We start from the raw sequence: 288,358 nt of genomic DNA on the forward strand, positions 1-288,358 counted from the left end.
TTACTATGTATTTACCCACTTAGATGCTGTAGCAAAGCTCAATCTGCAATGTTGTTACTGTCAGGCTCCTTGTGAACCTGATGATCTCTGAACCTGAGCCCTTCAGTTTTAGTTTGAAGATACAATAGATTTTTCAGACCTGCAGATTAATGGTTCAGACGAAGGTAGATTTTTTCTGGCCCTGTTTGAGTCAACTCACTACAAACCTTTGTAACATTTTGAGTAAACACTCCCTTTTTGTTCAGGGAATTTCACCCTCTTTGTCTCCATTGGCTGGTGGTGACCTGTGACCCCTCACCTCCAGCTCAACCCACTTCTTTTGACCCTAAAGTTCACTGGTCTAGACGACCTCCTTCCCTCTGACCTTGGCTTTTACAACATGTTGTTCTTTGACAGTTACATGAATCAAATTAAAATGCATGTCAACATAGAATGTTAAGACACTGACTTCAGCCTTCACACCACGTAAATCACAGGTGTCAAACTCCGGTCCTTGAGGGCCGGTATCCTGCATGTTTTAGATATTTCCCTCTTCCTTCCACACCTGGTTCAATTAATGATCAGCTCATCATCATGCTCTGCAGAAGCCTGATAACGATGTAATGGCTTCCAGGTGTGATGGAAGAGGGAAACATCTAAAACATGCAGGATACCGGCCCTCGAGGATCTGAGTTTGACACCCCTGATGTAAATGCTGGTGTCTTTTACGTGTTAAAGTACATTGATTTTTGTCACTGCTTCACAAAACAAAAAACTATTGAATGTTTTTCTCTAAGAATCCAACATGTTTAATATGTAACAGTTTTAGTTTTATATTATGGATAACATAGACATAATGTAACATCTCTTTTTGGACAATATTTACCTGTCCCCTAAGGGGAGACAAGGGTTTTTGGTTCGGTTTGTTTGTTTCTTTGTTTGTTAACACTCTTGCAGCAAATGTATTGGTTGAATTCATACCAAATTGGTTTATAGATTGCCAGTGACCCAGAATAGAAGTCATTACATTTTGGGAAAAATAGGTCAAAGTTCAAATTTTTTAAGAATTTTCAATGTATTTATTTTTTCCCCATTTATGTCACGGTCTGCTCCGGTGTGGCCACTGGCTCCTTCCTTTCCATTCGTCCCATCCAATCAGATTTCTTCACTCACCTGATGTGCGCTGTCCGGTTGCAGTGCATCACCATCAGAGCTGTATTTAAGGCTACAAACTTTCATCCCTCATCACCTTCCATCAACAGACTCTGACTGACTCTCCCAGGTTTTTGCTGTGTGGTTTTATGCTCTGTTAATAAATCTGTTTCTCACTTCAGCACTGTGTCCATGAGTCCTATCATTCATACCTCTCATGAGAATTTACTTATAATGGGCAAAATTTCAAATGTCTGTGTTAGCAAAACTATTGGTTGAATTCATACCAAACTGAGTTTATAAATTACCAGTGACCCAGAATAGATGTTATTACATTTTGAGAAAAGTAGGTCAAAATTCTGATTTTTTAAATGAGTTTTTAAAATCTTTTTTTTTTTCATTTACCTATAATGGGGGAAATTTGCAATGTCTATAAAAACATCAATTTTATTTCAATTTACTTCAAACTTGGCACATATATAGAGGCAATTGATATGCTGACATAGGCACACGCATAGACATGATGACGTCAGCTGGATCACTGCCAAAATAAGCTACAATATGTGTGAGGGGCGGGGTTTGTTGTGCCTGACACCACTTGTTGATTCTTGATTTGCTTATTGGGGCACAAACTGTGGATTTTATATTTTTAATCATCAGCTACATATACAGGGTTATTCAAAAATACTGAACTGATTTCATTATGCAATATTTTAAGAAGGAAAAGCAATAGAAAACTCCAGCCAAGTCACAAGTATTCTACTCACAATCAACTTCTATTTCCTATCTTACAAGTGTTCAATGTGGCCACCACCAGCAGCACGGACGACATCCCAGACGTGTATCAGCATATCACGATCCACTGAGTTGATCGCTGTTGTTATTGGTTTAAGGTTAGTGGGAAGCGGTTGAACATAAACTTAGAAAACTCCTCTTTCAAATGGTCACTGACTCATTCCATGACAATGCTTGAGAAGTTCATTCTTTTTGAATAACCCTGTATTGTACAAGTGAGAAATGTGTTAAAATACCAATACAAGTGGGAAACGTGCAGTAACTGATGTCAACCCATTGTGCAACTGAAAGAAAAAAAACGTAAAATGAGACGTTCAGAGTATAGCTGAAGACTCAGATTAGCTTTGTAACTTCATAAACTTGATGACTTTCACAACATTGAAAACAATATAATGATATCCAGTGTTTAAGTTGGACTACAAGGAGTTTTTTACTTGATTCCAGAGACACATACTTTCTTTTTGAGAATATACTGCGGCCTTTCATAGCCTGGAGCACCATAGAAGGTGTGGCCACAGAAACCTAGTGGTGCTGTAACTTTGCTTTTGCTTTAATGGTTCAAAAAGTACATTTCTGTTGGCTGTGATGCTTGCAGCTCGGGTGGAATTTTCCAGCCCATCATGAGAATATGGATTCTCAGATATATATTAACCACCGCACTACAATATCTTTGTCCAGAGGCCTAAATGATCCTGGTGAAATCCAATTTAAGCCTCAGCTAATATGAGAATCAGACACATCTGTCTTTGCATCTCAGCCCAAACATTTATCTCATCTTGTCACACCAGACTCAACATGTCTTGCATCCCCGTTCTCAATCCTTCGCTCAGCTGCCTTCACTGCTCTTCATTTTCAAGCATGTAACAACTTTGTAATCTTCTGCAAAGAAACGTTCAGTTATATATAGGGTGACCATATTTTGATTTCTGTAAAAAGAGGACACTCAGCTCTGCCTCAAGATACTTAATCACAAGTAGGTATAGAAGTGTCATAAAAGCTGCTGTGTGTATGTGCCTGTGTCCTTTTTTTCAGGACTACATCTACTTTCAAGATCTGGCAAGACCAGGTTTTACTCATTTTATGTGGCATAATAGGGTGGAATTAGACAAAAACAAAAAAAAGTAACTTTTCTTAGGTTTTTACTGAATAAGGCCAAGTATAATTTACACACACATGCGCACACACATGCACGCACACACACACACACACACACACACACACACACACACACACACACACACACACACACACACACACACACACATATATATATATATATATATATATATATATATATATATATATATATATGTATAATTTTTTTCTCACCCACCTGGGCTCTTTTGGACAGAGATCTCTGATGTTGTTCCTGGTATCTGCTGGAGCCATCCTCTCACTGGGGGTCACTGAACCTAGTGCCCCCGTCACTACTGGTACCACTGTTGCCTTCACACCCCACATTTCCTCAATCTCCTCTTTCAGCCCTTGGTATTTCTTGAGCTTCTTGTTTTCTCTCTTTCTGATGTTGCTGTCACTTGGGATTGCTACATCTATCACTACCACTGTCTTCCGATGTTTATCCACCACCACTATGTCAGGCTGGTTGGCCATCACCATATTGTCAGTCTGGATCTGGAAGTCCCACAGGATCTTGGCCTGTTTGTTCTCTGTTACCTTTGGGGGTGTCTCCCATCTTGACCCTGGGACCTCCAGTCCATACTCAGTACAGATGTTCTTGCACACTATGCCCGCTGTTATGCCGTTCAGCGTAACAATGATGAAGAGAAGACTATTCAGTGAGGATACATTCATTCTGTTGCACTCATCAATGAGGATGTGATTCATGGCACTAGATCCACATTTGCACTCTGCTGTTAACACAGGGAGCGTGGAGACGGTAGAAAAACACTTTGCAGAGATTGTCTCCTTGGACTCTTTGACATTTATACTCTCAAAACTCTTTCAGAAGCAAAGGGATGTCTGAGACCTCAGCAGCAAGAGTTTTCTGAACTAGTGAGTGACATCTGAGAGACAGACACACAGAGAGAGATACAGATATATACAGAGAGAGACAGGTAAGGGATACAATGTATTTATATGCATGGGGACGCAGTTCAGTTCAGGTGAAAGTTAGTGCCAGCAATGTAGGCTATATGTGTAAGAAAACTCAGTCACAACCTGTCTGTCATTTCAATTAGTTTTTAATCATTGACAGGGTTGCCCCCCCCCCCAAGGATGAAATTAATTCGGCAGAAGTATGTACGTATGCTCAGAATGAGGGACGCACTAACATTTTTTGTCTGGACATGGGTCAAATATTGGCCAATACTGCCATCCCTATATTGTCTTCTCAACAATGGTTATGGGACATATTTATCTGTCCTGTTATATTTTAGTTAATTAACAACTGTGAAAAATAGAGAATAAATAACAGATGCAACAAAACAACAAATACTTTAAAGCTGCAACATGAAGCACGATGAAGAAGATGATGAAACAGACTAGTTGTAATATTGTCTACAATAATCATCTATGACTTTTTCACTCAGTCATGCAGTCCTATATGGTGCTTCAAGAGTATTTGGCCATTTCCTCATGCTGTTGTTACCTCTGCCAGGGGGTATTGTGATCACATCGCTTTATGTGTTTGTTTGTTAGCAAGATAACTCAAAAGTTATTGACTGATTTGGATGAAAATTTCAGGAAATGTTGATACTGGCACAAAGAAGAAATGATTAAATTTTGGTGGTGATCGGGGGGGGGGGACTGATCTGCCTTGGTGGAGGTCTGCGCTCTTTGAGTGCTTTTCTTGTTTAGGTAGTAGGATGTGTTGTAATGACAGATTTTTATGGTGCAAAACAATTTTGTTTAGCATGTGGAGCTGGAGCTGGTTTATCACAAGTCAACCAGACTTATGAAAACATGTTTTTGGGCCTTCATTACAGCGCCACCATGTGAGTAGTTGGGCTAATGTTTCTTGGGAACCATTTCCATATAATTTCTAGTTATTGTGCCAAATTTAATGTTTCTATCTCATTCCAGGAAACTAATCTCACATACAAAAGTCTAGAGGGGTTTTCTGCTTTGTGTTTACACCCTCATTACATGATCCTTGGTAAACTGTGCCTCTCCTCTTTGTGTTAATCTCCTCAAATGTCAGCACTGCCAGACTTTCCCCCTCATATGTCTTGTGTTTCTGTTTGTGTATCTGTGATTGTTCCCTGTGTGTTTGAGTGAAAAACACGACCACACACATGTTCAAAGAGTCAACAGGTGCTGATAATATCACAATGGGTTGAGGGGTTTCCTGCAGGGGTCATTGGGTGAGTCAGCAGTGGTTTTATGTAGAAGTATGAAGAGGTTGACTGATCCCACACACACACACACACACACACACACACACACACACACACACACACACACACACACACACACACACACACACACAGACGTACTGTAACATGCATGTAGAATCACATACACATGGTGTGCATTATCAGATGGAACTTTGACGTGCTGAGGGCTTTTAGCTTACTGGCCGACAGGCTGTAAGCTATTGTCATCATGCGGCGTCCGTCGTCGTCGTCTGTCGTCCGTTACAAAAATTTCAATCGTCTTCTTCTCTGAAACTACAATTCTGTTTGACTTCAAACTTGGTATACAGCTTCTTTATGATGATGTCAACAAAAGTTAGTGAAATTATTTGGATCTGGATCTGATTCTGGGTTTGGTGTGACTTTGAAAAATTTCCCCATTATAAGAGATAGGAAGTGGATCGATGCAATAACTCAGTAAATAGAAATGATATTGAGTTGAAATTTCTACAGTACAGCCCTGATGGGGAGATGACCAAAACATAAAGGCCACATGCTGATCAGGATCTTCTTCTGGATCTGGGAACTTATGGAAAATTTAACATGGGCTATTATGAGGAAAACATTTCAGTCGTCTTTTTCTCCCAAACTACAATTCTGATTGACTTCAAACTTGGTCTACAGCTTCTGTATGATGATGTCAGCACAAGGTATTGCAATTATTTCAATCCAGATCTGATTCTGGATTTGGTGTGACTTTGAGAAATTTTCCCATTATAACAGATAGGAAGTGGATTGATACAATAAATCACTAAGTATCAATGATACCAAGTTGGAATTTGGATTTTTTACAGATCTGATTGGAATATGACCAAAACATGGACTATTTCTGTAATATAATAAATACACATAACTGGGTGATAATAAATGGCATCTGGATACATTTCCCAAAGCTTTTAATTTGGCCGGTAAGCTACAGGGCCATTGGTCCTATTTTTAAGTTATTTATCATTTAAACATTTAGGAGGTTAAGGATGGAAAAAATAAATCAATCAAATCAATCAATTTTACACTGACCAAAAATATAAACGCAGCACTTTTGTTTTTGCTCTCATTTTTCATAAGCTGATCTCAAAGATCTAAGACTTTTTCTATGTACAAATAAGGCCTGTTTCTCTCAAATATTGTTCACAGAATTGTCTAAATCTGTGTTAGTGAGCACTTCTCCTTTGCTGAGATAATCCATCCACCTCACTGGTGCGGCATATCAAGATGCTGATTAGACAGCATGATTATTGCACAGGTGTGCCTTAGGCTGATCACAATAACAGGACACTCTAAACCAATGCTGTTTCTGTGCTATTATGTTCCGTAAACCTTACCGGAAATCCTCAAATATACTGTTAGCTTGAAGGAAGTCACATTACTGATGGGCAACTATTTTCTCCAGAGTCCTACGCCATGTTTCCACTATGTGTAACTGGCTCGACTCAACTCAGGTACCAGTATTATACTACTCAGAGAGTTGCTGATTAACTCGGTCATTGCATGTTGCCCTTTCAAGCTCATGCTGAATTTTTTCATTGGCTACCAAGGACAGAACTGTCTGATCCTCCTTGACCTACCCTGGTGAAGTTTTGCGGGCTGCCATCATGTGGATTAACCTACTGGTATATTTACTGCAAACTTCCAAATCTGTTTTTTTAAAATGGCGGGTTGCACATTGATGACTGCAATGATGCAGAAACAACTCTCTGACCAATCAGTGGTCTGCAGTGTTTACACGTCACGTTTTAGTATCTCTTCCCCCATTTTGGAACCTCGGCAGAGCAGATACCAAAAAACTAGTACCAGGTACCAGATTCCAGGTTCTTTTACATAATGGAAACACAAAAAGGATGAGTCGTGTTGAGTTGAGCTGGTACCATATGCTGGAAACGCAGCATTATATATGAATGGAAGATTTGATATGGGTCTATAGTTAGCTAAAACTGCAGGGTCAAGGCAGGGATTTTTAAGAAGAGGTTTGATTACAGCTACTTTAAAGGACCGTTGCACATTGCCTGTTGATAATGACAGGTTAATCATTTCGATGAGGTGGCTGCTATGCAAAGGTAAAGCATCTTTAATTAGCCTTGTTGGAAGTGGGTCTAAGAGACAAGTAGATGGTTTGCATGAAGAGACTATTGAAATTAGCTGATTGACACTATAGGAGAAAAGCAATCCATATAACCAATGTGTCATGTAAAGTGTCATGAGAAAACTTTTGTTATGATTTGGCGCTATACAAATAAAATTTGATGATTGATTGATGGTTCAATAGTCAACTCTGTGGTTTCTGGTTCTGAGGGATTTAAAGATGGACAAGAATTTGTGGAGTTTGTGGAGGACAGGAGGCCATTAATTTTTATCTCTGATGAGCAAAGTCTTATTATTGAAGATATTCATAAAATTGTTGTTATGGAGGGTTGCAGGAATACTGCGCTCATATGCACTGTGGTTCTTTGTCAGTCGCTATTGAAAAGAAACCTGTGATTGTCCTTATTTTCCTCTGTTAGTGAATAATCAACTGCTCTAGCAGAACAAAGTGTCCTCCTGTATTTATTTAGACAATCCTGCCAGGCTGAATGGTGTTCCTCCAGTTTAGTAGAATACCACTTTCTCTCAAATTTTTGGGTTTGTTGCTTTAATTGGCGAGTTTGAGAATTTAGTTTGTTAGCATAGCCACTTTTTCCAAACCAGGTGCTCCAAGTGCACCTTTGTTTTAAAAGTTAAACCTTTTAAATATTTTTTATTTTAACACTATTGTTACCTGCGCACTTGTTTTTAGAGCTAAGACTCAAAACTAATCCCTAGGTAAGCAGGTATCTGTGAGCAGGAAGGGCAAAGTGTTGTGTGACCTGGTGAGGGTATTAGTAAGCTCTGCCTACTTTGTCACTTGTTTATATCACATATACTTTTTGCAATAATTTTTTGTGCTTATTTATCACTGTTCAGCATTGTGACTGATACTTTTTATGAATTAAAAAAATATATACTTATGTTCCTATTTTAATCCTTATAACACTGTCCTTATGCTACTTTAACGCTGCAAATTTCACCGTTGTGTGACTTATCTTAAATAAAAACAACAAAACAAAAATGTTTCTTAAAAAATAACTTTGCATCTTAAATAACATCAAATTCTCAAAATAATGAAATCACAGCATTTATTCTACAAGGGTGAGCTTGATTCAGAGACTTATGAAGGAATACACTGATTGTGTTATTAGCTTTGTAAAGTTGGCTGTTTTCCACAGTTCAGACTAAACTGTGACAATTCTGACCTTGTTTAGATGATTTCAAACATATCTTTACTGCAGCTACTGATAACATAAACTTTACAGAAAACAGAGGTGATTTGTGGTTTGTGGCTGTTTTCTGTCTAAAAAACAGAGATAAGTTTACAGAGCTACAATGTAAACTATCAGCTGATGCAGCACATATAGACTATAGGACACAATGTTATTTTGACCAACTGTCAAAAAAGGCAGCTACGAGTTTTAGTTTGAAGAAGAAATCTTTGTTGATTCCATAATACAGATATGTGGAAACAATGAGCTTTATACTTTGAGTTTGGAGTATTATATATCGTATACATAGAACTGATTTAATACAGGAAATCAAATGTTTGATGCTCAAACCAACATTCATGTTTAAGAATATTATCTTTTTGCTGTATCTCTTATTTTTTCAGGTCAGGCCAGCTGCACATCGGTTACACAACACCTACTGTATGGAAAGCATGATGCAGTAATAAACTATGAACGCAGGTAGTAATTTCAACAATGGGTACATGTAATTACAGTCACACACAATCCTGCTTTACATTCGCCCTGAGGGGCTTTAAACACAATAAAGTGAATGATTGTGTTGTAAAACAAAGGATGTGTAAAAACAGTACTTAACTCTGGTAGTATAGCTTTATTACACTGACAAAGTTTATTTGACATTACAGATGAACAGGTACCTTCAGGATCTACTTTAATCAACAACAAAATCATATGTACATACAGAGAACAGCACAAGTAAAGAACAGCACAAGTAAAGAGGTGGATAGTCACATGATCAAAGTAGTCACAAGCTTTGTGTAGCTTCGTCCGTTTTGTGGTGGATTCAGCTGCAGTTTGTTCAACTCTTTTCATAACAACTGAGCAGTGATGAAGCAGAATGACAGTCCATCCGAGGTGAAGTTCATTACCCTTACTTATAAAATGGCAGTGGCTTGTGTGTCCAAAACAGATTCCATCATTGTTGGATTTGCTCATTGTATTCGTCTCTAGCTCCTCATCTCCAGCCTTCCCAGTGGACCAGACTTTAAGAAGAGGCTCATGATCTATACAAAACTATAGTACAGCAATTTTCTTGTCATAGCAAACATTCACCTGTCGTCATTAGCCTGGTCACATCAGTGGCCACTCAGATTAAAAGAAAATACTCCAAAAATTCAGGGAAAAGATTCAACAGGGGCTTCAAGGACCATACCAGAGGGTTTATACTTGTTAAATCTATAGCTGATGTTTTTTTGTTTTTTTGGCTCATCATCCTCATTTTCTCTTATGTTTCCTTTTAATCTTCAGTTAAGGGAAAAAATAAAAGAGGCAAAAAGTGGCTTGACAAAAAAAGACAACTCAACATGCAATATGCAAAGGTTTTTATAATCTTAACTCAGATTGATGTGTTTCTTTAGTTCCAGTCAATGGAATTACTCTACATTTTGTTCTATGTTCCTCACTTGTGTATCTGTTTATGGACGGTGAAGTGCATGACATGCTTAAGAAAATGTGCGAATAAAATAAAAAACTTCACTGGAAACAAACTGGTATGGTCCTTTACAAATACAAATATTTCTTCATAGTGACAAAAAAACAATCATCATCCAGTTGCAATAAACCTAACAAAACAAAACATTTTGACACTTCATTAAAGGGGCAATTTTTAATTTTTTTTTTTTTCTGATATCCAAAAATTAAGTGAAATTATCAACAGGTCACCATCAATCTATTGTGTTGGAGAGGCTTTAATTGAAATTGACTTCACCAGCTACCCTGGACCTGGCATTACTTTAACTTCTAACCCCTTTTCATTGTCTGAGACAAACAGTAAATGGTAAAAACAATGACAATGAAGCTCTTGTCATGTGACCATCATGACCACCAGCGACTTCTGCAAAGAACCACATTCAGCAGCAAAGAAAAGATGTGACAGAAATCAAACAAAGCAGGAGTTCATATAGTAATACATTTTTTTAAAAACTTGGGGCATCTGTTAATGTTTAGCTGCATCAGCACTTTTGCCTCAATGACAGCAAAGCAATACCAGTAAAGTTTGTCCATTTATTGTGTCTTCTACATTGCTAGGTTGGTAGATAACAAATATCTAACAATTTGAGGCAATTTTATATAACAAACAAACCTGATGTTCTGACCTTGGTTGGATTATTTAAAACAGATCATTAGTGTAGCTGATGTCAAAACAAATCATTCCATATGCCACCAATATATGACTTTGCTGCACTTATATTTTTTCTAAAACAGTGGTGTTACAGACTTCTTTTGAATGTTTTGACTAAAAATATGTTGGTTTGAAATCTGAACCATTGTTTTCCAGCAGAAACTAAAAAAATAGGTTTTTATCTAGACCTGACATGTGAAGCAATGAGGTCATGACATATTCTACAAGTTGGAAAAAAATGATGGAGATGAAAATGGCAGTGTAGAAGTCTGATAAACTGGTGGAGCAAAAAATAATTGCAATATCTGCTGATTAAACCCAGTGTTTGGTGATTTTTCAGTATCTACTGAGTAGGGCTGGGTGATATAGCCTAAAGATCATATGAGAATCTTTTGAGGTAAAATGATGATCCACATTCTGAATGAAACTTTTCTTGTTTCTTCTAAGATATAGGCAAGTTTCAACCAAAGTAGGTTTTCCTCTGGTTTCTGGAGGTTTAAAAACATTTAACATTTAAAATAAATGTTAGCTAAGTAGCAAAGTTTAGTCAGCAGTTATTTATTTATTTGTTGATGACATGATCTGTATGATTCCTCTGAAAAGTAGATCTTATGATGAATCAATCACAAGCTAAGATCATTAGATCACCCAGCCCTACCATAGAGTTTAACGCTAAGCTAAAAAGTAGCACAAACTGATTTCACCTGAAGAACAAATAATGAACTAAAAACAGGCTATGGCTGATTATTTCCAATCAAATACAGTGGAAATGTGGGCTGGTTAAGTAGATGGAACCAAGAATTTTACAAAAATTCCTGTTAAAGAACCAAAACTAATTAAGCAGAACTTTTTGCTGGAACGTTGCTCCCTCTGTTGAAACCTGGAGTCAGTTTACGAAACATAATTTCACAAATTGCCCCTTTAAACAAAACTAAACCTGGGTTTAAAATCTTCTGGCTTCAAGCTCTTAAGTCTCCTACTAAGGTGTATCTTACATTTCTGTCAATACAATGCAAGTTAAGCAAAACAGAAAATAGATCTGACAAACAGTAAGTAAATTTGATAGTTAATCCTCTCAAAAAAAACAAAGCCACGGACATGGCTCTCATTTGTTCTATTCCTTCTCTCAAAGCTTTCAAGTGTGTACATGTTGTCAGATTTGCACTGTTTTGACATGACAGGACGTTTCAAATACAGAAACACAAAAAGTGCTTCCAACTCTTTTCCCTCTCTGAAACATCTGGGGATTCCACACAGGTGAGTCATGGCAAGGCAGCAAGATGATTTTTTTTTTCCCGAGCACATCAGAGGTTAATGTTTCAAAGATAATTACACAAATAAAGCATCCAGTGAACTGCACACAGGCAGCAGGGGCTTTTTTTTTCTTTTCTCAACTCCCACACAGCTTTCCCCTTTTACCTGGCATCAGTGACCTTGATTTTATCCACCCAAGGCGTTGAATCAATCATTGCAGGGCTCATTCTGTTGGTCTGAGTGCAGGCGCAGGGTGGTGTATAGTCTTCTTTTGGTTTGTGGAGGTGTATCTGACACAATGCATGGCCATTTGTCGAACATTCACATTACAGACAGCAAAATGGTCCGAGCCACATCCGTGTATTAAAGAACATGCCACCCAGAGGACAGCGGAAACACAAATCTCCCGTCCGCCAGCAGGCATCGAGATTTTGGAGCTTGACGAACGGCCTTGTGCTTTTGTGACAGTGGATTTGTCTGATATTTGAGGAAGGGCTCCTGTTCTGTGTAACTGATGCATGAAGGCCAACCTCATGCTCCCCCGGGGTCGATGAAAAGTCAGAAAGGCGGGTGGAAGGAAGTTGACGATGCTCGAGAACATGGAAGTCAATCTATGTACATTGAGTGAACAGTCAAAGCTCCACCAGCTGTTTTTCCTCAGCATACAGTGTCCAGTGTTTACATACAGTAGTTCTTCATCACCTTACTACTTTCTTGAATCTTTTCACCTTTTTCGGTTTGTTCTCCTCAGGTGCAGCAGTCTCGCTCTACATGGCAGAAGAAGGAGGACTGGGTGGGCAGGGAGGTGGAGGTGGAGGTGTCAGACGATGAGGACAAGGCCGTGATGGGGTTGGTGGAGGAGGAAGAGGATGAAGAGGAGGCAAGAAGGGAGGGGTAGGGGCTCATCTTGTCAATGTTGACATAGGTGGTGTTGAGCAGGACGTAGTGCTCGCCGCTGAAGCTCGAGAAGATGGAGGAGATGCGGGACACCAGCTCTGAGAAGGAGGGCCGGCGCTCAGGCTTCGGGTGCCAACACTCAATCATCACCGTGTAGCTGGAGAGAAGAAGAGGTGATGGAGGACAGAAGAGCAGGAATAGACAAGGGAGAGGAGAGGAAATGAGGAGGTAAGAGGAGAAAAGGTGAGGAGACAAGGTAATAGGAGAGAAGAGGAGTAAGGATTAGACAAAAGGAAAGAGTTCTCACCATCATTTGCCAGTTTGACAAGGATTTATATTAAAGGGGGAAAAAAATTAAGTCATATTTCAATACAGGCTCTTGTACTTATTTGTAATTTACAATCACATGCATCTAACTTTTGTTGTTGATTTTTTTTCCTTGAATCAATGTCTTGTGTTGTTGGCTTAAACATGGCCAAAGTGTGATTTTTAAAATAAATTCTAATCGATCAATAATGTATCCTAAGCAATTTACCCTAAAGTTGCTCATATTTTCTAATCAGCCCTTATGTTAACACAAAAAAATCTGGAGCTGATGGGACTTGTATTAGATTTGTCTACATCATAGAAATAAAGGTTTGTAACAATGATAGAGCTATGTTAAAGTTCAGAGGGACACTCAGTAAATTCTTACTGTTTTCTGTACGACCTGGGTTTACGTATGTTTAGTTTTCCTTCATCCTGTTCAGCTGTCAGATTTGTTTTTTCTGTTTTCAGTCTGCCATGACCTTTTTTCATTTCTTTTTTTTTTAGCCTTCCATCCAGTATTCAATCATCTGTTACCCTCCTTTTGAACTCCAGGGGAATTTATCTACTTTGCCAATGCAAAAGCAGAGTTTAATAATTTATTCAGTTGTTTGTTAGTCCGAAAGCCTATGTTGCAGCTGATTCCTCTCTCACAGGCCACATAAAAGTTTTAACAAATGAAAACATCTTACAACTGCTGTTATTTTACATTTATCTCCTAGATAAGTTGGAAATTTTACACCAGCCATTTTTATCATCCTGCAGAAGAGCTCAACGCCGTTGCTATGGCCATTGTTCTGTTTTTATTTCCATTTCTGGGCACTGAATCATTGTTAAAAATGAAGAAAAATGGCTCCATTACAACACGTTAGAGATATCTGCCAGCGTCTGCTATCACCACAATGCCCTGTGAACAATCATGAGTGAAGAATTATGAGAATGTTGGCAGACGTGCATCAGAAGCCAATGACTCTGTTTAATTTACAGCCTGGGAACTTTTGGACCTCGGCCTCCCTCACCTGAACGATCCACTTCCATGGCCCCCTCATTTCCACAGACTTTATAGTTTAACAGTGACTGAACAGGATGAGATCACACTTGGCATTGATTTTAAAAGATGGTGTTAAATAAACTAATGTAAAGTGTCACTAAAGTAGATGTCCTGTCACCTTTTATGGGAAAATCAGAAAGAGTTGATACATAACAACAGAAAGGTGCTTTGATCTAATTTTATTGTCTGGTCCTTTCTTTTATAAATGCATCTGACTTCTTGCCAAACAGGACAGATGGGGCAGTTAAGGATGAGTAATGAGGTAAAAACTTTGAGTAATGTGATGTGAAACAGCTGGAAAGACAAGCTTTGGATCGAAGTCAGGAGAATATGACAGTAATAGTCACTTTTCACATCAGGTTTTTTTTTTTTTTTTTTTTTGCAAAGATTGAATTGTCATTTATGGATGTAATTCTAAATTGTGGGTTTTGCACAGTAACCCTGAGCCCATATGGTTCTGTCACTCATTATGTGAATTTCCAGCCATTTTTAGGCACATTTTTAATATGCAGAGTACAAATGACACAAATTTGACTAAATTTCAAAATGTTGCAAAAGCGCTTGTGAGATTGTGTCTCTGTGTGGAGCGATAGGGAGAATGTAAGGTTCAATGAATAAATAAGACATGCTAGATGGACACAGCAACAAAACTCCACCATGTGCAAAGAGCTGCAGAAAGAAATAGTTCTTACTTCATCTATATGATACTACCAGAACAGCAGTGAATGGAAATGTGCATGATGTAGGTTGGTGCTGACTTTCTGAAAATTCTGTAAAAAATGTATGTACATTTTGGATGCAAAACTGCTTACTGAGTTACAATATTCAATGCAGTGGCATCATGGGTATTCTGTTTAGGTCATCAAGACTCTGCAAGCTCAGTCCCACCCACTGAACCATTTGACTGGTTGGATGTTACAATTAACAGTTTATCAACATGTACTTATGAATCACAAACCACAATTAACAGCCAATAAAAATTGGAAAATCATTACAATCACTTTAAACAGCACTTGTGTTACAGCAATATTTCACCTTTATTCCGGAATGATGACTGTGTAACCAAAATGGTGGGATCATTTAGTCCCTCCTTTATCGTGGCTTTGTAATGCCTCTGGAGGTAGTAACAGAACCGTGAAAAAGGTGGAATCATGATTCTGGAAAGCTATGTCAAAGGAACACCTCTTGTTCTGCAACCAAGGTGTCATTTTGATGATGTATTATGTGTGCAACCCCTGCGCCGGGGAGATTTAAAAATGCGACGTGACCAGAAAGATGTTGAACTGGGGAGACGCCGAGATCTGCTGTCACTTTGGACGAAGGACTCTATCCATGCTAACATTTGTGGAATGGTGAGAGGCAGGGTGACTCTGGAGAGGTTAGCAACACTGCTATGCTCGGGGTATTTCAGAGATGCAAGTTATACATCACACTATACGCTGTGCTACGTCACTGCCTCTTTGACTCTGAAACACAGGTCCGCTGTGTAAAAGTCCAGCCTGTCTCACCTCTGTTACTCCTTTGACTTGGCTGTGGAAATCGGTCAGTGGTGGAAAAAAGGTGGGATCACCATCTCACCTTTTTTCCGAGATCTCTGTGTGAAAGTGAATAATGTCTGTGTTGTGGTTAATTCAAAAGTTGACTCAGCATTGAATTTTTACAGCAAATGTATATCTATTCCAAAAATGGGTCAAATCTGACTATTATAGAGCTGAATTCCTGTCTCTTCTATGTATAAAATTTTATTTCATCACAATTTTAACTTTATTTTAACTATATTTTTTTTACCCTGCTGAGTTTTATTGAAGTTGCTAAGCAGCATTTAATTGTTTTTAGACTTGCTTTTTAACAATGACAATAAATCTGACGCTGAAAATTGATTTAGATTTTTTATTGCATTAATATTACTATATTAAAAGCAAAGATGCAAAACAGCAACAGGAAAAAACTGATATGTGTTTTAGCCAGAGGTTTCATTGGCTGTTGAGAGCAAATTTTTGTGTGTTACAAAATACTGCACAAAAGTTGGCTTTGTGTTGAGGATTTAGATCAACATGTACAGAAATTTGTCCGGTCTCCTTGAATCTTTTCATTCTGCTCTGCACCATAGAGGCTAAAATATCAAAATCCCTTCTCCTGTTTCTTCTTAAAAATGTAATTTATTTTCTTAAAGCCCAGCTTTTGAACCACAATATGTTTAAAGTAACCTGTTTAAGATGATCATTCAAGTTTTCACCAGACTGCTTGTCCTAAATTGCTCTAGTCTCAGCTTCTTTTGGAATGTTTCAGGCCTGAATGTCGAAACAACTGACCAGACAAAACATTAAACATCTCATCTTGACACTGTCTGCAGCAAAAGACAAGACAAAATACATTTTGAAATCACTGCTTTCTATTTTTTGTGCATTATCCAAATTGACCCATCTGTAACTTGCTCATTGATCACAGCGTCTTATCCACAGGAATGCTTTTCTTTCTCGTTTCCACTAATGTTAAGCTTTGAAAACAATCAGTCAATACAGTCTATCTGTAAGTTTGTCCAAAGCAATCCAACAAATACAAGTCATAGCTATCAATTTTCACTACAGCATATCAGAAAAGTTTGACTTCTAATGTGAGTACATCCAAAGAAAACTGAAGAAACTCCAGCCCGGTTGACAGAAAATGGAAGAATAAATGGTCATCTGAGGGCTGCCAGCTCTGCTTTGATTGATGGTTGAACTTTAGGAGCAGCAGCACTTAAACACCACACTGTGTGCTTAGCTACAAATAGAGACAACTACAAAAAATAGCACCCAGGTGCTGAAGTTTCACTTGTGTTTTGTGGTAAAGCTAGAATGGCGACTTGTATTTGACCTGCGTCCTTGGTGAGATGTAACGCTCGGCTGAGGAGCTGTGAATGTGCTGCTGACTTTCGCCGAGGACGATGATGGATGGCCTAAAGTTGAGTGGTTTTGATTTACAACATCCATGCTTGCACAGATATTTTACCTTTTTTTCCCCCACTGCTGCTCTCTTCTGATTTCACTCTCTGCCTGTCTTTAAGATGCGTTCAAGTGCAGCATTTTGAGTTTTCACTCACATTATCTGAGGTGTGGAGTGTTTTAAAGGGTGAGTGTGGGTTTTGTTAAAGTGTTGTATGAGGTATTGATCCGTAACCAGTGGACTCCTAGAGTAGATGGAGAAGATGACAAAAATGCTGACAATGAACTGCTGTAGAAACAGGCAGCAGTGAAAAGTATTTTATTACCTCCGCCAAGGAGGTTATGTTTTTGCCAGGGTTTGTTTGTTTGTTTGTCTGTCTGTTTGTCTGTCTGTCCGTTAGTGTGCAACATAACTCAAAAAGTTATGGATAGATTTTGATGAAATTTTCTGGGTTTGTTGGAAATGGGATAAGGAAGAAATGATTAAATTTTGGTGGTGATCGGGGGTGGGGGGGCCCACGGGGGTGGGGGTGGGTGCAGACCACAAAATTTCATCAAAATCTGTCCATAACTTTTTGAGTTATATTGCACACTAACGGACAGACAAACAGACAGACAGACAGACAAACAAACAAACAAACCCTGGCAAAAACATAACCTCCTTGGCGTGGGGGGCCACTGATCAGCATGATTGGCGGAGGTCTGCGCTCTCTGAGTGCTTCTAGTAGACACTGTTTTAGAAACCCAATTTCACTTTTCAGTGCTTTATCTTCCATCAGACAGGCTGTCCTGCTTTGATGAGTTCATTTGTTTGCTAGTTTACATCCAAAGTAACATTTTAAAACACTGAAGTCACACACATAGATGGATGTAGGAGTAGACCAGCTACTCCCATGTTTAGTGAGGTAAAAAGGCTGATTTGTCAAAGAATTACGGCCTAATGAAGAGAAGAATGTAAGTTCAAGATTCCTTTTATTATTTAGTAAAACCGACACTGACTTTTGTAGTTGTCTGTGTATCCCACTGCTCATGTTCTGTGTAAGTATTTCAATCAGCTTCTCCAAACTGACCTTCACGTGCTGCAGTATGGGTAAGAATCTCAAATTCAAAATATCCAAACTAACCCTTCAAAGTCTGCTATTGAGTTTGTGTGTTATTTGTTGATGTCAACTGACTTTATTATCCCTTCAGTCTCTGCATTTTACCCATAATAATACATACACAATACCTAAAATTAACATTACCAATCAGCACTTTGTTAGTGTTTGTACTCACAGTGCATCGGGGCAGAACTCGGGCTGTAGCAGCCTCCTCCCCTGGAGCAGGAACACAGTGATGTCGAAGGAGTTCACATCAGAGTAAGGCGGGGCTCCACGAGTCATCAATTCCCACAGCAACACACCAAACGACCACTGGGAAAACAATGTACACAAACATAAGGTACCCACTCCCTCACTTGTGTTTTAACGTTCAGAAATGACATGAAGGTATCACTCCTCACCACGTCAGATTTGGTTGTGAACTTGTGGGTCTGTAGACTTTCCAGAGCCATCCATTTGACTGGCAGCTTCACTCCACTCTTATTGTGGACGCTGTAATATTCTTTATCATAAACATCTCTGGCCAATCCAAAGTCTGCCACCTTCACCGTGTAGCTCTCATCCAGCCTGTCAGGACAAAGATAATTCACTTCAATTCTATCCACGTAAATTCTCATTTGCTCAGGGCATTGTTCATCTTTTTTAGTTTTTCGAAGTTCAACTGGAGTGGTTTTGTTTTTAAAAACACTACTGGTTCTATTTGCTGGTGGGGGAAAGTGGATTTATAAACCTGTAAGTGGTGGTCTGAGACACTACTTGTCAAAAACGTACAGCACAATTTTAAACAGCCTCTCCAAACAGTTCTCAACAAACAACGTTACACGCTCAGCAATCAAGCCCCCCCCCCCCCGAAGGACTTGGACAACAACCCCCCCTTTTCAATGACCCTAAAACTCAGACAAAAGACCCGCTGTTGAGCCTTAAACTCAGGATCTACAGCCCTGACACTTGAAGCAGCGTATGACTTTCATCACAATTTTTTTTTCCAAATTTGTAAATCCCGAGTCATAGCCTAATTATCACTAATCCATTAGTCTTTCTGTGCATGAGTGTTTCAGCCATTGAAGATGACTCCATCATAAACACAGTTGTTTACATAACAAATCGAAACGTCACTTGGGCCTTTTCGGAAATTTTGTTGCGAAGTGGATTGTGGTAATGGGAATTCCACACATCAGCAATTTTGCTATCTCTTCATGAGTGCTGAACCTAAATGTCACCTATACCTCCATCCACCGACTAGACTCATTCATTAAAACAACCCTGGTTGACTGTATAATTTTACATTGTAGCGAGCTGACTTGTTTTCTTGCCGAATTTTTGAGAAACTGCTTTCACTTGGTCACCATCTTTGTGGCTGCTGTGGCTGCGTGGAATTCCCATTCCCACAATGCACTTTGTGACAAAATTTCTGAAAAGGCCAGAGTGATGCTTTGGTTTGTTATCTCAACAAGCCAACTGTGTTTATAATTCATGAGTCATCTTCGAAGTTGTTTGCTGTGAGGGAGGTGATTCAGGTATGTAAGCATGAAAAAACTAATGGATTAGTGATAATTAGGCCATCACTCGTATTTTGCAAATTTGAAAAAAAAATTTGTGATGAAAATCATATGCTACTTTAAGGTCATTAACATTTGTGGAAAAGTAACCTCCATAGACCACTCCTCCTACACGTTTATAAGTCTGCTTTCCGCTAGCTGCAAATAAAACTGATGAAGTCTCAGTGATGAGAGATGAAACATTTTCAAGACAAAACCAGTCCAGTTAAAAATATTGAGGATTCACTTCCTATATTTATTTGAGTCTCAGTGTTCTTATGTCTTATGTAGATTGTGGTTTTCAAAAGCTTCAGAAGATTCAGTTCACACTTTTAAAGCTCTGTCTGTTTTTGCCCATTCCTTCCCCTTATGATAATACTACAATCTATAGAGCAGTGCAATATTGTCCAAACAATCCTCCGGAGTTAGTATTAATAGTCTATTCTAACTCTACACATTTCACAGAGATAAGGTGATAAAATGACATGGATGACATCATGGAAGATTTGTCCAACATTTACTTAAGTCTGTGGCTTTAACTCTTTCCAGTGAGTGTTTTATTGTGTATATTATAACTAAGCCTAATGACTCAACTCACATGCAGTTCCTAGCAGCGAGGTCCCTGTGGACAAACTTTTTGCTGGCCAAATACTCCATCCCTCTGGCCACCTGCAGCCCGAAGCCCATCAGGTCTTTAACGGTTGGGTTCTGGAGGGCAAAGAACTGTTAGAGGACTGCCAGAAAACATTATGGAGAGGATGTATGTCTAAGAAATGTAGGCATTTTGTTCTGATGAAGCCTTACATGTCCCTCGTCGCGTATAAAGTTCCGCAGGTCTCCATGTTTCATGTAGGGCAGAACAACAAGTGGGGAACCCTCTGGAGGCAGACAGATCCCCAGCAGAGAGAGGACGTTGGGGTGGCTGAAGTCCTTCATGATGATGCCCTCCTTCAGGAACTGGGACACCTCCTCCAAGTCTGTGATTCCTGGGCATGGACAATCACAACAGGTTTAAGAAACTACTCCGACCTCTTTACTTTATAAAACCGAAGCTTCTACTTATGGCCGGTGGATCTATACAAAAGATCATATGGAGATCTGTTGAGGTAAGTAACTGCTAAATCCAGGAAGTGTCAATGTAAGGGATAACATCAAGAGCCAATCAGAGTGCAGCTTTGCGCAAAGTTCATCCAACTGTATTTGAGTTGAGATGATGCTATAGATTAGTGAAATCCTCTGTGTCTAAATGGACTCAACAGACTTTTTTTTGTGTTTAAAACACAGAGAAAGTCATTCATTCTATTTCTATATTTTATGCAGTTTAAGATATTAATAATGACATAATTATTAAATAAATCAAAATAAATGACATCCTTTTGCTTGTAAATGTGAAAAACACATTTTCATTGTGACTTTATGTGCTCCTCTGGAAAAGTTAAGCATGAAGCCAATTAAACAGACAGGGAGAATCACCCCTTACGGAATATTTTTGGGAGGATTTGAGTATGTATTGCCTGGATCTTCAGGCACTGTCTGTGTCCTCACTGAAGCATTAAGGTCAGTCCCCATAAACCTTTGGGGAGTACGGATGACGATGGAAATCGAGTCAAAATAAAAACCCTCAGAGAAAACCCTTGATCAGACCTGACCCGGACCAAATCCCCATTTGCCAATTGCCTCCCTGCCTCTGGTGTCCTGCCCTCTGCTGGATCTGCTGTAATCTGGTTAGACCCATAGGCTGAAGAAAACGGGTCTTTATGGCTCAGCCTTTAGTGGCAGTCTGAACCAAGTTTATAATAGTTTTGGATTTTTAATTATAGTTAAGTTTTACTTAGTATTTGAGTATTTTTTTCTCTAATTCAGTTAGTTTTAAGAGCAGGTTTGTTAGTTTTATTAGTTGTCATTTTTTTTCCTGAATGCTTTGTTTTAGTTTAGTTTAGTTTAGTTTTAGTATTAGTTTTCAAGAAATTCAAAGAAAGAATCATATTCAAAGAAATTAGTTAGGGGCAGATCAGCGGGTTACCCTGGACACTTTATTTGGGGGTCGGGTTAGAGTGGCTCATTGACTGAGCAGAGAAACAAACTTATGTACAGTACGATGTATAAATTCCCTATAGCAGGTTGGGGGGGGGGGGGGGGGGGTAATGTAGGTGGGGGTGAGATCCATACACAACGTCACTTACATGAAAATGAAACTGAAACTTTACGTACTTTCACCATTTGCCTCCAGACTTCTGTACCTCTCTTATACCGCTGATCTTACAAATACTGGGCCCCATGAATTTGTCATGTTCAACCTCCTTTTCAGCACCCCAGCAGACTCCCATCCAGGGCTGATTCTAGCCATTTTGGCGCCCAAGGCAAGATATGAATTTGGCGCCGTGCTCCAGAAACTTAACTATCTCACTAACAATTTCCTCAATCAGAAAGCTCTTTCAATAAAACAGTGTTTCTTCGAGCAGCTGGAGAAACTATTTTGAACATAAACTGGTGAGAATTATTACATCTTTACTTCATCTAGGTCAAGTCAATCCCTGTGGCTTATGATTCTTTGGCTTATGATTCTTGTATTTTTGTATAAATACAAGTTGAAATTTAAGGTTAACCTGAAAATGACATGACTTGATGTGAAAAGCTTCAACTTGAGGTCCAAGTAAAACAAAAGGAAACCTAAGACAACAGGGTGCCTTTGGAAATCACTAAACCTAACAAGTGGTGCCAGGCACAACAAACCCCACCCCTCACACATATTGTAGCTTATTTTAGTATTGATCCAGCTGATGTCATCATGTCAGCACAGACATAGACAGCATAGACAAATTCTGGCCATGATAAGTAAATGGGAAAAAATAGATTTTAAAAATTCACAAAAAATGTGAACTTTGACCTACTTTTCCCAAAATGTAATGAGATCCATTCTGGGTCACTGGTAATCTAGAAACCCAATTTGGTATGAATTCAACCAAGTTTTGCTACTAAAGTGTTAACAAACAAACAAACAAAGACACAAACCGAACCAAAAACAATACCCCTTGCCTCCCCTTCTGGGGGTGGGGTAATAAAGGGCTGAGGTCTCTAGGGGCTAACTCTAAGCATGTTGAGCTCCGGCCATTGCTCTGTGGTACAGGGCTCTGGAGGCTGCGTCAAATCTTTACTCCATATATTTCTAGCATCAATCTCTCACTGCGTGTGACAGTTTATACGATTAAAGGGACCCTGATGCCGACCTCGCCATTGGATGCTCATTTATCACCATTGTCTGCAGCTAGAAAGGGTTCGAGGCTCTAATAGGATGAGATCTTACTGCTACTGTGATATCATACAATGAGAATGGAATATACTCAGATGGAAATGTGGACATAAGTATATTTGAACAAGAATCTGCTCCTTGGATTTAATCACTCCAAGTTGGATTCTTGCTTTATTTTACAATTAGACAAAAGAACTCAAGTTGACTTCCTACATGCTCAAAATTGCACATATATCTTTGAGTCTGTGTTTGGGTTCATCCCTCCATTTGTCAGCTTTCTAAAAGGTGTGGTTGTTCTCGCTAAATGACATTATCATACTCACGGTTCAGAGATTTGACGGCACAGTGCTGCTTCTGACCGTCTGGCTCCAGAAGTGTTCCATGGAAAACACATCCAAAGTGACCTGCAGGAACCAGCATGAGGATGTTAGTCAGAATTAATTCATGACCAAACCTGCACAAGCATCCTGAGCTACTTTACTTCATCTAATATAAAAGAAGCACTGTGTCTGAAAGCACAGTGATATATGAGATGAACACGTTAAAGACCAGATGAGTCCTGGTTGGATTCAGGTGAAGGGGTGAAGGACATGTCACCTAAACCCTCCCAATCGCTGAACACAGACAAGTATTTCAGTGATAATTAAATTTAACAGGTTAATGGATGGTTTCTGTAAGAAACCAGTTTTCTGAGGTTTTAAATAATTAGACAGACATAAAACATGAAATCAGAGTAAAAGAAGCAACAAAACAAATTAAAGCAAAAACATGTAATGTAGTGCTCATTACCTTCATCTTTATATCAAAGAAAATTAGCACAAACTAACCTTTTATTCAACAATTTAATCAATATAAAAGATTATTTGACGTTTTAAGTCTTATTGATCAGAACATGATTAAACAGTTGAATATCTTAAAAACCTATAAGTGGATCATTAAAAATCCTGCAGTGAGAGATTAATAGATGCCAATTAATTTTTTTTATAGATAATTGGTTTAAAAATGGATGACTTTCACTGTCACCAGTCACAAGTGTTTGCTCCCGGAGGATTCTGTTGGGTTTCTGTAAATTGGCTTAGAGTCTGGTTTCGACCAACTCTATATGTAAAGTGTCATGAGATAACTTTTGTTATGATTTGGCGCTATATAAATAAAATTTGATTTGATGACTCAAAAGATGAAAGTTGCTTGCATCTTCATTTTTTAGAATTACTATATTTATTTATTAGTCACTTGGAGTTTGACGTCCAGTGATCTATTTATTTATATATACTGGAATTCAGTATTTTATCTTAGACATTCAGTTCATTAGTTTTCCAGTTTCTATTAAAATGAATTAATTTCAGACTTGTATAATGTGTTTTCAGACTTAAAAATGGCATTGAATGGATGTTATCTAATTTTAAGATGATGAAAATAAATTATTTATCCAACTGTGCTTTCACTGCTTATAAAAGCACAACTTACTTAAATTTCAGCATTTTATTTAGCTCTTTATTTTAAAAATCTAGCCAAGAAAAATGTACTTTGGATATTTAACACAAAACAAATTGGTTATTTGTGAATATATTTGCATTTTTTCTAGTATGACTGTCTTTGTAGTGCTGAAACCATTATTTATTAAAAGCCCAATATTGTGCAAAAGCATTTATTTTATTCTTATTACCATGAACCATTAACAGTGAAGGAAAACAAAAAGATTTTAACTGTAGTATCATTGGTCAGTGTAGTTTTTATTTACTGTTTATTATAAATACTACATGTTTTCATTAAAGGGGTCATATTTCTCTAAACCCCCTTTTATTAGTCTTTGGTACATTTATGTGTATATTTGGACCTTAATAGTTCATAAAGTTTGAATTTGAACCCTCCAGGTGCTGCAAAGCTATCTTTATATTCATTTTGGCAAAAATCAAGTGGATTTCTACAACCCGTTTTAATTCCTGCTTAATTTGTTACGTATATACAGTAACTAGTTGCGTCACGACATTTGCACATTTAAGGTCGAGACTTCTGATGAGTACGCCATAATTGTTTGTCAGCAGCAGCAGTTGTACTGAAAATATGTCCAAACTCGAGCCAGTTACCTAAAATGTTCAGTTGCTGGTTGCATTAATGAACACAAGTGGCTGAACGGGACAGAAAGCCCGGTCAACAACCTGGAGGGGGTGGGGCGTGAAGTGGCTCATACATTTAAAGGGCCAGTGCTCAAAACCACCTTTCTGGTGTAATTACTCAGAAATAGGGTTGAAGATGGGCCTGTAGAGTTTAATTTATAGAGAATTCAGACCAAAGCATAGCATTTACAGTTTAAGTAGACCACAGGGAAATGTTTTTAAATGCATAATTCCATCTAAAAAAGCAAAATACCACTCCTTTAAGCTTTTGTCATTCTGGTAATACAGAGAGGAGTAAAAGCATTCTTAATTCATATTTTGCATAAGTTTTTTTATTCTTGTTTTAAACTTGTAAAAAAATGTGCTTTTGTTCCTTAACACTCAATAATTTGATGATATTTCAGTATACTCAAGTTCTTTCTGGTAGGACTGTATATACACTTCTCAAAACCACTGTTTAAACATTAATTATTGAAAACATGACACTTTAAAACTGAAGGAAAGCAAAGAGATTTTAACTGTACATTCACTGTTCACTGTAGTTTTACATCCTGTTGTTTTTCATAAAGTACAGATGTTATCATGAAGCATCAGCAGCTTTTTGTTCAGCGATTTGGATACAACAAGTGCAGGCTTATTTTCTCAGGTTTAACAGTAATTCTGATTTTCTTAAGTTACCATCACCCCCTCCCTGACCCGCCCCTCGGTAACCCAGTATGAGGGTTTATTTATTGACACCTCCACCGGCTAATAGCCGATGCCAAAGCCCTTGAGTTATTGTGCATATTATTGAATTATGTCTTTTTTTAAGATGTGAGGAAGGAGGGTTGGCTTGGCCCTAACCAGAGGGGTGAGGGGATAAAATAAGCGCAGCGTTCTCCTATCACGTCCTCGCAGATGGCTGTGGGTGTTGAATTACGTCTCTCAACAATGGAGCCTGGGACACTGAACAAATCATCCTACGCCACTTGAAAAATCCAGCCTTAAAGTCCAGCTCCTTTTCTTCTGGGGTTGACGGTGCTGTGGGGGCAGAGGCCTGGTTCTGTCACACTGAGGGGTCTGGGAAGGTCTTTTTCTGTTCCACACTGAATTTGATCTGTGGGTTGACTTTAACTGCATAATATGAGGTGTTGTGTGTCTGGGTGTATCGGTTGTGAGTTAAGCAGCTTTCAGAAGGATTTGTGCACCTGGATGATGAGATCTGTACACATTAATACATGCAATAATGATTTTACTTTTACAGCACTTTAAGAAACAATAGTTTACAAAGTAGTTTAAATGGGCTATATGTAGAATTCTACTTTCAAATATTAAGTCAGCCTTGTTTCGATGATTCCAAACTGTACAGAAAATAGAGGTGATTCGCAGTTTTACTGTTTTCTTTCTAAAAACAGAGCTAAGCTAACAGAGCTATAATGTAAACTATCAGCTGATGCAGCACATGAAGATTACTAGATACTGTTATTGTGGTGACTGTCAAAATAAGCACCAATGAGTTTTAGTTTGAATAAGAAAACTTGATGATACCATAATACGCATAACACAGACGTGTGTAAACAATGAGCTTTATACTTTGTTCAGTGAGTGATACAGTCTGTGGATACATGATGTTGATTTGTTGGTGGTTTTGGTCCTAAGGGTTCTGGCGTCAGACTACAAAAAGCTGAGAAGGAATTATGTAGTTTTTGTGCAGTGATGTTAAAAAACTAGGAAGCACTGCAACTTATAAAGTTGAAGTTTAGGAGGATTTAAAATTGTGTTATTGTAGAATTGGAATTGGAAATCAGTACATGAAACTGATTGTGGTCTAGTGATATTTTAGATTCAGTGACTTTGAGCAGAGGCATTGTGTGAAAAATGTTAAATGCTTTTGTATTTTTATACTATTTTAGTTTGTATTTGAGCTGAAAAATACAAAATCAAATTGTGCCATCTGCATTCCTTGTTAAGTGAAGAAGTCAACTTGCAAAGTCCACAATAATCACAATATGACTTCTTTTGCCAAATCTTGCAGCTATACATTAAAACATGGTTAAAAAATGAGATACGAAAAAGCAACATGGTTAATGCTAAAATGATTAAATGAATAAAAATGAGAAGAAATTTAAAAAAAAATTAGAGACAAGGGTGTCCATTTAGAGCGATCGAGAAGAGGAAGACAAAAAAGAATGAAAACAAGCAGCAATTGCACAACATAGATAAAAGCAGTGAAAGACAACTCTGACCGAAATATTAATATAACAGCAAAAGAACAGAAAAAGTAAATAAACACAAATGCTTTATTTTTTCTAAGATTTAAGATGCAAATTTATGAGGAAAGAAAGACACAATACCAGGGGTAAAGCAGTAAAAAGACATGTGAGTGTAAATGTTTGTTTAATAAACATGTATTGTACATTTAACATGTTGAAACTACTATCTGCAAAATTATTTGGATTACAGAAAATCCAAGTCAGACCTAAACACTGATGTGAGCAGGCATTGTTTTTTTTCAGAGGCTCTAAACATCTTGAATAAAGCTGTGATGTTTTGATTAAATTAAAGTTTAAACGTTGAACATAAGCTGTAATAAAATTAAAAACACAAGTGAACAATGTGAATGAAGTGTTGAAAGTGTCCAGTTGACTTTTCTGTTTTCTTTTACTGTGATGTTCATATGCACTAAAGGTTCATTAAAGCTGATTCTAATGAATTATTCACTTATTGAGGATTAAACTGATTGAATTCTTTGTATTTTTATGGCTCCATCTTGTATGCATTTGCTTTTATTCTCTTTAAATCAAAACATTCCAATCTGATTTTACAGGAATAATAAAATTAGGGACTTTACATTGATGGTTTTCATAAAATGTGTGTTTTTTGTGTTAGACGTAAAGCTACTAGGCAGCTACCATAAAAGATGCACTGCTTGTTGGACAAATTTGATGCCCAAAGCTTATCCTGTTCTATTCTATTCTATTCTATTCTATTCTATTCTATTCTATTCTATTCTATTCTATTCTATTCTATTCTATTCTAGTCTAGTCTAGTCTAGTCTAGTCTAGTCTCCCATTTTTAGTCCTAAATTTCTCATATTACAGCATTTTCTTGATATGTTGCATCTGAGTATGAGGAATGGATAGAGATTTCTGTTATAACTGTGAACTGAATATGAAAAGAACGTAAGATCCACAGATCAGTGTAGTATTATGTCTTGTTCATATTTTTGCATCATGAGTTTGTGGGACTGACCTCGTCCGATGACCTGGTTGAGGTGAAGCAGCAGCTGTTCCCTGGCGATCACCACGTGCTGCACCTCGGTCAGCAGGTCTGGGTGGAGGCAGGATGGGTCGATGTGGACCGGTGCCATAAGCAGCGGGGACACCAGCTCCCCCTCCATTCCCAGCCCCATCCTGCCTCCCAGCGCCCCCAGCCTTGGGGACAGCAGTTCACTGTTCCCCCCGTAGATGTGAGGAGTGGCTCGGCACGTCTCGGGCCGATCGACGCCCTGATCTGGACGAGCAGAGGGAGACAGACAGGGTTAAAGGTCAGCGACTGCTCCGGGGGTTGAGGTGTGTTACATGATCAGAGAAATGGACCTTGAAAGGCAGAGAGGAACCTGACACCAGTCTGGAAAAACAGCTTCCAGTTCCTACTTTGAAGATGTTTGGGGAAGGAAAGAGGATGTATATAAAGAAACAAACATGCAAGTGAAGGTTTTTCTCAAACAAACAGAAATCTACAACATGTATTCATAAAAAGTATCAGCAGGTAGTTGTCACATACTATAGATTCTACTGGAAAAGGATTATTTATTATGTTTATTTTTTTATCAAGTAGAATAAACCCTGAAATCCTCTAAATACAGACTGATTTGCATCTTACTTTTGTCCTCTTCATCCTGTGTGATATTAGTTTGGAGAGAAATGTGTATCCTTTCCCAAAAGATCTAATTTTATGGGATGATGGCTGACTTTTCCTTGAATAATCAAATGTAGAATTATGAGATTATTACCTCCGCCAAGGAACGGCGGAGGTTATGCTTTTATTGGGGTTTGTTTGTCTGTCTGTTAGCAAGATAATGCAAAAAGTTATGGATGGATTTGGATGAAATTTTCAGGAAATGTTGATACTGGCACAAGGAACAAATGATTAAATTTAGTTGGTGATTGAGAGAGAGGGGCAGATTTTGATAAAATTTTCAGGAAATGTTGATACTGGGACACGGGACAAAGAATTAAATTTTGGGGGTGATCTGGGGGGGGTGATCTGCCTTAGCGGGGGTCTGAGCTCTTCCAGTACTTTTTTAGCTATGCATAAAACCTCCTAATCATCAGAACACATATCGATCATCCTCACATGACCTTGAATCTATTGAAAAAAAACAGAAGTTATTTTTTCATAAAAACTGGAATACAGAATAGTAGAAACTTTCTTCTTTCTAGGGTAAAGACACCATTTCCCCAATAGATTTCATGTTATATGACTAAATCTGCTGAATGGTGTTTTTTCCCATGTAATTTTTTTCTAATTAAATTATTTATTCCCAACATTGCAATTATTTCTCAGAAATGTGTTTTCTCAGAATTATATCTAGTAATTCCGGAAAAAATTCCATAATTATGATAATAGCTAAGCTTAATTAGTTAGATCATAGTTACTTTTCAATGAATATATATTTAAAAAATTGCAGATTTTTGTATAAAAATACAAACCAAAACAAAACAAAAAAAATAATAACATGCCTGCACTTGATACCCACGACCTTCAGTCCACACCAAAATTTTTGCACATACGGATGGACAAACGGACGGATGATAAACTCATGTCAATACCCTGGGTCGAGGGTAAAAAAAGCACTTAAATCCAATTAGATATCTAGGTCTCTGTTGATTGGAGGTCAGTGTTTCTTCTAGTGTATATTAATATTTTTAGGCAAATGTTTGCATTTTCTCAGCTGCTACCATGTCCTGTGACACATCCATAAATAAAACACACCTCTTTTTTTTTTTTATCTTTGTTTTAATACAATTTTAGTTCTTCTATTGAATCTATTTTATGGATAAATTACTAGACTCCATCATTTGTCTTTCAGTCTTTTCCTCTAATCCCCAGATCCTGAGCTTGTAATTACAAGATCAAGTGTCATAATTACAACATATTTTTCTCATAATTACAACTTAACATCGACAGCTTTATTTCTTTTCTGAATGCAGCATGCTTAAATAAAAATCAGATCACAGGGGTCTGGAACAGCTAAAATGTGGAGTTAAGGCTTCTGTCCATCATACTTAGGTTTATAATACAGAGAGCCCCTGTCATTCCCTCAGGATCTGCAATTACAACCTAAACCACATGTGACTGTAAAGATTTTAGCAAAGATTTGGGAGATTGCCATCCTGTGTCTCAGATTTTCTAGTAGCTATATAATCATGTTGGATCAAAGTTCACTGAATTATAACAATAACCATAGTGAAAAACATTATTTTTCCTTGATTCTTAGGGAAACAAAGCCACTGAGCAAGACAATTTAGTGATGCAGCAGCAATGTTCTTAATAACGTTAAAGAGTTGTAATTAATTTCCTCTGACTGATTGCAAAATTCATCCTGAAACTGAAAAAAGGCTGTGCGTGATCAAATATAGAAGGCAACAGGTCTTAAAAAAGATTTTGAATTTTTTTCAAAACACAATTCTCTGAGAAATCCACCAAAAAAGTATAAAGTGTAAGAGGCTCTAATTTGAGGGGAAAACTGAATCTATCAGTTTCAGTCCTGGCTGATAGTGTAGTCAGTGATAGAGGAAAAACTGGTCCTTTACTAGAACTATTAGTAGTACTAATACACACTGTGAAAGTACTTCACTGCAAATGCAGTGTTATTAGCAATATGTAGTCAATGTGTGAAGTGTCAGCGTTTTCACACTGTAGAATTTTGGTATTATAATTTTACTATTTTACTTTTATATCTGATGTTTTTGATTCATGTTCCTCCTGTGCATTTAAGGTCAAGCACTTGACCGGTTTTATAAACCAATGGTATTTTAAACCACAGAAAAACCTCATATAAGATCATAATCTTGCCTGTAAGAACCATGTATTTCTGAAACGTCAACTTTTCACTAGGTCTCTGCTCTCTGTGATGTCTGACTCGCCTGTGCCAGTCATTTACTATGTGGGCATGTATAAAATGTTTCAGTGAGTAAATAGAAAAGTTATTATATCATAAAGAAGTTCCTTTTTCAGAAAAAATATTGTGTATTGAACAAGATAAGTAAACGCACACAGTGCAACAAAGACTGAATACTGTCTTCATAAATGTTCACTATGGAGAGTCCAAATGAGACTAAGAACCTAAGACACTCTGCTTTACCTGTCTTTTCAAAGCAAATGGAGTGGATTAGCAGCTCAAAACAATAGATATTTTTAGCTGCGGACAGTAAGGTTAGTCTTTGAGGGTTAATGAGTTTATTTTACTTAAGATGGATGAGAATATGAGTGACACGGTGGTGCAGTGGTTAGCACTCATGCCTCACAGAAAGAAGGTCCTGGGTTTGATTCCAACACCAGTCGATGCACGTTCTCCCTGTGTTTGTGTGGTTTCTTTCTGGGTACTCTGGCTTCCTCCCACCATCCAAAGACATGCACTGATAGGTTAATTGGTTAATTTAAATTGCCCATAAGTGTGAATGTGAGAGTGATTGTTTGCCTCTATATGTCAGCCCTGTGATGAACTGGCGACTCATACAGGGTGTACTCCACCTTCGCCCATAAGTAACTGGGATAGGCTCCTGTGACCCTAGTGAAGATAAAGCGGGTTCAGAAAATGAACGAAGGAATGGATGAGAATATGAAACTCAACCCATAAAAGAAACTTCCTACATTTCATCAAATATTTTCAACCTCAGCACATTTAGAGGTATGTGGTTTTCACTGAACAGTAAGAAGATGAAAAAATAAATGGAACTAAAGCTGTCAGACAGTTGGAGTTGAGGTAAGAGTACAATATGCCTGTGAGATGTAGTGGAGTAGAAGTGTAAAGCTGCAGAAAGTACTTGAGTAAAAGTACTTTCCACAACTGAGTTCAGCTGATCCAGAAACATCTCCCGAAGGCCCTTGTGTTAGTTTACATCATGTCTGCATGCACTGCTCACACAGCATTCAGCCCCACTATGAGGGAAGCAGGTAGATGGAGGGAGGGGGGAAGAAGGAAAGTGGCGGGGCTCAACTGTTTGACGTACCCTCCAGAAGGGTTGTTCTATAGTCCACAGACTCGTGGGAGACCATTTCGTTAGTGGGACTGACGCTCCTCGCATTAGCCAGCCTGTCCAGATGTTGGATGTGACCCCGGCCATCATACCACACCTCAGACAGATCTAGAGACAGAGATGGAGGCAAAGTGGGGGGAGACCGGGATAGAGGGGGAGGGTCAAGGGGTAAAATATGGAAACAGAAATAGGATAGAGGTGATAGAAAGAGGGAGGGACATGGCAGAGGATAGAAAATGATTGAATGAGGGGGAGAGAGGAGAGAATTACTCAGAAAGGCCAAGCGTTTCACCACGGCACCCCAGACTTGCTTACCGTGAACCAACCTGACCCAGCGGACACACATGCAAATGGATGATGAAGCACCATGTGAACTTCATTAGCAAGTATGTAGACATGTAAACACACATCATTTCAATATGTAACAGTTTCAGTATGTAAGATTTAACTGAGATGTCTCAGTTACATCCATGATAACAGCCTGTACTTTGTCCTAATCCTAATGCTTGTTCCTACGTTTTTCAGTGCCTGTGTTCTAGTCCTTTACACAGTGGTAACACTGTAGACACTAGATACTGCTAATTTAAAAATGGAGTTAGCTAGGGATCAATGCCAACTTTATATAAGCCCACAAATACATGTGAATCACACATATTGAACTTTTAATTCAGAATTTGTGGCAGTCTTAGGCTGGTTTGTGAATTACAAATTACCATATATAATTTAGCTATAACATAATAACACATGTCACTTCACATCATGTTTTCTCCTCTATTTGTTACAAAAGTAAATAATCTTTAACACTGTTGTTCCTCAATTAGTCCCTCAGTCTTTCAGCTGCAGAAGGTAGCAGGTCTTTATTGCAAGCAGAATAATTTCTAATTCTCTTTTGCACCTCATACCACTTGAATCTCAATCTTGCAGCAAGTCCTTATTCTAAAATGATAGAAAGTATGCAGAAAAATTTATCACACTACCACGAGAAGAGATCCAAAATCCCATGATATGTGCTCACATACAATATCGGTGCTAGCGTTCAAATTTAAATGCACATAATGGTAAAGCCTCAGTCACAAAGCTTCTTATGAACGATGGGTTCGTATGAATCTCCTGGTTCATATGAGATCTAGAGTTCTTAGACATTCATGGAGGGAGCAGTAGTTTCTTATGGCCTTCTTATGAAGCCAGTAAGGCTGCCGTTCAAAACACAAGAGCAAGTTGAGGCATCTGTGAGAAAATGATGTGATTTTGTGTCGTACAAAGACCGTACAGTTGTCACGGTTTTGTCGTAAGGTGGCCGTACAGCACCCCTATGTGCAACTCATGGCACTCCCAAGTCAATGGCAGGAAGATTTTATGCTTTTTCAGAATATTTAGATTGGTATAAAACAGTGGCCGTGTACTAAAAGTCCTGTGTCATTAAAATCATATTCAAGATGGCAATAATGCCCACAAGACTGAAACTTGTACAGCTGCAACATGAAGAATAGGAAGATCAAGCAGTTGTGGCCGCTGTTTCTGTCCGGCAGCAGCAGAAGAAGAAGGACATTCTAAAATGCTGAATGTAAAAAAGCTTAATGTTTAGTTTAATGCCCCAGAACAGTGATAAATCATCACCAAAGTTCGTGTGGACATCTCTATTCAGTCCAATCCAATCCAATCCAATTTTATTTGTAGAGCCCAATATCACAACAAGTTTGCCTCATAGGGCTTTACAGAAATTGCTGAATAAGAAAATAAACAACAGTAAGAAAAACAGTCATGTCCACTTTCACCTCTGCAAAAATCAAAACAAAAACCTCAGAATTATGGATACTGTCCACGTTAAGCCTTTTCCTCTCCATAGGCACAAAAAAATGTAACAGAATTTAATCTTAGATGATTGTTTTATCAATCATTCATTCATTCATTTTCTGAACCTCTTCAACCTCGAGATGGTTGTGGGGCTGCTGGAGCCTATCCCAGCATTACAGATGTCCACATATAATTTGGTGATGATTGATGCTCTTTTCAGACATTAAGCTGCATTAAGCTTTTTTACATTAAGCGTTTTAGAATGTGAATGTACATTTTATGTGTTTGGGATTGTGCGCTGTCCCTGGTGCTGAATCACAATACTGCGGGAAAATTGACCTGCACTGTTAGAAATTAGGAGTCATAATAAGACATCATACACAAGAATAATAGAGGAAACTGAACATTAAAACACTAACTGTCTGTCGCCGAGTGTCTAACCCTAACTGCACATCCATCACCCTGATCCTTGTCACCCTGTGGACTGTGCATTATCTCCCTCCAGGTTTTGTGTTGTTTCTTCATGTTTATTTCATTAATTTATTACTTTCCCTTCAGTACTGTGCGTTTGAGTCCAGTCATTCACTCCGTCTTGAAAATTTGGATACGACCCCCTCTAAGAACACCACAAATGCTGCATTAATGATGCAGTACTGCCTATAGGAACACCTTACGTCCACCGTAAGAAAGCTGTGCGAATTGCTGTCTGTACATCCATTCCTGTGAACGCCGTAAGGGCCCCCTAATAACAACATAATGTGTTCTTGTGATCTACTTGCAGCCAGCACAGGTACATGGGGTTCTGGAAAGGCATCCTGATCCACAAACTTTGTGCGTTGTTCTAGGTTGTTCCTCAGGCATTCGTTAGGAACACGCCATTCTTATAAGTCCGCCTTGAGAAGGTCAAACAAAATGCTCCATATATCGTTTACACAATGTTCATAGCCGTTTGTAATGACATTTGTGACTGAGGCATAAGCAGCCGATCTCACCTCTACCTGCATCTTTATTATACCGACGAATTGTGCCAATATGTGTCTGTTGGTGCTACAACTGCCTTGCATTATCAGATATTAATTCTGGATACAGTTATAGTTACCTGGAAATAGTATGCATTTCACATACATTCGGGTTCATACCAAGCATAAAAAAACTCACCTACTGTGTTAGCCTACTAATTACTTTATTAGCATGAAATTTCAGACATCACCAGAATATGAAGATTAAATGGTAAGCCTTACAAAAACATTACAAACAGGACATGAACGCTGGTCTTTAGACTTCTAATTTTTATATCTGCAAGGGTTTTTATTTTGTAGTTTCTATTTCACAAATATATTAGACCAGCCTTGCTCAGTATTGTCACTTTTCTTACAGCATTTTTCACACAACCACAGGCTGAATCAGGCTGACTATGTAAGTACTGCTTGTTTTAACTCCCTTAAGTAAATGACCAGAATTGGTTTTCTAGTGAGACTGACTGAACCCTTTTATTTGAGGAAATACAGTAGACTTCAAAATTCAGATTCAGCTGTAGACCAATTTAGATCATCCTTCAGTACACAAATCTTTTCCTGTTCATGTATGAGGACTCTTAAATGTTTACCAGCCGACCCCCACCCAGGGCTAAAGCTAAACTTCAGGCTGTCGGGGCCCTCTGAGCAGTGACCTACGACCCCCTCCAGACCCAGTGTGCACTTACCGTCAATGTGTTTATTCCTCCTCCACATGAGCAGTGTTGCCAGCAGCAACAGCAGCAGACTGACGCACACGCAGCCCACAATCAGGCCTGTATAGTCCTGTTCCTGAGCCAGGGTCACCTTCCCCAGGTGTCTGATGGAGTCCGCCTGACGCCACTGAGATACCAGGAGAACATTGAGGCAAATGTTAAGGGAGCTTGTCATCTGCAGGGTAAAAGGTCGAGTACAGCAATAACACTGGAAACCTTTGTGTAAGATGTACAAATCAAAGAACCTGACATGAGATAATATACAGGATAAAACACTCATTATTCACATCATGGACTGAGTTTTGTTATTACTACTTTATTTAGCAGAACCTGCTTTAAACTTTATAGAAACTGTCAGCACCTTCAGGTCCAGGACTGATTACTTTATAAAATGATGTTAGTTTAATCTACAGCAATACACTACAAAAAGAGGCTTGCTTTCAGCTCTGCGGATTCTCATGTGTTTTATTTATGTTTCTTTTGGGATTTTGGTGTAATTAAAGTTTCAATTTTACAACTTTGCTTTGTCTGAGAACTTAATCACATTACCACATTTTTCCCTACAACATTACATCAATTTAAAAAAACATCTGAAAAGTGTCTCCTACATTTTTCTTTGATTGTACCTCAACTTTAAAGTATAACATATGTTCTATTGATAATTGCATGTAGCTTTTATGATTGAGGTATTGGAAAAACCATTTCTGTCTTCTAACCCTATCAGCCTCATCCAAACTTATCATCTTACTGTACTAAACTAACCTAAATTAAACTAAACTAAACTAAACTAAACTAAACTAAAGTAAACTAAACTAAAGTAAACTAAAACACTAGTACAATTTTTTTTTTTATTGTAAATTCGGTCAGAATCTCAGAGAATGTTGAAATCCACATTCTTTTTTTGTATACAACGTTTATGCTACTCAGGAAATGTGTTACTTAACATAAAAAAAACTGTTTAAATAAAACACAATTCAAGTGACATCTTTTTTTTTATAACAAATAGCTGGATCTTGTCTAGAAAATTTAGTTTAGTTGGAAATTATTTACATTCAAGCCTTATTTCTCAGAAACAGATTTGTACGATATGAAGCTTTCTCTAATTTATACAATATTTTGGGTTTATTTAAATTTCACCTGTCTAAGATTGGCATCCTTAACCCATCCACACAATGTATGACTTTTCAACTGATGCCAGACAAATTTTCACGATTTGAATAACATCATTAAAGTTTTGATGGGGTTGAGGCTCTGTGGTCTGGATCATTTGGTTTGAGGTGATTCATAAAAGTAAGTCTGAGTTGGTCTTAATAAAATGAAGACTTTTGTCTTTTTTGAGTTTTTCAGAATGTGATGTGTTGTTTTAGCCTATATAATAAATGTGTGACTGTATCCGATGGAATGAAGTATTTGTACTGTACATACAGACTTAATAAATGTCGTGCATGGCACATTCCGTGAACACAAAAGGATCTGAATGGAATGAAACTGGCCTTTAGACACAGGGGTATGCGATAACAGACACATGGTGGGTTGCCCCTGTCTGGGGACAGATTACATCAGTGATATTGCCTCTGCCATTATTAGGTTTGGTGGAAATGAGATTTCTCCTGATGCAGATGAGATGGAGGTTGTTCATGTGTGCATCTGTTTGTGGAGCTCAGAGATATGGACTGACCCTCCCCAGAGATATGAGCTTTTTCTCTGAAGGCCACTTCACAAGATGACAGTGATGAGGCTGATAGTCTGAGAGCAACCGCTGGGTTTTATCTTTAGGGAGGACATTAGATGTCTGAAGCTCAGCACCCAATATTAGCTTATATCGCCAAGGTTTATCAGGCCCCTTATGAACTCTGATGATTGGACAGCTGCTTGTTGAACACAAAATGTGAGCTACATTATCATTAAAAAGCAGAATCATGCTATCTCCCATTCTTTACAAAAGTCTTCTACAAACTTTTCTAATAAGCATTTGTAACTGCAGTTGTAGTTACTTGAGCATGGTGGAATGGTGGAATTTTTTTTTAAATCATAACTATACTATACTATACTATACTATACTATACTATACTATACTATACGTATGGTAACTACATTGCTATCTTTAACCATTTCCATGTTATAAGCCATCAAAATATGAATCATTATATGTAAAGGCAAATGTTTAACACTTCAAAATACAAAGTTCCTTCACAACAGCTCATGGCCGGCAAAATAAAAACAAGCGTGTCCATTCACTGTTATTTATCAAACTCCTTGGGTTTTACTGGTGAATCAATATTGTAGAAGATGACAGTGTTTCCACGTTCACGACAGAACCTCTGGACATCCAAATGGGTTGCATCTGATGACCATGACAAGCTGAGAGACTGCATTTTACCAGAATTATTAATATGTATTGATAGGATTAGTGGTTCAACAGTTATTAAAGTAGTGTATGACTTTCATCACAAATGTTATCTCAAATTTGTAAAACCAGAGTGATAGCCTAATTATCACTAATCCATATTAGTCTTACGCACATGAATCACTTCCTTCACAGTGTACAACTTTGAAGATGACTCCATCATAAACACAGTCCTCTTGTTCACATAACAAACCAAAATGTCACTTGGGCCTTTTCAGAAGTTTTGTTGCAAAGTGCATTGTGGGCATAAATTCAACCAATAGTTTGGCTGTTAAAGTGCCAGCCAGCCAGCCAGCCAACCAACCAACCAACCAAACCAAAAACAACACCCCTTGCCTCCCCTTCGGGGGGCAGGGTAATAAAGGAGGTTATGCTGGTACCTTCAAACAGATCACAGGAGTGAATCTAGGCCTGTTTGTTTCTGTTTAAACTGTTTTATCATTGTGTGATTATGTTTCCTTTAATGCTTTACATTCACCAATATATGCTGTATTTAAGTGACATGACAGCTGGACGCCAAGCCTTTTCATTCAACACACGGTGCAATAAATGCTGCTTCGGGATGGTTTTTATAAGGGCCTACATTAAACCTAGAGAGGTACTGAAGTTTCCTGTAAGTGATCTGGAACGCTGGAGGAATGTGGTGTTTTCCATGAACTTCCCAGACTGCAGAATAAAGAGGACTTATAAGTGTTCATACAGTGAGGGGTCTGGTTTTACTTTGTATTCCATCACTTATCATTTGTCATTATTATTATTATTATGTAAAAATAAAATAAATGGAAAGTTGTTAAATAAACTGAGTAAAATATGAGAAAGTAAGATGTAATTAATGTATGATTAATTAGCATTCATTGAGCATATTAAAAGCATATTAAGTGTCTTTATCAGCCTCTGCTGTATTTGTATATGCCCGTTTCAGAGCTAAAGGGGTAGAGTTTTTTCCTGTTGAAACTATTCTGATTTGTTGTTAAAACTCGCTCTGCTCCACTGGTTTTGCTGCATTGGTTGAAGTGCCAGTTGCACAAGCAGTTCTGGAAGTTTGCTGGGTGCTGTAGACCTGCACAATGCCTTAAAATAGTGAATTCATTGTTTATTAGAGCAAACAAACACTCAGTACACTGCATGAACATGAACACGTTTTCTCAGCACATACATCTCTTTCTCTCTGAAGATAATCTAGGAACAAAAATTAGACATAATATTACAAATACCATGCATGGAAATTATATCACTATGATAATTCTTTTTTTGTGTGAAATGGGGTTAAGGAAAATGTAAATAAGAACTGTTAATAATATAATTTCTTAACTTGGGCTTCCAACATGCAAATAAAATGAAAATACACATTACACACTCTGAAATGATATAAAAAACACTTCACACTGTCACAGGGTCTGAAACCAGAACAACACGTCTATTGAATGAAGATGTATGTACATATAGAGGGTGTGGATTGCACACAAATGAGTGTCTTCATAAACAAACAAGATCTTAATACAATTTAGTCTTTGTGGACCAGCTGCTGCACACAGACAGGTTTGTGTTTGTGTCTTTGAGGTCATGAAACTCAAACTAAAGTTGATTTTAAACTTGACTTGAGAAATCATCACACATTTCCAGCTTGAGTTGGATTTTGCAATGAATTATTAAGTAAGAAACTAAGCAATAACTCACTTTCACTGGCATCCTTCTGAGTTCACTTCATTTTTGACTTGATGAGACTTTTCCCCATACCAAACAATAAAAAAATACTACATTTTGTTTTTCTTCTAGTGCAACAGCTCTTAAGGTATGCCATGGTCAATGATAAATATGCAAAATGAAGATCAAAGATGAGGAAATAACTCCCAACTATGTTCAAAATTTGAGGCTGAGAGTAAACTGTGGTGTTACTTGTTCTGCTATTGCTTAAACAATTAGTTAACATTAACACTACAACTATGAAACTAGTCACTGTATTTCTTTTGGTGTTTGCAGTACTTTTTTACTATTTCGATGTTAGAGTTATTTTGTCAAAGCACTATTAATACACAACAAGTTACACTTGGTCAGTTTGGTTCAAAAGGTTTTCTGAAAAAGGTTTGAAAAAAACAAAAAAAAAACAACAAAAAAACAAAACAAAAATGAAAAAAAAAGCACATTAATATTTAACCTCAACCTCTTTCCCCCACAATTCTGTATATTTACTGTCTTGAAAAGTGAAGTCCATGTGTTAAAACTATACAATCATCGAGTTTCCTAATTTTCTGTTTAGTTAAATACTGAAATTGCGAAGTTTTGAAAAAGTTTGTTTGCAAACTAAATTTCTACATACAAGTTTATAATTTTCTTTTTTTAAATTAACAATTTTACCTGCACTTATCAGTAGAATATGACACTATACCAGAGGTTACAGCTGCTCAGTTTGGTTTGAGATGTTGGCTGAAATAGCTGATATTTATACATATTTAACTAGATTTACATACAAGTATCAATCATTTGATGATACTGATTTTCATGTTTTCTGCCTATTTTGTTTTACCTTTACATATAGGATGGGACTAAAGTGCACCATGACTTGTTAGGGACTTGGACTTGACTGCACAGCACAGACTTGATGATCAGCACTGACTTTGTCTCACCTGTGATTTACCTGTGCATGAATCTGCCTACACTGTGTCTATATGTGGAAATATGTAATTACATGTGTGTCTGCATCTGGATCTACAGGGGCTGGACAAAATAATGGAAACACCTAACATTGTGGCATCATAGAAGGTGTTTCCATTATTTTGTCCAACCCCTGTATATTTATGTGAGTCAAAACAATGAGGACTGATTAGTTTTTGTCCCAACGTGAATATAACTGTGCAAATGTGTGTCTTTTTGTGTTGTGGGTTGTGGGTTGTGCATCTCACCTCCACCTGCAGCTCCTTGGCGGTGGTGGTCTGCAACTCGGTGGGAACAGTGCACTCCAAAGTGTTTCCAATCAGGATCAGACTTTCACAGCTGTGGTTGGACACAGTGAGAACCTGGCACTTCATCGCCTCCCTGTCCATTCGGTCACCCTGAGATAAAGGAGGACGGACGGAATCAGAAGAAGAAGAAAGCAGAACCGTAGAGAGTATGAAGTGATGAATTAGGGGTGGATAGAGGGCAAAGAACTTATTTTACTTCATCAACTGCAAATTCTGCATCACAATAAAAAAAGACTAAGCAAGTTCCAGAGTGACTGGCACATAACCCTCATGCCTAGTACAAGTCTGTGGGGGCAGTGTTATGATCTGGGGTTTGAGTAGGCTGGGTCTCGGTTATGTTATGTGACATGGAAATAAATGATGTGACATTGCATAAGCTAACTGAAACAATTCCATGGGGAATGCTAGTCAAAGTCAAAGGCTAAACGAGGCCAATTCTGGGACTTCTTTTTTGGGCCAAGCTATGCATAGCAGATTAAAAAAAAAACAAAAAAACATGTGGTGACGGACAGTCAATAATCCACAATGAGGATCATGAACTCATGACGTATAGGTCTGAGTGTACAGAATACTGCAGCATAAAACTTTCCAAACTGATGAAATGTAAAGTTGCTTAATGCAGTGTTGATGCACTATGTTTTGACAAAGCCGAATCCAGCTATGTGTCAGTAGTTTGGACATACTTCCTCATCATATCTAGCATAAATAGTGGAAACCATAGACCTCCAGGCAGATTTAGTATTTTAATCATAACAACAAACATGTTAAAGACACAGGAAAACACAGTTGTTCTGTAAATTTCAGATTTCAGAATTTGGGGATGTGACTTCATAACAATAAAACAGAGGAATAACTGGATGAAAACATGTCTGAGAAGATGGAATCGCTGAGTTGGAAATAATGTTTTCTTGTTCATGCTACTGCTATGAATGATTGCTCTCACCGGCTGTTACAGGTTTATGCTTGACAGTAAAACTGAGATCAAATCTGCATTGCAGAAATTGGCAAATTTCATGTTTTGACATTTTGAGCTGCACTGTTGGTAGTAGTAGAGAGTTAAAGAGCTGTCACACAGACTGAGCCTCCAGAGAAAATCAGAGGAAAACTTGTTATAGGTTGATTGTAATCCAACTATATTTTATGAGGTGAGAAAACACTGATTCTGAGATTTTGACCATATCTACTCATACAACAGGATTATTTGGGCACATAATTGGTTCAAACCACACTTAAATCAGGAATCAGATCCTAAATCTTCTTCAAGTGGAGCAACTTTAGATTAAGCTGGTTTCCATTTTCAGTTTGTCGACAGAAGTGAACATTGACTCAACCAGTTGCAGTTGATATAAGTAAGACACATCCACTTCTCAACGGGATGAAAACAAACATCTCATTTGACTGGAAACTGAGTTAGCAAGTGTGAGAAGCAACAACACAACCTGATGTGCTTGGCTGTCTTTGCATTTGTTTCCACTTCAGACTCATTTTGTTTCTTTGTTATCTTCCTCTTCATCTTTCGCTGCTCTGGTTCAGTCTCCTATTCTCACACAAATGCACACACGACCCACAAACACACACTTGTCTTGAGTGCAGCAGAAAGCAATAAAGAGAATGATCACATTCCTTGCGTGACAGCTTGGGATTTTCCAATTTGACACAGAGAGGAGGCTGCACCTGTTGCTGCACTGACACACAGCCTACAAACACACCAACCCAAACCACTGATTCACTCATGTGTTCGCACTTAAATTATGAACAAAATATTTCATTTTATTTCTCCTCAGGAGTGACAAAAGTACGCATATGCCCAATATTCAAGTAGAAATACAGTTCTGAGTCAACTACTATACTCATAAAAATGCAACAGCATAAAAGTGCTGACTGCTAACTGTTGGAGAACGCTGGAGAAGCAGGTTGTGCCTGAAGAGTTGCAGGTTCACTTCCCTGAACAGGCAGAAAAACTGTGTTCCTGCACGAGCAGCTAGTGATAAGTCAAATGGAGAGGGTTAATTTCAGAGTGTGTTGCATGTCCACATGTATAAAATACTGACAAATAAAGATCCTTCTTAGCTTATATCTGCATTTATAAAATATTTTTTACAAACTGCCAGTAGCTTGGCTGATGTTCGTATTAAACCATTACTTTTTCGTGTTTGTGTAAACCTGGTGAACAAACAAACACCTGTTAGCTAGTTAGCTTGACCAAACCAAGCAATGGCTTGGTTTTCATGCTTTTCCTTCACCTACTTAGTCATTGAGAGGGTCATGGGGTTGCCAGAGCCCCATGTTTATATGAGACTTAATACTGGAAGGATTGTTTATATATCTATCAGTTCAGAAATATTTAGAAACAAAGAGAAATGAATTTGCATGAAGTTGACAGTAATGTGTTTTTTGGTTTAAACTTGATTCACATCTTGAGCTTTCTTCTCCCTTCTCCTTTTTGTTCGTGGAATATGCAAAAAGAGTTGCGCTGATATTTTTCAAAGAAAAAAAGCAAAAGTACTGTATGTCCTCAAGGGCTGGGGTTAATTTCAAGCTGTGTCAATAATAATAGCCAATACAGAGGTTGACACAAACAAATAAAAACTGGTTTTCAAGATTTGGATGCAGCAGCCAAGATTGCCTTTCTGCTTTCAGTGCATCATATTCGACATCTCAATCACACTGGAAAACAAGGAACATTATAAAACATCATGGATAATATGAGTGTGGTGACATTTTTATATGTTTCTCTTGAGTTCCTCATTCTAACTCAACACTGGCTGATTTCCACATGTTGCTTGAATATAGATGTTGAAGAAGAGAGCTATGTTTCCATTGTCACTGCTATTCAGAACTGTAGCAGATAACCTATGAGTTATTTGGTAGGATAATTCTAGATGATGAGAGCTGATGAGTAAAGCCAGATGTTAGTGGGTCTTCCTACCAGTGTGAAAGGAGAATAACTAACTTTTATTCAAAGCAAGTTACTTAAACTTTTATTTGAACGGACCTTTACTCAAGTAATTTCCTATCAAGTACAATTTATCTACAGTAATAACACTTTTACTTGAGTAAATGACTGTCAGCCTGACTGTACAAAGCTGTCACAGTAAAAACAGTCACTGTTGTGATGATAATTGGATGTGAGATGCTTCTCAGTCTCCCATGAAGTGATCGGCAGTGATAAGAGCTGAACCACAGGCCAAAGCAAACAATCTGATTCATTTATGTGCTGTGTAACTGTCAAATGCAGCGAACTAACCCTTTATTTGTGTGTTACTTTCAGCCATTTTGAAGTTAGAGTTATCAGATGGCGCTAAATGAGCCCAGCATTTGCCCTTTAGTGGAGGCCACTGCAGGGCTGGGTTATCAGATGGCACTGAATATGGCCTGTTTCGCTGCAATGCCTGGTCCCACCCCACCCCCTGGGTGAAAAGTGAGGGTTTGAATGAGCGGGGTGGATAAAGGGGGGATAGAGGTTGGGTTGGTGGTGGATTTAACATCAGGGCCAAGGTCATGTCTGGGAAAAGACTGAAAAAAGAAAAAATAAGAAAGGCCAGAATCCCCTGTGAGTGGCCGAGCACAGCTGCCACCATCCATCGAGCAGCAGTTAATAAAAAAACGAAAGAAAAAAACAGAAGAAATATGTATTTCATTGTGTTCCTAAAACAGGCTCTAGGGACCACAGTGGCCCTTTTGAAAAGCAGCATTAATATGTCAAGAGCTTTGACCTAGCAGCCAGAACAATACAAGTCAACACAGAGAGAATACATCCAGAGGTGAGGCACCACAAGGAGGGGTTGAGGAAACAATGGGAAACAGACTGCACTTCCTGTTTTTCTTCCAGTATTGTTTCCTTCCCGACTTGACCACGGATGCCCACATGTATGAATGTGTGACCAGCACAATATTATTCAGTAATTTCAATCACACCTACAACGAACGTGCATGAATGAGCTGAAACACAAAGTGCAGATATACAGCAGCATTATATGTTTGCAAGGTCGTTGATGAAATGTGTGCTCTTCTTCTGCATTCACAGGTGTGTTTCTATGTGTCTTTGTCTTCTTGCATTAAAAAACAAAAAAACAAAAAAACTTTTAAAACCACAAATATCCATCTGACTTGTTCAACTCAGAACCAATCATCATCTTTTATTGTGGAAAGTATCAGTACTGACTGACACAAACATGTTTAGAACAACTTATTTGATCATACTCCTCAGCTGAAAAAGTCATCTTCATAAATACCCATCAGCAACATTACAAAATCAAAAGATACATGTCTATAATTCATAACTGTTACTGGGATCAGCTAATCTGTAGTACAGTACATCCAACAAAACTTCATCAAAGGCTTCCTTTGTGCAGCTTCACATTTAAGTGAATAAAACCCAAACCCTCAAATTATTCTCTCATTTTAATGGAGCTACCAGTACAAAAGGTTGAGACGTTTTCTTACCTTCAACTCCACGATGCTCTTGTTGTCTTTGGAGGTGAGTTTGGGGTCCTGGAACAGGGGGTCCTCTACATAGATCAGGTCCCACTGATCCGTGGAATAACCATCCAGGACGAACGCCACCTTGGTGACCACCGGAGGCTGGAGTGCCAGTTTGGCCAGAGATGGTGTGGTGCACTGGATGGATGTGCGGTTCTCACCATAAACACAGCTCTGGACCGAAGCAAAGACATGAAAACAAATATGTGAGGAAAAATAATAAGTACTTGTAAAATGTGCATCCACACTCCTTGTTTTGTGTTTGTAGTCTGTTTGGAACACTTTCATTATGAAGGCAGGTGTTTACAGCCCTCATAAGGAAATGATGTTGGCACATATTTCAATGTGCAGGGAATGTATGCGGAACCACGGCTATTAAAGCACAACTGAAGGAAGCACAATCAGTCATACAACCTGCAAAGTCATAAAACTGGATGAAAATAACATTATTTAATTCTGCTACGCGCATCAATGAAGCATTGTGTTTGCTGCCCTCTGACTAACAATGCCTGTCTTCAACAATATCGTGTCATATAGAGGGATGAGAATCGAGGACCAGTTCCAGTTGAGAACTGGTTCCAAATTGTCCTGTTCCATCTGAATCTTATGTCTCAGAGCTGATCAGTTCCTTTTATGGATGTCTGCATGTTTTTTTGCTAAAACAATGACGCCAAACTCATGCCTGCATGCTGCTGGAGGCTGTCAGCAACTATTAGGCAGGATGAAGAAGAGGAAATGGTTCAAAGAAGTGGCTTCATTTAATGAAGAAAGATGACAACAATTATCTTTTCTAGTAATGCCTACCATACAGGAGAAGACCAGAGTCAGACCTCCACTCATGTACAGACAATGGGGCTCATGCAAGAACATTGGTATATTCGCATTTGAACTTTTTCTTGGGTTTTTGTGACTGTTGCAGACTTGGCAAATGTTTGGAACTAGGAAAATGCATAAATGATGAATTAACCAGTGTCAAACCGAATGTCAACAAGGTCTTTAGTGTAGAGAGCTGCTTAACATCATGAAAATCACTTGCATTTTAGAACGCATTTGTTTGCATTGACCCAACTATGCTGTAAGTAAGAGTATTCAGATTGTGCAGGGTCACCATTTGCTACAACTACATCCCTTCTGCATTTTTTATTTTTATTTTGAGCAGTTTGGTTTTTGTTTTCATATAACAGTAAGAACCAGGACAGATCACCGCATTTGGGGATTTAGTTAAGGGATGTACAGTAATTTGAGGTCAGAGTCTGGTCAAAGAAAAGTAAAATAGAACACAGAACTTATTAATACGCCTGCCCAGTTGCACAGCACTTTGTCCCTCCTGCTCACTGATACCCTGCATACCCAGGGATTCCTTTTGAATGTTAACTTTCAATCTTTTCAAAAACTGTTTGAACATTTGTAAAAAAAAAAAAAAAAATTGAGGGAAAGGCACATGTAAAGAACATGTGTGACAAATTTGAATAAGTGGAATGAGTAATTGGTTACAGCTCATTTGCATCTCAATTAATAGACACTGAAACAGGGCTGAAAACCAAGCCTAAACAGACACTTGCGCGTTGACCTGTGGGGGTCCACAGGCTCTAGATTTGGTAGTTTCTATGCTCTTGTGTATTTGTGCATGCTGTACTGCTTTTGTCCAGCAGTCACTGCCAAAGCGCTCTGGCCATAGCAGCGTGATTGTAAGGCTATTGTATTCCAAAATTACTAATATCTCCCAAAATATTGGTCCTATCAACTTGCCCTTTTTGCTAGTCTCTTCCTCGACCAAAAATACATAAGTATGCCAAACTGCAGCAGTCAGATCTGTACGGATTTTGTGTGAATCCCCGGACACGTATGCATTCATGCACGCACGCACACACACAGAGGCCACTTGGCTTTTATAATATAGATGGTATAGTGCATGATGAGTTCACTAACTAAACTAAAAAAAATTCAAGTTTAAGGCTGTCATTATCTGATGGCAGACAGTTTCTATAGCCTTACAGTTTTTGTTGAACCTAAGCCTTTGTGGGCTTAACGTTCCAGTTGGAAAATTGATCCATCAATGTACTCAATAAAGAATTCGACCAATTCCCATGTCTCCCTGTTTCAGTACTGACTAGTTGTCACACCATGACGAAAACAATCCCAGATCACATTTATTTAGTTTCAGCGAGATATGACTTTATTAATTTTCCTATTTGCATCTAATTTGGCTTTCCAGCTTCATATCAGGGCAATTAATTCAACATTTAATTTATAGACAAATAAACTGAGGTAGAGGCTTATTTACAATACTGCCGAACAATTTATACAAACAATGACAAGGTGACATAAATAACAGAATAAAACCAAGAAGCTCCACCATAAACAGCTGAGTGAAATAAGACCTTATAACCTTTACTGCTTCATTCATTCAAGATATCAACCCTCATCCTGTCCTGAAGCTACTTTCAAAGTCTTTTGCCTAAGACAGCCAATTAAAGATTGAGGATGTGAATAGAAAATTGTTCCTAATCTTCTGCTGCTTTGTTCCATCAGGTATAGCTGAACGCACATGAAGACAGGACATATCATCACTTCAGATTCTCCAAAACGCAGACAACTCCCTCCAGCTCCAGCTCAGTCTTATAAAACGTACGTCAACAATGCAGTAATCCTCCGTTTGGCAGCTCCTTTTAGAAACGTTGCGTTATACGAGATGCCACCCTTTTTGCAGCCGCCACTGTGTGTTCAGGTGCAGCCCAAGGGCATGACAGTTTTATCCCATGTTGGATTCAGCCTCCAAACATGAAGTCAGAGACAAAGCTTGGAAAACAGAAACACCGTAAGACCTTTAAGTGGAGGTGTGGCATGTTTTCAGAGCAGGGTTATTAAAGTTAAGAAAAACTACAACTGGAAAAGTAATGGTGGAAAAGTAAAAAATAAAATAAAAATGATGCTCTGCACAACCTGATATGCCAAATGATACACGCTCTGGCATGTATTTTCTAAACTGAATGTAGAAAAATGTGTTTTTAATCTACTATCACATCAGAAGTAAACAAATTGGATGGTATATTGACTGAAAGAACAGCTGTACATAAAGCCTTCTTCTATAAGAAAAATGTATTTGCTATTCTTTTGTCAAGTTAGCTTTTAGTATTTCATTTTCATTTTGTTATTCTGATTAGTTGTGGGTTTATCTAACTTGCCCCTGTACCTGTTGATAACACCTCAAAAATGAACTAACTGGTTTCAGACTAATTCTCAGTGGGGATTTAGTCTGGGAAACACCAGATTATGTCCAGATGTGCAGCAACAATCAAATCAAAAGCCCACCATGGAGAATTTCTTTAATAAAACTTCTAAAAACAGGCATAATTTGACATTTTCTTGACGGATGACTGGCAAATTTATTATTACATCAAATGTTTCTTTGGTCATCTGTCACTGGTGGTATGTCCTCACTCATTTTACTTGTCTTACTTTTTTACTTTATGCAAAATGCAAATAGCAACATGTTAACATACGTTGCTACACATGATATGAATAAAGTGGAAAATAGTTCAATCATGGTGTAAATGTTTAAGGCTTGTGAAAGACAATACCAGGTAATAATACCAGAATGTGTGACAACTGAAATCGACTCCTTATATTCTGAATGAGAGACATCAAGTGGCATAAAATTCATATCATGTTTAGGTTGTTGTGCTCAATTTATTTCTGTTTCAAACTTTATTCTAACTCATTTCTAACTTTATTTCTGCTCATTACAAGAAGATAAATCTGTTTCTATTTCTTTACAAAACAAGGACAATAGGCAAGGATTGACACAAATAAATATTCAGCATGTCCCCCTGATGAAAGCTCAGGGTTCAACTTAAGCACAGCATTCTAAATCTTGCACTCCTACATAACATTGTAAAAAATTTAAACTCACAAGTCATGCACAGTTTTACAGCAAGAGGGAGAACATTGGAGAGGGAGACATCATGCAAATGGGAGAGGGCGACTAGAAATCAATATCAATTGACACCGAGAAAGAGGATGTGGAAAATAAAGGCGGCATTAATCTGAAAGCAGCTATAGATACGCCTTAACATGAATCATAAGCATTTAGTGCAAAGAAAATAATCCATGAGCTCCGTTTCAGCCTGTCTGAGTTATGACTTGGATCATATTCAGTTGAGATGAGTCTGTATTTGTGTGGTTAAACTGGGTGGGGATGAGAGGACAGACTGTTTTTTTTAATTAGGCAATGTAAATATCCATTGTTTAAATCATTAAAACATCATATTCCTCTTCACAGGTGTGCTGGGCAACAAACCTGACTAGTTTGGCAGCAAGGTGAGAGATCAATGTTGATATATGTGCTGTGCCAGTGATGGTGAGTGTTTATCTTTTGGGATACAAAGGTAAGTCTGTCCTTGAGACAATGAGGACAGGAAGCTGAAATAAAAAAAAGGTGTGTGGATCAATGTTCTCCCAATAACCTTTGAACACCACAAACAGCACCTTCACACTGTTGTTCAGTGACTGGGTGATGAGCTGAGTCATTAAACAGCCTTTTTTTTTTTATCAAAGAATGGATCAGATCCTCCTGCTCTAGTGGATCTAAAAAGATACTGGAGCATGCAATGTTTGATGATGGATAGCCCTGGAGCTTTACAATACAAATATACAAACTACCAAAGCTACAGAAAAACAGCCAATGTACACCACAGATTGATTGATTGATTGATTGACTGATTGATGTATTTATTTCAAACATGAATGTCAAACAGAAGAAAATAAATAAACAAAACATAAGACATATAATATATATATTCGAAAAGGAGTGAGAAGTACAACTTATAAACTCCCACTCTAATCTCTAAACTCTAATCATATCAATACACTATGCCATAATATGACTGATACTTACTAGTAAATAATTAGGGTTCTGGCTTTATATTATTGTGAACAAATAGATATAGACAGATAGACAGAACAGACAGATTGTTTTATTAGCTGGTTTGTACAGCATTGCATGCACACATTTTTTTTTTTTAATTACAAGAAGCAGATCATTATCCAAGAATGAAACCAAAAAGACGCAAATTTTTCTCTATCATGTTATTAATTTCATAATTCAGAGCTGAAATTCTCAAAATTACTTGCTCCATTAATTCAATTCCTCATTTTTAAAACACATCTAAGCATATTAAAAGCATGAAATATTGACATGGATGTTTTACATCCAAACCCCTAGGTGTTTGGAGGTAAAGGTCATGGTTTGGTTTAAATATTAATAAATTCATCCAGTCATTGCTATATCACATATTTGGAGACTTCTTCCTGTGTATTAAACCAAGCCCTTTTGCCTATACCTAGCCATAAACAATTCAATATTGTTGTCACTAAATGAAGTTGTGTTATTAACAGTCTATTCACGTTCACAACAGCTGATGTCAACAATATTGGCTGAACTGTGCAAGAGTGTGCAACAACTCATGTTTACGAACTTTTGAGTCATTTGGCAACTTCATCACACGAACCAGCGCAAAAAGAAAGAAAAAGGTCTGTGAACACCTTTAGGAGGACGGGGATAGATACAGGAGGATTTAAGGACACCTATGTTCAACTCTTTTTTTTTTTTTTTTAAAAGCCTTAGTTTAGCCTGTTCCCTTGTTCTTTTCCTAACTCTCCCAGTGGTGTTCCCTGAACTTGACTGCAGCTATCACGACTGTCAGAGAACTTTTGTAAAATTTTAGCTCCATCCTGATCCCTTTTTGTAACCCTAACCAAGTTATGTTTCAGACCTTAGCCATGGCACTAACACTGTAGTATTTTACATCTGGAAATTTTGTGCATTTTCTCAGTGTAAATCACCCTCTTCCCTGTTGTTTTTAATGAGCCTGGGGCTGCAATTGATGATATTTTTGTTATGTTAGCTGATTATCATGATTAAATGTGTTCCTAATTATTTATTACATAGTGAATAGTGACAAAAAAGCAAAAAAAAAAAAAAAAGTCATACCTAAAGCCCAAGATGACATCCTAAAATGTCTTGTTTCGGTCACAACCTAAAGATATTCTAAGATATTATAACTATGAGTAATAATTAAAACTTAAGTCTCTACATTTGTGGTCAAATGCTTTAGAGTCAAACAAAAACAGTTGCTGATTAATTTAATAATCAACTTTTTTAAATGAATTAAAAAAAAAGAAATGTTTGGGTAGGAGTTGCTCCTGGACAAAAAAGTTATTCTGAGATGCTCCTAGGGTGGGATACATACAGATAGGAAAAGTCCAATCAAACTCCAACACAATCTCTTTTTCAAACAGATAAAACATCATTATTATCATGACATGACTGTTCGGTTTAACTCAGACATATCTTAGCATCAAGCCTTCATAAAGGAGTGGAACAGATCTCCTGAACATGGCTTTCCTAGAGTTTTACTTATCCATTTCTGACTCCCTGTAGTGATCCTTTTATTGCAGTAGCTTCGACTCCCTATGGAGCTGCAATAGTCACACATAGTTCCATAGTCTGAACGCTCAAACACAAATTTCAATACATGTTCATGAATACAGAACAGAAGGGAACTGATTAACGTTCATACTCTGTTCACTGTATGAACTGACTCCAATGGGAACGAAGGTTATATACCCCCAACCCCCACCCACCTCCTCCAGCTGCTCCCTCAGGGGTCCAGCACAAGAAAAAAATATCCTGTGAATTAGTGGAAACCTCAGTCGGTTTCATTGTTCGGCTGATGTCTCCTTTTATTTAGGGCAGAGGAGGTGAAGGGCTGGAGTCTGCGAGCAGCTGTAAATACAATTGCTGAGCGAGGCGGGCAGCAAGCGGACCCAGAGCTGCACTGAGGGTGATGAGAGAACGGGCGATCACCAAACCTCAGCCGTCCCTCAACGATCATTAGTGTAACAGCCTGCGAAAAAGCCAAGTCATAACGGAGCTCCCACGTACAAGTGCTTGTCAAATCTATAGTGATTTATACCAGTGGAGAAAGTCTGCAGTTTCCTATCACGCTGCGTTGTTTTGGGCTATTTTTGACTCTGGGGTTAAGATGTCCAGTTGAGCTTGGCTTTGAGTCTAATGTTTTGGGTCTAAATGTCATTCTTTACTCTTTGATGATGGCAGAGATTCTAATACATGCATCATATACTGTATGTGCATTCTCTGTTCTACCAGCCTTCCTACAAGGTTTCTTAAACAACTATAGAATTATATTTCATCTTTTTGGAGTTTTATAAGCATTATCTCATGAATTAATACAGATTGTGTGACCACTGCAGTCCACATTTAACAAAAGTTCATGACACAATAAACTTTGAACTGTGCTAAGCTTGCTCTTCCTCCTCTTATCACAGGATGTTTTGGCTGCAGGATTACACATCAGCTTGAAGGACTGATTCCAGGCATTAGATTTTTTCCCCCCTATTTTGTCAGTATTCAGTTTTGATAAACCGCAAAAGAGATGTTTTATCTAAACATAATTTTTCAGGTCATCTCAATCCACAAAAGATGATGCTTCAGATGAAATGCCTTCTTCAATGGTAGCTGCATGTTTAGCAGTACTTTTAGTATGTTTTGTGCGGCACTAATATGTAAAACATGTAACATGGCTACACAGTAAAGGGTAACAATATTGTGCAGACCGACTGAGGCGGCAGAGTGGGCCTATGTAGATCTGATCCATAATGCACATGCACAGGCATAATATTGTCAAAACTGCATGTAAGTTTCTTTAAAAAAATAAGATTTTTCAGGTTATTCACATCTTTTATGTTTGGATAGTTTGTAAATGTAAATATTTTTGATAATTTAATGTTATTTTTGTGCACTAAAACAAAGAGAAACATTTTTAGTTGTAATTATTTATATGCTATAAAGTTATTATTTTACTGATCTAGCCCACTTGAGATCATATTGGGCTGAATGTGGCCCTTGAACTATAATTAGTCCAACAACCCTGGTTTACAGCAAAAGCAAAAGGAGAGAGACAAACAACAAAAAGTGGATCAATGATTGGTCTTTCAGTTCTTCCAGTCATAGCTCGTTCCCAAGTCTGTCTGACAGCTGATTGGTTGACTACATGTACTGCTGTATGCATATTTTTTAAATGGGTATTTGGCATTGGCACAAGTTTTCTTTTGGAAACTATGTTGCTTCATTTGATTCTTCATTAAAGAAAGATGAAAAGCATTTTGTGAGTTTTATGTCATGTCGGCTTCTGGACTTTGTCTGTCTTTTCTGTTTTGTTTGTCATTTCCTGTTTTATTTTGTTAAGTTTCCCTCATGTGTCTTGTCTGTTGTCTTTACTTCCTTTTGTGTTCACCTTTCACCTGATTACCTTGCTCCTCCCTGATTATCTCCACCTGTGTCTCATTGTCTTCCCGCCCTCTTGTGTATTTAAACCCTGTGTCTTCCCCTGTTCCTTTGCCAGTTTGTGCTCTGCAACTCGTTGTATTCACTTACCAGCGTTTCTTGGATCCTGTTTGTTCGTCTGCCGTGTTTGACCTGTTTTCGTCCCTCGACCTTCGATTCAGCCTGACCTCTTCCTGCCTGCCTGTTCCCGACCTGGTTCGTACCCGACTTCGTCTCTGCCTGCTCCCTTTATTACCTCAGCCTCCAACGTTAACCTGTGCTTCGACCTCCGCCTGGATTACTACCGTGAGTTTGCTCGTCCCCTATGTACCGTTGCTCGATTGATTGTTTTCCCGTGTATGACCTGGCTTGTCTATTGACCACCCTCTGTCTGTCCCTAGTGGGGATTCCGTGGGGGTTTTCCCGACTCGGCCGAGTCGGCCGTCTGTCTATCCCACCCGCAGCCCAGACGTTTACCCCCGGAACCGGAGGCCTCTCAGAAGACAAATATTCTCTGTGTAGAGTTTTTTTCTTCTGTAAAAGTGTTTAATAAAAACACTAAATCTTATTCGGTATTTGTGGTCTTGCTTTTGGGTTCTGCCTCTGTACTCAGTCTATTACATTTTAAAGACTTTTGCTGACAAATGAATCACATTTAAGCAGATAATTAATTTGTGTCACTGCAAAGCTTTTGGCCACGACTTTTCATATCCTATAGATCTTCCATGGTTGTCTCAGACAGACTTATACGGGTGCGTGTGTATTACACAAAACAACAACACATATGTGTGAATTGACACATGATACTATTGTTCTCTATTCTCTTCATTTTTGACATGGACACACATAAACCTCCATTTTTAAAAATGTCAGTGACATAAAATGCTATTTACATATGGACGAAATGCTGGAACATAGAGATGAAATGCACAGTTTACAAAACATCCATACTAGTGTGGACAGGGCAGAAGAAACTCTCTTTAAGGGAGTTGAAAATTATGGGAAAACTCCAGCCAGTTCTTGATAAGTGCTTGCCTTTGTTTCTTAAATCCAGTTTTATTTATTTTATTTAACCTTTATTTAACCAGGAAGAAAATCCCATTGAGATTAAGAACCTCTTTTCCAAGGGAATCCTGGCCAAGAGGCAGCACAACACATAGTTACAACATACAGTAATTTACAGGACCAGTCAACCTATGTAAAGCATGTGCAAGTCATTGAGATATTCTCTAACACTCTGAGTTTGGATTTAAAAGCATTCAGAGAGATCAGTTCAGTCAGTGATCCAGTGATCACTGATGAGGAACATTATCTGGAATAAGCTGCTAGTCAGTGTAAACTGTTAATCACTGGATCTAACAAAGACCACACTGGCTGAGTTATAAGCGAAAAGACTGGAGGACATAATATTAATGACTCATTAGGTAATAATTAGTCTATAAATCTCTAACGCATTCAGTGAGCTGCTGGTGGCTGCAGACTTCCAAATATATAGATACTTCACTAAAACAATGAAAAATACAACAGTATAAATCTTTTATGATTTTATCAGAGGTCCTAAATATTCTTGGCTCATAAAACTGTGGAGGGAAAGACTATGATAGTGGCTGTGATTTCAGGTATTGTTGGTGTAACTGTTTCTTCTGCTATTGTCCATATACTGTGATAATATTGGTCCTGAATGATACAAAATGCTCAGGTTTTGTCAAATGACAACTTCACAGTTGATGAAAACCTCCAGAAACCTCTGGAGAAAAGGGAAAGGTTGCTATAGCTTGGTTGCAATTATCTCAAAAGATCAACCATCATATGAAATTCTGTCCAGACCTGTGTATTGTCCTCAGTTTAGACCTCAACAGGAACTTCTTATTCACAAATAATGCACTCATTTACTCCCACTCAGTGTTGTTTAACCTACTGTAAAAGTAAAATCTTCATTCCACAGCTTGGAAAGTGGAAAATGTGTAGGTTTTAGAGTAACTACATGACACAAACTGAAAGTTTGAAAAATGACAAAAAGAAGCCGTTTTCATTGTTCAGTGAGAAATTGCAGCTTTTAAACACCTTGTCGGCTGACGGAGGGGAAAACATAACTCATTCACGTTCACTCACTTCCCTAGGTACTCAGCAGCTGTGGGGGGCTTAGGAAGGGAAAGGAAAGGAAAGGAAAGGAAAGGTGCCAGCTGCAGGGATTTACCGTCAGGGATCAGATAGGAAGAGGACTCTGACACTGAACGAGAATTTATGAATTAGGCAACAGGTGTATGGCTATGGTGAAACAATTTGTGATCATGACACATGACAGCATCCATAGGCTACAGTGTGTTTTAGATGCAATAACATGAAAATGCACAGATCCTGTTATTTTTGTCCTTGATGGTTTTGAGACTGTGCCAGCTTTTCATGACAGATTGTAAAGAAAAATCCCTTTCATGTTTGTGGGAACGCTCAGATTGGATGAGATGGGGCTTTACAGGAGATCTGAGAAGTTGATATCAATTAGACACTGGCTGAGTTTTCTCCCCCCAGATCTAGCTGAGACCCCTAAACCTCTTTTGGTTTTTCGTCAGTGGTGGTTTCTCCTTTCTGCAACCTGCTTCTGTGTGACAACTTCAGTCCCGAAAACAAAGACTAAAACCAACAAATGAAAACGCAAACAAAAGATTTACTTAGACTGACTTAAAGCTGTTCCAGACTAAGCATGGAGTTTTGTGTCCAAAAATGCAGAAAATTAAGGTGAGGAAAAAATATTTGTCTGGACCTTGATTTCTAAGCTCTTCAACCTATTATCATGAGGAAAAGGCTATAGTTATTGCACACACCTTTGGCCCAGTGGAAAGCACCTCAAAGGTATAACATTACAAAGACAACAATATCATCATGGTTAATTTTGACAGCCCTCAAACAGCTCCACAGTGATCTGAAAATACTGCCTGAAGCCACTGTGATATAGCAGATACAACCTTTCTTCTAGTTGTTGCTGCTACGGCTTTACTTTACAAGAGAAAACTTGTCAAAATAAGTCATCAAGTCAAGAAAATAGAAAACTTGAATCTTTAATACTGTGCATATATAGTGTGCATAGTTGAAAGGCAGAAGAATTTATATGTGTATTTTCAGTTTGCCAAAACTGTAATTTTACATTGCAGTTTCTCACTGTGCTCATATGTTCAGTTCGAGAGTAAAACTGTTTCTTATGAAGTCAAAGACACCATTTTCTTTTCAGGAAGGCAAGCAATAGCAAGATGTTGGCAGATTAATCAGCTATTGTCTTTCTTCACCAAAATTACTAAATTTGCCTTTAAAAATTGACAGTAAATGAAAATAAAAACTATACTGAACAATGCAACACAAAATAAAACATGATGCACTTTCACCCTTTACATGAAGTGTGGGCTACAAGTATTTTGTACATATTTTGTAAATCATATTTAATTCATTCTTTCATCCGACTTCAGAAAATCAACAGTTTCAGCAAAAAAACCTCGAAAAGTAAACCTTAGCTTACATTTAACTAAACTATTCCATTACGTATCTATATAAAAATAAAAAAAAAAATTGCTCTAACAGTATAAACAAATGATAATCTCAATGTTAAATTGCTGTAGGGTATAACATATAAAAGACATTTGGTTAAGGTTAGAAAAAAAATACAGTTCATTGCTCAGTTGTTTTTTATCACATCTATGCAAGGTTTGAGTATTTACAATTAGATTAGATTGAATTCATTTCTGAGGAAAAACACATACGGTATATAATGCTTAACAGATCTGTCAAACAAAGCAAATATGCAGGAAGAGCCAAAAAACCCATGAGTCTTGTCAAGTTGCTCCAAATGAGAGACACTCAACTTAATGAGAAAACAAATCATAGAAAGAAATGTTTTACACAGCTAAAGCCAAAGCAATTTATCTTTAGGTGTCTAATATAGTGTAAAAGTATGAATCATAAAAACAATGAAAGTGAACAAGTGTTGTATTACTTAACTTGCCTAAGAAAACAATGTATAGTTTGTTTCTTGGATGAGTTTAAGCTGTTGCTGTTTCTAATAAATGTCTTGGTAAAATGTTCCAATAAAGAGTCTTTAAAGTCTAATGGAAAAAAAGAAAAGAGTTGTTCAAACATCAGCAACTAAAGTTAACCCCTAGAAGATACAACAGTCATCATTTTACGTGACCGAACTAAAATTAAAGTGAAGTGATGAACACCTCCAAACTGGACCATCTCTGGAGCACATTTCAACAGCTATTGAACACAAGTCCACCTATCCAACTAAACTGATAGCAATGGTCGTCATTAAGGTTCATAAACGCAGCTCTGGAGGCCTGACATACTGGCTCACATTACTGCCTGTGAAACCTCTGGGACATCACTTTATGACAGATCCCTGCCTCTATTTTGAGGAGCTAAGACAATAAGACACTTATACGGTCGCTTCCCAGGCTGAGCCTTAACTCATCCCGTTTACTGGAAGGAATGTAACACGCGACAGCTGGGGCCCTGCGGAGCATGATCCCTTCCTAAATCATTAGTAATGATAGCCTTATTTTATACAGACCTCCACTTTTCAGCCTCTCTCTGGAAAGCTCTGAATTTGTTGCTTTTCATTCCTCTCTGCTCTGTGATTCCAGTGCAAAATGAGCCATAAACATCCATCGGGAAAACACTCAGCATGTGTTATTGAGAGTAAACTAAATAAACATTTACTTCACTTACTCCCACTTTGATATGCTTTTCAGCAACAGCACAGGTAATGGTGGAATAAAAAAAAGAAAACTCACAACAAATTGAGTGGATTCAGAGGGTTTTTAAAGACTCTAAGGAAGAGGAAAAAAGTCAACCAATAAAGGAAATGCCTCATCCTTTTAAAAAAAAGTGATTTGAAAATGAATAAGAATAAAAAAGTACCTCTGACATTGAGTGCAGTCAGAGGATAAAGCTGCACAAAATGGAAATACTCAAGTAATGTACAGTACAGCAGTAACAGTACTTAGTCACACTCCATGACTGTGAGGGCAGAAGATGATCCTAATAAAGTCAAACCATACCACAAAAAAGAAAGGAAAGCAGTTGTTCCAGTGTCTTGGAGACATCACATTAACCCCAGTTCCAGTTTGTTTATCCTGTTTTATATCTGAGCGAACAAAGCGTATCAAAGTGCATGTCACCACAGTAACAGTGTTTCTGCAGTTCTCTGAGCTACTGATTACTTGACCTCGACTACAAACACTAAACACTTTCGAACAAAGTATCTCTTTCTTGCTAATTTTCAGAGCCCATGATACAATCATATTGCTCCTCTGAGAACCTTGACATGAACATTTGCACAGCTCTGCCTCTTTGACCTTTCAACTGTTGGTTTATTTATCCTACATCGAAGTTACCGCTACATTGCACAGATGCACACATTCACACCTGAAAGCCTTCAGGTGCAACAGCATTTGCTGATGTAGACAACGTGCATGGATTTCTGCAATGTTAAAACACAACATTAGAAAAAAGACTGCACTATGGTTTTTTTTGTTTTTCAAATCATTATTTTGGTATTTAAATATCATGTAATGATCTAGTGCTACTGATTTGGGACAAAGTATTTTGTTCAATTAGACTGGTCTAGAAGTAAAATGCCTCCAGAATAAAAGTAGTGAAACTTTACCAACCTTCAGTCCAGTTATAAACAAAAAGGAAGTCAAAATGCAGTTTGGCTGTAACTTCCAAGATACAGTATTGGATGAAAATGTGAAAATTAATGAAAAACTGGGGTTTTGATGTTTGTGTCAGAGCTACCAAATCTACTTCAAAACTGTCTGCACATTACAATACATTCACTTTCCAGGTTCTTTCTATTTATAAATGTAGTGTATAAATCTACATAAACCGATGTCTATGTGTAATTGCACTTAATCATATTAATTGAAAACATCAGCTAACCAGCACTTTTATCATTTGTTGATTTAGCGCAATTAATCTCTCAGGCAGATAATAAAAAAATAAAATAAAATATTGATATAGATTTATTAAAAATTATCAGATTGCCTAATAAGAAATTGAAGTTGAAAAGCCTACTGACAAAAATATCTACAACTCTATTAGAAAGTATTTCAGTTTTTGCAGGATTGTAACTGGCAGATGTATTAAGGGTTTTCACTTGGTTTGTGGAGGGATTAAGGGGCTCTGATGGCTTTTTCTGTTGTTATTTGACTAAAAACTCAGCATTTTGGCATACTGTTGGACTGTTATCACATTTTTAGAAAGAAAGATGCCCAGCACACAATTCCACTTTTGCAAATAACAGACAACTCCCACTTTTATAAAACAGCTTTTCACCAGAAAAAATACCATCTCTTCAGGCTCATCTGGCGTCTTTTCTCTCAGGACTTCTAAAGAATAATCTATTGAATCATTCTGGTTGTTGCACTGAAGTCTTACAATGACAGAGAAAATCCTGTTTCTGAATACATGAATGAAATACAAAAGGAAATACACATACTCAGAATTAAAACTGAGAAAAAATGGAGGCGCATGCACAGTAAACACAAGTGGTAAATAAAAAACCAACACTGACCAAATAACTATGTCTTGTCTCTCGAAAAACAACTACTCATATCCTTATGTTAAAACCTAACTAACAGGACATGTTCGCACACACACGTGCACAGACCTAGGTAACTAATACTAATAATAAGTATTTCTCGGATAGTAGTTTTTCCCAGTGGATTTCAGAAGTTGGAACCGAAAAGGGGCGGAGCTAAAACAATTTATCTGAAACATTATTGGTCGTCCTTTGCTACATCATAAGATAAAATATTTCCAATGAGCTTATTTTTGTTGGGAGACCGTGTTCTTAATTTCACAGCTTTAATCTTCCACCAGAATTTATACAGTATAAACCTCAAACACTATAACAATGGTTATTGAATATTCTATTAATTTTGTGCATTTGAAGAGACTCTGTTTGGTTCATTGGGACCTGGTCTCATTGCCTATCAGCATTTAGAAAAACAATAAAGATGTATTTTCATGATAAAAATTCTATCTGGGTTCAATCCTTAAACACAGTACATCTAAAAGCAGTTTTTATTTAACTTTTTCTTATTATACTGACCGCAGAATCTTTGGAAAACAAAATAAACATTGGAAAGTCAGGAACCTCCAAATATTCTTCAAACTCTTTATGTTGAAGTTTGGATTACATGAAATAATTTTCTTTTGTATTGTAAATGCATTTTGGTTCCAAATGTGGATTATCAGTGTTCTTGAGCAAACTCTGCATAATCTGATCCTTAGTTTAAAGCAAAAAAGGAGATTTGTATAAACTGCAACTAATGAAACTAGAGATGAAAAGTTGATGAGAATTTTTTCATATTGTATGAGGTTTCAGTTGGAAATAGAAAAACACAAAGAAAATAGCAAAATTATGCTACTCATGGTCTGTACTGCACATACATTGGGAAGTTGTTTATTCTCTAAAAGATTTGCTTGCATGAACATCAATGACATATAAAATTTTTTGTGATTCCTGATAAATTGCATCTCATTATTTGTTGCAAATAGTATCTTAAGTGTGTACATTAGTGTCTAAGTTTACGCAACATGTTCCTAAGTGATTCATAACAAACAGGTCTGTACGAATGGTGGCAGTGAGCTGTTCTGTGTGATGTTTGACTAAGGGAGGTGGTGCGGGGACAAGCAGAGCTTTGTAATGATGTTATCTGTCATCCCGAGGCACACGCCGCTGCACGTCCAGCCAGGAGATAATAATACGCTCTGTAAATAGACACACACTGCACGTACACTCATGGAATAAGGCAACTATCTTAAATCTTATACCTAGAATGTCCCTTTGGTATCTCTGATCTGTCTGTCAACTTGTGCCGGTCTCGCTGTGCGTTACACCAACCCTCCCTCTCTCTGCACAGTCTCATCTTTCAGTTTCCCTCTGTGGTCATTGACCTGTGTTCAGGTCAGTGGTGATGGGCCTCAGGGGAGATTGGGCTTTTTACAAACAACCAGTGTGAACAGACGTAACCAGAGCTCTGAAATCAGGGTTTGGACGAAAACATTGCACATTCAGGATCTTATTTATTTGTGTTTGTTCACAGAAGACCCACAGTTCTCAGAAAACCAATGTTCTCAAAAGTTTTTGCCAAAGAACTCTTCAGTTAGTCTCACCTAGGATATGCATGTATTGGACTGGATGGCAATGCAGATTTTGGTGCTGATGAAATGGGACATGCAATAAACGTTTCAGACCAGCTGTGTATAAAGAGGGGGAAGCATCCAGCAATGCATCTGCTACTTTTAGTTATTCTTGATTTACTGATAGTGATTTGCATTAATATATAGTTATACAGTATATTAAGGCATAAAGACCAAAATCATCTACGGATATGAAATGATATATAATGATACTGATATAAAATGTTTAATTGCTGATCCACTAATTCAATCAATCCATGTAAATAATTGGTGCAAAATGCAGTTTTACATCTTTTCATTATCATCAGATATGAGCCATTTGGACGTTCAGGGGCTCTGTAGTGAACGTGGAAACACTGTCATCTTCTACAACATTGATTCATCAGTAAAACCCATGGAGTTGGATCAATGACAGTGGATGGAGACAGTTGTTCTATGTTTAGGTAATGATATATTTGCTGAAAAAAATCAATTTTTCTTCAGTTTTCTCAATTTCTGATATAACCCTCAACATCTACATGATCAGCAAATCAAATATAGGAAAATATATGATTTTCACTGAAAAGATGCTAAATACAGAAGATAATATTACAATAAATAATGACAAATCACTTAAAAAAGGTGAAATCTAGAGAGAAATTTATTTAGAAACTACCACAAAAGTAGCACAGGGTCTTTATGGGTTAAGACATTGTCTGAATTTAACACCTGCTAAAAGCCACATTGTCAGGGGTTAATATGGTTAGATTTCCTTTTGGAGTCTATTTGCCACACTGGATGATAAATGTTTGTGTTGACATAGTCATGGAGTGTAAATCTGCTGAGAGTATCTACTTCTTGCTTCTGTCTGGGTTAAAGCCTGACACATAAATCCAGGACAACAGGGACTTCATGGTGCATTTAGGTGCATCTCAAACTCTGAAATCTATACTCTGATGGCCACTGAAATTAAACATGTTTGAGTTTCAAAACCTGGTGGATTTCTTTTACATTTTAGTTTGCCACACGCTAATTAGGAGCATTTTAAGATTACAAAAGAAAAGTGTAAAAATGTCAGATTGTACAGTATAGCTTTAAAAACAGCACATAAAACTATTAGTGAGCTATTCAACCAATGTACATAATCAAAACAAACCATGTACAATAGCCAAACTGTTAATTAAAATGTAAATTGGGCAGATAAATAAGAAATAAAGTATTCAAAGACCAGCAGTGAAATATGGCTTCTATTAAACAATGGAAAACAATAACAACAACAACAACAATAATAATAATAATAATAATAATAATAATAATAATAATAATAATAATAATAATAATAATAATGATAATAATAATAATAATCCTACTATAATGCATGTTCTGTGTCCAGCGTCCGGCGTCTGATTGATGTTGCAGCACGGGAGGGCGTTTGCACACAATGCCGCTGTTGCACCACAGGAGGGCATTTTAGCCACGGGTACAATGCTGCTAATAATAATAATAATAATAATAATAATAATATATGATGATGACAACAACATGATGTACATTAATGAGCCTCAAACACTTTGATGAAATAGTAAGCTGTTTAAATTTATTTACTATGTACAATATCACATCTGTAGTACTATGGTTGACTATGTCAATGTTCAGTTCAGGCAGAATGCATTGATTTGTGAGCTATAAAGTCCAGAAAGACACAGTTAGTATGTGTTCGCAGAAAATCATTGAAATCTAGACACTGGTGACCTTGAGTTTGACCCTTAAAGGTCACTCAAGGTCAGATGTCATGGTACCAAATGAAAGTATATATATGACTTCCTATCAGTACTCAATAGTTACTATATTGAGATCTGTAACCATTTCCATGTTATGAACAACTACAATATAGCCCTTTATAAGTAAAGGTAATTTTTTATATTTAAAAAATTTGTCAAAATAAAAAAAAATCTAAAATTATCTAAACTGTGAACAAACTTTGTAAATATTTTCCCAAGGGAGGTACATCAAAAATTTTAAATGAATCCGATGAGTAATTTCATCTGAGATGTTTGAAGAAATTGTTAATGAAGATGAGAACAACAAAGACAACTACTAAGATGACCATGACAAAGACAACATACAGCCCACACCTTTTCAAAGCTCCTGTAATTGAGGCGCATCCATTTGTGATAGTTTAAGTGGCTGTGGAGAGGGTGGTAAAAGTCTGACGAGTGTCTGGGTCAGATCATTTGTAGCACCTCCCTACATCAGCCAGTCTGAAGCAGCAGCCTCATCCATCAGACGCACATGCACAGGTATCATTTTCCTGCAATAAGTAGAATAAAGGCTGACGGAGGCGGGGAGAGCCAGAGCGTCCTTCTGATCTACATGGTCTTGCTCTGCTACTGTGCATGAGTCAGAGATGACAGCTGGATCCTACACATCTGACTGTGGACTTTCCATTTCCTGTCTTCTCATGTTTGTCTGACACTTTAGCTCTTTTCCATTGTTGGGCATGGGTTTTGCAGGCGTCAAATGTATAATGACAACACCATGCCTGTGACGCTGAAATTTTAAAGCTGTTCATGAAATAGGTTCAGCTCCAGGATATAAAACGCCTCAGGGAGTGTCCATATTATGACTGTCAGACCTAAGGAAGACAGATCTCCTGATTTTTCTGGTGCAGCTTAAGGTATGCGATCAGATAAAATATTCAGGCCAAGATTTAAGCAGTGATATTTCAGATTTAGGCAGGATTGCAAATTCTTGTTTAGGGCAGTAGCTGAAGAAAACTTTGTGTACTCTCTACATTCTATACATCTGTGGTGCTGGTACAGAAACAGCACAGTGACAATATGAGGCTGGTGAAAGCCCAGAGACACTGCAGCTTCCAGATGTTTAACGTCAGCACCTGCTCTGCTCTTACACTAAATTTTATTTATAGATTTGTGTAGCATATGTGAATCTGCAAACAGCATTACTTTAGCTCGATTTCGTCCTGGACTGAAGTCAGGTTTAAGTCTAGAATGTGGAGTCACTGATGTTCTTGCTTGTAGGGAAATGTCTGATTTGTTTTTATTAGTGATGAAAAAAACTTTGTAGTGGGTGACTCACTTGATCAAAAACAAGAAGATATCACTTGATCAAAAACAAGAAGAAATCAGGTGTTCATAAAAGATAGGAGTGGAATGCATTGAAAACAAAAGTCTTATTTTTTTCAAAGAATAAAGATCATGTTGTCAGGTATATTTCTTACTGAAAAACTCTAGTAATCCATCTAATATTTAAAATAATAGCTTTCATGATTGTGGAACATGACCCCCCCCCCATTTTAGTGAGATCTCTTTCACAATTTCTCATCTAAAAACTGTGGCATTTCTTTCTACTTCTAAGGCCTATGGTTGATGCTAGTTTTAAGAAATCTAGCTAAACATGCAAAATGTGTTTATTGCCTTAAGAAGAAGTAATTTAAGAATAGCTGGCTTCTTCTAAGTATGGCTCAAATATTAAATATTACAAACTGTTTTGCATAGGGTGTTTGCTTGCAGTCTGGGTGTTTTCAACAAAAAAAAAAAAAAGAAAAAAGACTGCTCTGGAGATCACAAACAGACAAACACCACCTCCTCCATCAGATCTTGGTGCAATTCCCAAAGGAATCACTTCACAAGATGGAAAATGCACCACGGTTGGATTCAAACAAACTAAAGGCTACACGTAGAGGAGCATCCTAGCCTACGTACAACACAGGTCTGCAGAGTTCACCCTGATGACCACAAAAACTATTACCTTATGAGGTGGGACAAAGGTCCTTACAGGTTCAATGTGGAAGCTTTAGTGAAATCTAGTGGTAAAATTGCTGAACCCCCCTGGACTCAGCCTCCCCTATGGTGACTATTAACAACTCCAAACAACAACCTTGTTCATAACTGTGGTCCACACTCAAATGATGAAGAAGAAAGACAACCAAGAAGTCCACACATAGCTACTGTGTAAACATGGTAGATGCTGTGGAAGGCAGCCTGCTTCCTTTGCAGATATAAACAGCCCATTCTAAGGCAATAAAAACATCATTCTTGTTTTGCAGTGATCAAAAAACAATAATGAAAATCACCTTTTGCTTCTTCAATTATATGGCTCAGTATTTTGAGTACTGAAGAGTACTGAAAAATGAGCAAATCACTGCTCTACTGCGTCGAGAAAACCTTTTATGGTTAAACAAGAATCAAACTTGTTCCTCATTTGGACTAAAAAGGCAGTGTTAGTGACTTCACAGAGCTTGGTTTTCCTTCCAAAAACATTTCAACATCTCTTTCACATTTAGAAGCTGTAGCAAACAGAGGAGCAAAGATACAACCTTTTGTCAATTATACTTGTTGCTGCTAAATGTAAAACACGTCTATAAAGTGCTTGTTGCAAAAGCATTCTCTTCTCCTGTGGTTTTGTTCACAGCATCATTAGTGATAATTCAGTTTTGACCGAACTATCATTACTTAACAGGTGACTTTGAAAACTCCCTAATAAAATGTCTGGTTGGACTCACCACATGGAAGACCTGAGCATCCTGACTGGTGGTGAGGACCATCTGGGGCTGGAGGCCGGACTGGAGGAAGAAGCCGTGAGCTGACACTGTGCAGCCACCACTACAGAGAGGGAGAGAGGGAGATGAGAATGGATGTCAGCATCAGCATCACATGGAGATACAGTAGATCCCCACCGGGAAGGTGCTGCTGTTAGTGTTCGAAGTTTAGCCACTCACCACCTCCTACTCATTTCCTCTTGCTGTAAAACTGAAGCATTAATCTGTCTCTGCCTGTCCACCAACAGTCGCCTCCTGTAATATTTACTTTAAAGCGGACTGCAACACACAGGAGCTAACCTGAAGGAAATGACTTAAGCCGACACTGACACTGATATCCAACCCATACGTGAAATACATATGAACATGAGGAGTTCAGTGCAGGTCACTACACAGATGTGGAGCATAAGGACTTTGAGCTGAAAATTTAGACCAGGGTTATTACAATTAACAAAAGAAGACCAAAACTGGTGGAGAAAAATATGTTTAACTAATGAAAAAACAGACAAAACAACTTAAATGCTAAATGAACGACAAATAAAATAGAACTGCACATGAAAAAAGCTTCATTTTTCATTTAACATTAAAAACCAAACCAAAACTAGTCAGTTCCTCAAAATAAAACTAAATCTGGAAACCAAACTGATTCAATAAAAGCTAACAATAATGATAATAATGATTCTAAGGTGGTCTAAAAATAAATTTTGAATTAGTCCGCGCCTCACCTGACAAATGAGCGTGATGGCTGGATGCTGTTGATGATTGGATCCTGGTTGTAGGTGAATTGAAACGGTGCATGGCGCTCCACCGAATCGATACTGAGCTTCACTGGTTGCTTGGAGGGAACGGCATGAGGAGGCGTCTTACAGGTCAGCATGCTGAACGACAAGCTGATGGCAGAGGGTAGGGAAGGGGCAAAGGTGTGAGGATGTACTATTTTGTCATTTTCTTCTTCCCTACATTGAACTAGTCCTACTGAAAAGTATTAACCATTCCGGTTTAAGTGTGAAAAGACAAAAAAATTAAAGCCCTAAACCTAACCAGCAGAAAATAGAATTGAAAATGCCATAAAATGTGAACTGACCTCTGGATCTTACAAGCTGCTTTACCCACAGTCACCTCTCTCTTGTTTCCGGTGTCCAGGAAGGCTCCTCTGATGGTCAACATTGTGTTTCCAGACTTTGGCCCGAATGTTGGGAAGATTTCATGGATCACCGGGTCCTGCATGCAAACATGAGACATCCACCAAATCTGACTAATGTGTCTTTCAGTCTCATCTAAATTGATGAGACTGAAAGACCAAATAAACATGTATTTAGCCATGAGATGACACAGATATGTTTGTTCATCATGTGCACCGAGACAAGAGATGGGAAATACATTGTTATATGATGTAACCACAGTGATGCCTTCTTACCGGGGACTAGTCTGTAGGATGTAAAGATGAAAAAGAATGTTATTATTGAATGTAAGTGTTTAAATGAAAGTGTAAGCTAATCAGTTTATTGAAATAGTAGCAAGTGATATGACATATGCTTACGTGGGAATTTGGTGAATATTAACATCTGTATTTAATATCAGCAGAGTCTATTGCTGAGGATGTACTTTATCGCCTGTGCATATTGTTGGAACATCGGTATAAGGTAATATTGGAGTTGCTGATTGCAATTGGCTATCAGCAAATAAGAACATGTCACTGATGGAAAGAAAGATCATGAAGATAAAAGAGACCCACAGAAAAAAAGACACTTGTGTTAACTGTGAGCCAAAATGTTATTTTAAACACTGGCCCAGAAGTTCACAATTGGTGTATCTGTAGGGTTCTTTCTGGGTAGGTCTGATCGATCTGGATTTTTGGAGTTTTTCCTTGCTGAGAAGGAGGGTCTTATGACGGGATGCCCTGGACATTAATCCATTCCCTTCTTCGACTGTTTATTTGACTGTTGTTTGTTTTCATATCCAACTAATTCTGTAAAGCCCTGTGTGTCTTTTTATTTTTATGTTTTTATGTTATATATCTGTTGTGAAGCACATTGAGTCTGCCTTGTGCATGAAATGTGCTCTATAAATAAAGTTGAATTGAACTGAATTAAAGCATCATATGAGGATCAATGGAGTCTTGATCCATGATTTGATTCACACGTTCCTTACCTCTAATGAAATGCAGACAAGTTAACCACCAAACTAGTTTTCTTTGTTTAGTAAATATTGTTGAAGCTGATTACAAAATCTGTATTTTTGCATCGATCACTCCACATTTTCCTGATACAGCTGTGGTGTTTTATTAATTATGCAGATTGCAGCTCTAATTTTTCTGCTCCTTCCTGAAGGATTCAGAAGTGCTTTCACTCAAACGCATCTCAAAAATGTCTGTATAAATCCAACTTACTGCATGTCAGAGTTTGAAAGTTAAAACTGCAGATCACAGGCTTGTGGCAATTCTCTATCATTTTGTTCTTCAGCAGATATATAATGCTTTGCACAAACTTTGCAAAAAAGCCCCAATGTTTCACTATAAACAGACTGAAATAAAGTCACTAGTCTAGCAACGTGTGCTCATGACTATGCTACAAACCCATAAGTTAGTGCAAACATCTCTGTAATGTACTGTAATTACACTAATGAAAAATGATGAACTGATGATGAATAATGAACTAATAAATCTTAGCTGAATAGATATATTGTATGATCCATCTGAAAAGAAGATCATGTGGCAAATTAAGGTTGATCCCCAAGCCTACATTGGAATTACATCTCTAAAACTAATTTACAGTGTGAGAGCATGTGAGAACCTAGAAATGTCTGATTAATACGATTCTTAATGGATTTGGTTTTTGGTTCTTTAGAGTTGACACGTCTATCTCTAAACTAATTTCTAAGCTTTTATCTGTCCACTTCTTCTATTTAACTTTATTTTATTTTTATGTTCATTCACAGTATATCTCCATAAGAAGATCTGTCTGTCTTATTCACCTTTACATATTAGGAACAGTTTGACAGAATGACCACAAAGAGTCAGACTGATTAGATTATAGGGACTAAATATCAAAGTCAAGACATTTTTTTCCAAACACACAGCGGCTAGTCTTTATAATGCAGGGAATTGATCTGACTGAAGTTGCGGTTCTTGTTAATGTTCAAAAATATATTTCTTTTAAAATTTTAATATACGTTAAACTTGAAAATATGTTTGTAGAATTGAACTACAATTGGCTAGTATTTTGTTTGTTACACTACTATTTCCAGAATGGACATAAATGGGTAACACAGCTATATGCTTATGAAAATTAAAGAAAAACCTGTTTTTGATTGTGCAGATTAAGGTAAGTTCCTAACTGGTTTATGCTAACTATTATATTCCTCTTTTAAAATTTTAATGAAAGTTAGACCTGAATTAGATTACATTATATTAGATAGAACTTAATTGATCCTACATATTAACATGCATATATGTTTTATATATAGTTTAATAATCACAGGATAAGTTATAATAAAGTGATAGCAGTGATAGTAGTCATAATGATATATAAGTAGTAATAATAATAATAATAATAATAATAATAATGATAATAATAATAATAATAATAAAATTAATGCCTGTAGAGTTAAAATATGACACTAATTACACTAATGTTTCCAGAATGGATATAAATGGATAACACACCGAACTCTGCTGATTAGTTCCCTGATGGCATCTAGACCTCAGAGGCTGTTTATTACATCTAGCACAAAACTATGATATATATGTGACTAAAATATGCATTGAGATGGTGGCTGCATTCTAATTATGCTTTGCACTGAAGTCTTCTAATCTCCTTTCAATATGTGACATTCTTTTGTCTCCTGTGCTCATTTTCCGTAAAGTAGATGTGTAAATCTACTTTGCAGATGTGCAATTTCTTACCACAAAGGTGAAGCCATCCATCTTGGCTACCTTATTTCCAGTCGTAACCTTGACTGTGTCTCCTGATGGGGTGAAGTTCCCACTGAACACAGGGGAACACTGCATCTCAGTCCACCTACAACCCCCCCAAAACAACACAAAGACCAAGCATTATCCACTGTCCCGCAGCCCAGCATTTAGCCTAATTAAATGATCGTCTATTGCCCTGGAGGAACACACAAAGGGCCCATCTTCTTCTTCTGGGAGTGAGTAGGCAGTGTTCTTATTTTTTCCAATTTGTAATGATCTTGTTTGTAGCAAAAGGGGGCTTTTCAATGAGACATGGCCCCATTGCATTTGACTTGAGTGAAAAAACTGGATCCAGCAACTTTTCCCAGCAATTTTTCAGTTAGGGGAGTCATGTGTTGAAGCAGCAGCAGAGAGGGGTGGAGGGGGGGTCTTTAACATTCTTACTTCCACACAATAATGTCTGTTAAACCAACACTGCTGCTACTGGATGCCAATGTACACATCCCTTTATCTTATAAATATACTCTGTCCCTTTTTCATGCAGAGGGTATGCATGAGCATCCCTACACAGAATGCACACGTAGATTTGACATGAATCACAGACCTGTGATTGTATCCATCTTGTCGTGTTAATTTGCAGGGAGCCCCCGCCACCTCCACTGAAACCAACGAGGCCTTGAAACTCTCTGTCTTGTCAAAGCCGAAGTTCTGTCCACATATTGTCACAGCTGTAGAGCCCCGTATTGGTCCAGATGTTGGCCAGATCTTAAAAAAAACCCAAAACAAAACATTTTAGTTGCGTTAATATACTTGCATTAATATAAACAGAACAAATCACTGGCTTGTTATCAAATGAAAATTTTGCTCATCATTTAGATTCTGTCAAATCTTAGAAAAATTCCTGCTATTTATTCTTTGGTTCTTGTTTCAAAGAGGACATTCCTGGTCCTCTGTTTCATGCTTTTTTATTCTGGTGGTTATGTTTCCATCGTCACACATATATAATATACATTTAACACCGGAAGAAATTTGAGGCCATTTCATCAGGATTTGTCTTTGTTCATTAATTTTAAAAATGACACATTTTAATATTTGACTTTATTTATGTTTAATATGTGATACTGAAATATATAAAGTTGTCTTTTTTATATTGATTGTGTTTCTCTGTAAAAGCTGATCTGAAAACATGGCCCTACATCTGATTTTCAGGTCTAAACAAAATCTCTTTCACAGAGAGGGTTGTCCCATAGAGCTGACTGGCACTGTGTAGTTTCTACACTCATATGTTATCTGTTGTGTGACCTGTATTAAACGAATGTTATGTCTAATGGCCAAAAAATTATAATCTCAATTTCTTTTTCAATGACATAGATTGTTTTCAATTTTATTCAACTGATTTCCGGCTACAAGAACTGCAGAAAAACATGATTGGAAAATACTCACTCTACTAAATCTATATGAATGGAGAATCACATTCACCGTTTATATACTGCAAGAAGCAAACAGGGTGAATTCTGAATTTTTGCTGAACAAGAAAAGTCTCCAGAGGAATAACCTTGATTTTGTGATGTAGACATTTTCAGAGACCAAAAGCTCAATTAACTGAATTAATTTGCTATACTTCTCAACCCTAGAAGAAAAGTTACCAGATACGCATTGTGTGAGAAATATCCTTACAACCTTTGTGCACTGTTTACAATGTTTTCACACTAGGCGTTTTTACTAGTTCCTGTGTTATAAACCCATGTTGTTTGTTTCGGGCAGTGAGGGTAGTTGGGCTTAAATAGGGACAGTCTGACAGCATGAGGCTCAGCATTAAAATTCGAGAGAATGAAAACCACTATGCAATGTCTGGCTGTAAAGGACCACGCTGCTGTAAAATCTCCACCACAACCTTCACAGACACAGAGACAACCTCACAGGTTCAAGAGAAGTATTACATGAGTTGTTTTTGAAGTAAGATTAAAACTAGACAAGCCAGAAGGAGAGAAGCTTTAACCTGATGTGATCACTCAGTAGACGTCCCAGAAACTGAGCCAGCACCAAGATGGAAAGTTACTTAAGATTTGATGTGAGGTTCAGGTTATTAGTGTTGGAAGAGTGAGGAAATGAACAAGAAATAAATGAAGTGTCTGAAAACAAAAGTTGACAACAGGCAGTGATAATATGTATGCATCCTCCAAAGGAAAAACTATTTGCCTAAAACTGTTTTATGTCAAGCGAAGTGTCCGGTGTTACCTTGGTGATGACAGGGATGCAGAAGTCCTGTGTCCATGTGGAGGGGGCTGGGCACTGGTGGGCTCTGGTGCAGCGCCCATCACACCAGCCACATTCTGTCACCCGCGATGACAGCAAACAGGATGTGCATGTGGTCAGCTGGTCACACCCAGGGCCAATCAGAGGGACCTTCGTGATCTGAAGAAAGAAGGAAAAATGTGACATGTAAAAAGGGTATGTGAAAGTGATAGTGTAATGGTATGTTTGACAATAGTGGAGGTCTATCAAGCTTTAGTACAGAAAAAATACAAGACCACAGACTTTATTTTCTGTAATAAATGGAGCTCTCCCTAACTGTTAGCCTTAGCGAACATCAAACCCACTAGACATTGAGAAGAGCCATTTCTTTGCTAGTTTTTTTGTCAAACCCCTTCCTGTTATGCAGAGGAAAGAACTAGAAAGAACTACTGCTCATTATCATTGCACCCATATTCTAAACACTTATTTTGCTGCATATAGCATACAATATGTGTATATTTACTATTACAGTTGTAATGACTGCCAATCTTGGAGGTTTCTTCAATTTTCTTCCCATTTAAGTTTCTCTTGGGATGACTTTTTCCTTACTTGGACTGTAGGTTGAAGGACAGAAAGTGTTGTCTTTGTACACATTCTGTGATTTGTCAAATTGGACTATGTAACTAAAACTGAACTGAAATGAATCAAAATTGAGATGGGAATCCAGAATCAGTTTCAAACTGTCAGATCCATCAAATTATGTGTCTCTATGCTGATCACTTCATTTTCTTGATGCATATTGTTCAGTTGTGCTTTGCAAAACAAATGAAATCCAACCCTGTCTACAATGTTAGAAAGTTGACGAAATGGTTTAGAGTGACTTCATTTCATGGTCATGTCCCTAAAAAAGATCCTTTCAAGTACAGAACATTTCCCCAAGAAACATATTTACCTTTTATGCTTCTATCCAGGGTAAATATCTGGTGTTAAAACTGCAGATTGCAAATTTCTGCTTTATTTCTGCAGAGAGAATTGATGATGAACAGGTATCACAGCAAATCCCTAAAGGTGTACTTGCACCTCACCTTGTTTCCAGTGGCCAACAGCAGAGATCTGTGGGAGATGTCACCATCCAGCAGTGCCACGCTGGCAGAGACGGGCCTGGAGTCCAACTGGATGTTGACATGAGGAGAGGCGAATCTGGAAAACAGCACCTGGAGGGATCACATTTTAACAGGCTGGTTATTGATGAGCTCATTTTACCATTAAATCATTAAATCAATCCATCAATTTTTCCAACTAACCAATAAACTAATAACATCAGTACAATGTGCAATATGTCAATAGTTTTTCTTCTTGTGGCTGCTCTAAACCTTGTTATAAAACATATACAGGAAAAAGTTTGGCTTCTACAGACACTGCATCTGCTCCTGAAAATTCATTATAATCAAACATAAGTCATGAGGTGCACAAATATGATGTAGGTTAGTGTTTTCTTGAAAACAGCTCATTCTTTGCAGGAAACATGAAGTAAAAACATTATCTGAGGACACGTGGTTAAAAACTGAGATGACATTGATACTGTTTTTCATATTTTCACTGTTGCTGCATTATGCTGGAAACGTTTCCCACTGTTGTACACCGATACAAACCATAATTTAAATGCAAGTGAAAGGTAATACGCGTTCTGGAAGATGCAACAATAGACACGGCACAGTGTTACATGAACACAAACGGGCCTGCAGGAAGGCAAAGTGGAAGGTTGTGGTGCAATGCCAGCAGCCTTTGACTGGTGGAAGGAAAATGATCCAGAGTATGTCATCACTCTCTGAATAATGCCTTCAGCTTCTTTTAATGGGAACCAGTGAAAAATACACACATCCAAAAGAAAAATATACCATTCACCGCCAGATTCAAATGATAAAGATTAAATGAAAACATGTTTTTGTTGAGCCATGTGTTTCCATGTGTTTGCGATGAAGAAATGGGAGCAGCACCCTTCTCACATTTTTGGTGTTTAATGGTAATTCCATTTTGCAAAAACAGCAGTAAACTATGACAAAGCATGAATAACTGTAATCATTGTGATCTTTACCTCCTCCAGGTGGTATTGTGATCACTTTGCTTTGTGTGCATGCATGTTTGTTTGTTAGCAAGATAACTCAAAAAGTTATGGATGGATTTTCAGGAAATTTTCAGGAAATGTTGATACTGGCACAAGGAAGAAATTATTAAATTTTGATGCTTTTCTTGTTTTAGAGTTGCAAACATTTCTTTTGAATTTTTAGCCTAAATCCTCAGGCTCCCTTGCGCTTTTACCACTTGATAGTTTCAGATTCCCTCTATCTATTACAGTCTGTAATGACTGCTATGCAGCTAGGGACGCTGCATGATCAGAGGTTAATCTTGACGGTGTCTTCGTACCTAGGTGACTGTGTCCCGATAGATAATCTGTTTGGAAAGGTGGTCTTCCAGTCTAAGTACATGACCAAACCACCTGATCTGCATGGTACTGAACACCTTGATTTCTGCCAGGTTGCTATATCTGAGTATATCTTGGCTGATCCTTACCAAAATTAACCACGTTACACTCAGTTATTTTTTTTCTCTTTGCTACTAATAAAAACTTCTGTCTCTTCACCACATTGTTTTGAGGTATATGGATATATTAACCTTTGATACAGCAGGGCAGCAACTCATTTCTTTGTGTCTAACCTTTGAGTATTTGCATGAGGATGCTCTTGTTTTTGTAAGCTTGTATATGTGTAAATTAGAAAAAAACTGACACTGCTACATTTTTTTCTTTAACAGTAAATTGTGATATTAAAAAAATGACAAGATGACTTAAACAGGTTTATTTGGAAAGGATTACTTTTTCTAGAATGACTATATAGATTTTGTGAATCCTTGAATGCATCAGTACAGAAAATATATATATTTTTAAATACTTAAAAAGTTTCTGTGTTTTTTTTTTGAGTCATCTCTGTTATACTAAATACTAATAATACCAATAATAGTACTACTACTACTACTACTACTACTACTACTACTACTAATAATAATAATGGAATGGATTTCTATAGCACTTTTCAAGGCACCCAAAGCCCCTTACAATATTGATCCATTATTCATTCACATACTGGTGGTGGTAGCCACAGCTGCCCTGGGGCAGACTGACGGAAGCATGGTTGTATCTGATTGAACCCAAGGTCCTTGTTCTTAGTGCAAATCATCCCTTTGTGAACTTTAATGCTATGAAATTAGTTTCAATGTAACAAACTGTGCTTTGAAGACACTTGGAATAAAATGAGGTGACTGAACACACTAGGAGACTCATAATGAATGCACTTAGAATGAAGTATCTGTTTTGGGTCGACGTCTGCCTTTTTTTTAAAGCCAGAAATCCATATTCCAAATTCTGAGATATGACTGCTGAACTCATGCTGTCTGCAAAGATGATGCCAAAAAGATATGTTGTGCAACCCTTGTATGCATGTTTGTATGTATGTACGGTTGTACCTGAATGTAGATAACACAGATGCGGTTCATGAAATCCGGTCCTTTTTCAAGTTATTTGCTAGAAATGTGTTTGATATGTTACAATATCTGCAGTAAAGACAAATCAGCATGATTATGCAGAATTTCAGATACATTCTCTTAACTTGGAAAACTGAATCACTGCTTCAGATCCTGCACTCAAACATGAGCTTGGATACCCATGTACATGATATTCTCTCTCTTCCCTTCTCTATAGCACACACACATGAAGTTAACACACCTGGAGCAGCAATTATTATCTGTGGATATGCTGCAATTACAGGCCTCGGAGCAAACAGAACTCAACAGGTCCTTCTAATGGGGTGTGTGGTTGCTCTAGATACACACACACACACACACACACACACACACACACACACACACACACACACACACACACACACACAGATACATACATCATTGTGATGTATAGTGCACACAAGGTAGTATTTTTTGTGTTGTCAGCAGAAAAACAAATCACACATACATACATTACATAACACACCTGGCTGCTTGTAACACAATGATAAGACTCTGCAGGAATGGCAGTATGTTATGATTGTCAGTTAAAGCACAATACACTGCTAGACTTTTTCATTTATTATTTCATTTCATTCATTATTTGTTGCTGTGACTCAGAGCATCCAGTAAATACCTTATACTGTCCACATTGTAAACGTAATTCCATCCCTTGCCCTCAGAAACGTCTTGTTTTCCAGCTTAATTCCTCCCACTGTTAAAGCCTCATGATCAACATTAGCTTTGTATCAGCAAGTATAATGAGTGGTTTTCCTCTTGGGATGGAGCCATACAACGGGCATCTCTCTGGAGGTAACAGCAGTGTAAATTACAGCTTATTGTATTAGGCAGATGGAGGGAAAATAGGCCAATAAACATGGTCACTGTACTATTCCCACAGTGGGTCACTGAGGGAAACACTTCCTGAGCTCGAATGTAGACCGTCAGGGGAAACAACGCTCTTTTTCTTTCACTGACTTCACTCCATATTCACTCATGCCGCGTCCGCTGGGAACAACAAGGAAACTGGAAAACATGAAAAGTTGACAGCTTCTTTTCTGTCTTACTAACAATGAAATGTGCTGCCAGAATACAGTAGACCTCTCACATTTTGTGTTGTTGAGCTTCAGTCGGAGGAGGCAGGTGGCCAAAGGGTCGATGGTTCAAATGCTTTGGTGGGAAAGTCATGACGGTGGAAACAAGCGACCTGGTGTCCTCTCTCAGATACTTTGGCACCAAGAGGTTGCAACAAAGAGCATGAGATCAAACCTGACCTTATTCTCTTATTTTTCTATTCTTGAGATGTTTCTCAAGGGTGTGGAACGAAATAAAAATGAAGGTGGCTGTCTTACTTCAATACTGTTAGATGGAGATGGTTAGATGCCGTTCTGCCTGTGAGACAAAACTTTGGGCAAAGAAGAAATTTCTATAAAGAATTGTTCTGCTGTTGGTGCATTTATGTGTGCTTTAGGGCAACATTTCTGTGAAAACCATCAGAAAATTCAGTTTTATTTATCTATTTCATAGCTTTGTCCCACAGTTTTCCTTAGTTTTTACACAGTCTCCTGATTAATGCTTTTTATTGGAGAAGTGACGGACCTAAAGGTTTTTTTTTTTTTTTTTTTTTTTTTTACAAACCAAGAGCCAAGGACCTCAGCTCCAAATATGCTTAAATAACTGATCTGGTCCATCTTTAAATTATAGCTTCATTAATCAGATCTTGGGATAGAAGTTTTGATGTCGGCCATGTCAGGCCTTGATTGACAGATCTGTCGGTAAAGAGGTTCCATTAACAAGATATAAAACAAAATGACCTTTTTACTCAATGATTGATGCAGTTTATTTTACAGTCAGTAAACTAGTGCTTTGCATTAGCTCACCTCAGACCACTCAGGCTCCTGTGTCTCCACCCCTTTTGCCCAAATATGCTCACTTCCAGCTCCAAAAAGCAAAAATAGTGACTTCCAAATCACAGTGGTATAACACAAGCATTAAATTATTAGCATTATGTACTTTCTTAACTACACCATGTTCTATGTATGCACCAAACCACTGAAGCAAATTCCTAGTAATGTGAACCCTGTTTACTTACGGTGGGTAAACATGATTTTGATTCTACTTCTTTGTCTTGAATAACATTTGATTATAATGATGCACAGGGGCAGAACTTTTGCTCATATAACAACTTAAAGGCCATCACAAAAACGTTGTCCAAACCAAGGGACAACCTTGTCATAATTTGTGGGCTGTAATTCATCTACATTTTGTAATTTTGAAACATTTGATCATGGATAATGATCATGGATAATGATTGTACCTCAAAAAATCATTGCATCATCTTTTGTCTCAAACGTTCAGCCTTCACTGAAAGCTGTGGGCAGTCGGCCTTCTCTGCAGACCCTCTAAACCCTCTGAGCGCTACAACAATAAACCTCAGCCAACCACAAAAACAAAAAAAGAGCTGGGGGGGGCTTTAGTGGGAGTGGAGGGGTGATGGTAGGGAAACACACAGCAACAGCTGCACAGGACACTTTGTGGGCAAAAAATGCCGTGCAAGAGGACGTGTCAGCAAAGCCTGCTGTTCACCATTAACGTACCGTTCAATGTGTAACACCCCCAGCGCCCTTCTACCACTGTCTGCCCCCCCACACCCCCCTTTCCGTGCAGCTGTTGGCTCTTTTTTTTCCATGCATGTCTTTTCAATCTTGTGTTTCAAAAACATGTGAGGTAATTCAGCTTTACTTTATACATTTAATTCCACGTTTAGTCCCGCATTGCACCGATGCATCGCTGCACCATCACTAACTGCAGCTGTGATGTAGTATGAATGCAGTCCCATTTTGTAAACCCCAAATTAAAGTAAGTACAGTGAGTCACAACATGAGATGCAGCTCAGGTTGGTTTTCCTGAGGTAATTACTAGAAGCAGAAAGCAAATATTTCACACAGATAATCTGCTCTTATGACTCTCCAAAGCAACCTCATGATATTATCAGGCCATATGCACATTTAGGCTGCAGGTGTACACAGACTAAGAGCTACAACATTATTTTTAAAGCACCATTAATTTGTCTGGAAGTTCATGAGAACATCTGGATAAGAATAGATTTGCGAGTCAAAAGATGACTAAATATGGATGTAGAAAAAGAAAGGTTATGTAAAGTGTAAAGTAAAAGATGTTTTGAAGCTACAGAAGACTGACAAATTACAGGAAAATAACAAATGTGTAGAAAGTGTATTTGTATTGTTTATACAGCTTTTAATAAGTTAAATTTAAGACGTTTTCAGATCTACTTCAGGTCTTTTTATGGGGAAAAAGTACAAATGATATGAAGGAGAATTGCACCAGTAACTGCACAATTATATATTCACATCTATTGAACATGAATATTCATTGGTCAGACCTTGTTGACATTACAATAACCCATATTTGATCAAGATAATGTCAACAGAAACAACATTAACTTATTATTTCTACAAGCATTACTTATTTTGCTGAGAACAGAAAGTTTGGTGCTCATTGGTTCCATGATGGTTTTGATTTATAGTGTTGTTCTCAAAACTCTTGAAGTTTTTGCAGATTTGTAACAGAAACTTTTACTTCATATTGTATGTGAAGTCAAAGCCTCTTTGTGCCTATTGTCTCTGGCAATAGGCACATGAATAGTTAAAGTGATTCGGATAGTTACTTACATTTTCATCAGATAGACTCATAAATAGTCATCAGAGAGGTGACATGATAGATGATAGCCATCAGAGACTTATTTTAAGTCTCTCTTGTTTTTCCAAATGCCTTAATTTTATTTTTTAGATTTAGTTCATCACCTGCACAAATATGTATTACCCATATGCAGTTCTATTTTCATAACTTCTTTCAATATTATTCTGTCTAGATATTTGATTCTATCTACTGTTCATGTTTCCAAAGAACAAAATTTGTCCTGACTCTAAGGACAAATTTTGTTACTTGTGGAAACATGTGATGACAATAAAGGACGTTGATTCTTAAATCAGAGTCTTAAAAAAAAACACAGAGAATTGAAAGCATAAGCTTGACTGTGACCATTTCAACTGTCAAGGTATTATCCATCAATAGCAATAGTTATAATGAATATGGAATCAGAGTTTCTTTCAAGTTTAAAGACAAGTTTGAGTGGTATTATACTCATCTCTGAAGACAGAACATATTTGTTTTACTGATTGGACATAAAAAGAGCCTGCTATCCCATCTGAATGCATGTATTTGGTCTTTGTTGTTGTTTTGTAATTTAGCAAAATTATCTGTTCAAGAAAACTAATAAAACAAAGGTAATGCAGAAATAGCAGTAAAGATGAGTCAGGAACATTTGTTTCTGCATAAATTTTCTTTCTCATGATTACTTGATTGCTTGAGTCTATTGAGAGGTTTTTCTTTTGGTTTGGGAAATACTGCTAAACGAATTACTTCTCTCCCATGGCCAAAGGTTTTGACAGTGACACAAGACACTTTGTATAAATGTGATTTATTTGCAATAAAAGTCTTTGAAACTTAGAAAATGCTTTAATTGTTTTCCAGGCTACTTCAGAAACACATGGGAAAAACAGTGAAGCAGCAAAGTCTGCTGAGGCAAAACTGTCACAAAACTTTTAACCATTAACCATGACTGTGCAAATCCCCATCATCACTGGTGACAGGTCATGTGAAAGATGTTGAATGCATCTAATGATCAGGAAAATCTGCTGTGGGTTTGTGTATTGATTGCAAAATGGAGCGTATTTGTTCAGATGGCAGAGTGGAATGAAAGCTTTGTGGAGGCTCACTGAGCAGAGGTCAAAGGTAAGCAAACTACGCAAACAGAAAGCTCTCCGTTCTCTGTCTCACTTTCCCTCGACCTGCCCACAGCCTAGGCACCTGCAGCCGATTCTAGCAGCATGCTTTCACTTCTCACGTACCAGCATCCTGCCATATTTACATGAACAATGACAGGGGAAGCCGCACTGGCTGTGCAGCCCTGGGATCACTGTGTTTGCCATGCAAATTCAGTTCCTGCTGGTGTTGTAGTCCAGATCATCTAAACCAAGACCTAGTCAGGACCAAGACCACAGTGTATCAGACTTTGAGGGGTTGAAACCAAGTCAAGACCAAGACCACAATGGACACAGAATATGTTTATTATGGCTGCCATATTTTACTACAAATTGATGTGATTTCAGAAGTCAGATGATTTCTGCTGCCACTGAACAGCAGAATGAAGTAAAATGTGGAGAGAAGAAAAAAGAACTAAAGACTAAAGATTTTAAGCACAGTAATGATGCTAATAAATAAATGACAAAATGCACCAGAAATTTAGTGATATCTCTACAGTACTTTGTCCAAGACCAAGATAACACTAAGTCCTTCAAAAAGAGATATATCTTGAGTACTACATTACTACTTTCTAGCACTTTCATGGATCCTACAGACTTAATTTCATCCACTGCCACACCTTGTGACATACATCTAATAAACAGTATGGCATGTTCAGAGACTGGCAATGATAAAATCTGCCAGTTCAAATGATTGAATTAAATGTCATCAGTGAATGTCATCGATGAAACTAATAAACTTAAGCTAACAATCACACTGTTGGTATTTATGTGAATGGAAAAAAAATCCAAAGCTGAGGGGAGGGTGGAGAACGTAGACCTGGTTGTGAATTGGGAAAAGGGGGCATCTTGGACCAATAGTTTCACAAAAAACTTGAGGCTCGTAAGTTTTAGCAAAGTAAAAGTATCCTTATGTTTAGCTCTGGGACAGAACAAAATTACAGTTTATAAAAAGAAATGCTCAACACTGACAGAATGATCTTTACCTGTATGTGGCGTCCATCGGCTGTGCCCAGGTAGGCCACGGCACGACCATGCACCGGCACCACCTTTATAGATGTGAGCAGGGTGTTGGTCAACTCCTTGTGCCAGTACTCCAGCCTCTGGACAAATTGGGTCACCTGAAGACGGTACTTTCCCTCTTTACCTTCGTGGATTCCTTCATGCGGGTCGCAGTCGTCCGAAGAGCTCTGCAAAGAAACCACAAGCATCAGTGGGAGGAAAGAGTCTGTAGCTTTCCAGGCTCCAAGAAAAACATTGTATACTGCAAGACTGATAACAGACACCATGCTTTTTGTTGTGGTTGTGGCCATGATAGTGATATGACATAAGGCATAGCCAAGGAATGTCACCACCATAATGTGTGGTAATGTTCAACATCGAACAGCAACCTGCGGAAGAGGATAAAGTTTCTACATGGAAAAATCTAGAACAACACTTAGTAGCACCATCAAGGTTAAAGGACTCACTCCTTACATGTATGGCTCCCAGAAAAATCTGGATTATATTACAGTCCAATTTTAACACAGATGCTCCAAGTGTAGAGAGCAGCAGAAAAATTCCTAAAATGTAAAAGCATATGGTGCAAATTATCTCTGATATGGAACAATACTGAACTTTACTCCAAGGGGAACCAACAAGACTGGGAGGGTTTATGTATTAATGATGGGCAAGATATCAAAGAGGCAACCATCACCTTTAACTTTCATGAACTTGTCTCTTCACTTAGTACTAATAAACATTATAGTTTCCTCTACATTTTTTAAATTTTCTGTTTGCTCTTGGAGGATTCTGTTGGGTTCGGTAAATTGGCTTCCAAGTCTGGTTTTGCGCAGCTCTATATGTAAAGTGTCATCAGATAACTTTTGTTATGATTTGGTGCAATATAAATAAAATTTGATTGATTGATTGATACATAAGGTAAGATCAGCCTTTCGAGGTTAAGGGACCACCAGGGAAAGATATAGTGTTCATCTGAACCAGCATTACGGTTTTAATTAATATTAGTTGGGGATATTATTTATATGAATGCATCATCATGGTGCCTACATGCTCTTGATATGGTTTATCATGGTGCTCTTATGTTTGTTAAGGACCTCAGAGTATGCACTCATCACTGTGTTTTATACACTCCAGTTGGATGGACAGATCTTTTTATGATCTATTTACTATTCTACATCTCTTGCAATGACTTGAATAATTACAGTCTCCAGTCCCAGGATCTGTTATCTTTACATGTTCCAAAAGTCAGAACAGAACTGGGAAAGAAAGCTTTTAAATATTCTGGTTCCACTGCCTGGAACAACCCACAGGGGCTAAAAATTAAGGAACTGGTCTCAGTAAATACATTCAAAGTCATTTTGAATGAATAGGAAAACAATAAATTTGGATGTAGATGTTTTTTCTAATTGACTGAATTGGGTTGTACATTGAGACGGTTATAAGGAACACTTGTGTACTTTTAATACCTTTTCATTCATTGATGGTGTTATATGGTAGTGTTTTTATGTATGGTTTTATCATAGATGTATGGCTGAAATCTTTATTTTCTGTAACTTCTGCTGCTCCTGTCTTGCCCAGAACACTCTTGCAAAAGAGATTTTTAATCTCAACAAGCCTTTTTCCTGGTTAAATAAAGGTTAATGAAAGTTTGATTTCACTTTAGTTATATAGTGTCAATTAAAGCAAATGGGAGTTAATTTGCCCAAGTACTGGCTGATTCATCTGCTCTCAACATTTTTTTTAACCCAAACTATGATCTTATCAGCCTTTAAAAGTCTACTACTGGTTGACCACTAGGGTCAGATGAGTGTTTTATAATATCTATCGCCCAAATACAGCTAAACTAAAACTCGGTACAAACTTAATGCCAAAAAATCGTATTTGTTATCATAGCTATTTTATTAATACAGCCATAACATCACAGAATTCATGTGTGTCCACTTGTCATATTTATCTCATAAATAAAGCAAAACAGATCATTTGTGCTAAAATATAAATTTTAATAAACTAAATAAAAGTAATAAGTTGGAGCAAGTTTCAGGATTTGTAAATTATTTACTTCAGTGCCTCTTTGGCTGTTGTTAAAAAAGCATCAAGTATGTATTTATATACCGATGTCCTGCGGATGCACACTCTACTGCTCCCATATACAGGTATATCTCAAAAAATTAGAATATCATGAAAAAGTTCAATATTTTTTGTCACTCATTTCAGAAAGTGAATCAAATATATAATATAGACTCATTAGACATAGAGTGAAATATTTCAAGCCTTATTTCTTGAAATTTTGATGATTATGGCTTACAGATAATGAAAACCCAAAATTCTGTGACTCAGAAAATTAGAATATCGCATAAAATCAATTAAAAAAGGGATATTTTAAACAAAATTGTCAGGCTTCTGAAAAGTATGTTCATTTCTATGTACTCATTACTTGGCTGGGCCTACTTTTACATGAATTACTGCATCAATGTGTTGTGTCAGGGAGGCGATTAGCTTATGGCACTGCTCAAATGGAATGGAAGCCCAGGTTGATTGTGTCCTTCAGGTCATCTGCATTGTTGGATCTGGTGTCTCTCATCTTCCTATTGACAATACTCCATAAATTCTCTATGGGGTATGATTTTGTCTGCCATGGCATCTGCTGGTGTTGGTCCACTATGTTTTCTTAAGTCCACAGTCAATGCAGCCAAACCAAATCATCACTGACTGTGGAAAGTTCAAAGTCCTCTTTTCAGATAAAAGTAAATTTTGCATGTCATTTGGAAATCAAGGTCCAAGAGTCTGGAGGAAGAGTGGAGGGGCACAGAATCCATGTCGCTTGAAGTCCAGTATAAAGTTTACACAGTCAGTGATGATTTGGTCTGCCATAGCATCTGCTGGTGCTGGTCCACTGTGTTTTCGGAAGTCCACAGTCAATGCAGCCATCTACCAGGAAATTTTAGAACACTTCATGCTTCCTTCTACTGACAAACTTTATGGACTGATTTCATTTTCCGGCAAGACTTGGCACCTGCCCTCACTGTGAAAGGTGCCAAAAGCTGGTTCAATGGCCATGGTGTTACTGTGCTTGATGGACCAGCAAACTCACCTGACTTGAACCCCATAAAGAATCTATGGAGTATTGTCAATAAGAAGATGAGAGACGCCAGATCCAACAATGCAGATGACCTGAAGGCCACTATCAAAGCATTCTGGGCTTCCATTCCACCTGAGCAGTGCCACAGGCTGATCGTCTCCATGCCACGACACACTGATGCAGTAACTCATGTAAAAGGAGAACCAACCAAGTACTGAGTTCATAGAAATGAAGATAGTTTTCAGAAGCCTGACATTTCTCTTTAAAATATCCCTTTTTTTCCATTGATTTTATACAATATTCTAATTTTCTGAGACACAGACTTTTGGGTGTTCACTATCTGAAAGCCATAATCATCAAAATTTCAAGAAACAAGGCTTGAAATATTTCACTCTATTTCTAATGAGTCTATATAACATGAGTTTCACTTTTTGAAATGAGTGACAAAAAATATTGAACTTCTTCATGATATTCTAATTTTTTGAGATGTACCTTTAGATGTAAATGTAGCACTGAATTGGCCCCTCAGAATTCGACTGAAACCCTAACCCTTCTGAAACAGTGCTTTATGTGAGAAACATATGAGATAATGATTAAGCAAGTGTGTTTGTTAGAAGCAACAAAATCAGTCATTGCTCAAAAGATCACAAACAAAAGGCTACAAGAGTCACTGAACAAAGAAACCAATGTAGGTTTCAGGGTTAAACATTCCTGCACAGTCAAATCAACATGTCCACAAGTTGTTTTAATCATTCTACCTTTACGCCCTCCCTCCTTTTCCCATTGCAGTGAGGAGGTCAGCATCTTCTAAATCTGAGAAAACAACAAAAAGCTCAGACCCGGTCAAACAGGCAGGTCAAGGACCTTAAGAGCCATAAGAAGCTTGCCACCCTCTGGGTCATTAATAATTAATGAAACCTGAGGCTGAGGCAGAAGACCATGACTAAACACAAAAAGAGCCGAAACCGTGAGAGCAGGGCCAGACAGAAAGGGAGGGTGTTACAGATCAATTGAAAAGACCCTGAATCCAGCTCCTGCTACACTCTGTGCTTTCACTGTATGCATCAGAGAATCCAGACACAACAATCTGCATGAGCCAGCGACGTTTGAGAACCAAGGAGACAAGCCGGAGCGACACATTCTAGTCCTGGACTCATGAGAGGAGGCAGGAAAACAGGCAGAGAGACGAAAAAAAGTGGAGCTGGAGAGGGAAAAGCAGTTTGTGGAATTCAAACCAGCATGAAAGTGCCCTTGTTATTTCCCATGAAATCCTGCCGTCCACAAACTTGTGTCCAACAAAGCGTGCCCTAGAGGTACTACGCACTGAGACCTCCATTACGAGCTCGGCCTGATGAAAGAGTAGCTGTGGGGGGCTTAGAAAGTTTGGCTTTTAACCCTCCCCCATCAGGCGAAATATGAAATCGGATAGCTCAACATGATATTATATAACTGGTAGTATTAAGAAAAGAGTTTTTATTTGGACAAAGTGATCCAATCCTGCTGGCAATGCCCAGAAAGTATGGTTAACTGTGCCTTATCACATTTTTGCGGTAATCAGCAATCTATCCTTACAGCTCCACATTTTCGCTCTTGTGTAGTTTAACACTTTGAAGCGGGTAACACCAGCAAATTACATTCTATACATTAAAGCTGATGAGACACTTACACCTCTGTGCTGAGGATTTTATTTAAGTCATATAGAAGGACTCAGATCTGACCTCCTTTTGGATAAAGTATAAAACTCATGCATCATTGGTACAACAGCTGGAATTTGCACAAACTGAAAAGAAATATACATATTTAGACCAAAACAACAGAGTTCCTGTTAGGTTTAGGGAAAAGATTCAAGAGGTTTGGATTTGATACTGAAATTTGTAAAGGGGTGCTACCGTGCCTCTTCTAGCAAAACATCCAAATTTGCCACAATGTTCAATGAAGAGGCACTGCTTTGGCCCATACAACAAAATATCACCACTTTAAAGTGTAGCAGACCAAAACTGAAGTTACTTCGGTTAATTCCACAGGAATTTTTTTTAAAGAACATCTGCCGAAAATGGCAAAAACTGAGAAGAATATAGCATAGCAGACTTCCTGTTGAGTTTAGAACACAGATCCAAGAGACTTTTGTTCAATGTGAACCTGATGCTGAAATTGTTGAGGAATGCTATTGAGCAACTTATCGGGAAACATCAAAATATGATATCAAGTTCAATGAAAGGACAATACCTAGGTCCATACAACAAAATGTCACCATCTCATAGTGTAGACTTCCTGTTGGGTTTAGAGTATGGATCCAAGAGGCTTTTTTTCACTTCTGGGCCTGATACACATGTTTACTAAATTTGGTTAAGGTAGAAGAAACCTCACACAGGGAATTAACTGACAAGGGGCCTTATTGAGCTATTTCTCACAAAATACTGTAATTTGTCTCTGTCACCACACCAGTATTGTACAACAAACAGTTTTGATAACTTTTGATAATTGTGGTGTTTACTAGGGATGCAACGGTACAGGTTATCCATGGTTCGGTACGTATTGCGGTTTTTGAGTCACGGTTCACAGTATGCAGACACAGAGGCTGGCTGTGTGCCAAAATGTAACTGGGAGCTGACTGGGAGCAGATGGAGAGCCTTAAGGCTCATTTATGTTCACTTTATGTACGTAAATAGGAAGGTCCTTTTCATTCATGTACGTTGGAATGAGCGTTTGTCAATCAATCCACCATGTGGCACTGCTCTTATTACCATACTGGCCAAATACCATGAAGAAGAGTAAAGTTTTTTGAGAAGAAGAAAGTCACTAGTAACAAACATGGTGACAACAGAGGAGGTTTTACTAATGTGGATACTAATGTTAATATTGAGAAGGATAGTTGGAAGTAGAAGGGCTGTGCGCTGCATCTGGCTCAGGCCAGGCTCCGTGTCTGGCTCCAACTAATGACAGTAGAATTCTGTAAGTCAGTCATCTTGCAGCTCTAATATAAACGTGAGTTGTCCAGAAATCTCATTTGAAAATGACAAATGAGCTGTACCGCACTACATGCTCGTACTGAACCATGAGAGGCATACTGTTTGGTATGACGCACCCCTAGTGTTTACTTACACTACGTAAGGTACAGGTAGCCCATGCTTCGGTCCGTACCTTGGTTTTTGGGCCACAGTTTTCGGTACGTGTTTTGTGTGTAAAGAGAACAGTTTTTTTCTCCCAAAATTACATTTTTATTTTGCTTGTTAGCAAAAACAGAATTTCACAGTAGGAACACATTATAACACTTGTCACATCCCTGTCTGTTCTGTTCTCTTTTTCTCTCAGTCACACCTCCTAATTACTTAACTCCATCCACCTGTGTGCCCCAGCTGCAGCTCATTTAGCTGGGGCTTGTATATTCACTTCCTTTGCTCCTTGTCCCTTGCCAGATTGTTTCAACTGCCGTGTGTAATTCTTCAGCATTTTTGTTCTGTCTGAACCTCTGATCCTGACCCTGCTCGTCCTGACCTGACCTGCCTGCCTAGATTCCCTACCTGCCTGCCTAGATTCCCTACCTGCCTGCCTGTCTTCTGCCCTGGTACCGACCAGCCTTCGCCTGACCATGTCTCTCTGTCTTAGCCCTGGATGTTTGACCCCCCGTCTGTGCCCGACCACGTCTTCAGCCTTCGCCCTTCTGGTCCCGTTTGGATTCCTCGGCTCCCGACCCACTGCCTGCCTTTGATCCACCTGCTGCCTGTCCTGTTGCAAGTTTGTTTGTTAATAAAACTGTTAAAGACTTTACTCTGTGGTGCTGCTTTTGGGTCCTCCGTTGTACTCGTGTCATCACTATACTGAATGAAATAACACTCTCTGTACTGAACAATAGAACCCTTTCTTTTTCTTTGACTACTTGTGTACAGTTGTATAAAACAGGCATGTGCACACATAGGGCCCAAAGGGGGCTTTCTTTAAATTATTTAAATTCCTGTTCTGCATAGGGATGTAAAAGAAAATGGCTGTATTAAAAACACTACGGTTATCTAGCATACGCATTTCCTTGTAATAGTGTGTCTTGGTACTTAAAAGTGAGTTACTGTGTAGACAGTGTGTTTAACCGTGGGTTGGGTTGCAGGTCTAATGTACGTGGGTTTGGAAAAGTGGTGACTTCTGATGTGTGTTGAGAGTAAAGCCACTTCTCTATCTGCTGTATGTCACCGAGGGGTGGGGCTTTCCCATGCTGCATGCTCACATGCATGTCCAGAGAGAGAGAGAGAGGGCAGTATATACATATATATGCCAATGCAAAACTGAAATCATGCGGTCCATAAGGGCAGACTGTCCTGTGCAGGGCAGACCAAACAGTATCTGGATTTCCCGAGTATCGTTGCATCCCTAGTGTTTACATGGTGTGTAGAAGATACCGGGCAAAGATTGCGCAGGTTAATTCTCTAGAAGTTACAAATAAAATAATAAGCAAAAACTGAGAAGAATTTGCTTATTCAAATCCGAATAACTTCTTGTTAGGTCCTCTCTGGAGCTATTACATGTCTTTACCAAATCTGGAACATATTCAATTTCTGCTTTTAAGTAATAACTGACCTAATTGCTGTATTTAATCTGTTGTGGACTTGTGGTCTTGTTATCTGTTCACCTAAAGCCCTGTCTGGGTCATAAGGACATCGTTTGTGGTTTGTATTAAATATGTTGCATTATTTGTTTGGTGTAAATATCAAAGGCAGGCTTTGAAGAAGAGAACAATAGTAGGGTAATAAATCACAAAAGCCTTTCTTTTTTTTCCCGGTGATGTGACGTAGACAGGACTGCACAAATACGAAAGCTGAGGATGCTGAAAAAACCTGGCTAACTGACAGGAATGTAGCAGCAAACTTCATGTCCTCAAAGAGACAATGGTTCAGTCAAATCCAAATAAAAAATGTGGAAGAAATTGATGGCTGGCAGAAAGGTTGGAGATTTTTATGCCAAACGTACAGCTGCGAGATAGTCCAGCCAATTCAACTGCACTTAGGACTTACTGCTAAAGAGGGGAGAAACTGTGAAAACAGGAAAAGAAATGAGACATTGTGATTGAAAATGATTTATAATTGGATAAAGATATGTCCACGTAGGAGCAAACTGGGGTTTGACAGAGTTTCAGTGATAAAAGGTTTAAGAGGCATTTCATCTTCTTTGGAAATCAAATTCAAACTTATCTTTTGGGACACATTTAGGACTTTTTTCAACCTACATCTGATTGAGGCATAATCACTCTTCAACACTGTAGAGTTTTTGCCACGTGGCTCAAAAAACAGGCCCTGGGCTGATTATTTTCAGAGCAAACAAACAGGACTTTTGGTGTGTTTGTCAAACCAGAGCACAGCAATGGGAGGGCAGACTGGAAAGGTCTTGAGGCATTCCTCGGCCTCCACAAAGATATTCCTGAGGATCAAATGAACGAAATTGGACAGTGGGAAGACTGTTTTGACAAGCTTCATTTGAAGAACCGCTGGTTGTTTCAGGAAGTTGTAGAGGACGTCACTCTGACACCGATACAAACAGGTTCAAAAACAATTTTAGAAGTTATGTTTTCTAAAAACAGCATTTTCTCACCTACAGAACAGAAGATATAATCATGCTAATATGACAAGAAAATAACATTTTCCTTTTTCGACCTTTGACAGCTTTTACTTTACAAACCTTTACACACAGGATGTTTAGATAATATATTTGCTCAGACTGTTTTTCTCAAGATTGCTCTCACACAACATGAATACTATTTGGAGAAATATCAGTATTTTATTTTTTTTCTGAGATAAACAGCTGAATGAATCAATCCTTCAAAATCCACACTACTCCAGTAGGTACTTTCATTAAAATTTTAAGTATTTTTAACTGCAGCATCAGTAATAAAAAATAAATAATAAAGTCATTATCTCTTTGTACATATATGGACATAAAGGTAATAACTGCGGCATCAGAGACACACCAACATTCTTTTTCTCATTACTAAGGGATGGAGAGCTGTAACATTCTAGATTTTTCTTTTTCTGTAGCACTTCCTTTGATTCCTTTGAATGAAAAGTGCTTCACAAATGCAATATATTATCATTATTATAGATGAAACATCAAACCTGTTCCACCTTTAATTCCAAATTTGATCTGAAGATGAATTCAGATCATTACCTTTACTGACCAAATGAACCCACAACCCAGATGACAAGCCCAGAATGACTGTGAAAAAAGTGCTACAGTGAAAGGACAGGCTACAGTTACACAGTGAGTTTAAAGAGGTATGCACTGCATGGTTATAGGTTATGGTTAGGATTTTCCCAAGTATCACTATTGACTGAAGTGTCTCAGTCGTAAATATTGACTTTCAGTTACAGTACACATAGCTCAGAAGATTAAAAAAGTATATGAAAAAAAAATGCTCAACTCAATTATTATTATTACTATATTTATTTATTTATTTATTTATTTATTTATTTAACAGTTAATTTGATTCTCCTTTTCACATTTATTGATTAGCTGCTTTGACATGTGATTCAGACTTATTTATATATTTATTACTTTGAATTAGTGCTGATTTCAAGAGACGACCTATTATTAATAAAGTGAAAATGAACATGCATAATGCATTTTCAATCTCTAAATTTGGTTTTGGGTGGGATATCTGCAGATTGATTGGCTTTTCCCTGCTCAAAACTGTCATTATTATATCAGTCTTTTTGACTCATCCTACTACACATGCCATCTAGCATTAGCGTAATAAATAGCACTAAGCTTATCAGGAGCAGTGAGTTGCCATTGAAGACACTCAGGGACCACCTCCAGATCCTCATCAGTACCTTGGTAAAGGCCACTGACAGGAGAAGTAACTTATTTATGATAGCAGGGGAGAAGAATTATACCACTGCTGTTGACATCTATTATAGGTCCTATTGTGTTTTGCAGTGCAATACCACTTATTACTGAGCAGGTCATCACAAAAGTGTGTAGCATCCATCTACCTTCCTAGGAACTTGTTGGTTAAAAGATGTCGGGGACACAGTATCATCAAGGATTTCAGTTACTACTTGGGTGTAACAGGAAGAGCGGGTATTAATTAATCGATCAAGTCCCTTTGACTCTATCTGAAGTTTCTGGTAGTATTTAAAGCTAACATTCATCATCTGAAAGATTTACGATGCTGGCAAGTGCTCCTGATGTTTTACATCTTTGGGACCATTGCTCAACAGGTCTTTGAGCCGTACTACAGACCCTGTGGGGCAAATACGTGAGATATTGTACACCCTCTGTGCCATACTTAACCAGCAGCCATTGTCACCAAAACAACAGCCCTGCGATAGAGTTTCGGTGTTGTTGAGCTCCCAGAGCCCGCGGCCTTGTTCAGGAGAGTCAAGGGGAGAGGTGAAAGGTGATCTGCGTGGCTTAATGTCATTTTCAGACTCTCACTATGGCCCCCGAGTGCATTGTAAATACAGACAGTAATGCCTGAATTATCAAGACTTTGCCATCGCCCCAGTACATGGGGAGATGACAAAGTCTTGGACACAAACATTGTCACTGCTAGGTAAAAAATAGGCCAAAGGCACTCTTGCTAATGTACTAAAATACACATTGTGTTGCGAAGGCTTAGCAGGCTCCCAAACTGATGGGGTGTGTGTCTGCTGGCTGCTCAGCTGGTCGTCACACTGGAATAACAGACCTCTGACCTCCAGAAGGCCTGTGCAATTGTATGTCCAGACAGTGGAGAGGTTCGGCTGTCATCAGGGTGTGAAGAAATGCATTTTTTACAGAAAGTAAAAGGCAACAGAATGTGTGCATGTGTTTTGGTGCACAAATGTCTGTGCATGTTTGAGGGTTATTGTTGGGACAAAGGTTACTAATGAAAACAAAAACTAGGCATTAACAGAAATGAAACAATCAATAACTGAAACTGTATTACAAAGCTGCAATGTTTTGACGATATTGAGCCAACATTCCATAATTATCTTTAGGAATAATGTAATATAAGTGGTCTGAGTAAGTAAAAAGTCCCAAAGAAATACAAAAAATAAAAAAATTATGAAAAAATGGGGTACAATACTCCACCTGGACTCAGGGTGCACATTACCCTGTAACCTGAGCCACAACGGCAGTAATGACCGTGAGGTGTGTGGTGTGTGTCAGAGTTTGCAGGTGGCCAGTGGCAGCTGATGCATGTAGCCATGTGTTATTGTGTATTTGTATGTGTGGCTGTTGTTGGAGGAGGCCATAGAGGTGTGAGTGACAGTTAAGGGAGGGTCAGAAGATGGCAATAAGGCGAGGACAGACTCCAGCATTTGCGGTGCAGCTTGCCTTGCCCTCCGCTGGCCTCACAGACGCCAAGCGCGATGACAGCTCTGTTTAAAATGGGGCCCAGAGGTGGCAGGGAATGGCCTCACACATAAACAGGTCGGCGAGAAGACGCGGAGAAGAGTATGAGGAGATTAGAGGAAATGTAGACAATGTGTTTCAGAGAAAAGTAGGAGTGGGTGATGTGGTTAAAGGATGATAACCTTGCTTATGTTAATAACAGATGGAGTATGAGGCTAAAATGTGTGTATTAGATGTCATATGAAAGCAAACCTCTTCAAGTTTCTGCTTTCAACATGTGGCTGAAACACAACTTAAACTACACTGAGTTAAACATTGATCAAACATGAGTCCATGCACATCTATGTGTCAATCAGAATGTATATAAGTTTACACAGCATCTCATTCAACATGGTAGAGAGCCCCAAGTACTGATGCAATTAAATCAGTGTAAATCAATCTATACCATGGCACCTAAAAAATGAGTAAACCAACCTCCCTAACCTGGACCAAATGCATTTTACTCTTCACCTATTGTGTCTTGATTTAGGCCTCTTAATAAACAGATGGATTAGGGGAACTAGGGACACACTGTCTATCATCTGATCATCATTATCAGGTGATGTTCAATGATGGGAAAATCTCTGATGACATCATGAATGAAGTATTGATACTTAACAATATAAGTTGAATCCCATCCCTTCTGGTTTTCTCCCACTGGATTTTATTTCAGAAAAAACTAAATCCGACAAGTATTTTTTTTTGAGACTCTTTGAATTTATGATGTTCGTCAGTTTAAAAAATACATTAACAACTTATGAAAGTTGCAGTTTTTTGTAAAACTGTTGAACTTTAATTATATGAAAATACATAATTAAAAGACTACACACTCAAAAGTTGCAGAAGTGATGACATCATTACTGTCTCTGTCCACCATCTGTTCAGAGTCTGAAGATGTCTGCAGCTTCAACATGACCAGACTGGACAGATTTTCAGATCTTTAATACTTTTTAACGTTACTCTCGAAGAATGATGTTAAATATGCAGAAATAATGTGAATAATATGTCACAAAATATGCAACAGGATGAAAACAATATAAAAAACAAAATAATGTAAAAATATAAAACATGAAACAAGACAAAATATTGAAGGTTAGTTTAAGGTTCACCTGGTTCAGACCAGTTCAGAACAGTCCCCTTTAACTCTGATGTGTGTTCGCAGTCACACCTCATTACATTTGTTTCCCACAAGTTACTGTCCTCGCCATCTTCATAAATGACCACACAATAAACAAACAAACAAATGAATAAATACATGAATAAATAAATAAATAATTGGGGTTTCATGATGAGAGATGCAGCCCACTGAGCTGTTTATCATTTAACTAGATGTTTCTTCACCATCTTTACCAAACACATCTTTCTTGATGTGTAAAACTACCCTTTAAACTGACAAACATTGTATGTGAGATCAGGGTGTTTGCTCTTTATCCAAAACAACTATTTTTTCCCCAAGACCTTGACTTTATGTACTTTTATACTTGCAAGCCTACTTTTTGGTTGAGATTGTACCTGTTGTGTGAAGTAGAAAAGTTCATTTTAATAAATGTATGAATGAATGAATGCATAGTTTGTAGTAGATTATGTTTTACTTCCTGACAGAAATGTTTTCAAACCATATCAAAATCACAAAAGCGCATAGAAATCACACAAACAAGTTTCACTACAGCACAGGCAGAAGCATAATAGCATGAATGTATAGATGGGTGAATGTATATAGAATTCAGTCTTTTCACTCACACCTTCATTGCAATCCAGTTTTTAAACTATGGATGTTGCAGCTATAAATTTGAAAACACGCAACAACCCATTTCTGCTGACAGTGCTGGCTAGCTATGAGTGTTGTGTCAAATGCAGGGAGAACAGACTAGCCAGACGACGTCATGACTTTCTCTGATCCTTGTGCAGGAACTAAGTAGGCTTTTTTTTTTTATAGATCACATGTAAAAAAAAAAATCTCATATGTATTGTTACCATGTGGGTTTCTGTGTGTTGCTGACCAATGAACTTCATACCAGAATTATACACAATGTGAAGAGAAATCATCTGAATTACACTGTTTTTTTAAAAAAATGCAATTCCATCTTATGACCAGATGAATGGTCAATGGATGCATTTAAAGAGGATCTGTTAATGTATGAGTTTATGTAAAAGAGGGGCAAAAGTATAGTTATGAAGCATGTCCCTGTAAATTATTGGATGTTAACCTGATCTGTGAATAAATCTGTACTTCAACACATGTATACCTACTCCTGCACACAAAACGGAAGAAGTAAGTAAGTAAGTAAGTAGGCAAGTAGGTAAATAAATAAATAAACAGAAAGAATAAGCACTGAATAAACCATTATAATTATGGATGTTGACTATACAACACCTATTACAACTGCCATCCTCACAATTATTATTATTATTATTATTATTATCAGGACAACTAGGCTTAACATTTCCAGTGTCATCAGAAAAAGACAACAGCATCAAGAAAAAAGATGTACTAAATAAAAAATGTACAGACTACAAGAATATGAAACACAAACCCTTTTTCTGTCACAGTCTGAAGGTAATATGATTACTTTTTGTCACCAAGTATAACTTGAAACCAACTTAAGCATAAGCATATGTATGAATTAGCCTTCAGTGTTTTGAAGACCTTAGCGGTTGCCGTCCCCAAAAATTTGTTCCGTATTTGTTGGAATACAACGAATACATAACAAAATGTGGTCTTTACATTATTCATGCACACAACACACAATATATCTCCATTTCAGAGCTCCATCCATGAATATTTCTGAGCAATGTTGGGAAACGCTTTTCCAGGAAAGGCAGGTTTTTCTCTTGTTCAAAAAAAGGTCTTATTGTTTTATGAAAATGTTAAAAGATCCTGTCTCTCCCCCTTTTTCCTCTGATCCATCCTGTGTTCAATTTTGCCATCTCGCCCACCCGTCCTCCTCCTCCTCCTCCCCTTTCAATTCTTTCGGTTTCCTGTGCACACATGAATGCACGGTCTGCGTTAACGGTTAAATAATCCTCCAGTGTATATATATATATATATTTGTGTGTTCCTCAGGTTTCTCCCACAGAGGAACAATGCAACTTCCAGCCTCTCAGAACCACTAAATCAACCTAATATAAAACCTGGCTGGGTGAATGATGACCCTACACCCCCCTGTCTCCTCTGCCTTCAGTAAGAAACTAAAATATCATCCCTGAGAACACAGTTAGGGGTGATTTTTCAACCCTGCTTGACATTGTACCTTATTTTTCTGTGAGCATCAACATATTTTTCTTGTCTTCTTCTGCTTGGCAATGGGGGATTTATGCGATTCAAAACAAGTTGAGGGATGACAAATTACTGAGTCCAGCCATTGGACGCCAAAAGACACTATTCCTGCTTTGTCTGCAAACTTCTTTGATTTCCCCTGAACTGTAACAGCACATTCTTCAGATGAGCTTTCCAGAACTATGCTGCACATCAACATTTTGGTCAGACTGACACAGTAGCTAAAGTTACTGACCGCAGATCAAAGGGAATTAGATGCACTCCTTATTAAAATCCAAAATTCATAGATAATGATGAAACATGAGGGAAATGCCTCTAAATGACTACCAAGACCTCAGCTGAAGGATTCCACGTTAACAGACACATGCTTTTTCCACTGATGATTGATATTAAATTACGTCTTTGCAGTGCTCTTCCTAGGTGTTTCATAAACTCTTGTGACATGTGAGATACATTACACTTTATAAACCTTGGGGGGCTTGGGGGGACACGGTAGTGCAGTGGCTAGAACTGACACAAGCAAGAAGGTCCTTGGTTTGATTCCAACACCAGTCGTCTGGGTGGAGGGTGTGTGTGGGGGGTGCTTGCTGTGGAGTTTGCATACAGCACTCCAGCACTCCAGCTTCCTCCGACTGTCTTAATAGGTTATCTGGTCATTCTAAATTACCAACAGGTTTGAATGGTTGTTTGTCTCTATATGTCAGCCCTGCAGTGAACTGGTGACACTTCCTGGGTGTACCCCACCTATGCCCAGGGTGGCTGTAATAGGTTCCAGCACCCCTGTGATCCTCTCGATGATTAAGCAGTCCAGAAAATGAATGAATGAACCTGGGTTTGTCATGGCTGGCTTACATTTTTCACATGAAACATACAGTAAGCCACTCCTACTGGACTCATACGTCTCCTCTTGACGGAGATCACATCTATATTGATGACATTTGTGAAGCAAGACGCTCATCATTAGTGGCTGCAGTTAGGGATGCACCGATACTGATACAAGTATCGGCATCGGCTCCAATACTCAGTGTGTGTACTTGTACTCGTACTTGTAAAAGACATCTGATACAAATGCACCGATACCACTTACGGCCGTGGGACATTCACAGTTCAGTGCAGCAGGTGCGCGGCGATGGAATAATGTGTGTGGAGTGTGAAGAGTGTGGAGATTTTTCAAAATAAGTGATGGTGATAAAAGTAACGCTGACTGCAAGTAATATTAAAGACACAGAGAGATACGGACGCAGCGTTCTGTCCGTCCTCTGCATGCATTCCATCCGTTTACCAGGTGCTCGCGGATGCGTAAACAGAATGAGAATATCAGTGGGTGTACAGAGCGGTGCAGACTGCCGCCAACAGAAATGAAAACGAAATTTATCGCTCATCTCTCTTTTCTCTACCTGCTGAAGCTAAGCTTTTAAACCTTACCAGTGAAAACGCTGCAATATTAGTATCACATTAGTGTTACCTCTGTCGTCTCCATGTTTGTTATTACTGACTTTCTTCTTCTTCTTCTCAAAAAACTTTACTCTTCTTCATGGTATTTGTCCAGTCTGGTTAATTCAGAGCGGCGCTCCCTGGTGGATTAATTGAGAAACGCTCATTCCAACACATTAAATGTCAGTAGCAGCACTTTGTTCCAGTCAGACTAATGACAACGACAATAAAGCACATTTACAAAAGGAACTAAGAACTGGAATGGGATTATTCAGTACTTGTATTGGTACTTGGTATCGGCAAGTACTCAAATGTAAGTACTCGTACTCATACTTGGTCTAGAAAAAAAGTGGTATCGGTGCATCCCTAGCTGCAGTGAAACGCAGGATTGTGCATTTACTGCCTTATTCTGCAACCCTGAAGGAAAAACAGCAGTATGTAACATGCACATACAAACATAAAGTGTACTTGCAGACTTGTTTGAAGGCAAGATATTTAGTGTTTAGTCTGGCCATTTGATTTATAAATAAGCATTCTTGATGTTCAGGTCTGCAACACATGCCAAAAGAAGTAGGACTAGCTGCATAGTTAATCAACATAACTGCAAAAGGCTGCAATTTAAAAGGTCCAATGTGGTTAATATATTAGATTCAATGACACTGAATGGAAAGAGGTTAAGTGAAAAGCAAAGTATGCACTGTGCGGTTTTGTTCTGCTCCAGACAAAAGATGATGAAATGCTGTGATGTTGATGTCACACAGATAGCAGTTCAAAGACGGCTGCTGTTATATGACCAAAGACATCATGAGACACATTCATATACAGTTAGGTTGCTATGATCTACAGTCGTGGAAAAAATTATTCGACCACCCTTGTTTTCTTCAATTTCTTGTTCATTTTAATGCCTGGTAAAACTAAAGGTACATGTGTTTGGACAAATATAATGATAACAACAAAAACAGCTCATAAGGGTTTAATGTAAGAGCTGATATCTAGCCATTTTCCATGGTTTTCTTGATAATAACCAAAATCACTTCAGTTCTTACATCAATATCTATGGTATTGTACTGCGAAAAACATTGCTTTTAGGCATTCCATGTTTTCTTTTCTGTTTGTTTTAGTCACATGATAGACACAGGAGTTAGTACCTGATTGCATAACCATTGTTTTTGATGACTTTTGATGGTCTAACAATTTTTTCTGTGACTGTATGTCTACTTAGGAACTGAAAGGAATTCATCATGAAATGACACATTGATTAATGTGATATGCACACAAATGTAGCTAAAAATGCAAACATCAAGCTTGTCATCTCAAGTTGCCATGTTTTCCATTTTCTTTCAACTCCCTGACTAGATTTATTTATTTTTTTAAAATAAATATCACTTTTGCTGATACAGACGACATTAGCTGATGGTATTAAATCCTTGCACTCTGACTTGCAAAGTAGCCCAAGATCTAACTTTTTTAATCATCATACAGTCTGCAGGTTATGAAGTCTATGTCACATAGTGTAACTGTAATCAACATATAAGACTGTGAAATGATAAGACTCTGAAATCATGCTCTACATTTGACATTTTTTGCTTTTTTATGCACCTTCAAATTTGTATGTCTGAGTTGGAAAGAAAATACACACTGCAGAATGATCAGTGAGCTGAGCATTTGATAACTAAGGAAGAAGACTCGGATTGCAATATTGTGCACAAGTATCTCAGTGTGACATTTTTTCCACCAAATCGTGCAACACTATAGTAAGGTAAAACTAAAACATTTCAACTGGCATTTGTGAATGTAACTGCTTATTGTAGAACTTTACAAAGGTTTAAAACTATAATTCTGACTCCTGCAGATAAATGACAATAACATTTCAATAAGGACTGGGCAACATTGTTGACTTAATTTGCTTAATTCAGGTTTTGTTTTCTGAAAATTGTGAAACATACCTTAATTGATATTTTTCCTTTCTTGCTCAACAAAAATTAATTTCTGTCATATGACTCACAGTTTCAGTGAAGATAGTACTTATTTATTTATTTAAACTCAATTTGTCTTCTGCTCATGTGGTCAGAAAAATTGCTTAGAACAATAACTTGGCCATAATATTAGAAAAAAAAATAAGATATCACTTTTTGGCCATACTGCCAAGCTCTAATTTTTAGGGTAAAATGTTGATTCTCAGCCCATCTTTGCAACTTAAGCACCAGGCCTTTCCAAACCACCAATATAATCACTTTCCGACATCTAATGTTTTAAATCACATCATTATTCATAGATTTTTACCTCATTATTTATTCTAAAGTGCCCTCTCCTGATCCAGTTTGGGCAGCACTGGATGTAAATTTACAAATGAAATGAGGCAGACAAAATCTTTACATTATGAAAGGGAAGTGGACTCTGTTTGTGTGTGTGTCTCGGGCATCACACAAAATTCAGAAAGAGCTGACTGCTGCACTTTGTCATACTTACGTATTTTTGGTCAAGGAAGAGACTACCAAAACTGGCAAGTTGATAGGAATGATATTTTGTATGGTATTGCTATGCCCAGAATCATGTGAACGCTTTGGCGGTGACTGCTGGACAAATGCGGTACAGCATGCGTGAATAAACAACAAATATCTGTGCTGGGGGACCAGGATGTTGCCCCTCAGGGTCGGAATGCGGTCCTCGGGATACTGACTCTCAGGGTCGGGATGTGGATTTTAAAACCCCACCCCCCATCCCTTTTCACATCCCGCCCTCGGTATTGATAATAATGAAGTCCAGGATCTAGAATGTGTGGTCACGGGTCAACACACTAGTATGATATATAGTTGTCTTCATTCAGTCTACAATGACAGAAAAGTTTGCTTTCTAGTATAACATTTATAAAGACTTTCCCTCTTGTAAAACACTATGTACAATTATTTTCTGGACATGTTTTCTAGGATATGCACTATTTTTTATTATTATCTTTTATTATATCACTATTCTTTATTTCTGAAATAAACAATATCTCTTTCCTTTCTGCTCACCACTCATTTTCTTTTTCTTGTAAATGAAACAGAAAACATTAGCTTAGAAAACTTCTAAATGAAAGCTAATGAAGCCTGATAAATATTACATCTTTTATGTCTGACAAACTGAGAAAGCAAGCTCCCTTGAAAGCTGCTGAATAGTTTACCTACTCTGTAGAATTATGTGCTGAAGAGTTGTCTATTCTTTAGATTTGTTAAAGTCTTTATTGTAAGGATAAGGATTTTACAACCTGAGGAATTTCAGTACTTTTACTTATTGCGCCCATGGGTGAACAGGGCTGTAACATGTCTGAATGTGGATGTGAACTCCCCTGAACACCTCATCCTAATACTTTCTGTCAACTATAACCAAATGAATGATGACAATTGGTGCAAAAATGCACCATATCACACACTGCTTTTCCAGCCTGCATATTATTCACTAAGGGCTCTATTTTACAGCATTAATGTCTTTCAGGGGTCAGATCCATCTCCAAAGTGACAGCTAAGCGGAGCCATCAGACGTATTTACTGGAGCAGCTGCAGTTCCCACATGTGCTCTTAATTATGGAAGCACATGAACATAAAGAGGGATAATTTAGTGTTGGAGCTACACTACTCATCTGCTCGTATGACTTTATTAGCATTAGCCTCTCTTATTGATTACTGTAGTCAGAAGGGGGTTTCAGAGGTCCAGCTGTTCCTCTGCTGCCTACCACAACAGCTTCACTGAAAACGTCAAAAATAATTGGCCCAATGTGCACAGAAGGCTGACATTTGATTAGAAGCATAATATGCACAGAATTTCTTAAAAGACTGAACTAAACTGACATTTTTCAGAGTAATTCAGCCAAATCTGTTTTTTTTTTTTTTTTTCTTGAATTCCTGCTTCCTAGCAGTCTGGAATAATCAAATCCATCCACCGGTGCAGACACTTGGCAGATTCCTCATGCTGAAGATTTCCCTCTGAGCAGATATTGCCAAAAACGGCTCCTCTGGCCTTTTCCACTACCATTTAAAGCACTGTATCCTTCTGACTATAAGTGGCTCTTTCTAGCGTTCCTTTTTTTAAGATCTGGGAGGATTTTCTTTCTAGGAGACAGACTGGACTGCGGGGGCCTCACTCATACATAAAGCAATGAAGAATAACAGCAGCTGGAGATCCACAGCCCAACAGCAGCCGCTCAGGAGCAGCCAGATAACCCTAGGTTGTAAACAGAAGGTCTGCGTTTCAACAGCAGAGCGGCTTATCATCTGGGGGTCGACACTCAGTCTGAACGAGCCGGCCGACCTCGTCTCAGCTCCATTGTGGAGGAGATGAGATCACTGGCGGGCGTTTTGCTGGCAGTGGGCTCGTACTAGAGCTCAGATCAGAGCCAGATGAAGGAAAGCAAACAAACACAACTGTAGAGCAATGGCACAACAGGAGGAATCTGAAATGTAGTTGCGTGGAAGAAAGCATGCTTAACAGGGAATGTGCCTTTTATTGCTCAGCTGCACGGCCTCTCATACTGTCCCTTTTCCACACCAACACAGAAAAAAGCAAATGCAATATTCCAGCTGCTTTGCATGAAACAGGCAGCTAAGAATAACTGAGATGAAAATACAAACAGCCCAAAACCTCATGAAAAACAGGGCTTTTATGAAGTCACCATAAAATATTTCACTGCATATGGTGACAGCTTGCAGGTGGCAGCAATGAGAGTTTCTGTACAGCACGACATGGCAAACAAAACACAGATCAGCCTTCAGAGACCCGATCATGGGTGCACTTGTAAAACTCCTCCATGTGATCGTTCTGTCTGAGTGGAGGAATTAATGGTACTCTCAAAAGTAACCACCATTAAACTGCTTGTAACAAAAACCACAAATGTAAGATCACTTTTTTTTTTTTTTTACCTGTCCTGTTAAGTAATTTAGCCTTCAGTATGAGTGTACTGGGTGCCATGAGTTGCTTGACAGTTTTTGTTAGATTTTATTACTGTATGGATGTTACCAGATGGGAGAACAGGACAGGGGCTATACACAAACAACACTGACACTCACCCTGAAACAGAAACAAACAACAGGCAAAAACAGAACAGTAACAACAACAGAACACCATTGAACTGAAAAACAGAATAGTCCAGCACCAAAATAACCAGTAGCAAACAAGTGAAAAAAAGAAACAAAAACAGCAACAGAAGAAAATTGATGACTTTAAAGCAAATTTACTCAAAAGCAGTATAACAGGCAGGTGTAGGTATAACATCACGTTATATGGATAAATAATACAACATTTCGATGGGCTCAGTACTTGTTTTTTTGGATTTTTTCCAGAGGGTCATAATGGCTTAGATAAAGGAATAGCCACACAATGAACTAAATACGCACATGAAACACAGATCTGCAGCATGTTAAACTACATGACAGACAGCAAATTTCCTCATCACAGACTGGTTTCAAACACTTGTGATTTTTACCCAAGAATGGATATCTAAATATTAAACCCAACATTCAGAGTTTAATGTACTCTCTTCTTTGAGCCATTCATCCTCTCACTAAAAGAGTGATTCACAAATAAATATTAATCCACACAACAGCTGAGACTTTAGGTAAGGTCTGCTTTTGGAGTTTTTAGAGATCATTGAAAAAATATACATGTGAGTGGTAATACACACTGTATATTCAGGGGGTGAGAATTGTATCCACATCAAAAACAGTAATTCCAGTGTTCTGATGCACGGCACCCTTTGGCTAAGTTCATCACTAGAGATGCCAAAAGGGTGTTACCACCACAGACCAAAGAGCGGACACCTCATCTAAACAGACAAGAGTGGATTTAGACCAAAGAGTCATCTGCGTAGAGTGAAATTCTGAAGTAAACACTGATTACAGGTATGAAATGTCTGTCAACAGCTGAGTCAGTCACCTTCTAGCAACGGATAAAAAAAAAAAAACACTGAAAAAATAGACACACATTGTGCCACAGGAATAAAATAAGTCTGCTTTGTGTGCATAAGAGAAATAACTTACTGGACATTTAAGGATAAAGGTTCCACCAACACCCAGTAAATAGCAAAATATATTAAAGGTGCGGGAGACTTTTGTGACCAATTTTTCATCAAATCTGTAAAACCCCAGTCACAGCCTAAGTATCACAAATTTGTAAGTCTTTCTGTGATTACTCACCTGAATTTCTTGCATTACGGTGAACAATTTCCAAGTGCCATCCACCATAAACACACCATTTGTTTACAAACTGAGCCGGGAGGTCACTCAGGCATCTTCAGAATTTTGTCACAACATGCATTGTGGAAAGCGAAGGCCCGCGCAGCTGCCTTACAGCATCAGCTGGAAAAGACACAACGTGGAAACGGCAGGAGCTCCCTTCCCTCAATGCATGTTCCTCCAGCCGTTTCCGCATTTCAGCCTTTTCCGCGTCATGTTTGTTTCATCCATATAATACCATATGGTTGCGCTGCTGCTGTCAGGTGGCTGTGCGAACCTCCCTTTCCCACAATGTATGTTGTGACAAAATTCCAAAGATGCCTGAGTGACCTCCCGGCTTGGTTTGTATTCAAATAGTTTGTTTATGGTGGATGGCACTTCAAAATTGCTCACTGTAATGCAAGAGATTCAGGTGAGTAATCACAGAAAGACTTACAGATTCATAATACTTAGGCTATGTCTAGGGTTTTACAGATCTGATGAAAAATTGGTCATGAAAGTCTCCCGCACCTTTAATGACTTTTAAGAGAAGTAACTAGTAGCTGTGTTTACACAAGACTTTACACAAGACTGGATGATGATATGAATGAAAATTGTTACTGCTTTATAGTACTGTAACGATTCCGTAACATTTTCTCATCTTTTGGTTATCTTTATCAATAAATAATCACCATAACTTCTGTCATTTTTAAAAAAAAAATTGATAAAAGCATTTCGAACTAAAACAGTCCCCGTTTCATTTGATTTTTCTGTAACAGAAAATATTTTGTTCTAACTGATGTTTTGACATCATGGTTTAATCAGTCATTTTTGATTAGATCATTTCAAGTTCTATTTGCGACACACTACTGGAATATAAAATATTTTCTGAATGGATTTTCTGTGAACTCAACACTGTTGTTTATCACTTTCTTTCTGTACTGTGTTCACTTACATGACTGCTAAATTGAGTTTAGTTCTGAATTAAGCAGAAATGAGAGGGAAGGAATAATCAAGCTTTGAAAATTATCCTATTTAATGAAATGAAGAAACTGTGTAATCTCAGTGTTCAACCATGTCATCATATATGAAGGATTGAACCAGATTTACTGACAGCATTTATGCAAACCTGTAACAACTCAGAAACAAGATAAATTCAGCATATATTCAACATTTCAAGATTTAATATTTCATTAACAAGAAGACGAAGGTTGTTGAGGAGGAGGTTAAAAATACAGAAATTTTGACTAAACATTGGTGATATTGCTGTTTTCCAAACAAGGATAACATGATGTACATGTCATTTGAAAAGGTGATGAGCCAAATTATACCTGTCATCACTAAACCAACAGGAAACTTTATGATTATTTTTATAGGTAGATGATTTAGACATTCACTTTTAAAGTCCACAACAGGAAGTACAGGTTTGTTTTATTTTAGTCTTAATTTCAGCAGCTCAGGAGTGCCAAACTGTACAATTGGACAATGAATGTAAACAGCAACAAGCATCCATGCAGCCCCTGCAAATTGATGTATTGACATAAATGACATAATTGATTCCACTAACACATCGTTAAAGCTCAGATGCTTTACATAAACTCTGTAGACAGGTATGTTATGGTAGTTTATGGACACTGACTATACTAGTTTTTATGTAGGCCTATACTAAATGTTTTGTTTTTATATGGAACTGTTAATGCCATTTTAACCAGGACTCCCCTGTGAGAAGATCTTGTATGTAGAAGTAGATCTTGTATTTTAATTAAGACCGTCTTGGCTAAAAAAAAATGGATGAATTAAAAAAAAAAAACCTTCTGCACAGTCCCACAAATTCCAAAGTAGAACATTTCAGAACATTCAGTTACACATGAGAAATGTCCTGTTAAATCAGATACAGAATCCTCCCATCTCAGCCGCTAGGAGTTTTCTATAATTCTGACCATTATGTAAAAGTGTCAACATCAAACAAACAAATTAACCTCTTCAGATGGATCTTTTTCAACATGTTTCTTTCAGTCACTGTACATAGTCGACCTCAGCTGCACTAAAGTCACGAAAACACAAAACAAACTGCCTTTATCTGATTGTACTGCATTCATTCTAAGTCTGGTTCTATAAAGTTATCATATTTAATTTGAATACAATTTCTCTGAAGCTGGCATCTGGCTTTGCAGTGTTGCTCAACCTCCTCTTCATGCACTCTAACACACATACAGTATCAAACATCTTCTGGGATTGGGCTCTGAATAATTTTGCTGCATCTGCTTGCTCTCACTTGGTGAGGCACCAGGCTTGAAGCCAGAATCTGTAATGCACGGCACTGGAAGCTATGAGGACTGACTTCATTATGAGGGCTCATTTTTTTATGCTGCTGTAATTTGAAAAGGGCAGCACTGGAAGGTATGTGACACAACCAAACAATAACGCTTTCTCGAACTGACACAACAACACCCCCAATTTGTTCAGGTTTTGATTTAAGAGTGACTAACCATGTTACAAGAAAACAATAAAAAGACAATAACTGTTTTCAGAAGGCTGTTTTCTTTAAGACTTTCTATTGACTCTCTCAACCAAAAAGAGTCTTAAAAGAATCCAGGTGATGATGATATGAGTCTTCTAACTGTAAAAATAACCCATTCAGTTCCCAGAAAATCTACTCAGCAGTCTCAGGTGTGAGCTTACTCGCCATCCTCCTACAATATGATTCAAGCCCGGATCACCGATGAGGAGGATAAGATCAAAGCCGACAGAGACAATATGAGCCTTGTCCCAGGGATTGAGTAGATAGCTCCTGTGTTTGTGAAGCATTGTTTGGGATCGCAGCAGGGTGATAAAACTACAGAAGTGTGTGGACAGAGTCTGGGTTTCCTCTGTATTCGCCCTCCATTACTTGAGTACACATTTGGGCACAATCCTTTGCTTGCATTAAGTGGGGATTAGCAAGTGAATGGAATGAGGGGGATTAGACTTCATCGGAGGTGAGACCTTCCCTTGGGATCACATGGTGTCCACTTCTATTTGGCAAAGTAGGTTAGTTGATTTCGAATTGCTGTTTTGAAGAAGCCTGTAACAGAGCTCTGTGCTTCACTTTATATTAACAAAACAAACGCAAAAGCCCTCTTCAGTCACATAGTAAAAATGCTTTAATATTTTCAAATAGTGTTAATTCTCAAGTTTCTAAAGACAACAGATGTTTCCTGCTTCCCTAAAAGTATACTTTAAATCCTTGTGCACAGAGTGCTTCAGGTTTCCACATCACACCTGTAAAAGTTGCAGCCTATCTCGCAATATGCACCTAAATTTTTGTAACTTAAGAATGTTCTTGGTATAATTTCAAATTTTTAAAAAACAGACAAAAGTATTTAAGCATTAAATTCTGGTGAACCAACACTGAAATAAATGCTTGTTTTTGAGTATAAGGGTAAGTTCAGCCAAGCGTCATAATAGTTTTCTTGCTTACTAAAAAATGTTTTCCAGCAGTTTCAATCAATGTTTCCTTGTGGTTTTGAAGAAACCATCAACCAGGCTGTGAAAACAATCAGCACATTGTCTATTATATACTCTCTCACACAATTCTAAAAGCCAAATGTGGAGATGAGGTAGGCTTTCATTTGCACATCACACTTATTAAAGTAATGTGTAAGATCATAATTTGCATTAACATTTTCAATCACAAATCCTGTTCGTAGCTTCCTTTAAATTTGGATGTTTGGTGAGACCAAATGAATGTAAATGGAAGAAGGTTAATTCATGTAAATGTCAAAATAGCTTTTTCTTATTTACAAATTATTGAATGGTCCATTAAATGCTTCTATGACTATGGTAGAGCTTAAACTGGTTTCAACTGGAATAAAGTTCAACTGGTGTTATATGGGATAGGGGATCATTAATCATATACATTAAAAAGTACATTTAATGTGCATTTTTAAACAGACAACACAAGTTTCTATTTCACTATTTCTTCTCTGAATCTGACCAGATATACAGAGTTTTTGTTAACCATGAAACTGTATTTTGTAATCTCTATGTGTAAATACCTGGTTACACAGCATATGTTCATTCCAGATCATATGCCTCTCTTGAAAAAGATGTAACAATCTCAAGAAAGCACTTTTTTCAATAGAAGATTAAGTAAAATTCTCATTTTAGGGAAAATGGACTAGAAAACCTGTGTACATGTATACCTGAATGGACCACTTATGGGAGTAGGCTGACCAAAATGGTTTGTTTGTTGTGTCTGTTAATGCCTATGCCATTACTGTATTTTAGCTATTTGAATGAATTTCATGTTTTGATGTTTCTCTTGATGTTTGCATATTCTTAAAATTCTTTGGATCAAATATTTTGCTTTAAAATAAGTTCTAAAAATAGATCTAATTTAAAATGTATCTAGAGGATAAACTGGTCAGCAGATTCTGTCCAAGTTTCCTTATGGTTTTGACCAATCCATCAGTCAAAATAGAAAAACAACCAGCACATTGTCTGCTTCATATCCTCACTTACACAAGGCAAAAACTATAAATATATGAAGATGAGGTAAGTTTTTATTTCAGTCTTTTCACTGTTTGTGGCTGCAGGGATCATCTACTGCTCTGTCGAGTTCTGTGATTATGAGTGTTTCAAAGTCAGACGTCAGGACAAAACTTGAAGGACTTAAAGCTGAGGAAATGAATGTGATCCGAGGTCGAGGTAAGGCTGCTGCACATAACAGAAGCAGGAGGAAGGAGATTGCTTTTGCTCATTCATTTAGAGCGCAGGGGCTGACAGATAAGGCATCCACACGGCTCATTTCAGAGGAGAGCAGGATATCACCATGTGGTGAAATAGAAGAGTAGGAGGCATGCCACTGATTAGGAAATAGCTCCGGGGCTTTGACTCATAAGCTCAGCAGAGCAAAGCTCCTCCATATTTGACATTAAACAAGTGTATCAGAAATGGCCTTTGGCACTGCTGGAAAGTGCCTCCATGCTGCAGAAAAGCATTTAAGAAATCCAGTCAGAAAAGCAGAGCGGTAATAAAGGAAGGCGCTGCACATCAAAATAAACATGCTGACATGATCTGACCATAACAAGCATCAACACACTCTTTGTAAGTGACTGGAAACAACAAGCCAGTTGCCAGACTAAAATGATGCCATTGTATGTTTCTGCAAACCAAACTTACAGATGCAATGTAATTTGTCATTGTAGGGTCTGATAGTTTTCTGCCTTTCCTCTGTGGACAGGAGGTGGTTAGGGTGGATGATGGATTAACAAAATCGAAGACACTGACACTAGAGACTGGAGTTCACATCCTGACTCTTTAGGCAGCAGAGGCATTTTAGTTAGAGTTCAGAAAATATTGTGGTTTTGGTTTAAATATTAGTAAACACATTAAACATGCAAACTTCTTCTATATTAAACTAAAGCTTGGTATATTTTCTAAACCAAGCAGAGTGATGCCAGTGCATAACCATTCAACAGTGGACATAAAAATGCTATAATAATAAAGCATGGGCAATATGTGCTCTGTGTGTTGTTGCCATTTACACTCGTGTCAAAAGTACCATGAGCAGTTAAATCAATGACTGATATTCATATTACCTAGAAATGTTGATGCATCACTATTTTCATAAATGCTATTGTTACATATATGTCGTGTTGGTAAATGTCTGACACATGGCACAGTCTTCTTTTTCAGATCCAGAAAGTCCTTACTAAACCTAATTGTGGATGTTACATGTATACTGCAAGAGAATAAGAAAATTTTATCTAGGTTTAGAGTTAAAAGTTAAACCATGTTTCAGTCAGATTTAATAACGGTGCAGCACAGCATTAATGTGTATGCCAGAAAAGTCATTCTGAGAGCTCTTGTTAATATCACACTCATAAACTTCACTTCAAGTGTATAAGCAGAAAAATGTCAAACTTGCTTGATAAGAGATTCTGAGAAGAAAAGAGCCGAGAAAACAACAATGATATTTGTTTACGGGACAAAGTGGTGGTTAGCACTGAAATCTTATCAGTCGGGGCCTAAATTTAACAGTATTTGGCTGATGGTGGCTGGTGGTAATTTCCCACCCTGCTTATTGGAAGACAGCTTGCAAGTACTGACGGTTTGCATATTTACTATTCTGCTCTTTATCTTGGGAACAAAGATAAGATGTGCACACAAAAGCCCATGCAAAAGGATTTACACACACTTCCAGCTTTGCAGAAAAACAAGAAACCAAACTCCCGGGCTAATGATTAACTGAGCTCATTCAAAACTAAACACAGACAGTGAGCGAATGTGAAATCATGTGTAAAATGGCCAGGAAATGCCTGCAGACATGAACAAGCATAGCAGTGATGTGATAGGACTGTGGAGGATGGAGATGAGGATGAAGGTGGTGCAGTAGACCAGGTTTGTCTTTAGGTGGAGACCTGGGTTAATCATAAATGGTCGATGCCACTTCATCTTAAGGTTTTGCTGTTGTCTGCAGCTGGATGTGGGTGCTCACCAAGCCTCTTGTTACGCACTCGGACCTGCCTGGACTCGGCAGCCAGGTGATGCAGTGGATTACCTGAGCACAGCCGCTGCCACTCAATGAAAACACTAAACCATAGCCAGGCTTCTATCTAGAACATGAGGACTATTTTCCATGATTATATTTTATCCCTCCCCCCTCAGTCATATCATCAGAGGTAATAAATGACTGCAACGAAGTTTAATGAAGTTGTTAATCTGTCACCTCATAGAATAATGTTGTTCATATTGTTAATGTCCAAAGATTATCTTGCTTCCCTAAATTTGGTTAACTCATGTTTCCACTACACACCTGTAAAAGTTGAACACTAGGTCACGATTGGCTCATAGAAATTTGGATCTTCTTGTAGATCTATCCCTTAAACTCAGATTTTGAAAGAACAAATTTTCTAAGTATAAGGAACATCTTAAAGCACCAAACTCTGCACAGAAACTAAAAGACAACAGAGATTTACCATCAAAAACCAACACAGCTGATTATCAGAACCAGATTCTGACTATACTTTTTTTTTTTTCCTCCTTGGCTTTTGAAACCATGTGAAATGTCTGAATGTATTATTTTTATTCTATTGTTTTATTTGGTATTGGTTTATTGTTATTTTTATTGTTTTTAATTGTAAAGGTTTTTATGTTTTTTGATCTATTCTTGTATTTCATTCTTTTACTTTGTTTTTTATTTATTCTTCTGCACAGCACTTTGGTCCACTGCGGTTGTTTTAAAGTGCTTTACAAATAAAGTTGGATTAGATTGGATTGGATATCCTTTAGGTCATATCTGTACCTTTTTTATTTTTAAATTTTTTTTTTTTTTTATTACCTTCTAAAACAAAGTGCAGTTACTGATTCATTGCAAGTTTTAATACTTGCAGTTAATCAATATTTGGAGATGTTTCTTATAGTCAATGGGAAAATTCACAAATATTCATGTTTGAGAAGATGAAAAAGATGTATGTGAAACTGACAAAAATGATTGCAAATGAAGAAATTTAAACAACTGTGTATTAGACTTGATGTAACAGAGAAGCTCTATATAAACTTAAACACCTCAACTATGCACTAGTAAAACACTTCATGTAACTGAATGCCTCTTGTGAGATCCTGTAACTGCAGATAAGGTAGCAGATCTCATCTAAGTCTTAATGCACATTTGGTTTTATCACCCTGAGCTTCAGAAAGAACAGATTAAAGGACAGGACTGGACAGGAACACCATGTTTTCATTCTTTTGTTGGTTGGTGTTCACCGCTGGAGACCTGCCTGTCTGCCACTTGGCTCAAGTGGGTAAAATCACAAATGAGGGGGACAGCAGGATCTTTATTGCGACATTTCTTTACTCCATCATCCAGCCACAGCAACTGAAGACATGAAATGTCACCATTATCACATGCATGTAAACATATGAAGAAATGACTGCATCATCATACATTTGTGACTGTAGATCCGATGTCATGGAATCACACTGAGACCTCATAATGAGTCATTTGCAATGATGTTTCTGCAGGTTTCAACAAGTTCATTTTAAGAACTTTTAAGACCATCACATACCAATTTCATGTCCATACTGGCAAGTATGGACATGAAAAAAAGACTATTTTATGAAGTTTAATACTAAGAAAGTAGAAGATCTATTAAGGATCAATATACACCCTGTTGAAAGTTCCTAATTTCATTGTTTTCTTGCTTTACATTCATTATTTTTTAACAGGTTTCAGCCAAACACCAGAAACCACATGGTGACACAGTAGGTTTTAGAGAAATTCGGATTATTTGTTAAGTCAGCAGTGCTTATTGTAAGTCTACTTGTGGCTGCAATCAATTGTAATTTTTCACAAAAAACACATTTACAAGGGAACAAAGTTCAGCAAGCATGGCAAAACTAATATAAACTTTCCTTTAAGATCTGTCAAAACCATGTTTAAGGCATTGGAAAGAGCTAAAGAGATTACTTCTATGACTTATGATTATAATTCTTTTTTTATCACTGATGCACAGTTTTCCACACCACTGACTTTGTTACTGTCTTGCATATTCTTGAAATTATATTTCTACTTTATTCATATCGCAGATGAAAAATCCCTTCTCTGCACTTAAGAATAGAGGGTTTTACACATATAATTTGTAAAGACATCAGAAACAAAATTGGGATTTGTGGCACACATATAAACTTAAAGGACTTAGAAAATATCTCGACTGAGAAATGCAATTAAATAAAGAAAAATCTGTAAAAACATTCTAGACTTTACCCTTTTTTTGGATCTCAGCCATAATATCAGATGTCCCGCCCTTACTGAGTTTCATGAAAATGGTTGTTGTGACACCATGCTGACAAATAAATGAAGAAACACAAATGTAACAGTTTGGTGGAGTAATACATGTTTGACAGCCTTAACCCAACTGTGATCGCAGTTTCCTGTGAGTCTCGGGGACACAATATCAGAATATAGTTACATCTGTAAAATTTAATAAATTCCAGTTGTATAAAAAGTTGTCTTCATCATTGTACACCTTTAAATCAAAGCTACAGCTTCTGACAGAAAAGACTACATTACATTATTTATCTTAGGCCTCCTCTGAGGGGTCAAACATCATTCAGCTTCTTAAAAAGATGTTCCACTTCAAAGTAAGTTGTACATGAGGTTAATGTTGTCTGTAATGTTGTATAAGCCTACTGTTCTGTGCATCTCGTTCGTGCAGAGAGTGAGTTGAAAGGAACAAATACCAGCTTAGTGATGGCATGAACAGGCCAAGGCATGTGGGACGCCATGAAACCATGACATCCACCGCACAAGCCACTGAATCAGCAACACTATGGAGATTTACTGGAAGAAGTCCTTCTATTGTTAGACGCTACGCTTATTTTACCTTTAACTTGGACAGTCTCAAAGGAAATTCACAGTGATATACTGCAAGATAACTGAGGAAATCCTAACGGAAAATATGGAAATTACACTATATATTATTATACTACTATACTATAGCCAAAACCTGTCAGCAGCCCCCATTGGTTGGTGGCTGCAGCATAGAAGATACACACTGATGAATCTGTCCAAATGGAGCACGCCCCTTTAGTTGGAATTCAATAGCAAAACATGCGACAACATGGGTGCAATCAATAGGAAACCAATAGCAAAACAAATAATTCTCTGCTTCCAATGAAGGCACTTGGACTGTGTCAGCACCACGGCCTGTAGAGTTGATTGTGGTCAGTCTACACAGTGCTAGTGTTTCCAACAGAAGCCTACCAGAATTCACTAAAAATACAAGGGCAGTCTATTTTTGAAGAACTTGCTTCATGGACTTAAATCTATACATGACAAGCATTGAAGATCTTGTCAATTTTCTAAATAAAAGAGCACCTGCAGACTCCTGATTATAATAACAATATCAACATTAGTAATGAATACCATATCAAAATACTGGTATGAAAAAATTCTGAGGTGAATTTTTAAAAAATCTCTAAACACAGCTATGAAATTCTTGAGGATTAAGAAGTTGGGAAAATGAATGCCGCAAATGCTTTACTTTGTTTAGGATTCCTCCAATCTGTATTAATTTTGTAATGTACAGATGAAGACAAAAAGAAGCCAGTGAAAAAGTAAAAGGAGGTTACCAATACCCACGCCCAGTCGCACAATACTTTGCCCCTCCTACTCACTGATACCCTGCCTGCCTACCCAGGGATTCATTTTGAGTCTTAACTTTCAATCTTTTCAAAAACTTAAAACAAACAAACAAACAAACAAACAAACAAACAAACAAAGTGCAAAAAGTTGGAGAAAGACGTGTAAAGAAGATGTGCGTGCAATTTGAAAAATTGTGTGAATAGCGTCACAGAAATTGGTTGGACAAATTGTCTCAGTAGAAAAAAAAAAAACATCCATAAATTGAAATTCAACCATCAAACTGCACTGCACCGCTCCTAGTGGTAAAGAATATGTGTCAGATTTGAAAAGCATTGGGTTTAGGTGCTCATACAGACAAAATGTACTGCCTCTTAAACTGATTTCCTCTTAACTGACAAAGGTAAACCACAACACAGCTGCTCCCACTGTCCCAGTGGATATCAGGGGTTAGGTCCTACAAGAACCAGTGATGCACAAACACTGACATTTGACCAGGAAAAGGGTTTCCTGACATTTATAGGGACCTCATTTCAACACAAGACAAAGCCTGAAATCATTAAAGACTTGAGAGCTATTATCCAAAATGTTTGATACATTGCTACACTAGAGCTCTATTAACACGGTGCTAGAACTACCTGTGACCCTCAGGCAATTTGTAATGGTTATGGATGTCATCTGTGATTGTAATTCTGTGTGAATCAGCCATGTCAGTGATTTGCACAGTAAAAATTCCACTGCAAATTACCCACCCTACAAAAGTGAACACAGAGGTAGAGAATCAACATGTCTATAATTTGGTTTGATTTGTAACATTTTTTGCTTCCTCTACACATTAACTCTTCCCATTTCCACTTCTATAACAATGGAGGCTGTGCAGGTGATGATAAATTAAAGGTTTAAAATTGTTCTTTGTGCCAATTAAAGATGTTTATGTTGTAACATAACATAGGCATTCACTGAAAGAGCAAACTGAAATCCTTCAGCTGAAAAGATGAGGACATGGTTGCCATGTTGACTTAAGTCTTTGTGAGTGGTGAACCAGCACTTGACATCAGGACCAGGGAATAATGTCAGTAAACTTAGCTTTATTTTTATTTATATTTGCCTCATAAGATTATTTCTGATCAGAGATTCCTTAACAACAGTCTATTATAAATCAACCAGCTTCGGTGCTATTTTTGTCCTGCCAGTGTTAAAGCCTGTTCATTAAAACCAGCGGCCTAATTAAAATGACTGTCTGTCAAAAGCGTCTCTGGGCTGGAATTATATTACACACTATAATCAATCAGACAGAAGATTCAATTTAAAAGCAATCAGCCTTTGGTGCATTTTCTCGAATCAATGGTAATCTGATGATAATTCTGACCTAATTCTGATGGCCATTGCTTTATCTTATTCTCAAATGTTACTGCTTTTCCAGTGAATGTTTGAGATTTCAGACCTTTTTTGTTTTAATTACATTACAATGCCCAGCAAAACAGCTTCATATGTCTGTTTTTAAGTGATGCTTTCAGTCTGCATCACATTCTGAGGTTGGATTGATAGTGTAGAGACTTTTTTAGCATCAGTGTGTATTTAGAGGAGATGGAGAATCACTGAAAACATGTCTTTTAACCATCAAGTTCTGAGAAGAATAAATACCTTTTCATTTTTACAACAGACCCTGAACTCTGACCAGTAGAGGCTTAATTTCAGGACTTTTTAAAGTGGTTCTATGTTATATTAATATTCCAATCTCTCACCAGGAAGAAGTTTGGTACCAGAGCACATTTATGACTATGAAAATCATGAGTGAATCAATGCCATGCATCCACACACTGTATCACTCATTGAATAAATAATAAAACTAACTGTTTACACACATCTGAATTTTGGTATCACCAATTTTCTTCTTCAAAATAAAACTCATAGCCATTCATTTTGATAGTGGATCAAAATAAAACTGTCTTATAACCTTCATGTACTGCGTCAGCTGATAGTTTACATTATAGCTCTGTTAGCTTAGCTCCGTTTCCAAACAGAAACAGCCATGGTAAAAGCACAAATCATCTTTGGGATGACCTGGAAAGTCCTTTGGTCCGCTTATTTGATTTGTGTCGAATGTGGGCTTTATTTTTTTTCATTTGGGTCAGATCGCATTCTCATTGCACTTTTTGCTAGTGGACCAAAATTTGTAAACAGAAGCACACATGTGAAAAACTGCACTGCCATTGGACAGAAAAGTCAGGGGGGAGTGAATCAGAGAGGGCCAGTGTTGATGAAAACAAACATGTAGGTCCTATGTGCAGTTATCATTTTTTGAATATGTATTCTATTTTTACAGACACAAATTTAAGAAAATAATGTTAACTGTCAAGAACAGCTCATTCCAGTTTCATAATATGGGCATCTGACCAAATGTCAATGAGACATTCAATCTCCTCATTGCTCCACGTCTTTCCACGGTTCATGGCTGCTGCTCTTAGCTCTACCCATGTGGCTCGGCTACTTCCAGTGGCTACTATAGCTCGTTAAGCACAAAAAGGAGCATGGTTCCTTGGTTTGTTTCGGCTCAAGGCCGGTTATATTCACACCAGAAGTGAAACAGCCCAGAGTCTGTTTGGAAGGGGACCGAGACCACCTCTTCTAGATGGTCTCAGTCCGCTTGTTTTTATTCACTCCTTACAAAAAAGTCTGGACTTTCCAGGGAAACAAACTCTTGTCTGTTTTAAATGGACCAAACACAGTAGGTGTGAATACACCCTAAGTCTTCTGCACAGTTTGTGTTGTCAATAGCTGCAACAAACATCTGTTTAGAATGATCATTTCTTCAACATGGGAAATAGGCAGAGTGACTCACTACTCCCTCTTATGGTGATATAAATCCTCCAGCCTGTAGGGGTCATTAAATTCAGTTCATCCAATACATTTGGGGTCTTTGGCAGAACTTCAGAGGTCTTTATTATTAACACTCTGATGAGAATTTTAGGTAACTTCTTAATATTTGAAAGTAGAAAGACTACATATACTGTCTTTACAGACTATCTCAGCTCTGCTGATTGGATAAATCCCTATAGTGACGTACATGTAAACAATGCAATTTGAGCAGCAACATACCTGTTGCTGCAGCAACATATTGTTACACAGAAACTCATTTCTTCTCTTTCATGTGCTTTATGCAACTCAGATCAGCCTGGAGACAGAATGAACAACACAAAAGCAGATTTGTTCCATCACAGAGACAGCTGAAAAGAGAGCCACTCATCATTACAACATCCATCATATCTCGCTGCCTAAACTGGAGTTAAGAGGCACGTCTGGGCTGACAACCACCACTTAAAAACTTCAAACATGCTCTTACATAGAACTTTCAACTTCATCCAGATTCCAACTGGGAGTTTACCACCAGAAATGCACAGAGCAAATGACAAAAATACTCTCCTGTGTGTTCTGCTATGCCTCCTTCCAACGCTTACAACTTCTATGAATTTATTGCTGTGCTTATCTCCCTTGAACCTGATAACACAGTCTACCTGCCATATGCCACTGAATACAACTCATAAATCTATTAAGCACAGCACTATGATTAGCTCACTCAACTCCAGGCTAAGTTGACAAGCATCAGATGGGCAGCTGTTCAATGTTTTCCAGAGGTTACGGTGTGTTTTTTAACCTGGCAGCTGAGGACAGGAGGATACAAGCATGACTGTCTGCAATAAAAGAGAAAGTACAAAAACAGCTTCCCACTTGCCCTGAGATAAAAAGTTATTTTGGCTGCAGCCGTTCAGCTCTTGACCTGCTGCGTTTGGGTGTGTGGAGGTTCAAACAGGGACGGAAATGTTTTGAAACAGCAGATTTTTGTGCCATTTATCTCAGCTGAGTCCTGCTGAGGGACAGATATAGAAAACAGCAGCTGCTGAGGGATGAAGTCAGCATCATTTACATTAAAATTTAAGACACTGCTTGAAGACGTATAAAAACCAAACAAAAACACTGCTCTTATGATAATTATATAGCGCTGAGTCAGTTCTGTACTTCCAGCAAAACTAAAGTGATGCCTCGCATCAACCTGGTAATCAGATGAGTCAAGGGGAAAGAATGTCTAATAATGGAGGAGTGCATTCTCACTCATGAGCAGTCGTAACATCACTTTTGATACAAACTGTTGCTGTAAAGAGGTGGAAAGAGAAAATTACTATTTAGGGTTTATTTTGGTAAAAGGTAGCTCAGCACCCAGACTTGAGGAGCAAGAGGGATTAATATATGAGTTTTAACATCAGGATTTGGTTGCGAGTTGTATTTTGAAAACATAATTACTTCATAATCAGTTCAATATATCCTGATCCAGACAAAAGACAAAAATCCAGGCACTCATTTGGTTGGAGAAATTAGAAATTGTAAAAAGCCTTTATTTCATGAGGGCTTGTAGATTAATTCTTTGGGGCTGGAGTTAAAAACACACCAATGCATGTCGGCATGAGCCTTCTTCAGGGTGTTACACAGAAAGAGGAAGACACTAATTTACACTCATGGACTGCAGGTGTGGCAGCCAGTGAGAAACAAGCAAAAAGTTTTGCAGGCACTATGTGGGAGTAAGTAGCCATACTCTTGTAATTAGAGGACAGAACATGTAGAAATAAGGAAAAAAATGTAATAAAATAGATAAATAAAGAAAAATGAAATTAAATTAAATAAAGAAATTAAATAAAACTAAATTAAATAAATAAATAAACAAAAATCAAAATAAAACATAAAATAATAATAATAATAATAATAATAATAATAATAATAAGAAGAAGAAGAAGAAGAAGAAGAAGAAGAAGAAGAAGAAGAAGAAGAAGAAGAAGAAGAAGAAGAAGAAGAAGAAGAAGAAGAAAGAAAGAAAGAAAGAAAGAAAAATAAAATCAAATTAAATCAATGAAATACTATCCAGACACTTTAGATTTAGTTACAGATTTAATGGTGATATAAAACATTCTTATGAACAATTTGTATAATTTGCACATAATTTCTTTTCATTTCATGCCACTATAAGCTTAACAATAGTTTACACTGAAATGATCTGCCTCAGAGATTAAATGTACCGAATCTTACATACTTTAACAAGATGAATTGGACAACAAATGACAGCTGGTTAGATAATGTTTTCAATTAATATGATAAAGTGTAATTACACATATATATTGGTTTATGCAGATTTACACACTAGATTTATAAAAAGAAAACCTAAAAAAATCAATGTATTGCAATGTGGAGACAGTGTTTTGAAGTAGATCTGGTAGCTCTGAGATAAACTTTCTTTTGAGTAAAACCCATTATCTCATTAAATCTCAAAATTTCACATTTTGACCCCAGAGTCTATCTTGGAAACAGCCAGCCAGCATTTTTTAAATAATTTTTCTTTATTAGTGACTCAAACATGGTAAAGTTTCACTACTTTTATTCTGGAGGTATTTTACTTGTAGACCAGTGTAATTTATATATATAAATTAGATCTAATGCCATCCAAAAAATGGTGATGATTCAACAAACAACAATAACTTGTGCTGCAGTCAATATGCAGGTTTTGTAAGGAAAAAGTTTTAAAATAATGACACATGACTGCAGAAACAGTTTCAGGAACAGGTCTCCGGGGTAAACATTTCTCCAAGTAAGTAAAACTGTTAATAAACCTAATAACCTAAATGTATTGCCCAGCCCTACAGTGAGCACTGGAAAACAAACAGTTAAAATACTGATAAAGACAAATACCAATAGAAGTTAAGTACCTTGAAGTTTTAATTAATACCATTAAAAGAGAACCTGTCAAATCTCAAAATGTGAAAACTAGGACTGTGTGATGTGGGGGAAACTCACAGTGCAATGTTTATGAATAATATTGTGATTTGCCATTTCAACTCTACTAGTTTTATCATTAAGGAAAATGCACCGAATATAAATTTTCTAACTCATAAAAAAAACAAAAACAATGTTTGACAGTAACTCTTAGGGATGGGTACCTATCAAATTTTTAAAAAATACGGTACCTGGTGGTACCGGTACCAGTGTACAACGGTATCTGTCTTCTTTACTTTCTGTGTGTATGTGTGGTGATTAAAGTCATTTTGTGTATAAAACAAATTGTAAAAACTTCTGAATTCTTACTATTTATTTCTCAACATCACAAGTGAAATAACATACTAGAAAACTTGAGAAAAGTGTGTGTGGGGGACTGGGGCACTGCTAGCAATTGTGGGCCCCATGGAAGGTAAATGTTGTGGGGGTGCAGTCCATAATTAATGTAACTAACGCTGGCGTTAATGTGAAGTGAAAGTGAAACTTAACATGCTTTCAATGTCCGACAGTGTACAGTGGACTGTACACAAAATTCTCATTACTTCTGACCTGTATCTACTGGAGCCCCTCCACTGCTCTATGGGCCTCCCAGTAATGCTGGGCCCCATGAATTTGTCATGTTTACCCCCCCCCCCCCCCTTCATGGCACCCCAGGTAGGGGAGGGCAAACTTAACTTAACTTGAAAACAAATATAACATATATAATATTTTTCAAACAAAAGTATTACAAACTAAAACAAACCACTCCCTCTAGCACATGCACTGTACTGTACATGTTCTGCAGTTCCTTTTCAGGAACACCATCATCTACTTTTATCGGCAAGAGCCGAGCCCACTCCACACGGTCTTTTTTTGTTTTTTGATGCCACTTCTCCCTTGATGCTGGCTGTAGGTGAGGAGCCACTGGCTGCTGCAGGTGCAGTGACAGTGCCTGGTGTAGGAGTTATAGCCTGTGCTCCTTTGGGGCTTTCCAATATTGGTCATTCCTCAGCCTTCAGGTGTATGTTATGTTTGACTAAGTGTTTCCTCAAGTTTGAGGTGTTGCCGTGGCTGGCTTTACATTTAGCATTACAGATATTGCAGTGAGCACAGTCTGCATCAAGTTTAGCAAAGTGGAGCCACACCCTTGAGCACTTTCTATCCGCCATGCTTGCTGTTATCATCAAGCCGCCACAGACGTAATCATGCTCTTGTGCGTCCAATGCTGTCATCGCATCAGGCAGACACTCCTCCACTCTCTTCCTGACACACGCAATGTGAGGATGCGTTCAAGTACCCTAATGTGGTACCATTTGACTTTACGTGAATCAATACTCGGTAGTACCGACATAATTTGGTCGGTACCAATAACAGTACCAAATTTGGTACCCATCTCTAGTAACTCTCTGTGCTTAGTGTGACTAAATCCATAATATTAAAAGGTAACAGGGGTCTTGATTAACTATTTTTTAAAATTATTATTATTTGCAGTTGGATCATTCCAAAACTTATAAATAGCATTTTTTGTGACTATATAATTGCACACACTCATGTCAAATGTGCATCCCTACTGGAAATAGCAATGAAATACAATGTTTATGATTATTTCATCGAGCAATTAAAGAAAATATTCAAATACTGTCAGCTTTGTTAAAACTTGTTCCATATTGACGCACTCATGCAGAAATTGTAAATCACTCTTTCTGCGACTGTAATACAAATGGAAGCCTTAATGACAGAGCCAATTCGTAATGTGTAACAAATGAGTCAAACGAGGCTGGAAATCTGAGTAATTTCTGGAATTTCTAAACAAACAAGATGTTCATGAAGTTCAGAAGGGTTTCTCTTTGCAACTGGTGTATGAACTTGCTCTAATTTGTACAATGGCATAATTATAACAATCTCATCTGGGAGTTTCCACATTAAACGACGGACGATCCCAGCACAGCCTCAGATTAAAAGGCCACTCGTTATTACTGATGTGACTTCCACTTTCCCACAGGTGGCAGTAACAGGTGGGGGCTGAGGACAGGAGGGGGGTGGCGGGATCATCTTCCGCCCAGCTGCTGATGCCCTGTTATCCCAAAGCCATTCATCACGGCTCGCTGAGAGTCAGATATGCACTGCCCCTGGACCCTGCAGCTCCCAGCATTCCTCACTGTTCCCTGTGGATCCCCAATGCTGACATCTACCAGGGCCATGCAGATGTATGAAACACACACACCCTTCATATATCTGCATGGATTTTATGGTTGTGTTATTACTGAATCCATAGGCTTTTCTCGACATTAATCGCTGTGGCATCTTTAGATCAATTTTCTTTTCTTTCAGTGGTCAAAACCCCATAGATATTTCACAGATTTTCTGACAAAAAGGGCAGAAATTATTGCAGATTCTCAAATTTGAGATGTGCATGTTTAGTCAACATTGCCCATGTGAAGCGTCTGTACCTTTGACATCTACTAACTAAAATTTAGGTAACATGGCCTGTTTATTATGTGTATCTTTTAAATATTATTTACAATATTTTATATTGTTTTATTTATCACATATTTTGGACTCCTGCAATATTTAACATTTCTGTTCTTATGCATGTTCTGACTGAGTTTTCATTAGTCAAAAGCATAATAATAATAATAATAATAATAATAATAATAATAATAATAAAGCAGAAGAAGATAGAGCAGCTTGCTCCAAATTCCTTACTGTTAATACTGTTAATTTCATTAGATATATTCATTAGCAGAGCCTTACAGTCTCACCAATGTATTCATAACAGTATAAATCTAGTATAAGATTTTTATGTTTTTTTGTATTTTTTACACCTTTAAAATACATCCACTGGTAATAAAGACCTTACTTTTTGCAAATAAAGTCATTAATGCTGTTAAACTCAACTGGTAAATATAAAAGACATTTAAAAAGGAACAGGAGTCTGTGAATGAATCAAATGAACGCTCTGGTTTGCAAAGTGGATAACGGTGATATGAGGCATGCAGAATGTGTAATGAATGGGATAAAACATGCAAAACCAGTGGCTCAGGTCCTCTGGGATGCTTCTTCCCCACAGCGTTCTGCTGTTTGCTTGTGGTGTGCAACTGAGATAAGCTCATCAATAAATGTTCCAACTGTGGAGGCACATGCAGCGACAATTAAACTAGTTCATGATACAAAATGCCTGCATAAGAATACACTCAATGTTTTGACAAAAGGCTTGTTCAGGAGTGTGCTGAGTGTTAGCACATGACTCTGACATTACTCCAGTATGTGTCTGCCTATTGAAAACACACTGTAGCTTTATACTGTATGTTGAGACAGGAATGAGTGATGAAGAGGTTAAGTAAAGATGAAGTCAGAGCACTAACACACAACTGACAAAGCCTGATCGGCAGTTAACTTCATGTCTCTATTGATCAGGTGATTCAATGGATTGATCAAGTTGATGGTGATGTATTGGAGGACAAAAGTGAGGCAAGGGGGGACCGGAGGATAACAAGTGGTTTGCAACAGCATGGGAGTTGGGTATTCAAAGGTTGAATATGTCACATTTCCAGGTAAAAATATATATTTAATGACTAGGTCTATGCTATGTTTTTACAACTTTACTCAAATCTAGAAATATCTTAAATTTTATTGAGTATAACAGCTTGTTTCATTTAGTCATCTGTCAAATCAATAGCATCACACCGTTTGCTATTACTCATTGTTATTTCATTACAATAAAAAAGACAAAAGACAGATCTATCTCACTGAACATAATATGAATAAAACTTTATTATTTGAAATTACAAATGTGTGGGCCTTTAAATGAGGGGTGTACGATACTGAAAATATATTTTAATATTTTCTAGGATTTTTGTACTAACTTATATCTTCTAATCATAGCACTTGACTCAGCAGATTCTCCTGAGTGGAACCTAATGAAAGTCCATCATCACTTTAGTTCTTCAGCAGCAACAAACTATGTTACACAAACGTCTACAGATTAAAGTGTTCAGTTGGTTTACATCAATATCCATCATGGTTTTTGGTGTTGCTTGATAAAGTCAGTCAATAAGGTAAAACCAAACTGACTATAAACTGAAATCTCCAGATAGACTCTTTTCTTTTCTAATGAGGCTTTTTGCTTTCAGGCTTCAACAAGTCAGCAACATTCTGATCAAGAATCAGGAACACTTGGCTGTTTCTGTATCTTCATTTTTCTTATATTTTGTCCCTAAACTGAGTAACAGTGAATAAATTGCCTACAGGTCCTGCTCTGCTAACCAAATATGGATGTAAACAAATTCAAACCAAAGCCGAGAGTCTGCACTTTAACCACATAGCACAGTCTGCTAGAGCACAAAGTGCACCGTATGCATTTGGAAATTAATCCATATGTGGATAGAAGACAACATACCAACCTGTGCTTCAAGTGCAGATAAGCCTTTAGACAGAGGGGTCAGAGGTCAAAGGGACAGGGCATTCTTCAAACAGTCTCAGATATATAACAGGCAATACGACTGTGTGAGGCTGAGACCAGACCGCCCAAATACAGAACAGCCAGTCGAGCCATATTTACAGATATAATGGAACTGAATCTTAACGATGCGGTCCTCTGTGTCTTTTATTTATTTTATTACTTTTAGCTATTTGATTTTAGTGTTTTATTTATAGCATTGTTTTACTTTTATGTATGTATGTATGTATATTTTAATGAGGACTGTTAGAGCTAAATAGAAAATAACTGCTTTATTGTTTTTATGATTCTATGTGCTGCACTTTGGAAACTTTCTTGTTTAAATGCGCTATACAAATAAAGTTGATTGGATTGGATTCATGATAAAACAGGTAAGTGCATGTGATTCTATGCTTGTGTGCTGAAGAGACAAATTTGACAAATGACAATAATGCAATTTAAATGACTGCTCCAACATTTGCCAGTGGCAAATGCCAAAATGACAGTGTTTGCTGATTTGCTGATACAGGCTGAAAGAGACTGCACTAAATGCTAATAAATACCATATACCAAATCCAAAGACAGAGATGACTCTTTTTGTACACTATTAATATGTTTGTAGATATTTGCTGATATCAGTCAGTATTGGTATCTGCATATAAGATGCCTTTTCTTCAATAACTGTAATAAATATTTATCTTTCGTGTTGTATTAAAGGCTTTTTCATAAATTTCTGTTTGGATCTGTGTTAATTAGAAGACAATGTTATGAAGGGCTGGAAGACTTGAAAATAGTAACTTTTTTTTTAATTGCAATGAAATTTTCTTTATTAAGGGGGATAAATAACGAAAAATTCAAGATTAAGAAACAAAAAGTACCATCAGTATCAAAGTCAAAATGTCATTTTAATTATCATTACCAACCAATAATTTTGCAATTAGTGCATCCCGGTGGAAAAAAAAACAAAAAACAAATCTTATTTAATCTGTTAATAAAGGCCAAACACCAGAAACATTACAGTATATCCCTTTGTCCTGCAATATATTATCGATATAGACGTGCCAAGTACTGATTTATTTATTTATTTATTCATTCATTCATTCATTCATTTAAAACCTGTTGCACCAAAGGACATGGAATCTCCAGTCAGTGTGTGGTAGCCTTAAGAGCAGCAAGTTGATACTCAATGTACATTTTTGCACATCATTTCATATCAGTTGTCAAATTTTGTGAAACTAATCAGGGTTGGGATGTTGCATATGTCTCAGCAGACACTCCTGAGTTGAACATCACGAGACTACTGGAGGCCGTGAACGAGAGTATACCGACCGTCTCCATCCACCTCATGGCAGTCATAAACTTCTAAGCTGGTTTGCAAACCACCATCTAACACTAAACAACAGAAAGACTTCATCTACGTTTTTCTGCTGATTTCATGCTTCAGCTTCAAATCTGAAATGTCCCAGTATCAGTGCAGTTTTTGTTTTCTTTGAGTCTGAAGTCTGCCATATCTCTTCTCATAATAACCTTTAATGCAAACAAATGCAAACATTGATGATGCAAACAAACTTTGATGCAAACATTTATCATGCATAACTTCTCCTCTCCCTTCCTGCCCTGGAAGGGACAGACAAAACCCAAAACTGTCACCACAATGCAACAAATAGTCACGCAATTACTACTTTTTGCCTTTTCTTCTCTTAAAGAGACATCAAGGTGTATTGTACATGATTGTCTTAAAATTGATCAACTATGACCACGTCGTTGTATCATGATACAGATTATATAACTTACATGTGTTACAGCCATTGAGTGCATTGCATCCTGACAATATCCTCCCACTGCATTGTCATTTATACCTTTATTTTTTCCAGTTAAAACTACGGGAAAAAAATAACAAAGTATTGGTCTTACCACGTTATAGCAGGACTTCATGTCTGATCCAGTGAAGTGATAAGGGTCCACTGTATGGCACTTCTCCATATACAACTTGAACATACTGTTGATGTGTTTCAGTGACATGACGCAAACGGCAGAGTTTGGTGTTGGCTCCGGAGAGTTTGTCTTTCCTTGGGCAAAAGCGGTGAACAGGACGTCATCACCTGGCCCCACCTTCAGCTGCCTCTGAAGCTCCACATCTTCACCGACATTAGTGACATAAGCTGCCTGTAGGATGTTGAAAACTTTCACGTCCTCTGTGGTGCGTCGACGCCTTTTGTCAGTGCTGATGCATTCGAGGGGCATCTCTACGTAGCGGCGAATAACCAGGTCAGAGGCGCACATACGGACTATTCTGGTGTGGTAGGCCTGGGAGTCTCTGCTCACTCGCTGCACAGTGAGGAAATAGGTGAAGGGTCCACTGTGAAAAGAGTAAACATAATGCAGGTAGTAGTTTCCACGCAGTGATGGAATCAAGTCCATGTAAGAGTTGCTGTCGAAGAATGTGAAGCCATTTTGACTAGTCTTCATCTTTCGCAGAGAAATGGTGTGAGGATGCAGCATAGATTCATTTAAGCCAGGGATTTCAGAGTTACCGACAAAAAACTGGATCACGTTGCTCTCCACATTAAGCACCTGAGACCCTGAAGGGCTGACCACCACATCTGAGTCCATGGGATGACCCTTGCCTTCGCTCACTTTATCAGCAAAACAGTAGACCTCTTCATCCACAGTGTTTGTGCTGACTCCATCATCCAGGACATGACGCCTACAAACACCATTGTCCAATGAGCCACAGCTGTAGAGTCCTTTGTCGTAAATGTTCTCCACCACCAATGCAATGTTGTAATTGTCAAGCCTCTCCTTAGTGCCTGTGCTATTCACTTTCTCTCCGCAGGTCCTGTTGGTGAAAAGAGGCCCAGTATGGTACTCCGAGAGCTTCACAAGGCTCTGGTTCAAAGCATAGATCCTGTTCACAGCGCCAACATAGATGACTCCATCTTGCGTCACCATGTTCTGTATGGGGAAGTCTGCGGTGAAGGTGGGAAGCCTGTAGGTGACTGACAAGTTGAGTCTGGAGGTTTCAACTGGTTTCTCACACTGTCCGTGGACAGTGGGGCTCAGGACCCACAGCAGCATGAGCATGACGTCATGGATGGTTTTCAGAGAGGGGAGATTCATCCTGATCCAAAAACAAGACAAATGAGACATGAGTTTGCTGCTGGAGCACAGACAATGAATACATTCAATAAAGGTGAAATGACACTGAAACTGAGCCTAGGTCAACACTACTATACCTTAGTCGCAAAACTCATAGTTTTTGCAAAAACCATGACTTGTAATTGAATCCAATGTATTAGTATGCCAAAGTAACACTGGTGGCCACTAGAGGCTGACTCCAATGGACTTCCTTCAAATTTCTGTCTACAAACATGCCATCAATTTGTTTCCAGGAGGGATTCTGGCCTCTATTTCTTTATTTAGATGCTCTAATGCATGTACTGATGGTCTCTTTATGAATTATTGTGCCATTAATAAAATTTTAGGATGAACGGCTGGCTTTGATTGATGGGTAAGACTGACAGTTGACTGCCCAGTTGGACTTTCTAAAGGCGCTTTTCCACTGCAGGAACTTTGGGGTACAAGTGGGGAGGGGGTAATTTACAGGAACGTTTTCTTCTTGGCACTCTTGGCAGCCATGTCTCCACTGCAGAGTCGGTCCATATAATATGATAATACATTACTCTTTCTGTTATGATTGCTACTATTTCCTGCTTGTCTTCTTTAGAGCTTTAAAAATGTTGGTTATTTCCTTTCCTGCTCTGGGTCTACCCAATCAGCATCGAGTAACCCTTAAAGCTCAGCCCAGGAGTTTTCAAGGCCATTTGGAGTACCTACCCCGAAGCGGGGACTGTTAGACCCCGTAAAATTTCCTGTAATTTGATTTGTGGGGGAGGTTCCTGCAGAGGAGACACGCACCAATGGCCCCAGCCCTGTAAAACTACCCCAAAGTTCCTGCGGTGTAAACGTACCTTAAGACAACTCATTTCTTAGCACACAGCTCACCAGTAATTAAGAAGTTACACTAACAAGGCTGTGACAGCATGTTGATATGCCAACACATTTCACCATATCAGTAGTATTATGATCACTTGACATTTCCTAATTCCACCCTTTTTGGTCAGTTTTGATACCAAAAAAGCAGGACTGCAATGGCCAATGCAAAACCCAATGCTTCCAAAAAACAATTTGACAGTGGCAGCATCCATGTCTTTCATAAAGTGAATGGCAGTAGTGTTTAAGTGGACTTCAATCAGGATCCCCATTTTAACATATCCATCTAGTCGCAACCCAGTTTTATTAAATTCAAACCAAACTTTTTTTTTTTTTAATTTTTAAATATTGCTTATTACATAGTGTGACAAGCAACATAACTGAAAGAAACAGACAGCTTTTTGGAATCTTGATATCAAAATGTAATATTTAAAATAAATACATACATAAATAAATGGAAAAAAAAATACTGTGGCACCTAAAGGTTTAATTCAAGTCTGACAAAGTATTTAAAGTGTCTTGAAAATGGTATATTTGCAGTTGAGCTGCTTGTCAGTCAGTTTTTTAGTGCTTTAGCTTGGGTGGAGGGCATATGTTAATGATGATACCACACCTAATCAACTAATCAATTTAAATTGAATTCTTAATAAGACTTCAAGAAGTTATTACAATGCCCATTCCTATTTGTGACCTGTTTTGAGCCAGTGACAGCCTTTTGCAATATCACCAGTTGAGAAGGCAGGGTCTATGATTAACACATGCACCCACACTTATTTAAGTCTAAAATGGACACTTTTGAAGACACTTCTTGAACTGTTATAGTTCATAAACTCCAGTACTGTACTGTCTTCTGGAGGGCCAGTTTGGTAGAATGCTGAAACCTAACTTACTTAAACTGTCTGATTGGATCTTAACTCCCACCGACCCCCCTGCCTTAACCCCAGGCCCCTCCTGCAAGAAAACAAGACATCAGACTTGACCAGTTTACCTTCTTAATGTTCTACATACACTCTGCACCAATGAACACTTTACATTAATTTTTTGTTGATTTTTAAAAATACTTATTTGAGCACTGATTACTGGCTGAGGTAATTGTAACAGCTCAAGGCATGTTGATGGCCACTGAATTGTGACCTCCTCGGTATGCTGCCATGTGATTGGCTGAAAAATGGATAACGGGATTTTCCTCAGTGGTTAGTGCCAATCCTGTACTTATAATCTTGGGTCTGATATTGCCTTGGGTCCACAATGACTACCCAAAAATCTGGATCCTGCAACAGGATAATACACATCCCCACACGGCTCAGGTCACTACAGCCTTCCTGGAGCAAAACAACATTGATGTTCTGCCATGACCAGCCTTTTCACCTGATCTGTCACCCATTGAGCATCTCTGGGATCAGTTGGGATGATGTGTATCTAGACACACTCCTAGCCCAACAAATCGCCAGGAGTTGGTGACTGCCTTGCAGCAGGAGTGGCAGAACATCCCCTAGAATGTCTGATGCGCTCAGTGGGAACATGTTGTACAGCATGTGTCCATGCAAATGGTGGTCAAACCAGATAATGACTGCTGTGATTTTCAATTTTGTATTGTTTTCTTTTCAACAAATTTATTGGCCCTGATTGTGCCACAAATAAAACAGTATTTATTAAATTTCATGTTTAGAATTGTACAACCAATAAATCAAAGCAGGATTCATTTGAAAAAATATAATTATTAAGTTCCCACGATGAAAAAAATCAAGTGTAAAGTTTTCATTGATGCCAAGTGTATTACAGATTGTGATAAACCCATCATTTCCATTCATGTGTCATATTTCATTACAACTTACATGTTGTTTTCCACCGTTTAAGATTTGCCTTTGTTCGTTCTTTCAGTGACGTCATCTGATTGTACCCTTTTATCTTCTCTGGTTTAATGGCCCAAGTGGAAAATTAGTGCTACCAGCTGGGTGTTTCACTTCTACTGTTCCCTGGCATTATTATTTCTTTCTACATTTCAGGGATAAGATGTACAAAATTATAGTCTATCATATCTGATCTGCACAGCTTTTACTTAAAAAACATAAGAGTCAAGAATGAGACATTTTTCCTTGAAAGTTCCAGTGTTTAACAAATGTCTTCATATGTCTTATCAAAGTTCATTTTATACACAAGAGGCAGAAAAAATTATGAGAGAAACACAGGTAAACCTAATGGTAATTATTTGCATGACAGTTAATCATCAACTAAAATTTCATGATCTTTACAACCCTTGGTCTGAACCGGACAGTGGATTTGGAGGATTATTCCCCCCTGACATTCATCATCTCTGAATAGACTGTCCTCAATTATCTGAGGTGTGAATATGTGGGAAAAGGGGACAACCTCTTTGGCTGAAGAAAAGTGAAGAGAAAAAAGAGATCAAAATCTCTTTTTTGGATTCATGAATGGAATTGTGTCACCGAGTAGCAGAGGGATTTACTCACTTCACCACAAGCACTGAGGGCTTTATAGTGGCACACAGCTTTTAAATCAGTCTGTTGATCATCAGTGGACTTTTCTGACTCCACTGACCCTGAACAAACCCTCAGTGAGGCTCACTGAGCTCCGTTACCAAATGACCACAGCGCAAGGCGAAGCAGTGACTCACCCAGAGGACAGCCCGCTCTGCAGGGCCACACTATCGCCAGCCTAAGTTTAGACAGAGGAGCCCAAGGGAGAGGAGATAAACTCAATTAGAACTAAAGGGGCGGGAGGCAGAAGGCATGGGGGACCATCCCGCAGGATGATAAATAACCCCTGCAACTAAATGGTAATCCACTGGGAGATGCTTTTAGTGGATAGAGGGAGCAGAGGAGGGGCAGGCAACACAGACAAATTTGCAAATAGAGTATTTGCATGCTCCTTATCTGCATGTGGTTTTCACACAATCCTAAGAAAACAAGGCAGCACAGAAAGTTTGAGGTTAGTTTCAAGTCTACATTAATGCTGCGACTCCCTATGTGCACCCAGGCTCATTTATTACTTCAACCTCATCTAATAGCAGAAATTATAGTGATTCAGGAAAGATCTGAAGCCAGGCAGAAGTAACAGGTGTTTACAACCAAACTGAATACTTCAGAAAAATATCGCTGATAAAAGATAACAGTGACACTGAACAAAATAACTTAGATAAAAAGAGGTCATAGTACGACGAGTGGTAACTTGTTTTTGACTAAAATTCTGAGTAATAAGGCGTAATAAGTGGACACAAGTTTGCGCACCTGCACCAAACACAATACATGTTCAGCCTCGACCCCAGACTGTTTTTGTCAAGAACAAAAGGCTGTGAAAATGTTTTAGTTGGAGAGGTAAGTGAGTCACCGCAAAAAGAACTCAGAAAACACACATGGGAAGTTGGTAAAATACAGTTGAGAGCCAGAAAAAACATTTCATAATAGGCTGCGTTAGAGAGGAGGCTCAGGGGATTTACGGGGCTACAACATCACCGCGCTTTTACGCATCGAACTAAACTTTAGTGACGCTTCCGAATGAAAAGATCACACGAGCGATGAGCTGAGACAGGATCTGTAAACTCACCTGTTTGCGAGCAACATAGTTGCTTATTCCGTAACTCAAATCATATTCCGCTGGCTCCCCAAAAGCAGGACTTCTTGACTTGGTCTTCAATGTCCAAACTGATCGCAGCGGATTTCACTCTTCACGTTCTGCTTCGTGAAAATATCCACAAGGAATTGTGTGTTTTCTTCAGTTTTCAGTAGATACAGCCTTGATGGCTGCTCCTGGTCGGAACCCGGTCCTGAGTGACTCTCTCTGACTGCATCCAGCAGAAACACGCCGGACGCGTACCACTCCTCTCCCATCTGCCCGTGGCGCGTCAGGCTCCACCTCTTTCTCGCCACAGTCCGACTGTGACGCGTCCAGGTGCTGAAGCCCCGCAGTGTGGAGCTCAGGTGAGACAAACTGTGGAAGGAAGCCAGAAAACTGCATGGAAGCGTACAGAAGAAACTTTTGTTGGTATTCTTATGTGGCATTGAAGCACCAAAAAACCAAACGCGCTCCCGGTTTTCTTTGGCTTTATTTCAGTTTTACACACACACACACACACACACACACACACACACACACACACACACACACACACACACACACACACATTGACTTCACAAAAATTGGATGGGTTACACCTTTTTAAGGGTTTAATCCCACTAAAACTCACTCAGACAACAATTAATTTGTGATGGCACAGTAAAAGTGAAAATAAATAAATAAATAAAGTAAAATAAAATAATAAAAAGGTTTTGGTTTCTCCACCTGACTTCTCCAGGAACCTTGTGAGTCATGGTGCTGGTTGTCATGTTAAAACGGCCCATTCAGCCATAAATAATGAGCTAAGTTAAAAAGGCTAAACCAACTGTGCGTATGAGTGTCTCAGCCATGAATCACAGAGGGCAGCACAAAAAATTCCTTTGTCCCACTTCCTGAAAGGAGAGCAGTTGGGACGAGGACTGGAAACCCTGATAACAGAGCGTGGACGCAGGATGAGGAGGTGCGAGGTCCTGCTGTTTCGACTCATTTCTGAACATCAATGTGACATGTGAATGGTTGATGGAGAGAGGAGCGCTTAAATGGGGAGATGAGTGATGTGATGTAATCACATCTTCATACATGTGTGCTGAAAAGAGGCTCTTTTCCCACATATGACCAACAGAAAGGCTCAGCTGCTGCTACATGCACTCTTCATTCATGCACATTTATTATTTTTCTGTGAAAACTTAGGAGTTTATTGCCCTTTAATTCCTTTAACTCACTGATTTCCCACATGACACCACTACTGTGTCTTACACCCCACCAGGGAGCCATTAAACTGTCACTCCTGATCATCAACATTTATTTCACATTAAGGAAGTACTGTAGTGGTTTCATCATATAAAATATGGTACAGAGCTGCAAAAAACTGAGCAATAAATCAATAATTATTGCTAACATGACCATTTTTCTTGTCTTAAGCATTTTTTTCATTCTCGAATAAAACGTGCGTAATGTTTCAATAATGTTGTTTTATCTCATATATTACAGAATGAATAAACAATTACTGCAGTTTGTCTTGCATCTTTTGCATCATCATTGAATTTTTACCCAATTTTTTGTCAATTAACAACCAATTTTCAGTTTTTAACTTGTAAAAGATGTAACAAGGTGAAAGCAATGTAAAACATGCTATGAGATGAAAACAAAAGCAGGTAAGATAAAAGCGTACTTGTCATCTCAGATTTTTTTAGTCTTCTTATTTTGCTCATTTCCTTTATTTATCATAATTATAAATGAGACAGAATTAGTGCTGAGTTCTTATTTGCAAGATGGAAATGATGTAAAAGTTAGTGGTGGTGGTTTTAAGTTGTTGTTCATGATCAAAACATAAACTCTTGACAAATCTAGACGTAGATCATTCAAAACTATTAGGATAACAAAATGTGTGTTCAACATTAACGCATTTTTCTACAGCCCAGAGGAAAGAAAATGTATTAAGACACAAATATGACGGGGGTGAATAATAAACTCAATCTCAAGCCAAACTCAGTTCTCCATCTTTGTTATAAAAACACTAAGTGAAAAAATCTGTTCTGAAGAATTATGTCCCATCCCAAAGACTTCAGACTGATGGACGGACGGATGGATGCCAGAATGTGAATGTCAGTAGTTGTGTGGATGAATGTCAGAAATACATGCATGTGTTTTTGTTGCAGCACTTTTTTGAAGATTTCACTGAATCTTGCTGTATCTTTTGGATACAATGACAATAAAAGCTTTGTATTTCTATTTTTATTTCTAATAAATCAATGTCATATGATGGAACAACACCTTACTAACACACCTCAAGCTGTTTTGTCATGTCATTTGTCCAGAGATCCAAACCAGATTTAAACAACCCCAACATCATCCGCTGTAGATGAAATTCTGCTATTTCAGCATTAAACTCCATTCCTTTCATTTACAGCTGTGTCCAGTGGTGAAAACAACACCAGTGCTTCTAGCTTTTATCACAGAATTCCTTTTTTTGATTCTACAAGTTGTTTCTTAGCTGTTCTCCTCCCATCTGATCGCTTTGTGATGCTTTGGTCGAAGACGCTGTGGTGTTAGTTTACCAGCCAAGTGACTCACTACTCCCTCTAGTGGTTACATAAATCCTCTGAACCATGTTTATAAATAAATTCAGTTCATTTCCCTACAACCCAATACATTGGCATCCTTGGCAGCACTTAAGAGCTCTTTACTCTAAACACTCTGATTGGTTGATGATTTTAGGTCATTTTTAATACTTGAAAGCAGAAATATTACATATAGACCCTTTAAAGAAAACACAGAAACGCAGTAAGAAAAATGACACAAAGTACTTTTTTGTGGGTAGACTGTTTTAAATATGTTCTGCTCTATAGAAAAAGAGTGTGGTATTTTACATTTGTTGATAATGAAAAACTCTATTCACTGGCAAAATATCTGCATATTTATATTTTCATAGGATTCAGCTTTAGTCGTGTTGTAGGTTACACAACGCCGTCCTGCCCTCTGTTTGTTTGAAAACCCGTATCCTGAGGCATTTCTGATGCAGCTGCCAAGAGGTGTGTCCGATGCAGGGTGTGTTTACCGAGAGGCGGGTCCATGTGGCTCCTGTGGTGGCAAACTTTTTGACTCTACAGCAACAGCAGAAGTAGAAGAAGAGAAAGGGGAAAGGTCGGTCTGGCGGTGTGCCTCACATTATTGGAATGTAGAAACCAACGTATGACAAGCACTGCAGGAATTACATGCATCCTACAACCACAACACCTGCAACACAACTATTATTATACACTTTCTATTTCCTGTTTATGGTTTCTCTGTGACCACACGGTAGCTGAGATAAAATCTAGAGCAGGAGGAGGTGTTTATTTGTGGCATTAGAGGATCACTGCCTCCCAAATAAAGCAGAGGCATGTTCATAGAAAGAAATAATGCACAAATTTCGTTGATACAAGAAAATGATATGGCCCAGAGTAACTATGCTCTCTGAAGATGCTGGCAAAGGTTTTCCTGTTTAGACCAAGGTTATCATGAAAGAAAATTATGAACTTTGTGTTTCTCTGTATGGTTTTACTCTGGAAAATCTCTAATTATGTCTTTTTAAAATGGTGTAGAGAATAACTGCATCACTTAAAGAGATGGAGCTAGCTGTGGAAAACATTGCAAATATGCAAATAAAAATACCAATGAGACTTTACAAGAAAACTAACCACTGTCTCTGCAAAATCATCTGAAATTAAGAAAAAAAGTGATTAATTTTCATTTTTGTCTATTATTCAATACATAATGGGTGGGTATGAAGAGTATTTCATAAGTGTTTGTCACACAATACATATAGTCTCTGCGAATCCCACCCAAGAAATGCAACATATTATTAAAAAACTTAACATTAAACTAAGAATTTTTAAAGTAAAAGTGGCAAACCCACTTTAATAACTACAAAAAATTACAATAAAATCTGAAACTCTGCAGGGTCCTAAATCTTGTAAAAATCATTCCATCACATTGAAAACAGTACTTTAAATAGCCTAATGTGTTTTGTGAACCTACTATATATTTTCCCAGAATTTATTTGAATCTATTATGTCACCACCTGCTGGTAGAAAATCAGAATGAGTAACAGGGTTTAGGTTCAGGCTAATGTTAAAGATAGTAGATAGGCAGTGAAAAAGTAATTTCACAGATAAGGGGCTGGATTATCAGGGATGAGCAGGCCTCCTTTTTGTCTCCATTTTGCAGTTAGGAGTTCATTGGAGGTCATTTATCAGCTGAGAGATCAATACGATGCTGGTTAACTGCTGACCAGGACGGGAAACTCTGATTGATGCTGTTGACCCATCAGGTCCAGGCTGCTTTTCATTTGGCAGATTAACCTCGTACTCTGTTGTAGGGATGGAAATGTGATTGTGAACTGCATCTATCACAACGCTGGGTACATCCTTTAACAGCAACAGGATCTTTATGACTCATGACAGAGTGGTTCATAAAAGGTTACAAGAAGATGAAGTCAGGGGAGGATCTTTAGCCATGGTACCTCTTAATAAAACCTGATAGATTACAGTGATTTTTCACTGTATGCAGGAAAGATGCATTTGTTTTTCCAGTCAGTCTATTTTCAGATATTTTAATTGTTATTGTTTAGTCCGTCAGATCCCTTGAACATCCTCAGGAAGTTTTTCTTCTTGGTACACATTCAATCAGAATGAAACAGTTACAATTTGGAAGTGTTATCAAAAAGTATAGCGGTACAATTGCTTTTAGTCCAACATCGTGAATATGTCCCTCTGCTGACACACACCGATGAAGCTACTGAACAGCTGAATTTTAACATCTTATCAATATTAGATGTTTTACAGTAATTATAGACAGACTGTTTTGCTTTTTTAGAACCAATTTCAGTTCATAATGGCAGATTTTACAATATATCTGCCCACACAATGACACCAAAATGACTCCAAACTGATCCAAACACTCAGGTAAACCAGAGTAGCCATTGTTCAACCTGTAGACACAGTGGATAATGCTAGACGTAGGAGATGCAGAGGCTTTAATCTGTCATGAAAGAGAACAGCAACAAAAAGTTCAGTTCTAAATTGAAGTTACCTTAAGTTTTGGTTGGGGTGTGGAAGTGTATTCTTTATATGATGTGGATTTGTTTTGTAATGCCAGTCTAGTTCACCTCCCAAAAGTATCAGTACTGACCTTGATCTACAGCAGGTTATACACTGCTTTATACTCCTGGATTTCATGTGTCAGATGCAGTCTGAGTACACAAAGCAATAACAGACATGAGTGAAAAGGGATGTAACACTGATTTTCCAGTCTCTACATTCCATGTCAGTAATTCAGTGTTAGCTCTGTGAATTTCACCCCTCGCTTTTCTAAACTTCTGCTATTTTAAGTTATTAAAGAAAAGTTCCTGCCAAGATGCAGGATGAAAATAGGCAAAATGCAAACATCCAGCTTCCACCCAGTGATGTCACAGTCGCATTTTTTTCATACAGTTCAACATATTAGTATGTATGAGCTACAACTCATTGTACTCATCCAACACTTACATTTATTGATTTTTATGGTTAAATACTGAAGGCCCTCATCAGAATCCTTCTCCTCATGGTGTAGGATCCTTATGTGGATGGAAGGTTAAGAAACTCTTATGTGGATAGAAGGTTAAGATTCTCATACCTCATACCTAATCTTAGTCCCAAACCCTTCTGAATTCAGCCCCAGTGCTCTGATGAGACTGAAGCAGATCAATGGTCTTGTTCCTCTCTGCTTACATTGATCACATCATTCCTGACAGTGATGCGATCTCATTTTGGTATCTTGTTTAACAAAGGGACCAAACACTAATCAAGGACGGACCAAAAGGATTGTCAGGTCAGATGATGAGTTGGAAATTCCAGGTCAGATGTCAATCTGTATTTTACATGAAGCAGAAAGCACCCAACAGTTCCCCATTTTACAGACCTGATCCCTGATTTGAGCCCATGTGGTCTGGGACTGTTCAACATGCAGAATATATGTGGTGTGCTCATAAATTATTTCAGTGCAAACTCATACCTACCATCCACCCAACCACCTCCTCAGTGACAATCTATCCATGCTTCACAGAATTCTACAATGCCAACATTTTCTTGTGTGACTCATGAGCACAGCTGTTGTTAAATTAAATCCTTGTCACTAATCAGAAATGTTAGGAATTTTATATTGAAAACAGTAACTCACAGACGAGTATTACTTACCCAGTGAAAATCTTTTGGTTATGAGTAGATCATGTTCCTCAAAACATGAACATTTTAAGCGTCAGTTATGAGAATCTATCAGTCTGCACAGCACCAATATTACCATAAATCGAGTCTTTTATTCCATATTTATTATTACTATTGTTAATGTGCTGTTATTGGGGCACTTGTTTTTGCTATTGGACACATTTTCGTGCATAATGCAATTTTATTTATTCTCGGAAACAGAGAATGTTATGTGTTTTTCTGAATTATTACTTTTTATTCACACATTTTGTTCACTAATGCAATGCAATCTCACTGCTCATCACCCCCTTTGTGGAGAACTCAACTCCTCAGACCAATGTTCTTATCTCGACTGGTAAGTTAAATAAAAACACTACTAATGAAATGGGAAATCAAAAGATCACAATCTCATACCTCTCAGGAAATGGCACCTCAAGCATCCACTGTCAGTCAATATGCTTTATCGGACAATCTGTCAAGTCATGGAAGGAATCACACGAGGCTCATATCAAGAGCTGCAGGTCATCAGGACATCAGTGGATGTTATGAAAGTAATAAAAAAGAACCAGTATCGGCTTAGGACATGACACACACAGCTCCATAAAAACTTAGAAAAAGATACTCCAACAATATGAGACACTGTGGATTTTTTGAAATATCACAAACTCAATAAGAAAATGAGAAAAATACAAAACGCTTTCTCTAATTATCTCCCAGTCTTTATTTTATTCTGTATTCATTTTCATTTGCAGTTTCATGTGTGTCTCATTAAACGGTTTATGTCAAGTGTTTTAGAACTCTCAAACTGTCCATCGTTGTTGTTTATCTGGAGAAGCTTTAACTAAAATAAACCATGCTCGAGTGTCAGTGAAATGACTGAATAACATCTGGACTTTATAGTCCATCTTCATTGGTTTGTCCATAAATCTAGAGTTTTTTTTTCAAACTTTTCTCACTCATCTCTCTCTTTCCCATCTGCAGTTAGAAATAAATGTTTTGATGGAATATACAAACTTTTGCTCTGGGCCAAATTTTTGTGTGAGTTAAGTCTGGATCAGAATGATGTGGATTTGGAAATTCAACTGGACTAGATCATCCTGATCCAGATACAAACTTCAAGATGACCAAATCCAGAATGACTAATAAATATATATAATATAAATATAAATATAAATATAAATATAAATATATATATATATATATATATATATATATATATATATATATATATATATGGTGGGGAAGCAAAATTTACAATGAACATTTAGTTGTTTTTTCTCAGCAGGCACTGCGTCAATTGTTTTGAAACCAAACATATATTGATGTCATAATCATACCTAACACTATTATCCATACCTTTTCAGAAACTTTTGCCCATATGAGTAATCAGGAAAGCAAACGTCAAAGAGTGTGTGATTTGCTGAATGCACTCGTCACACCAAAGGAGATTTCAAAAATAGTTGGAGTTGGAATAGTTGTCCATAAAGACTGTTTATAATGGAAAGAAGAGAATGACTATGAGCAAAACTATTACGAGAAAGTCTGGAAGATACTATTAAAGAAGAATGGGAGAAGTTGTCACCTGAATATTTGAGGAACACTTGCGCAAGTTTCAGGAAGCGTGTGAAGGCAGTTATTGAGAAAGAAGGACACAGAATAAAAAACATTTTCTATTATGTCAATTTTCTTGTGGCAAATAAATTCTCATGACTTTCAATAAACTAATTGGTCATACACTGTCTTCCAATCCCTGCCTCAAAAGATTGTAAATTATGCTTCCCCACCCTATATATATATATATATATATATATATATATATATATATATATATATATATATATATATATATATATATATATATATATATATATATATCGTGTCCCATAAGTCTCCATACATAGGAGACATAATACATTCCATGGTTCTAACATGTATTTCTTTATATTTCTTCTTTATAGTTCTTCAGCAGTGGAGGACATGCATTGAAATGTGTTCCCGACAAAATGGCAGTCATATAGAGAATATTATATAAATAAAAATGGTTTATGTCAAGAAACGTTTATTTTTCCTATGTATGGAGACTCATGGGACACCCTGTATATATATATGCAGAGGGCAATTGTGAGCCACGGAGCACACGAACAGGGTGGTGGGTGAATGATTTGTAAACCACCCCATAGACCCGCAGACCATACGACTGTAGCTACGTCTCCTGTTTCAATTTGCAAAGTGAAAGTGAAACTTGACTGGCATTACTGATTCTTCTACATCTCCTGCTGTTGTGAAGCTTATTTACTTTTGCTCCCACCCTGATACTGATTTGTCGGGACTGTAGGTAGTCAATGCCGTGTTCCTGTTTTTAACTTCATTTCTCCTCATGTAGTCTGGTACTGCGCTTATTGTATTCCAAAATGACTAATATCTCTGAAAATATTGGTCCTCTCAACTTGCCGAGATATTTAATCTGGAGATGGGACTATTCCTCAACTGTAGATGCCAAATTAGCCAGTTAAAACTGTTTCAAATTGTCAGAACTGTGCAAACACACACGCTCTGAGACCTTCCAGTATTATGATATAGAAAATTATCATTATAAATCAGATTTTCTGAGGTGATTTCAAATATTTTATATGTATATATATATATATATATATATATATATATATATATATATATGTATATATATATATAATATTCAAATATTATATATATATATATATATATATATATATATAATATTCAAATATTTTATATATATATATATAAAAAATATTCAAATATTTTATATATATATATATATATATATATATATATATATAAAATATTTGAAATCACCTCAGAAAATCTGATTTATAATGATAATTTTCTATATCATAATACTGGAAGGTCTCAGAGCGTGTGTGTTTGCACATTATATACATGTGTACATATATATATATATATATATATATATATATATATATATATATATATATATATATATATATATATATATATATATATATACACATTCAACACAAATTAAAAGTCTTTGAAAAATCAGACAAACGTATAATTTCTAATAGCTTAGTGAGTTAGTCAAATACTTCTGAAATACATTTTTAAAACAAGTGCTACAGGAGGAATGAGGGTTTCACAACTCAGTGTAGGTTATGCTTTCTACTGTGCTTATAATGTCTAGAGTCTTACTTTATTTGCATGCACAAGACAAATTTTCAGTCGGTTTTGAATTGCCAGTAGAATAAAGCAAGCCAAAGAAACCAGTACCACCTGCACAAAATGCAAGAAAATTAGGTTGTCAATGTTTGACAGTGCAGTGTGGAAAAACCACAGCGAAGACCAACAAATCTGAGACAAAATCAACACAATGTCACAGATCTCAGTGATGGTGTTTTACAGATGTAGTGATGTATCTGCTCAAAGCGTGTACTTACCAATGGAGAACCAGGTGTGTCAGAACCCGGGGAACATCTGTGAAGGGCTGCTGTGTAAGACAAGGAGCCTCAGGCCATGGCACCCTGTAAGCCTTGATGTCATAGCACGCTTCACCCTTTTCACTGTGCATGGCTGCAACAGCAGATGCTGTAAAACAGGCAGATTGTTCCTCTCTAAAGCTTAGATGTAGGGCAGGGGTGTCAAACACATTTTAGTTCAGGGGCCACATTTAGCCCAAAATGATCTGAAGTGAGCCAGATCAGTAAAACAGTAACATAATAATCTATAAATAATGCCAACTCCAAACCTTCCTCTTGGTTTTAGAGAGAAAAAAGTAAATCACATTATGAAAATATTTACATCTACAAACTATCCTTTCAAAAAATGTGAAACAACATGAACAACCATAAAAACTGAAATTTATTCAGAAAAAATGTAACAATATTATGCTTCAGTTTGTCATTAATACATGTGCATTGCAGCTTATAGATCACAGCTGATCTACAAATACACAAAACATTTAGTAACAGGCAGAAAATTGTTAAAATCACATTTACTTATCTTAAGACATTTCATGTTGTTCATATTTGTTGAGGTTATTCACATTTTTTGTGAAAGAATAGATTGTAAATGTAAACAATTTCATATAATTTTACTTTTTTACACTTAAAGCAAAGAGATAAATATCAGAATTGTAAGTATTTATAGATTAATATATTATTTTACTGGTCTCTCCCAATTGACATCAAATTGGGATAAATGTGGAACCTGAACTAAAATGATTGCTAATCTTCAGTGTAAATCTTGCATTTCACAAATTCATCCTACAGGCTGGATTAGTCCCTTTGGTGGGCCAGTTTTGGCCCAAGAGTCGTGTGTTTAACTCCCATGATACAAGGTTTTTCTCTTTGTACACTGAACAAAAATATAAACGCACCACTTTTGTTTTTGCTCCCATTTTTCATGAGCTGAACTCAAAGATCTAAAACTTTTTCTATGTACACAAAAGGCCTATTTCTCTCAAATATTGTTCATAAATCTGTGTTAGTGAGCACTTCTCCTTTGTCCTTTGCTGAGATAATCCATCCACCTCACAGGTGTGGCATATCAAGATGCTGATTAGACAGCAGGATTATTGCACAGGTGTGACTTAGGCTGGCCACAATAAAAGGCCACTCTAAAATGTGCAGTTTTACTGTATTGGGTGGTCCAGGGGGGTCAGAAAACCAGTCAGTATTTGGTGTGACCACCATTTTCCTCACACAGTCTTCTTCATGAATTCTCTGAAACAGCTTTGGAGATGTCTTATGGTAGAGAAATGAACATTCAATTCACAGGCAAAAGCTCTGGTGGAGATTCCTGAAGTCAGCATGCCAATTGCATATTCCCTCAAAACTTGTGACATCTGTGGTATTGTGCTGTGTGATAAAACTGCACATTTTGGAGTGGCCTTTTATTGTGGCCAGCCTAAGGCACACCTGTGCAATAATCATGCTGTCTAATCAGCATCTTGATATGCCACACCTGTGAGGTAGGTGGATGGATTATCTCAGCAAAGAAGAAATGTTCACTAACACAAATTTAGACAGATTTGTGAACAATATTTGAGAGAAATAAACCTTGTGTGTACAAAGAAAAAGTTTTAGATCTTTGAGTTCAGCTCATGACAAATGGGAGCAAAAACAAAAGTGGTGCGTTTATATTTTTGTTCAGTGTATTTGAAGGCTATTTCCATGTTAAGGCTGGCCAGTAAGTTGCTTCTGTAAAGTTGAGAAAGAGGAAAAAGCCGAAATAATCACATCATAGCATTAGAAATCAGGTCTTAATGTACCATTTATATTTTTGCATTATTTTGATCTATGAACATGAGACTTAAGTATGTAACTTATCTTGACTTATTCATGAACTTTTCATTTGTTTAAAAGGGGAAATTATGCAGAAGAGGACAATAATCAAAATGGTTCTATGTAGTATTGATATTCCAAACTCTCACCGGCAGGGAGAAGTCTGGTACCAGAACACACTAAGGACCAAAACAACCAATAGCAAGTGGTGCCAGGCACAACAAACACCGCCCCTTGCAAGTGTTGTAACTTATTTTGGCATCAATCCAGCTGTGTCATCATGTCTATGTGTGTGCTGATGTCAGCATATCTGGGCGTGTCCTAATATAATCATGTCTATGTACATTTACGTATGCTGATGTCAGCATTTGAACCAAAAAAGTGTTTACACTGAGATGACTTTAAGACAGATTTTGTGCTGTTTCAGTTATATACAATATATGCCTTAGCTTTATGTCAGGGTGATGCATATCAATTGCCTCCATATATGTGCCAAATTTGAAGTAAATTGAAACAAAATTGATGTTTTTATAGACATTTGAAATTTTTCCTATCGTAAGTAAATGGGGAAAAAAAGATTTTAAAAATTCGTAAGAAATTTGAACTTTGACCTGCTTTTCCCAAAATGTAATCAGATCTATTCTGGGTCACTGACAATCTATAAATCGAATTTGGTTTGATATGAATAGTTTTGCTGCTACAGACATGTGAAATTTCATCCATTATAAGTAAATGGGAAAAAAAAGATTTAAGAAATTCATTAAAAAAAAATAAAAAAAATAAATAAACTTTGACCTACTTTTCCTAAAATGCAATCTATTGACCCTTTGCACCAATGTCACAGTTATCACGTGACTAGGGGTTCAGCGCCATGGTGGACGGCAAAAGCAACACAACAAACAAACAATTGAGCGACAGATTATTGCGGCCAGCACTGAAAATAAAGCTTTGGAGTTGTCCTGTGAAGTGATTCACCTTACTGGACAGCAGAAAGAACACTATTTGGAGAAGCTAGTGATAGCAGGGCTTGCTACCCACTCTTCTCCCTCCTGATGTGTCTACGGATCTAGCAAAATCCTCCAGTCTACCGGAGTTTAAAGCCCACGATCTGTACCACTATGTTATAAATGAACTGTCCCCATACACAGGTGCTGATCTAAAAGCATACAAAAGTCTGGATGATACCAGTTCTTAGTCTCAGGTTAGATTACTGAGTCGCTGTACTGAGCTCATGGCAGAGGAATGTATCTCATAATGGTAAAGGAAAGATACAGCTAACGCTAGCTAGCTAGCTGTGTATGTTTTTAACATGTTTCCTCCAGCATGCCATCAAAACTGAAATAGACTGTAACCGAAAGCAGCTCTAATCAACTAACATTGCGTAATAATGTTAGTGGCTGTCATAAGTAGCCTATAATATTAGCTCTGTTGTTGAAGTGGCTGCCTTTCTACTATCTACACACAGTAACATGTACAGTTCCACCACTAGAACATATGGCACAGCATGACAATAACAGTATTTCATATAACAGAGTAGCTGGTAAAAAAAAAAAAAAAAAAAAAAAAAGGCAGCCACTACAACAGAGCTAATATTGAAGGCTACTTATGACAGCTACTGGAACATAGTGGCTCACAGTAGTTAACCCAGTCTAGCCACCTAGCTAGCATTTGGTGGTGCTAATATGCTATTGACACAAACAGAGCATGCTCTATCTGTAATATCAGGTCCATCATATCCAGGCTCTGTCTGTAATCCAGCTGAAACCACGGTTGTCTTTGAAGAAGGATGGAACTGTTGTGTGCGACCACTGTACGTGTTAAGCAGGGTTAAAAATTAACAAAAACGAGACCGCTCAGTTCAAATTCTATATTAGCCAGTTTGCCATCCAGTGTGCAGTCTGGCACTTCTGCCATCCATCATGGCGCTCGTTTGCGGCACTAACAGAGCGTGATGTAAGGTGCAAAGGGTCAATAAGCCCAGTTTGGTAAGAATTGAACCAATAGTTTTGCTGCTAGAGTGTCAAAGAAAGAAACTGAGAAAGAAGGAAACCAAACCAAACCAAACCAAAAACCATATCTTTTGCCTCCCCTTCGGGGGGTGGAGTAACAATAAACCATCAACACTATGTATCCACAGACTGCGTCACTCGCTGAATAAACTATGAAGCCCTTTGTTTACTCACATCTGTATTGATATCAACAGGTTTTCTTCTTCAAACTACAATTCATAGCCACTTATATTGAAAGTTGCTCAAAATAACACTGTCTTATAATCTTCATGCTCTGCATCAGCTGATAGTTTACATCTGTTAGCTTAGCTCTGTTTTTAGAACGAAAACAGCCACAGTAAAACCACAACTCACCTCTGTTTCTGTATGATTTGTGTTGTCAATAGCTGCACTAAAGATCTGTTTGGAATTGTCCAGACAAGGTCAGAACTGTCACAGTGTAATCTGAAGTATTTAACCCTTTCATGCACAGAGGTCACTACAGTGGACAGTTATTCTCCAGCTGTTCTCTTGTATATTTGTGGGTTTTATTGTTTTAGTTCCATATCAGCCAACACAGTGGACACTTATGCAACATCCCATACAGTGCATTTCATACTATTACTGTAACTATGCTGTTCTTGATAAACCTGATCTGCAGTGACGCATGTTTTAGTGTAAATCAACAAACAAAACAGGTTTTTTTTTTGCATATTATCGTCATGAAATGAATAATAACTAGTATTAGAGTATGTTAAAATGTGGGAAAACATCTGATTAGCAGCATTAAAAATGTTTTTATTGCATACTTTTCCATATCACTTTCTGATATTAGGTTTTAAAAACATGTTTCTTTGCTAGAAAAATTAAATGCATGGGGTCCGGCTGAGTGGACAGTTTTGTAACTCCTTAAAAAAAAAAAAACTAAATTGCATGGTTTTTTCATGCCTAAAGAGCAATAAAAACACACAAATATTGGTACCAAGGTTCTCATAATTGCATGAAAGGGTTAAGTATCAAACTCCATTTTTTCATTTAGAGCTAAGTGGGGAAAACAACAGCGCTTCTGGCTTTTATCACCAAATCACTTTCTTTGAGTCTAAGAAACGTTTCTTCGCGGCACTCCACTGAAAACACTTTCTGGTACTTTGGTCAAAGGCACAGTGTTATTTTTTGTCAACATGGGAGACTTACAGAGTGACTCACTACTCCCTCTTGTGGTCACATAAATCCCCTGACCCATTTGTGTAAAAAAAACAAAAAACAAAAAAATCAGTTTATATCTGGACAGTCCAATTCATTGGCATATTTGGCAGAACCTCAGAGCTTTTTGTTTTAAACACTCAAGTGATATTTTTTGCTCCTTTTATTGATATTTGTAAAATGCAGTGAAATGCTGCATTTAACAAAGTGAGGTACAATTAAAGCAATGACTCAACTTCTCCACTCAAGAAAAAAATAAAAAGTACCAAAATAAAGCAGCCTCTGAAGGAGATCAAGGTTCAGTACTGAAGTATTTGTCCTTAGTGTGTCAAACAGCTTGGTGTGCATTATAATGAAGGCAAACCAGGACAGCAACACCTTCCTGATGGTTTGTTTGTTGAAAGCAAAGCTGAAGAACATAGAGGATCGTGTTGCTCATTTGACCTTAGAAAGTGACTTTGTTAAAACCCCCAGAACTGTGTCTCAGCTGCAGATGTCTGTTAACAGACCAGCGAGACCATAGCTGCACTTGACGGCACCAGGATTTGCAGACGGTTAGCGCCCACTCATGGTGATGTTAAAGAGAGATACTGTACACCTATCAGCCATAACACTACGACCGTCAGTGGCACTACATTTTAACAAACTAAAAGTATGGATCCTTGTTCTTGTGGGACAAACTCTGACACAAGCAGCAGGATACAGAAGCAGATAAATGTAAATCTGTTGGAAAAGTAACCAAAAAGTACTTAAATGTAATGAGTTTATGAGTCTGATGAAGTAAGTACACCTATCAGTCATAAAATTATGACCACTGACAGGAGAAATGGTAGTAATACTGATTTCATTACAATGGGGCCATTCACTGGATTGGATACATTAGGCAGTAAGTGAAGATTTATTCCTCAAAGCTGTGCTTGAAGCAGTGAAATGAGCAACATAAGGAACTGACTGACTTTGATGAGGGCCATATTTTAATGGTTTCCACAAGTGCAGGTCCTGTTGGGTGTTCTTGCTCTACAGTGGCTAGTACCTACCAAAATGGACTAAGGAAGGACATCCCAATCTCAAGGCAAATTGAGCATCTGTAGGAGGTGCTGGACAAATACATCTGATCAATGGATGCCCCACCTCTGTACTTACAGGACTCCAGGGATCTGCTGCTTGGTGCCACCAAATCTTCAAAGATTTTATGGAGTCTAGGCCTCAAGTCGGGTCCGCCCAGATTCCTACTCTTGTTACCTCCACCAGGAGGTATTGTGATCACTTTGCTTTGTGTGTTTGCGTGCGTGCGTGCGTGCTTGCGTGTTTACATGTTTGTTTGTAAGCAAGATAACTCAAAAAGTTATGGATGGATTTGCATGAAATTTTCAGGAAATGTTGATACTGGCACAAGGAAGAACTGATTAAATTTTGGTGGTGATCAAGCCCCCCAGCCCCCGATTGCCACCAAAATTTTATTTAATCATGCCAATCCGTCCATAACTTTTTGAGTTATCTTGCTAACAAACTAACAAACACGCACGCACGGGAGGCAAATCTGTCTTGGCGGAGGTCTGCGCTCTCTTAGTGCTTTTCTTGTTCATTTTGTTGTTTTCAACACATATACCTGGACAGGTCCCATTGAAATAAATCAAAATTAATACCACTATGCCTGTGGTCATAATGCTATGTTTTTTGTTTTTTTTTATATATCTATCTATCTATCTGTCTATCTGTCTATCTATCTATCTATCTATCTATCTATCTATCTATCTATCTATCTATCTATCTATCTATCTATCTATCTATCTATCTATCTATCTATCTATCGCTCTCAGAAGGTTCAGAAAAATATATGGCTTGCGGGAAAAATGGGTCCAATATTCACTGACTTTAGGTTGACAGAATCAGTCAAAATCAGTAAATCACATTCACTTCTTAAAATGGAATGAATTGGACAGGATCTGCCACTAATCTCTACATGTAATGGGATGGGTTGGCTTGGAGAAACCACATGACTCTGAAACAGAGAAAATGAAGCCTTGTTTCCCTGAACTGTTAAAACTGCATGACTCTGAAACAGAAAAAGTGAAGCCTTGTTTCCCTGAACTGTTAAAAAGACAACTGTTTTTCAGTATATTTTAATTCAAGTTGTCTTAGAAGACAGCTGTCCTTTTCTCTGGACTCTGTTCAACCTTTTTTAGTCTGAAAGCCACAGGAGGCTGGATATTGTAATTTTTTCCCGTGATTTTGACTCTTGTAGCTTTAATATTACTGTTTATCATAACCCATGTTAAACACCACAACATACTATGTACTAAGGGAAATTCCCTCATACAAAGTCTGAAAAAAGATGCAAACACACAGCAGCCATAAAAGACTCAAAACTTAGTGATAGTGCAAATCTATGATTATGGACTTTGTCCAACACAGTTCCATAAGGGCAACACAAGAAATAGACCATTCTACCTGGTTTTATGGTGGGGTAATCAGGGTTTTATCTTGGCTGGGACATTAGGGGGTTTATTCAATACTGTTTTGGGTGATGGTTAATGGAGGACCCAAATACAGTGCCGTTCAGAGGTAGATTTTATTATTAGAAAAGTTATTCATTTGAGTACAGACAACAGCACAAATGTATACTGACAGTCTTTGACATAGGCAGAGAAACAGTTGTTGCTCGGGTGCACTACCCGGACTTGAACCCTGGGCTTGAATGTGACCGCCACTGTCATTGCCTCTTGGCCCAACAAGCAGATAAAGCACTGTGCCTGTGGTTCACCTATAGACTGCTGTGTCTGATTGGTGATCCCCACACAATCACAGGCAGACAACACAGTAAATCCAACAGTCAAGTATCATGGTCACAGACAGTATGGCAGGTCAGGTAACCAGGGATCAGGCAAAAGATCGAGTGAGGAAAATCCAGAAACACAGAACTCAGGGTCACAGACAGAAAGCAGGTCAGGTTACCAGGGCTGAGATGAAGAGACATGGTCAAAAAAAAAACAGACAAGGTCAGCAACAGGTTCTCAGGAATAGAAGAATCTCTGGAGAATCAAGTGAAATCCACAGACAATCTGGCAATGACTGGGAGAATCTGTCCTGCTTATATCCAGACCAGCTGATTGGGGACAGCTGGGTATAGGTGGAACAGATCTGGTTAATGATGTGAGGTAAGGTGAAGCTGCAGAAGGGCAGATTGTGACAGATACATCCTTTCAAAATGAAATGATTAATATCAGTGGCATTTGGTACCCAGGCCTTCAGTGGGGACTAATTCGACTTAATCCACGTCTTAATACCACCACTATGATGTCACAATTATAGAAACATCAATAGTATACAAAAAACACAAAATATCAAGGTGTGGCCTTACAGAGAGAGTGACAGACATTTTGCATATTGAGGGTGGCCCGTCAATAGAGGGTGCTAGGGCGCCACCCCACCTGTCTCACATGAAGAAGAAAATGAAAAGAACTGCCTAAAATAATTTTACAAAAATAACAATATTTAAATAAACAAGCTATATATGATACAGCCTGGGAGTACCATGTATAATCTGCATTCAAGTGTAGTTTAAAAATATTTTTGTTTCGTTAGTGAGCAGTCAAGTCATGTGTTTCTTGTTTGGGGCACAACAATCTGCACCCAAGGCTCTTCGTTTGCCATAATACACCCTTGTTACAAATGATGGGTGTGCAGTAGATCCCCTCCAATACACAGGATAGGAGAGCCCAAAAATTGCCCAAGCACCACCCACAGGAGTTAAGGTTACAGGTATAGTTACAGGTATAAGATGTAACATTTTCACATTAGAATATGTAAAACTGAAAAGGCCTGTGTTATGTATTTTGTTGTTTTCTGGATAAAATGTTTCCAAAAATGTTCTCCACACTATCTTACAGGATGTCTGAATTTCTGTGCATTGAGGTATGAGGAGGTTGGAGGAGGATTTATGACAGAGGATACAAAGGTTTTTTCATCAGTTGGACCCATGGTGTCCAAAAGAGATGTGACATATATGTGGATTATACAAACCAGGCAGGACCAAGACTTTAAAGATGAATGCATCCCTCAATGTGAAGTTGTATTAAGTATATTAAATGATTAAATGTGGCCTCAGACTTTTATGACATCTCTACATTGTGCACTGACACATAAAGCCACGATGTGAAGACAATGAAAAGTTTATCATAAGTTTACATAAACACTCATCTGGCAGATCATAAAGTACAGCTGTAACTGTAATAGACCTCTGCTCACATTTTCAAGGAGTTAAGGAGCTCCAAATTGGGAAAAGAGGACAAGAGTGGCTTTATAACATTATTTGTGGCTTTTTGGTTAACAAAAACATAATATGATTGTGGGCGACATGGTGGTGCAGTGGTTAGCACTCGTGCCTCCCAGCAAGAAGGTCCTGGGTTCAATTCCAACACCAGTCGATGGGGGCGGGACCTTGTGTGGAGTTTGCATGTTCTCCCCGTGTCTGCGTAGGTTCTCTCCAGGTACTCCGGCTTCCTCTCACCATCCAAAGACATGCACTGATAGGTTAACTGGTTAATCTAAATAGTTGCCCATAGTTGTGAATGTGAAGCTGATTGTTTGTCTCTATATGTCAGCCCTGTGATGAATTGGCGACTCGTCCAGGGTGTACCCCACCTTCACCCTTATGTAGCTGGGATAGGCTCCAAGCGACCCCTGTGACCCTAGTGAGGATAAAGCGGGTTCAGAAAATGAATGAATAATGTAATTGTATGTCACTTAGATATTGTGAATGAAGCTTTATTATGGCTGTACCTATGATTTCTGCATGGGCAATGGTGGTGAAGACTACTTTATATACGTATTAAAATACATTATGTTATTATTTTGACTAAGAAACAGTATTACTGAAAAAAAAAAATTCTGGTGATGAAATAAAAACAAAAAGAACAGTTTGAAAAAAAATATGAGAATTTCATTAAAGTGAAAAGTAAACAAAATTAAACGCAGGTAAAATGGACTTCCTAATGGATATCTTAATGAAACACGATCTTGAATGAAGAGGTTGTACAATATTACATAATCAGAAATTACATGTAATTCTTTTCATTCTACATTTGCTTTATACTTGTCAAACTGAAATAAAGTAAAGAAAAAACAAAACTACAAAAACTGAAAAAAAAAAAAAAAGGACGCTAAAGGTTGTCGCATATAATGATTCATAATAACAGTGTTTGTCAAGCAAAACAGTTAGGACTGAATCATCATGAAATCAATTCTTATTTGATGAATTGTCCTATTGAAGATTTTTTTTTTTTTTTACTGTAATGAAAGAAGCAGCCTGACTGGATGAAAATAAATGATCTCCAAAGGACTGAAAATCTTGAACTTCTCCAAGAGGCAGGAACAAATAACAGACACTGAAGCACTGAAAAACCTTCCTGAATAAACACTAAAGACGTAGCAATTTGACTTTTTGAGGTCAAGGGCCTTAAAAGAGCTGAGTTAAACAAAGCCTGCATAGCTGCACGGACATTTATGTGAAAGCATCCTTTTAAAGCTGATGCCCAAGTCTCTTAATGTGATGTATTTTGACAGTAACAAATCCCGCCGAGTAAGTGAGGACTTTCCCTCTCCTCATCGCTGTCAGAGAAGAAACATCTGCTGAAGCTCCATCCCTTCAGGTGATTAAATAACACAGTCTACGTTTCCAGGTTTCTGACTTTCCAATGATTCATTGTGACCCAAGGAGGAGACAAGAGACTGAACATCATGTCTGATTGTTACTGTCCTGCTGTTTCACCACATCAGACTCACACAGCTGACAGTTTCGGATTTAACCTGCTCTGGTTCCTGCTTTGGAGAGGAGTGAATCATTGGTATGAATGGGAAGATAAATCAGTCAGCACTTATCTAGTCTCATAAAATCACCTCTGATTTATGTCAAGCAAGCATCACTTCTCTCCACTTGTAGTGTCTGACAACTCAGCCATTAAAATAATGACGCAAGAGTTTATTCTGTTGACACCGAAATGAGGAATTCTTATCTGTTTCAAGACTCTTAACTGTTGACCACAGAGAGCAACACAGAATAGGGATGTGAATCCCCACCACTGAGGCCGATTTGATACGCAGCCAGTGATACGATACATTAACAATACAGTGAAGCCCCTTGCCAATATGATGCGATGCGATTTGCCCCTGTTCAGGATGCGATGCAATTCATTAATGATTTGACAATGATTTGACTTTATACAATGCGATTTGGTTCGATACAATTCATGATGCAATTCAAAATGATTCAACACAATACGAAGAATTTACAAGCCCACATCTGGTTTTGAAACAACAATGATTTTGTCCTCTCTCTTTCTGTGTGAAACAAACAACTAACAAATTTTTACTTAAGTGTCTTCAGAAGTACTTTGAATACCTCCTCTTCACCTGTTGCCTCACTTTTCTCCATGTTTGCTGTTTACTAACTGCGGCTGTGCCACCTGACTCCTGTATGTTTTAATAACAAAATGCCAAAAGAAAATGATGGTGCGTTCAAGGTGCCTCGAAAACACACTTGCAGAGGAGATAAACTATGTAATAATCAATGAATATACAAAATATTGGGGGTAGGAGTGCATAAGTTTTTACTTCTTCCTACTCCTTTTCGAGCATGTATAATTCTATTTCATTTGTTTTATTGTTATTATTATTATTATTATTATTAATAATAATAATAATAATAATAATAATTATTATTATTATTATTGTTATTGTTATTTATTACTAGTATTATTTATGTATTATTTTTGTGGTTTGTTTGCTTATCAGTCATTTATTTACCAGTACTTATATTTTGCTGGGTGATTTTTGCTTTTATTTCACTGTTTACATGTTTGAAATAAAGATTTCATTCGTTCATTCATTCATGAAACCATGGGTTTTACCAATGCAGATGCCGATGCTAAGAAAGGTACGCTGCCCAGTAGTATCTAATGCACACTGAAGCCACTGGTGCAGTCGCATCATTAACGTATGTCTTGGACCATCGATTCAAATCGGTGATTCTCTCCATCCTTAACACAGATGTGCAACATTTAATTGATGGATGGTTTAGCATATACATTCATATAAGTTTTTTCTTTTTAAACTTTATTGTCTTCATTCAGCTAACTAAACTACAGTAGTGCATTAAGGATATTAAAAGCTGGATGGCCACCAACTTTCTGCTGTTAAACTGACAAAACTGAAGTTATTATGTTTGGCCCAAAAATATTGGGATGCAGCATCCAACCATGGATGATGTTCCCTTGGATTCCAAAACCAGTATGAAGAATCTAGGCATTATTTTCAATCAGGATTCATCATTTAACTCATAAAACACACATAAAACAGATTTCTAGGACTGCCTTTTTTCATCTTTGAAATATTGCAAATATCAACCATATTCTAACACAGAATGATGCAGAAAAATTAGTCTGTGCTTTTATTATATTCAGACAAGATTATTATAATTCACTTTTCTCAGACTGTTCCCAAAAAGTCTTTACAGACCCTTTAGTTAATCCAGACTGCTGCTGCCTGTGTACTGGCTAGAACCAGTATCAGAGACCATATTTCTCCTGTGTTGGCTTCTCTGCACTGGCTCCCTGTAAAATCTAGGATAGACTTAAAATACTCCTCCTCACTTAAAGAGATTTTAGTTCCATACCATCCACCTAGAGCACTACGCTCTCAGCATGCAGGCTTACTGGTGGTCCCTAGAATCTCCAAAAGTAGGACGGGAGTTAGAGCCTTCAGTTATCAAGCTCCACTATTGTGGAACCACCTTCCTGCCTGGGTCCGGGAGGCAGACACCCTCTCTATGTTTAAGAGTTGGAAGAAAACTTTCCTTTTGATAAAGCTTATAGTTACGGTGGCTCAAGATACTCTTAGTTATGCCGCTATAGGCTTAGACTGCAGGGAGACTCCTCATGATACACTGAGCGCCTGTCTCCTCCTCTTCTCCTCTATTCATGCTCCTCCAACTACATGTTTCTGACTTGACCTTTTCCCTGGAGTCTCTGGTTAATGTCCTCGGAGGTGTTCCCTGGATCATCTCCGGACCTGCTGCTATGGTCCTGCTTCTCTCCTGCCACCATCGTTATTATTCATTTATCCATATGCCGTACTTTCCGGGCTACAAGCCGCACCTGAATATAAGACGCACCTGACTTTAAGTTGCACCTGACTATAAGCCGCAGGTGTCCACGTCGTGACATGCGATATTTACACAGAAAGACGGTAAACAGACAGATTATTTAAATATTTATTTCCATACCTTCACTGCTTTTTTCCAAACAGTCCCTGTAACATGGCAGTAAAACGGCAGTAACAGGCTGGTTAAAAAACCCAGAAAAGTCATTGATCACTATCTTCATCTTCCTTCTGCGCATAGTTACTGGAAGGTAGAGGTTTCTGTTGTTGGGTACTAACAGCTGCAGTAGTAGTATATTCACTCTTAGTACTTGGAATAGTATCATCAGCAGTTATGGGTAGTTGTACTAGTTATTGGTTCTTATACTAGTAACTGTAGTTCTAGTTTTTAACAGTTCTATTTCAGTTTGCTGTGCATCCATACGTCTCCCTCTGCCCCCCCCCCCCCCCCCCCCCCGCCCCTTCATGTCACCAAGTGTTTGCTCTGTTGGGTGTCTGTGAATTGGGTTCAAAGTCTAGTCTAGACCAGCTCTAAATGGAAGGTGTCATGAAATAACTTTTTTTATACTGTGGTGCTATATAATAAAGTCTGATTGATCAGTCGATTGATTGATTAATTGATTGACTGATTATTTAACCACATTAACATCATACAAGAAAAGAAAATAATCTTGATATTAGATTTCAAAGGTCATGTACAAGTAACACTAAATAGAGGTAGACCCAGTAGTGGCTCCTCAATAGAGCATGCTAGGGCTCAGCCCCACCTGTCCCACCATGAAGGAGAAGACGATAGGAACTACATAAAATAATTAAAACACTTTTTAAATGTTTTAATTTGTTTAGTGAGCTGTCAACTAACATGTTTCCTGTTTGGGGTGCAAAAATCAGTGTCTGAGGTCTTTTGCTTTACCAGAGACTCTTGTTATAAATGATGTGTGTGCAGTAGACCCCCTCCAATACAAGAGATAGGAGAGCCTCAGGGTGAAAAAATTTGCACCCAAGCACCACCCACAGGAGTAAATGTCACATCCTGAAAAGGATCAAGACCTCCCTCAGAAAGGCAATGTCAAAAGATTGTCTAATCCACGGGTGCCAACACTTTTTCAGCTTGTGAGCTACTTTAAAATGACCAAGACAAAATGATGTATGCAGGTAATACTACTGGTAGCTCTGCTAGTAGCTGGATAGCTCAGTAGACTATGTCACAGCAGACTGGGTATCAAATCCAGGCAGAAATGGTAACAATATTGTCATTTAGCCCATTGGCAAATCTCTAGTTTTTTAATGCCATATGATCTACCCACACTACCTTCACCCTTGGTCTAAATGTATTGGTCATATTATTAGTGGAAAAGACACTTGTCAGGGACTTGCCTGAGATTAACATGGAAAAATGTTCATGTTTGAAGGTGAAATTTACATATGAAAATAAATGACTAAAAACTCATATTGTGTATTTTTATTTTAATTTAAATCAATATTTTAAAATACTGGTACATGTGTGTTTCTCTATCCTAGCAGTGATATGTGGTTATAGTGAATCCAAAAACTGATTTGCATACTGCGTCCCACCAAAAAATAACTTCACCAGCCGCCACTGGGTAGAACACATATATTTCTCAAGTAGAAACAGAGCAAAATGAAAATATATTGAATAAATACTAACATTAAAGATGCTATCTGTAGTATTTCTACAAATAACATCATTAATGAGACCTAAATTACCTATAATTCTCATCAGGGTGTTTAGAATAAAGAGCTCTGAAGTTCTGCCAAAGATGTCAGTGTATTGGATTGTAGGGATTTGAACTGAATTTGTTTCCACCGATGGGCTGGGGATTTATGTGACCACTAGAGGGAGTACTGAGTCACTCTGCCAGTCTCCCATGGTTAGGAAAACTAATGCCATGGGGCCTTTGACTAAAGCATCAGAAAGTGACCAGACTGGATGACAGCCACTAAGAAACAATTTTTCAAAGAAAGTCAAAGAAAGTGACTCTGTGATAAAAGCCAGAAGCACTGTTGTTGTTTTTCCCACTGCAGACAACTCTAAATGAAAAGAATGGAGTTTAATGCTGAAATGGTAATGTTTCTTTTACACTTGTGAGTTTGATTGTGGGGCTTATGAAGATATAAAGTTATTATGTGATTATAAGTTGGCCATTTGTTGATCCATGGTTTGTACTTAACTGTGACAGTTTTAACCTTGTTTGGATGATTCTAAACAGATCAACACAAACTGTACAGAAAATGAATAGAATAGAATAGAATAGAATAGAATAGAATAGAATAGAATAGAATAGAATAGAATTTAAATGCAAAAAACTGAGGGGATTTTTGGTTTTACTGTGTCTAAAAACAGAGTAAGCTAATAGAGATATAATGTAAACTATCAGCTGATGTAGTACATGGAGATTAAATGGTATCAGACTTCCCCCTGCTGTGGAGAGTTTGGTATAGAAATACCACTTAGAGCTTCCTTAATGGTAATAGTATGAGAGTCCTATCCAAGACAGTCAGTCTCTGGTATCTATCTTCTCAAAAAACTCAAGATGGTCCTCAACTTAATAGTGATAAATATTCTTTTTGCCATCATCAGCAAATATGTAATATTCTTGGGTAAACACATCTGATTTTAATAACACAAGGTCCACAGGTCTGTTGCAAGAATGAAGTTCCAAAATGTTTGTGTAATTGTGCAGTCCCAAAGTTGCCATCCATACCGCTGTTCCTCCAGCATTTGTGGTTGAGACTGGACCTCCTTTTGACCCCCCTGAACTACTCCTCTCTGACATCCACACTTGGACTTTCTGACCCTCGTCACCTTTATCAGCCCCTTTCCAACTTTCCAGGTATTTTCAGAATCATGCTGTGGCTGAATTTGACTTAGAATGGAGGTAAATTCCTTCCACTGCTGCAGTTTTAGTGTTTACTGTACAGTTTCTACAGTACACTATGTTGTTTGGACATGGTCACTCAGTTTTCTTAAGATGAATTTCAGTGCTTCGGCAACCACTTATGTTGTAGGTTTTAGTTTGACTTGAAAGTTTGAGGAATTTGCTTCTCTGCATAAGAAAATTACAAATCAGATGGACACGTAATAGACATGGTTTTAAAAAGAGACTCGATATAATAGTAATATTCCATATTCGTAACTCAGCAGTCCATAAACTTTTGGCACTTTTCTGTAGATGCAGTTTTCAAATTATTCCACTAGTGGGAAGTATTGTATCATAAAAGCTAAGAGAGGCGACCCCCAGAACTGCTTAGTTCTATATGACAAAAACCCCACAACATTAAAATGACTTTGCACATTAAAGAGTGGTTTTATTAATCATATTTAATGTCATGCATTCTTTAATCTGACATTTTTCAGCTTCTTCATACCTGGAAAATCCAAACTACATGAAGTCTCAACTGAAACTGGTCAATTCATCCCAATAAAACTATTTATGCAGTCCAGTTGAACTCAACAGCCAAACTGAAAGGCTGAATAAAAATGACAGCTAAAGAATATTCCCTAGACAATGCTTCCTGACCCCTGAGCTGGCTTTGGTTCTCCTCCCTGGATGTCTTCTCAGGTCACTGCCATTAGCTCACAACTGCTGCTGTCCAGTCATGTCGTCTACATGAAGCTAACAGAGCCACTCTGTGTTCTCTCATCCTCCTGTCATGTCTGCGCAGGACTCATTGGAAATTTCCTCTGGATCCACAAAGAGCAGGTTTTACTCTGCCCAGACCCACTGCTGCATCCTGCTCAGTGGAGCTCACCGTCGCGCCCCAGGTTTACTGAGTTAATGCAGTTGGACTGTTTCTGTAGAATTTGTATACATTACACATATTGAAATTACATACAAATGATCTTTCTTTTGTTTTACAACCAGATTTTCTGCATTCCCACAATTTGGACCTACATTTATTAATTTCAAAATTATTTAGTTCTGTTTATGAAGACATAAAACAGAAGTGTGGAAAGCAGGAATATGTTTTGTTTTGGAAAAGATTTAAGCCACAGAATCAGCGATAAAACCCATCAAATTACCACGTGTTCATACCAGAAAGATGCACAAAAACAATCACTTGTTGAAGACACACAACATCTTCATTTTTAAGAGCATTGTACAGTACAGTAAGTACAGTTAGTGTTTACATGTTAATTCTCCCTTAAGTACTGAAAACAGCAAAAAGAGACATAATGGTATTGTAATTTTTTTTTTTTTTAAATCTATCCAACTGTTTTCATTTGCATTTTCAATTTGTGCATAAAAAACCTGTGTAGAAACATTTTCAAAATAGGTGGAAATGTTAGTGCAACACTAAAAGTTGAATGCAAATAAGTGTGATGGAAACAGATTTATTGAATACTTCTGCATTTTAGGAGTGATAAGGAGACTTCAATAGTCACTGAATTAATACAAGAAACAAAGAGAAATGCTGTTAGAGATGGAAACAGCAGTGAATTGTCACCATGTTTGAAGACTTGCAGGAACAAATATTGGACAAGTTACATACAATCCAGACCACAGATTTGGTTCAGGGGATAAAAGTTATTAAGTTAAGTTAAAAGTTAAATTAAGGTAAATTAAGTTAAAATGCCCAAGCTGGGGTTAAGTATATGACTGACAGCTGTAATTACTGATCACTGTTAAGATTTCTTCAGATGTGACTCTATTGCTCTACTCCAGTTTCTCTTTTCACACAGCAGGTTGATCTGTATTTATATTTAATATTTTCATTCGGACCAAGACGAGAAGTTGTAGAAGAACTTCTTCTCCTGCAGCTTTAACTTACACCTTTCCTTCATTTGTCAGCACTTTTTTTTGAGCCAACTAGAGACAACAAATGCACATCACAATAATCAGTGTAAAAGCAAGATGGTGTCAAAGTCAGTCAAGCCACTGTGCAGCTTACTGTGCATTGACATTCTGGTTTTTGAACATCTATGTTCAGGCATTCAAATAAACAGTATCACCCGTTGTTATGAGCTGATAAGACGGGGCCAATTATACTACCACTATGTCATGGTTGAAGATTATGCTTATATTTTATACTCATCATATTTTACTGACTCCAAATAGCCACAGCAGAAATGTAAATACAAGCTCAGGTCACAGGAGGTTCAGAAATGCACGCATGCAGACTTATATTTGCTTTACCAGTAGCACCTAGCTGCTGCAGATGAAGCACAGACTTGCCCATGTTTGGAAATCACTGCTGTGGACAATGGTGTGCATCCAGCTGTGTGGAAACACTTTGGTGATGATCCCTTCCTGATTTCATATGTCATTTCCCCTCTGGCTTGGCTGGTGTGAAGGAGACTAAACTGGCCTACGCTGAGCAGAGCCTCAATCTAAACCCTCTTTAATACTGCTGGGATGAAGTGCAAAGCAGACCAAGAAGTGTGATTTATCTCACTGTAACTCACTTATTAGAAGAAAATCCCTTCCGCATGGTTTAAAATCATGGAAAACCTTAGGTTAGGATGAGTAATGATAACATGTCCATACACATTGGGACATGTAATGCTACTTTGTGACTTAGATATTATAATGATGTGTGAGTCACAAATTGGAAAGAGGATACGATCAGTTCAAGATCATAAATCAAAGCATAACCTGGCATGTACGGCTCATCCTGCATTGACATCTTAAATTGACTCCATGCAGATCACCCTGACTGATGAAAACAATGAGCCTTTGTGAATTTGACTCTCTTCGTGTTACAGTCGCCTCAGGCTGCATATTTATGCGCCTGCTTTTAATGTGAATTAACTTTAATACAGTCGAGAGACTTGAGCAGTGTCTCATGAGCCTTAGCCAACACTTTTATTTGTGTCTTGTGTAACCATGGAGATGTTATGCCAGGGTTGGAAAAAAACTGTGAGCAACACTGCAGGCATTAGGCCGTTGTGAGTCAGATACAAATTCACTGAAGTTTTGGAACAGTGGAGGAATGGGGCTATTTACTGCACTACTGTACACATCTGACATACCTGTACTTTATTTGAATATTTCCATTTTCTGCAGCTTTATCCAACAATCAGAGAGGGATATTTTACTTTTTACATTTCTTTTTCCTTTTCAGAGTACTTTCTTCAAGTTTGCATTATTTTTTTAAAAGTAGGATCTTCAGAAAGTGATCAGATATTGTGCTCTTAAACCCAGTTGACTGGAAAAACAAAAAAAAATGAGTTGAAGTTCAACATGTTAGATGCACAGTCCTTTCTGTTCGACAGAACATAGTTTTCATGTACTTTCTAATGTTTTCAGTGTCTGTTGATCACAGGATTTACTTGAAATTTGTGAGTTATATGCAAATAAAAGTGATGACACATAATGTAATGCAAAATATAATCTTTTGTTGGAACTGAAGTCATTTTTACTTTTTCTGTGATGCACAGCCCTCTTCATCCCAGTGGTGGAATATAACTAAATATAAAGTAGAGCTACTTGGACTTTAGTTCTTGTACTTCATTTGTATTTTATGCAGTTTTATACTTCTACCCCACTATTGCTTGAGACAAATATTAAACTATTTACCTTACTACATTGTTGGACCACTTTAGTTCCTTTTCAGATAAGATCTCTTTTCTTTCTTTCTTTCTTTCTTTCTTTCTTTCTTTCTTTCTTTCTTTCTTTCTTTCTTTCTTTCTTTCTTTCTTTCTTTCTTTCTTTCTTTCTTTTCTACATTTCAGAGTAGCCTCTTTGTTGATCAGATGTTGTTAATGAGGTTTCTGATGGTCAAGCAGAAAAAAATAGAGCAACATTTTGAATGTTTTATGTTCTTAAATGCACTTTTCATCCTTTCTAGCAGATCATAGTTTTCATTCACCTACAATTAATTGTTTTTTTATACAAAGGATAATGACTGACGTGCAAAGAAAAATGATGACCCAGCATAGGAAGTAAAATATAAACCTTTATATTTTCTGGTTTGCTCTTTAGTGTTTTATTCTTCAACTCCATAACATGCCAGAGACAAATTTTCTTCTTTTTCCAACATTTCTCTTAGTTGCTTTTTACATCAAATATTTTTTCAGAAATGGCCAGTTCATTTTCATTCATTCATTCATTCATTCATTCATTCATTCATTCATCCATCCATCCACTGACTCACTCACTCACTCACTCACTCACTCACTCGCTCACTCACAATAAGTCATATTTTAATGTCTCTTAATGGCTAAAATGCAATTAAAATAATCAGCTGAAAGACTGAACTGATGATTATTGAAGGTTTTTTTTTTTTTTTTTTTCATCCATTGTGCTTTAATTTCTCTTCTTGAGCGGATAGATGCTAAATTTCCCCCTAGGAATTAATACACTTTTCTATATCATATGTAAAATGTAATGTGTAATATTAAAATGTATAAGAAAGAACTTCTACAGAAAAATGTCGGTTTATGCTTTTAGTTTTACATGGATGGTCCCTGGAATGTAAATATTAAAGTACTTTGACTGAATTCAAGTATGCATTTAAAATACTTACAGTTTGCTTTTTTTTTTTTTTTTTCTATTTTCTGCAGCTTTATCCCTCTGCTCCACTACATCTCAAAGGCACACTGAACCTTTTACTTCTCTATGTTCAGAGACTTTACTTAGGAAAATGCAATGTCAGTAAAATGTACCAAAAATATCATATATTAAATCATTTTACTGCATGCTGATTCTCATCTTGATTTTAACCCATAAAGACCCAAATGGCCACCAGCAACACAACCCATCCATAAATATAAAATGTTTAATACCTGTTGATCCACTAATCCTATCAATACATGTAAATAATTTGTGTAAAATGCAGTTTTCCATTTTTTCCACAGTCATCAGATTTGGACATTTGTACATTCAGAGGCTCTGCAGTGAATGTGGAAACACCGTCATCTTCTACAACATGATTCATAAGTAAAACCCATGGAGCTAGATCAATGACAGTGGACACACTGGGTTTATATTCAGTTAATGATATATTTGACTGAAAAAGTCACTTTTTCTTCATTTTCCCTGTTTTGACATAATTAACTTTGAATTTACTCAGTTTTCATGAACATCTACATGATCTGTGAATTAAATATAGGAAAATACATGATTTCCACCCAAAAATGAAAATACAGAGGATAATATTATCAAAAAAATTGGTGATAAAAATACAGAAAAATTCATTTTGGAACTGCCACAAAAGTGGCACTGGGTCTTTATGGGTTAAGTATACCTTACTGATTGCATACGTTTATTTAAGTCAGGATTGTAATGCAGAAGTGAAATATTTTCACAGGGAGTATAAGTATTTTTACTGAAGTACAGGATCTGAATTGTCCTAAACTTCAGATTTTTGGGGGGGCACTGCTCCTGGAAATTGTTTTCCAGCTTCAGTCTTATGTGTTTTTTCCACCAGTAGTTTCAGCTGGAAGGTTCCCACTGACTGAACAGATGAATAAAACCATTCAACAAGTACAGTATTGACTGAAAAGCTAAAGCATAATCCTGTTTGGTATGACTCATAAGTGAATGATAACGGGATGAGCTGAATAAATGAACAACAAAGTCCTCTGTTGTCATTGAACGTTTATGAGGTGGCGCATGCTAGTGATTACTTCATTTATACTGTTAATGTAATGTACATTACAAAAAATATATACACATGCACACTGGATTATATTAAATTTTAATGTGCACAGCGTGATATTGTACAGTAAGAGCAAGGCAGGAAAATCATTTCTTATAAAAATATCACCTTTAGAGTTTGAAAACTCAATTACAAAAAACAGGTGCTATTATATTACCATCCCTATGAGAAGACAGCAAGTTGACTGATGGTGACGGAGTCAAGTGAGCTTTGAGTGTCTCGGTAAAACAATAATCCCCCATCCCCTCACATCCCGGCGACCCCACTCAGGCCTCCCTCACCTATCTCTGAAGTGGGAGGTGCTAGTTTGATGCTTCTGAGCATCATGTCCACAGTTAAAGCAGCATAAACTAGTCAGGGGGTTCAAATAAAAATGAAATGAAGACATTAACAGCGGGAGGGTGCAACAGCATGTCCAGATAATTAAAAAAACAAAAGGCATCCAAAAATCACACATTCCACCTCACATTGTGTTTATTCCAATGCATTAATCCGGGAAAGTAGCTTTTCGGGAGCAGAAGTGTCTGGTTGAACTGCATCACCTTTACAGATGTTAAATGAGGCTTTTGTTAATACACTAAAATATTAATGCACTGGAATCAGGCCATAGTCAGCCAACACAGATGCAAGAATGAAATGGTGCCATTGCGCACTTCCACAAAACATGGATACATATAATTTCCATCAAAAATATGTTTCACATCAACATTGTCAAATGCATGTATACCAGTATGATAGTGTTTTGACTTCTCAAGGTGCTTTTACTGTTGTGATAGAAATAATACCTCTCATAAATGACATATTATTACATTTCTTGTCATGAGATCTAGGCAATGGCAGTACTTTGGAGATACGAAAAGATAACACGGTTTATTATTAACAAACTAAATACATGGACTTTGATATCAAATGCAGTTGTATCCACAAAGTATTGTCCGTTCTGAATTTATTTTTCCATCCATCCATCCATCCATCCATCCATCCATCCATCCATCCATCCATCCATCCATCCATCCATCCATCCTCTAGCCAGGTATTATTTATCTTGACATCATTGCAGATGACAGAAAATGCAGTAATTTAAATGTTTGAATGAATGAATGAAACTGCCAGTATATTTGGTCATTTTTGAACTAAACCACAAACTTTTTCTATCCCACAGAAAAGCGTTTAACCTAAACATAAACTTCTGTCTCTATGCATTACAGATCCTGCTATGACAAATTATAGTGAGATTATATATATCTGTGATTTGCAGAAATGTACAAAGGTATCATTTTATTCCAGTGACTGGCTGCATTAGTTAAAGTTCTATTCTGACTTATTTTCTGCATAAACACCCATACTGCACATAAAAATAATGGCACTGAAAGTAACCCCAAACTTCTTCATATTCATAAGTGTAGATAAAAAAAAGCATTCACTATCGAACTATGATAATGTGCCTTTAGAGTCACAAGAAAGTCAAAGGTCTAATTTAGTCTGAAACACCCATGACAGCATCAAATAAGAAACCTCTGTTGATGCAATGGTGAGGATGATGATCTTTGATGTGAAAGCAGAGTAAAGCAGCAAGTGCACAGAGTGACTGAGCCAAGATGCAGACATTTGCATCACTGTGGCGGTGCAATGGCGGTGGCGGACGGCGAGTTGCTGGCGAGGCGACACAGGTGCCATGCAAGGTCAGGATCAGTGTGTCAGACTGACTGTTAAAGCTGGGAAGAGGCGGGGGAGGGTTGGTCAATTGTTGGGTGCGGGAGGTGCTCGGGTCATGCTGGTCTGGTTTCCTGCTGAGTCAGGCAGAATTCGGCGGTGTTCTGTCATTCTCTGTTTTTGTTGTGACCTCCCCGATGTCCCGATGTCCTGGTGTTCTGCCCCCCTCCCTCCCAAAGCAAACGGATAAAAGCCCTGACACCTACACTTCACAGAAAGATTTCCACAGAAAAATAGTAACAATGGAAGGAATTTACATCATGTAGCAAAAAAAGGAAAAATAAAACCAAATTTAGATATTGGAAGCTTTAAAGTAGCTATGTTTCCATATTTCATGAGCATTTTGAAGAAAGTGTGGATAGAAACAACAAATTCAACCCAAATTTTATAAAGCTTTGGGAGATTTTTGATGCAATTAATGGAATGTAAAAACCTCTCTGATGATGTAGTGAACATCAAATCAGCTGCTTCTAGCTTTAGAAAGGATGAAAAAGAACAACAGACATCTGTAGTCTTTGTGGATATTCACTAAAAACATGGCTAGTGTATTTTAATGTAGTCTGTTTTATTCAACAGCGACCATGTACAAAAAAAAACTATCTTGGGGAGAAAAGATGTGCAGCCCCAGATTTAGCTACAAAGTAATTCTTCTTCTTCAGTGTTTTTTGATAGTTGGCAAACACGTGGTTTGCAAGATCAAGAGATGGAAACATGTTTTTTGATTCAGTTCTGACAGCAAACATTAAACTCATGACTAATTAGGAAGAAAGAAAAGCTGTTTGTTGGATTTCCCAGTGCAAAAACCAGTCTGACATTTTCAGCAGGTGTGCATTATCTGTCACAGGGCCCTGCATTGCTACATTTTTTGATCTCAATATTTCTCCCATAGATGGTTACCATGAATATTATTATTATTATTTTGTTTTTTTATTTTTTATCTTTGGCAAATTCTGGTTTTGTTTGTGGTTTTCAATCTATGCTCTGCCCAGTTTAGTCTCTCCTAACTAGCAGTTTGATTTCTTTTTTCCTTTTTTTGTGACACAAAATGTTTGCTTCAAATTAGCTTGACAGTTATATGGAAACACGTCTAGTATGAAGAGGAAGAAAAAAATGAGAGAACACAAACAAAAGAACAAAAACCTCAGATAACAACCCTTTAATTTCCTGTGCCCACCCGTTTGGGACCATCAACACTGGAGAGAAATAAAAACAGCTGGTATAAAGAGGCGGGGCCAGGTGATGTGTGACCACGCCCCTTCACTTCCAAACATCCCCGTTCTTTGGACATGTCTCACCTCTTGCTTCCCAGAGGTGTTTTTCCTCTTGCTCTTTGACTTTTCCCTCCATCTGTGTTGCTCCATCACCCCCCCATTCTCCCTCCCCTCTTTCCATGAATCCTCCTCCTCTTCCAGGCTGCTACACCTCCTTGGACATGCGGATCCGCATACCGCCGAGGCACTTGCCCATAGCCTCGAACAGCGGGTCACAGAAGGTGTGCACACAGATGGAGTAGACCCGGCTGACACAGTGGATCTCGATCAGGTAGCTCTTGACACACGGCACCACGGCCCAGATATGCAGGAAGGACAAAATGGCAAAGAAGATTCCCCAGATGAGTGCCAGCGGGATGCCAACTAGTGCCGTCAGCAGCCGGTAGCACCAGTACTTGGTGACAGTGAACGTGGTGAAGCTAGCTTTCCACACGCCATCAAAGCTGTAGGTCCCTGCAGGTTCAGCGATGACATCCTCAAAGTCCACCTAAGCACAAAAGAAGGATGAGGCTTAAAAAATTTATGGAAAAAAGGGGGAATTGTGGATTTTATTGCTAACAACAGAAGAATCCAAATCTGATGGAAGCTATGTTGTTTAATTGGAAAGAAGAAAAATATATCAAACCACACAATCCTGAGGAGTAAGTAACTGTATCATCTGTAAGTTTTAACTGTGAAGATCAAGATCATAAATATTTAATCTATTTTGGCCAGTGTTTTTAGTTAATGACAGCTAACATAATAAAAATTAAAAAAAAAAAATATATATATATATATATATATAAATATATATATTTTCACTAATTAAAAAAATAGCAGGTTTCAAAAACAATTAGGAGTAACACAACATGAACTGAAATAAGATAGAAAACTTGCATAAACCAAGACAATTTCTCTAATTAACCCTCTAAAGCCTAAACCATTAACCAAAAGAAAATAAAAACTCAAAAACTCCCAAACATTGATATTAACTTAACTATAAAGTAGAAGTACTCAGGTAATGTAGACGTACCCAAGCACTTGCAGTACTTTCTTTCACAACATTACAGTATGTAACTGTTTCACAATATTTCCTGATGCAGCACATATAAAACCACTGAGTGACTATGAATTCATTATTTCCACATAAATCAGCAGCTTCACTCTCTATTCAGAAATGGATGGGTGGGATTCCTGATAAGATTTACATCTGCTCTCTCTGTGACTGGTACAGGCTCTGACATCTTCTACCCCACCCCAAATACCAGTTGCTCCACGCACTGTCTCTGGCATCTGCAGTTCGGAAAACATTTCCACCAAACTTTGTCAATGACACTCCGGTTAAATTCAAACATTTAGCACTTTACCAGCTGCTTTTCCAAACACTCACTTTTGGAAAAGTCTTGTAGTGCAAAGGAAGTGGAGTGGTTCACTTGTGGTTTGTGAAGAATTTTTGAAGAAGGAAAACAACAGTGATTGTTTGACACCTACAGGAACTCAAACCTCATCCAGATATTCAAAGAAAACTCACTGCAAGTAACATTGTTATGTCATTACATACACTCTAAAATATGACAAGTTGATCTCACTTAATAAAATCTAGGAAACTGGTTGCGCTCAAAACAGGCAAGTAAACATGATCATTAGTCTTAAGTTCAGTTTACTTAATATCTACTAGCTAAGTTTATTAATCTGTTTAAAAGTATCAAGTATAATTAAATTGATCTTTCTAAGTGTAAGCAACTTAAATAACTGAAGAAAGCACAACAAAGAATGATTAGTTTGCAGGGTTATTTTTTATTCATAATAACCCTGCAACACACATACATGTAAGCAGTACATGGGTAACTTTATGCATTTAGACAAGAATTGAGGTAGAAAAGGAAGTGAAGGATCTCTGTTTGGTTTTGGGTTTTTCTTTTGCACGAGAGACTCTCCTCATGAGATATGAAAGAGGAAGGTCTTCCCCTACGGAGAGGCCAAAAGGTTGAGAATACGTAGGATTTCCACACTAGAACGAGCAAGGCCACATTAACTCATGGTGTTTCAAAATGGCTGCTCAAACAACAGGTGTTCTGGCTGATCACACCTTCAACCACATTGATGGAAGAGCTTAAGCACACCTGTAGAGCCTGATTGCTCTGTGAAACTTAAAGTAAGGAACCTTGACATGTAAGCAGCGGTTCAAATCAGTGTGTGTGTGCATGTTACAGCACAACAATGTAGCATGTGTTTGTTCACTTCTGGGGTTTCTGGGAATCCTAATGCTCATTTCCGTCTAAAATTACCTTCCAAGTTGCCTCAGAAAACTTAAGTGCTCCCCTCCTGCTCATCGACAGTCATTAACTAACTAAGCGCCTCATAACTTCTTCTTCTGTGGCGTATTTGGCAGTTGGCAAACCTCCTTAAAAGGTGCTTAAAGAAGTAAATCAACGCCACCAACTGGACTGGACTGGACTGGACTTTGACTCGACCATGACATGACCATGAAGTTTCAAGTCCTGTTTTCTCAGATGAACTTAGTTTTATACTTCTTTAAGAGAAAATGAGTAAATACTCAAAGTACATGAGTTAAATTAACAAGATAGTGAGAAATAAGAAAAGTATGCTAATATGATTTAAGCAACTACAAGTATTACCTTTTATTGTGTAATAGTTGTTGACAATTAGAAATTAAAATGTTAGTGAATGCAAATGGGCTACATCTGAATTTTGGTAAAAAGCTCATGACAAATGAAACATTAATTCATTTGCTGCATGTTTTCTAGACACAGGAATACTTTCTGTGGACAGGTTTCTTCACAAATGCAGACATTGTAGCAAATTTAAGTACAACACCATCACCATTACATCTCTCTCTGCATCTGGACCATAAAGAGAGATATGCATGAGATGAATGGCATGATGATTTTTTCTCCCATTATGAAAAACTGAAAATATCAGTTTCATACTTCCTCTTTGATGAATTTTGCAGATTGCGTAGGGTAGAAATGTAGGAATGTGGCACCTGACCTTGATCGATTATCACCGCTTTCAGTTACCTGCTTTGTATCAACAATAACTTAGAAAAACACTGGTGAGACAGATGATGACTTAATAAACTCTATATATAAAGTTTTGGCCATTTTTTGTTAAATAATGGTTCTGTCCTGCCACCAGGAGGTAATCAACATTATTAGGCTTCATTCACACATGCAGCCTTGCCAAACAAATGTCCCACATGCTAATATTTCACTGGACAGCCTTGAGCTTTGATTATAACATTACATAACGTAACGTATTCAACATCACAACATTTATTTCAAACATTCTTTTTTGAACAGATAACGTTGCTGAACCTAGACCTGAACAACTAAAGCAACCCCAAATCATAACCCTGCCCCCACAGGCTTGCAGCCACTAGGCATGATGAGTAATCACTTCATCCCTCTCTCTTCTCACCCTGATGCACCCTGTTATTCTAGAATGGGGTCAAACTGGACACATCAGACCACTTGACCTTTTTCCATTCAAACCCAATTCAATCTTTACACACTTCAAACGATGGTTGTTTTATAAATGAGAGGCTATTAATTGCATCAGTTAGCATTCAAGAAATGTAATATATTAATCACTGCAAGGATTTGAACAGTTAAATCAAAGTGGGGACTTTTTTTTGGCCAGGCTGTGTTTGTATAAAGCCTTTTCGGGCACTTTGTGCTCTCTTATTGGATTTTCAACTCCTTTTGTTTGTGTATAGCTCTAAATGACCTGAATCTGTCATGACTGTCAAAAGGGCCCAAACATGAATTCAGATTAAAGTTTCTTCACTGGTAATGCAAATGCTATTGACCAATAATCAACTGTAATACTCACTTAATGGAATAAATACTTAAATGACTTGATACCTTTGGAACAGAGTTGTCAGCCCCTGCTCCACCTCCCATTGAGGTGACCCAGGACACTGTAAACACATCTCTCAGGCCTTTAAATGGGTGATCGCCAAGTGTTTACAACCCGGTCTGTTTCAGGGATGGAGGGAAAAGTAGCAACTTGCTCACTGTAAACACAACGTCACGTCTCCCTCTCTTCCTCTCCATAGGCTTCTGAGCACATAGTCAATATTTATTTTACAGTTACTTGGAGACTGTGTCTCTTCAAACAGACACTTTGGCGTACGGAGGCCTAATGGCCCCAATATCAATAAGTTACTCAGATATTATCCAGTGTCACATGGATAGTAAAATGGGAACATGAAGTGCTCTGAAGACCTTACACCTGCTGCCATTTAAGAAATTCACTAGGGTTCATTAAAGTATTGGACTAGTTTTTTTAAAATAACTTTTTAATCAATTTTAACTGTTTTGTTTTTTTTTTTTTTTTTACAAATAGATAGTGAACATTTTCTGAGTCTATCTTGTTTGTTTAGATATTTTCTGGTTTCTTTACCCATCTGGGACATTGACCCTCAGTAGTTTTAGAACTATATGAAGAGACTAATAAATAGTGAACAGTGTTTTAATAGAGGAAATTATAATTATTTAAATAAATTGAGTAATTTTAGTAACAGAGGACTAATAGAATAATTTAAAAACAGGTACATGTACTTTATGCATCTGACCATGGTGCATCTGGAGTTTGTCCCTGAGCACCTTCAGTGTCACCTCACCTTATGTGAGCTATATGCTACTTGTAATTGCTAATGCCAGGTGTTGTATGTATTAGGATGGGTAAAATTCCGAGACAAAACTTCCCTGCAGGGATAATAATGCAAGTTTCTTTAATTCAGTTTTTTTTTAAAGGCTTGTTTCTGAATTCCAAAGAGCAAGATTTTAAGAGTATACCACAAAAAGTCTTGTAAAACAAACAATATTTAAAAAGAAAACTCAAAAATATGACATATTTTTGATTGTTAAAGCATAGCTCAAGAAGAAATTGTAATTATTGAGCAGCTTCTAAGCAATGTAGTACTCAAGCAATGCAATGCTCCTTTGAAAATGTACATATAAGCCCATTTTACACAGCACTTCTGTTGTGGGAATATTTTGCCTTGATTCCGAAATGACGTCTGTGTAAACAAAATGGTGGGATCATTTGGTCCCACCTTTATTGTGACTTTGTAACGTCTCTGGAGGTAGTAACAGAGCCGTGATAAAGGTGGGATCATGATTCCGGAATGCTATGTAAAAGGAACACCTCTCGTTCTGAAATCATGGTGTGACGTTTTGGTGATAGTGATCCCTGGCACAGATAGACCCTCCCTCATCAGGGGATTTAAAAATGAGCGCTGCATCACTGTCCCTTTGATTCCGGAACGCACGTCCGCTGTGTAAAAGTCCCGCCTGTCTTACCTCTGTTACTCCTTTGGCTTGGCTGGGGAAATTGTTCAGTGGTATAAAAAAGGTTGTATCACCATCTCGCCTGTTTTCCAGGATTTCTGTGTAAAAGTGGCTATAGTTTATTTTCCATATGTTGCATGAATTGCTTGTATTACAAGCATAGATCAATATAAACAGCACTACTTTAATACGATACCATTATTATCTGTTTAACTGAACTGTATCTTTAAATGAGCATGTTTAACACACTGTAACCTTAATCAAACATATTTTGGAATTGTGTCAAGCTGTTATGCACAGTGTAAGTGTAAATGTCATGTTTTCCGATCCTGGACAGTTTTAGTTTGGAATGGAGCTGCTCAAATATCTCGGCAGTTCTCTCAATTTCTTTGACTTGAAACAGAAACTTGTGAGTCCAATTCTTTTCCTCCAAAGAGCATAAAGCCTTTCTCACAGCACCGACTGTCTCCACTCAGCTACAGCCTTATAATATAAATTTGACTGCAGCCACAAAACCAATGCAGCGTCCATTTAATTTTTCCACAGCTACAAATTTTAGAGTGGACCCACTCTGCGCCAGTTTCCAGAACTTTGATTGAGACTAAATGAAAGCCTTCTGCAGAGTGGCACAAACACGACCACAGCAGGATGATGGAGGCTTTCAGCTTCATAAACCTGACCTGTTTGCTGGTGTTTTCTGTCCAGGTTTGGAGCTTTTTAAATACTGTTCAGTATACAGCATTATGAGGTAAACCATCATCATTAGCTCCAGAATATTAAAAAAATCTCCACTTTAGTTTCAACTCATCAGGTTGTAAGATTTTTATTTTGTTTAAGTAATTTGCTGTTAATTTGGGTTTTGGCATGACTACACAGTGAAATCATCTTTATATAAAGGACTGTAATTACTGCCTCACAGTTGTTTGCCACTGCCAACTAGTGAAATTGCAGTTTACATCCATGTCTGTCCAGACTTGTATAATATATGTAGGGAAGACTTTGAAGGAATTTCATAAAAAAGATACAAAGGGTATTTTTGTATGATGACATGTATGATTCAAGAAAAACAATGTTCATTTACTATTTTTACCGAAGAGTGTAGTGTTGAATAATGAACAGAAAAAGTATTTTATGTTTATTTTAGTATATTATTTTACTATGATATCAGTTTACTTTTGACCTTAAAGATATTAAATGTCATTACATCATAATTATATCCTGTTCTCCCTGGTACACATCTTTCAATTTTAATTGAGTTAAGATTCAGTCAGATGGTCCACTGTTCTTGCATCACAGCCTAATTTCTTGATGTAGTGGCCTTCCTTCTGTATGTCCAAAGCACCACATTGGTAGCTATAGGCTTGGTAATGCTATTCTGACTTGAATGACAATAGATGTAACCTTGTTAAAAGACTTTTGATGAAGGAAAAATGTCTTAATTAAATCAAATCACATGGTAGAAAAACTACATGTTGCCATGCCTAGTGAGCTCTGTCTGACTCACTCTGTCTCTATAAAGAACCTTTCAATAACTTTAAAATGAAATGTATGATTTACTTTAAGCATTTATGTTTATACATATTGACTTGAGATTTACTGTAAAATATGACATTTAAATGAACTGATTTTATTTTACTCAAAATAAACATAAACCTTTATTGTAATTCATTATTATTACCCTCAAGTTACAGCTAAAACATATTTTGTGAAGCCACATAAATCTAATCAGTTCAGTTAAGACAAAGTTAAGACATCCCATCCAGCCATTCCTCTCACATTATGTCCAGCTTCTTATCAGAGTTATGAATATCACATTCATAAGGAGGACCTTTGGCCACCAAATTCTTTTCACTTCACCCCTTTTTTCTCTCTGACAGATCTGCATCATACCACAGAAAAGAGTATGAATCAGACTTGCTTTGTTTTCATATTGCACCACCTTTATAGTGTATGATCCTGTAGTCGGCTGGCTGGAGATACAAATACCAAAAGATCAGCAAAACAAGGAAAACTGAAAATCCAGACAGAGGGTGTGCACTGTGCAGATAAATACACAATAATACTCCTTTGAATCATCTCTTCTGACCCTCTGTGAGTGTTTTCTTTTGTGAGTCTATAGAGTGTGTTCTTTTTCAGTGTTGTTATGTTGACATTTAATTGTAGCACTTTTTGTGTTTTTGGAGAAGACTTTACTTTTCTGTGACCTTTCTATGTATAGTTTGCATGGGCTCTCTCCAGGTACTCCAGCTTCCTCCCACCATCCAAAGACATGCACCAATAGGTTAAATGGTTGCTCTAAATTGCCCGTAGGTGTGAATATAAGAGTGAATGGTTGTTCGTCTCTATATGTTAACCCTGCAATGAACTGGCGACACGTCCATGGTGTACCCTACATTCACCCAAAACTTAGCTGGGATAGGCTCCAGCACCCCTATGACCCTTTCGAGGATAAAACAGCTCAGGAAATGAAGGAATGAAGGAACGAATGAGTTTACTTTTCAGTAATTGCTCTACTTCTGAGCCCTATTATAATTGGATGACAAACCGCATTGCACTGATAATGAAAATAAAGCTTAATCTAATCTAATAAAGTTTAATCAAGGGAATGAAATATGTTTCTGATCAATAAATAATCTAAAAAGGCACCAATTATGAGCCTCATCCTCTAGGTTTAATAATGATTGAATGACAAGGGTTAGCAGTGAGCTCAGGAGAAAACAGGCCTGTATACAACATCAAACCTTTCCTGAACACTGAGGCTTTTACTGGAGCAGCAGAGTTAATGCTGACTCAAAGTATGGTTCTGTGCTGTCCAATCAGATGTCGGACATGAAACAATGGAGTCTCAGGGTCAGCATATGACCAGTTGCCATGGCAATGGTATTATTAAGTAAACACAGTGATGTTCTGTTTCCAGAGCTCTATCTTCAGACTGTCAACTTCGCCTGAATAGACAAAGTGGATCCCTGGAGGAGAAGGTCAGGACACGCTATGTTAATGGAGTCTTTGTTGGTTCGAGGGCTTTGGTTGTCGGGTAAATGTTTAGTTTGGTTTTAGGAGAGAGATTAGGATGATTGGTAGTGGGCATATGAGACCAACACACACACACACACACACTGTGCTAAATTTAATTTATTTAAACAAGACTCCATTTACATCATTAATAGTAGGAAAATTAAGATGTTTGTATGTTTTCAAAGTATGTAATGAATGCTGTTTATTAACTAAGATTTAATACCACCACTTATAAAGTCATTCTTTCATTTTCTGAACTGCTTTATCCTTGAGAGGGTTGCAGGGGTGCTGGAGCCTATTCCAGCTATCTATGGGTGAAGGTGGGGTGCACCCTGGATGTGTTGCCAGTTCATCGCGGGGCTGACGTAGATTCATACTTATGGGCAAGTCAGTTCAACCAATGAACCTATTAGTGCGTGTCTTTGGAAGGTGGGAGGAAGCTGGAGTACATGAAGAGAACCCACACAAGCACGGGGAGAACATGCAAACTCCGCACAGACTGTTGTTGGTATTGAACCCAGGACCTTCTTGCTGTGAGGCGACAGCGCTATCCACTGCACCACCGTGACACCCCCTTATAAAGTCTGTTCTATTTAATGTGAATACCTGATGTGGATGTTTGGTTGTGTTGCAGTACACTTTTAGCGTCTTCCCATTGTGTAGAAATTTGCATCATATTTGAATAGAAACAAATCCAACTGAGGTGAGCTGAGTTTGGAACAGTGTTGGAATAAAATATTCAGATCCAGCTCTGTGGTGAGTTTACTTCCAGTGGAAGTCCTGGTTTGGTTTCTCAGGCTGATATAATATTGTATGTCACACAGTGTTGTTACAGTATGCTACTATTGGAGCAACTACATCCAGTTTCCTTGAAATCTGCAGGACTATCAAAAACAAAGAGGCTGGAGCAGGTGGAATGAAATGCAACAGTTACAGTGAATGTGATGAAACTTTTCTTCCTTAAAAGCATGATTTAGATCAAATTCCACACAGACCATTTCATATAAAACAACTTTTATAGACTAATGGTAGATGTTGGTGCAAATAGTGACTGAATGCTGAGAATATTAAAATAACACATAAAATTAAACTGCTCAAAACTCACAGTACTCAGTCAAACTCTGTTTATTATATTGACCTTTAAAAAGCCACCATGAGTTGACTTGTTGAGTTTTAATTTCAGTCCAGTGGTAGGTGATAAAGACATTTTTGGATGGACACTGCCTTAAAAACTAACAAAGGAACTAGAGACCAAAGAACTGAGTGAATGGGTCATGTACCCTGGTAAAAAACAAACAAACAAACAAAACAACAAAAACCCAACAGAACTATGACAACTGAATATAATAATTTCCAAAAATAAAATAAAATAAAATACAATTACATTTATATATTTTTTACTATAATCTTAGAAAATGCACTTCACTTGGTTGGAAAACCGTTGGTTTAATTGTTGACAGTGTGCTGTGTAAAAGCTTGCTCTATCATTCCTTGTATCACAGCTTCAGCTGAAAGGGAATAAGAGCTGCTGTTACAACTGTAGTGGAGTAAAAAGTACAATATTTACCTCTAAGATGAAGTTGGGTAGGAGTGTCTTGGTTGTGTCTTGAATTTTTACTTGAGTTCAGTATTTAACTACATTCCTTCAGTGTCAGAAGAAGGAAATATCACAGTAAATAGATGAACGTCTCCAAATCAGCCAATACCAGGCTTTGTCATCCCGTTGGGAGTGATTGATGCTTTCAGTATGACCTTCAGACATTTGGATCAGCTGTTCAAATATCTCAACTCCCCCTCAGAAATGTTCTCCAGTAGGGCCATTTACACCCCACCAACTTCTAGACTCAAGGCCTTCCTCTTTACTAAATAAAGACACAACTTTACCAGAGGAAAAAACTACACATGCGTGTTAGCACAGATCCTGTTTGATGTGGCCAGGTGATTGAGGACAGCTGCTGCCGCTACAGGAGGACGGCTCGTATTCCTTTGATTGGACAAACGCAGCTTTTTGGCAAGTCTGTGTGCATGAACGTGGACTATATTACATGTGAGTCCTGTATGTGCGTGGTTGTGTGTGGTCATGATTGCAGAGTGAGGGTTGCTGGAAGGGATTCCCTGCTTGTGTTTTTCATTGGGGCACACCAAACACACTTCCACTTGGCAGAAATGTTTCAATGACCTCAAAGAACCTCAGGGATGCAGTACACTGTAAAAAACTACAAGCTCATTATAGCGGCCTCTCAAATTCTGTGGTGGAGATGTGAGCACCTCTGGCTTCTAACAGAAAAGATACACACAGATGAAATACTATAGCTTGAAGGCTAATATTGTCCTAAAAAGCACATGTGAAATTAACTTTAACTTCATTAGAGACTGATGAACTGAACAACGTCAAAGTAATTTATCAAAAACTGTGCAACTTTACAGTAAACTTTGGAAATGTATAAATTTAAGATTTACTATAGACTTAACTAGTGCGCCATTTATGTAACAAAATTTGAATATGAAGAAAAAAATGGCCAAAATCCAATGGCGCTTTGACGTATCAGGCCATTGCCACCGGGAACATGATGTAAACTTGGTTTAAGACAGCCTTCGTGTCGTGATTACTTTAGCACACTAGCTAGATAGACACTGTCATCCTCATTATAATGTTTTCATCTATCTCTGTTTGTCAGGCCACCAGACTAATGTTACGTATCGTTGACTGGAACTAATATATACAATGCTAGTTTGATAGTCTACAACTGGAGCTGGTCTCTAGCCATAACAAGTCTAGGTAACAAGCTAGTGCTCACTAACTACACCCGAAGCTATTGCAGGGATGTAATCATCAGTGACTTGTCTGCAGCCTATTTTGCTTTGGGTTAAATACCGATCTTTGAGAATTGAGTCTTTTGTCTTTATCTGATGAATCGATTAGTTGTTAAAACAATCTACAGATGAATCGATTACCAAAGTTGCTGTTAGTTGCAGCCCTATCTTCTGCTGATACTGAACATTTTGCTGATTAAAATATGAACTGGTCAGTCTCTGCTCAAAATACTGCCAGTTTGTTATGTCCCTGCAAATGAAGTGACATTTAATAAAATATATAAAGCGTAAATGAAAAAATAAATGGAGCAGTAGTGAATCTTTATAGGTTAGTTTAGAGCTGGAATAAGCTGATATCATCTCCTCATTAACTATCTTTGACTTCATTAGAAACTGTTGAACTGCAACTGATCAGTACAACTGGAACTGAGCATCAAGCTAACTGTGGAAGATCAAGGTTTGATTTTTGAGTAAGTGTGTTCCCTCAAATTCATCAGTTCCACCTGAGACATCTAATATTATCCATGGACACTAAGAGAGCCATGTTCTGTGAGTGGTTTGGGAAATATCTTAGAAGTATATCGACTCAAAATACAACAAATAGAATATAAACTGAAAGTAAGTGGATATCATCAGTTAAATATCAAGGTAACTGTCCACACATCCTGGGGGTGTATCTTACACAACAGCCATTTTAATGGATCATATATGCCAAATGTAGTTAAGTCACAAATTGAAAGGCTGTTACTCATAACATATGATCAATCAGTACCTTTTATAAAAAAACAACATTGAAGATAATCTACCACCATCTATCCAAAAGTTCAACACACATAATATATTTTCTGCCTCTATATAGTCTCAAAAAACAGCAAAACATAATAGTAGACGCCACAGAGATGTAGCATAGAATAATGATTGTTGTATTCCATCCATGTGTTATGACACAGGTGGAAATTTTGTTGCAGAAAAGATAATGTATTCACCTATTTTTCAGTTTTCATAATAACATCAAAAGTTAAATAATTAAAGGGGGTATGATGTGATTAAGCAAAATCTTCAATAAAATGTAAAACAACCCTTTACTATTTGACAAATTAAGGGCAAAGGTGATTAAAGAAGCCTCAGAATATGGATTAAAGTTAGTTTCAAGTTTAAAGTCTGAGCCTCTGTATGCCTTTGCAGCAGTTTTAATGTTTTACAGTGTACTTGCATGTGATTAGTGGTAATTTGTGCAGAATCTGTTGAGTTGATTAGAGAGGGGCGGGGCCATGTAAAAGCTGCCGTCTATTCTGAGACTGGAATGAGTCTGACTCACTGTCACACCAAGAACATGAAGAGGAGGCAGAGATGAGAGTAGAAGAAGAGACGTAAACAGAAACAAGTAACAGGGAAACTGGAGACTTTTCTCTCACAGCACACATATCACCAGTTCAGATCTAAAACACACAAATGATGTTTGGACTTTTAAGCATATGATAACATGATGATGATGATGATGATGATGGACCACATGTGATTTACACATATTTTTCATCTGCTGAGCATGACATGGTGTGAAACAGATGAAATATTTTGCCTCTAAAAATAGATCACCTTCTTCTGCTTTTCTTTTCCAGATATCCACTGCAGCATTTAATGTACATCTCATTATTTTTTTTCAATGTATCTTTCATCAAAACAAGACAATAAGCTTCACTGAACTCAGTTTTTAAATAAAATATGCATGTATTAAGTCACTCAGACAGTAGATGTGTGAGTATTTAGATCCCCCATTTCAGTATTTCTACACACTGCAAGAATACTCCACTACAAGATATGATTATGCACTTAAAACATTACTTATGAATAGTATGGCGGTACTATCAGCCAAATATGTTTTTGCTAATATATGTGATGTCATGATGATGATGATCCATTTTACTTCTGCATTTATGAGTCCATTACATTTATCTTCTTCAGAAACTATTGACAGTTTAATCTACTGTGATGCATCATATTCATCTGTCCTAAAAGGTCAACTTTTCATTAGCTCAGAGAAATTGGCCTGTTTTCAGTTTCCAGGTGATGCATTCTATAGCAAGAGGCCAAGGGTTTTGAGAATAATATTTTAAGAATAAATATCTTTAAGAATAAATATCTCCAATATCTGGAGATAGGAAAAGTTAAGGGAATAAAAACTGCAAAAGTAGTCTGGTTTCGACCAGCTCTATATGTAAAGTGTCATAAGATAACTTTTGTTATGATTTGATGCTATATTAATACTGACTGACTGACTGATTGATTGATTGATTGATTGATTGGTTGATTGATTGATATAACTTAAGCTACTAGATACATGTAATAGAGTAAAAAATACAAAATTTGCCTCTGACATGCAGTGGAGTAGGAGTGTAAAGCTTTACATTCCTCTACTGTTCTTATCTGCAGTAAGTGGGAGGATGCAGGAGGATCATTCCAGGATGCAAAATCATAAATGTGGAATCTAACCTTCAAAGGCCTTCAGAAAAACTTGGAAACTCTATTCTCTGACGCTGACAAAGAGGGAGAGAGAGGAGCAGAAAGGAAGGAAAGGAGGGAGGAGAGGCAGGGAGTGGCAAGGGATATCCCCTCAACCTCAGTGGCTACATGGGTGTTTCCCTCCTCAAGCAAGTCAGAGTTCAGGCATTTCAAAGAGCTGACCCCTCCTGTCCCACCCAGCGAGCAGTTTGACACCACTCTGACGAAAAGAAAAAAGAAAAGAAAGACGCCCCATCTGCAGAAGAGGAGGGCGGCTCAGACAGCTGCTGCTCCCCGCTACCAACAGTCAGCCAGACGCGTCAGGTGGCTCACTCCCCGTGCACCACTCCTCTCTCCCTCTTCTAACTCCTTTTAAAAAAATAAACAAACTGTATTTATGCGGTCGGGCTGCTCTTATGGAAAGAATTCTACTTTCCCGACAGTAAGGCGTGTGCAACAACAAGGACTGTGGGAAATGTGCGTTCCAAAAACAGGAAATTCGTAATGTTTCCTCTGTTGGGGTTAGGGATGTTGAAGTTGCGCACGGGGTAGCTTGAGTAAGTAACGCTTCGGTGAGTTTCAAACCCTCTGCAAAGTCTCTTCCTAATAGGGCAATCACAGCGGTGAGGCAGTGCCGTGCGCCCCCGATGCGCACAGATGCGCACTACTAGTTTGACAGCTTTTCACCAGCGTTTACAGCAGTTGGCATGCGTTCTGCTGCTTGTTTGGAGCATTTACAGGCGCACTTTACATATTAGGAATAAATTGGAAACAATGCATCTCATATTCGTTAAAATCTAACACAAGCACGGGGAGAAAACTCACTTAAAACACAAAAGGTTTGACTCACCTTAACCACGTCGTCGTTTACGTGCTTGGGGTCCCGGTTGACCAGGTCGATCTCTTTGGTGTGGACATCCTCCATCGTCTTCTCGTTCAGGCTGTCGTTGTCCATGTCTTTATTGTTGGGTTTGTATATGTTCCCTTGTTTTCGGATGAAGGGCGAATGCAGAAACTCCTGTCAGGAACCCGAAGAAAAGGCAGAAAGAAAGGAGAGTGAAGACGAGGAGGAGAAGGAGGAGGAGGGAGAGTGTGCGGCAGCGCGCTCAGAGGGAGAGAGAGACTGGAGTTGCGAGTCACCGCCAGCCTGCCCCACGAACAGGGATGGGTTTAAATGAATAGAAAGTGAAGTACCACACCCCTTAATCCAGCCGCAAGGGGTCCTCACCACCCAGACAGAAATCTAATAACCGGGGCTGAGATACAGTGATACAACATGTAACTGTAAGCATGGCAACCGGTGGAAGAAATGCGTAAAGAGCGCATTCCAGCTGGTTGAAGCGTTCTCGGTTTAAGATGCCTTTCTAAATTAACATGTGACATTTTCAACAAATACTGGACATTAACCATATAAACTAACAGTTAGTGAATGACCAGGCAAGTAGCCTATGCCAATCTACATGAAAAAGACGTGCGTATCGCTTTAAAAGTCAGTGAAAAGACTTTTTTGTTACGACGGTGCCATTTTTGTCATTTTATCTAAGAATACATAAATTGTATTAATTTGTTATCAAGACGTGTTAGATAAATTAAAACTTGTGCAAGGTTTTGGATCATGTTATGTTTTAGAAACAGGTTCTTGTGTTAAATCCCCTTTTACGCACAGATACTCAAACTTTCAGCGCACAAGTAATAAACGCTCAAGAAGCTGAAATGTCACACTTACACTCTAATGCATGCTCAGTGGTCTCACAGATTCCTTTAACTGGTGTGGTAAAAGCGCTCATAAGTAGGTGAAAATGACGAGTGTGAACGTCCTTAATGAGCGATTTAAGGTTTCTTTATATTATTATTTTTATGTTAAAAACTGCGCACAATGTGACTGGCTGTAATCAAAGTGTTACTGTACCTCCTCTGATTCGCCGTCCTTTAGTCCTCCTGTCATGCTGTCCTCAAGTCTGTGCAGATTAACGCGGTAAAACACACTACAAATACAATATAGGAAGCAAAGTGGGAGGTGTAAAGACAAAATAAGAAGACCGGGGTTCTTCTAGTAAGGGACCTAAAGTGATCTAACTCCTGCCTTCTCCGCTGAACGTGACCAGAATTTAATGCCAAAGCTGAGGGAGTAAAAAAAAAAAACGTCAGTGTAGTTTCCACGGGTCCCGCAGAGCAGCACCCACGGGAGTCACCTGTGAGCGGATACAGGAGCAGAGAACCACCGCCGTGGAACCTGCTCTGAGATCTGGAGACTGAAGGGCTGTTGTAACTGACCGGGATTCACTTTGTTTGGGGGATCAGAGTATAAGTAGCTTTTTGTTCCGTGAAAATGTGGGCGTAAATTGGGGAATGGCAAGGTGTGGATATGTTTGCCATAGCCTCAGGGAGCAGGAGCTATCATGAGCGGAATAGAACAGAATAGAGATCAAGCACAAGAGGAGACGGCATGGAGCAAATTAATGTTGATGTAGAGAGCTTTTCAAGCCAATCAGGGCTAATTTAACAAAGAAATACAGGAGGACACAAATAAATATATGACTTATAATTCTAAGGATGAGTTGAAGTGAGTGGAGCTGCTGTTGAAAGCTTCCATATGTTGGAGCTCATGCTGGTCACTCTGGTTTGTTTGCATTCTTTTATCAGCTCACCTTGGAGTGTCACCAGCTGACACATAGAAAGTTGTCAGTCTTTCAGACATCATACAAGCAGTTTGTGCGTGGGACAACGAAACAATGTGTCTGACACTCATTAGTTCATTTTAATTTGTTCCTCTTAATAAAAACGTGTAACACTAATTGACTCAGTTCAGTGAGGAGTTACTTCTCTCAGGAAGTTGTGCTTTTCCTACTTTCCATAAAATTCCCTTTGGCTGGTGTTTGTTCATTGTGTTTGTTACTATTGTGTCAGCATTGATCATGAACATGTTCACCATTTTATTAAAACAAGGTGTGTATATTATCACTGACGCTACTTTTGCTCAGTAGTATCATTCCTGTCATTAAAAGGTCCACTGTTTTAGTATTTCTGATGAAAAAGAACTAGTCACACTAAAAAATCAAAAAAAGAAAACTTGCCCACCAAAATGTTTCATCAATAAATGGAGCCATTTCAACTGCATACAGACAAATATTAAAAGTTGTGTCACATTAGGACAGATTTGAAAAGACACTTTTTTGTAATTTTTTTTTCTTGTTTTACATCCAGGAGCTGCCAAACTAGACTTCCATCTAGTAGTTTTGCAGGACATCCTACATGTACTTTGGATTAATCAAAATTTGAGTAAGATCTGTTATTTTTTATTTTACAAAATAAGTTCAATGACCTGACTAAAAACAGATTAAAGAACATCTCCGCTGTGAATGGAAAAAATATGTTAATTTGAAAAGGTTTAGTCTTAATGTTTCCTACTCACCTAGAAGTCTATTTTAATGCGTACAACACAAGATGTAACATAATGAACTTGAAAATTACACATTCTGAAATATTTTATGTCACAAATCCTACTAGTGAGCTCACACCTCAAATCACTTCTGAACAGAAGTCATTTTACGTGAATCTCAAAAAACAAAGCCCACTTAATTCTTACCATCAGGCAGAAGTCATGTACCAGAGCACCCTTAGGACTACCAAAACCACCAATGAGTCACACTATCATTGTTTACACACATCTGTATTTTAGTATCATCAAGTTTTCTTCTTCAAAATAAAACTCATCGCCGCTTATTTTGACTGTTGCTCAAAATAACACTGTGCCTTGTAATCTTCAAGAGCTGCGTCAGCTGATAGTTTACATTATAGCTCTGAGGTTGTTTTTTTTTTAGGCAGAAAACAGCCACAGTAAAACCACAAATCACCTCTGTTTTCTGTAGGGTTTGTGTTGGCAATAGCAACATTAAAGATCTGTTTGAAATCATCCAAACAAGGTCAGAACTGGCCCAGTTTAGTCTGAGCCATGGATCAACTAACAGCAATTTAGCAAACATAATACATAATCACAGTCAATTTCTTTGACTCTAAAAGTTGTCTCTCAGCCATTCTCATCCCATCTCATCACTTTCTGACACTTTGGTCAAAGGCACCTTGGTGTTAGTTTTCCTCACCATGGGAGACCAGCAGTGTGACTCACTACTCCATCTAGTGGCCACACTAATCCCGAACCATCAATGTAAATAAATTCAGTTCATATCTCTACAATCCAATACATTGGCATCTTTGACAGAACTTCACAGCTCTTCATTCTAAACACTCTTACTCTGGTAAGAATTGGATCATTTTTAATATTTTAAAATAGAAACACTACATATCGACCCTTCCAATTTTAGTTCAACATAAAGCATTTCAAAAATTGTATGTACATCATCTTACCTCATACTTTTTGCTAAACTGTTGATGAACAGTGATAATCATGAAACTTACACACACTGAGGGAAGTATGAATAACAGAAGGTGTTTGTCATATCTCATTTCTTTAACAATAAGACACCAGAAAATATTACTTTGCATCAACTTTCTAAGCATATCATATACTATACTCATTTTTGCTGCTTCTTCACTTGGTGTGAAACTGAGCATCGATGATAACATTAACACAGATTCCCAAACTGATAATTGTGACCCAGTGCCAGTGATGTTTTCCCTAGAATGTCTGGTCTGACTTCACCTTTTCTTTTAAATTGATCAATCATTCTCATTTCGGTGACTTTTAAGAGCAGATTCATCATAGAAAAGTGATCAAGTTAAATGTTGTTGGTTTACTACATGATCTAAACACAATGTAAGCAAGTCATACATGTTAAAATTAGTCTGCACATACAATTCATATGACTTTTGTAAAGTGTGTTTTTCTCAACCCACATTCAGGATGTGATGTAATCCCACAGATTGGTTTTAGCCTAGTTTACTGATAGAAATTCATGAAAGGAGTGACTGAAGCAGTAAGAATGTATAATGTATCCCCTGGGATTCATAAAATACTCTGATTCTGGTTCTCATTCTGAATAGAGGTAAGCATGCATAAGTTGAGCAGTAATAATTTCCACCTGCACAGTAGTTATTTGTTTATTTAGCTACAGCTCACTTGTCTTTGCCACAGGCATCCATAATTTCTGAAAAAATATAATAATATAAATAAATATGATAATATAATAAAACTATTATCTTTTCGAAGAAATGCTGTTTCTCTGCTTTTGAAAGTCTGATTATTTGTTGATGTGTTTCATCATGACTGATTCAAAGCTAAGAAAAAAAAAAAAACGTTAGTGTTTAGTATTACTTTAACTAGATTAGATTGTATTTAATTGCTTAATCTATCTTGAATTACATATAGGCAGCTGTAGATAAATTGACATCACAGTGAGCCCAGTGCTTCACACATACACTCAACACATAAATACAGACAATTCAACCAACATGTATGAAAACATTATCCTACTTATGGTTTGTTGACTGACGTGCCTCAGTTTTTAAGCACTTTCATGGCAGAGGGGACAAAACCTCTGCCATAGCACAAGATAGCATGTGAAAATGGAGCTGGAATGAAGTCAATACTCATTTTAGTTGAATAACTCACTGAAAGACTTCCAATGTTCTAAGCCCACAGTTCACTTTATGGAAAGTTCTCCTGCAGAGACATTTTTCACAGCTGACATTTTGACTTGTCATGGTAGAAAACGCACAGGTGTAATTACTTTAATTCACACTGGCTGTGGTCTGTGTAGGTCCAGGGTTTTGGTTTGTTCATGCTGCCTCACAACCATGACATCTGCACTTAAACACATCAATCATTACTCTTATTAACCCTCAAAAACCAAAACAGCTGCTACAACCAAAAATATTTACTGATATAAAATGTGTAATAACTTCTCAACCACTAATGTAAATAATTTGGGTAAAATGCATTTTCTCAGGTTTTCATGGTTATGGTTTTAGATAACTTTTGTTATGACGTGGCATTATAAAAATAAAATTTGATTGATTGATTGATCATATACGACCCATTTGGATTTTCAGAGACTCTGTAGCAAAGATAAAAACACTGTCATCTTCTGCAACATTCATTCACTAATGAAACCCATGGAGTTTGACCCATGAACATGGCTGTCTTCCCAAAGTGACAAAGCAAAATTTCAGCCATGAAAACATATCTGCATATTTGCACTGTGGCGCTTCTGGAGTTTGGTATCTTGTTTATTCAAGTGGACCTTTAGGTTTTAGATCATTCATGCAATAATATATACATAATAAAAGGACACAGCATTAAATAAGAAACACTGATGTTTTTTAGGTACATTTGTGTTAACTTCTTCAGTGCACTTAGAGATCGAAGTTCATATATTGACCCTCTCCCTGCAGGTGCAAACCAAAAATGCAACAGAATCTTCATCACATCAAGTTTGCCTGGAGTGAAAGACACAAGTCAAAGCAGATGATCTACAGGACTGAAAGTACAGCAAAAATGTTGGAATTTCAAAACAAGAGCGAATAACACAGTGCTGTGACTTGCAATATGTGGTATGTTTTAGCTGCAAATATGACAGGGGATTTCCTGGATGATCCAAGTCTGTGCAAAATTAAAGCTTGGTCTTAATTTAAATCCACTGACCCATTTCAACGTAGGCTTTATTATCTACAAAAAATAATGAAATGATCAAACATGCAGTATTTTACTGCCATTTCAACACCAACTCATGACATTACTGTATCTTAAATGGCTAAAACAGACAGAAAAAGTAATTTATTTTATTTTATTTTATTTTTTTACATCAAAATATAGTTTAATACATGCCTTTGGAAAGTTATGCAGAAAATATCTTCTATATGAGAAAAAATTAGTACATTTAAGCAAAGTTTTTCTCTCTCTAATTAGTTAAACAAACAGAATGTACATTAACTTTTCAGGCTACATTAAGTAGAATAGAATAGATACTTTTTTAGCTATAACGAGAATTACTTTCGACGGTTTCATTCAGCAATCACTGTCACAATAAGGAGACATTTTTAAGCACAAGGGAAAAAAACCCCCCCAAATATTAGCAATTTTGGGACTTGTAACTACATTTCTCAGAGTCTTATTTAAAATACGTACTATCCAAAACATATTTTTAGTTTTTTTAAAAATGCTTGAAAATCACTTGGTGACTCAGATGAACTTTCCCATGGCCCGCTGGTCTTTGGGAATGAATGGTTTAAGGTTAAAGTTAAGTTGAATCATGGTCAGGTCTGTTCATCTCTAAAAGAAGGTGTGGCAGTGCTGAACAAAAGACTTCCCCTGCTTTCTGAACTAAATGCCGCTGAAGATAATAGTAGGTATTTAGCGCTGTAGGACATTTCAGCCGAGTAACATAAGTGTCACAACAGGCTTGATAGAAAAACACAGAATACAACTGCAGTGGAAGCAGAGCGAGGCCAACAGGTAGAAATGCTGTCCAGGCCTGCAGGTTTGACGCGAAGCTGCAGGTGATGTTTCACCGACCTCATCTCATCTCCATATCGGAAAGTGTCTTATGCAATCTCAGAAAAGTGATTTACGAACCCTTTTTGGCACTGAGCTGCATATCTACACCACACTCATCTCCTGTAACAGAAAGAAGAAACCACACTGGAAGGACTACCTTGAGAAGGAGAAAACATCTTTATTTTGTTGTTAAAGTAAAAGGGATATCTTTCAAAATGTCTAATGAAATGAATGTCGGATGAAACAAACAAATAAAACAAAGAGTGGGAGTGTTGGAAAGCCCATTTCAGTGAATAATCGCTTTACCTAAATCCCTGTAAAGTAACATAAATAACCTGCAGAGCTGGCTTTTTCTATACTTAAGGCTGTTACTGATTTCTAAACTCATACACCTGCTTTGCACACGTGTATTGCAGTATCCCTACCTTGAATTGTGGTCTGGAAAGAGATGCTTCCTAATTGTCAGACATACTCAGAGGCTCAGACAGAACTGCTGGGGTTCAACTGGAAATTACATATCAGAGCCTGTTTAATTTGATTTAAAAATTCCGCAGATTGGTGCCTTAATCTGCAAGAAAATATTAAGTACCAGGACATAATATCTAATAATGTCCATAATTATCTAGCATATATGCCTCCCAACATACTGAACATCACATTAATCTGTACTGCAGTGCAACTGTCTTCTTGAAACCCCTGCAGTCTGTTTTCTGATGTTGTAGTGACAGATGAAAGTATTAATTTTTAACAGAAGATATTTACACAAATCCGATACAAGTATTAGAAACCATTATTTTGATGACAAAAACATAAGATCCCTCACATTACTGCTCAGTATCACATTTTACTGATCGTACTAATGTTTCAGCCCAATTTATCAAAAGTATCACCCAGTTAAAAAGTGAATAATCCCAACATTTTTGAATCAAAAATATGCTTCATATCCACTCTTGTAGATACATGTATTTTAAATACTTCCAAATTATTTTTTTCCCTCTGCATTTAACCTTTCCAAAGTGATTTATCTCCTTTTTTATATTATCTTCTGCATTTTTTGTGAAAATCAGGTATTTTCCTATATTTTACTGATCATGTAAATGATCACGAATCTAGTTTCAACCAGCCCTATACGTAAGGTGTCATGAGATAACTTTTGTTATGATTTGGTGCTATATAAATAAAATTTGATTGATTGATTGATTGATTGATTAATAAATGTTCAGAAAAACTCTGTGTAAATTCAAAGATTATATCAAACCAAAAAATACTGAAGAAAAAAATAAATAGATCATTAACTGAATGTGAAAACAACTGTCTTCATCCACTGTCATTCATCCATCTCCATGGGTTTTACTGGTGAATCAGTGTTGTAGAAGATGAGAGTGTTTCCATGTTCACTACATCCAAATGGGTCCTATCTGATGACCATGAAAAGATGTCAAACTGCATTTTACCTAAGTTATTTACATGATTGATAGGATTAACAGTTCAGAAGTTATTAAACATTTTAGATTTGTTGATGTTTTTGGTCACCGGAGGTGAGTTTATGAAGGTTAACTATAAGTCGGCAGTGGTTTTCAGACGTGACAGATATTACATTAATTCAACAATTTCAGTTTAATCACTGATGGCACCTGGTTCAGATTAGGAACACATGCCAGGGTTTGTTTAATCCAGGAAAAGTCTGATGTGATAAAAAAAAGTATTCATAATGGGGTAACATTTGCCCATGTACTATCTCTCATCACCATGCAACCTTTTGTAACTGTAATATAGGTACATAGTTAAGATGTAAATAAGTTTGGTTAATCATTACCTGTGCTTTGGGGTGAATTTATAATTAAAGTACTGTACGTACTTTTACTGTAACTATCATACAGGACTTTTACTTATTCTTTTTCTAGTACTCTATCATTACAAATTCTCATTAGTACAAATTATTGCATGATCATCAGTACAAAATAGTCTGATTGAAAATAGGTCTTACAAGAAAATATTTGCATATGTGGTTCAGGACTTGACATACCTAGGACTTAGGCCATTTAACCCATAAAGACCCAGTGCTACTTTTGTGTCAGTTCCCAAACGAAACTTTCTCTATATCTAACATTTTCTAAGTGATTTATTACCATTTATTAAAATATTATCTTCTGTATTTTTCATTTTATCAGTGTAAATCAAGTATTTTTCTATGTTTAATTTACTGATCTTGAAAATGTTCATAAAAACCAGAGTAAAGTTGAAGGTTATAATATCAAAAACAGAGAAAACAGAAGAAAAGAGACTTTTTCTGTAAAATCTATTATTAACTGAACATGAAACAAGTGTGTCCATCCACTGTCATTGATCAAACTCCACGGGTTTTACTGGTGAATCAATGTTGTAGAAGATGATGGTGTTTCCATGTTCACTACGGAGCCTCTGAATGTCCAATCCAAATGGGTCATATCTGATGACCATGAAAAGATGACAAACTGAATTTTACACCAATTATTTACAAGTATTGATAGGATTAGTGGATCAGTGTGTATTGAACAGTTTAGATCAGTAGATGGTTTCGGTCACCAGTGGATGTTCGGGGTCTTTATGGTTTAAAAAAAAATGGTGTCAAAGCCATTGATTTACATGTGGGTAGGTTCTACCTGGTGGGGGTTATACGTATAAATAGTCATATTTTCAGATTGGATTAATCAGGACAGTTTTTACTAATAGTGCTACGTGAATTTTAGGAAAAGTCCAAATCTGTGGGGATTCAGCATTTTATTAAAGCATTTTAATGTACAACTGAAAAACAGTGGCAGGTAAAAATTGACCTATTAGATTGTCTGGTTTAAAAGGAAACAATGATCATTTTTACTACAAAGCAAAGTGCTTTTTTTTGCATAAAGCATAAAGACCAGAGTCAGGATGTAAACTCTCTAATGTCAAAGTGTTGAATTTTATATAATATAATCTACTTGTATACATTTTTGATCCACAAACTCTAAAGTTACACCTGTCCATGGCTTGAGGGAACAAATGCCTTTTTTGTGCCAGTTGAGTTGATATTTAAGGTTAAACAAAACTAGTTTGTTCTGGCTTTAGAATTAAATGGCTGCCAGTCAAACAATATTGAATAAAATGAAATCACAACATGTAACGTAAATGGAGTCTCAGTCTGCAGCTCTATAAATCAAACACTGTGGGAGACTTTTAGCCACTTTTTTTGGTTTTATCGCACATTAAGGTTTAATCCACAGTACAGAAATTGTGTTTATTAAAAGCAACAGGCTACAAGCTCTGAAGAACCAACTATACAGCATTAACACTGCATCAAATAACAGAGGGAAGTAGTTCATGACAAAATAAAATAAAATATTTGGTAGACATTGTCCTTTCATGTCTTTGTCATGCCTTTTGTATATGCAGGATGTCTATTTGGACATCAGCAGTGATTAGGGACTAGTTCTCATGCACTTCAATGGCTAAAAAGAATTATAACACGTTTTTTTTTATACCAGGTTACAGGTATGATGATTTGCATCCATCACTTAAAGAACCATATATGACCCAGTGATTAAAGACAAATACAGGATATGGTTTTAGTTCATCACATGAAAAGGAAGACAGAAAACTAAAATCTCAGTCTGATGGCCACACTGACAAAAGCATTAATCAGCTCAACATCTGCTGGTAAATGGTAATGGAAAATGCTAATTTGAGCAGCAGAAACAAATCTGACATGATCTCTAACCAGCAGTACTGCATAAAATGACTCGCACCTCTGCAAGTGTTAAATAAGCATGATGTAAGTGAAGCTTAGCTCAACTAAGGCTTTAATCAAACACAGTATGGATGAGGCCCTCGTCACACAGCACCACCTCCTCTTAAATAATTTTAAACCATAAAATCAGCCAAACAAGAATCAGTTGTCACTTATAAATAAAATCAAAAAGGCACTCATTAGGCACCCAATTCTGTCTCTGAAATAAATCAATGACAATCTCAGACGCTGATATACACATAGTTTAGGTTCATGCAAAAGAAAATTCCTTATATTTATGTCAACAGCAGATAAAAGCCTGCGAATGTGCAACAAGCTGCATCTCAGCGTTTAATGTCCTGTTTAATGCATCAATTCATCACATTCTCACTTCAGCTGAAATATCTGAAATATATACAACAAATAAAAAAAGCAAAAATATTACATCTCTCAGTGACTCAGCAGTATATTTGATTTAACAACAGTAAAGTTAACCTACAACCTCTCTCTCAGCCGCAAACGCATGGAATGACAAGAATTTGTTTTTGGGATTTTTTTTTGGTCACAATCAGTAACACTCTAGTTTGGGAGGGGCACATGAGCTTTTCATAAAGATATGCAGAAAAATAACCATTTGCTGTCACATCAAACTGTAATATATCAAGTCCATTAAGGATAAAAGACAGCAGTTTTTATTAAAACTTTAGATTTATGTAAAGTGTATTTACGAGTTCAATGCATCATTTAGCTACATGCAACATATAATTTTCTACTAGTTTGAATGCTTTAAATACTCATTTTCACATGCAAATGAAGAAAATAATACTTTTTTTTCTGAGTTATTCTGAATTTACTTTCACGTCATCATCAGATCTTGTCATTAGATTAATGTCTTGTCCATACTAATACAAATGTTTTTCTAAACGTAAAATATTTTCAGTTAACTTTCAACTTCTCATCTTCACACAAAAACCATTTACAGTGTCACATCTCATCCATATACACTCATGACTGCTTTGTGTCTTATGGATGAGGGAGTTTTCCTCTCTTTAAGAGTGTCTTCATCAGGATAATATTCCTGAAGTGACTCCAAGACACTGGTCGATGCGTTTTTGGGTTTTCATCACCTTAATCACACATGGATCTCATTCTTCTTTCAGTTTGAACAAATATTATACTCTCTTACATATTTTATATATCTAACCTTATGATTGTTTTTTGATTTACTGGTACTAGTTAAGGATAGCACCTCACCCCACCTGCACATCCTACTTCTTTTTGTTTTTTTTTTTCTTTTGTTTTTATATGTGCAAACAAGTAAACGAATATCTTGGGTCTTGTGCCAGAAATAAACAGTCAAATGACTATAAGTTAACTGATGAATGAATATTGAGCGATTAATAATCTTGTTTTGTTTTCAACTTTACCTATAATGGGAACATTTTTACTTATTTTTATCTTCTGTGCACAGCAAAACAATAATTACTGCAACTACTTTCAGTTAATACCCTGTTAATGCTAATCAAAGATGATGACAATCAAAATCACGTTCAAGCTCCACAACAACAGCAGGTCTCTTCTCATATGATATTTCATTCGTGCATTTTGGGATGAAAATTTTTCAAACTATGAAAAAAATATCTGCATCAGTGTGGACAAGGCTTAAATATTTGGACTACACTAATTTTATCCTCTAGAAGAGATTGTTTGTGCAGGATTTATAAAAAGTTCATGTGCTCCTCAATAAGCATCATTCAATCCTTGTATTTTAGACCCCAGTCTTGTCCCTCTTGTCTGGAGTCAGCATCAGTCCTCCATGGTCTTAACTTGGACTGAGGACAGGGTCTTCCCCATGCTGTGGAAGAGCGGCGCTACGAACATGTCCATCAGACTCCTCCATACGACCTGCACTGACGGCAGGAGCATCATGAAGCTCTGGATCACTGGCATCACTAGCCTGTGAAGGACAGGGTCAAAGGTCACAAGAGAACAGATGAACATGACGGGAGGGCTACGTGTTTTCTTCCGTCTGAGCCAGTTCTGCATTCTTCTTGCTTCTTTTAGGTGCCGAGGTGAAACTAAATATGACTATGTGTTTCCATCTTATTAAAAAATACCTGAAAATATTTGCTTGTTTTGGCTCTAAAGGGATTAAGATCAGAATCAGATTTCAGTGTCTCCTGATAACAAAACAAATTCCATTGTGTTTCTGGGATTGACTTTCTTTCCCCATATGCTGTCTTATCTTATCTTATCTTATCTTATCTTATCTTATCTTATCTTATCTTATCTTATCTTGTCTTATCTTGAAAGGCAGAAGAAGAGGGATGAGTAGAAGGTTGAAATTACATTTATTGCTGAAATTTCAACATGGACTGACTGAACACTTTTCCTGCTTCACCAAGTCAAATATAAGTCAAATAGTGCCAAACTTTTGGCAAATATAAATCCGATATTGTTCAACCTCTACTACAGAATATTATTCAAATTACAGTGGTCTAAATGTTACCACGATAAAAGTATTGAAACCTACTGGGAACAGTTTAATCTAGAAGTAACCTAAAGCTGTAATGCCATCGACTACAGTTGATTCTAAAAAGCCCTTGCTCCTACAGACTTGCGTAAGTACTGTCAGCCATTTTATTTCCAGGAGTCATTGAGTCATTTTTGTTTGGGACCTCTAATAAAAATCTGGTCCATCTTTAAAGTTTCCTCTATGAATCAGATTAACAGGTCTGTTACCCACAGTGAGCTCTCAGTGGACTTTTGGAGTTTCTGTTTGTTTAATAAAATGCATGTTTTCCTAATACTAACAACTATCTCTCTTGAAAGCCACCATTGCAATGAGCAAAGTGCAAACTACTAACATCAAAATGGCAGTTTAGAAAACAGAGAGATTTTCCTTTGTTCATGAAATCATATTACAATGCTAATATTACATGTTTTGAAAATATTAGCCAAGCAACACCTTTATCATTTGTTTTTCAAATCATTCATGCCTGATAGTGAAGCACTGCTTCATGTACCTCATGGGGACAAAGATGTGAACAAAACCCGACTGCATACAGAAACAGCCAGAGAGAGTATCAACAAGGAAGAACTGGAGGTGAGTTTTTTACTGTCAATTTTAATATCTGTGGTATATAGTAGTAACTAATAGTAACCAACGCTATCCTCATCAGCACTGGGTTAGAACCCTACTTAGTAACAGTCCCCAGTTCTCTACTGTGGTACTGTTCAGTAAGCACTGATGTAATACTCCAGATTTTCACTGATAAAGGTCTGATTGGGTCTGTAGACGGCTAACCCTGGCCAGAGCCCAGATTTGTCCTATGATTTGTCCGTTTGCCTGTTTAGCTTATTTTTAATGAACTGAATGGCAATCTTTTCTGCTTAGGTAATATTTTTCAATTACATTCATGCCAATAACATATAATGAATTAAAATACTAACCTAATTATTATTTATTATTATACAACTATATCAAGCATTTTCATCACATCTAATATTTTGTTATCACCACTTACTACACTTTAAAACCTATTGTCTCGCATGAAACATCTACAAACCTTTACTTTTCTTCTAAATTTGCAGGTGTGAGTCAGTTTTTCCATCTATTAATGAGGTAAACCATACTCCCTGCTTTGTATTTTTTTTTTGCCACATACAGTTAATTTGAACCAAACTGTCATTGAAATGAATGGTTTCAAATCTGTGTTATCTACAGGAGCTATTAAGGGCGAAAATTTACCCTCATTTTTCAATGTCATTATCACCAGATAACAAATTAATTAATTTTTTCTCAAGAAAAAGTAAATTCCTGTGGAAAAATGATCGTATATCAAATATATATAGTGAGAGAAATAAAAATGAATGTCACATCTCAATGCAATGAAATAACTGACTTGTGATCTCCTGTTTTTGAAGTGTCAAAGGTCATCACATTGTTAAAATCCTACATCTCATGAACTTTATACCATGTTTTGAAAGCACTTTGAAGCATCTCCTTTCTGTGATCTCCCTCCAGATCTACTGACTGGTTCAACATCACAGCTCAGCACTGAATTGACGAATACCTGCAGAAATCCTAAGACTGTGACCTGGTGGTGTTAGGGTGAAAGGTTGTGGAAGAGTCTGTCCCTATCTGCCTGTGAAAATGTCCTACTCTGCTCTGAAAATAGGCTGTCCCAGCACCAAGTCTCTGGCAAAGGCCAATGGGTGTTTTTTTCCCCCACTACCATTGGAACTCAACATGCCTCCCAACTTTCCGTTTCCATGATCTGAGCTTAAATGTTGTTTCGTAAAGTCTTAATAAATGGACTCTTTTCATTGTGGTTGTGAACATATGCATGTGCTTGAGAAACTAGAAGCACCTGGTTGATGCAGGAACTTCTAGCTGACATAAGCATGACATAATAATGAAAATACATGGAGGAAAACAATCTGGTTCAGTGTTATACAACAAGTGACGTTAACTGTATAAATAACTTGTGTCAGTGTTTGTGTAAAGAGGTAGAACAAATGCGGTGCCAAGTAGCAGCAGACCGGGTTTAACGTTTCCAGCAGGGATTCAAATGGTGTTTATGGTGCAAGAAACAGAAAACAATTTGTTATACTTGCACAGAAGTGTAGACTATGTTTTTATACTTATATGGTCTACTTTTTGCATGCAAAATTGGCTTGTGTGTGTGCTGAGATATGTTGCTAATAACACTTTGCATATAACTTAATGCTGCTTTTTTGCTCTTTTATTGTTTTGAGTTTTGATGCCTGCGTTAGGATTGCAAATGCAAATGAGCAATTTTGCTATGAAATCCAGCATGTTATTATATTTTGTGTATCAGTGTTCATTAATGTGAACTGTCTCCATTAAATAAATACAGTAAAATAAAGTAAAATGCAGCACCCAGTACTTGGGGGTGGTCACTTTGTTATCATAAGATTAAGAATTTTGCATTGGTACTGGGTAGAATTATATTTTAATATTTTTGGTGATTTTGGATTCAGATGTCACTGCAGTTCCTCTAGAAAAAAAAAAATCAAATAAAGATGACTTTTTTTCTAATTTTGTTGTTGTGGGTCTCACACAATCGTAAAATTGTACATTCTGAAGAATCCCATTTCTGTTTTCAGGCTCTACTAACAATAATTTGCATGAATATTTCCTTTTTTGGTCTATAAAATGCTGAAACATGACATATTGTTTCAAAAAGAATATGCTGGGACCACAAGACATTCAGTTTACTGCCATACAGGAAAGAAATCAGAAAATTTGAATATATAAGGAGCTGGAATCCAGTCGGTTGATTATCCGAGCAGTTGATAACTGATCGGTGAAGTTGCAGCTCATAGTGTAATGCTTTCTAAAGGACAACATCTTAGGCTGAGCCAGAAACCACAGCTCATCCAGAACGCAGCAGCAGAGCTTCTTCCTACCAGATGTGGATGCAGCTGAGAACCCCGAAGACCAGTCCGAGGACGAAGGCCACGGGCACGGCCAGCACAGTGGTCAGCACACGGTAGAACAAGAATTTGACGAGTTCAAAGACCGCGTGGCTTCCGATCCACACTCTGTCGAAGCTGTGCGTGGAAACCGGCTCCGCGATGACATCTTCAAAACCGACCTGTGGGATCAGAGGAGTCAGGGCGTAAAAAATAAAAACAATTAGCGTCATGGTGGTGTGTGGCGATGATGGATTGAGGCGCAGGCGGCGACTTCCAGGTATTCACGGCGCAGATCGTAAACCCCACTGGGTAGCTGTAATACAGTAACCATAAGCCGGTAACGACTGAGAATTAATGAGTTTGTCAGCCGGTGCCCTCTGGACTTTCACACTCCTTCCACACAACTCACAGACTTTACCTTCAAGTGCGCATTGATGTCGTTCGGATCTCGATCCGGCGGCTCCACATAAACTTTTCCCTTCTTCGACAGAATGGGCTCTATTGATCTGTTGAACTCATCTTCGTCCATAATAATACTAGTATCCAGTTTCTCTTTCTCCAGACCCATGGTGTTGAGTCAGACCGGTGGACGGTGCAGGGAGAGGTGCTGGTGACGGTGCGCTCTGCACTGTGCGCCGGACGGACGGAGCGCCACCCCGCCCCAAATGGAAAGCGGCGCAGCGTGGGGCCGAGGACACATGAGCTGAAAAACACTTCCCCAGAGCGTTTGAAGGCCTCGGTGATGACTGATGCTACTGTGCAGAGCTCCGACCCCAGTCATTAACCTCACAGCAGCTCTCTATTAGCCATGTGACTTCATATGAACACCGCAGGGACCTGGAGGACATGGTCTGCAATATTCCAATCCAATCCAACTTTATTTGTAAAGCACTTTAAAACAACTTCAGTGGACCGAAGTGGTGTAGAATAAATAAATACTGAACAATCAAACTCTTGTTTTTATTTATTTATTTATTTATTTTCGAATAGAATAGAATAGAATAAAAAAGAATAACACTTTACTGTCATTGTTACGGGAACAGTGAAACTCAGTTAAGCAACTCTTTCTTTTTAGCAGCAAACACTTGAAGTTCAAAAAACTGTATAAAAATCTACTGTAGAGTTTGTATAAAATATCACACAAAATTATACTGAAAAATGTTGACAATATACAAAACTACAAAGAAATACTAAAGTATAGGTACAACTCTATACTACAGATGGAAGAATATGTACAACATATAATGGATATATACAGGTAATATAGGATATATACAAGGTAAAATTAAAAAGACAGTGCGTGAGACTTGACTGTTGCACTGGTGGTTAGCTTCTTCATCTAATAATACAGTCAGTCTGATAAATAAAATAAAGGTCAAAATATGTTTTAAAACTCTCCTCCTTCCAGTGGTGGTAAGTAACTAAGACCATTTAGTCAAGTTCAATTTAAAGATAGAAGTATTTCCTGTTTCTGTGATTGTTATTCCTGCTCCACTACAATTCAGAGCCACATGTTGTACGTCTTACTTGTTTCTGTCTTACGACATTGACAAAGCAACTTGAAATACAAGTTGAATTGAAAATTTTGTTTAACAATACAAAACATATGCAACTGGCAAACAAATTATGTAATAATAACATAATATGCATGTTCAAAAGTTTGAAGAGTTGGAGACACCACTGAGTTAGAGTTTAGGGGCTCCTCAGCAGGAATGTTTGAGAATTCTGCACCAATTTGTGCCTCTTTGCATCAGTTTGTGGCAATGTATTCAGTTACTGTTATTCTGTTACTGTTCTTACTCAAGGGTAAAATGTACATATTCTATTAACTGCATCCTCTGGAATCTATGCCTAGTTATTATTTGGTATTTTGTAATATCAAGATAAAGATGCTGAATAGCAAAATTTTACTGACCTCTCATGGAAAATGGTGCAAAATGATGCACTGTCAATAAAGTAGCAAATCTGTTGTAAAAGTTTAAAGGGTAGTAGGTACAGTGTGTGGAAATTCAGAGGGGATGAGGGAAAATAGGTAGTGACACTCAAGGTATTTTTTACTCAGTCACTTCCTATCTCTGCACATAAAAAGTGCAAACTTCTACCCCTGACTTGACTTTAATCCACTAAGCATATAATCTTGTTATAATGTTATTTAGATGTCCATAAGGGTCACATAAAACCTTGAATTATTAATTTTAGTATTCACTGGAATAAACCACAGGTGGGACTGCAACGTATAAGGGATATCTTGGAAAATATGACCACCTGTACTTTTGATATGTGTAGAAAACATACAGTAACACCTTCCCTTGGGCATTTGTTTCATGTTGGTGGTGGTGGTGGTGTGTGTGTGTGTGTGTGTGTGTGTGTGTGTGTGTGTGGGGCAGCCACATGTTTACTTTTCCAGCACTTAACTATAAAAGCAGGGTTATTATTGTTGCTGTAGCTGAACACACAGTTCTGTTCTACCTGTTGAGTTGATTTACCACAGGTTTTCTCTTTGTCAGAATTTATAGCTCTGTCTCTGTCTGTGAACACACCAGCCAACATTGTTAGAATAACTACACGCCTTCAGATGCCTAAACAGGAACCACAACAGGAAGACGTTCCCCTCAGACTTCACTGTTTCACATGGAGATGAATTCACTTCTGGAGGAGGAGATCTGACCTGACCCTATGACTTCACAGTACCAAACACCACTAATCCAAAGGAAGGTCCTGTGCCTACAGGTTATAATGATCTATGATGATGATAATGATGATGATGATGGTGGTTGATGATATTATTATTATTATTATTATTATTATTATTATTATTATTATTATTATTATTATTATCATTATTATTATCATCATCATTATTATTATTATTATTATTATTATTATTATTATTATTATTATTATCATCATCATCATCATCATCATCATCATTATTATTATTATTATTATCATCATCATCATCATCATCATCATTATTATTATTATTATCATCATCATCATCATCATCATCATCATTATCATCATCATCATCATCATCATCATCATCATCATCATCATCATCATTATTATTATTATTATTATTATTATCATCATCATCATCATCATCATCATCATCATTATTATTATTATTATTATTATTATTATTATTATTATTATTATATTTTGTTTATTGCTAATGAAACCAACATCCTACTTCTCATGCGCCTAAAGTTTTAATGGTATTATATATTTATATCCCTGAAATTGAGTTTCAGGGATATAATGGTTTTACCCCGAGTGCCACCGGATCCGCTGCCGGTGGATATCCTTTGTGTGAATGCAATAACTAGGACAGATTTGGTTGGATTTCTTCTCCTTTGATAACCAACACAGGGGACCCCTAGTGGAAGAACCCTATTGATTTCGGCTTCTCTATGAGTAGCATAAGTCATTCTAATGGGGGACTTTATTTGAAAATCAGTTTTTCTGGACATAAATCAAGCAATAGTAGATCAAATTTGGTTTATATTGATCATCTTACAAATGTCCATTTTCTTGCTGCAATCCAGAGTACCTATGGTGTCATTTTCAATCACTAGGTGGAGTTTTATGGGAAAATTTGGTTCTCTAACCAATATTCTGCCACTATCAGGTTGATGTAGCTCAAATTGAGTTCATATCGATTGTCTAATAATCATTGTGGATAGATTTATGTATAGCAGAGGATTGGAGGGATAGCTAGGATATACCCTTGCTGTCGGCTCCTGACAGCATAACCTTCATTATGATTATGTAAACATGAAAATATTCCACAAAATTAACCAAAGCTGTGTGACGTCTTAATAAGAAAGTATTGTGATATGCATCTGTTGGATTAAAGTGACCTGGGTCTTAGAGCGAAGATAGCAGATGGCGTGGGACTTTGATATATGGACAAATCTGTAGATCATGAAAAGATAATAATAATAAAGTTATACATTTTTTTTCTAAGATTTATCTTTTGTGCAGATTGTCTTCATGACCAGACAAATAAGAGCTGCCACATCGCATCATTTTTCAATGTCTAAGGTACTGAAATTTCTCTTAGATAAAATAGAAATGAATGAAAACCATTTTAAAAAATTGACCAGATGACATTATTAAGCAGCGAAAGCCTCAGTAGGGGATGGTTGTAGAGGAACAGACTGCCAGAGCTCATGTCCAGTTTCATGATGTGTTTATGTTTTCATCATGAGATGGCTAATTCATGCATCAAGAAATCACAATAAATAATTGCACTTTGCCACAATGTTGGAATACTTCTAGTGCTGAAGTTGATGTTAGCAAGACAGCAACAAACGTTCACCAAATAACGAACACACAGTTCAAACAGCAGTGGAATAAGACAGTCTGTTAGTCAGTCAGCTAACACACATGAACACTGGACAACTTGTTTCACTGTTTTTTGCATAATTTTCAACTTACATATTTTACTTTACTTGAATTTTGTCAAATCTGCCACTTTAGTTTTGTCTCTCTCTGTCTTAAGTAATTCTCTGTTTGTTCCGTCTTTCTGTATCAGTTGCATCTGGTTAAGTCTTTGACTTTGTTTTCATTTTGTTTTGCCTTGTAACAAGTAACGTGTAACAAGTGGAAAATGTTGTAATGTTTTTGTCTTTTTTAAATTTTTGTCATGGCCTTTGCATGTTTTTGCATTTTCCACATCATTGTTGCCTTGCCTGATATTTTTTTTGTCATTTGTCTCATCATTACCCTGCCACCTGAAGGGGAGCCAAGGGGTATTGTTTTTGGATCGGTTTGTTTGTTTCTTTGTTTGTTAACACTCTAGTAGCAAAACTATTGGTTGAATTCATACCAAATTGGGTCTATAGATTCCCAGTGACCCAGAATAGATCTGGTTAGATTTTGGGAACAGTAGGTCAAAGTTACAACTTTTTATGAATTTTTTTTATTTCTATTTTTTTCCCCATTTACTTATAATGGGCAAAATTTCAAATGTCTGTAGTAGCAAAACTATTGGGTGAATTCATACCAAATTTGGTTTATAGATTGCCAGTGACCCCGAATAGATGTCATTACATTTTTGGAAAAGTAGGTCAAAGTTCAAATTTCAAATGAATTTTTAAACATTTTTCCCCCCTCCCATTTACTTATAATGGACGAAATTTCAAACATCTATAAAAACATCAATTTTGTTTCAATTTACTTCAAACTTGGCACATATAGAGGTAGAGGTGACCCATAGAGGTAATTGATATGCTGACATCACCATGCACATAGAAATGATACTATCAGCTGGACTGATGCCAAAATAAGCAATAATATGTGCAAGGGGTGGGGTTTGTTGTGCCTGGCACCACCTGTTTTCTGCTCGTTTCATATTGTTTTTGTCTGGTTTCATGTTTTACACCATTATTGGGCATTGAAGACTTTTTATTGTGCTTGCTTTGCTTTTTTTATGCCTTTTTTTTTTTTTACATCCTTATGTCACTTGCATCTTCTTACATCTTTCTTGCATCTTGCATCTTCTGCATAGCTTTCAACTGTTTTCCAGAAAATCCTTTTTTCATTTTCAATTCATATAATCATTTCACGTACCCTATTAATGTCATATTCTGATGGTTGACAAGCCACTAAAAACACCTTTGGGGCCCATTCTTGGTCCTGGCACTGAGCGTTGGAAAGGCCACTGCAGTTGGTTGAACCCCTGCAGGCTCATGTGCAGGTAGATTTCAGTGGTTATGCTTTGCATCTCATTTGTTGATGCAGCAGCTGCGACATCTTGAGCAACGATGAGTGACCTGTAAACAACTCCCTCTTTTGTGTAGACACCAGACCTGGAAATGAAACAGAGACACAAAGTAGGTCAGAGGGGTGAGTGACAGTGAGGCAGAAACATAACGGAGGGATGCTGGGCGTTCCCTGCCCCAAGCATGGTGACACTGCAACAACAACACAATTCTTGTGGATTAATATACAGGGGGCAATTCTGACAGACAAGCATTCAGTGAGGGAGGGGGTGACGGACCTGAGGGGGAGGAGGCTGTTGACATGGAAGAATGTGAGTGTATCAAGCAGAGGAAGTCATTGCCTTGGGATTGTGTTACAGTTTAGATACCAGTATGATGTGATGAAATTGTAACAGAGCCTTATAAGGCTGGAGCCTTCCATCAGCTGGTCCCTTTGCCATTTCACTTCAGAAGTTATTTAAACAAAGACTGTCCAGGCTGAAATGGGGTTGAGAGGAGTTGTAAAAGTATTTGCCCAATTACCAGGAAAATAAATCCCTAATTTGGTGGATTCTTGTTCAAATTTTCCTTGAAATGATCCCAAACTCACAAATAGCTTTAGTCAAGACTATGTAACTCAAGTCCAAGTCTTGAGTCAGACCAGAATGAATAGAGACAGTGGCAAGACTTTGAGAGATCAAGACTTAGGCCCAATCCCAATTCCCAATTCACCCCTTGGTCCTTGTAGCGCCGCATTATGTAATAATGGTGCAATATGTAATAATGTAATAATTTTTCATGTAATATCACTGCATTTTGTAATAACATGCCACATTTTGTAATAAAATTCTTGAACACATTTTGTAATAAACTTTGTTGCATTTTGTAAAGACTTATACATATTGTCTTCCCTGCACCAGTAAGTTTCTTGTCAATAATACATAAATTAGTGCAGCTTTTGTCTGTAGCTTGCAAACACATTCTCCTTTATAATAAATACAGTTACATTTGATTTAGATTTGAGCAATGAAACATCGTACTCAATTTTTTATAATGAATTCTAATTAAGCTGGAATGCTAAATGTTGTTTTGCTGGTAAGATGGTTTTTCCAATCAAGGCATCAATTTTGATGGTTTATTACATAATGCACCAAATTATTACATTTCCTTTAAAAAAAGTGCTACACCTGCATTGTGTAATACCTGTTGCAATATGTAATAAGTTATCACAAAATGCGGAAAAGTTTATTACAAAACGCGTTCAAGAATTTACTTACAAAATGTGGCATGTTATTAGAAAATACAGTGCACTACAGCCCTCCCCCTTGACCCTTGCACTTGGCACTACCCCTTGAAACGGAGTTGTAAAAGGTAGGGGTTGAAACATTCCCCTAAAAAAATGACACAACCCTTCGAGACCTGTTACATCATCATCAGTCATCGATGTCACTCTAAACAGATGCGACAAAGAATTCACCAAGCCGTCAGCAGCTGTAACTGTCTCTGTTGCATGGGTTTTGGTCATCTTTTTACAGCTATCAACCTCAAACCACAGAAATATATATATGTCTATAACACATTTTAACGGCATTAAACAGTAGATCAAATGATTAAGTTACTCACAAAGAAAATATTTTCTTTTGTGTGTTCCTTTCATCACACTGCTGCACTTTTTTTTGCCCTTTTTGCCTTCATCTTGCCGAAGATTTGAACAAAATTAAGGGACATTTCTCCTACCACTCTGTTTGTAGTTTGGTCCTGAAAAAAATTTGTTTTGAGGGCCAAACAGCCCTCCCCCTTAGTCCTTCCCCTCCGACTCATTGAGAATTAGGACACCCCTACCCCTTCATATGAACACAAAAAATGGAGGGGGAGGGACAAGAGGTGAATTTGGACTGGGCCTAAGGTTGAGACTGTGACCAGACTGGATACACAACAAGGGCATTAGAGCTGCCAGGTTTTCTGAATGATAAGGTGTGAGGGCTGACCTGATTACAGCTGTGGTCTTGAAATAAAATTTCTAGCCCTCTTTGTCCAAGACTGAGGTGACACCAATACCTTGAAGACTAATCTTGATCACTACAACATTACTGCACTCACAAATTTAAGTCTGCTATCCTGATCCAGTTAGCTGAAAAATCTTAGTGCTTCTTTACTGTCACTTTTAAACAGGATTCTAAACGTGTTCAGTTCCACTGGGGGTTTCTGTCCTCTCTGAGTTTTTCTTAGGATACCTCCATTACTCAAACTTTAAAAAACAATAATTGTTGCATTAGTCTGACAAAAACTCGACTTTACTGGTCTATGTTAGCTTGACTGAAATCGAAGTTCTAATTGTCGGACTAACACACCAAGGTAGTGCAATTGAAAGTCGTTCTACTCCTGCATGTATACAGACCAGTTGGACTGGAACGGGACCAGGTGTTCTGCACATGCACTAGAGCTCTGTGCCAAATCCTGACCTGGAAGTCGATCAGCATGCATCTCAGCTGCACAAAAAGTAGAGTGGACAAAAAGTATGGTATGTACAAATTTGTAGCATCACCCATGGTTGTACCAGTTTACCTCTGAGTTGCTGACTTGCTCACTACTGTTGTGGTCTATGACAGTGTAGATTAACAGGCTGAAAGTGCATGTGGCCACTTATCAGAGCAGAGGTGACATGATTTCAACAATAAATCGATTACACCCCTGTGCGTGTAGACTGGGACAGTGACAATATTCCAATTAAACATCTTAGTCCAACTACGGTTGCAGCTTATTTTAAATCAGATGTGAATGCAAATACCTTCTATTAAAATCAGTGGTGGGCCATTAGGGCCAGCAAGGCCTTCTCTGCTGGCTTTATCATCATCAGAAACACTGACCTACATTTATAACTCAAATTCTAATATTTGTTCCATGAAATTGTATAAATTCATCCCCGATAGATTTTAAGTTTATTTTTTAGCATTTCTCTTGGCTGTATTACTTCCAGTACATGTATGTGGATGGAAAATATTTTGTCCAATCAGATTTCAGTCTCTATATGTTGTCAGGGTTAATGTAATCTGCCCTGGGCTTTCGAAATGAGTAGTGAAGGCCCATGTAACTTAAACTGTATTGCATCGGGACTGTTTCTCTAACCAATCAAATTTCATTTTCACCTCACAGGACCAGCTAGTTGGCCCCCAGTGTCGTCAGAATTTATCCTTCCTCTGATTGGATGGTAAGAGCAAAACTTATTTGATATAGCTTTGGCAATATCCCTTTTGATTCATGCCAATAAAGCTAATTTATTTGAATTCAATTGAACTGTTAATAGATTTGAGGTACAATTTTTTGCATCCACAATGGCTGATGGCGGAGAGGAAATGATTTAGTCTCGGACATACTTAAAAATCCATTTTCAAGGAGGACTTTTCCAGAAGATGGACATTGTGAGGTATGGTTGACTAACCCCGACACTAGCTAGCTGGTCGATCGGGCATTCTCTGCCCTCAAGAGAACAGAAACTTTTGTCAGGAAAATGACTGGACAGAGGAGACTCTTAGCCTTGGCTTCCATGGCGATAAAAAAGGACTTATGAACTGAAACACACAGATCACCTCTATGACAGATCACTGAAGTTTTCCTGCGCAAAGAAAGGAGGTTGGATTTTGTATATAAATAAATAAATAAGAAGCATCTCTGATGAGTAGGCTATGATGTGTTTTATTTAAAACTTTTATGTTTTTGTAATGTCATTAGACAAATATTGATTCTGAACTGCTCCAGATGATGTACATGGCACAGTTGTGGTTGTGTCGAGGTTTGGACTCAGGTTTCTTGCTTACGTAATATGGTATTCACTTTCAATATCGGAAATGTCCATGCCTTGTTATTTTGGGTTTTTTTTGGCATCAAATAGTTTCTATAATAGTGGCATTATAGTGGTGATATTAAGAGGTGGATTAAGCTGATAAAGTCCCCAATGAAGGATCAGGTACCAAATACTTGGCCTGCCACTGATTAAAACTATAATGGAGAAACATGCTTCCTCATGTTTCCTACAGTGTTTAAGACAAAATGTTTCATTGATGGCAAAATAAATAAATGAAGCTCAATGTAGTATTTGATATGTGGTGACCTATAGATGACAATAGCTGTTGACATTTTACTGGTAGACACTACCTCTCTTTTTTGGTGTTGTCAGTGCAAATTTTGTTCATTTCGACAAACTTTGGGTAATCCTTGGTATTTCTGGGTTCAACTGGCTTAGTTCAGTTCTTTTTGAAAAATTTCGTCTCTCATCCAAGAGACTTTTTCAGTTCTTCTCTTCTTCAGAACTGAAGAAGTGTTTTGGATGACAGATGAAATGTTTTCAAAAGAGCTAAACTAGTCCAGCTGAACTGAGAAGAACTACCAAGAAGAATTACCAAGAAGAACGATGACCGGGGGAAATGAGAACCTACACAGACAACTTTGGGCAATGCTTGCTCTGCTGTGCATGAAATAGAGGAAAATACTACAGTTACTGGATGTGACTCCAGCTTGATGTGTACATGTGTGCACCTTCAACAGGCTTGACTGTCTGAAAGACAAGATGATGTGGAAGGCTTTGCTTGAATATTGATGGGGATGGTTCTGTACCTCCGATATATGCAAATGCACAGGGCTAACTTCATTAAATGACTATATAAAACAATGAACTGCATGTCAACTATCACTGTTGTGTACTTATATGTCCTTGCTCTTGCTGTATTTCTGTACATTTTTCTGTGTTTCCATTTGTATTATCGTACAATTGTAATACTAGTAAAGTTAATTATCACAGCCTGAAAACTGAGGGTATTTATTTAGTTAAGACTCCATTCACATTGCACTTATGTCAAAACACATTATTTTATGCTGTGAAAACTTTACTTCCTTGTTTTAAATGTTTTAGGTTTTCAACAGGTGTCAGCCATTGCTGCAGCTCCACCTTAGGCCTCTGAAGCTGACCTTCCTCTGACCTACAAGTTAATATTTAATGAATTCACCAAACAGCCACATTCCAGGACGCCCCGCCGGCGTTCCCTCGAGGATTGGCGTCCTGATGCAGGGAACACTTCCTCTGACTTCACGGGGAACAAATGCATATTTGTCCAAGAGTTTCCAGGGGGAACAATGATATCAGTGCACCAGCAGTGTACTGGGGTTTCCTGTTACGCCCAAAGGACCCTCATCTCTGATGTCAGACGCACATTACCTTAAAGAACGGTATGAGTGTGCCTTTATTTGTGTAAATAATACATATGCTTGTGTTTTATACTTGAATTTATTAACATTTTCATTAGTTTTTATTTTTCCTTTCTGCTCTGTTTTTGATTTCACTTTGGTCTTACAAGCACATTATTTTTTTCATTGACTAATTTTCATTTAGTTTCCTTGATTTTTAGAAGCTGAAAAGGGACAGATCAAACAACATCAACATGATCAAGTCATAGCTCACTAAAAAGGAGCCGTATTGACATTGAGACATTTTATTCTTAATTAATTTCATTTATTTACATTGCTTGATATACAGCAGAATGTTTCACATTCAAGAGCTACTGTATCATCTTCATACTAGACCATATTTACCAGGACATTAAACCAGCTTGAGAACCAGAGAAAAAGTGTTTATTAGTCTGGTTCTGCTCCCATTCAAAGTATTTTCCATTTGCACACTTCTCACCACTGTTTGTCTCATAAGAGGTGGTTTTATTCAAAGAGGGGATGCCAACTTTGACTGCAGAATGTTCTGTATTGGTGTTTATCTATCAGAGAATGTATAGGAATCCTACATTAGGAAGAGCCCCTGAATGCAACAGAATTTACCCCCATTACAAGAGACAAACGTGCTGTTTCTAAGTTCCTGATAAGTGTGAAAGAAATATGTTAAATATGTAACTTGTGATGATTCTGAATAGGAATTCTCACTTATTTTCCCATTTTCCACATCCACTTGCATACCTTTTTTTTTTTTTTTTTTTTAATTTTCCTGTCATGTTCTTATGATGGTGTAACATCTAATGTGGCTGAAATTGCCACAGAAACTGGCACTGACAGGTTCTCTGATGCCAGGAAAGAATGTATCATTTAACTGGCTATATTCTTGGTCTGGTACAGCCCCAATATTTTGTATTAAAAAAAAAAAAAAAAGAAAAGAAAAGAAAAGAAAAAGAATCAACAACAGTACTTAAAGCTTTACAGGATCAGAAAGATATGTTCTCATATTTCCAAAATAGAATGGTGACTTTAACTTATCACCTGGATGAACTATGTGTCACTCCTCTGGTTGCAGGTCTGTCCAACCAGTCAGGCTGGGTTGGTGAGGCAGCACCGAGGATGTTTTTTTCACTGCAGGGAAGCAGCATGGTCATTAGCTAAATGCATAAAATCATCCGACCCAAAACCCTCCCATGGACATTCAGTGTGTCTGGGGGTGAATGGGTCAGTAGGTGGGCCAGGACGCTGGACTTTGGACGTTGGATTGGATAAGCTCTTTAAACTGTTTTGACTGACAGCGATGTCGAAACATACTGGCATTGGAGCATGTTGGAGCTCAGTCCTATGCAGATATCAGTGGAAGAGAGGTTGTTTGCCAAAGTGCCGTGACTATATAAGTTGAAGAGAAAAAGGGTCAAGTCATACACCTGCAAGTGTGTGTTGCTGTGGTTTTATGGTACAGATGAAGCCTCAATTAAGCATTCCTTTTATTTCTAATTGCTTTGCTATAATTCAACAAGTTTTAAGGTGGAGCCATAAGATGAGTTTCCCCTGTTTTAAAGAACAGACCACTGTAATATCAGTGGTAGAGAAAGTGTCAATTAAGGTGAAAAATTAAGCTATAAAGTAAATTAAGTAGAGCTATGTAATATACAGTATAACTGTTTTTTTTTTTGTTTGTTTGTGTTGCATTGTTCATTGTGCTTTATATTTAGTTTTCTGTGTTGGTGGAAAAACTCAGTTATATACTTTCTTTGTGACTAGTCTGAGTGCCGGTCTTAGTTTTTGTTGTAATATCCCTGCTGAGTGCAAATGTGTATGAATACGTGTATCTGTTGATGGAATCTATTTTATATATCCACATAAAGTAAGATGTTTACTGTTGAAGGTGTTTCTAAAAATGAGGTTCAAATGTAGAGAAAAATGTGACTTTTTCAAAACATCCATGTTACTAGACAGAGCTTCGTCTCAGATCACAAATGCCACAGATTCCATCACAAAATAATTTCAAAGACTTGGAACAAAACATATAAGTGACTTGCTGATTTGCAACATATTTTAATATGAACACTTATAAGACACATACTCACAACTTTATTTATAGTGTTAAATTGGTTGAAGTCACTGAAATATTGGTGTCACAATAATTTTGCTGGCAGTAAATCATGGATTTGGCTCTGATTTGAGTGTAACCAGAACCAATGTGTTTGTGATAAATGAGACAAAAACTCAAAACTTCCACCACTGTGAAAAACTGGCACACAGCCTGTCACAGAAAATGTACTGAGGAGGCTTATGATGGTGCAGGTTTGTGTCAAATACAGATAAAAACAGAACTTGTGTGTCTAAACGTGTGTGCATTTCTATATTTATATCCAGCACACACGTACAGATGTATGTGCACTGTAGAGTATTTATCTGTGTCTGTGCGGTGTTTGCATGAGGCTGTCTGTATAGTGTAAATTCCTCCATGATTCTGTTTGTGAACGCTGACACACTGGTATGCATGTGTTCTGTGTATTTATTTCTGTTTGTTCAAGCTTGTGCAGCGCCAGGTTTTGGAAAGGCAGAGGCTGATTTCTGCTGTGACATAAAATTTTCCGGATTGATCCTAGCTGAGGTGGTAAACATGCACCCAATTCAGTTTCCTGTGTTTAAATACAACACATCAGATGCTGAAATGTTTTCAGCCTGGCATCTGGCAAACCCAACAGATGCCTTTATGCTTTTCTCTAAGAATGAGTCATTCAAAATTCTTTCCAGTAATAATGAATATTGTGTTCTGGCACATAGCAGCTGGTAAAGAATGTGGTCGGGTAAATAAAGAAAATGACTTTACTTAAACCAGACTGAGGTCCCTGAGGATTTATTTTGTCACAGAGAAACATAATCTGAAAATAACAAAAGGTTTGGAATAAAGATGGTTCATGCTTTGTCTGTTCATCTTTCATTTGTAAATATACATCCATACTATCATTCAACACTCCATATAGAGTTGGGACTACAAAAGAGGTAAGAACTTTGAGTAATGATGTGATTGTGATCAGGGTTTAGCGTAAAATCAGTATCCAGGAAATTCTGAGTCATTCAGGAGCAAAAACTGGCAGAAGTTGTCCTCAAATGTATGAGGGAAAATCACTAAAGGTTTCAATCTTCTGTTGTTCAAAGAATAAGGAAAAATAAGGAAGGGATGTGGACATTTCAGGTTCTATGCTGCAGAACAGACTTAACAGATTTAATTAATCTGGACAAAATTCTGGATGCAAATAGAAAGACACCAATAACTTCATGACAAGCAAAACAGTAAACCCACCTGTATTGATTTGAACTTCTCCTGTGTTACCTTTTTTTATTACCAAAATAGTGAGAACACTTAAGGCTTAAATATTTCCAGGTGAGCCTCTTATTTAATAGTAATTCTGTCTTGCACAGTGATCGCATCATCATCAACCATTTATTAACCCTGACACAGCCTGAAAAAGAAAACTCAGCTGTCAAAATGCAAAAAAAAAAAAAAAAAAAAAAGGTTAAAACCTTCTATATTTGTGATTTTCATCCACATAAACGCCTCATATTGGGGGGTTTCTTTCCCAGTACTGAGGTTTGTCATTTTGCAAAATTATGTTTAAAACCAGAACATGAATATTGGGACATATGATGCACCATCAATCAAATTTACTTTGTATTCCGTAAGACATAATGCAACACTGCTGTGTGTTGAAATGTGACTGGATAGCATCTGATTATTTCCATACAGTGCAAAAAAAGATGCACTGTATGAACCGTGTTAACTTCACTGATGCATCAGTGAAGTTATTACAAAGGTGCATAAATAGAGGTCATAGTTATGTGTGTTATCTGTGGCTACACAAATAGTACTGAAGAGCATCCTTATAACACTGCACAAAAATGTGTTACCTTTAATTTCAGCAGTTCATATTCCATACTGTCATCAGGTAAAGGCAAGTACCACTCTGGTCATGTCACTATTTCATCACATGGTTGACATATACAGATGAACAACCAGTCACTCTCACAATTACACCTATGGCCGATTTAGACCGACCAATGTACCTGTTAAGGTGTACGTCTTTCAACAGTGAGAGGAGGTAAGAGTACCCCACGAGAACATGCAAACTTCACACAGTCTCCAGACAAGGCCCCTGCTGGCTGGTGCTGGAATCAAACCCAAATAACGCCTTAAACTACTGCACCACCATGTTGTATCATTTGACAAAAAATTACCTCTTGACCTTAACTTACGCAATCAATTTAGAGTGATTATTTATTTTTGGATTAGGGTGCATGTCTTTGGACTGGGGGCAAAACATATAAACTCCAAACAGGAAGGCCTGGGTTCACACCAGGACCTTCATGCTGAGAGGTGAGAAGTCCTAACCATGAGTCAGTGAGTGGCTCTTTATTCCATGACAATACATGTTCATAAATCAACATGATGTATCAAAAACACATGGTGTGGTATCAGAATGGTGCCTCCCACACCTCTTCCAGGGAGATGCAGAGATGTAATATCTCCATCATGTCCTGGGTCTTTTCTGGGGTCTCCTCATCAGGGAGGTGTTCAAGGGTCATCCTGACCAGATAAACCAGCTCAACTGGACCCTCTGGACATACAGCACCACCACCTCTACTCTGCACTTCATCAATCTAGTATCTTTGATCTCAGTCTTTCAGTCACTACTTACTTCTCTGCTTGAAAGAAGGTGAATATATCAATTGCACTGTGGCAGGATTTTTAATCACTTCTTCATTCCAATGTCTATGTGTTACTGTTTTGAAAGAACAACCTCAGAGCTCCAAAAATATCCTGAAAATGACATTTTTTGGCAAAGAATCATGCTTTTATGTACAATATGTACAAGAACTAGACAAACAACTTCTTAGAGAACTTCTTACTTCTTGATATGATAGCAGATTGAGCAAGACTAATCTTAAAGTGTAGAGATAAGTCTGGATATGCAAGACTAGTCACTATGCACAGGTCATTATTACTGGTGAAAGAAAGAAAGAAAGAAAGAAAGAAAGAAAGAAAGAAAGAAAGAAAGAAAGAAAGAAAGAAAGAAAGAAAGAAAGAAAGAAAGAAAGAAAGAAGCATGGTGGCAATACTCCACTAGAAGTAACAGTCACACATTCCAAACCTTCCTCCAGAAATATCAAGACTGTCTCAAGAGATTTTGCGCTGGAGACTCTGAAACTAACAGCTGATGTATTTTTAATAAAATGACATTGCTTGTAAATTGCACTTAGACATAGATCATGCTATTAAGTCAGACCACCTCTTTATACTCTAAATCTGTGGTATTGTGCAAGATGATTATGACTGGTTTAAAAAATACTTTGAAATATTTCAGAAAAAGGGAAAATGAAAAAATCAAGTGTGGATATCACATATGAACACGCTGGTTGTATATGTGCACAGGTTTTGAGACTAATTAAATGTCATGAAACATGCATGCCTTCATGATTCAGTAATGTCCTGATGACACTTTCCCCGGTAATAAATCAGACAAACAGCAGCCAACACAAAACAGGTTTTAGGTCATACTGAATACATCATCAGCTTTTATAGCGAAGCTTCTCACAACCGGCACTGTCAGCTATACTGCACTCTGGATGCATTCAAAGACACAGGCATTTACTTAAATAAAAAGGTGCATTGGAGATTTTTTTTTTATTGAAGCACATAGGAAGCTGCTTATATACAGTAACATAAATTAAATATATGCTATATGAAGTCTGTAACTGTCTCTGCTCCTGCTCTTCAGATGTGGTGGCTGGATGTGGAGACGAAAGAGGCAGATCGAGGATGCCGGTTTCAGAGGGAGGAATGTCCTGACAGGCCCCAGCATACTGACTGTCACATTTGTTCTAAAGTAATGGAAAAAAATTCACAACAAGCTTGAAAGCCCCTCAAACCATTTTCCAAAATAGCCCAGATCCGTCTTCCAATGGACTGGACGCCATTGGTAACTTGAGTCTACATCAGTGTCTCCTATTGTCTGCACAATGGGAACAGAAGGGGATTAGTAAGTGGAGGTTTGTCAGCTAAAAAACAAATGAGCCTTTTGACTGGAATGAGTAAACGGTGTTTATTACCTGCTTTTGATGGTTTGCTAGATACCTCTATAAGTCCACTAAGAAATCAAAATTTTGCATTTAGGCAAGATTTAATCAGGTTTATGTACAGAAATATCCTGGTTAAAGCCAGGGAAGGATCATAGTTAGTAAGAATGTTAAATGAAAATGATTGTCAATTTTAAAATAACTAATGCATGGATAAGGGCAAAAAGTCACAAAGCGATAGACTATACATGATGTAGAATGTTCTATATCTTGTTACTGGATACAAATATACCAAATGACCAGTATAGAGATAGGATTGAGTCAGATGGTTGGTTTGCCTTCAGAATAGTATTTACAGCTGGGGGGAGAGGGGGGGTGACCTGCAAGCTGATCTGGATAAACTAGACAAGGACAGGGCAGAGTAGACACTGTAGCTGGGTCAGGTATCATGCAGAATGTAGGAATTTCTAGGACTTGCCTAAAGTTCAGGGTCCTTCCTTGGTCGTTACTTCCTTCGTAGACCAGACCTGAGTCCGTCTTTCTGATCGATTTCCTCATGAATGGATCAATTGAAAAAGATCAAAGAAGAAAAATAGTGAGGATCCAGAGATGCATCCTTAAGTTTTCTCCAAAGAAAGGATTCTATAGAAGGATCCTGGACCAGTGACAGAAAACAAGAACTAGACCATACTATCAAATTCAGAAGATAATTTTGCCGTTTTTATGGCATATGATGAATAACACCAAAACTTCTGCAAAAACGTGGTCGTTCCTCATGTTGAGCATACTCACATGCTTCTTCTATACTGTCTTCTAATCCCCCTCCTCACTCCCATGATAACCTGCACTCACACGGGTCTTATCATTCTGGCCCTGAGCTCAGTTACACATAACATCATGTCTTTTTTGGAGTCAGTCTATGTGCAGTGACGACACACAGGCCTCTCGTGGATGATTGACAGTATCACACAATCCCACTGCTGAGTAGATGGTCAAACATTAAAAAGTTAGCAAACATATGTGGTTATTGCACAGCTACGCTTGTGATTATTTAATATTTGGGTCGTTTACTTGAGCGAGTCCTGAGGAAGTACATCATATAACCAGGACTTCATCTTTTAACAATACAACTAAGCTTTAAAGCATTTGAAAGAAATGTCAAGCCACTGATATGAGATATTTAGCTATGAGTTGTAATAAGTAGGATGCTTCAACATGGTTAAAGGTTAAGTGGTAACCACATCAACTATAAGGCTTAAAGTTCTGATTATCTCTCTGATTATGTGAACCTGAGGTCCAGGTCCATACAGGATGCCTCCATAAACACCATATTTTATTTTGTTTTGGGAAGTGATCAGGTACCATCTGCACCAATAATCAGTAACACAAACGTCATAAAAGTTGATGTAGCAGTTTTCCATCACATGACAAAATAATCTTAAAATGTGTTTACCTCTAACTGAAATCTGAACCTTCCTGCCCCCAGGCTGAGCGCTGCTGTTAACGATTGTACTGTAGGGAACACAGTTGTAGTAAATCTAAAGTAAACACCCTGTTTAAAGGAAAAGCTCCGATCTCAATCATCAGTCTGCAGTTAAAGGTGTTTACTATTCTGGCTCTCACAACCATACAATATTTTCCCACACTATTTAGTATGTTTTTCCAGTTGAGAGCTGCATCTAAACTGGAATGTTCACTTAAAACTCACCTCCACATTGAGCTTCATTCACCTGTATGTAGTTTTGACTCTATTGCCAGTGTGTATGATTACAATACACTTTTCTTTGTAGAAGTCTGCATTGTTGTAAGTCAAGCAAGTCCTGCATTTCATATTAAAAACTTAATTACTGCATAATTACAACCACTGAACATGTTTTGCAAAATGTCTTTGTTTCTAATTTACATGGTATACTTAATTATAACTTAGGTCTTAATGATAAAGAAAACAGTGTATGGTTTTCTCTTGAGTCAGAAATATATACTATGGTATTCTTGTCATCTGTACTGAATATTTTAGAAATGTATACATTTAATCTCAAACATATATACAATATATCACACATCAAATGAGTGGATTATGTGAATGACAGCTGTGTTTAGTGTGATTAGAAAATCATCCAGTTATCCTGTACTTTTCACTATTCAATGTATGGAATGAGTTTGTCCTTTGTACTCGGACACATTGATTTCAAGTGTTTCATTACTGACAAGATGCAGGGCTACAAAATAATTCATTCACTGATTCACTTTCTGAATCACTTAGTCCTCATGAGGGTTGCAGGAGTGTTGGAGCCTCTCTCAGCTAAGAATTGGTGAAGGTGTGGTACACCCTTAACGTGTTGCCAGTTCAAAGGGCTGACATATACAGATGAACAACGATTCACACCTATAGGTGATTTAGATTGACCAATTAACCTATTAAGTGTACGTGTCTTTGGATGGTGGAAGAAGCTGGAGTACTCGGAGAGAACCCATGGGGAGAACATGTAAACTCCACACAGAAAGGTCTGCCTGTGACCGTGCCCAGGCCGGTGTTAGAAACAAGCTCTGCAAAATAATCTTGACGGTTAATTTTGTTTACATTGTTATCTAATGCACTCACAAAATATTTTATTGGTTGCTTTTACTAAATCTGACATGATAGATGAGTTTCAATGTTTACTAACAACAGTGTTGCGCACGCACCTTGGAGGCAAAAACACCAGCACCAGCTACCAGCCGGCTCACGTACACCTCCAGACTCTCCCCCGGAACTCGTGAACGAGAATATGTTAGCTCTACAACTGCTCATTAACTGTTTCTGTCCAAAAGCCAATCCCATCTACTCTTTCTTGGCTGCATAATTTGACTTAACCGCATCGGGATAGGCTGTCCCATAGTAGAAAAGCAGACTGTCACACACGAGTGGGGAGCAGAGGTTGCACTAGACATTTTTATTGTCCGTCATTTTGACGGACAGGGTCATAAAAATTCCGTCATAACATATTATTATCCGTCATTTCAAATTTTTTATTTTTTAATGATAATGAGACATATTTAGTAGTATTTAATGTTCAAAAACATCTCAGTGATGCAGCAGCTGTAGTTGCTGCTGGCTGATAAACCAATGTGATATCACTGCTTGCATAATTACATACACCACTTTTAATTGGTGTGCTATCTGTAGACATTATAAGCTTTCCTTGTGTTTGTTCACGCAGTGTCAAATACCATGCTCTGAGGGTTAGGGTTCAGGTTATGTGAACCACAGATCTGGACACAAATTGGCATGCCATAACACATGAAAGGTAGAAAATGTGTACATACAACACACCAAATGCCATCAGAACTGGTGTATAACTTGCTTGTCCGTCATCCTTCACCACATCAGTCCCTCTTTTTTCACCGCGTTTATCAGTGCCATCACATTTACTGGGCTTTTTAAAATAACTAAGGGGACTCAGCTGTCTTCACACTTTGCGCTAGCAAAGTAGCATCTAATTTTGGCTAAAGTCAGCTAAACAACAATTACCCTCAGTATTTTAATCTGTCAAAATGATGGACGGCCTTCAGAATTTTCCGTCATTTAAAAAAAAAAAATCTGTCAATGGCGGACTATTTTCGGTTAACGTGACCTCTGTATGGTAGATCTCCAGTACTTACCAGATCTGAAGTGTGCACTGCACAGACCAGCATTCTGAATTTCCTCCTCAGACCAGTTCTCCTGTCTTAATGCCTGCAACCATAACTTTGCCGATTTTTCTGGAAGGGATGTTTGCCAGCAGGAATTCTGTAGAAGTTTAAATCCTTCTGTGTGTTCTTTCTGTTCTGACAACCCATGGCACAGCAAGACAACGGCATTATTCACACTTGCAGTCAGTGTTTTGCTACAAACTCGGTGTGCTTTCTGCCTCCAAGGTGCGCGAGCAGCATACGTCCTATGTCATCATGAAACTGATCTATTGTAATTCTTCTGAATTATCTACCTCAAGATTTTTGCAATATCGTGTCATGTTCTGACCATAAATAATAGTTCTAAGCCACGAGTTACCGTCCTGTTTCTTCACCTCTGACTCCGGAGGAAAAATGTGAAAAATTTCAAAACGTAGAAGAAATACTAATTTGACAATTACCATGACAATTACCAACCACAACTCACATGAACATTTTATGATTATATTTCAAATCAACAAGATGAGGAAGTCTTACAAGCTGTAGTTGGAATGTGTCATAATATTTTTGTCCCAATGGTGATTGCATTTGCTTTGACACTGCAGGTTTGAGAGTTGACTACAATGCCTCTCGCTCATTTTAAGTTTCTTCCATCTTTCACTTTTATCTGTTTGTGACAATAATGAGACCTGCAATTGGTCTGAAAGTCTGAACTATCCCAAAGGTATTTTCAGACTGCACATGTACCAAGCCATGGTTGGCTTCTGAGTGTACCTCTTTCGATGGGCATCCGGTCCACACAGTGGTCCAGGGGAGGGTTCACACATTTTGTTTGAGACAAACAGGAAAGTCCACACAAAGCAGGAATGAAAATATCATAAGTTCAGAGGGATTGTTGCTCCATCATATTCACCCCTAACTGTCTTCTAATTGTATCACCAGACCAGTGCTGATTAAGACAGTGCACATTACAAAATGTGATTTATTATGATAATTCTTTTGAGATGGACCATATTGGTGTAGGAGGGTTCCAACATACACCACACAATGGAGTGGAAAAAGTCAAGTAGAAATAAAAGATAAAAAACAAAACAAAATATGCATATTACATTAATAACACTACTAAACTACAACCACAGCTATGGCTTGACTGTCCATCCATAAATAGTATACAGAGTCTGAACCAGTCACCAACTGCATGTAAGTTTAATTCAAGCATTGGCACCATCACAAAAAATTCAGTAACTATTGTGATTTTTCTGGTGACGTTAAGGGTTAACCACCCTCTCAAAGCCCCACCTTGTTCATTCAGTGCATTGTGAGCAGCAGTGAATGGAACATCCACCAAACAGTACAATAGAAAAGTCAGCATTTTTGCTTTGATCAACTCTGTAGTCGCCAGGAAAACATTTCAATGGCTTTTTGATCACGTTTCAGTTTGTTATCTTTCGCTGGCAGCATTACCCATAAAACTGTCTGCTGCATCATTACACTGAAAGGTTCAGAACTGTAAAAATGGAAAATATTACCTCACTGTGTGCACCTGTCACTGCTGTTTTCCCCAGTGCTGAAATATAAGCACCCACAATGACCCGAGGGGGGAAATAATCTGTTATGTCTGTGTCGTATGGCCGATTATACCTGAATTTAGTCGAAGTACATTCACTAATGCTTTGGATCTCAAAAGAGAAAATAGCAACAACCTCATTTGTGTTGCATTCCCTCTAATCTTTAGGTAACACCCTGTCATCCCAGGGCTGATAGAGATTTCACGCCTCGTGCCAAAGGGATGTAATTTCCTCTCACGGATGGCAGACAAAGAATTACTCTTTAAGTGATGAGTGTTGGCTCCAGCCAGGTGGAAGACACTGATGTTTTTCTCGCTCCTTGAAACTCATTTCAAGGCTTTAGATCACGTGAAAACATGAAGGATGACGGCAGTGGAAGGTATGTGGAGCAGCTGTCGGGTCATGCACAGTACCACACCGGTGCAGTGCTGGTAGTGTTGAGTCAGCTACAGTCGCTGAACAAGTGTCAACTCTTCATTTTTGAAAACAAAAGGAATAAAGACATATGGATTGAATGGCTTCATCAGATAATGACGAATAAAATGAACTCTTAAGCTGTGTGTCAACATTCAGCATGCTCCCCTTATTACAGCCCCAGGGGTCGATAATGACTTGGTTTCACTAAACCTGTAAAATAAACCAGCTTCAACTTTATACCCCAGATCTATTTTGCACAAACCAACAAGCTGACATTCATCACAAAGTTTTGTTTTCGATTTTTTAAACAAAATTTCAGAGTTTTCTACCCTCAGTTTGGAAAAACACAGCATTTAATCAGTCTAAAGTCTTTCATGTGATTTCAACACTCCTGTCAAAATTGTTTTCTTTCCTAAAGGGTTTTTATTATTATTACTGCTAGCAGCATTTCATTGCACTGCAGACTAGGCATACTATTATCAGCAAGAGAAGGCACCTGTGTAACTGTCAGAAAGTTCAGAAAGTACTTTAGGATGTATTTGATTAAATGGAAACAATAACAGTATTTAATTGGGTAAAATTGTTGTGCATTAGAACCTCGCAGTACGAGTTTAATTTACTCCATGACTGAACTTGTTCTGTAATTTACTCGTTTTATGAATCAATTTTTCAAAATGTCAGTTAGAACAATTCCTGGTGTTTTCTTTTGCTTGAGACCGCAATTGTGTTTTCTTTCATGAGACCATGATTGCGTTTTTTCTCACAATAACCCTCAATGACATGAATACATGAACTGAGTGACCTGAGGCTGTGAGCTCAGTGCTGACTAGCAACAGCTAATATGAAGCTCACTCATATTGCAGATTTCCACTTGTATTTCAAGACAAAAATACTCACCAAGGTTCTACTGTATTTTGTCTGTTAACTGGTATGGTTGTGGAGAGAGGATTCTGCACATGCACACCAAGGTTTTGTTTTATTCATCAAAATTTGCACACATTGAATCTTACTTTTCTAATTTTTCTATGTCTGTAAGGTTTGTATTGTGTACATGTATGGATTAACAATTTCTCTGAAGTAGACTGAAGTATCCTCTACACAGTCCTGGATTACAGAGATGGCAATGTGTGTCACATTAAAAAAGTTAACCCATGTAATTGGGGGTAAAGCGCAAGAATTCAAAGAGGTGTGGACACCTTAATGGACTTACTCAAGCAACAATAGATTATACTTCTCTGTAAAGCTATTGAGTGTGACAGCTTCCTTTTTTCTTTTTTTTTTCTCTTTGTGTGTGCAATAATAATAATAATAATAATAATAATAATAATAATAATAATAATAATAATAATAATTATTATTATTATTATTTGTAATTATTTTTATTTTATTTTTCTCTTACCCAGTTGTGTGTGCGTGTGTGTGTGTGTTTGTATGTGTGTGCAGTGAGGTTAGTTTGCATATTAGTGTGGTATGTGTTGATGTGTTATATATGTTTTCTATTGGAAATCAATAAAAACAAACAAACAAACAAACAAAAAAACTATTTCTCTTGTACCTTACAGTTGTAGTCAGGAGTTTTGGCAGTGACACAATATTTTTCTTTCACAGATATTTGAGATATACTGAAGAATAATTATAAGCTTTTTATGCATTTCAAAGAATCTGCATTACTGATATGGCGGACTATGGGGGTTCTAACGTACACCACACAATGGAGTGGAAAAAGTCAAGTAGAAATAAAAGTAGAAATAAAAAGCCAAAGTTTGGCCACAACTATAAAACTTTAATGGAATTCCAAACAAAGAAAATGCCTAATTTACTGTGAACTTCAGGTCATTCTTGGAAAACTCTTGAAATTTCAACATGGAAAAAAAGTGAATTTCTTGGGTTTTCACTGATAGCGCTATTCCTCCATCAGTACATAGGTTAAAAATAAAGCAGTGGGAGTTAAATTAACTGTAATCACTGACAACTGTTAAACAAATGTTGGAACTGTCATAAACTCACATCTCTGCCAATTGCTTAATTGTCTCTTTCAGACAATGCAGCGTATATATGAGTTCCTGTATGTAAAAGAGTGCAAGCTTCAGATAAAATAAAAACAAGTCCAGGTATTAAAAATCTCAAGATGAACATTTACAGGACGAAATTTAACATTTATTGTTCCAACCACTTTTTAAGACTTTTACTTTTTAAGTCAAACTGTACTAAGATTCTGATCACAATGAATGCTGCCTGTACCATCACATAGTAATATGACTTTTCATCTGTAAAAGACAGTGACATATCTTCGTTGGACTCGTCACATCAGCTCATCCTGTTTAAGGTCCTGATCCTGAACCCATTCTGCTGTTGCCTGAATGTCAGGCAACCACACAGTCAAACTTTTGTAGAAATTCAGTCAGAGGTGAAACTGTTTATGAAATCAGTCATTGAGCAGCTGCAGATTTTCACAATACCAGCGACTCACACAGTGCCAAGTTTCTTCACTCTTGTTGCATATCACTTGTTATTTGCCCGGCAGTTGCCAAAAGATAAAACACATAAACCAGGCTCTCTTTACTTTGTCCCGTGGCACAAAAGCTCCTCTTTGTGAGTAATACATAGATAGCAACAGAGCCAAACCAACTGGTGGGCATGTTAAAAATAAATAACCACCAGAAGGCTTATGTTAGTGTCTTTTTTTACACAACATTGTCTAAATATTCATAAATATTAAATATTCAGTGTATGATGATTAGTTGTACCCTGAGAGTGTAGATTATAACCATCTTACCCTCCAACAACATGAAAGTCCCTTTTTAGAACCTGTAATGATCACAGGATTAATGCATTGTCCCCCCCAAAAAAAGTTTTTATTTGAAGAAACAGAGCTACAGGGCAAACAGTTCAACAAAAGTGTAACTCTACTCAAAAACAGTGGTCACACTCATTTATGCTCTACGTGATATATATATATATATATATATATATATATATATATATATATAAACTTCTCTTCACTAGTAGTAACAGAAATAGTATCAGGGTGCATGTGGTTTGTGAGTTGGACATTTAATAGGCCATTGAAATGCTCCTGTTATACTAATAGAGTGGACATAATCTATGATGTGTATGTATGAACACTGGCACAGCCATATCCTGTTCACATGAGACACAACAAATGTATTATATGACATCTTAAACATTTATATGATATAATCACGGGTTATGGGGGTTTGAGTTGCATGATTCTCAAAGGTCCCTCAGTTCAGTAAACCTTTGTTAACACTGACATAAATTTGGGTGGGGTTTGCCACACCCAGCTCCTCTATGAGAATCAGCACATCCTTGATGATGAACACACACATCTGCAGCAGCCCACACATCCCAAACCACAGCAGCTCTGACTGGAAGCTCACAATAACTGTTTAAAGATGTCTCCTCTTTTTCAGCCCTGAACGCTGCATCACCCTCCATCAGGCGGAGGAATATTAGGGTCCAGCTTCCACTTGGCAAAAACAACATGTGTGAAACCGAGCAATCGTTGAATATTGATAACATACAAATCAATAATTTTCCTGAATGAGATATTCTTTCTCCACTCATTTAGTGTATGCATGGTGTGTGGTTGATCACACTGAGTCTGCACAGACTCTAGAAATAATTTACAATATGTTACATTAAACACCTAAAGCCTATTCTGTTCAGGGGAGGTTGGAGCTTTCCCAGTGTGCATTTAGTGTCAGCTGAGGCATCCTCAAAGGATCTGTCATATCAGTTAATGTTTTTCCTAGTTACATGTATGTGGACTGTAAATTGCAAACTTGACAGTTCCTTCCCTTGTCAATGTCCATTTCGGTTTGGAAACTTTACTGTCAGAATTTAGGATATTATTAGCTATATCATTCTGGTGCAGCATCAGTACACAGCTTAGGATCATCACCTACTGGATAACAGGAGTATTTCCGTACACCATTAACTCTTAAAAACCTGAACAGCTGCTGACAACCAAAAGCACCTACTGAACTGATGTTTAATAACTTTTCAACCACTAATTCCATCAATACATTAAAGAATTCAGGTAAATTACAGAATCTCAGATTTCCATCATCTCCAGATATGATCCATTTGGACGTTCAGAGGCTCCATAGTGAATGTGGAAACACCATCATCTTCTGCAACGTTGATTCACCAGTAAAATCCACGGAGTTTGATAAATGACAGTAGTTGTAAATATCTATTTTTTATGTTCAGTTAATGATACATTTTGAGGAAAAAGTCACTTTTTCTTCACTTTTCTCTGTGGAGAAAAATTCATTTGAAAATCAAACAATTCTGTGTTTTTCAGGGTTTCAGTAAACAAGATAACTTCAGTTCTAGGACATAGCATTGAAACACCTGTCTAGACATTCTGTTCTGTCTTTGTTCACCTTGTCTAATATCATAGTCACATTGTCAGCTTATAGTGTCACTCATCAATTTTAGACATTTCTAAAAAGATCTATTTGAGAATGACTTATCATAACAATTTTCGTATACACCACACACTACATGACTTAATTGGCAATCATTCATGATGTCCTAACCACATTTAAAGATGACAGATGAGCTAAGCTCTGTCCACAGGCTTTTTCTCATACATTTTTTTTCATATACATTTGATGTAGTTCAGCATTTACGGTACTTAGCATCCATGCCAAAAAAAATGGCTACAGAATGTTTTTCACTGCACTCACAGCCATTTGAGTTGAAAAGACAACTTGACTGTTGGGATGGTAATTCATTTAAGAAACACTGTCCCATATAAAGCTGTTCTCTGTGTGATACTCTGAGCGCTGACCGTGTGTTCATGTTTACATGATGCAGATTGACTAACAGCACATCTCTGAAACTGTAACCACAAATTTTTAAATAGACTTTGAGATAAATCAACTGCAGATTTGAAGTTTATACAGCTTCATTCTAACCCTCAACAACATGCTGTTGATGACACTGATGTTTTTCTTCAGAGACATGAATTTAATGTATAGGGCACTGTTTTTACCTGAGTCCTGCATATGTAAAGTGTGACAAAGTGTTTAGAGTGTTAAAAAAAAAAAAAAGATTTGGGTTGACGATGCTTCATTATTCAACTCCAAAAAGGAAGTAAAATGTCCCTGGGGTCACTGTGTTTTTCAGAGCAGTGCAATCTTCAGCTTCATCTGTCAATGTTCCTTTACAATTTAAAGATACATCTATACCTAAACAGTTCAGTGATTTACAGAATAGAGACAGCACTTTGTGAGATTAACTGGTGGTTGTTGACACTTGTAATTTGATTGCCCTAGATGCAGGTCAGTGTATGTTACTGGGTGAATATTACACCTTTAGTTAGTTTTTCTGTTGTGATGAATATTTCAGACCCAGTAATGCTTTAGATAAACCTTTAAAAACACATTCCTCCCCCACTGTGTAAGCTTTCTGCTGTGAGCTAGTATTCTCATTCCTGAGGTACTTTCACACCTGACACACACATGGAGGGCGTGGCAAACCAGTGAGCCACGAGCCAATACACATGTTGGCTCACTGACACACAAACACACAGGGCTTTGCCGGTAGTTTTCCACAGAAGTCCAACCCTGGTACAAGCCATGTGAAAGATGCTTTCAAGTAGAATAAGCACTGCTGGACCACTTTCAAAATGAAACAAAGATTTCCTTTAACACGACGAAGGAAATCTCAGGTTTTAATAATGCTTCTTAGATGCAGATGAATCATTCAGTCTTGTTCGCTTTCACAGACAGCACTGCACTGTCTGAAGCTGTCTGCAGATAATCCATACCTGTTTAATGGTAGATTACATTCTGCAATGTTTGCTTTGCTACCAAGCCCTTGTGCAGATATATGTTTTGACTGCATTGATCCAGATTTTGCACAATACTGTTAATTGATGTACAGAAAAAAGTCTTAAATATCAATGAATAGATGTAAGACATTTTATGTTTTTAATGTTATATGTTTATGGGAAATCATTGTCACTGAAGTCAGTCCATGTAAGAAAAACATGAGGAAAAATTCTGAGAAAAATTTATTTGACTGAAAGATTTCTTTCTTGTATAAATGTACAAGTGTATACTGTAAGTGTGTATACTGCCGTTATATAGGGTGACCATATTTTGATTTCCAAAAAGAGGGCACTTGGCTCCGCCTCAAGATACTTGATCACACACTACATAAATACTGTAGTATTCTGTGCAAAGCGCCTATAACCCTGTAGAAAATATTTCAATGAAACAGGCTGCTTGGAATTATTTCACTATTGTAGCTGTAGAAGTGTCACAATAGGTGCTGTGTGTCTCCCCCCATCATATATATATATATATATATATATATATATATATATATATATATATATATATATATATATATATATATATACATACAGGGTGGGGAAGCAAAATTTACAATATTTTGAGGCAGGGATTGAAAGACAGTGTATGACCAATCAGTTTATTGAAAGTCATGAGAATTTATTTGCCACAATAAAATTTACATAATAGAAAATGTTTTTATTCTATGTGTCCTCCTTCTTTCTCAATAACTGCCTTCACACGCTTCCTGAAACTTGCACAAGTGTTCCTCAAATATTCGGGTGACAACTTCTCCCATTCTTCTTTAATAGTACCTTCCAGACTTTCTCGTAATAGTTTTGCTCATAGTCATTCTCTTCTTTCCATTATAAACAGTCTTTATGGACACTCCAACTATTTTTGAAATCTCCTTTGGTGTGACGAGTGCATTCAGTAAATCACACACTCTGACGTTTGCTTTCCTGATTACTCATATGGGCAAAAGTTTCTGAAAAGGTATGGATAATAGTGTTAGGTATGATTATGACTACAGGTGAAACGTTTTAGAACACCCCAATTTTTCCAGTTTTGTATTGAACTTCAAGCAGTTCAAGTCCAATGAACAGCTTGAAATGGTACAAAGGTAAGCGGTGAACTGCCAGAGGTAAAAATAAAAGAGAAAAAAAAAGGTAAGGATAAACAAAACTGAAAAATAATGTACATTTCAGAATTATACAAAAAGGCCTTTTTCAGTGAACAAGAAATGGGTTAACAACTTAAAGCAGTTCTGCAGCAATGGAGGTTGATCAAGCCTCGAAAGTTGGTGCTACCAATTCCTACAGGTGTCCCAACTTTTCTTAATTACTTCCAACCCCCTCTGTCTGCATAAAAGTAGTGTTGGAATGCATTTTGGTACCATACCATTGTGAGCATTATTTGAACAGTATTGTACTGCAGAAAGTAGTGTGCTACTATAAAAATGGTGAGGAAAAGGCAATTAACGATAGAAGAGAGACAGACCATCATAACACTTAAAAATGTAGGTCTTTCCTACAGAGAAATTGCCAAGAAAGTCAAGGTGTCTGTAAGTCCAGTTTCCTTCACCATCAAAAGGCACTCAGAAACTGGGGGAAATGCTGACAGGAAGAGGTCTGGCAGACCCAAAGCCACAACACAATCAGAAGACAAGTTTCTGAGAATCAACAGCTTGCGTGATAGGCGACTCACAGGACAACAGCTTCAAGCACAGCTCAATAGTGGCCGGAGTAAGCAAGTCTCAGTTTTAACTGTGAAGAGAAGACTTCCAGTTGCAGGTTTGATGGGTCGAGTTGCAGCAAGAAAGCCACTGCTGAGACTTCAGAATAAGAAAAAGAGGCTTGCCTGGGCCATGAAACACCGCCAGTGGACTACTGAAGACTGGAAGAAGGTGTTATGGACTGATGAATCCAAATTTGAAATCTTCGGTTCATCCCGCAGGACTTATGTATGCTGACAAGTAGGTGAAAGGATGGTTCCTCAGTGTGTGACATCAACTATCAAACATGGAGGAGGAAGTGTGATGGTCTGGGGCTGTTTTGCTGGATCCAGGGTCGGTGACTTGTACAGAGTGAAAGGCACCCTGAACCCAAATGGCTACCACAGCATTCTGCAGTGCTATGCAGTACCCTCTGGGATGCACCTAGTTGGTCATGGGTTCATCCTACAGCAAGATAATGACCCAAAACATAAGTCCAAGCTATGCCAGAACTAACTTAAGAAAAAAGAACAAGATGGTGCGCTTGAAAACATGGAGTGGCCAGCACAGTCTCCAGACTTAATTTTTTTCCCCACATCAAACCAAGAAGAACATTTGGAGTCATTATTTATAGGTTATTATTATTTTACTTGAGATCACAGTTGGTCTGTATGTGACACCTTTGACTCTTAATAATTTCAGTCTAATTTTTTAACTGAAAATTCTTACTGTGGGGCAGATTGGAACCTTTGGTGGGCCAGTTTTGGCCTGGAGGCCGTATGTTTGACGCCCCTGCTATAGTGTGTCTATGGACAGGTTAGTCCATCCCCCATCCACAGGCTGGTGTGGATCAGTGCCTTTCACTGCTGTAATGTCCCATATAGCAGCAGGACTTTGCTAATATTATTGCTTATTATCACATAAACTAGTCAGAATCACTCATTAAGTCGGAGGCAGAAGTGCAGTGTGATACACTGTGCAGCAGGTAGTCTCCATGGCAGGATCTCCAATTATAACACAAGACTAGTTGCCTGTGACAGATGGACCAAGCCGAGGTAGTGAACTAGGAGGCGCCCTATTGTCAGAAGGCCTGTTAGTCAGAAAAAGGTTAGGGTTACAGTTAGGGATGGGAATTGATAAGAATTTAGCGATTCCAATTCCATGATCAATCCGATCCGATTCCTTATCGATTCTCTTATCGATTCTCATTGGGTGAAGGAATAAAAGAGTACAAACGGGTGTGTTTACATTAACTGTCTTTTATACTTCCATCTCTGCATAGAAAATATACCATATACAGTATGTATAATAATAGATGACACCGGGCCTGCTTTTTTGGGGGGGCGTGTACAGTGAAAGTGAAACTAAAGACGCTTTGCTAACCCTTTTGAAGAAATGGAAGCTTTGTAAGTGTTACAAGTGGGCCTGGCGTCATCTTTTTAGACCATTTCTGCCTCAACGCTGTGTTGGCTACGTTCTGGCCAAAACACTGCAGCGTACGCGTGATGTCATCGCACATGTGCAACGAAGGCGGAATCGATAAGCAGAATTGTTAAGCAGGCAGGCAAATGATTCCAAGGAATTGAGCTACTGGGATCTGGTTCTCAAAAAGTACCAGTTCTTGATTTCCATCCCTAGTTACAGTTACATTTATCAACAAAATTCAAGGGGTTAGGGTTAGGGTTGGGCCTAACCCTAACCTTTATTTTCTGACTAAAGGGCCTATCTATTTTTGTTGGAGGGCCTGATGCAAATGTATTCAAATTTTTCATTGAACAAGTGTTGCAGCTGTCGCAAACTTCCATTGCTGCTAGTACAAATGATTTTGATGCCAATGTTGTTTTTTCGTAAGTCCCCTAGTATGTAAAGTCCTTAAGTTTGTCATACCATTGCAGTAAGTAAAAAGAAAGTCAAATCAGCTAAACTGAGATGTCTGACTTTACCATAGATTAGACAAAATTACTGTTCAAGCAAACTGACCGTCACCGACCATGAGACGGTCATAAAATTCAGTCTGAACCATCTCTTCATCTTCAATCATATTTTAGTCTTAGTTCATGGACGATGTAAAGTTCAATGCTTCAGTGCAGGCCCGGACTGGCTAATCAGGAGGACCGGGACAATTCCCGGTGGGCCGGTATAATATTTAGGCCACGAGGGTCGGAGTTCACTTTAAATATATATATATATTTTTTTTGGGGGGCGGGGGGGATCATAGCACTGGGTTGATCACATAAACTGCAACCGCTGTTCCTGAGCCGCCACCCCCTCTACTAGCAAGCAGACGCAGATGCACTGTGACATAATCTGTCCTTGCATATGGTTAGTAGCTCTATACTGTAGCTGTGTAGCATAGACGATCTGTGCTCTGTAGGCTGTCGGTGGTCAGCTGTGTTTGCTGTTTGAAACATGGATAATAAAAAGAGCAAGGGTGGTGTGGAGAAGCAAGAATTAAAAAGAGGAAAGCTCTTGAAGCAAATGCGGCCAAATGGCCAAAATTGGCAACTTTTTCCCAAAAATGACCTCCCGGTTGGAAACACCTAATGAGGATGATGAAATGGGTAAACCACCTTTCAAGCTGGTTAATTATCGAGTCAATGAATTGTGTGGCATTGTGGCGTGTAACATAACGTTATGCAATTTAAATAATAGTATGATGCGACGCCACATAACTGGGAAACTTTGTCTTGTAGCTCCTCAGAGTCAGAAAGCAGATCCAGCAGCAGACACCAGCCATGAGCCCACAAGTCCAGAGTGGGCAGGTAGGACTGCTCAGAGAGGGAAGATTAGTAATAAATAGGCTCCAATGAAGAGTATGGTGTAGGCCTGTTCAATATGAAAGGTGCTCTGAGATGCTCCAGGATTCAGCACTACATGAATGAAACTGACACCAAGGCTTTGCAAAATAGATTTGTGCTGAGAATTATGACCATTTTGAAAATATGCTTTAGTGTCAGAAGCAGAGCCAGGAGCCAGTAGTGATGAGGGGATTGCTCCTGTCAGGATGGAAGGAAGAGGTGAGCTGTTGGAACAGACTGTGTGAACAAGCATTAGTTCCAGTAAAACCACTTTCTATACCCAAACCATAGTCCTGACCTATTTTATTTTTTATTATTAGAAGTGAGACAGTAAATACACAAAGCCCACAACTGAAAGGCAATAGCATAAAGTAATATCAAATAAGCCTGCATATTTTGCCAATGTAAATATCTTAATTGGTTAAGTAAGTCAAAATGTCTGTAGATATTATTTTTTATTGTGATACAGGTGCAGACGAGTCTAGAGAAACTGGAGGAAGTGTGAAAGGGAGAGCAGAGTCTACTGATGACAGAGGAGCAGCTCAGCAGCACAACCCTGAACCACTAGGCACAAATGAGACAAATGAAGATGAGTCTGTTGTTAGCTTTGACTGCTTTGCTCACTCTCAGTCACAGGATATACATACATTTTTTTCTTATCATCCTCATCAAACCCCAATATCACTATACCAAAAGTTTTCAATAGCAAAGATGGAACAAACTGCAAGTAAGTTGTGATGGAAATCTTTTGTTGCAGAGGATACAAAAATGATAGATATTAGAAAGAGCAGCAAGCTTTATTTTTTATTTTTTTCATATTTTTATATATTTTTTAATTTCATTTCAAACATTTTAAAGGTTTGAAAAATGTTAACACTTATAAGAACAAAAATATAGATTCTGTTATTGTTGTGTTGTGAGGAATAATAATGTTGGAGATGTCGATGTGCACTCACTGTTGAAATAAATCCACATTGTGAAGTAACCTTTACTTGCGCTGAATTGGAAATATTTTAGAAAATACACTGAATTACTAGGCTTTGCAGAACAGTGTGTAGACCTAACATGTAAGGTTATAATTCCATGATTTTAATAATAATTGGTCGTGATCTAAAGTGGGCCAGTCTGAGGTATGAAACTCCAGGGCTGAAAATGAGTCTCAGTCCAGCCCTGGTTCAATGATATATGGTATCTCAACAACCAGTGACTTTGTTTTCTTTTGTCATAAAAGAGGTTGCAGCAAACAGTTCTAAAGTAAAAATCTCTGATGTCAGATGCTGGTTTTAAGGAGAGATAAGATAAGAGAATCCAGTTTGCAGCGTTCACAGACTTATGGTGACGAACAGAGACTGTTTATGTCTTTTTAAGTCTAACATTTACCTCAGAGTTTTTCCTCCAAAACGAGTTTTGAGATATTTCAAATACCTCATTGCATTCTTTCGGTTCTTCTGTGGAGTTGGGCTAAAATCCCTGACATCAGATGAATATGCAACAATGTCAGAAAGAGCCCTGTCTTCCAATGTTGAATAATAATTTTTAAAGGTCAGTTGCAGGCCATGCATTTTGGTACCCGGGCCTTCAGTGGGAATTTACTTGACTTAATTCACCTCTTAATACCACCACTATGACGTCACAGTTATAGAAACCATCAATCCTATACATCAATACAATACTATAAATCAGTACTACACAAAATAAATAACAAGGCGTGGCAAGGCGTATTGAGGGTGAATGCCATTATTACTAAAGCAAGAAACCTTCTTAAGACAACTCCAAACCTCTACACTATGACTGTGCCATCTGATTGGTTAAAGAAACAGTCCTGATGCTATACAGTTTAAGTTACATGGGGCAGCACTACCAATTTTGAAGGCCCTTGTCAGATTAGATTAACCCTGGCAACACATAGAGATTGAAATCTGATTGGACAAAATATATTACATCCACATTCACGTACTGGAAGCAGTACAGCCAAATGGAACGCTAAGAAATGAAAAGAATAGTCTATTGGGAATAAATTAATACAATTTAATGGAACAAATATTACAATTTAGGTTGTAAATGTAGGTCAGTGTTTCTGATGATGTTTAGGCCAGCAGAAGTCCTTGCTGGCCCTGACTGCCCACCACTGGTAAAGATGCTCCTGATCTGGATCCACTAAACAGCTGACAGCAAACAAAAGCATCTACTGATCTAAAATGTGTAATAACTTTGTACCACTAATCCTATCAATACATGTAAATAATTCAGATAAAATGCCGTTTCTCAGTATCTCAGCATCATCAGTGGTGAAAAAAAAAAGGCTTTTGGATACACCATGCATTTGTGATATATTGCATTAAGAATGACTCTCAAGTCACTGAACTCTACCAAGTATTGTGCCATTCTCAAAACCCACATGCTCCCTTCTGCACATGCACTGTTCCACTGAGGTTAAATTGGATGTTTCAGCAAGATAATGCCCTTTCAACCCAGGACAGAATCCAGGACATAACATGTTGAAACTGCCTGCAAATGATGGATTGATTATTTCTTGAAAAAAATAAACAAAAAAATTATTTGCATTTATTTGTATCTGTCTGATGTAGCCACAGGTTTTGGAACACAAAAAATGTGTTATGATGATATTTGAGATTGTGGAAAATTTTAAGGGTGTCCTTTTGTGATGTCTTTTTTCCAGTACTGAATGAGGCATTTGGATGTTCAGAGGCTATGTAGTGAACGTGGGAACACTGTCATCTTCTGCAATATTATCACTCACAAACTACATGGGTGTTATCAGCAAATTAGTAGTTGTAGACATTTGTTTTCATATTCAATTGATGATATATTTTATAGGAAAAAAGTTACTTTTTCTTCAGTTTTCTATGTTCTTTTATAACCTCTATATGCACAGTAAATTAAATATAGGAAAATAGCTTTTCTTCAAAAATGCAAAATGCAGAGGACAATATTTTTATAAATGCTCAATCTGGAAAGTAAATGTGGGTAAAACTTAATTTGGAGGTCACCATAAAATAGTTCTAGGTGTTTAAGGTCTAAGGAGGACCTAGCTATGATAGATTTTAAGTTACGGGTGCAAACAGCCTGTTACAGTGACATTTTGCTAACAATCTAGATTTGCAAATAGTGACCTGTCTGTAAAATCTAAAATCACTTTGCTCTGTAATGTGACTTACTCTTTTAGTATATTCAGTACCCTGTCAAAATTTTATCATGGACTGTTCAGGTTATTGTCCCTATTTGACTAGTCTGGGAATTCCAAAGCATTAACAGCATGATGTTGATGATAGAGACAACTATCTGGTTCCCATTGCATTCAAATGATATGTTGTACATTGTTAGGAATCTCCTTGTGGTAGAGAACTGGAATGAGTGGTTGCTATGCTGTGAACAGGCTGTTACCATGTTGGGAAGCAACCACAAGGCCAGTCAAACAAACATCCCTTCTCTGAGTCAGAGGGTACCTCCCCCTCTTCCTCCTACTCCATCGGTCCATGGAGTTCCCTCTCTAAAATTGCCCTGACTCACCGTTAGCCTATAATTACGCCTGATTTCTCACTCACTCACTTTCAGTTCCTTGCCGAGTTGCTGTCCAGACCTAGACACTGCCCGCTCTGTTACTCGTCTCCCACTCCTTCCTCTCTCGCACCGTTCTGCACGTTCAACAAAACACCTCCTGAATGATATTTTTAGGGGATCGCCCCTCCCATTTTCATTCCACCTTGTTCCACAAACAAGCACTCTACTCCACTTCTGGAGAAGGCAAACTCAATTCATTCCCTCATTACAGCCTCATCTGGAATGCATAGTTCAACCCGCTGACCAAGTGCAGCTGTTGTTTTACCTTCTTCGTTAACAGAAAACAAGATAAATACAAGACCAGAGCTATGTACTACCATGCCAATTTACATTTTATTGTTGGGCTGCTGCTCTAATCTTAGGTTAAGTTGAATGGAATCGAGTATCATTTTAAATTGAAGTTCATGAAGTATTGGATGGTTGCAGTGGCAGTCTGAAATATAGCTGCACCACAGACTATCTTCTCTATGTTCTGTAAATAATGACATATCACACTTTACAGGTGTTGTAATTAAGACAAAGCAGTGACAGTCTCATATGACCTCATGTCACATGATGTCTTGGGGATATGGGTAAACATAAACTCCGATGTAATATAGTTAAAAAAAAAAAAAAAAAAAGCAAGAGTCTTATTAAGTCTCAATGGGGTAATAGTTAAGGAGATGTCGCCAACATGTGAAAACCAGTGGTGATGTGTCTACAGTCCATTTTAACATCTGTGTACCGTAGTCTGCTAGCTAGCTTAATGAGCCTGAAGGCCTACAATCTGTGGCATCTGCAGTCTGTGTAGTCTGACAAAGATACCCAGATGTAAACTGCTACAACATTCACTTGAGCACCTGCATGACACATCCTGCAATGCATTATGGTCACCCTCTTAAATAACTGCAGTTAATGTATTATCATCAACGCCAGTGGCAACACTTTGAGCTGGAGTTCACTATTTTCATGCAATTAAGGGTAACTTTACCTTTGTTCTGAGTCTAACTCCTTCCACTGCATGATTCTGAGAACTGCTACAAAGCTGAAAAGATGATAGAGGTGTGGATGTGGCACAGGAATAAGTCAGGGATCTGTAAGACAGAGAATCATAAAACATGTAAGTGGTAAAACCAGTAAAACAAAAACTCAAACTAACCTTTTCAGAGCCTCATATGGTTCTACCTAAGAAAGGCCTGTCCACAGCTCAATTTTCATTTACTAGTATGCCATATGTAATATTTTCTGCGTTATTTTCCTGCAGTCATTCAGACTTTATCTACAGGGAACTAAAGACCTGACCATCAAATTTCACAAAAAAAGAGTAATTTTGCCTGTGTTGTTGAGTCACTGTGGTCATTTTGTATTCAAATCAACACATGAAATAACTGATTGAGGCAGTGGTTTTATGAGGCAAGTCACTAGCCCACGTTAGTCTGGTGATTCAGAATAGAGCGATAAAAAGATTTTAGTTCAACCTGTTGGAAAATGAATGAGGTTTGTTAGTATTTGACTGAAAGACAAGCGGACTGAACATCTCTGATAAGAAGTAAAACAGATTGGAAAAAAACAACCACCCCAAAACAAATTCATGACGATACCAAGAGTATGACTGAAAATCTTGAGCCTTCTCACCAATTTCAAGACACACAGAAAATGTGAAGTTGGGCAATTTTTACCTTCAAAATGTGGCAGATTTTTTGATATTTATTGATTTCCTTGTGCATTATAACCAGCACTGATATGTTTCTTTGAAAATGAGTCATATGATTCTGTTTACAGCTAAAAGACTTACAGATTTAGCCTAATGTATCACATTATATATGGACACAGCAACAACAGAATGCTCTTCAATTTTGAAACTTTTCATTGAGCTAATAACGATTAACACAAGCTATTCATTTATATCACAACATTTCACAGAGAACTCTATGTAATTACTGACCGCAGTGAAAAAAACACACACCATGCAGTCTGTTGTATGTACAGTATGTTCTTTTGCATCCATTATGTGATTGCAAACATTGCTGCCAGGTGTCTGAACTATTCCTGTGTAATTACATGATGTTTATGATGTCAGTTTGCCCTGTTCCACAAAGTGACAATCCGATCAAAGGTCTGCTGTTCCACACAGTGGGGGTTTCACCTCTGTGTCATGTCATCTTCATGTGCAAGGGTGAGGAACATTCCTGGAAAAAGAGGAGTGTAAGAGCAGATACTGGGCCGGACCACACACTTCCTCCATTAAGAAACCTAGTAGCACAAGTGGGAGGATGGACCAGGCTCCAAGGTCAAAGGTCACATCTAGTTCAGCAACATAAGGAGAGGGATGGTGTTACTGCAGAGAAGGAGCAGAGTCAGAAGATAAGAGGATGACTACAGCGCAAGATATTTAGCGAAATCTTAATAGAAAACACCATTAAATCTTGTTTTTACTCTGTTTCTTTGTTTTTCAGAAGCATGTCAAAGTTAAAGGAGGTGTGAGCAGCACCACTCTGCTCTTTACTACTCTGCTACTACTACTAACATATGAGGAGATGGATTACTGGTCATCTCGGTTGGGAGAACTATATTAGGATAATCTTCTGGAAGTCATTCTTTTCTGCTGAGCAAAACCAACACTGATATCTTCTATTAAAAGATTCTTCTAGGCTGCCTTGGATCCCATCATGCTCACTCTCTCACTCACAATGGAACATGCAACATAATTGAAACTGTCAGTACATGATAAAGCATGTTATAAGTCCTTGAGGCTCCACCAACCAGGAGATAAAAGAGAAACAAAGATGTATAGATGATGAATAATTAGAAGTACTCAAATAAATGACATGTTGAATAAAAAAGAATGGTAAATGTAGGTAACAACAAGAATAAATAAGGAAAAAAAGTTCCATATGTAAATATTGCTGCAGCTGGTTCAGAATGCTAACAGAAGCTGGTTTAGTAAAAGTTTGCCCTGCACCTGGGCTGGAGGAAAGATGTTTGAGAAGGGAGTCATGATTTAATATAAGATTGGACGTCTACCTGGTGCACAGGGACACTGGATGAAGTTGAGACCAACTGGCCAACTCAACCATTTCACCATCTGGTTTAAGGAATTTCTCCCCTTCAGAGTTGTGTGGCCAAACCATGACGACAAAGAAAAACATTAAACAAATATATACACATTTGTTCCAGTTGTTTCGTCTTGAACCAAAGATACTCTCAATGGACTCGACACCCACATTGTGAAAATCCTGGATCTTTTCTATTTTAGATTTAACACATTAAAGGGACTCTCCAGCTTTTCAACACATATTTCAGTCTTTCTTCACCAACCAAACATGCTTGATGACCATTTGTTTGCTTGGTCTTGAACACTGATAAGTACAGGGGTTGGACAAAATAATGGAAACACCTTCACTTCAAGATGATAATGCCCCAATCCATACAGCTAGAATTGTTAAAGAATGGCATGAGGAACATTCCAATGAAGTTGAGCATCTCGTATGGCCGGCACAGTCCCCAGACCTCAACATTATTGAGCATTTATGGTCAGTTTTAGAGATTCAAGTAAGACGTCGATTTCCACCGCCATCGTCTCTAAAAGAGTTGGAGGGTATTCTAACTGAAGAATGGCTTAAAATTCCTTTGGAAACAATTCACAAGTTGTATGAATCAATACCTCGGAGAATTGAGGCTGTAATTGCCACAAAAGGTGGACCTACACCATATTAAATTATATTTTGTTGATTTTTTAAGGTGTTTCCATTATTTTGTCCAACCCCTGTATCTCCTCCAGAGAGTTACAGCTCAGCTTTGGCTTACACCTGCATGCATGGATTTCTACCGTAACAAAGAAGACACATTTACTTACAGTGTTGGGAATAACGGCATTAAAAATAGTCGCATTACTAACGCCGATATTGTTTTCCAGTAACGGGTAAACTAATGAATTACTATTTGAAACGTTACAATGCTGTTACTGTTACCGGCAGTGAAATGTGGCACGTTACTATGCTCTGATATCCAACAGCTGTTATCCATCCTGGCTTGCTCAGCCAGGGACGAGAGGTGTGACGTTCGCGGACGAGTCGAGTCTTTTGAACGGCTCTTTTCAGTGAATGATAAAAACCGATTCGTTGCGAGCCGTTCGTTTACGAGCCATTCTTACATTCAAATTGCCCACACTGCCTTCACCTGAACGACTAATGACATCTCTGAGTTTGAATTGTCCATAGCACACTCCATTTATTTGAATGCAGCTACGTGCGCAGCTAATTTAGGGGAGGAGTTATCAGTGAGAGTCCGACTGACTGGACTGAAGACATTTACTGCTGTATCCAGGAGGAGCGACTGAAAAAAGTGGAGATGTGAGATTAATTGGAGGAGCATCTTCTTCCCATAAATGCAGATATGCACTTATGTGGTGGAAAAGCCGGGCCCTGGTGGACCCCAGCCTCACCAGAGTCATGGTATGAAGTACCTGTCTGCTGTTCTACTCAATGCAACTGGCCCATGAAACACGCTCAAAAATCAGTTTCCTTTTACATATTTGAAGTTTTTTTTTTTTTTTTTTTTTAAAGTAACGCAATAATTACTTTCCCTGGTAACTAATTACATTTATGAAGGAGTAATTCTGTTACTAATTCAATTACTTTTTTGGGAAAGTAACTAGTAACTATAATTAATTACTTTTTAAAAGTAATTTGCCCAACACTGTTTACTTAGATATCTATTTCTACACTCAACAAAAATATAAACGCACCACTTTTGTTTTTGCTCCCATTTGTCATGAGCTGAACTCAAAGATCTAAAACTTTTTCTGTGTACACACAAGGTTTATTTCTCTCAAATATTGCTCACAAATCTGTCTAAATTTGTGTTTGTGAACACTTCTTCTTTGCTGAGATAATCCATCCACCTCACAGGTGTGGCATATCAAGATGCTGATCAGACAGCAGGATTTTTGCACAGGTGTGCCTTAGGCTGGCCACAATAAAAGGCCACTCCAAAATGTGCAGTTTTATCACACAGCACAATACCACAGATGTCACAAGTTTTGAGGGAATATGCAATTGGCATGCTGACTTCAGGAATCTCCACCAGAGCTTTTGCCTGTGAATTGAATGTTCATTTCTCTACCATAAGCCATCTCCAAAGCTGTTTCAGAGAATTCATGAAGAAGACTGTGCGAGGAAAATGGTGGTCACACCAAATACTGACTGGTTTTCTGACCCCCCTGGACCACCCAATACAGTAAAACTGCACATTTTAGAATGGCCTTTTATTGTGGCCAGCCTAAGTCACACCTGTGCAATAATCCTGCTGTCTAATCAGCATCTTGATATGCCACACCTGTGAGGTGGATGGATTATCTCAGCAAAGGACAAAGGAGAAGTGCTCACTAACACAGATTTAGACACATTTATGAACAATATTTGAGAGAAATAGGCCTTTTGTGTACATAGAAAAAGTTTTAGATCTTTGAGTTCAGCTCATGAAAAATGGGAGCAAAAACAAAAGTGGTGCGTTTATATTTTTGTTGAGTGTAGTTTCTAGCAGGAACTTTGGCAAATTCTGGATAAAATGGCAATTCTGTAATCATCTTTACTTTGACATAGTTCACTGGTTCTTTGAGAAGGAGGTAAACAAGTGTTGAGAGAGATGAACACACCCAAACATAGTCAGTCAAACATGTTAAAAGCAGAAAAGGTAAGCACAGTTTCTAAACGTGAACTAGTAAAATTGTGACAGTATGAAGCCTTAACACAGTGATTTTTTTTAGTAGATCATCTGATGTTGTTCAAGGACTATCAGATACCATTAAACTCCTTTAACAAACATGTTCAGAGCTGTGTAAGTCCAACAGTAACTCCTGTGTTAAAACATTAAAAAATAAGGGCAGGATTTTACTGTACTTTTGAAGATTTCCTTTGCATAAAAGCCACACTTGGATCTGTGGCACACCACTTTGTTGTGTTGGCATGTTTTCATGGGTTCTGAATGAAGGTGAAACAGTGGTTGAGCCTTATAAATGGAAAAAGCATCACCTAAGGACACGGGTAATGTGGTAGAACTGCACTGACAGGTCGATTAAGAAGTGATGGCAAAGAGAGTGAAGATGTTGAAGAAGTGAGCAGTGTTTAACTAATGTAAACCTGGGTGTGGTCCAGGCCAGGGTTATTTACATAAAAGGTTTTCAGGGAACACAACCACACCAGAGGCTGGAGTTTATAGATTATGTGAGCTGTAGAGGCACTGCTCAAGACAACCCCAAACCTGGTCTTAACTGCTGTAAGTAGAAAGTTTAGTACTTATATACAGTATATACAACAAAGTCTGTAGAGACACGTAAATCTATTGTTACAGCACATTCTTTCAGAGAATCCTGCTGTTTGACCTTCATTGATTGTCTCAGTATTGTTCAAGTTTAATACTGGTACCTTGGCATCAGGACTAGTTCCTAAATGATTCAGTTTAATGCCAATTTTAACAAAAAGAAAATTACACACATTAAAACACAAACACATTAAAGTACCATTTATTTTGAAGCTGCTTTTTAACAACATAACAAAAATGCATTCATACACACACACCACGTATCACACACATACGTGCCCTTGTTTGTATATATAATTGACATGAACATTGCTATGGCATGGTTCATCTATAAGAGGGACTATGATCTTCTCAAGGAGAAACCAATGCCTCTCAAGAAGTTCTGTTTGTGGAAACTACATTGAAGAAAGCCAGAAAGCACAATCACATTTTAAAACACTTGAAAACTTTTTTCCAGTTTATGCCACATACAACTTTTGTATTGATGGCACTGGTAAATTTAACTCCTTTACACAACATCCAGAACTAGTCCAGACCTAAAGTTGTTCACATGTCGCCAGGTAGACAGCCTGGTCACCCAATCCATTACTGGTAATTTGTTATTATAAATAACCTTTTCGGTGCAGAGTGATTCTGCGTTTAGATCATGAAGTTGATGCAAAGTAAACTGAATATACAGGAAAGCTTTAATTTATTGTTGTTGGTGTTTTTCCTCTCCATTCACTTAAACCGCAGCATGTTGTCATTAGCTTATAAATCAATATCACCATTCTTGATTTGTGGTCTTTCATTTCTTGGATACTGCTCTTTAAATAATACAATTGTGACATGCTTTTTTTTGCTGCAAGCAATTAACAGATAAATAACTTGGAATTCATCTACTTACTGAGCTCAATGTGATGTCCTGCTTTTCTAATTGAAAAAACATGATACCAGTGATTATTCTAACTATCATACTTTAGTTAATATTCCTCATATTCCAGCTTGTATGGACTAAATGATGAGATTTTGCTGATGCAGGCACTCCTTCATAAATACTCTACCTACAAATCATATCTGCCTGTGTCTTTGTAAAACAGACAGTTTAATGTGAAATGACTTCATAATGGTCTGCCATGGAAACTATGCGGCCACGCTCTGAACAAAAGGAAGGAAACCAACTTTATACCATAGCTTGTGTAGTAGTTGGAAAAGAACATCTGTATCACAATGACCACAATAGGATGAGGATGACTAAAGAAATCTGCAGGCAGGAGGCAGAAAGAATTACTCACTGAAGTTGGACTTAAAGCACCTCTGGTGGATGAAATAAGATGAGCAGACAGAAAACTATGATACTACACTGTGAGAGTGATCCACTATGAGCAAAAGATTTAAAGTCAAATCCTTACACATTTAAGGGTAAAGATCATCATTCAAGTGTAGTTACAGTGTGAAAAGTAGAAGTGTTTATTGTGCAGTAAAGCAATAAAATGTTCTCTGTGTTGTGTTTTTCACTCATATCACTGCTGTACATGTTTAAGGTTGAGCTCATTTGAGTGACTAAATTCTAGGTGGTTTAATTTACAGTGACGCATCATATTCTATAACATTATCATCTTTCCTGTGAGAACAAAGAACAAAGTAAAAAGCTTGTAAAAACTGTTTTCAGCTTTGTGACAATGTATTTTCCAGCAAATATGTGAATGTTTTTTAAAAAAGAATTTCTTCTGAAATTCTTAGAAAAAAAATCTCTGATGGAATTCTTTAAAAACTAAAGCTGCAAAAAATTCAAATACTTAATTGTACTATCATAATCCCAAATTACTTAAAGGGGTCATATTTTGCTAAACCCACTTTGGTGCATTTCTTTGTTTATCTGGACCCTAATAGTTCCAAAAGTTTGAATTGGAACCCTTCGGGTGCTGCAAAGCTATCTTTCTATTCATTTTGGCAAAAATCGAGCGGATTTCTACAACCCGCTTTAATTCCTGCTGAATTTGTTACATCTATAACTAGTGACATCACGACATTTGCACGTATACAATCAAAACTTCCGACGAACATTTGCGCCATAATTGTTTATCAGCAGCAGCGGTTGTAGTCTATACTGAAAATATGTCCAAACTTTGAGCTGATTACCTAAAATGTTCAGTTGTTGGCTGAACAGGACAGAGCAGCACAGGCAACAACCTGGAGGGGGTGGGGCATGAAGTAGCTCATGTGCATTTAAAGGGGCAATGCTCAAAACAACCTTTGTGGTGTCATTACTCAGAAAGAGGGTTGAAGATGGGCCTATGGAGTTGAGTTAATGAAGAATTCAGACCCAAGCAGAGCATTTACAGTTTATGGAGACCACAGGGAAATGTTTTAAAATGCACGATTTCACTTAAAAAAATAGGACCAATGGCCCTGTAGTTTACCGGCCAAATTAAAAGGTTTGGGAAATGTATCCAGATGCCATTTATTATCACCCAGTTATGTGTATTTATTATATTACAGAAATAGCCCATGTTTTGGTCATATTCCAATGAGATCTGTAAAAAATTTAAATTCCAAGTTGATATCATTGATACTTACTGATTTATTGGATCAATCCACTTCCTATCTCTTATAAAGGGTAAATTTTTCAAAGTTGCACCAAATCCAGAACCAGATACGGATCGAAATAATTTCCATACCTTGTGTTGACATCATCATAAAGAAGCTGTATACTAAGTTTGAAGTCAATCAGAACTGTATTTTCGGTGAAGAAGACGATTGAAATGTTTTCCCCATACGAGCCCATGTTAAATTTTCCATGAGTTCCCGGATCCAGAAGAAGATCCTGATCAGCATGTGGACATTATGTTTTGGTCATCTCCCCATCAGGGCTGGACTGTAGAAATTTCAAGTTGATATCATTTATATTTACTGAGTTATTGCATCGATCCACTTCCTATCTCTTATAATGGGGAAATTTTTTAAAGTCACACCAAATCCAGAATCAGATCCGGATCCAAATAATTTCACTAAGTTTTGTTGACATTATTATAAAGAAGCTGTATACCAAGTTTGAAGTCAATCGGAGTTATAGTTTTGGAGAAGAAGACGATTGAAAGTTTTGTAACAGACGACGACGACAGACGACGACAGATGCTGCCGCCGGACGCCGCATGAGAACAATAGCTTACGGCCTGTCGGCCGGTAAGCTAAAAAAGCAAAATATCACTCCTTTAAGATGAAGGTAAACCATATCAGTTTAGATTTACTTGCATTTGAAACTATGTCATGCGTATGTTTTAACACGGGAAAAAATCTGAAATGAGGCCAGGTAAGACACATTAAAATAAAACAGGAAATGTATGAAAAACACAAAACACTACTTAACACCTGAAACTGGTCCCCACAGTACCTGCTTGCGGGTTCATTCAGTTTGCAAGAAACCATACATAGTTGAAAATCCCTGGAAGACAGCCAAACTCTCTGCTCTGGCTGGTAGGTTGAGGCTGGGACCCAGAAGGAAGGGTCAGAAGGTTCACACTCAAACTAGTAGGACAGGCCATCAGACTTAATCTTCTTGGAATCAAGTAGAAAAGAGAGAGTGAAGTCAAATCTATAAAAACAAATAGCGCTCCCCTTGTTTGATGGGAGTTGATTCTCTTGGTTGCATGGATGTACTCAAGATTCTTATGGCCTGTCCACATCAGAAATGGCTGCTCAGCTCCCTCCTGCTAGTGCCCCCTCTTGTCTAGGGCCATCTTGACTGCCAGTACCTCCCAGTTGCCCAAATCATTGTTCCTCTGCCAGGGAGAGTTTCCAGGAGTAGAAAGCACAAGGATGAAGCTTGTCCTCTTAAGAGTGTTGGAAGAGGAGTGCTCCCACACCAGTACTGGAAGCATCTACCTCCACCATGAGGTGACAGTGGACGTCAGAATGAGTGAGGATGGGTGCCATAGTTAGGTAGTCTTAAGTTTCTGAAATGTAAGCTCTGCTCAGGGCTCCAATGAAACTTCACTTTGGCTGAGGTTCGAGCATGAAAAGGTGCTTCCATGAAGCTGAAGTTACAAATGAAATGTATAGAGAAATTGGAAAAGCCCAAGAAATGATGTCGCTGTTTCCTGTCTGATGGGACGAGCTACTCTGATAGCTTGGACCTTGGAGGTTTACATTTGCAGGCAATGATGAACCCAATATTTCTCAGCTTTGAAGAACAGTTTGTGATGCAGCAGATATTGGAGAATAAACCACACATGGAGCACATGAGTCTTCATTTGGAGAGAAGATGATGATGTCATCCAAATAATCAAAAACAAACTTAATTAACATGTCACAAAGAACATTGTTTACGAGGGCTTGGAAGACTACTACTGGGGCATTGGTTAGACCAAATGGCATCATAAAATGTTCATAGTGGCCACTCGTGCCCCCCCCCCCCCCACCACCACCACACACACACACACACACACACACACACACACACACACACAATTCTGACCAAGTGGGAGATGTTGCTGAGGTTGAGTTTGGTTAACACCTTGACCCCTTGTAGCAGCATGAACACAGATGAAACTAGAAAAGCACTCAGAGAGGCAGATCAGTGCCCCCCCCACGATCGCCGCTAAAATTTAATCATTTGTTCCTTGTGCCAGTATCAACATTTCCTGAAATTTTCATCCAAATCCTTCCATAGCTTTTTGAGTTATCTTGCACACGGACACAGACAGACAAACCAATGCCAGCAAAAACATAACCTCCTTGGCAGAAGTAATGAGTGGCAGAGGATACCTCTTCTTGATGGTGATTGTGTTTTGACCAGGGTAACTGATGCATGGCTGAGGATCTTGTTCTTCTTGTCCACAAAAAAACAAACAAATAAACAGCTCCAGCAGGATGGACAAAATATCCATGCTTCCAAGAACTCTGCGAATAGAGGCCTCTGAGTGGAGATGTGTCTGGCAGCAGGTTAGTGGCACAATCTTACTCTCTGTGAGGAGACAGTGAAGTAGCTCACATTACTGAGAACCACTCTCAGGTCATGAGAGCAGGAGGGAACATTGGAGAGGTCTGGGGGTACAGAACAGGAGAAGAAGGTAGGTAGGCAGCAATATCAGAAGGGAAGCACTTAATGACTGGACCTGAGGACCAATCCATGTGTGGGTTCTGGTTGGCTAGCCAGGTGAAGCCCAGAATCAGGGGATGAAGCAGGGAGATGTACATACAAAAAAGTGTGAATCTTAGCTTGACTGGTTGAGTGCAATGAGTCACCTGGCACAGGAGTCAGCCGTCTAGGGCTGTAGCATCTATGGGGGTAGGCAAGGAAAACCCAGTTAAACGTAACTCTTTAACCAGCTGCCAGTCGAAAAAACATTAATTGGCCCTGGAGTCAACTAAAACTTTAAGGCTGTGAGAATGGGTTGGTGTAACTAAGAGTGGGGGGTTAAAGGTCTGAACAATAAAGTTAGGAGATCAAAATTGGGCTCACCAGCACCCTCCTCTTCACTGGCAAGCTCGTGACTTTCAGTGGATACGCCACCAGAAAATGTCTGAGTTGTCCACAGTAGATGCAACAGCCCTCCAGAAGGCTCCTCGGGGGACAGCTGGGTATAAACCAGTTGTTTGGGTTCCTCAGTAGGAGCAGGGGAACAAGTAACAGCTGAAGGAGGGTGGCGAGATAGAGACGGCCAGAATGATGACTGGGAGAAGGCAGTGTTGCTTGAGAGACCACCAGATGAGACCTTGAACAGAGCCCTGTCCTTATACTCTCTCAGCCAGTTATCAGTCTTGATGGCCAAGGCGATTAATGCATCTGGGTCCCCTGAATGTTCAAACATCACCAGTTGGTTCTTATTAGGATCTTTCAGTCTAGAGTAGGTGTCAAGCAGGAAAGAAGTGTTCCAGCCACAGTCAGCATCAAGGGTGTGAAACTCTATGGCATAGTCAACAAATTGGCAATGACCCTGGCGTAATGTCAGCAGGATTTGATTTATGTTTTTTTCAGATTTTTTTTTTTCAGAATTCCTGTATTAGTGTTATTATTTCCTTTGTTGTCATCATTGCCATTATTATTATTCATTCATTTTTGGAACCTGCTTTATCCTTACTCTTGTGGCTGGGGGTACTGGACCCTATCCCAGCTACCTATGGGCAAAGGCAGGGTACACCCTAGACGAGTTGCCAATTCATCGCAGGGCCGACATACAGAGACGAGCAAACAATCACTCTTGCATTCACACCTATGGGAAATTTCAGGTTGACCAATTAACCTATCAGTGCATGTCTTTGGATGGCGGGAGGAAGTCTGAGTACCCAGAGAGAGCCCATGCAAGCACAAGGAAAACATGCAAACTTTACACTGAAAAGTCCCTGGTTGGAATTGAGCCCAGGACCTTCTTGCTGTGAGGTGACAGTGCTATCCACTACACCACTGTGTCAGCCCATTATTGTTGCTGTTGTTGTTGTTATTGTTATTATTATTATTATTATTATTATTATTATTATTATTATTATTAATAATAATAATGAATGTATCTATAGCTCTTTCGATCAAAGTCCTTTACAATGCAACAACAACAAAAGGGTAAGAGCAAAATTCAACATTCAAGATTCTATATTGGGCGGCCATGGCTCAGGAGGTAGAACGGGTCATCCAATAACTGTAGCCGTGAATAGGCAGCCACACTTTTGTCAGCCTGCCCCAGTGGCTACAGGTGTAGTTTACCACCACCAAAGGGGGGATGTCAGAGTGAATGAATAATGGGTCAATAATGTAAAGCGCTTTGGGTGCCCAGAAAAGCGCTATAGAAATCCAATCCATTATTATTATCATTGTCATTCAACATTGGCGTGAAGAATGAAATTACGATCCACAGGATCGATTGTGAATGAGATTAACATTTAAATAGAACACACACATTTAAATAGAAAGTAGAAAACAGAAAACAGAGCACACACACATTTAAAAAAAGAAATAGAAAAACAGAGCAAAGTGCAGATAATAATAACAACAATAATAACAATAATAACAATAACAATAATAATAATAATAATAATAATAATAATAATAATAATAAGGTCAACATGGAAGAGGAGAAGAAATGACTGAAACGTAAACAGATTATTGTTCGTTATATGTGGTATTGTACGATACATTACAGTAATTGCACTTTATATTGTGTAGTAGATTGCATAGTTATGTTGTACTTTTATTATATTGCACATAATGAGCAGCACCAGAGTGGGTTATAGTGAGTTATTGTTCAGTTGTGTTTTAAGCTGTATAGTCTTATTACGTCTGTTTCTGAGCCTGGTGGTTCTGTCTCTGATGCTGCGGAGTCTCCTGCCTAATGGCAAGTGGATGAACAGGCTGTGTGCAGGGTGGGTGGGGTCCGTCATGATATGTGAAGCCCTTCTCCTGCTGTTATATACTTACAAGGGGCGACTGAAAAGTTTTGAGCCTAACATGGAAAGAATTAAGATATGAAGACCAAATTTGGTCCATGAAATCTTTCACATATCTTAATCCTGTCCACTAAATTTCTTGGTCATAGCAATCTTTTTCCCTGTTTTACAGGTTCCTGAACTTTCTGTATCTAGTGTTTCCTGAAAAATGGACAAACTTGAGTATGGGGCTGATTTGTGACTAAGGATGAGACTTAGGTCCATCACTATCAGCCTGAGACCAAGGAGCAGTCAAAACAGTGGAAACATCCCATGTAACCAACCCCAAAGAAGGCAAAGGTCATACGTGTACTTGATGACAGCCCCATACTCAAGTTTGTCCATTTTTCAGGAAACACTTGATACAGAAATTTCAGGGACCTGTAAAACAGGGAAAAAGATTGCTATGACTGAGAAATTTTGTGGATAGGATTAAGATATGTGAAAGATTTCATTGACCAAATTTGGTCTTCATATCTTAATCTTTTCCATGTAAGGCTCAAAACTTTTCAGTCGCCCCTCGTATGTCACTGACTGTGGGCAGGCTGCTGCCAGTGGTCCTTTGTGCAGACTCCCCTACTCTTTGTAGAGTCTTTCTGTCTGCAGCTGAGCAGCTGCCATACCACACAGTGATGCAGGAGGCACCCCAGTAGAAGGCTATCACAACAGGCTGACTACTCAGTCCAGCACGCTTCAGCATTGGTGGGCCTTCTTTGTTGTTGGTCCAGGTGAGATGATCTGTGATGTGGACTCCCAGGTATCTGAAGTCAGAAACCACTTCGACAGCCACACCACCAATGTGTGTGTGTGTGTGTGTGTGTGTGTGTGTGGGCCCTAGTCTTAGTGGTCCTGTAGTCCACAATCACCTCCTTTGTCTTCTGTGTGTTGATGCAGAAGTTGTTGTTTCTGCACCAACCTTTCAGAAGCTTCACTTCCTGTCAGTAATCCTCCTCCTCATCAGAGATCAGTCCCACCACAGCTGTGTCATCCGCAAACTTCACAATATGACAGCTCAGGTACCTGGGAGAGCAGTCAGTGAAAACAAATTCAATAAAATAAATACAGTTCAGTAAAAGCAGGTAAGAACAAGTCAAGATCAGTATAAAATTTTAATAAAACACCATAAAACTCAACCACACAACTCTGGACTCATATACAACAGTAAACAAGTGGGTCTTTAGCTTTGCTTTAAATACCTTAACAGAACATGCAGGTCTGTTGTCAAGGGGCAAACTGTTCCATGGTCATGGTGCACAAAAAAAACCTCACAGGTTTTTTTTCCGGACTTTGGGAACACACAAATGACCCTGGAAACACAGTGATTGTCCTGGCATATACAATTTCACCAGGTCTGATAAGTATGGTGGTGCTATGTTGTTGACTATTTTGTAAGTCAGGAAGTGTGGAATGTAAGTCAGGAATCTGTTCTGACATGAACAGGAAGCCAGTGAAGAAAGGCAAGCAACGGAGTAAAATGTTCAAATTTATTTGCTTCAGTCAGGAAGTGAGGTGCTGCATTTTGGACCATTTGCAGATGCTCTGTCTTAGCAAACCAAAGAGAAGGACATTACAATAATCTAATCACGATGTAACAAATGAGTGTATTAGGATCTCATCATCCTTAAATGACAAGGCAGGTCTGAACTTAGCAATGTTCCTTAGGTGAAAAAAGGTAAAAATAAAGTGACTTATCAAAAAGAGCACAAAGGTTCTCTTAAATAAATGACTCAGTCATCCAGAGAAGGAGTAAAAGTACTGTATAATGACTATGCCTTGCTGGTCCAATAACGAGCATTTCTATCTTGACTGAGTTTAAAACCAGGAAATTTCACGATAACCAGCTCTTAACAGCAGCAAGAAAGGCCCCAAGCTTATTGCATCTTTGAACTGTGCTATAGAAAAAAAAAAATCATAGAAATTTTCATCACATTACAGAAATGTATCCGATATCTGTCTGAAACACCTCCACGCATCTGTCTAAGATGGTTTTCGTCATTGCAAACTTGGTAGGAAGGTTGTTATATTTCAGATGTTGCTGGTGTTGTGAGGATAGCGGACTCATCATTAAACGTACACTTCCCATTATTATAAAAGAAGGTGGGAGGAAAATTTGTTTCAATCACCTCCCAGCTTCTAATTCTCTGAACTCACTGCAGATGCATTTTGCATATTGAAGGTGAATACCGTTATTACTTAAGCAAGAAATCTAGTTAAGACAATTCCAAACCTCTAGACTACAATCACAACTGTGCCATGTGCATCAACTGGAGCAGTGAAGAATCAATATTTATCTAATAACATGACAAAAACATACAAAATTTATATAAAAAACATCATAAATTACTCACCAGAGATGCCCATTATTTATATACAAAATCCAACCTCCTTTCTTTGCGCAGGAAAACTTCAATGACTCTGTCATTGGTAATCTGTGCATTTCAGTTCCATTAGTAAGTCCTTTTTGTAGCCATGGAGGCCATGGCTGTGATTTTCCTCTGTCCAGTCGTATTCCTGGCATAAGTCTCTATTCTCTTGAGGGCAGAGAATGTCAGCTCGACCAGCTAGCTAGTATTGGGGTTGGCCGACCTCTCCTCATGATGTCCTGCTTTTCTGGAAAAGTGAACCTTGAAAATGAATTTTTAAGTATGTCTGAGACCAAAATATTTTCCTCTCCTCCATCAGCCATTGTGGGCAAAAAAAATTCTACCTCAAATGTATTAATGGTTCAATTAAATTCTATTAAAATAAGCTTTTTTGGCATGAATCAAAAAGAATATTGCCAAAGGCATATCAAATGAGTTTTGCGCTTACCATCCAATCAGAGGAAGGATACATGCTGATGACACTGAGGCAAACTTGAAATCTGGTCAAAGAAACAGTCCCGATGCTTTACAGTTTAAGTTACATGAGCCCTCACTACACATTTTGAAAGCCCAGGGCAGATTAGATTAACCCTGGCAACATATAGAGACTGAAATCTGATTGGACAAAATATCTTACATCCAAATACACATACTGAAAACAGTGCAGCCAAGAGAAATGCTAAGAAATGAAGAGAATAGTCTATTAGGAATAAATTAATAGTTTCAACAAATATTAGAATTTAGGTTGTAAATGTAGGTCAGTGTTTCTGCTGATGTTTATGCCAGCAGAGAAGGCCTTGCTGGCCCTGACGACCCACCACTGATAATAATATGTACTAATATATTGTAATCGCTACACTCTAGTCATATTTTTTCTTATGAAGGAGGGATATTTTCACCTTTAGTTTCCATGCAGAACACTGGTTGAAAAACTACTGTAACACATCTAACTTATTTGCTGGAAATCTAAAATACCAAAAGTACAAATTTTGAAAATAAAGTTGAGGCACATTCTTTTTTCTGTATATTTCCAGCCAATGACATTCTTCACAGCAGTTGGAACTACTCAATATAACGCTTTCTCTCTTTATGATCAGTTTATTTACAATCAAAGTTGCAGGCTCCATGAAATATTAGTTGGATATTGAAATAATTCTCATAAAAATCTATGCTTATAGACATTCTCCATCTTCCTATTGTCATGGATTAATAGATGCAAAATGGCAACATACTCAAACATTTTGTTCATTTCATAGAACACATTCTTTATGTCTTTGTTATTCAAAGATATAATCTCCAGCTGACATGCTGCATATGGACTCTCAATGTTCTCCTTCAAACTGTGCGTGACAGTGTTTATTTTTAGTGTCAGCTATTTTTAGAGCTAAATGTCAACACTTGTCTTAAATTAAGCGCCACTTTTAACCCAGAAGGTCAGATAAAAAAATCATGGCTCCGGAAGATCTGAGGGGCTGGGAGAAAAACATAATCTGTCATTTTCTGGGCAGACAAGACAAATACATGTTGGTTCATACCCACAGACTTCTATTAAATTTAGAACATGATTTTTTCATCTACATGATGACTTTCCTCCATATTTAAGATGTTTCAGTCCAATGGGATGAAAACTGGAGAATGTTCCCAGCTCCACAAGAGTTTGATATGAGGTATTTTTCATGGTTGATCATTTATTTATCAACTTTTCCCAACAGTTTTGCTCGATAATAAACAATAACTCGCTTTTTAACTTTCCACTGGCAAACATCTACACATGTGCTCTGCATTTTAGCCCCTGGTAACATCACACAATAGAATATCTTCCTGTTTGTGTTTGCCTGAATCCTTTTTTTGGCTGTAATTTTCAAAACATATCACATGTTGTGGACTTCTGCCATTATGTACACTTATTTTCATCATGTTTTGATCCTAACAGGTAATGATTTTTTGTCCATTAGAGTGACTCCCACTGTTTGAGTGTGCGTTTGTGTGCGTCCATGTGCATGGTTATATGTGTGGGAAATCATGACCGCACCTGCCCACCATCACCAGCAGCATGACAGGAATGGCCTGGATGGCACAGGCAACCACCGACCCACAGAAGTCAAAGGACCCAAAACCACTCCCCATGACACAGCTCCACGGCCAGAGCCAGAATTGCAACCACTAAGCTGTTGTGAGACACCCCCCCCCAATGCAGGGCAAGGGTCCCTGGGCAGGGGCAACGCGGCCCCATCCCCCCACCTGGCAAGGGGCCAACTGACCAGCAGCACCAGCCGCCCCCATAGGCACAGGGCCTGTGCATGAGGGGCCCATCCCGGGTAGAGGTGGGGGACCCACACACGCACTAAGGAGACCAGCCCCCTACACCCCAGGCACCACACCTCAGGGGCAAAACATGGCCTGCCGCAGCCCCCCCAGGCCGCCAAACAACCCAACACTGGAGCCCTGGCAGACACTCCCGCCAACAGGGTAGACATATTTTAAATTTAGAAAAATATAAAAGTATCATACTGATGAAACATACAGGGTGAACCCCACCTTCACCTGTTGGTCTGGCAGCTTGGAAATGAATGAATGCATGAATGAAAAAGGTCTATTTTTAAAAGAAATACAGTTTCTGCTCTTTCAACAATCCTCCAAAAAATGCATTTTTTTCTTTCATCATCATAACCCCCCCCAGGAAAAAAAAAAAAGAAAAAAAAAAAACACCTTACCATTTTCACTTAAGGGCATCTTCCTTCCACAATGACTCCAATGGCCCACTGGTGCATCTAAAAAAAAAAATTCTGATTTTATGACATAAACAGTCATAGTTAAGTCTCAGATGGCACTTTATCACATAACACATATAGATTATCTAGTCCCAGGTTGTCATTTATGTACTGGAGATGAACCAGTGCTTGTGCAGAGTTAAGAGGTGTTAAAGTTCTAAGAGTCAACATGAAAGGCCTGGGATGAACTCACTCTTCTGGAATCTCACCTCTTCTCTTTCGGTTTGTCTAAAACTCTCATAGCATCTCCCTGTGCCAGCAGTGTCAACATCATGCCAGAGCGAGACGAGCCTTCCTTAACATTCCACTCAGGAAGTGGTGTACAGCAGATAACGTGGCGGCGGGAAGGGGAGCAGTGTGGAGCAACTGTTTGTATCTGTGTGCACATCAGCCAGAAAACATCAGATAAGAAACACAAGGGGCTCAGCTGAGGCTAATTAATAACAACCAGGAAGTGCAATGTTTGTTTTCTTTGTGTGGCTGAACATGAAATTAGAGGCATTATCTCAGCTGCTCAGGTCCCCGCTTGAAGTGTCTGATGTGATGTAATGCAGCCCTTAGTCAGAATCAGATCAGGAATGGTGGGGTCAAAGTTCAGGATGTGTAACTACAGGAGGCCTGGTGCTGCCTGGTACCTTGGGTCACTAGGTCCTGGTTCTGAATCAGGACTCAAAATTTAAGACCAAAAGTCCAAAAGTGAACATTTATCATGTTATGACAGGAAAGGTCTACATTGCCTATGCTTCACCCACTTAAAATTGATTTGGTTAAAACTCTGTTCCTTAGTGCTTATTTAGTCAGAATCATCTTTATTAGCCAAGTAAACACATACTAGAAATTATTTGCCTGTAGGTCTTTTCTCTCTGATAAATAATAAATACAAGATATAATATTACAAAATGTAAGAAAGGTAAAATAAGAATAAAAACAAAGTCTTTATTCACATAAACTCTGTATACATGAAGACAGAGTATGAACTTATCTCCAGTTATAGCGCAATGTTTTTGTGCAATCGTGGATATCAAGAAAGTGTTAGCTGTTCTTAGAGTGACTGCTGTGGGGAAGAAGCTAGTCTGGTGTCTCTTAGTATTGGTCTAGAGCAGGGGTCACCAACCTTTTCTCTTCTGTGGGCTACTTTTACCTAATGAAGTTGCCGGAGGGCTACTCTAATTTAGCAACATTTATTTACCTAGCTAATTTTCATACATACACATATTTTGTATCATACGTTTGTAACATTGTGCTCTTCATTTATTTTATTTATTTATATATCTTTATTTTAACATTTACGATACTTAAAAAGTGTTAATATGAAACTATTATTTTACTTTAATTAAGAAAATCAAAAGTAGAAAAAAACAAATACAAGCATTTGCATGCTGTATTCCTAAATATTTTACTACTATGTCAAAAATTATTAAATGGAACAATCCTGCATATTTTTTTTATAGAATTACTAAAAACAAATAATACACACCTGTATGTGCATTTTTAATACTTTGAAATTGTGAGAAGGAACGTTGTCACTCACACAATAAAACTTCACTAGCATGTGCTGCTGTATTTCTGAAGGATTTGACCTTTTCTAAATTCACATATGCTGTCAAAACATATTAATTAAAACCAGAACTTTGTGCACATAAATCCACCATCCCCGTCACTTCTACAGTCATCACACTGGAGTCAAACGCAGAGGCACCTGTTCAGGTCCGACTCCAGCTGTCTGAGCGCATGCGCAGATAGTGCACATATGTTTGCACTTGTCCAGGATGTGAACCACTTTACTGATGCCTCTGTTGAAGTGCTGGCCTTGGTCAGTTTAGTGAACATGGACTGTTGGTTTTGGACTTTAGTTTTCAGCTCTTTTACCTTCTCTTCACGGAGACTGATTCCCACCGGAGAATCTCCAGAAAAGTTGCTGTGAACTTTGGTGAAATTCCGCTCCACGTTGCATCTTTTACTGACTTCCAGAACGCGCCACAGATCAGACACACACACACTTGTCTTTCACATTAGTCAAACAGAAGTCCATCTCGTTGGTGAAAATAACTCCCTGACTATACTTGGCCGACATCGTTGCGGGGCTAAACCCACTTCTTGCCTGGCATCTGGCTCATCCTGGGCCCCACCTCTCTCCAATGACAGGCAGCAAACGAGCGCTAAAGTTTGATTGACAGCTAGTTGACCATTTCATCTCGGGAGGGGGACACTTGTAATTTTGATTGGGTGAAAATTTAGACCTGTTCTACCAAATGACGAATCAACTTTTTGTTCTTATATTAGTGACCATTGGTGAACCACCGGTAGATCGCGAGCAATGTGTTGGAGAACCCCGAACTAGTTCTATTTTTAGAACAGGCCTGCGGGTGACTCGCATGGTCCCTGCGGGTGACCTGGTGCCCGCGGGCACCGTGTTGGTGACCCCTGGTCTAGAGGGCTCTGAGGGGCCGTTTACACAGCGTAGGATTCAGTCGACTCTGGGAAGATTTCATCGCGGATTAGCCTTCTGTTAACATGGAAACGGTGCCTAGAGTGCCTGAATCCGGAAACTTTTGATACCAGGGTCCAGGGTGGAATGTTATCGATACGCTCCGCATTTCAGCTCCGTGTTAACACGAGTCGGAGCGTTCCGGGGTAAAATATGACGTCACCGCATGCGCGCGCAGCCAAGAACCGCCAGTTAACCCACTCCAGGCCAGTTGGTGGCGGTAATGCACCTCCAAGCTGGTTTGCCAGCCTCTGACACAATAAAGCTGCAGAAAAAGAAGGAACAACCACAACAACAATGGCCGGTTTCAGAACAACACACGTGCTGCTAACTGTTCTCAGTTTGCTGTCGCTTCTTAAATCTGCAGTAGAAGGTGTTGAGGTTGTCATCCAGGGGTTTGTTGGCTCCAGCACTGGGAGCAGGGTGTCTCCTGTGGCTGGTGATTTGCTGGCTTTTCCACACTGTCACTGGATTGTCAGCTGAAAAGCTGTTTCTTAGCTTTTCAGAGTAATACCTCTTGGCCACTCTAATCTTTGTCAGTCGTCACTTTTACACAGAGATCCTGTAAAAAAAGAGATGGTGACCCCACCTTTTTTCCATCACTGACAAATTTACACAGCCAAGCCAAAGGAGTAACAGAGGTGAGACAGGCTGGACTTTTACACAGCGGACCTGCGTTCTGGAATCAAAGGGGCGGTGACGCAGCACAGTGTATAGTGGGGACATTGGTATAGATTCTGTGGCAGCCACTCAGGGTGCCATGGCTACATGCCACGGGTCCTGCGGCTTCATGCGATGGGTGAAAATGGCATGTAGCCGCAACACCAGTGGCATGAAACTGCGGCACCTGCGGCATCCCTGGCATGAGGCCACAGCACCCAGGCGGCTGCCACAGAATCCATGCCAGTGCCTCCATAAATGCCTGCTGTCTCTCAGGTGTGGGGGTCACTGTCATCAAAAAGTCACACCTTGGTTGCGCAACAAGAGGTGTTCCTTTTACATAGCGTTCCGAAGTCATGATTCCACCTTTATCACAGCTCTGTTACTACCTCCAGAGGCAGTTCAAAGCTGTTATAAAGGTGGGACCAAATGATTCCACCATTTGGTTTACACAGACGTTGTTCTGGAATGAAGGCGAAATATTCCTGTAACAGTAGTGCTATGTAAAAGGGGCTAGTGTCTTAGTGGCTGGTCTGTACAAGGTTCTGTCCCCACTCTTGACCCCACTCTTTGGCTGGATGAAAGTCTCTGAGTGTAGTGGAGAACCAGGGTTTATTCTTGTTGTTTGTGTGGAATGCCTTGGTTGGCACACATGCACCCTCACAAAAACTAATGTAAGATGTTACAGTGTCTGTTAGTTTGTTGAGATTGGTGGCTGCAGCTTCTAAGACAATCCACTCAGCTTCTAAGACAATCCACTCAGTGGTGTTGAAACAGTCCTGTAGCTCCTGTTTCACCTCACTGGTCCAAGTCTTAACTGTCCTAACTACAGGCTTAGCAGATTTTAGTTTCTGCCTGTAGGCTGGAATAAGGTAGAACTGACAGTGGTCAGAGTGTCCCAAAGCTGCATGGGAATAGAGCGATATGCATATTTCAGAACAGTGTAACAGTGGTCCAGTGTATTATTGTCCCTGGTGGAACAATTTACATGTTGTCTGTATTTTGGCAGTTCACGGCTGAGTTTTGCTCTGTTAAAGTCTCCTAGAATAATAAGCAGAGAGTCTAAATATGTGATCTGTTCAGCCCACTGCTGTCTGGCCTCACTCACACTCACCTGAGGTCGGATGTAAACACCGACAACGATGAAGGAGGAAAACTCCCACAGTGAATAAAAAGGCTTACAGTTCAGAACGAGGGACTTTAGACTTGTGTCACAATGTTTCTGAATCACTGTGACAACTGCACACCTACCATTCTGTATGTAGAAACCAGTGGCGATTTCTCACAGACTTCAAGGGAGGCCCGGCTTCCCCTAAAATTACGAAAATTAAATGGTTAAATATGTACGGTTGTGTTGACATTTTATTGACTACAAATGTGTTAGAACACGTTCATCTTAAAGATGAGTTCGTTCAAATCAGCTTCATCACAAATCAACGGACACGACGTTGTTCACTTCTCATCCATTCCCATTGTGCTGTTTTCTCATACATCTCTGCTCAGTGCTTCAATGGGACTGAGTGGAACAGTTTTTTTCATTGCCTCAAAACTGGACGGTAATTGGATAAATACTATGATGTTGTCCCGCCCCCGGACGCCAGGCGTCTCTGGGGGTGAATGGAGCTGTGGGCAGAGCTCGGCCAGGCTGGACGCCAGAATCTCACGTGCTGATTGGAGGATCAGTCGAAAGGCTGAATCCCGTTTGACTGAGAGTTGTTTTCAGATCTACTCCTTCACTGACACAGTTCAGTTTAATACCGACACACATTCTGCTGTGAAATCAAGAGAGAAACCACTACGAAATTACTCGTTCATTTCTTGCACTGTAAATAAAACACACTCATTGTACTTCCTTGTTTCAATTTAACATAATTTCACTGTTTTCTTGTTTCAGTTACATAATTTAATAATTTCTTGTTCGAGTTTAATATCGTTTTGTAGATAGTTAAATCAATCAAACTGTCGGCTAGGTCGGAGTGAAAGGAGCAGCTCTAGTTTAAAAAGGCTGAAGTCTTACACCCGCAACACAATGGGCCAAGGCAATCTAAGCAGAGAGGACACTGGTCCAGTCCCTGGAAAAGACGCCTACTTGGTATGATAACGTTACTAACCATTTTCTTAAAAAGGAATGGAGGGCCGAATGTATGTTTAAATAACTTGACTTTTTTTTTGTTTTGATGTAAGCCGACAATGAGCTTCCCCTGTCTGAAAGACGAGCAGCCGCCACTGGTAGAAACATATGCCACCACCCTTTGATTTCCCTGATTGCTCTGGGACGTGGTCTGTTTACAGCAGCTGAAAGCCAGGGAGATGCAGTCCACTATCCAGGATGCAGTCACATAGCCAGCTATTCGTGAAACAAAGAGCCGCAGAATCTGCAAAGTCTCTATTGGTCCTGTTCAGGAGAAGCAGCTCATCCATCTTGTTTGGCTATTGCTGGGAGAGCAGAGCAGAAGCCCTGCTGTCTGAGCTTCATGAGTGCACCAGCTCGCTTTCCCTGTCTGCATCTACTCCATAATTCATTAAGAGCTGCTGCTCTGTCAACCAAAAGTTCTGAAACACTTTTCTGGGTCCAACTACAAAGTTGGAAGTTGGAAGTGAACTGTAATGTTTAGAAGCTCATTTTTGCTGAAACTGATTGGTGTGAATGTGTAAATTTGACAAAGTTTACTTCTGAAAGACTTGACCTTTATTGAGGCTGCTTTTTACATCAATTCACGATTGCGATCACCCAGAAATTGGTTGATTCAAATCACATCAATATTGAAATTCTTAAGGTCATTACCAGTCCTAAGTTGTCCCATCTGAACCACCTGAATGGCAGCAATGAATATGTAGCCTATTTGCAAATGACACTCATGAGAGAAAGTATTAAATACCTCATCCTCATACTGTCTGCAATACAATACAGAAAACAATGATTTTCAGTGCAAGACAAACTACACACTCTGACTCCCAACCCATCACATTTTGACAGTTGGCCAGGATGTCACAGTTCTAATGTCAAGAGTATGTAATTTTTCAACGCGCAGGCTAGTTTGAAAGACGTCCTCACAATGCCATGGTTAAGGCTTGATTTAGGCAGAAAAAATGAAGTAAGGTCTGTACAACCTGTGAGCTCCCAAAGAATTTAATTCCACAGGTGATGTTTCAGGCTGACGCCCTTCATCAGACTTAGTGCAGATAAGATCACACAGCAGTTTATATAGAGTACTTAATTGCAGTGTCACGTGACAGGTAATGCATGACATCTTGGATAATCAAAACAAAATATAAGCTTTTTTAAAAATATACAATCAATCATATAAAGTCAACAATCAAATATTTTAAATACATACAAATATAGTGATATTACACTGACCTAGTTACTTTAAATTCATACAAGTTCATGTGACTGCAATGACCAGGTTGCTTAAAGGTCATACAAGTTCAAGTAGCTACAATGACCAGGTTACTGTTAAATTCATCTAGGTTCATGTAACTACAATGATCAAGTACCTTAAAGTGCATGTAAATTTAAATGAATTCGAACAAGTCAATGCATATAAGACTCTCATGTGATAATAATTTACTGCCCATCTAAATGTGGTGGCGGAACCACAGCATAAGTGCAAAGTGTTTATATTTACAAATTTACATAATATGTTATATTTGTGGCAATGCTGAAAAGCATCCAAATAGACATCTTAACTACAGTGTTGGAGCAAAAATATATACACTGCTTACACTGGAGTGAAGTGATCTATGTGAAGAGTAATATGAAGACATTTGAAGAAATGTGAAGAGTCTATAGAAAGGCTCTGAGATCAAAGTCTTCATTGAGACCTTTAGGGCTAAGTTTATCTAGTGTATGAATCCGAAATGCTTGACGTAACAAACGGTTAAAATTCTTTGGGAGCTCACAGGTTGTGCGGACCTTACTTCATTTTTTCATCCAGTTTTTTGGGATCCTGCACACCTTTCATTTTCTGGATGCACGTCGATCACCTCTCTTTTTGATTTAGGCAGAAACAAAGACTGAATATAATTAGTGGATGCATGAACTTTTGTATTTTTGTTGTTGTCATGTTAGGAGTTTTGGAGCCAGAAGTGACCATATTTGGACCAAAGGGGAGACACTGCAGGAGCATGAGGGTCAGACTCATCTTTGAGTGATCATTGGTGTACCAATGCTAATTGTTAACTTACCAACTCAATAAAAATGTAAACTCATACAATCTATATATGTAATGGATGCTGGACCTGTAATGTCACCCAAAGTGACCATATTTGGACAAAAGAGGGTCAGAGGTGAATACTAATGCTAATCAATGGCTTACTGACATAAATCGGTAAGCTTTATCAAACACTGCATGACAAAAGCAGTTTGTCTTGTTAGTGGAATATATGTATCACAACCACAATTGAACTGTTTGTCAGGAAAAAACTTTTTAATTAAATTAAAAGCTCAGACTCAGCAGATGAACACAACCAAGCCTAATTCAGCTGAAATGATGCTTTACTGAAGTCTTGCTGAAGACGCCCCCTCCCCGCTCCATCTCTGAGGTTGTGGGTGGTGGGGGGGTCTGATGGACGCTAATGGCCCACCGTGTTTTTCTTTTTGCAGTGTGGTCACTCTGTGCTTCATTAGGTGTCAGTCTATGTGTGAGCATTTGGTTTAGATCCTGTTACCTACTTAAGTCTCATCATTTCCCTACATCAGACCTCATCACACATGACTGTTCATTTACACAGAGCAACACAAATATGATTAAATTTGTATGATGTAACTCTGAAATGATGTTGAGAGTGGTTGTGGTATCATTTGTAAATCTAGTTTAATGGTATTTTGATAAGTAAAAAGTTGTTACTGAAATAAAACTTTAACACTTGGTTTCCTGCATTGCAGTAATTTATTTGCGTGAAATAATTAACATGAATTCAAGAATTACAGATGTATTTGAGCAGAAATAAATCTCAATGCCAAAATTACTTAATGTTGAATAAATATTCTAAAAGAATAATTCCAAATCATTTAAGTAATTTTAACTATATATTGCCTTGAGATTCAATAAATGCAAAATATAAATATTCGGGTATTAGTCTATGTAAATCCTTGTAAAATGAAGTTTAACGTACCAACATTTAATCTGCTTTTTATGATAAATCCTGATAGTTATAAAGATATTTAGGCTGCATTACCTACCACTGCCTTATCTTGTATGATAACGGTTGTCGAATAAGGAGCTGCAGAAAATTTACAAAGACACAATTTCAATGAAATCTAGTTTTGCAAAACAACTAGATCAGAATATAATTGATATGGTTTTATTTATTATTTATTTATTATTTATGTCTTATGACCTGTTTCTTGTTTTATTTTCTTTTGATATACTTCAACTTACTTTTTCCTATATTTTGCTTGTTTTTTTTTCCATCTATTTAATTGCTTTTCATTCTCCTTTTGTATATATTTCACCGTCAGTGTGACCTCCCTGAACCTCTGTCACCTCCCCAGTGTATTTTGCATCTTTTTATTCTCTAGTTTTTTATTAATATTTTGTCATTGTGTTGCATTTGTTTGGTCTTACAGCTTGGCACTTCACTTCACCACATCAGATTCTGTTGTCAAACCACTTTGTAATCTCTTGGCCTCAAAGGAAGAATTATTATTATTATTATTTTTAGCACTTTATAAATACATTTCTATTCTATTCTATTCTATTCTATTCTATTCTATTCTATTCTATTCTATTCTATTCTATTCTATTCTATTCTATTCTATTCTATTCCATTGCAACCAACTACTATGTTGGTCTCATCCTATCTTTCCCTTTCTACTCTCTTCTGTTTTTGTTCTCTCCTCTTGTCTTCACTTCCTCTCTTAACCTTTAGGCTCTAACTTAAGTTGACTGAGGTGTAGCTGCACAGTAGTGTCTATATATAAAGCCTCACTTACCCCTCACCCCCCCCTTCCTGTTCTTCCCACAATCCTCTTTGCCTCTGAGCCCAACCATCAACCATCCGACGCAGAGTTTCCTGGCCTCAGTTCAGGAAATTGCCGCTCCATAGAAGGAGGAGGAGGATGGAAACTTAGGGACGGCTGCTTTGCCTTGGATACAGTAATAAAAACACACACAAACACACACTCTCATGCACGCGCACACTGCCTGCCTTTGTAATCAGGCGAACTGTAGATGTCTCCGTTATCAGGACACACTGTGGGAAAATCTGCTCCGCCAAGTCAGAGAAGGGAAGGAAAGGCAACATTTCAGGGATGCTTCTCATTCTCTTGTGTACAATCACTGTGTCATGAAAAGCGCATTTGCACATTTTCTAAATAATGTACTCAAACATGAGACCGACTTAAATACTTGTACATGTCTGTCAGTTGCGCTGTCTGTCCTCTCCTTCCCTTTTTGTCTTCCTCTACTTTTCTGTCGCCTTGCTGTAGATGAACAGCCTCTTTCCTCTCTGCTGTTCCTCAGCTCTGTGACTCAGTCTTGCCTTTGAATAACAGAGTTCTGTTCTTTTTCTGCATGACTAGCCAAAAGCAGTGTTCTCTCTCAGTTTGTGTGTGCACCATCCTTTTCAGTAAGATGTTAAAATAAACGGCAGCTTGAGGGGTTCATGAAAAGCACAAAGTTAGTGAGTGGAGACACCCTCGATGTACTAATAATAAAACCTACTTGTGCTCTTCATTCCTATGTGTTCAAATCCTCTGTGAGAGGCATTGAACAGCATCTAGTGGTGGAGCTGCAAATTGCAACCAATCACTCTCCCCTAGGGTGGCCACTATTAAGATAACACTGAAAGTTTACAGCTAATGAAACTTAAAGCTTGTTGGCTTTAAGTTTCATTATCTGAACCACTTTGTCCTTTAAAGGGTCGCAGGAGTTCCTGGATCCTATCCCAGCTACCAATGGGTGAAGATGGGAAATACCCTGGATGTGTTGCCAGGTCACCGCAGGGCTGACATACAGATGAACAACCATTCATTGTCACATTTACACATTCTGGTGATTAACACTGACCAGTTTACCTATTAACATACGTGTCTTTGGATGAAGTAACAGTACCTCCAGAGACATAGTATTCACAGAAAACCACACAGAAAGGCCCACTGATCCAGCATGCCATTTACCTTTAAGGTTAAGGGGATAATAAGCCTGATCCACACTCTAATGTAATAGCTGATTGTATGGATGGTAAGGTGATAGATACTAGCTTCCCTTAAAACAAACGAACAAAAAATGCTTTCTAACTGTGCAGAACATGGTGGACTCTACAGGGGAGGATCTAGTCCCTCTGTAGATATGAATGATTCATTGCAAGGTAACAAAACCACAGTGGACATTCACTAATGGACTGCATGGATTTTGTGGGTGCAAAATGTGGGGCAAATTAATCAAAACACATTGCATGTAACTCACAAAACACCCACAAAGGGTGAAATTCACCACAAACTCTGCTGCCAAGCAAATAGCACCAGTGTTGCATCATGTTATTATCAGTTGTCATTAGCATGGATGCAAATTAAGCAATATTTCAGTGCGAAATCGGCCTTTCTCTATGCAAATAATCCTTGTTGCAAAAAACATATAATTCACAAAAACTTGCACAAATTGCTGCAAATTTAAAGCTGGTGTTAACTAAACACAAATTCATCTCTTATCTCTGTATCTAAATCTTTGAATGTGTCAGGCTTGAATGATATTCAAACCAAAAATGTATTTATATAGTGTCACATCATAAACCAAAGTTAACTCATGACACTTTACATTTAGAGCTGGTCTGAACTAGACTCTTAGGCCAATTTACAGAAACCTAACAGAATCCTCCAGGAGCAAACCTTTAGTATTTTAAATATTAATAAATATTGAATGAATATTTAATGATGTCAGATATTGGAGGGATGAGGCTGACATGCATATTACCTCAAATTTTGGTTCTTAAATATAAAAAAAAAACATTATGTGCAGACAATTTTATCATATATTCATACATCCTTAATATTCTGCAGTCCTGGAGTGTAACAGTTGAAGACATACATCACTAATGACTGTCAGATCCTGACTGATCTGCTTTTAATGTGGTTACAGTTGCTAACACATTTATTTTATATCCCAATAAACATACCAACTTGAAGATACCAACTTAATTTAGTTTATATATTAACACAGACTTGCTTTCATTGATAAAATTGTTTTGATGGTGGACACTGTCTTACATTAGCAATATGCAGTCTTTTAATGCCTTGTAAATCAGAAAATTTATTTTTTTTCCAGAAAAACACTGCAATAGTACTTCAACATGAGAAAAAAAAACAACATTAAACTTTGACAGATCTGATTTTCTTCAGAGTGATACACAGGGCAATATGCCAGAACAAGACAGGTTTGAAGCACATACATTTTTTTTCCTGTGCTCAGAGAGCTATAATTTGGCAAATATGTATCTTTGAATGTTCTTTAAGAGAAGATGATGACATCTTGCTTCTTAGAACAACTGCAAATTTCTTGTATCTTTCAATTGGTCAAAAGTAATGACTTTTTGAACTTTTTCTAGCAATTGTTTTTACAATAAAAGCCTTGTTATCTCAAAAACTAATGATGATATGAGACTGAAATTATGAATGGTTTTAACTACGACTAATGGTATTTTCTGAAAGTATGAGGCAAACTGGGAACATTTTCTTATATCTAGTGATTTGCAATTTTTAGTACAAATCACTTGCATTTTATTTAAAGTATTTTGCTCTATATTCCAATACATTTTACTCTCATATATTTGTAGTATATGACAAACCTACTTGTCATTTTGATTATGTCCATCTTTGCCGGCTGCACAAAAATCATGTCTTGCTCCCACAAAGTTACCAAAACATTCACAGCACAGAGAAGAATACTATACTAATGACGAACATCCTGCTCTACCACAAACTCCCCCTTCAAACTCTCTCTCTGTCAACACTGGTGTCTCCCCTCTCGCCTCTAGTTGTAAATTGTTGAAAGCATGTTGTTATAGCAACGCTCTGTTTCCATGTATGTGGTTACATAACTGAGGGATGACTGCCTAACCCCCCCTCCGCCTCACTGGTTGTCTGGCTTTGGAGGTGGAATGGATGGTTTGGATACCGCACTGATGTGAGGAGGTTCGACCCAAAATAAGAATCAGAGCAGAAAATCTTCCACAGAGAAAGAAACTATGCAGTATTTTAAAGTTTATGGTGTTTTCATTGTGGTCTGAGTGGAATTTTAAGAAAACATGACTCCATAACTCCATTACTATATAGAGATGGGGTTCCCAAACTATTTTCAGTTTTAAGCCCAAAAGATATAATTGGTGTCTCCCTGAGGCCCAAAACTAAAAATAGATTTTTTCCACTAAAATACTGAATGAATGGACTTCACTGTGTGATTCACACAGACTGAGATGGAATGTCAATCACAATTCAGAAGATAATGATAACTGACAAGTAATGCTACAAGTCTGCAAATGCATGGTGTCTTGAAGACTGTAAAAAGAATCTCAAAACTCCACATGAAACTACAACCTGTTCTGTGCATGATACAGGAAGCTTTTTAAATACAAATGATACAATCTGCGACATTGATGCTAAGCATTAATATGTAAAATATTAATACTTTCTCAGGTTGTGACAAACATATATCACAAATTTGTTATGTAGAGGAGTAATACGTATTTAAATGCCATGCTCATTATGTAACAAGACCCTGGGATGAACACCTAACAATCTATTTGACACAAAGATTTCAAAGGATCTGGTAGAAATTAATGATCTCCCAGAAATAATATGCAAAGCATGAAATAATTTGCATCCTGGTAACATATAAAAATCTTCAGATAGTTATAATGTGCCATAAGAGTGTATTTCAGTCAGAATCAGGATAATCTTTACTATTATTATTAACAACATTACGTTACATTACATTAAGTTATACTTAAAATTCAAGAGACCTTACATTAAGTTAGGAGGAGGAACATATTTAGGATTACCAAAACCACCAATGAATCAACTATGTATCCACAGACTGTATCAGTCACTGAATAAAGTAAAAAGCTTATTGTTTACACACATCTGTATTATGGTACGATCAGGTATTCTTCTTCAAACTCAAGCTCATAACTCATAGCTATTTTGAAAGTTAGTCAAAATAGCATTGTGTTTTATAACCATCATGTGCTGCAACAGCTGATAGTTTACATTATAGCTCTGTTACAGTGGCAGCTGGTAAAATGATTTTTGTGTGAAAGGCTAAGTACAAAGGCTGAACCCAAAAGCAAGACCACAAGTAAATAAGGTTTAGTGTTTTTATTAAACACTTTCACAGAGAATAAGGTACAACACAGAGATAATATAATTTCTGTGGAGCCTCTGGTTCCGGGGATAAACGTCTGGGCTGCGGGTGAATACAGCAGACGACCGGCCTGGCCGAGCCGGGAAAACCCCAACGGAATCCCCACTAGGGACAAACAGAGGGTGGTCAAAAAACAGGCCAGGTCATGCACGGATAAGCAGTCAAACAAGCAACGGTACATGGGGGACAGGCAGACTCACGGTAGTAATCCAGGCGGAGGTCGAAGCACAGGTAATCAGTGGAGGCTGAGGTATTTAAAGGGAGAAGGCAGAGACAGAGTCGGGTACACGAACCAGGTCGAGAACAAGCAGGCAGGATAGGAACAGGCTGAATCGGTGGTCGAAGGACGAAAACAGGTCAAACACGGCAGACAAACGAACAGGATCCAAGAAACGCTGGTTAGTGAACACAAACAAGTTGTAGAGCACAAACTGGCAAAGGAATAGGGGAAGACACAGGGTTTAAATACACAAGAGGGCGGGAAGACAATGAGACACAGGTGGAGATAATCAGGGAGGAGCAAGGTAATCAGGTGAAAGGTGAGCACAAAAGGAAGTAAAGACAACAGACAAGACACATGAGGGAAACTTAACAAAATAAAACAGGAAATGACAGACAAAACAGAAAAGACAGACAAAGTCCAGAAGCCGACATGACAGTACCCCCCCCTCTAGGGGACGGCACCGGACGGCCCAGGAACCTCCGGGTGGCGCTGATGGAACTCCCGAATCAGGTCCGGGTCCAAAATGTAGGAGGCGGGCACCCAGGAACGCTCTTCAGGGCCGTATCCCTCCCAGTCCACCAAGTACTGGAACCCTCTCCCTCGACGACGGGCTGCAATGAGCCGGCGCACCGTGTAGGCTGGGTCCCCATCGATGATCCGGGGCGGTGGAGGTGGCTGGGTGGGGGGGACTAACGGACTCTCCTTTGCGGGCTTGACTTGACTGACGTGAAACGACGGGTGAATTCTCATTGTCCTGGGTAATTTGAGGCGTACAGAGACAGGATTAATAACCTTTGATATAGGGAAAGGACCCACGAACCTGGGTGCCAGTTTTCGGCTCTCCACCCTCAAAGGGAGATGCCGGGTCGACAGCCACACACGCTGGTCACGCTGGTAGACCGGAGCTGGAGTCCTGTGCCGGTCCGCCGCAGTCTTGTAGATGCCAGACGCCTTAAGCAGAGCCTGTCTGGCACGAATCCAGGTCCTTTTACATCTCCGTATCAGAGCCAGGGCTGACGGAACGCTGACTTCCTTTTCCAGGGCCGGGAACAGAGGAGGTTGATAACCATACACTACATGAAATGGAGACAGACCAGAAGAAGCACAGGGTAGGGAATTGTGGGCGTATTCCACCCAGATCAGCTGACGGCTCCAAGACGCCGGGTTGTGGGATGCCAACACCCTGAGACCGGCCTCCAACACCTGGTTGAGCCGTTCAGTCTGACCATTGGACTGGGGATGGTACCCCGACGACAGACTGACAGAAGCCCCGATGAGGGAGCAAAAAGCACGCCAAAAACGTGCAACAAACTGAGGGCCCCTATCAGAAACTATGTCCTTAGGGAACCCATGCAGACGACAGACATGAAACAGAACCGCCTCTGCGGTCTCTTTGGCAGAGGGGAGCTTAGGTAATGGGACAAAATGGACCATTTTAGAAAATCGGTCTACAATAGTTAACACAGTGGTATTACCGTCAGACGGGGGCAGTCCAGTCACAAAGTCTAACGAGACATCAGACCAGGGTCTACTGGGGACGGAAAGTGGATGTAATTGACCAACCGGGGCCCTATTGGAGGACTTGCACGCCGCACAGACAGGACAGGACGCGACGTACTCCGCCACCTGCTTCTCCATGGCCGGCCACCAAAAGCGCTGTTTAATGATGAACATGGTCCGCTGGACTCCCGGGTGGCAGGACAGCTTGGAGGTATGAGCCCAGTGAATAACCTGTGGGCGGAGGTTAGGGGGAACAAACAGACGGTCTGGTGGGACGCCAGCCGGGATGTCACAGTCCTTTAAGGCCTCAGAAACAGTTCTTTCAATCTCCCAACGAACCGCCCCCACCACACAGGACCCAGGTAAAATAGCTTCAGGCTCAACATTAGCAGTATCAGGTGCAAACAGTCTGGACAGAGCATCGGGCTTCACATTCTTGGAGCCCGGTCGATAGGAAAGTGTGAAATTGAAACGGGTAAAAAATAATGCCCACCTGGCCTGACGAGAGTTGAGTCTCTTGGCGGTCCGCAGGTACTCCAGGTTCTTGTGATCAGTCCATATTAGGAACGGCACCTCCGTTCCCTCCAGCCAATGTCGCCATTCCTCCAGGGCGACCTTTATGGCTAACAGCTCCCTGTTGCCGATGTCATAATTACATTCTGCTTTAGTCAATCTTCTGGAAAGGAAGGCACAAGGGTGGAGCCTGTTGTCCTTAGGCGACCGTTGCGAGATGACCGCACCGACCCCCAGGTCAGAAGCATCCACTTCCACGACGAACTGGAGAGCTGGATCCGGGACTGACAGAACGGGGGCCGAAGTGAAGACGTCCTTCAGCCTTCTAAAGGCTCTTTCAGCTTCGGGACCCCATCTAAACACAGACTTAGGAGAGGTTAGAGCATGCAGGGGGGCAGCCACACTACTGAACCCCCTAATGAACTTTCTGTAAAAGTTGGCGAATCCAAGGAACCTCTGGACGTCCTTTCGACAACTAGGGGTAGGCCAATCCCTAACTGCACTAACCTTCTCCGGGTCCATCTGCACACGTCCCTCTGCAATGATGAACCCCAGAAAAGACACAGATGGCCGGTGGAATTCACACTTCTCTGCTTTTACAAATAACTGATTCTGAAGGAGTCTCTGGAGCACTTGGCGGACATGATGGACGTGTGACTCGACATCCGGGGAAAAAATCAGGATGTCGTCTAAATAGACAAATACAAAAACATTGAGCATGTCACGCAGTACATCGTTTACCAGGGCTTGGAAAACAGCGGGGGCGTTGGTGAGACCAAATGGCATGACCAAGTACTCATAATGCCCACTGGGAGTGTTAAATGCTGTTTTCCACTCGTCACCTTCTCTGATTCTGACCAGATGGTAGGCATTACGGAGGTCTAATTTAGTAAAAACCTTCGCACCATGTAATAGCTCAAAAGCAGATGACATGAGTGGTAATGGGTACCTATTACGGACAGTGATATCATTTAAGCCACGGTAGTCAATACAGGGGCGGAGACTCTTGTCTTTCTTGTCTACAAAGAAAAAACCTGCTCCTGCTGGGGACGACGAGGGTCTAATTAAACCAGCCGCTAATGACTCATCGATATATTTTTTCATGGCGGTGGTTTCCGGGCCAGACAGGGAATACAATCGTCCCTTAGGGGGGCTGGTACCAGGGCGCAGGTCTATGGCACAATCATACGGTCTGTGGGGAGGCAAAGAAGTTGCACGGGCCTTATTAAAAACTTCTTTGAGATCATGATAACACTCTGGTACCTTATTCAAAGCAGGAAAATCAGTCTCAGGTTCCTTCACGGTCTCCACTGAAGCCACAACTGGCTGAACAGGAACGGACGGGGAATTCTGGGACCGGGTCTCTTCCCTGTGGCTGGCACAACCCTCGCCCCAAGACAGAATCTCTCCTGTCTTCCAATCGACCCACGGGTTGTGCATAGTAAGCCACGGATGACCCAGAATGAGAGGTTGGGAGTCAGAGTGATATATATGAAAACATAGTCTTTCTGAATGGCCATCATTGAACTGGAGAGAGACTGGTTGAGTGCGCAGCACCACACGACAGATGATGTGATCATCTAAAGCCCGTGCCTCCAGGGGGTGCTGCATCGGCACCAGATCCAGGTTGAGCTGTCTGGCCAGTCTCTCATCCATGAGATTAGCGTCTGAGCCGGAGTCTATCAGGACGGTGTGCTGCCGAGAGACAGAATCAGAGGACAAACAGACCATAGGCTGCACACGAGATGAGTTAACCATACACACCGTCCGGCTCAACAGCGAGCCCTCACCAACCGGAGTCTTGGGCTTCAGCGGACAACTGACGACCCAATGTCCCTCTTGTCCACAGTATAGACACAGTCCGGTCGTAAGACGACGGCGATGCTCCTCTGCGGACAGACGTGTGCGGCCCAATTGCATTGGCTCCTCCCTCGAGGCTTGGCCAGATTCCGGTACGGGTAATGGAGGATCTACAACCTTCTTGTCACGACCAGCTGGATGGATCCCAGACGGTTCAGACTGCCAGATGCCCCATTGGTCCGAGACCAAAATGGCAGCTGAGATGACGTCATCCAGAGTGTGTAGTTCCTGACGGAGCGCCATCTCACGCCCAATGGTGCGGTTCAGTCCTGACTGAAAAGCAGTTATTAATCCTGCCTCATTCCAACCCGACTCTACTGCCAGAGAACGAAACTCACTCACATATTGTCTGATCGAACGGTCTCCCTGCCTCAGCCTCATAAGTCTCAGTCCAGCCTGCTGACCACGAACAGGATGATCGTATATTCTTTTAAGTTCGGTCAACAGGCAAGACGCTGACTGAGTTAGGGGTGAATTCTGCTCCATTAGAGAATTGAAAAAACTTAATGGAGGCCCTTCCAACAAACTTGCTACATAAGCGATCTTAGCTGACTCACAAGAAAAACGTCGGGGTTGGGAATCAAAAATTAGACGTATCTGGGTGCAAAAGCTTCGACATGTGTCCGGGTTACCTGAATACTTTGAGGGAGGAGGGATGTTGGGTTCCTCCGAGGCTCTCACAGGTGGATCAGAGGATTCAGGTTCACTCGGTGGACTATGGGCGGACGCCTGATTACGGGTGAATTGGGAAAACTGGGTGGCGAGCTTAGTCATCTTGTCCAAAAGGGAATGCAGAATCTGCTCATGTCCCCCCAGGCGTTGCCCCTGGGAGCGAACTGCTTCCCGGACCTGGTCTAGGTCTGCTGGGTTCATTGTATTGGCCAGTTTGTACTGTGAAAGGCTAAGTACAAAGGCTGAACCCAAAAGCAAGACCACAAGTAAATAAGGTTTAGTGTTTTTATTAAACACTTTCACAGAGAATAAGGTACAACACAGAGATAATATAATTTCTGTGGAGCCTCTGGTTCCGGGGATAAACGTCTGGGCTGCGGGTGAATACAGCAGACGACCGGCCTGGCCGAGCCGGGAAAACCCCAACGGAATCCCCACTAGGGACAAACAGAGGGTGGTCAAAAAACAGGCCAGGTCATGCACGGATAAGCAGTCAAACAAGCAACGGTACATGGGGGACAGGCAGACTCACGGTAGTAATCCAGGCGGAGGTCGAAGCACAGGTAATCAGTGGAGGCTGAGGTATTTAAAGGGAGAAGGCAGAGACAGAGTCGGGTACACGAACCAGGTCGAGAACAAGCAGGCAGGATAGGAACAGGCTGAATCGGTGGTCGAAGGACGAAAACAGGTCAAACACGGCAGACAAACGAACAGGATCCAAGAAACGCTGGTTAGTGAACACAAACAAGTTGTAGAGCACAAACTGGCAAAGGAATAGGGGAAGACACAGGGTTTAAATACACAAGAGGGCGGGAAGACAATGAGACACAGGTGGAGATAATCAGGGAGGAGCAAGGTAATCAGGTGAAAGGTGAGCACAAAAGGAAGTAAAGACAACAGACAAGACACATGAGGGAAACTTAACAAAATAAAACAGGAAATGACAGACAAAACAGAAAAGACAGACAAAGTCCAGAAGCCGACATGACATTTTGGTGGGGTGCAGTATAAATGTCAGTTTTCAGATGCACTATAATTACATATCACCACTATTTTAAAATATAAATTTTAATTAAAACAAAAATACACAGTATGCGTTTTCAGTCATTGTCATGTAAATTTCATCTGTCCATCCTTCAAACATGCTCATTTTTCCATGAGAATATTGTTAAAGTCAGGCATGTCGCTGACAAGTGTCTTTCCCACTGACAATATGGCCAGTGCATTTAGACCAGGGGTGAATTAGTGCAGGTACATTATACATGGCAGTAAAAAAAAAATTAAGTATCAACAGAGGGGTTAATTGTTCACAATGATACCACTGAAACCAGGATTCAAACAGCAGCCACCCATCCTTCAAGCAGTTGTGCTACCCACTGAGCTATCCATCCGCTAGTACAATTGACTGTAGTATTGCCTAGTATTACCCAGATTTTAGACGGTACTCACGGGTTGTCTCATGTATAGCTTGTTTATTTAAATATTAATGTTTTTGTAAAATTATTTTAGGCGATTCCTATCATCTTCTTCTTCATGTAAGACAGGTGGGGCGGTGCCTGAGCACCCTCTATTGATGAGCCACCATTGCTTTGTTAACTTAGCTCTGTTTTTTAACAGAATACAGCCACAGCAAAACCACAAATCATCTCCATTTTCTGCAAGCTATTTGTCAATAGCTGTACTAAAGATCTGTTTGGAGTCGAAGAAACAACATCAGAACTGTCACTGTTCAGTCTGAACTGTGGATCAACAAACAGCCAACTTAGCTAAGACAAAAACATCACATAATAACCTTATACCTTCATAAACTTCATAATCAAACTCACCCATGCAGAAAAAATGCTGCCATTTCAGCATCAATCACCATTTATTTCAATTAGAGCTGTGCCCTGTAGTGAAAACAACAACAGGACTTCTAGCTTTTATCATAGTCACTTTCTTTGACTTTAAAAGTTGTTTTTAGTGGTTCTCATCCCATCTGGTCACTTTCTAAAGCTTTGGTCAAAGGCCCCCAGGCCCACTGCCGGTGACATGGTCTCCTGTGGTGACCGGCATAGTAACTCACTACTCCCTCTAGTGATCACATTAATCCCCATCCTAATGGTGTACAAAAATTCAGTTTATGTCTCTACAATCCAATACTTTGGCATCTTTATCAGACCTTCAGAACTCTTTATGCGTAACACTCTGATGAAAATTTTGGGTAATTTTTTTTTTTTTTCAAATATTTGAAAATAGAAATACTACCTACTGCCCCTATAAGTAACAACATGACATCAATATGATGTATAGGAGCTGAAAAGCAGGTGTTAAACATTTGCAGCGTCCAATAACAAGTCTGGGTTTTGGGGAGTAATGGAGGCGACAGCTAAGGGATAAAAACTGTTCCCTAGTCTATTTGTTTTGGATTTTATTGTTGTGAACCTTCTGCCAGATATCATCAGTAACTGTCCAGGGTCACTGTAAGTAGAATATGAATTAGAAATGTGAAGGAAAAAAGTGAGGTTTCATTCAGGATTGTGAGAGTTGTTGATGTCCTTGGAGCTCCTGTGTCACGATTATGAATGCGTAGATAAGGAAAAAAAAAAAGTTGAAAATAACTTGTTTTATTTTGTACTGTATGTTTGTTTTCTGTTTCTTTATTGGTTATTGTTTTTTGTCATTATGAAGTTACAGGTCTATTCTATTCTGACCTGTTTTAAAATAATGAGAAATATGCTTGTTGGAAAAATGGTGTGAGACAAACTAACCTGTGCACAGATAGACAGTCTGGAGAACATCTTAGGAGATTCCTGCAAATTGCTGATGTTAATGGAGAACACATACAATAAAATATGATTCTAGTCTGGAAAACATCCCCTGAAAATTGCAAACACCCTCTGATAAATGACGTTACAGGTGGAGGGCATATGTTCAGATTTTATAGACTTTAAAAGCCCACGCTCCGATCAAACAGCCTTTCCTTCTACATTTTTATTTTTGTCTGTGTTCACCGAAAACCTCTGGAGGTTTTTGCTTTTGTGCTGGTTCAAATGTCAATAGATTTTTGCTGTCAGAAGCATTTACATTTAGTCATCAATGTCTAATGTCTGCCATATACTAGATGACATAGAAAAGATTGTAAAGACAAACATGTAACTCCTTTCATATTAAAAAAAACGTGTCCTAAAATCACAAAGTTTTTAACCACAGACCAAGAACCTTGCAGGGTCACTAATTACTGCTATTAGAAGGTACCGGTGTTCTACAGACAGAGCACACACCACATGGTATTCTGTATTTATATTTCTGGTGAAATTCAGCATTTCCTTCATGTACATTGTTGTTTGGTTGGTGGCAAGAGTGTAGCTATTGGTTGATGGTTGAAAAAGTTTTGATTTTGTAAGAATATCAGGATGGAAACAAGACTCAGTATGAATTTTATGACCAACTTACACCAAATAGACCAGTTTGCAGAGCCTGAAGACCATCAAATTCTTTATAATTTGACTTTGTTCTGTAGTAAAAGCTGGAAGTCATCTGGTGTACAGCCAACTTAAGAGTGAATAATCAAACTGAAATGCAGCTGAATTTAAAGATATGCATTATTTCCCAAATGAAAAACAGAGTTGAGCTTGCAGTAAAAGGGTAGTTTTGACCTTAACTTTTATGGCTTTATTAATCAAACTCAGGAGATCAAATAAAAACAACTTGCTGTGTGAGAATAACAAAACAGAAAAAAGGAAAAGAGGTGGAAAAGATGTCATCTACCACATGTGAGGGAATTCCGTAGGAACAGAAGAGTTTGTCAAAATCCTGACAGGGAAACCCCATCAGCCCATGAAATTCCTTCCAAAGCCTCTCACCGCACACGCTCACACACTGAAATCTACAAACATGCCTTTATGAGGCCTCGCACAGACACACACACTTACTATTCAACTGAACTGGACCACAGTAGATGTAAGAGGCCGAAGGAGGGAAAACCCATGGAAAAATGTCCAGACAGTGAATGTAGACGTCAGCGAGTGTGTGAGGACACCCCTGTGGCCACGTGGTGCCGTCCACATGGGCGAGTCAGAGAGCTGCTTGATGGAACATATTGCGTGAACGGGGACACACAGGGGTCGGGAGCAGGGATTTCCTCAGCCTGTTGGTGGAACTCTGCCGTACTAAAGGGGATTGAGTTACTGAGCGTAAATCTGCCTCATGCAGGCATATGCCCTCATCTTCCACTTCACATTGTCTCATGGCAAGGAATATTGTGCACTGCCTGGTAGCGGTGAGGATATGACGGCATGTTTTGGAGCACTGGAAGTGAAAACGATACTCCAGAGAGTGCTCTCAAAGTACCCAAACAGGCCTCAGCTGGCTGCTTCCGAGTATTGTCAGTGTGGGGAGGAGGAGGTGAGGTGGGAAGGACTCCCCGAATGGAGTTTAATCAGGAGGGATGATGCACAAACACCAGGGGTGAAATGATCCCAAAGGGCATGAGCAACACTGTGCACTTTTTTACTTTGAGTTAAGAGGGGAAGTTAGGTCATAGGCTGCTAAGAAAAGGTCTGGTGTGATTGGACAACCTTGATTTGAGCTTTAAAACAGAACAGCGCAAAACAATAATGCATCCTTACGACATAGCTGAAGCCTTGCAAGTTTCCTCTACAGAGCTTTTGTGGAATGAATGGACCTTTAGATTTGAAGGTCTCTATGATGTTCAACAGTTGGATCATTAATGCAGTGTTTTTCTGTTATAGAGTGATCCAAGTAAACAACATTTATTGGTCAAATATAGGTCCTGTTACACTTTTGAGACCTGTGTAACAGGTCTCAAAAGTGAGGCCTATGTGAAAGTGTCAAAATTTGCAGTTCCTTGAATGTCCACTAGGGGTTAGCTCCAAAAGTTAGTCAATCCCCTTAGATCTCCACGTAAAATTGACCAACAATACAGCAAAAATAAACATGTTCCCAGCCCGGTGATGGTCTCTGTAGTTAATGTCCTCCCCTGTGCCAACTGTGTACAGTTAATTTGTATCTAACTCACCTGTTCAGATTATACTAACACCTAGAATCCTGCATTAATGATGGGTGTGGCTGCTGTTTTTTGCAGGATTTCCACAGAAAACTGCTCAAACTGATGCCGAGCTTGCTTATATTAAACAAACAGAATGAAAACATCTGCTTCATGTGAGCATGCAAGCATGAACAAACTGTGTGTATTAAACCTTGACATCACTCAAAGCAATGATGGAATTGCTGAGCCAATAAAAAAAAAAAAATTAAAAATTAACATCTTTTATTTTCTATTGTTTCTATATGTTATCTGCAAGCATCACTGTACCATCACAGAATACATCAGAGAATATTAATATATCGCTAAACTTTATATTAAAATAAGATAGAGTTACCATTTTTGGTTGAGTTGCATGCATGTTTTCATTTTTTTGTGAAATACCTGTCAGCAGGTGATTCTAACCATTCTTACAAAAGCAGCACCCAGAAAAGGTCTTGTCCTTCAGGCGTAAAGATGGACTAATGACTTGACCTTAAGTGTCTGAAAAAGTTCTGAAAGAGCAAAAACAATGTCCCTCAAATAAAGATAGGAAAGAATTTGCATATTCCAGCCTCTATGATACAGAACAGAAAGATTCAAGGAATCTGTGATTAAGAGAGACAAGCCTCACTCAGACTCCATCATTTATCTTTAAGTCTTATGAACACATGGGGTCAGGATGACAGTCACTACAATGTGGAGTTACATTTATGTCTTTCAGACTTTGAGAAAAAAAGAAACTTTATGTTAACAGCATCCAGAAGAAGTGTTGACATCTGTGATGAACCACTACATGATGGAGTGAATTGTATGTATTACTCCAAAGTTCTTACCTCATTCAGTCACTACCTCCTAAATTTCTGTGCTTTCCAAGCCTGAAGAGCAGACTCAGAAATGCATTTTAAAAGTCATTTAGAACATCATTATATTGTCTGACAATGTACTTTAACTTGTGTATTTCCCATTTTTTTCTGATTTGGTTTTGTAGCTGTAGCACGCCATGCCCAGTAAATGCTTCCTGGAAAAACAAAGGTTGAAAACAACATTGACGAGGCGGCAGCTTCAGATGTGGTTTTAACCACATGTAGTCTACCTCTGCTGTTCCCCTTGTTAGTTTAGAATCTGGTTTCAGGCCCAGATCAGTCCTGGTTTTAAATAAATTCTCTTAGTGTATTACTCTGTTCCATTTATGATTAGAGTGTGTTCTACTGTCCCCAGTTGACCTGCTCATTCACCAAACATTCCTCCTCTGCTAATGAGCAAACGTTTGGAGTTAATATGGAGGTTTCCCTTGATGGTGACGGCTGTTTTTTTTATAAATATATATAGAAAGTGAAATCATCGTCTCTTTCCTACCACAAGTTAAGGTTTCATTTAGGGGGCATATTTCTGGTGCATGTCAAACTATATGGATCTGTTATTTACATTATGACTACAGCACCACTTGGTGCCTCATTTAGTCATTCCTTCTGTTACTCATTTGGCTTTTGAGTTTGTAAATAAACAGAACAGAACATTCATGTTTATGGTATGTTGGGGCTGTTCTTGTTCAGGTGGTGACAAATTAGTTCTGCACTGTACTTCATTTCAAAGGACATGAATGAAATGTCAATATAACTGAGAAAAAAACAGTATTTTGTCTACAATACATCTACAAGTAATTGTAAGCTTTGTATGGTTCACATCTTGAAAATCTGCTAATAGCTCAGTCTCAGATGTCTATTGATAATTTCATCAATACAGCTACATACATCAATTCAGAAATGGTATTATTTAACATTTCAATTAAAGTTTATTTATATAGCACATTTAAAAACAACTTTAATGACATATTGCAAGGTACTTGTACTCACACCCTCAGATAATCTGTGGTTGGTTGTCTGACCTTGTGAGCACTAATGTTCAGAAGTATCAGAATGTGTTGTCCTTTGATGTTAACAAAAATTTGCACCAGATCTTTCATTAGGCTTCTGCCGAAAGCATTTTAACATCTTGTATGATTCACTGGTTTGGCAATGCTACTGAGACACAGGAAAACCATGGCTATAGGCAGTAAAAGGAAGAACAATACATAGTACAGAAGGCTTCTACGGAGACAAAACAATGAAAGTTGAATCTTTGCCATTTGAATGATGAAAACACCCTCCATTATTTATAGAAAACTATTATTTTCATTTGTACCTATGGCTGTTAAGTCTTTAAATCTACAGCACATCTTATCCCTGTCATTGCAAGGGGTGTATATGAAGTCATATCTGTTGTGATTCTGCAGAATGCTAATTTGTCCATGGGGACAAATGACCTATTATCATTTTCTCTCATCCTTTTCACTCTCATCCATCTCTCCTTCTGTTACTGGAAGGTGTTGGCTGCAAACATATCTGAAAATTTTACACATTTGACAGCATCTTCATTGAGGGCCTGTGTTTTCTTTGCCTGACACGTCCTCATGCGTCCTTTCCACTTTAGCTTATCTTTGTTTGGAACACTGTTAGCTGAGTGTCACTCAGAGTGTCTATCTTCCTCGGCGATCAAATCAAATAGACACTGTCCAAGTAGGAAAGTGCAGTCTGCCAGAAGGCCAGTCCAGCCTCAACCTGAAGCCTTATGAAACAATCAAGAAACTATGACAAGCGTAAACAAATGAGTAATACCTGCTATGGTGTGTTATTCATATGGAAGGAGGCCCCTGCGGGTTAATTAGTGTGGGCAGTAGAGCAGCTGTCAGACAAAGTAAACTTTCCATGTGAGGTAAGTAAATGTACCTGACAAGAATGCAGAGTATTCCTTCAGCCGGTGCAAGAAAAACAGTTGAAACAATAGAGTTGAGATAAGGCGGAAGACACATTTACCAGCCCCGGTTTGGAAAGGTCTGACAGCTGGGTGTGACACAAACAGACACACAAAAAGTGAAAGCATTTGCACAGACAAGCGTGTTCAACTACAAACTTGGGATACATGTAAAAAAGCACATGGTTCCTTCACACGCTAACAGTTCACAGTCAGAGTGGCCTCAGTAAACTGCTTCTGTCTTCATTCCATCTGTGACTCCTTGGTGATGCACATTGTGAGCAGATACAATTTATTACAGCATGAGGGGCCAGGGTTATGCTCCAGCAGGAAAACAGAGAAACACTGAGGACACTGTGGGGAAAAAATGGCAGAGGCTTTTTACAGTTGAGCTAACGATAATGATCCTAACACACTAAAATATCGTGGGAAAAACTCAAGTTTTACATAGCAACAACTCATATACAATCAATGATTGGGGTGAAAGTCTAGATCTCCTCTACCTTTGTTTAAAAGATGTAAATGTCAATTTTACAATACTTTAACAACTGTTTGATGTGATGTTTATGTTTTGAATTTACAGAATTAGTTGGATATGAAAACAAACAACAGCAATAAAAAAAAAAAAAAACAGGTAGGAAATGGATTAATGTCCTGGGCATCCTCCATCCTTAGACCCTCCTTCTCAGCAAGGACAAGAGAAACCTCAGGGAGAACCACAGTGAAGGAGAGATCCACTCCCATGGAGGGACAGGCTGCAGATGAAACCAGGACTGATGGACATCCATTTGGGGATGTAGTTCCAGTCTGTAAAGATGCAGTAGCGTGGGAGCATATGAGGGGGTCCATCTAGTCAGGTGAGGGTGAGGAGGTCCATCCAGACAAGTGAGGGTGAGGGAGGAGGTCCATGGTCACAGGTCAGGACAGGGAACAGATGAGTCACCTCAGATCCCGTCGTCATTGGGCCCCAGGTGGCCACATATGAAACAGTACCTACTCCCCCAGAGGGGAGAGGGGAAAAGGGACACCAGGTGAATAGTGATGAACAGACTAAGTAAAATATATACTGGAAATTATAAGTGCAGACAAAAGTGGTGCATAGTAGCAGAAAGAGGTGATAGAACTGTACTACCCCAGCATTTTTGCTCCTGGGGCAGCTTAGACTAAACTGTGGGGTTCAGTCTGTTTTTAACTAGCCTGATCATAAGCTTTTTCAAAGAGGAATGTTTTCAGTCTGATCTTAAATGTAGTGACTGTGTCGGCCTGTTTAATATTAGCTGGAAGCTGATTCCATAGGACAGAAGCTTGGTAACTAAAGGCTCTAGCTCCTACTGTACTTTTAGAAACCCTATGAACTACCAGTAGACCTGCATTCTGAGAGCTAAGTGTTCTGTTAGGATGGTATGGCACCAGAGCATCTTTGAGGTAAGAAGGGTCCATACCACTAATGGTCTTTTATGTAAGAAGGAGAATTTACACCTTAATTCTAAACTTGACTGGAAGCCAGTGAAGGGCTTGTAGCACAGGGGTGAAGTGATCTCTTCTATTAGTTCCTGTTAATAGTCTTGCAGCTGTGTTCTGAACCAGATGAAAAGTTTTTAGAGAACTCTTAGGACACACTACAAGTATTTACAGTAATCTAATCTAGATGTGACAAATGCATGAATGAATTTTTCAGCATCATTTCAATATCAAAATGAAGTGGGGCACAATAACGACACAGTAATAACACAATGCACTTTAAAATGTGTATCTGTCTCCGTGGTACCACCACAAATGGACGGATGGATGGATGGTCCACTCCCTTGTGCAAGTGTCATGGATGAGGAAATTAACAACAGAAATCTTTTTTTTTTGTTCCAGCCTGTAAACATATATATTTCTGCTCTAAAGTTGGATATTTTATCACATGGTTTTTAGAGCTGATTTTCTTTTGCAGTGAGCCCCGAGTAAATATTCAGTTGAAAGTTTCATCCATTCACAGCAACTTAGCTTTGCCTTTGGAACTGCTGGTTGACATCTGATCTTCTTGATTTTTTTAGAGAGCCAAAGTCCTGCCACTTCTGGATCTGTCCCATGGGACCTTACTTGGGGGCAAAACTTGTATTATAGTCAGTAGATGTTTACAAGTAAGGAACAGTTGTAGTGATACTCTGTATCACATGTGAGAGATGTAGTCCATTGAGCTATTTAACACTAAATTAGATGTTTATTTACTATTTTTTCCATAAACTGACTTCTTGACTTGTAAAATTATCCTTTAAACTGACAAAATTAGGTCTAAATGGTGACACTATTCAACGAAGATTAAAAAAAAAAAAAAATTGCCACTCGCCACTGATCGTGATTCATATTTTTTCCGAAGTTTGGTTCCATAGGACACGAGGGAAGGGGAGGGGCTTCAGCCCGCAAGACTGTTATTTCAGACTCTTCCACAGTTTGTCAAACTATTTGTCTGACTTGTGTTTCACCAGCTCCTCCTGCTCTGTTTTTTCTATGATTTCCATCTAGTATTTCTGTTAGTCAACATTCTGTGTATTGATGCAAGAAATAAAAACAAAACAAAACAAAAAAAAAACTACCATTATTTGCATTCTTTTACGTACCCTTACTTCTCCACCCCTCCAAAATCTGTATTTTGAGATTTTTTTTTTTTTTCAAACAAGATGAAAAGGCATGTGGATATTAACATCACCTTTCCTTTCTTGTCCTTACAGATTGTACGAGAAAATCCCAAAGTTTTGGTGTCACTGCTGGCCTGACCCTCACCTTGTGATCTTTGACCCCTGGCCACACCCACTCCCGTAGCTGTTGCCAAAATCCACACTTGTCCTGTCTGAGTGAATGTTTCCACAAACATCTGTCTTTGATGAAATAGCTGGGGGAATCTCACATCCACTGAGTCAAAGAAAACAATACTTCACTCATTCATCAGTGTTGTGTCAGCAGTTGGAGAGAAATGTAGTTACAGATAAGACACAACTGATTAAATTCCATTTTCCTCAGCCTCTTACAGCTATAATTACCTCATGTATCCCTGTAGGCTGGCTCCCTCTCTGGCATGAATCTAAATCAGTATCTGTGTCAGAGATTAAGCTTTCATATTTACATGACAACTGGCTGAAATTTGCCTGGGTGATATTATCAGAATCATCCCATCAGAATCATCAACTTGTTTCAACACTGCTTATTTTCCCAACTTTCCGAAAACATCAAGGTCTGAGTCGTGGTGTGTGTTTTTTGGTGTGCCGGTCCATACTTGTTGAAAGAATGTGTTCACAGGAATGTTTTTACCGAACACAGTGGACTTTCCTTTCATAGAAAATATCAAGAAAATCCAAGTAAGGCATAGCAACGAGGATCCTTGATCCTTGACCTACCCTAACCCTACAGTACTGTAGAAGTGGATGTGGATGAACTCTTGTAACTTGAAGGTGGCCAGTGCTTTTACCTACAGTGCTCTATCTATCTATCTATCTATCTATCTATCTATCTATCTATCTATCTATCTATCTATCTATCTATCTATCTATCTATCTATCTATCTATTCTGAATGTGGTAAATAATTGCCTTTAAAATGCAAACCAACACGCAGTCTGAATAATGAGGAGTGTAAACATTATGAAAAAGAGTGAGTCCGTGTTTACCTACCAGAACATCTCACATGTGAATGTGAATCTCACATGCTGAATATTTAAATCATGATTGATCGGGCTGTGTTCAGACTGACGAAGTACTCTCATTTCCTCCCACTGTGTAAAAATGAACCCAAAATACAGCATTTGTGGAGATGCCATGCTGCCTGCGTTATTGAGGACTTGCAGCTGACGTCACAGGTCATGTGATTGTTGTTTACACCGCCATATTGGTAGGCATGCTATCTGGATCCAGAAAGTCAGAACTGTTGACAATATCGTGTTTTTCTTTGGACTCATGTTCGTGTGTTTTGTTATTTGCAAGTATGTCTGCTTGTGATAAAGGCACCATAGATGAGTTTCAGTGTTTACTAACAACAGTGATGTGTGCGCAACTCGGAGGTAAAAACATGAGTCCCAGCTCCAGCCGGCTCACATCAGCTGTGTACATTTCCAGGCTCTGCCTCAGAACTCGTGAACGAGCTGATATGTTAGCTCTAAAACGGTCCATTAACTGTCTCTGTCCAAAAGCCGCATAAGTTGACTTGACCGCATCGGGAAGGCTGTCCCATAGTAGAAAAGCAGACTGTCACAGATGGGTGGGGAGTATTGTCACCAGCTCCAGCTGAACTCACCGGTGTCGCCTGCTGTAGCTCCGACTGCCACTTCCAGCTGAGGAAACTCAAAGGGAGCCACAATCCCTCTCTCTCTATAGGTGATAGGCCAGGGGAAGCCCTCCTGGTAGGTTTAAATGGATCTTCATCACCGTACCACATGATGACAATTCTTTTTTTCCACACTGCTAAGCACCACAGGCACGCAGGCTAACTATACTGAGAAGCTACGCTAACCGCGGTAATAACTATAAACAGCGGTCAGCAGAACAGAACCACCGCTGCCACCAATGGATCCGACGGTCTTTATGCCGAACTTATAATTGGTGAAAGCTAAGTAATAAACGGCACACAGGAGTTTAGCAGGTCCATCGTTTAACACGTTGTATGATCCAAGGAAAGCTTGCCTACCAATATGGCGTCATAAACAGAAAACCACGTGATCATGTGACGTTTGTGCAAAACCTTAATGCAATTTTTGTTATGCTGTTTTGCTGTCATGATGCCACACTAAAATGACCATGTGATCTTCATTTTCCAAAATATCTCTGTCCACATGACAGCACAGAAACAACTCCAGACTGATCCAAATGCTCATACTTGATGTTGTTCTTCAGCCCATGGACTGTGGATAATACTGGATGTAACAGATGCAGAGGCTTTACTCTGTCATGAAGGTCAGCAGCAACAAAAATTGTTGTTCTAAACTTAAGGTACCTTAAGTGTTGGTTGGAGTTGTGGAGGTTTGTTCTTTACATGATGTGGATTTGTCCATAACGCCGGTCCAGTCTGTCTCCTAAAGGTATCCATGCTGATCTCAATCTATTGCAGGACATAAACTGATTTATACACCTAGATTTGATGTTTCAGGTGCAGCTTCATTACACAAAGTAATGATAGACATGAGCAAAATGGGGTGTGATGCCCTTGTTTCCTAATCTCTACATTTTCCTTGAACACAATGGTACTCATAAACTGGAGCTTTAAATATTTACATGTAGCCCCATGGGAATTCTAAGTTGATTTCTTAAATTCATGTTTTTGATTTCATTGTATTTTTTATTGTTTATTAAAATGTGAATATCACTATGTTTAAAATTTGGAAACGTTGTGTATATGTAAAAATAATTGTTAAAAAATCGTTTACCTGTTATGTTGAGCCAATCCGAGTCAGAAGGAAGTGATGTGTGAGGAGAATGCGGGAGAGGCAGAGAAAATGCGGAAGAGAAGTAGAGAGACATGTGGAGTTGCAAAGGAACACGAGGCGGAAAAAAGAGTTGGCAAAACGCTAATTTGTGGATGTAATGTGGAAATGTTCAGAGACTAACGGACAGTGAGTCACTTATGGACATTCTGTGGTGTTTATTTGGATTTTCTGTGCTTCTTGTGGACTACTCTAGCGAAGAGTTTTTCCCGGAGGATGCTGTGCATGCTAGTCAACCCGACTTAGCTTGTTGGAGTTTAACGCGGACTGTGTAAGCTAGTGGTCTGCTCGACCATACTATGGAGCCCAGTTCATCAGACTCTTTTTCCTCGGAAGCCGGATTATTGAATGGGACAACGACAGCAGTTCCTATCAGCACCGCCAGCGCTGCGAGGCTTCAGAGAGGACACCGCCGCCATTAATCAGCAGCTGTGACTTTTTATATTTCTGTGCCACGGCGCAAAATGACCATGGAGTTTTAGGTCCCTCCGCTCCCAAACCACGCTTCAGGCCTGCACCGGTTTGTGACTCATACATTAACCTGTTTGGTTTTCAATTTGATATTTAGGTATGTTAGTTTAGTTAGATAAACTGCCAGCTTTAGGGCTAAAAATTACAAGGGTTATGATTTATGGGTTCTGTTCATTTAAACTTTAAATGAACAGAACCCATAAATCATAACCCTTGTAAGCAGTATAAGTCCACTTAGTTCACTTTAAATTTTAAAGTGAACTAAGTGGACTTATACTGCTCTTTAAAGTGGACTGAACTGAATTCAAAGAACTGAACTGAAAAAAGAAAAGACAATTTATGTACTCTTACCTTACTGTTGAATGTTTAATTTGCTTAAATGTTTAGTAAATTGTTCAATGTTCTGTTTGGTGTACGTGTGCATGTTTAATTGTGATAATTCATATGGTGGGGATATTGATTTTAAAGGGGCAAATAGTAAAAGGTGAAAAAATTCAAAAAGGGTTAAAACTACTTTGATGTGCATAAGTGAGGCAGGGTATTGAAGCTAAAATACATTATACTGAGTATTTGATTTTATTTCATCTAAAACTTGCTAGTTTCACTTATATAGCTATTACAGGTGTAGTAAAAGTAGTCTATTACTGTCAGTAGGATATTCTGAATAGCTGAAAAGTTACATTTTGAAGACCTTATAATTACCTAACAAAGTGCATTGGGGAACTATAAAGAGAGAGAGAGATCTCTCACAACATAAGGATTCGGGGAGTGCACTCCGACAAATAGCCAGACAGCTAGGGGGCGCTACGTACACTTTTGAAAACCTTTTTAAAAAAGTCTGTTTTTGTAACATAAAACACTGTTTACGTGTGGACGAAAGTAACAAACATCAAGAAAATGGTCAGTTTTCCAAAACACCCACATTAGTCTAAATGGAACATTAATAACATAGGATTTATGACCTACATTCCAGCCAGCCACCAGGAGGAGATCAACGCAATTTCCCTTCAAATTTGATGTGTTCTCACAACTTAACTTATTTCCATATTTCTGTCTCCTTGCTTAGACTCTGTAGAAGCCAACTCCTCCCCTCATCTTTTTCCCTCCCACCAATGATGTGCATGATGACATCAAAGAAGAGACATGAGAAGATAAGAAGGGGACAAACTTTTCTCAGCCTATCAATAAATGATTAAATATGACTTATGTCTGTTATTTTACAATCTGTCAGATGAGTGCTCATATAAATTTATGATCGACTAATAACTCTATTCCCATGGCAGGATAATGTGTTTTATTTTAAATAAATAATCCAACTTTTGAATGACAAAAAGTGTAGCTGCTTAACTCAAATATTTGATATAAATATTTTTGTTATTATAAAATAATAATTATTTTATAATTTCATGTGTCTTTATCCAGATCTGAACAGTCTGGACCAGTATCTTTTGGTCACAAGTTGACCACAGAAAATCACAATGACAGGTTGTCAAACAACCTGTTCCCAGTCCCATTCTAACATTAAACATAGCATAGAATCTATGTAAAAGTTTTTATGGTTGGAAAGTTATACATTTAAACAGATATAACTGAATTATAAGGGGGATTTTTTGCAGCAGAATTGTGATAATGAACACATAGTCTGGGTCTGTTTGTTTTAATACTCAATTTTCAACTTTTTTCTGAATGTTTAAAAAGAATTCTCAATATCCTGAAGTATCAATGCTGCTTGATGACTCTTTGATTTTTGTCATTGTAGAGGAAATAAGCTAATATAACCATACATAATCAGGAAACAATATAACCACACATAGAATTCCCTGGAGGCGATCTGGACATGATCATATTAGGAGCACACAGCACACCTGCAGAGATGTTCATTAATGACTTCCACACTTAACTATAACCTATTAGACTTCTGTTGAACCCCTGCTGATGCTGAACTCTGCAGGACTTTATCAACCCTTCTGCAACCTAAACATTCCAATGCTTAGTCTGTACCAACATAAAAGAACTTGATTGTGTGCCATTTAGTATTATTAGTGTTAACTGACATCATATCTTGTTGAACGTGCATCAATGAACTCCTGTAAGGGTCTTCACTTGGAAAGTTCTCTTTGTTCCTATTTTTGCTTGGAAAATACCCCAATCATAAAACGCTGAACAGTGATGTGCTTCTTATTGATTCCATGGCAGTCTCCCGCCTGTCACTAACGCAGGTTTCAGTCCTTCTGTGCAGAAGTCAAATAAACATCCATCCATCCATCCATCCATTTTCTACTGGTTATCCGGGGCCAGGTCGCGGAGGCAACAGTCTAAGCAGGGATGCCCAGACTTCCCTCTCCCCAGACACCTCCTCTAGCTCTTCCGGGGGACCCTGAGGATCTGGGATATTGTCCTTTTGGTCATGACCCTAAGCACAGGACCATAGGTGAGAGTAGGAACGTAGATTGACCGGTCAATCAACTTTCTTTACCTCAACAGACCAATATGCATCACTGCAGCCACTGCACCCACCCGTCTGTCAACCTCACGCTCCATCCTTCCCTCACTCATGAACAAGACCCCAAGATATTTAAACTCCTCCACTTTGGGTATGGTCTCCCCACTGACCCAGAGAGGGCAGACCACCTTTTTCCGGTTGAGAACCATAGCCTTGGATTTGGAGGTGCTGATCCTCATCCCACTTGCTTCACACTCGGCTGCAAATTGCCCCAATGCACACTGAAGGTCCAGGTTTGATGAAATCCAACAGGACAACATCATCTGCAAAAAACAGAGATGAAATCCTGTGGTCCCCAAACTGGACCTCCTCTGGCCCCTGGCTGTACCAAGAAATTCCATCCATAAAAAATATGAACAAAACCGGAGACAAAGGGCAGCTCTGCCAGAGTCCAACATGCACCTGGAACAGGTCTGACTTAGTGCAGGCAATGCAAACCAGATTCCAGCTTTTGTCACACAGGGACTGGAGTGTCCTTAGCAGAGGGCCCAAGACCCCATACTCCTGAAGCACCCCCCACAGTATACCATGAGGGACACAGTCGAACGCCTTCTCCAAATCCACAAAACACATGTGAACCTGTTGGGCAAACTCCCATGAACCCTCAAGCACCTGATGGAGAGTGTAGAGCTGGTCCAGCATTCCGTAACTGGGACAAAAACCGCATTGTTCCTTCTGGATCTGAGGTTCAACCATTGGTCGGATCCTCCTCTCCAGTACCCTGGAATAGACTTTCCCCAGGAGGCTGAGGAGTGTGATCCCCCTGTAGTTGGAACACACCTTCTGGTCCCCCTTCTTAAAAGGGGGGGACCACCACCCCGATCTACCAATCCAGAGGCACTGTCCCCGACCACCACACGATGTTACAGAGATGTGTCAAAGGTCAAATAAACAGACAAGGATAAATTTCACTTTGTTTCTTTGCTTTTATTGAATCAGATTTCACCACAGTCATTAAAGAAATCTACTAAAAAACATTCCTATGTGTATTATTCATTATTAACACAAGGGTTGTATTATTTCTAAGCATAGA

The 288,358-nt window shown here is 38.3% G+C and overlaps 3 protein-coding genes across 4 annotated transcripts; all 3 read right to left on the reverse strand.

Annotated features, from left to right (window-relative positions):
• Nucleotides 1–9,188: 9,188 nt before the first annotated feature.
• met (MET proto-oncogene, receptor tyrosine kinase) lies at nucleotides 9,189–132,931 on the reverse strand. Of its 2 annotated transcripts, XM_030137374.1 has the most exons (21): nucleotides 132,675–132,931; nucleotides 127,032–128,238; nucleotides 82,406–82,609; nucleotides 74,106–74,234; nucleotides 73,024–73,200; nucleotides 71,390–71,550; nucleotides 70,777–70,891; nucleotides 67,957–68,093; nucleotides 67,598–67,762; nucleotides 66,837–66,936; nucleotides 45,751–45,960; nucleotides 41,245–41,394; nucleotides 35,911–36,064; nucleotides 32,388–32,522; nucleotides 28,402–28,662; nucleotides 23,377–23,457; nucleotides 20,608–20,789; nucleotides 20,402–20,511; nucleotides 18,667–18,832; nucleotides 18,441–18,577; nucleotides 9,189–13,041 (listed from the first exon to the last, which is right to left on the reverse strand). In XM_030137374.1, exons 1-21 carry the CDS (start codon nucleotides 132,689–132,691, stop codon nucleotides 12,735–12,737), a joined length of 4,305 nt encoding a protein of 1,434 aa, XP_029993234.1. In that variant the 5' UTR covers nucleotides 132,692–132,931; the 3' UTR covers nucleotides 9,189–12,734. The 2 variants fall into 2 exon arrangements, with proteins under 2 accessions (XP_029993234.1, XP_029993235.1); XM_030137375.1 differs by lacking the exon at nucleotides 32,388–32,522.
• Nucleotides 132,932–164,178: 31,247 nt separating this feature from the next.
• On the reverse strand, nucleotides 164,179–183,019 carry cav1 (caveolin 1). The gene is made up of 3 exons (XM_030137261.1): nucleotides 182,675–183,019; nucleotides 181,616–181,783; nucleotides 164,179–167,627 (listed from the first exon to the last, which is right to left on the reverse strand). Exons 1-3 carry the CDS (start codon nucleotides 182,708–182,710, stop codon nucleotides 167,286–167,288), a joined length of 546 nt encoding a protein of 181 aa, XP_029993121.1. The 5' UTR covers nucleotides 182,711–183,019; the 3' UTR covers nucleotides 164,179–167,285.
• A 10,196-nt stretch (nucleotides 183,020–193,215) lies between these two features.
• Nucleotides 193,216–198,078, reverse strand: cav2 (caveolin 2). Its single transcript, XM_030137660.1, has 3 exons — nucleotides 197,824–198,078; nucleotides 197,397–197,584; nucleotides 193,216–193,917 (listed from the first exon to the last, which is right to left on the reverse strand). Exons 1-3 carry the CDS (start codon nucleotides 197,971–197,973, stop codon nucleotides 193,767–193,769), a joined length of 489 nt encoding a protein of 162 aa, XP_029993520.1. The 5' UTR covers nucleotides 197,974–198,078; the 3' UTR covers nucleotides 193,216–193,766.
• Between the last annotated feature and the right edge of the window lie 90,280 nt (nucleotides 198,079–288,358).

This window comes from Sphaeramia orbicularis, chromosome 6 (genome assembly GCF_902148855.1).
Source record: "Sphaeramia orbicularis chromosome 6, fSphaOr1.1, whole genome shotgun sequence".
Lineage (NCBI taxonomy): Eukaryota > Metazoa > Chordata > Actinopteri > Kurtiformes > Apogonidae > Sphaeramia > Sphaeramia orbicularis.

Excerpts from the sequence above, each read along its gene's own strand:
- met (XM_030137374.1), bottom strand. Across the intron at positions 36,065-41,244 it reads CCAAGGAGCTGCAGGTGGAG|TGGCGTCAGGCGGACTCCAT; the intron begins GTGAGATGCACA and ends CTGGTATCTCAG. Across the intron at positions 18,578-18,666 it reads TCACAACCAAATCTGACGTG|TGGTCGTTTGGTGTGTTGCT; the intron begins GTGAGGAGTGAT and ends TTGTTTTCCCAG.
- cav1 (XM_030137261.1), bottom strand. The coding sequence starts at position 182,710 with ATGACAGGAGGACTAAAGGACGGCGAATCAGAGGAG. Across the intron at positions 181,784-182,674 it reads AGGACGGCGAATCAGAGGAG|GAGTTTCTGCATTCGCCCTT; the intron begins GTACAGTAACAC and ends GGTTCCTGACAG. Across the intron at positions 167,628-181,615 it reads TAAACGACGACGTGGTTAAG|GTGGACTTTGAGGATGTCAT; the intron begins GTGAGTCAAACC and ends TTTTGTGCTTAG.
- cav2 (XM_030137660.1), bottom strand. The coding sequence starts at position 197,973 with ATGGGTCTGGAGAAAGAGAAACTGGATACTAGTATTATTATGGACGAA. Across the intron at positions 197,585-197,823 it reads ACATCAATGCGCACTTGAAG|GTCGGTTTTGAAGATGTCAT; the intron begins GTAAAGTCTGTG and ends CTGATCCCACAG. Across the intron at positions 193,918-197,396 it reads CTCAGCTGCATCCACATCTG|GCTAGTGATGCCAGTGATCC; the intron begins GTAGGAAGAAGC and ends TGTCCTTCACAG.